At 41.3% G+C, this 234,347-nt stretch overlaps 1 protein-coding gene and 1 pseudogene across 3 annotated transcripts; one reads left to right on the top strand and one right to left on the bottom strand.

Moving 5' to 3' along the window:
* Window positions 1–17,125: 17,125 nt before the first annotated feature.
* TNRC6B (trinucleotide repeat containing adaptor 6B) lies at window positions 17,126–223,162 on the bottom strand. Of its 3 annotated transcripts, XM_054719553.1 has the most exons (25): window positions 223,037–223,162; window positions 173,306–173,379; window positions 165,251–165,341; window positions 159,674–159,741; window positions 80,966–81,053; window positions 75,224–75,245; window positions 69,436–69,777; window positions 64,686–67,022; window positions 62,620–62,778; window positions 59,160–59,335; window positions 57,675–57,749; window positions 56,820–56,865; window positions 54,952–55,100; window positions 49,372–49,497; window positions 39,954–40,085; window positions 39,670–39,771; window positions 39,319–39,493; window positions 31,831–31,968; window positions 29,533–29,709; window positions 27,902–28,048; window positions 27,618–27,713; window positions 23,922–24,146; window positions 23,394–23,464; window positions 19,039–19,178; window positions 17,126–18,090 (listed from the first exon to the last, which is right to left on the bottom strand). In XM_054719553.1, the coding sequence occupies exons 3-25, from the start codon at window positions 165,293–165,295 to the stop codon at window positions 17,703–17,705; spliced, it is 5,424 nt and encodes a 1,807-aa protein (XP_054575528.1). In that variant the 5' UTR covers window positions 165,296–165,341; window positions 173,306–173,379; window positions 223,037–223,162; the 3' UTR covers window positions 17,126–17,702. The 3 variants fall into 3 exon arrangements, with proteins under 3 accessions (XP_054575528.1, XP_054575526.1, XP_054575527.1); XM_054719551.1 differs by lacking the exons at window positions 27,618–27,713; window positions 223,037–223,162 and having other exon boundaries at window positions 173,306–173,364; XM_054719552.1 differs by lacking the exons at window positions 159,674–159,741; window positions 165,251–165,341; window positions 173,306–173,379; window positions 223,037–223,162 and adding an exon at window positions 141,181–141,424.
* On the top strand, window positions 197,463–205,942 carry LOC103289065 (40S ribosomal protein S8-like; annotated as a pseudogene).
* Window positions 223,163–234,347: the final 11,185 nt, after the last annotated feature.

Genomic DNA, 234,347 nt, shown 5'->3' with positions numbered 1-234,347 from the left:
CACCGGGCCTCTAGTCTTACATAATTTTGATTTTTGAGCCAAATAGTTTTTTCCCCCCTTTACTAAATCATTTTTCCTGTGTAATTGCAGTATTTAGCATTTTTGACAACCTCTTCCTCCTATTTTGAAACTAAATTGTCTTGCCCTAGCCGGGTAGCTCAGTAGGTCAGATCATCATCCCGATATGCCAAGGTTTTGGGTTCAATCTCTGGCCAGGGCACACACAGGAAGCAACCAATGAGCCTGGCCAGCATTGCTCAGTGGTTGAGCGTTGACCTAGGAGATAATGGTTCAATTCTTGGTCAGGGCACATGCCCAGGTTGTGGGCAAGATCCCCAGTGGGGGTGTGCAGGATGCAGCTGATCGATGATTCTCTCTCATCATTGATGTTTCAATCTCTCTCCCCGTCTCTGGAATCAATAAAAAAATATTTTTTAAAAAGCAACCAATGAATGCATAAATAAGTGGAATAACAAATAGATGTTTCTCTCTCTCCCTTTCTCTCTCTCAAAATCAATTAAAAAAAAAAACCTCCACAAAATCTAAAGTGTATTGTTCTCCTCTCTGCTACTCTTCCTTTTTTTTTTTTTTTAAATATATTTTATTGATTTCTTACAGAGAGGAAGGGAGAGGGATAGAGAGCTAGAAACATCGATGAGAGAGAAACATCGACCAGCTGCCTCCTGCACAACCCCTACCGGGGATGTGCCTGCAACCAAGGTACATGCCCTTGACCAGAATCGAACCTGGGACCCTTCAGTCCACAGGCCGACGCTCTATCCACTGAGCCAAACCGGTTTCAGTGTGCTACTCTTTCTTTGATGACGCTTCCTCTCTCACTCCTGGAAAGTGGTGGGAGTTTCCTCAAGGTTTAACCCCCTTTTCCTCCCCTCGGAGACAGCTCGCATATCTGCCAGGCTTACCTTCTGAGTCTGCTGGCTCTCCAGAGTTTTGTTCTTGATCTCCAAAGGTCACCTAGACACTCCTGGTTGGTTGTCACTGTTACCAAGAGCAACATCTCTAAATTTACTTTTGCATCTCTTGTACCCTCATGAACAGATCTGATTTTTTTTTCTCTTTTGTATCTATCCTTGTTTTTCAGGCTTTACCAATACCTAATTTCTTAAACAAATTCTTAATGTAGCATCCAGTTACCCATTAGGATTATTCATTTCATAATAGTGCACACTGTGTGCCAGGCATTGTATGAGGCAGTGGGATACAACGCTCAGCTGATGAGGTTGGAGAGGACAAAGGTGGGAAGAGAGGGAGGGAGGTAAATTTGGAGTAGATGGTAGCCAGATCATGAGAACCTTGGAAATAAGGATATTTAGTGGTTGTGTTCTAAGCAATGGAAAGCCACTAAAAAGCCGTAGGCTAGAGGATGACGTCATCAGATTTGCTTTGAAAAATATCGTCCCAGCTATTATGTATAGAATGGAGTGTGGGCAGGGGAACTGGCATGGACGCCAAGTGAGAAGTCAGTTGGGCTAATGCAGTGGACTAGATAAGAAAGACCTAGGGGTGTAGGCGATCTAGTTTGCACAAAGGAACTGGCAGAGGAAATTAAAAACAGAGATTAATTAAAAGAGGTACAATCAATCCAGCTTGATGATGAGTTAGTTAGGGAGAGTGAGGGGGTGGAATCAAGGATGCTCCTTGGTTTCTAGGTTTTATCATGGCCATCTGGTAATGCCATTTGCAATGGGGTGGAGGGAGGGGCAAACGGGCAGGATGGACCTGAGTTTGCAGTGCCATTAAGATATCCAGTTGTTTTTGCGCAGCCAGGGTGACTTAATGGTTGAGCGTTGAACCAAGAGATCATGGTTCAATTCCCACACAGGGCACATGCCCGGGTTGTAGACTTGATCCCCACCCAGTAGGGGGGGGGGGGGGGGGTGCAGGAGGCAGCTGATGGATGATTCTCTCTCATCATTGATGTTTCTATCTCTCTCTCCCTCTCCATTCCTCTCTCTGAAATGAATAAAAACATATTTAAAAAAAGAAAATGAATAGAACCCAAGGTATTCTTGTGGCAGTGGCAGGAGGAAAAACAAACAAAAATTCAGGTGTTTTGAAATGTTGAGTAGACAATTATATATACAGGTGTGGAGCTCAATGGTAAGGGTTGGAAATACAAATTTAGCAGTCATTAGCATATAGATAGTATTTAAAGTCATGAGGGTTTTAGGCCTTAAAGCTGGTGAGCAACACAGAAGAGAATTGTCTTTTTTTAGTCCTGACATTCCAGTGAGGGAGAAAGATAATAAAGAATAAGCAAGCCTGGCCGGTGTGGCTCCGTGGTTGAGTGTTGACCTACGAACCAAGAGGTCACGGTTCTATTCCTGGTCAGGGCATATGCCCAGGTTGCAGTTTCAATCCTCAGTGGGGGTCATGCAGGAGGCAGCCAATCCATGATTCTCTCTCATCACTGATGTTCTATTTCTCTCTCCCTCTCCCTTCCTCTCTGAAATCAATAAAAATATATTTTTAAAAATAAGCAAGATAATTTTAGAAAGTGGTAAGTTCTATGAAGAAAATACACAGGCCAAAAGCATGGAATAGTTTAGGGCAGTGGTCAGCAAACTCATTAGTCAACAGAGCCAAATATCAACAGTACAACGATTGAAATTTCTTTTGAGAGCCAAATTTTTTAAACTTAAACTTCTTCTAACGCCACTTCTTCAAAATAGACTCTCCCAGGCCGTGGAATTTTGTGCAAGAGCCACACTCAAGGGGCCAAAGAGCCGCATGTGGCTCGCGAGCCGCAGTTTGCCAACCACGGGTTTAGGGTATGGATGGAGGAGGTGACAACCATTTTTGATAGGATATTCAAGTAAGATCTCACATTTCATTAGTGACTAGACAAAGATGCAGAGGAAAGAGCATTCCAAGCAATGGGAAAATATAATGGCCTTGAGGTAGACATGATCTTGGTGGGATTAAGAAAAAGGAAGGCTAATCAGGCTACTGTAAGACTGAGATCAGGAGTCAGAGGGGATGAGAGCGCATGTGGGATTTGTGAAGGGTTTATGGATCATGGTATGGAGTTTGGATTTTAATTGTAAGGAGAAACCATTGGAGGGTAGTGACATGAACAGAGAATAGTCTGGGGTGGGGTTAAGGGAAAGATGATAGACTGCTAGGAAGCTACTGCAGTGGTTTAGGTGAGCATATAGGGTGACTGGACCCACATGTTGGTTGTGGTGAGGTGTGAGATGTGGACATATGTTCAGTACAGAACTGAGAGGACTTTGTGATGGACTAAATCAGTGATGTGAAGAAGCTATGGATTTGGACATTTGGGTGAACAGTGGTGTCATTTACTAAGATTGGGGAAGTAGATTTGACAGGAAAGGTGGAGGGACTTTTGCATTAGACTTAGAAGTAGATAAGCAATTAGTTAGGTGGACAGGAGATCAGAAAGGCCAAGGTTGGAGATATAATTTAGGTAGGAAGGAGACATGTGTTGTATTTAAAAACACTGGGCTGACTGAACTCTTCTGGGGAAGGGGGGTGCGCAATATGAACAGAAAACAGAATTGAGGCCTGAGCCCAGGACACTTCAAAATTTAGAGCTCAGAGGAAAAAGGAGCAAGAAAGCAGGCCAGTGAGGGAGAAAGACACAGCCAAAGAGAAGTGAGAACCAGTTGGCTGGGAGGACAGAAGGTCAAGGTCAAGAATGCTGCAATTGGTGATTCTGGAGAGAAGCAATTTTGGGTGAGTATGGGAGTGTGTAGCTGGGGTGGACAGAAGGCGTGTAGAAGCCTGCTGTTAGCATGATTTTCCAGGTATACCCTGAGGTCACCTAAGGTGACAGCAGGGCACACCAGTGAGGAAGGCTGAGTAATATGCTAAAGTCTTAACCACCACCTTTAATTCTACAAAACACCCCCCGTTAGCCATTGATGCATTTTTAAAATATCCAACATCTTTGTTGATAAGGTTCTTCATATTGTTTGCAGCGATCTCTATTTCTTAAAAAAACACACACCACCACTTACTTGTAACAGACCAGCCTTCAAGATGTTTTTGAAGAGCTCACCTCTTCTCACTTCAGATTTCCCAGTGTTTACTTATCCTGTCTAATAAAGAGGGAATATGCTAATTGACCCTCATGTCATTATGAAGATGGTGGCACCCTCAGCCAGTAAGGAGGGAATATGCTAACTGACTGCCTCATCTTCAAAGATGGCGGTGCCCACAGCCAATAAGGAGGGAATATGCTAATTGACTGCCCCACCCTCAAAGATGGCAGCACCCACAGCCACAAGATGGCAGCGCCCAGTCTCCTCAGCCCCGCTGGGGCGGCAGACACACAGCAAGGCTGGGCCCGCCCTGAGGTGGGCCCAGCCACTCCGTGCGCCTGCCTTCAGAGTCCCCCAGTCCCCTCAGCCCCCCAGGGCCGCCTGAGGCTCAAGTAACCAAGGCCAGCCAAGGCTTGTGCTGCCAGCAGTGGCAGCAGCAGAGGTGTGATGGGGCGTCGCCTTCCCCTGATCGCTAGGTTGCCTCCCGCCCCTGAGGGCTCCTGGACTGTGAGAGGGGGCAGGCCGGGCTGAGGGACTCCTCCTCCAGTGCATGCATTTTCATGCACTGGGCCTCTAGTTGTATGATAAAAGAACTGGATGGTATGTGGCCTACCACTGTGTATAACAGGCTTGTTTTAAGACCACTTCCTCAGAAGCCCAGGTGTTTTGCAGCACAGGCATTTTGATAACTGTTGAATCCTATCTGGGTTCCTAGTATAAGTTCAGCAGTGACTGTGACAAGTTTCAATTAAATGAATACACACGGTGTGCTTAGAGCAGTGCCCAGCTGATAGTAAACAATCAATCAACGTTACCTATGATCAGCTAATTAAATTATTCTGAGCCACATTTCCTCGTGAAATGTGGTTTGCTATCCATTCACACAGCATTCTGAGAATTAAGTCAAACACAGTACCTGGGAGTTACTATTAGATTCCCTACCTTCCTCCCCTTGGCCATTCCAGAGGTGTTTCATAATCCCATGTCTCAACAAGTCTCTATTTTAGCAGCTAATGGTAAATAAGAAAACCTCGCCTTTAGGGGAAGGCTCTAATGCTCCTCGGCAGTGTGATCGAGGGGCAGGGAGCAGCGGGAGTGTTTCCTGGAAAGCTGGTTGGTTCTCTTCCCTGAGAGCAGCAGCGGGGGGGATGCAGCCAGCCCTGGGCAGGAGTCTCCTCTCTTCTTTCCTCTACTCCAGTGCTCTCACTCCAAATGCAAATAAGGATTAAAGGGGACAACAACAAAAGGCAGGACAACATCAATTTCTGTTAGAGAATCTGAACTCTGCACTGCGGCAGGCAGCAAAAGCAAGGAGCAGAAACCCACCACCAACCGGCCAACCCCAACAGGAAAAACGTACCAAGGCAAGGCAGACGAAGTGGAGGCCCAATTTAGATGCTGAATTTTGGATAGCTTCCAGGTGTGGAGCAGAGAGAGCAAGAAGAGTAGCAAAATACAAATATTCAACAAACGAGCAAAATAAATTGCAGAATAAAACAGGAAACCTCAATAAATGCTTAGCAGCCAAACACATTTATTAGTCTTTTTTCTTTTTTTTTTCCAGGAACCCAAAAATATTTTGTAGTTATAATGTAAGCAACTGAGTTGCACATAATACAATCATATCTTTCCAAAATAAAATAAAATACTAAACAAAAACAAAAATAAGCTGTTTAAAAGCCCAAAAAAACCCTTCAGAAAACTCTTATATATGCATTACATCATCTCTCAGCTTTAATGAAATGACGAAGACTTAATTCCTTATTATTCAACCTGTCACAATCCAATAAAACACCACCCTTTAGTTTTTTTGTTTTTGATTTTTTTTTTTGTTTTTGAAATCCAGCATGAGAAATACAGTACCTGCTATGGCAAAAAATACACATAAAATGCAACTTTTCAGCTTATTTGTACATTAGTAGAGTTTAACATTTTATTGTTTTTTAAGTGAACCAGTGATTTTAAGTACCACTATACTAAAAAAGTAAAATAACATGTAGAAAAGGGGGGCCCAGCCTGCCATGCAAGTGCACCTCTAAAGTGCCTAGTTTCTGTGTCCATGTAAAACCAGTAATATGAGGAGCAATTTCAACATATGGGAGTTTGATTAAACCTCTATGTTTAAGGAAAAAAAAAAAAAAGACAATGCCATATCCTTCCTTTTCTCCCCTCAAACTTCCTTAAATCCCATCATCCACTTTCTCTATTGCCCGCTGGAAGAGAGGAAAGAAAGCCACCAAAATAATATTGTAAAAGCTATTTCAAGTATAAGAAAAACAAAACACTTCTAGGTAACCTGCAGAGAGAGCATCAATGTTGTGCAGCTATTCAGTCATGTTACAGGTTCAGTTTCTGCCGACAGTTTCAGAGGAGAGGGTTTTTACTGTACCTTCCTGTTACCTGTTTGTGTGCAAAGTTGGAAAGCTGCCTTTTAAAAGTCTAGCCTCTTTCTGATGCCCTTCTCTGCACCTTCTGTTCAAAGGGCAAGGAGAGCAGCGAAGGGAGAACGGAGGAAGGGAGCAATATGTCACAAGTCATTGAAATGGGACTTCTCCGTCTGTCCTCCTCTGCACCCCCCCAGCCCCTCGATTCTCTTGTTCACCGTCAGTGACCTAACTCTCACTGCAGAGGTTCCATTTTTCAGTTTCCTGATTTGGTAGGATGTATTTTACTCTGTAAACATAGCCCCCTAAGATTATGGAACCCAAAGCAGCATTTATATCTCCATCTAAATGGAGAAAGACAAAATAGTCCAGAAATCTCTCCTCAGGTTGCTTCTGTCTGTTTTTGGTTACTCAGAACAAGGATTGGAGCAGGATGGGCACAGAATTTGAAGTTGTAAGCAAATAGTGAGAGTTAGGAGCCGGCACAGCTGAGCTCTTGTGTCTGCCTCCCCCGTGCCCCCCACCTCCCAGATGGGTATTTTATTTTAAAACCTGTTAAAAACGTTCCTGCACCTTAAGTCATACTGAGGTTAAGGCCAAGGGTGCAGGATCCTTGTGCACGTGTCTCTGTGAGCACATTCATGGTGCAGGCACCATTTTTGATGTCTTCTGTGAGATCACTGGACACACTTTGGTCACGGGTGTGTGTGCAAAGGTGGTGGTGGGGGAGTGAGTGCCCCAGGGAAGAAGTGCAGAGATCAGCAAAGCCCTTTGGGAGGATTGTAGAGGGATACGGGCAGGAAGAACTTCTGAGGGGTCAGAGGAAGGAGACAGATGGAAAAGAGGTCTCCAAAAAAAACAGAAATCAAATCCCAAGGTCAACATAGCCAAAATCAGAAGGCGAGTGGTGAACATACATGCATTTATAATCAAGCTTCTTCCCCTCAAAGGAAGTCGTCACTGTACAAGTTAAAACTAAAAAGGGCTTCTTGACAGATACAGCGTGTGTCTTTAAGATGGAGGTAAGGGGGTAAGGTGTTTGTGAAGAAGCGGTTCCGACCCTGCCTTGCCAGTGGCCAAATCTAAGAGCACAGTAGCTGACGGAGCGCTACAAGCAGCATTTGTTAAACTCATGTCCCTCTACCTAATGCCGGCCAAGCCTCACGGAGGGGGCAATGTCTGAGGGTGCACAAGCCTTTCGGGGCAGGGTGGCTGTGTGCACATCTCAGATGAGCTTCTGTGTAAGTAACAAATCAAAACATGTCCGGAGTATCACAAGATGACAAGGCTACAAATTCTACAGCGCCAAACTGAAATGCCAGGGACTAACTCCCTCCGTGAACTACAGAATGCTACTCAGTTACTGTGTGTGTGTGTGTGTGTGTGTGTGTGTATGTGTGTGTGTGTGTAAATCAAAAAAGGTTGAGAGCTCAAGGTCTCCCACGGAACACATTCTGCTTCCAGAAGAGAGAAATTCAGACCCTCCCCACCTGAAGAGAGAAGGCTGGAATAGATGGCATCTATTCAAAACAGGCTTTAGACACTGGCCTGCTGTCACTGTGAGTGGGGGGGACAATGGAGGGAACACCAGCCCACAAATGCAAGTCCGCACCCTGACCGGTTCTGCTTTCTCTTCTTAAACATGAAAGAGTAAGATCCGAAACTTCTGATGACTTAAAAAAAAGAAAATCATATCATATTTTAGGGTTACTTTCACAGCAAAAAAAAAATTATAAAAGTTATCCTGCTATTTACACGTTCATATTTTCAAAAGGATGACCCACTGTTGTCAGAAAAGGAGGGGAGACAAGGCCTATACTGCAGGGGAAATGTACCTTGAGGTATTATTTTGTGTGAGACAGCTGAAACGTCAGGATTTTAATTTTTTTGTTGGTTTTGTTTTTGTGTGTGTCCGAAGGCAATCTAACAGATTGGAACCCTGATAAGATCGCGCCCATGCAGCCTCGCCTGGGCACCGGGAGACTGGTCACGTCTGTGACTCGTTACAGTACTGTGGACAAGAGCTGCTGCATGGAACACTGAACACGGGCAGAACAACCTCCTGTGTACGACACTGTGTGTTGCAAAGAATGCCTAGACCAGAGCAATGCCGGGGCCACGATTCACCACAGGCAAGATCCACAAAGGAATTCTGTTAGGACAAAGGGAAGGCTGCTGGCTTTCCCCGTGGCAAACACCTCGCTGATCGCTAGCTATGCGCAGCTTCATGAATGCCAGGGAAGCAGAGATCACGTTTGGCTGAGGGGTAGTGGATGGGGCAGAGAATCCTTTTTGCCTGCCAAGCAACAATCCTCGTCCCCTTAGAGCGAGACAGTTTCCTTATAATTAAGTTCACTTAAACATGATTAAGAAGAACAAAAAATTAAAAAAGAGCAAGGAGGAGGAGTAAGAGGAGGAGGTTTTTGAAGTTGATGTAAGATGAACTTTAAGGTCAGCACGAGTGAGACATGGTTTCCTGAGCTTGAAAGGGTTCTGAATTCAGAAAAGGATGAGTACTTTTTCCCAGAGAACACCGGAGCCCCCGGGGCCCCACGGGAGCCCTGGGTTAACACTGCACGGCTAGGATGGAGAATCCTGTACCAGACTGGTTTTGCTGGGCTGCCAGGCCTGCCAGCGACCACAGGAGGACCCCGAGGTCTCTGCCCTTCGCTTCTTGCTCTCACTCCCCTTCCCCGCCAGGACATGGGATACCATGGACACAGAAACCATAGAACAAGATGCAAAGCTACTTCCTTCCCCTTTCTGCCCTCTCCTCCCCCCTTTTGCAGAATGCATAGTTACAATTCACGTTACAAAATAAAGAAGCAATGATGACCACGTATGGGACCTTTTTTTTTGAAAAAAGAAAAAAAAAATCCAACAACCTCTTCTTAAATTCAGTATCAAAATTCACATTTGCATAATAATACATTTCAAGGCCATTAGAGAGGAATGAGAGTGAAGCACTGAGCGGCAGGCAGCATCTCTCCTCCCTTTGTCTTCCTGAATGAAGCTGAAGGAAGTGGAAGGAATCTTGCGGGAGGGATCGGTTTCCTCTTTGGGGAGTTCTGAGGAATTATGGGAATGGCCCTTAGTTTTCACTTGATATTTCTTTAGAAGATCGGGAGTAGGGAGAAGAGGTGGAATCGTTTAAAACAAATAAAAACAAATGAAGACACGCTGCAGGTTTCTATGTTTTAGCTATAATAGTTCTGAAGAAATAAAATATGATTTCAGATTTTTCTCTTTTCTTTCTCAAGCACTTCAATCTTATCCTTTCAAAGCCTTTTCCTTGTGTGTAATACCCTGTTCGCAGAAACAGCAACACGAAGTGACTTCCATTTGAGAAAGGAGTTGCCTTCTCAGGACACAGACTCAGAGGGTGGAACTGCGCCGCCCGCTCTGCACGCAGACGCTGGGAAAGGCCGTCCTGACATGCGTGAATGTGTCACAAACATCACCATATTTCAGCTCTCCAGTGCTTACAGGAAAACAAAAAGGGAAACAACCAGACGTGCACACACACACACATACACGAAGAAAACTAGGTAACGCAGATAATAAATTCTACCTGCGCTCCTGGACTAACCTGGGTCTCTGTCACCTGTGCACCATCACCTCACTGCCCCTCTCCCAGGTCCCAGAGCCTCTCCCACACCCTGACTGTGCAACATGGATGCTAATGAACACTCCAACAGCTGCCCGGAGACCGCCAGGAGAAAGGCTGACTTCCCTCCAGACGAGGCTGACCATCTTTCTGTTTTCTCCTAATGGACAGCTTCTTCCTAAAACAGACGGTCTCTGGACTCACCAAGGCACATCCAGAAATACTACACATAAGTAACTAATTCCTTGGACAAAATTAAAAAGGGGGGGGGAGGGTAGAGGTGGTGTTTTAAACACATTTATTCTAACTTACCCCGAAATTTCTGGCAAGAAGTGTGTGCTGAAGGCATCACTTAGTGAGAAACTACACTACCTTTAGAAGGTATGTAACTTAATGGTTCCAAAGGTTTTTCCCTTGGTCTCGTATAAACACCTCCCCCTTTTCGTTTTTGGCGAACACAGGTAGGACACCTATCTTGCTCTCCGTAAAGCTCTGCTGTCAGGCTGGTCCTGCAGGAAGGCTGCCCCCCCCCCCCCCCCCACTCTGGCCGCCTCTCCCAACCCCACCCTCTGAGGAGGGTGCACACCTTTCGGCAGCCGGAGGAGGACTGCCGCCTTCAGCATGCGGTCCCAGAGAGCAGGGGAGGGAAGGAGAGCCCTTCACAACTCCGCCACGTATTGCTAGCCACCCTCACCGCTCGTCTTCTGCTGCTCACTCTTAGTTGTAAAAAGGAATTTTACTTCTTTAAAACACAGTCCCAACTTCTTAATATTGCCTCAGAATGGGTCAATTCCAATTGGGATTTTATTTCCAAAGCAATGATTTACTAGGGAAACACTTCTTTTTTTTAAATTTAAAACAGAACGTTTCTTGCCTTTATCTGACCTTTCCCCTCCCATGATCAAAACGAGTGTTGGCAGAATGAAGACTCAGCCCACTGAGTCTTGCAGAGGCCCCTTGACCAGGGTAGTACCATTTTTTCTGGTGTGCAATTTCTCGTTAAAAACAAATTCAGGTGTACAGCTAACTGAAAAGGGAATGACTGAAATTCTGTGAGGCAAACACTGGCAGTTTCGGTGACTTTTGCTATTTTTGGTGGTGGTAGCAGGTTACTATAAGAGATTGACAGTTTAAAAATCACTCAAATGTTCCAACACTGGGGAATTCCTCCAGATCTAGTCAGAGTGACCACCCGCAGGAAGCATGGATGCCCAGGCGGTGGGGAGGAACTCTTTCCTGATCAGGGTTCCCTTCACCACCCTGTAGGTGCTCATGGCCTCTTTGCTTTGGCGGTGTGGGTAGGAGGAGGCATTCTGGGTGGGGTAGGGAGGGCCAACGTTCAATTTTTAAGTTATTACAATGTTCACAGATTTGGAAGTTGATAATTATTTCAAATCTAAAGAATGTGATGCCAGCACCTCCTTTGTCAAATTTAAGGTCAAGAAAACAACACTATCATTGACAAGTGGGGACGACCTCTGAAAATACACACACCTTTGGCACTGGCCATGAACCTACAGACCATACTACAGGGCATGGTCTAACTGTGAAACTATATATATTTTGTTTTTAATAGGTTGAGGATATTGTTGACAACATTATGTATATTTGTCTATTTCTAGACTGTGTGGACACCCTGTACTTGCAGATAAGAAAGCAGAGGGGGTGGCACAGGGGGTGCAGCAGAGGGTAAGGGCAAGGGCACCCTATTTTTAAAATGATGCTGAGGTCAAAGATTGACAATTCACTGTATACACACAGGCTAGACTATGTTCATTTGCACTATCGCATGCGGCCTGGTTGTTGTACACTCATAGAAGGGAAAACAAAGAATAAGATTTCTTTTTGCAATAACACGAAGAAGTGTAGTTAATGCACAGACAGGAAGTGTTGACAAAAACTTGGCAAAAATACTGGAGAAGAAAAAGTTTGATTTTTTTTTTAACAGCTAAAAATATATCTCTACTCCTAGCTAAAGATCTTATAGATAATTAAAACAAAAGAAAAAAAACCCCTCCAAATCCAAAACAACAACCTACAAAGTGTCATGTGTTGAATCTGAATGCTGAGGACGGGGGAGAAGGGGACCTTTTCTACATAAAGACTCAATTGTTCCCTAATCTTAGAGATGGCTGTTACAGCCAAGTCTGCTGAAAACATCCGGTTTGCACTGCAAAGAAAACAGGCTTGGCTGAAACATTTTGCTCAGCACACAGACATCTTCATTCTGTTTAAAGAGTCAAGATGCCAGAATATAAAAAATAAAATTAAAAAGTACACAGCATCTGAGGTCGATATGGAATCTGGCTGTTAACTCTACAAAAACTGTCCCCTTTCCCCCCAAAAAAGTGGTGAAAGTGAGAGTGAATATTTGCAACAAGTTAATGGCCTGTGAAATTTTAGTTTCTGCTAGATGCATTAGTAAAAGCTCTTCCAAATTCTTAGGCAGGAATTTATTTTCCGTTCTTTTCTGTTGCATATCTTATACACCACATTCAGCCCACAGGAACTTGGAAGAACCAACTGCTAATTTGTGTGCTACATTCATGTCAGAAGAGGTGGGAGAGTTCTTAGAACAGGAGCCATAGTAATAGAAAATCAAACTGCTATAAATAAAACAAACTGAATGGCAGTCAATGGGTAATGCTGATTTACTGGGGGACACTGATGAAAGAATTCTGTTCAGGGCTTTCACTGCGGCACTGCTAGTTAACTTCTATGAATGTCGTAAATGAAAAATATCAAGGGCCAGGGCCTGAGGGATCAGAGATGCTACATCCACTTTTTCACAGTGTCTTGGAGATAGGAACTTTGCTGTTGTTTTTTTTTAAAAACAATAACACCTAAAATTAGGTAATGGCACTGGATCTCAATTGCCAGCAGAGGTCCCCAGTGTGATGAAGACATCCCTTTCCCTACTAGTGCTTCTTTTGTTTTGGCTCCTCATGTGGTAGACAGAAACCAAGTTCGTGATGTTTGAGAGATGGACACCTCTAGCCACTAGTAATCAAGTGTTTAAAGAAACAAAGGGGAACTAGTAAAAAATTGGAAAGCTCAAATTTACATGAGCAGAATGTTGATGAAGCAAATTTATGTAATGAGAGGTGACTAGCAAGCCTCTGCACACAGGCCAGAATGTGGTGGAGGAGGAGCCACTCCCACTGAATTTTCTGAAGTGTTTTGAAGCCGCATATCCTCTCAGCAGACATGGCTCTTGCCAAAGAATACCATGGAAAGCAGAGTTTTTCTCTTCCATTACATCTCACTAGATCCTGTTCTTAAGTCACTGCCAACCAATAAAAGCAAAGCTTCCAGCAAGTTGATAACAGAAAAAAAGGAGAAGAAATAAAAAGGACAGGGAAAGGGAGGAGAGGAAGGACAAGAATAGAAAAATACGAACCCCTTTCTACTGGCCTGACACAGACTTTCCCAATCATTCTGGTTGTCACACTGGCACACCTGGAGGGCACTGACACAAGGAAGGACCGTGGCATTCCACAGTTTCCAGACATAAAGCGTATTTAACGTCCTTGATTTCTGTGTATTTATTTACTCTAAATTTAGCCCACTGCCTTTGGGGCCTGTCCAGACCACTCCAATGTCCTTATCAGGCAAGCGTCTTAACGTCTGAGGAGTGACCGGACCACGAGCACATACACACGGGTTCCCCTGCTTAGGATGCCTGGGTGTATGTACGAAGGCACTAATGCGGTTTTAGAGAAATTGCAGGCAGCAACCCCACCCACTCCCTGTACCTGTCGAGTGGGAGTTTCTTTCCCACTGGGAAGCTTAGATGTTTGAAAGAAGCTGTGGTCATGCTTGGGAATTCTGACCCCGGGCCCCAGGAGGGAATACAAAAGGAGAATTCGACATCACCCAAAACTGAAAGGAAACACTCCACATCTCCGGCTGAGGGATGGGGATAGTTAAGCAGCAGATCTTTAAAACAGCATTTAAAATGAGCACAACAGTGGCTGGGAGCAAAAAAAGTAAAATCACTTGTTCCTTATTAGATTCTATTATTTTCTCCTCCTGCCATAACAAATGGAGGTAAGACAGACATTCTTCATTAATAGAACAGTCCATAGATATTTTTCCTCTAGTAATGCCTATATTTAAAATTTGTTCCAAAAGTTATTAACCTATATTTCCTAACTCTTTACATAGATTCTCAGCAATCCAACGGTACTATTTTACAGATTACTTTTTTTTAAGCTGTTGTTTTTTTCTTTCTTTCTTTTGTTGGTAGGGCTGGGGGAAGGGAGAAGGGTTCCTTTAACAAAAATAAAAAATTAGTAGGGGAGATTCCAGTTCAGTCTTAAATGGAAAGGAACAAAGTGATGGAATTTCCATTTATATACACCAAACACTCTCCCATTAAATTACACACAATGTCAAATAAATCCGTGATAGAGCACTTATAAAGCTCAATCCTTCTCCCATATTTTTAAAGATAATGAATTTACCTGTTGCTGCTAAATTGATCATTTTTAAAAAATATTTATTTCTACATGTTTTAAAAGGTGTGATTCCCCAGTATGACAATAACGTTTGGAGACTTTTCTTTTTACATATTTTTTTTACATAAAAATTTTTTAAACTTTTTGAAGTTTCAGGAACTTGTAAAAGTTTATTAACAGGAAAGAAACAGCTGTCTATCTAGGATAAGATACGGTTAAATAAACCCATCTTCAAAAAACTGGCTTCCTACCCTAGAATTCCTGAGAATGCTTGCAAATTTTAAAGCAGGAAAATAAATGTTAAAAACGAAAACAAAAAACACTGTTAAATGCTCCCAGAGTTAGTCTTCATCTAAAATATATATTTATATGTATATATATATATATGTATATATATACGCACTTTTTGGTCTTTTTAAAAAGTTTTAAATTTTTTCCCTTTAAGCTTATGATGGAAGAACATTTTAGCTTCTCATGTTAATTTTACATATTTCAAATCCCTCAGTATGTCTTGTAAACAAGAGGGGCTCTAGCACCCGGCTTTCACCGTAGTATCGTAAGGAACTCAACTAACCCATAGTGCAGGTCAAGGAACCAACAGGCTGGAAGGGTGGAGGGGGGGGCAGGACACGGCAGGAAACCAGAATGGCAGGGTCACCACTGGCTCTCGGGAGCCTCGGGACTCGCTCCTCGCCTAGCCTAGGGACGCTAGGAGTTAGCCTTCTGGAGATGTCTGACCACAGCTGCTCTTCACCTGGAGCTCGCCACATGGCAGGGTTTTGCCCCTCACACAGAGCAGCAGTGGGGCTGGGAGGAGACACTGTATACGTGGGCGGAGGTGGAAGGGGCATGGTGGCGATGAAAACCGAGAGCAGGAGGAGGGCACGGTTAGTTTCTACAAGGCATCCAATGGACCAAACCAACGCTGGCAACTCAAGTTTGACCACCTACCCACGAAGGGTTCCTAAAGACTTGTATGAGCGAATGCTCACTTGAATTATGCATGTCAATCTCTTTAGAGGCTAGGTTTATAATCAACAGGGTAAGCCGAGAGGACTACAGAATTCCCATTCTTTGTCTCACAAAACCACTTAAATGAGTTTTTGCCTTTTCCTATACATACCCACCCACCCACCTACACAAATACACAAGCTAAAAGTCAAAAACATTAGGCATTGTTATATCCTTCACTGAAGATGCTAAAGAAAGAAAAACTCCTTTGTCCTCACTAGCAGCAAGTTATGGAGGACAGTAGAGGTCTGCTCCCACCAAGGGTTGGAATGGGCAGGTATTTGCTGGTACAGAATGTCGGCACTTTATGTTAAACAGTATAATGCAGATTGGGATGTCCACACAAGTGCTAGCACATTACCGGCATACAACTCCCCTCCCCCCACCCACCCGCCATCTGCTTTGTATAAAGGGGTACCCCCTCAGGGCTGCTATAGCTCTTCACAAAAAGCAGTTTGATACATTTTGATTCCAACATAAGTACATACATGTTGGTGATAACTGTGGATTAAAAGATGCCTCCTATTCGGCCCAGAGTACTACTACATTGATGCTTAAAAAAAAAAGTCTTTAAATACCAAAATAAAAAAAGCAACATTATAAGGAAAAAAAAAAAGAGGTCAAAACCAAAAAAGGTGCAATACTTAAAAGTCTTTGCTAAGTTATACCTGCCTAAGCAAAACCACATACACAGGAAATACACAACACAGAGAAACGAAAGGAAACGCTTGAAGTACACACTGGTTTAAGAACATTCGTTAAGTAAACGTTTCTGTCAGTGATGGCCTGGTGCTGTAACACGCCACGGCCTGGCACAGGTAACGCTCAGCAAGAAAGGAGCAGAGAGGGAGGAGCTGCGGATGCTTTCAGGAGGCTGCTCACAACTTACTTTTTTGTTTCCGTAAAATGAAAGAGAGAATAGAAATGTTGAATTCAGCATTACCTGACTTTCTGATGAATTTCTCATACCTGATTACACAAGAAAGGAGGAGAACACAGTTTTTCTGCTTTCGAGACATCACATAATTAAAAACTAACTTATCATCTGTTCCCATTCAAAGTCACGAAAAGGCCTGCGTAAAACTTAACAGAGATTCAGATGTGCCCTCGTGGCCACTTGTTTTAAAAAACAGAAATAAACAAACACACAGCTGCTCCCAGAGGTACCTCCTGCTCTCCTAATTTTCTGGACTTGGCAGTGCTCCGCGCTACTGCCAGGTCAGAAGAAACGCTGGAGAAAACGCACCCTCAGGCTCATTTGCAGATGTAAAGGAGCTCCCCGCTTTCAGCATTCAAAAGCACTCTGTTCGTTTGAACGCAGCCCAAAGGAGTTGCTTTAGTAGCAGTGGCTCTCCGTGCTTGTGTGTTCTCATAGTTAAAAAATAATAATAATCAAAGTAAAAAGCAGATGGCCGGCCAGCCAGCCTACGGACTGTCAGCAACGCAGCTTTCTGAGAAATCAGGGTCAGGAAGGAGGACGAGGCAGAAGAGGACATAGGCACACACACACACACACACACACACAGACAAGAGAGAAGGATGCACGTGAATGCACATGAACACACGTGCACACACATACCAGAACGAGCATGCCTGGGCAGTTACATGTGCCAGAACACACTGGTATTTATCAACCAGCCAATCACAAATTTTTCCTTTTTTTTTTTTAGGTTTTTTTGTTTTTGTTTTTAAAGTGAGGCTCCGTCAAGTCTTCCCTCCCCCCACCCCAACAATTCTTTTGAATTCCCCTCCCTCCCAAACATGGTAGACCTAAGGACGGAAACACACCCAGTGCAAACAAAGTTAAAAAGCTATTTTTCAGTATATATGTTTCTTAGCAACAACTTCCATATAACATGAAAAAAGTGAAAAACTAGAAACTAATTTTTTTAATTTTTTTTGTGTTTAAATTTAAATGGTATGTGTACTTGCTTCACATTGTCTTTCTAGGTTGGCGTTCATGATTCAAGTATTTCAAGAGTGATATGTTCTCTTTTTGGATTCATATTCCAAACGAAAAAACTGAAGTTATAAGGGAGGCAACTATGTGCTCAGACAGTCTGTCAATGACCCACCTTTTTTTTCTCTCTCCGTTTTCTTTTTTCCTTTTAAAAATGTATTTATTGCAAGTTGAAAAAAAAAACGAAAAGGTCAAGTTAGTGCTGCTGCTGTTCCAAAAAAGGTCACGAGGTCAGAGTTGAAAGTTCAAAGTTCAGATTGAATCCGACCCTCCTCCTAGAAGGTCACCAGGTAGTAAAGGAGCAGGGCTGCCCATCCTATGGGGATCTTCCACAGTTGGGACTCCCCACAAGCTAGAAGAATAGTTTGGGGGCCCCCACAACGAAGCGCCAGCAAGATCGGCCCCACTGCTGCCGCCAGCACTGCTGCTCCATTGCCCGAGCCCTGTGGACCCACCAAAAAGATTCAGAGCAGGTCCGACGGGATCTGACTGGGTCTGGCTGGTCTCCAGCGACTGCCATCCTGCTGCGGGTGCACTTGGGGTTGCTGCAGGTGTAGGGGGCTGAGCTTGTGCCAGAAAGCGGCTAACTTCATCATCGGTGGCAAACTCAGCCAGGATGGTAGTGTTTCCCAACACACACCTGGAAAAAAGGGAAGAGAAGAACCATGGATTTGAGGAAAATCCTAAAGCACAAAGGGACTGAGCATTTTGAGTCCTTGTTATTCGAAGTGCAGTCCTTTGACTAGAAGCGTCCACATCCCCTGGATGCTTTTTAAAGTGCAGAATCACAGTATCAGAACCTGCATTTTTACCAGGCCACCAGGTACTGGTGCTTTATTTAAAGCAATAAAATATCACAAAATCTCAAGATATCCAAAGACTATTGGAGGATACTATAGATCGATATCCCTTGATATGTGAAATTTATATGTCAAGAATAATGTCACCTCCCCCCACCTCCATGGGAGGTAAAAGATCACACACCAAGCATCAAGCTGACCCAGCTTCAGGCACCTGGAAATGCTGCTCCATCTCAGCGGCAGGCTCACTGCTGGAGCCTCACCATTATCTGCTTGTTCTGGGTGCAGCTGTTTGTTGTGGCATATGCAGCCACAGGGAGTCAGCTCTTTCTTGTCCACTGTTCTGAGAGTGGCAGGGAGGGGGATGGTCAAAGTCTGATCCAGTCCCACCTACTTGATGCAAAACCCCTGCTATCCATCAAGACCACAATATTCCATCACCCACAAAGAAGCCAGAGTAAGCAGTTAGATAGGATTATAAAAAGAGACAGTAATTATGGTTTCACGTTTTTATAGATATTGACCTTTGTTTTACGGTACTTAAAATTTATTCACTACTTCACTAATTTTTCACTTATGGAATCCTCATTATCGACCTGTGATGCACACAGGACAATCCATGCTTAGCAGGTAAAGAACAGCCACCTTAATACCAAACAACTGCTATGCGATGGTGTTGTTTTGGGCGTGTTCTCGTGCATCTTTGTTTAATTAAGCAGGTGCCAGAGTGTTCATGTGTGCATCTTCCTGCGTATTGGTCTCAGTGAGCGTACAGGATGGGTACTCACATGTGCAGTGCAGTTTGGGCCTTGGCTGCCTCCTGTTTGGTGCTGTATCGGATCAGGGCGGTGCCCTGCGTTAGGTTCAGGTGGAATGTCAGCAGTGGGCCATGCTGCATGCAGATGGTTCTCAAGGTTGACCCATCAATCTAAGGAGTAAGACATTTGTGAGATAAAAACTGGAGGTGGGTATGAAAGGAAGTCAAGTGACCTTTCTTATATATGAGAATGAGAAGGGCTTCTGGCTTGTAAAGAGTATTAGTACTAAATAAGTCTCGGAGGGATGAATGAAGAACTCAATGCATCGAATACAGAGGTCTTAAAGGAAAATCTTAAGATACGCAAAGCATTGGGCAGAGATCTAATGTGCCCATTTTGCAAATTAAAAAGTTTGCACAAGTGCAGCTCAAAACAAAAGCATATGATTCAACCTGTGGTCTATATTCTTTAAGATGTAAACATGTGCTAATTTGTAGAGCTTTAAAAAGCATAAATAAGATGCTACCCAAAGAAGAGTTTAAGAAAACACAAAATTCTCAGCATCATTACTAATGTAGTAGTCTTCCACCTCCCCAGTTAACAACCTCACAAAGAGCTAGACAGAAAGTCACAAACAAAGAAAGCACTGCTAACCATCTGATGATTTAAAGTACTGACGGCTGCCCCAGCTCACAGACTATTCTGATATCCTCTTTCTCCTACTTTGGCCATCTCAAGGTGAAACTATTTCTACCTACTGCTCTGTCCTCTGCTGCCCACTGCCAATGGGACCAAAGGTTGTAGTTGCTCACCTTAGCCAGGATCTTACCACTAAGATATTCAGTGATTGGGGATAATTGCCCTCACCTATGACTCAAATGAATAGATCTATTTATTCACTCTGATTAATTTATTTGTATCGAGATCTCAACTCTGTTTATTTAAGCTACTCAGTCCAACATTTCAGTTCATTTCTTTGGAAGTGAAACAGATTCCTTTTGGAAGAGCCTTCCAAAGTGCTACTGGTGGCAGCAGTGGGAAACATTCTGTGGTTTTACCATGGAAACCCTGCAGGATGAGACTGGCAGTTTCCCCGTAGTTCTTTATAGAAAACTAGTGGCCCAGTGCACAGATTCGTGTACACTGAAAGGAAATCAGAAGAAATATTTTAATATCGCTATTTGCCCTTTCTCTATAATAGAAGTGTCAACCAAATTCACGATTGACAATGACAGATGGAAACACACAAACACATGCGTGCGATCAGCCCCAGCAAGCGCTTTATATATATAGAATAAACTTCCTTAATTAGACCTGCTTTCTGATTTAGCTAAACCTTTTCCAGCCCAGTGAAGCACCCCAACTTCTCTTTCAGGTAATTGTGAGCAACACAGCAGTAAATATCAACCTGGAGCAGATAATTATTGTAGATCACGCAGGGAGAACAAAGGGTGAAATATTTAACTGTAGCAGTGTTTGACTATATTCTGCTCAGTGAGAAAACCTGAAGTCATTTTCAAGGTCTACATTTCTTCTTTTCAGTCGTGTTCTAAACTTTCTAAATCTCCATTTTCTGGCTAATGAAAGAAAATAGGATTCCACCGAGTCTCCTACCTACCTACTCCAGGACTTCTGTGAGGATCAAATGAGATGAGGCATGGGAAAATGCTTCACAGACGTTTGGTTAAAGTGTAAAAGGTCTGCACCTGGCTATAAAGCAAGTCGTGTTCCTGAGTTGAAGAAACTCCAAGGAGGCTAGTCGCTAGGGAGAGGAAGCTGGGCGTTGCTATGTAACGTCATTACCTGGCACCCACAGCGACCGTTTCTGGGCTGGGCTGTGGGCCGCATTTTGCGCCACGGATACTCGGCAGCATCGGCTGCGATTTGGTGGGCTGTCACTCCGGGGTGGTGGTGGGACCTGTGTCCCATTTGGGGGAAGCCGAGTATTGCTTTGTGGGTGCCAGGTCCTTGTAAATGGCAGCTTCCACATGGAGCATCTGCCCCCTGGTGGTCAGTGCATGTCATAGCGACCAGTCGGACACTTAGCATATTAGCCTTGTATATATATATATAGACTATAGGCCTGATGCATGAAATTTGTGCAAGGGGTGTGGCTCTCACAGCTGCGGCAGCTTGCCTCAGCCCTTGAAGCCCCAGCTTTGTCTGGAAGGTCGTCCAGGAGGACGTCCCGAAGGTTGTTCGGCTGTCCAGTCTAATTAGCATATTATGCTTCTATTATTATAGATGATTGGAGAAACAGCTCTTAGCATTGTTTTTAAAGTGACAATTGACTACAGAAGCATATCAACATATGCCACTAGTGACTTTTCAGTATAGATGTCTTCCAAAAATATTTTAGGTAATAAAAAGTAAATTTATCCAGGCACCAAAGATTTGACCTTATAACCTTTTAAACTACAACCGAGATTAGTCTGCTAACCGGCAAGTGTTGATTTTTAAATACAAACACAGCCAACCCCTATATTCCTTTTTATACACATATATACATACTATTTTTCATATTATAAGACAGGAGTGAAAATAAAATAAAATGGGAGTGAATAGTTGGTTAGCTTGCCCAGTCTCATTTCAATAGAGTGTATCCCTTCTCTCATCCTAATCACATTACACCCACCACACTGTGTGTGACTACTTAGAAATAATGTTTTGAGGATGGTTGTAAAAAATCTTCATGATATAGTTTTGAGGATGGTTATAAAAATCTTCATGCTTTAGTCAACTATTAGCTAAATAACCTGGGGCTTCTGGCTGAGTTATTAGATACAGGGATTAAGAGCCAATCCAGTCTCTTTCTCATGTTAATTGTATTTAGGAAACTGCCTTTCTCAGCATGTACCATGAAATACAAGCCCTGGGTTTACTCGCAAATTTATGTATATTTGGTGACAAAAGTGACCTATCTAACCTTAGATAAGTTCGCTGGGCAAATAAATTTAGGAGAAGCTCTATTTCCCCACAGTGGATCATAACACATGTTAGCATATTAAAGGAACTAAAAAGTCTCAGAGTGAAGAAACCTGCTTAATTTTGTTTAATCAAGTATACATTCCCAACTTATTAGGCCAGACACCTACTAATATCCCATGGGAGCCACTCTGGAAGTGCTAGCTTAGCAAAGTGTACACAACTTCATTTATGAATTCAATGCTAGACAAATCATTCTGTGTGTCGAAGGCAGGGAGGCCTAATTGATCTCTCTTTTTTAAAAATATATTTTTATTGACTTCAGAGAGGAAGGAAGAGGGAGAGATAGAAACATCAATGATGAGAGAATCATCAATCAGCTGCCTCCTGCACGCCCCCCACTAGGGATTGAGCCCGCAACCCGGGCATGTGCCCTGACTGGGAATAGAACTGTGATCTCCTGGTTCATAGGTCGATGCTCAAACACCGAGCCACGCCAGCCAGGCACCTAATTGAGCTCTTTTAACAAGATGCTGTAAAGGTTGTGCTGGCAAGTCCAAATGAAGGGTATGGGCTCCGTTTCGATGGGTTCTTTAACCTCATTTGAATGCTTAACATAATGCTGCTGCAAATATGTCAGTTATCAAAGCAACCAATGTGAAGGGAGGGTGCTCTGGTACAACTCAAGTCCCACCAAACTACAAACAACCCAGAGGGCATGTTCTGATGATGGAAAGGAGTGATGCCATCTACATAGAAGAGCATAACAGAGAGAAAATCAGAAGTACCCACGAAGCATTTAAACCTCATGAAATAGACACATTCCTTCTGCAGAGATAGATGGTTAATTATTTATGAAGCAGAAAAACAGTTAATATCAAGTCTCAAGTCTTTAGTAATTAAAAACAGGTAACTTTTTGCACGTGGTTAAAACACTTAAATAGCTATCTCCCACTTAGTTCTAGATTCTGACAGGCAAATCTGGTTGGCTGTCACTCTAGGGTGGTGGTGGGGCCTGTGTCCCACTTAGGGGAAGCCAAGTATTGCTTTGTGGGTGCCAGGTCCTTGTAAATGGCAGCTCCCGCATGGAGCATCTGCCGCTGGTGGTCAGTGCACGTCATAGCGACCGGTTGGGCACTTAGCATATTAGCTTTTATATATATGCTACATAGCAAGTTATCTCTGCTAAACAGAATTCGCCAGGTAATAATGCCCCGCTTTCACCATTTTACAAACTACACATGTTAACATCACCATGAAGGCAGGCGTGAAGCTGAGCGGCCAACATCCCCCATTCAGCAGTAGGCTTTGAGCCTTGGGTAGGAAGACACACCCTTGCAGGCTAGACCTCTCTGCAGTGACAGGAAATAAATTAGTTTTTCTATCTGCCCACATCTCTGAGGTTCTCCCTCTTAACACAATTAAGTTCTAGCTAGAAAATCACAAGAAAGCATGACTACCTGTGGAGTGAGATTATGAAGAACCAGCCAGTAACTAGGACGAACTGAACCACCATCACTCCAGGTAGAGCCTATAAGCAATCAGAAAATAAGATTAGGAAAAAACATCAAGAAATTTTAAAAGGCACGAGTGAGAAACATTTTCATATAGGCCACATGCTCCTTCTGTCCTCGTATAAATCAGTGTCTCTTTTTTCCACCTCACCATCACCTTTATCTGTCACTGAATAGCCTGCTCTCTTCTCCGAGACCTGGATCCCTATGCGTTCTCATGCCTTCTCTACAAGACAACATTTGCCTCCTAGTGCTCTCACTCTGCCGTTTGTCATTTTTACTCCATCAGCACCTTGGGAGTTCCTGGGTCCCTTTGCCTTACACTGACTGCAAATCTCCACTCAAGAGATACTTTGGCCTCTACCAGCCAACCTGAATTTCCTCTCTTGTGAAGACTTCATATCTTCACCATTTGTGTTAACATAAGACCTGTGTGTTTGAACAAGGATGCTCCTTTATGCAGATCCTTCTCACCCGAGGCAAGCCGTGAGTCCTGTGTCCCCCACCCCCTGACTGATCGTGGTGCTGTGCTGCTCCAGGGAGATGATGGTTTGGGGTTGGTCAGACCAGGCGGTGGGCGGGGCAGCGGTGTAGTGTTCCTTGAGGAAATATGGTTCTTCCACATCTTGTTGGAGAGATGAGTGGGGTTGTGTCCTATGGGATCTGGGGACCATGTTGATTTGTAATCAGGGAACTTTGCTGTAAGAAAATTGAGGAAGGAGTAAGGTTAGATCGGTTACTTTTGTCACCAAATACACATAACTTCTGTGCGCGGACGTGTGCGCGCATGTGCGCGCGCACACACACACACATTTAAATTCTAAAAACAGTAAGTGCACATTTAAAAAGCAGCAATGCAAAATAATAGTTTTTGAGCTTACTAAATATAAAATTTCCAATGACTATTACTCTGAATTGACAAATTAACAAATGGAGTAAAGCTTTAATAAGATATCCAATCCCTACTTCTTTCTTAACTAAACACAGCCCGAAAGGGAAGATAAATTCAAGGGCAGTATTCCTGAACCCATTAGACTTCTAGATATAGAATATGAAACCTAGCAGAACTAAGACATTCTACAAATACTTATTGACTTAATGGAAATTACATTAGAAAATTACGTTTTTCTTGATATCCAGAATATTAGATATCAACATTCAAACAGATTTTTAAAAATACAATCAACACATATTCTCTAAGGGCTTACTATGCTTTAAGACGCTAAATCAGTGTGTGGGTAATATAAATAGTTATTCCCAAGAACTTCAAGGTCAGATGGGAAGACAAAACAGGTGAACAACAAAACTGGTAACCCCAGGCAACATCAGATATGCTCAATACACAGAGAAGAAAGACAATAATGGACTGTCAGCAAAGGCTTTGCAAAGACAGGTCTTGAAGGATTTACATAAACAGATGGGCTCAGAGTTTACACCTATTCTGTACCAAATAGGCTTTCCCCCAATTTTGGCTGAACAACATTCCACCAGGGCAGAAAGGTAAAGGAGGCCGTGAAGGTAGGCTGGGGACTGACTGATTGAGCTATCAGGAGATTTCGCAGTAGATTCAGTATGTCGTATTTAAAGTAGGATCGAAAACCTGGGTGACAGCAAACAGAATGGAACAGAGACATGGATAAGAGAGGTACGACGGCAGACTAAACCACTTGGGGACATCATCACTGCCTGGATCCAGGGAACAAGGGAGAAATGAAAGAGCAAAAACAATACTGACATTTTGTGACTTAGTGATACAAGAGCGCATCACTAAGAAAAATACAGCGTTTAGTTTAAAAGGAAAGATAATTTTGGAGGTGGGACAGTGTATGTTCAGTTTTAGACAAATCTGGGCTAATTCTTGGGCCATCTCTCAGGTGAATGTCCAATTATAGACAAAAGATAAATCAGATAAACCTGAGATATGGGCAGTTATAGGAATAAAAGAGTTAGGTGAAAATGAGTTTTTACATGTAAGGAAGAAGTCCTGCAAAAGTATAATGTAGGGCAGTGGTTAAAACATGAAATACTAAGTTGGCTCCTTTATACACTCAGACCTGAGGCAAATTACATTAGCTCTTTGAACCTCAGTTTCTTCATCTACAAAATGGGGATAACACCAGAGCCTCCTTACTTTTAGTGAAAGTAAGATAAACATTCATGCTGAGCCCTGGCTGGTGTGGCTCAGTGGTTGGTTGGGTGTGGTCCTGTGCACTGAAAGGTTGCCGGTTTGATCCCTAGTAGGGGGCATGCAGGAGGCAGCTGATCAATGTTTTGTATTACATCAATGTTTCCTTCTCTCTCCCATTCCCTTCCTCTCTCTCTCTCTTATTAAAAAAAAGCCCTTGCTGGTTTGGCTCAGTGGATAGAGCGTTGGCCTGCAGACTCAAGGGTCCCAGGTTTGATTCCAGTCAAGGGCACATACCCAGGCTGCAGGCTCGATCTCCAGTAGGGGGCATGCAGGAGGCAGCCAATCAATGATGCTCTCTCATCATTGATGTTTCTCTCTCTCCCCTCTCCCTTCCTCTCTAAAATGAATAAAAAAATATATTTTAAAAAATCAATAAAACAGGACATCAAAAAGAAAAAAAAATGGAATTTATGCTAACAACAGTGTGGTGATAGCTGGGGGGTAGGTGGAGGTGGGCAAAGAGGGTAAAAGGGGACGAAAGAGACTTTACTTGGGGCAATAAGCACATGATGCAGTGTGCAGATAATGTTTTCCTGAGTTGTACACTTAAAACCTGTATGGTTTTGCGAACGTATGTCACCCCAATAAATTCAATTAAAAAAAAAAAGAAGCTTGAGATAAAATACTGTGATGAGGCAGCACATGCAGTGAGAGAAGGCACACTGGGGAGCTGGACAGGTGACATCTGAGGGAAACCTTCCTGCTCAGCTCCGCTGCCATCGACTGCATCTTCATGAGATACCCCAGCTGACCCCAACTGCAGCAGAAAAACTGGCCAACTAGGCCCTGCCCAGACTTCTAACCCACTGAGTCATTAGAAAGAAATAAGTCATTGCTTTTTTTTTTAAAAAAGGAATTTATGTTGAGGGCTTAGCATGCTGCCTGGTTTACAGGAGCACTCAATAAAATGACAGATTATTGTTGCACTGTTGATATGACAGAGGTAAAAAGAAAAAAAATAGAAAATAATTTGTAAGGTCATTAACCTGCAGAGTCTTAGTAGGTAGCTAAGGACTTGTTTTATTTACTTTTGCCTAGACAAAGAACAGAAGCCTTAATGACTTGAATGGCTTAAGGTCCAACTTTTCCAAGATCAAAGTGACAATTACTAATGATTTCTCTCCCAATCTGTAAGGCATTGTGTTAAGTGAGTGACTTCAAAGGCTCTATTATACCCATTATATAGCCATTAACTTTTCCATCCCCTAGTCTTCCCCAAAAAACAAAACAACAAAAAAGGAACTCAATAAAGGTTGTTGGTAGAATTAATCAAGGTCCTCTTGTTTTCCCTTAGCCTTTAAAAATGTATTTATTTATTTTAGAGAGAAAAAGGAAAGGCGTGGGGGGGAGGAAAGGAGAGGGAGGGAGGGAGGGAGGGAGGGAGGGAGGGAGGGAGGGAGGGAGGGAGAGAGAGAGAGAGAGAGAGAGAGAGAGAGAGAGAGAGAGAGAGAGAGAGAGAGATTTGTTGTCCCACTTATTTATGCATCATTGGTGATACTTGTATGTGCCCTGACTGGGGATCAAACCCGCAACCTTGGTGTATCGGGACAATGCTCTAATCAACTGAGCTACCCAGCCAGGGCTGCCCATAGACTTTGTCTGAAAGTGCAAGGATTTTTAGAGAAAAGCAAGCTATAATTGGCTGCCTTAGGAATAACAACCTGGACTTGCCTGGTTCTTCCCATGGCCCTTGATTCTCCTGGCAGATTGGTTAAAAGAAAAGCACTTGTGCCATCAGAATATAACCTCTGACCTCTTTCAACACTGACAACTCTCTGTGAATGTGTCACCATTTGCTTTGTCCTAAAGCTGTGTCATCCTGCCCTTCTGACACTGGAAGGTCCTCCAGAACATGGTCAATACAAGAGTTGTGCCTCCATCCATGCTGACATATTGCTGCTATTCAACTACTATAAAAGTATTCGTTAAGAAATACATGCCAATGTCCTGTGTACAAGGAAACAAACAGGTCACACTTATACCTGAAGTGCTATGAACGTTGGTAAAGGAGTTGTCAGAGGCACTGTAGGGCCAGGCACCAGGTGAAGGCAGCGAGGTGTTGAGGGAAGAATTAGACCCTTTGAGTGACAGATGAAAATATTACAGATAAATGTCAGTATAACAAATGAAACTTGGAAAATCTTTATGTTCTTAAGTTTTCTGGTTAAATTATTAGATAGTAGCAAGTATAAATGAAGCCACAGGTTGACACATTTGAAAATGTTGGGTATTGAATCATCAACACAGGGATGCTTGACTTATTTACCTGTGGTGTTATCCCGCAGAAGTTGGTGGTCAGTATCTACAATGGGAGATGTGGCTGTACCCCCCAGCACACTTCCTGGGGTGACATAGGGATCAGATTCAGGGTCAATGTTTTGGATACCTTTCCATGGCACTCCTGGTTGGAATTCTGAGAGAAGAAGAACAAGTATTAGAGGTTTTTGTTTTTAAATATATTTTTATTAATTTCAGAGAGAAAGAGAGAGATAGAAACATCAATGATAAGAGAGTATCATTGATCAGCTGCCTCCCGCATGCCCCCCTACTGGGGATGAAGCCCACAATCCAGGCATGTGCCCTGACCGGGAATCAAGCAGTGACCTCCTGGTTCATAGGTCAATGCTCAACCACTGAGCCACGCCGACCAGGCAAGAGGTAGAAGGTTGTTCAAAAAATGATACAATAAAGTTATTTTTTGATATAAGAAATAGATCTGTAAAAAGTCTAAATAATCTATTTTATTTCATATTTTCATCATAGAATTTTTAAAAATGTCATCCTGAAAATATACTCTGGCAGCAACCTTTGTGTTATCACAACATGTCAACCTTCTGTCTCTCTATGGTTGTGAAGTTAACGCCAGAGCTCATCAGTGTCTAGTCCTAATACCTGCTCTTCCTGCTCCCAGGGAAATTCAGGCCTGGGGGCAGGGGGCAGGATTAAGGCCTGGTCCTCATGAGAACTATTCAGGCATCTAGGACAAGAACTGAGAGAAAATCTAGGTTGGGGATCCGTGTCTTCTTCCATTTATCTCACTGCAAATTGGCACAGAAGAAAACACAATACAAATGTCCACTACTACATGGAATGTGCAGGGACAACTGGCAGGAATAATTAGGCTTATCATGAAAAAGCCTGGAATATGTGTAAGTAGTGTTTACAATTTTTATTGGTTAATTTCAATCATATTTGAAGTTACGTGATGTGCTAATAACATTTTATTTTTCTAATCACGATGAAGGGAAGCAATGTGCATTATATATGAGCAACAGGCATTATATAAGCCTACTTTAATAAACTGAAACTCAGTATGCTCATATCACAAATATAACTATGTAGATAGGTTTAGAAGGACATATACCAAATGTTCTTTTTATTTTTGCTTTACTACATTAAAATTTTTTTCTACAATGAATAGGTTATTTGTATTGAGAGAGAGAGAGAGAGAGAGAGAGAGAAAGCAACAAATATTCTCATTCACTCACTACTGTGAACTTGACAATAAATACTTGCTTAAAAAATAAATCAATTCAATGGCTATTTCAGAAGAATCCAGGTTACAAAGCATCCTATGACAAATGCATGCCAAGCCCCAGCTCCAAGTCGCCATCTTTTATCTCCGGATTCCCCTCCAGACTTCCTTCGGCGTATCCCAAGTCCACGCAGTATTTACCACTCAGTAGCTTACCTTGCAGGCAATCAGTGTCAACACCTTATTTTCCTGACTGAATGCTACAGAGCAGAGACCGTATCTAATGAAAATTTTCTATCTTCCCACAGCATATCACATACTTTGCTTTTATCAGGCAGTAATTACTAAATGAAGCAAATGAAAGTAGATGCCTTAGTAAAGTGGATGGCGAAAACAATTTGTTCAGAATTCCTGGACAATACCTGGAGGCCAACTGGCATTGCTGGATTTACTTCCGATTTTATTTGTTGGTGGAGATTTGGCAGGTAACCAGCTATCACCAGCAGGACCCGTATGGCCACCCAGTGTGTCACCTGGGATGATATCAAACTGGTTGTATGGTGACCCTCCTCGGGTCTTACCAGGGGCCACTATAGCGCCTGACAAAAGAGAGAGGAAATTAATTCACACTTGGAAAAGACTCCTGTGAATAGAACTTGTCAATCTTTTATTTAGAGAAACTCAAACGAATACAGTATTCTGAAGCTTATGAAGTAGAGAGTACTAGGATGAGGGGTCACGCTTGAGATCCAGTCTATAATTAATAAGAGGGATGACCATGACAATTCATTTCAGTTTCTCACTCATGCACATAACACTATTTTCATTCTTGAATGTTCCTTTTAGTTTTAAAATTCCATGGTCTTATGAAGTCAACTAAACTTTCATAAACTACAAATCACACCATTATCCCCACAGTTTCTACACTAATGACTCAAGAGTGAGAAATAATAGAAACATTAAACAACTTGCAGCACATAAGGAGGTTTCTTAACGACATTTGTATCGATACTACCCACCCAAGTTCTTCAGTGCTGATCAGGCCTAGTTTTGCCGGCAGAAGCAATATAAACGCAGGGAAGTCCACTGGAGAGAAAAGCATCTGCAACTGCTTTAAATTCCAAAGCCATGAGATGGAATTCCTGCCTAGGGTCTCTGCCAGGACAAGACCAGCAGTGAACTCTGCAGCTCTGAGATCCATGGCCCCACACACGAAGAACAGCAAATCCTTTGTAAGAACTTTCCTGAGAGCATTTCAGCGGTTTGTCAGTGCCCGCTTCATGCATTTTATATGCCACGAGGCAGGAAAAAAATCAAATGCTTAAAATTCCCTTAAACTAACATAAAAAGAGCTTTACTTTAAATAACATTTTTAGTCTCTGTGAGATACCACTCTACCTATTTCTCAAAACAAATTTTACATGCTGTATTGTGTCACTAGATCTATTCTTAGGGTCCTATTTATGAACTGATAAAATTAGTTCAAAGGCTATGTATTAAAATATCTATGTATAAATACTGGTTAAAAGAATCTGCTTGGTTTGGCCTAGCAGGAGTATCAAAACTGTCTCCATGCTCAGCTAAGAAGTCACTGACTTTCTGGAGCCTCTGAAAGAAACCTGACTTGAGGACACAGTACAGTGCAGTAGGAGAGCACGAAAAGCTCGAGTCCCTTGGAGATTGCTAAGGAAATGGGGAAAATATCCCGTTAGCTCTAAAAAGGCAAGTGGCTGTCCTACCTTCGAGATATCCTCTCACAGCCATTTTGTACTTATTGCCATACATGTATCAAGTCTTTGGGGAAGGAAGCAGTGTAAGTGCCTGAAGCTATAGGTGATGGGCTTGGGTTACTGAGTTCAGAAACAGATCTTACAGTTTCTACAAATCGTTCTTCATTTTGTGGCACAAAATCAAATGACGTGCTTTGGCATAGCAGGCAGAGAGCTCCAAGTGGCCACTTGAGCAGCCACTGGATGGGCACGTTTGTATGAGTGGCTTATAAAGGAACCACGGAAGGCTGCAGGCTGACGGGGCCGAGGCCTGTCAGGGAGCTGCAGCAGCAGACCCACTCCTATTTATACCTGGTTCTATAGACAGAGGTGAGTCCAAGCCAATTACTATTCATTGAAACTAACATTGAAACGAAGGCTGAAGGAAGACTCCGAGACCTTTTATCTGTCTTACAGGGAAATGGAGAAGCTCTTACAGAGGATTATGGAGATGAAGGGCTGACCCACATTCACAACCAAAGCCTAGAATGCCCTCAATTGCTGTAATCCATAAAGAGCAAGAAAGCTTTGTGGAAAGTTCAATTCTCATGTATTAATCTATTAGTCTTCTTTTGGAGGTTGAAAGGTTCAAAAATCAATATATTTGTTGTGATCTCATGCACCTAAAAAAAACACCTGTTTTTGTTCTCTCAGCCAATTTATTAGGGTTTTACCCTAAATGGGTGATTAAGTTTGTTTCTACTATCCTCAATCCCATCCCACCGCAGGTGGGAAGTTTTGTTCTCTTTAATTAGAACTAGCATTCTTATAATTTGAAATGCATACGCAATCTTCCTTCATAGGCAATCATAAGACTTTTGGGAAAGAAATTAAGAGGCTTGCTAATAAGAAAAAGCTAAAAATCCATGCTTTAAAATAATTTTACAGGACACTTCAAGGCCTGCTGAGGGTCTGAAGAGCTCCAACTCATAATGCTTTGCTTGCTCTTACCATTTTTGTGCATATTGGCTTCCTGTGTGGCTACAGAGGGCAGTCCCTCCATCATGGAGGTCCACTGTTTAAAGCGAGACTCCGTTCCAGCCTCTTTCCCGCCAACCATGCCATAGTCCATGCCGCCAGAGCTGAAGCCTAAAACAGAAAACCACATTTTATGTCTTTCTATAAATTTCTGGTATCAGTAACAAGAGTTCTGAGGCAGAACCCATGAATGGATTCATTTGTAACTTAAAGACTAATTCTCAAGGAGTTTCATTCAGAAACTGACATTTTAATTCAAAATACTGATCTTGGCTCTTGCTTGCTAAAAACATAACGACTCTGTTAAGATATGAAAATGTGTATGACTGCCATATAATTAAGACCATCTCACCCACCTATTAATTTGACATTTGTGCCAAATAGAATGTTGGGGCCAGTGATTCTCCACCTGAGGTGGAGGTGTCCACACATGAAACTAACACAGAATAAGAGCAGCTATGAGGTGTGGTAAGGGCACTGGGGAGGAAAGGCTTTGCAGAAGGAGGGAAATTTGACCGGGGGCCTAGGGGAGGTATGTGAGGAAATCAAGGAAACCAAGTACAAAGCTCTAACTCATGACAATATTTAAGGCATGAGAGTCCGGTGTAACTATGGATGAAGTGAGGCAGAGTGGCAGGAGATGGGGGAGAAATGAAGAATCATGTCATGCAGGGTCTTTATATATCAGGTAAAGGAGTTTGGACCTTTTTTCCTCTTAGACAGGAGATAAAGAAAATTTTAAGCAAGTGCGAGAGCAGTAGCTAGGTTTGTATTTTAGAAAGAGAACTGGCAAGGTGAGAATGGGTAGATGAAGGTCAGGGTAGAATCTGAGAGATCAATTTGAAAAAAGTTTTTACGCAGTGATGCAGATCCCAAAGTCCAACAGGTAATTAGTAAGAGGCTCAGAGCTGACTTTGCCATGAGTCCCCAGGTAAGCCTTGGGTGTCAGGCTTTCCGCACGAGTTTGGTGGGTAATGCTTTCCCACTGCAGAGGGCTGGACAGGAGAAAGCCAAAGTGAGAGACTCGTTGATGGAGTTTCGCAAGGTCCACCATCCATTTGGGATCACAATGTACTTAATATTTTTTCAAACCCACTGTCATAAAAGTAAAATAAAGGACTAAAATAAAGCAATGAAACAGAGAAGGGGAAGAACAATGAATAACCAGAGAGACGATTAAGAGCTATAGCAAGTGTAGCAACCCAGAGAGGTGATCAGGGTTCCCCATGCCGAAGCTCAGGTGGCTTGTAAGAGCCAAAAGCCAATCTATTCTTACTCTAGAAGGTGCAGCTCTGGCCAGGCAAGACTCCATGCTGCATCCATGTTACCCTCCTACCATCTGCTGGTGTCTTATTGGTTCCTAAATACCATTTATCCAAATCCCATTGAGGGTCCAGGACATGTTTTTTCCCCCCTGTGCTTCTCCTAGTTGTCAGGTATAGTTTTACAAATGCATAATAAATCAAGTTCAAGTCCATTTCTAACACCCTCTTGACATGTTCAAAATGTTGCTATAAATAGAACTCTGTTCTTTCACACCGTTTGTAACTGACTTCACTAGTATAAGTAACTGAAGGGTGGAGAGTAGAAATCCTTGCTATGAGCTGGAATTATTTAAAATTAAACACATTTTAAAAATAGGGTTTAAGATATCTTCATCTTTTGTCCTATGTAGCTGAGTTGCAATAAGACTGGAGGGCAGGGAAGTTGAATGGAACAAGGGCTTTCTCTGACATAAGCTTTAATGGCCTAAGTGTGTTGCTCCTTGGGCAAATTACACCTCTACCTTTGACAGAGAAAACCAGCCCAAGGTGCTTGGATTCCAGGCCATCTGAAAGCTGGTTCCAGTCATTGAGAAAGAGCTTTTGAAAATAACTCAGGATTCTGGTGAAGATTAAAAACAAGAATGTAGGGATTAGTAAAAGGATAAGGAACCATTCCTTACACATTAATTTTCTTTAACGTTGCTCTAAAATGTCTCTAAAACTCATAGTGAATTAAAGGTATTAAATTTCAGCTGTTTAGAATTCTTTTGTGACACATGAAGTGTAGAAAATTAGTAAGAGTTATGAATCGTAGGAGAGGGGAGTCCATCTGAACCTTAAGCAAAGTGGGCATCATTCTCATTAGAAACTTGGAGATCAAATGCCACCAAAATATAGCAGCACCATAACTAAATAACAAGGTTTGGTAAGGAAAAAATTAAAGGGGTGATAGGAAGGACAGAAGATGAAACTGCCTTGAAAGGCTCACCCTGCAAACCCAAAACCATTGAGAGGAAAAAAAAAAAGTCAGTGCAACGTTGGCATGACATCAGGATACAGAATGCACTCAGCAGCTCTGGAGGGAGGGATTCTGGGCGCTGTGCTCTGTCTGGGCTGCATTAACAGAAAGCAGAGGAGCACACCACTTGTGATCTCTGGGCTACTAATGAGCGATCATACCTCTAAACCCAGGAGAACACTGACTTTATTACACTATTTCATTAAAACCAAACTTGCTCAGTCCACCAAGTGGCCTCCCTGCAACTCTCCAGCTCACCAACACTTTAACTCAAATCAAACAAACCATTTAGTTCAGTTTAATGAATATTTATGGAGAGCCTAATTTGTGCCAGGTTCTGTGTTAGCAACTGAGGTACAGAGAGATAAGACATGCCCCTTGCCTTCCCAGGGACTCATTTCTCCAGTATATCCCTTTTTAGCTATCTTATCATTCTTACAAAAACAACCCTTTGTGTATCTTATCTGTCCTTTCTCCCGCTTCCATGCACCTTAATTCATCATCTGTTCATCACTACCACTTGGCTCAGTGCTTAGCATCTGAAGGAAACTCTCTCAAATGAACTTGTCCTTCATTGTTCCCTCCTTCACTCCCTTTGTAGTTCTGTTTTCTGCTACTCCTTTTATTGTAGATTAAAAAACACACTACTGCTTTTGTAATAATTATAATAAACACATTACAAGAGAAACAAATCACCCACAGTTGCCCATTTAACACAACAGTTCTAATCCATGTCCACATGTACGTGATATTGTGATATTCATATACAAATTACTCTCCTGCTATTTTAAAAATCTATAATATTCATAACTTTACTTTTCACTAGGTATGCACACATAAATATTATAAATGTTGATACATTTTAAACATAAAAAATAAGATTTTATTGGAAATGCGTTTTCTATTAAGATGCGTGACTGTTTTAACGATTAGTTCAGCTACTAATGACTATGGACGAAAGGGGCCACATGCTGACCTGACAAGCTCAGGGGAGGCCTGCATGGCGGTCTTGCAAACTCAGAGACCTAAAGTCACCACAAAGGATGGTCTGAAATTAAACTTGAACTAAAAGCAGTGATGGTGGGCAGTTACGTCCTAGGCCAGTATCTTCACTGACAAGGTCAACCTTTACCTTAGCTGAGCCTATCTGTCTTTTTGCATCTATAATAACATACCCTTTGAAATGTCTGGGTAACTTGTAACTTCCCTTTTTCTGGAGCCCCTTGGGGCACAACCTAATGTGCTGGGACAGATACCACAAATTCCTTCATTATCATGTTAGTTGTTCCTGCACCCACCTAAGTATGTGTCCATCATTTAACTTTTTATCCAATCCCAGGGGTTTCCCCCTTTGCTTTCTCCAGCCTCTCTTGTCTATCACCAACGGATTTCATGTAACCCACCTCCATCCCTTTCTTTTGATTGCAATGTATAAATACAGATGTAACCCGCCATTCTCCGGAGCATTATCTCAATTCACTGAGGTTCTGCTTCCTGGCATATGTCGACAGTTTGGCTCAAATAAACTCACAAAAATTCTTTACAGGTTTCAATGGTTTTTTGGCGTTGACTATGACATTATTAAAATGAGATCAAATTCATGCTACTTTATGACTATTTTTACAAATTTTTGTACACATAAAGCACTAATAAATTTTATATGAATAAGCAATTGGAAAAGAAGTCTTGGTATAACACACTTCTCTCTCTCTTTTTTTTTAAATAACATCACTTATTTCTTTGAATTCTTTTTAAAGTATATTTCTCCCCTTCCCCCCCGCCCAGGGTTTGATAACATATATACTAAAACATAACTTTTAGATAGGTCATTATTAACTGACAATTTAATTTTTCAATTTTGCTACAAGCAGAGAATTAAAAAAAAACATCTATTTTACAGAAACAATCAATTAAAAATTAGTTAAGCCGTCAGAAGTCATTTAACTTTTTAATTTTGAGAAAATATACCAAAAGAGGCTTTATCAAGACTTAAGATACTTTTAATTATTCCTGCTACTTTTACCCACAGGTTATCTTTTTTAGGTTGATACACTCAGCATTAGAAAGATTAAAATATTATTCATTTTGTTACATCTTTGCCATATAATCTTTTTTGAAAAAAATCTCTGTATAAGCCTGAAATATATTTTTATCAAAATTTATAGCTACAGATTTATTCAAAACAGGCAGCCAAATCAGACTTACTTTGAGTCTCAAAATATATTTTTCAATTTAAATAAATAAGGTAATATACATTAAGAAAAATTATACAAAATGTATCTTGTAAGGAAGATTAAAACTGGTCAGATTACAATTAATATGATAAAGTCCTAATAAAATTAATTTAGCTATCTATATATATAAAAGCCAAGTGACCTTAACAATGGGAATGACCAGTCGCTATGACGCGCAATGCGGCCTGCCAACCGTCCAGATGGGGGGCGGGGCTGGCTGCCAACCTCCTGTGGCCCCTCCACTTGGCCGGCCCAGTCCCGATCAGTCCCAATTGGGGTGGGCCAGCTGGACCCCACACATGCACGAATTCATGCACCAGGCCTCTAGTTGTTTAATAAGTTATCAAATGTAAACAGGTTAATAAGTCAGTATGTTCTTTCTCCTTGCTTCAATAGGATTTCAATACATAGCTAAATGTATAAGTTACTTATGAAACAGGAATATGATATAAACAAACTTTTTTTCATAAATGCATGTGTGTGTGTGTATATTGAACTCTGATCCTTTAGCCATTAGGAATAGTTAAGACGAAAACAATAATCACAAATAACACCATTAATCTAACAAGGCATCATGATAAAATTTTTCAATATTCTTAATAAATAAGAAAGGTATATGTGCTAAAAACAGATTCAAAGTCAAAGTATACTTTTACTTTTTAATAGGAGGCAGAAAATGTTAAAGCTGTTCTAAAGACTGATTGTCACTGAGCTAAATACATCATGACTTTAGGTCTTACTAATATATACCCAGATTAAGAAAATCACGTAATAAAGTTTATCCACAGGCTTTACCCTAATGCATTGTGAAAACGTGTTTAAAAAAATATTTCTACTGATTTTTAGAGAGAGACGAAGGGAGAGGGAGAGAGAGAGGGAGAGAGAAACATCGATGTGAAAGAAATATTGCTTGACTGCCTCTTCCACACCCCCAACCTAGGATCGAGCCTGCAACCTGGGCATGTGCCCTGACCCGGAATCGAATCAGAAACCTGTTGGTGCACAGGATGATGCCCAACCCGTTGAACCACAAAGGCCAGGTCGAAAACGTGTTTTAAGAGTACTAAGTGTCAGTAACCTGTATGTTCAAGCTGTTTGAAGGTGCCTTTCTTTCCACCTGAGACATGCTCTAGGGATGAATACCGAGAAGAGCTGAAAAGAACCATGTGCACTTAAATACGTGGAAAAGCTGCTTGCAAACTTTGCAAATGCTCTCTTTGCTTTGAACTGCCTGGACTCTACTTTGAGAACTACATATTCTTTGATAAAAAGAAATGGAAGCAAAGTTATCCTGCTTTATTACAGCATATGGCAGGGGTGGGGAAAGTCCAGCCTGTGGAATCATTTGGTCTGGCCCTGCCAAGGCAGTAGGGGTGAGTTAATTAAATGTTTGACCAAATACAGCAGGCTAATTTTTAAGTTGATAATTTTGTATGGCCTGTGAATGATGTTATAAATATCCAAATTGTCCTTGGCAGAAAAAAAGGTTCCCTACCCCTGGCATATGGTGTCTAAATTCAGAACAACTCAACACATATCAAAACACCCAGGTTCTTAGGTCAAGCTTCATCCTGAACAGAAAGCATGATGAAGAAGCAGACTGGAAACCCAGGAGATAATGACACCTTCATTAGTTATCATGGGAGGCTTCCTCCTTGCTTGGTGACCTGGTGTTCTATAGTCAGATGAGCATGCCCTAGTAAGATATGGGATGGTGGAGAGTCTGTCCTGTGTCAAGTGGTAGAAAGGATATATTGAATTTAAGTCAGTTCTCAGGTGGGTAATTTTTAACCTTTTGCACTCGGATGTCAAGTGTGACTCGACACGGTTAGCATTAGAATAAAGGAATCGATAAAAAAGCAAGCGAATGCAAAGGCTTAAAGAGTATAATTGAGACTGGCCAGTGTTGATAGTAGTTGAGCGTCACCCCATGAACCAGGAAGTCCCGGTTCAATTCCCGGTCAGGGCACACACCTAGGCTGGATCCCCAGTAAGGGGTGTGCAGGAGGCAGCCAATAGATGATTCTCTCTCATCATTGATGTTTCTCTCTCTCTCCCCCTCTCCCTTCCTCTCTCTGAAAGAAATAAAAACATATATAAGTAGGTGCCTCACAGACTAGAGCACAGAGAGCAAGGTCATTTGTCCAGGGATTTCAGGTTTTCTTTTTATTATTTTTGTTCTTTTTATTATTTTTTTGGCTAGGAGCATGGATTTCAGGTTTTTTTGCTTTTGAGTTTGCATAGTAGAGTACTTTCTTTACCAAAATAAAATCTAAACGTGAATCTGAGAAGAAACCTGCTGTGGTGTGTGGTATGTTTTTAATTTTTGAAATTTATTTTTAAATCACTGTTGCCTCACTGATTGGATTCTGCTTACAACATGTTCCTCAGTTCTGAAAGAGCTATGATTTGCCTGCCAAGAAATTCTTTATGAATGTCAAAGGTGTAACCTTACTTGTGCTAATTCTATTTAAATCAGATGAAATACAAATATCAGAAGAATTTTACCAGTTTGCCTTATAAATTTAATTTTAGTTCTCCATTTTCTCAAGAGAAGGTAATTTTATGTCAAGTTAAACACCTCAACCTGTATATATTTTAATATGTTATAACCTCAGGTACCTGTAGCACTCACAGCATATACAAACATTTAAACCAGTTTTTAAAAATTCCTACTTCTGGGGAAGGAGACTGCCATTCATCCATATAAAAAGACTGCTTTTCAGTCAGAAGTTGGAGCCCTGTCTTTGCTATTTACTCATTGTGTGGTCAGCTTCTGAAACCTATAGAAACTCTCAGATGTTGATAACTCAGATACCTCTCATCTGTAAGACAGAGATAAGACTATATACACTTTGTATGGTTGTTAGGAAAACAGAGGGTAATGTAGGTTCAATCCTTACCAGAGGCTTAAAAATGGTAATTCTCATTACTAACAACTTACCGGAACCATATCCAGGTATTGGCCCTTTGGTCTGAAGGTCTGGGAGCCCCACATTCAGAGTGCTGGGTACCATGTTGTCCAGATGTGGCTTGGGCCCGACGGGATGAGACGGTGAATGCTTCATGCTCGGCTGCCTCTGCTGCTGCTGCTGCAGTGCACTCACCATTCGAGCCAGCTGGAGGCGGGCAGGCCAGAGCAAGGAGGCCCAAGGGAGAACAGACACACGGTAAGGCAATGTCCTGAACTTCACAGGAAAAGACTACATATGATTTGTTTTGCTATCAAAGAGGTTTCGTAGACATGCACTCCTTACGAAGAGCACTAGAGAGGGACCCTTGCAATCCCATGTACCTGCTGCTCTTGCTGCTGGCGCACAGCCTGAGAAATCTTTCTCTGGTTCTGTAACAACTGCTGCTGCTGCTGCTGCTGCTGCTGCAAGAGAAGCTGACACGCCTACGGGGACGAGAGAGAGAGGCCCTAAGCTTCCTGAATCGTGTCCCCGACCGAAGTACCACCAAGTTCTTGGTCTATTGGTCATTTTTACCCCCCAGATGAGCGCATATAAAAAGAAGCAAATCAAGTTAAAGAAAAAGTACACAGCCCTTTTACTTACAGGAGGAAAATCTGCTACTTACCAACTGAAACTGGGGGATCTGTGGAAGCTGGCTCAGCATGGCAATTTGTTGAGGAGATAACTGGGGCCCCACATTGAAAAGACCTGGACTCAGGCCACTGTTGGGAAACTGCTTGAGCACTGAGGCAGAAACCTAGCCAAAAAAATAATAAAAAGAACAAAAAAGCTGAACTGTCAGAATTTATCAAAATAAATTATTCTTGTGTGGAAATAATCTTAATAGATCTAAAACAAGAGTTAATTTTTTCCTTGAAAAATATTACATGATTGGGAAAATTACATCAAAGAGTTAACAATGGTTATCTCTGAGTGGTGATAGTATATGAGCTTTTAAATTCTTTTATTAGACTCTGCAATTTTTTTACAACAAAAATGATAAACTTTACAATCAGGAAAACAGGCAAGATCAGAAAATTTTAATGACAATATGACGTTTGTCTGAGAAATTATTACTCAAAATGTGCCATAAAACAAAATATATCAAACCGTATAAAGCTACTTAATAAATGCTTAAAAGAAAGTATTTGTTATACAAATAAAAAAATTTATCAACTGATAAACAAAAGACACTGACTGGCTCAGCTGGTTCTTCCTCCATGGTTCTCGGGAGTGAGCTAGGCTAGGCTGCAGGAACCTCCAGGGGTAGACACAGGACTCCCTCCTGTATTCGGACTCATTTAAGATGTTTCATCTGACTGGAACTGAGTTTCTCTGCACGTTCTTTCACTGAACCCACTGAATCAGCTGGTGCCAAGGACAACAAACTTAATCCCTCTTCCATGAGTGGCAAGAAGCACACTGGTCAAGAGTTTATTTAGTTCTGGAGGCAGACTGCATAGGTCTGCCATTTCTGAGGCATGTGACTCAGGGCAAGTTACTTACTTAACCTTTCTGAGCTTCATTTTCCTTACCTCCAAAATTGGAATAATAATATTAACTTCAGTGATTGCTTGAGAATTTTATGAGTTAATCCATGTCAAATGCTTAGAATGCACCCCATAAATGCTCTTATTCTTCAGGATGGTTTTTCAATGTCTAGAGACAATGATTACAGTTCTCTTGTGTCTCATCTTTAGGCTAAATGTGTTTTGTTTTGTTTTCCACTTGTATTTCATTCAATTTCTCAATGCAGAGCCTACAACAGAAAGCCATTTCCTAGGATAATCTAGTACTGAGTAGACCTGGCCACCAATAACCTTTTTGTTAAAAGCCATGCTTTTGTTAACGATGTCTAAGATCTCAGTTTCTCTGATGATTGCATCATAACTCCCAATTCATATACTAAACTTATTGTCAATTAAATTCTCAATATTTAAAAATAAAATTTACAATATTTTAAAATGTTTTGCTCCCCTTTATAATATTTAAGCAGCTAGGTTTTAAAATTTTATTAATTTATGATTTGATCTTAGAACCTTACATTTATCTTTATGTGCATGCCATAGTAGATGTTTGATAAATACCTATTAAGTGGACACTATATTTTAACTTATTAACAGTCACTCCATCAAATTCTTTTCTGCCTTATTATTCTACTTACTAGAGGCCCAGTGCACGAAATTCGTGCATGGGTCGAGTCCCTAGTGGCTACAGGCTGCCAGCTGGGGCCTTCCTTCGCTCCGTGCAGCCCCCTGGTGGTCAGCGCACGTCATAGCGAGCGATCGAATTCCTGGTCAGTCGAACTCCAGAGGGGACACTTTGCATATTAGGCTTTTATATATATAGATTCCCAGTTTTTGTTTCCCCATCTGATCATCGATGAGAATGTTGAACTTGAGAGAGCTAAGGATAATCTAGTAATAAAAACTGCCAATAAAAACTCCTTTCCAACCTGAAACTGATCAGCTTGGGAATAGTCAGTCAGTCATTTACTAATCCACACAACTGTTTCAGCCTTTAACCTACATTTTTCCACCTTGTCTGAAACAGAGAGATAGCTTGTCAATTGGCTTGTCAAAACAGAGATACAACTGTATCATGCTTATAATCCAAGATTTTTTTTTTTACCAATTAAAGAAGGAAATGAATTAAATCAAAACTTGTTAGCAAGATATGATTAATTTTTTTAAACAAATGTTTTTATTGATTTTGGAGAGAGGGGTTGGGAGAGCGAGGAGGGGGTGGTGGTGGTGAGAGAGAAACATTAATGTTAGAGAGAAACATCAATTGGTTGATTCCCAAATGCATTCCAACCAGTGTTTGAACCCACAATGTAGGTATGTGCTCTGACTGGGACCCGCAACCATTTTGGTATATGGGATGGGTGACAACCAACTGAGCCACCTGGCCGGGGCTCTTTTTATCTTTTTAAATGTGGCTACTAAAAACTTCACATTACATTATGTGGCTCATTTCTATTTCTATTGGACAGTGCTATTCTAGACTATTGTTTCTAACTTCTTTTCCAATGCTTTTTTCTATGATTCATGGGAAATCCCCTCCACTTGTTTCCCAATCTACTGGCTTCCAAAATAAAAAGCCATTGTCTGAACTTTCATTTCTCCCCACTTCTTCAGTCAGTTTTAAAACCTCTACTGAACAAATCAGCTAGTCTCCTGATCAACGCATTTCTCTTGAGAATGTATGCCTTCCCTTGCCAAGAGTCTATTATTTTCTCCCCTTACTATTCCTACTACTCAAAATTAGCAAAAGAAACTACCATTCCAAGTAAAACATGCCCATGACATAGCAGTAACCTAGAGAAATTCATCCTAGGAGAGAAATATAAGAATATCCATAACAGCACTGCCCATAATAGCAAAAATCTGGAAACGGCCCAAATGTCTACTGAAAGAATTGGTAAATGTGTGATGGTGTATTCACGCAATGAAATACTATATGAACTGCAACTGCCCAAATCAACATGGGAAAAGCTCAGAAACATTGCCAAGTAAAAATAATCAGAGAAAGCTATACACTGTATGGTTTCATGACATAAAGTGCAAAAAAGGCAAAATGAAACTATATATTGTTTAAGGATGGACAGACACAAAGACTACCAAGTAAAGAAATGCTAACACAAGATCATTTTATAATTTAATTTAAATGCCAGCATCTCACAGGTTTCTCAAGTTGACAGTTACAAGGACTATAAAAGTTACACTTTGAGGACTTCCTATCTAGCTTTGCTCAACCGTTCCCTTCTTCAGATTGCACGAGTACAGTCCTTCTCTGGTGATACAGAAGGACCAGAGAGGAGCACGACTAGCTCCTGGCAAATGGCTATTTGTACCTGGGTTGCAGAGTAATTAAAGTGCAGGTTTGCACATTCCCATTGCAGGGAGTTAATTACTCTGGCTTAAAAGCCATCAATTTCCAGCTGGGTTGGAGAAAGTGAAGATCTAGTTGGAGCCAATATGGCAGTTAATGAAGCACTGCAGGTGCAAAATGACAGCAATTTAAAAGCAAGACAAAAGCTTGCTAGAATATGTTCCTTTCTGAATATTTGAGCAAGGCAGAAAAACCCAAGGCCTGGAACATTTGTAGTAACAAATCGTAAAGATTAGTTTCAATGTCTTCTTTCTTTCTATGTGTACATTAAATACTGACTGCCCCTATGTTAATCACATTTTGCTAAATAAACAAATTTCAAAAATGTAGGAGAACACAAGTATTTTTATTTTCTAAGTAGAACACATACTTTGGTCCTAACGAAATTTGCAGCCTTAACTAAGTCTCTTAGATGAATTTAATAGTGCTTTCCTAACAATTCCATTTTCTAAATCATTCAGAAATGTATCTTCCCATGACTTGATATAAATTTACTGAGTTCAAAATCCATGCTCAGGGGAGGGAGAGTAACTGGGTGGTGGTGGCCTGAGAAAGCCTCTCTGATAAGGGGGCATTGAAGTGTAGATCCAAAGGAAATAAGATGAAGTCATGTGGCAATCTGGGAGATCGACCCAGGAACATGCTCAGTGTGCTGGGGCCTGTTGGCAGGAGAGGCCTGAACAAATGGCAGCTAGCAGATAGAGGAGGGGATATCACCAAGAGCCTCAAAGACCCCAGTTAAGAGTTGGCTTTGTGTTCTTAGTGAGAGAGACCAATAAGAGGATTGATACCCAGTAGAGTAGTAACTTGATTTACCTTAACTTTCTACATTGATATAAACGTTCTATATCTGTACTGTCCATACAGTAGCCACTGACTAGTTGTGGCTATTTAAATTAATTAAAATTAAAAATTTAGTTCTTGCATTTGACTAGTCTCATTTCAAGTGCTCAGGTGGCTAATGGCTGCATCACATAGCGCAGTTTTAGAAGTCAGGAGGCCTTTTCTAGGAGAGAAATGGCGGTGGCTTGGCCACAGGTCCTATTAGAGGAAGTGGTAAGAATTGGTCAGATTCTGGATAAAGTTGTGAAGGAAGGATTTGTTGACAGACTGGATGTGCACTGTGAGAAGATGGACAATTAGGTCTCAGGTCTGTGACCTGAACACTTAGAGAATGTTTTTTGAGGGGAGTGTGGGATAAAGTCAGAAGCTCTGTTTTGGACATGTTAATCTGAGATGCTAAAGGCATCCTAGTAGAGATCCCTAGAAGTCTGTGAAGTTAAGAAGAGAGATCTAGGCTAAAGACACAATTTTGGAACTCTAAGTATTTCAAGCCATTCCACTGGGTGAGATCACCTAGCAGTCACTGTAGATGGTGAAAGGAAGTTTGAAGTTTGAGAAAGGGGCACTCTGATCTTTAAAGGTTAAAGAGTGAGAAGAAACTTATAAAGGAGATGGAGAACAGGTAGCTGGAGAACCAATATAGAAGGAGTCTGAAAGCCTAATTTATTAAGTGTTTCAAAAAAGGAAGGAGTGCTCTGAGTTCCAGTGCTGGGGCAGCAACTTGGAAGGCACCAGGAATATACGGGGAGGAAATGAAGTGTCTGGCATTGGGAGAGGGCTGGTGGGGCAGCTTTCTCCCAGACAGAAATGCTGGCAGAGGCCGCTGTTCTCTTTCCAAGCTCTTCCCGCAAAGAGCCAGTAGGTGGGTGCCATATCTGAGCCTCCTTCAACCTGGCTATCACTGTTTGCTCTGCCCTGGTGATTCCCTGAGACACCACCCCATCAATTTGCTGAGCCCACCCAAGCTATTTCCAGTGGCTTTTGCATTTGAATGGCCTGTCTTGGCTCATGCTTCAAACTTTCCTAAAATCTCTCAAACAAGCAGCATCTCACTTTAGCGTGCCCCGTAACTCTAAGTGGCCCTAATCCTTGCACTAGGGCAGCAAGCCTTGGTTTGCAGCTTGGCCTTTACTGGGTACCTCCAAGTCCAGCACAGGTAGCAGCCATCTGCAGATCACTTTGTAGCTCATGCCAGGTGGCCCCTGGCAGAACATAGGTTGTGGATAACCTTGGCTTATACCTTCTGGGAGGCCCCAGATCCACAGTACCTGGGGAAAAGCTTCAGACCACGATGAAGCACCACCACCGAACCACCTCCACAAGCGACACACTCAAGGGGTGGACTCAGCAGGCACCAGAGCCCCGCTGAAGTAAGTCCTGCTCTGTGGGTGGGCTCTTGCACAGATGATCCCATTGATGTGCCAACAGCAATCAAGGTTCAACTACAACAGGAGGGTGTACAAAGCTCACACAGTGGAGGGATGGGGGGGAAGAACTTGGGAGTGCCCAGCTCACATGACAGGGAGGCTGTGCCACTGGACCCTACAGGACACCTACTACATTAGGCCACTTTACCAAGACCAGGAGGTGTAGCAACTCTACTGAATACATAGAAACAAACACAGGGAAGCTGCCAAAATGAGGAGACAAAGATACATGTCCCAAAAGAAAGAACAGAACGAAACTCCAGAAAAAGAACTAAATAAAAATGGAGATAAGCAATGTACTTGATGCAGAGTCCAAAACATTGGTTATAAGGATGCTCAATGAACTTAGTAGATGAACTTAGAAAGAACAAGATGAACTCAAAGAGGCCCACACCAAGACACATCATAATTAAAATACATAGGTTAAAGACAAAGAGAGAATCTTAAAAGCAGCAAGAGAAAAGCAGTTAGTTATCTACAAGGGAGCTCCCATTAGACTGTCAGTTGATTTTTCAACAGAAATTTTGCAGGACAGAAGGGATTGGCAAAAAATATTCAAAATGATGAAAAGGACCTACAACCAAGATTACTCTACTCAGCAAAGCTACCATTTAGAATTGAAGGACATATAAAGAGCATGCCCCGTACCTCCCCCGCCCCCCCCCCAAAAAAAAAAAAACAGCTAAAGAAGTTTATTATCACCAAACCAGTAGTACATGAAATGTTAAAGGGTCTTCTGTAGGAAGAAAAAAGATAAAGATATAAACAATAAAATGGCAATAAGTACATATCTATCAAAAATTGAATCTAAAAAACAAACAAACAAGCAGAACAGAAACAGACTTATACATACAAAAAACGATTTGGGGGAGGATAGGGGATTGGGTGAAAAGGGTGAAGGGATTAAGCAATACAAATTGGAAGTAACAGAACAGTCATGGGAATATAAAGTACAGCATAGGGAATATCTATAATAATAAAAACGTATTATGCTAATTAACCTGACAACCCCCTGCCGCCGTGATGTGGCGGCGGGGGCCAAGCCCCTTGCACAAATTTTGGGCATTGGGCCTCTAGTAGTCAATAATATTCTAATAACTATGTATGGTGTCAGATGGGTACAAGATCTATTGGGATGATCACTTAGTAAATTATGCTACGTCTAATCACTGGGGTGTACACCTAAAACTAACATAATATTGTATGTCAACTGTAATTGAAAAATAAAAAATGATTTAAAATATAAATAAAAATGGCTTCCTAAGTTAAGCCCCTTTTTGCTAGAATATATACTTGGTTGAGTCCGTAGTACAAAGTGCTATGCCCTTCTTTCCTTAATAACACTGAATATTCCCCAGAGAAAAGTATCTCTGGCTATTGCTACCTACTTATTTCATGCTTGATGTCAGGTGAGGTACATCAGGACACTGTATTAAATTTAGAGCACAGAATATTATTTCTGTTGAAGAGTGAGCAGAGATGGTAATGAGAAATAAAGGCAATATAAAAAAATTTTTTCTTTTTACTTATTTTTCTTTTTATTATTATTTTATATTTTTTATTGATTTCAGAGAGAGGGAGAGAGAGAAACATCAATGATGAGAGAGAATCTGATCGTCTGCCTTCCGCACGCCTCCCACTGGGGACTGAGCCTACAATCCAGGCATATGCCCTTGACTGGAACCGAACCTGGGACCCCTCAGTCTGTAGGCCAATGCTCTATCCACTGAGTCAAACCAGCCAAGGCAATAAAGGCAATTTTTATTGTGACTGGACAGAGAGTAAATGTTTACTTGCCATTTATTATTTTGGAAAATAAGACAAGAGATAAACAAGAAATTATAATAAAAATAAACAATTTAACAGTTAAAAAAAGAGGGAGTGACCGACTGTGTCAAATGCTGCTGATACACTGAATAAGAAGAAACTAGAGAATAGACCATTGTATTCCACAACACAAAGATCCTTGGTGACCTTCACAAGAAGGTCTTAATTCCCACTGCCACTGGACTCCTGGACTAGCCTCGTGACTGATATCCTTTGCTCTAATAATTCTGCCATTCAAACATGTTCTCTAAGTTACTGTCAGTGTTAACTTTCTAAAACATAAATTTTCCTACACTGTCACTCAGCTGAAAAAATCTTGCCCAATAGTATATGATCTATAGCAGTAGCAGCCAAACTTTAGGGTACACATCAAAATCACCCGGGGGTAAACAGGCTCCAATACCCAAGATTCTGTCTCAGTATCCTGGAGGAGACCTAGGAACTCAAATATTTTTTAATAGCCCAAATAATGGTTATAAACCATGCAGACCAAAGGACAAAGTCCAAACTCATTAGCAAGGCAAAGTTTTTCCAAATTGGGTCCCAAACTTCCTGACTAGCTTCTTCCTATTCTACTCTAGACAGCAACTAAATGCTTCCACAAGCTCAAACTAATCATTCAAATTAAATGCATTTCCCTGAACGTGCCATTTTCTTCCAGATATTCCTGTCTTTTACACAAGCTGCTCCTGCTGCTTAGAAGGCACCATTAATCTGGCTGTGCCCAGCAAACTGTGACTCATGCTTCAAGAACCAGCTTAAATGTCACTGCTAGTGTGAGGCCTTGTCCAGCTCCCCAAACTCTGTTAAGTATTTCTATACAACATTTATCACATTTCTGCCTACTCTTCAACTCCAGGAGGCAGAGATGTGCATTGTCAACACACTATCTGGCACACTGCAGATATTCAATAACCATGAATGACTGCTGATCCGATACTAAGGCATACTAGAAAGTGCTCCAAGGATTAAGACACTGTCACTGCAAGTACTGGGGAAGTCAGGAACAGATTTGTCTGGAGGACACACCACTGTACTCAACATGAAGTATGACTGGAACTTAGAGAGCATAAAGGGGATGAGAGACACTCAAAGGGGCCCACACAATGAACATTCCTTCCTCTACTAAGACAGATATGGACTCAATGTCAAAAACAGGATTTGAAATCTATAGATTATGGTTTCAAATAAACATTTTAAGCTTTTGTCTTTTGTCTTGATGTTTTGTTTTAAAAATCTTGATCTTTAGTTTCAAAAAAACTAAACAAAATCCGACCTTTTACAACCAGTTTGCTGGATCTAGTAATTGCCTCACCCCCTTTTGTAGGGTGGGACTCAAAGCTCTTGCTCTAACTTAGTTCATTAAAGTAACATTCCAGGGAGACTAAGGTCACACACTGAACCCTTACACAAGCTTATCAGCTTTTACTTGTTCCTGAGAGAGGTATGCGGGACAGTATGTGGTAGATTGGCACACATCTCTCACCTGTACCCCCTAAAAAACTGTACCCCCTAAAAAAACTTAAATCTCCTATTAAGAAATGGCCCTAAAAAGTTCCCATGGTTCTCAGAGACTGCCTTACAGAGCTGCTCCATCAACAAGTCTCTGCAACTTCTTTAGTTCTAAAACTCCCCCCAGAGTACCTAGTCTGTATTTTAGCAGATAGCTCCTCAAAACTTTGCAGAAAAAATCAGAATCTGGCAATTTTCTGGTTCATCTGTGGGTGAATCCTTGAGGGCAACCAATTTCTGAATACTGACACAAAAGAATTTATAAAGCAGTTTTATTCATATACTATTAAAAAACCAATACAGTATTAGAAAAATATATGATGTAAAAGGAATATAACCATAATGCTTTTCATGCAAAAACATCTACTTTGTATGTACAATACAAATAAAAAAGATTTGATATTTTGTTTTAAAAATCTTGATCTTTGGTATTTGGATTTTTCAAATTTAAGACTACTATTATTCCTTTTATGCCCACAAAACCAGTCAACCACCTGAATGGGACTTACTTTTGAATTGTGGAAACACACAACTGCTTACCTGGGGGGAAATAAACTGGGGAGGCACTTGCGCCCGGAGACTAGGAGAAGAATTTAGTGGCTGCACTGGTGTGTGCATACCTCTCGATTGTGCTGTGCTATTTCCAAACAAACCATGATTGCCACCCTGCAAACATAATGCAACAGTAAGGCTTTTTGTTAATATAAGAACATGCAAATAAGAAACAGTCCAGATTTTCTATCCCTCAGAAGAATCGTATCTTATTTTCCATTGAATTATAGAATTTTATACCTGAAAAGTTCCTGATCTTGGAATGCTCAGGAATATTATTCAAACTCAATCATAGCCATATCATTACCACCCCTGTAATCTGATTAACTCTATAAACCAAAAGGGTTAAATTTAGTCAAATGTTAGAAAAGGCACTCATTTTATTTTTTTTGTTTTTGTATTGAAAGGCACATGCCATATAAGACTTATTTCAACTTGCTTTAAGATTGTGTTTACCATATTTATTCTCAAGCCTTATAAACTGAGATCCAGCTTGAAAGGCAACTGAGTAAAAATGCAGGCTTATGAATATTACTGTGAAACAACACATGATATTAGTTCTCTGGTTAGTTCAATCATGAAATCAGTGCCAACCAATTATGAGCCCAGCCCAGCTCCATGAGAACCCTACTCCAGATCTGAATACTCTTCTCTGTCTTGGGTCTGCTTGGTCCCTTCTTTGCTAGATGAGGAAATCTGAATCAATCACAGAGCAAGATGAAAAGAATGGGGAAAAGAGAAAAATCTTTACAGGGACACCAAAACAAACATTACTCACCTGTAACTTCCCATTCAAATGTATGACTATTAGTCTAGTTAATAAACAAACTTAACTGCCTGGTTTCTGGAGGACCAACTCACTGGAGCACTTTTAGACTATTCCAAAAGCTATAGAAAGCGGGGCTGAATGGCCCTTCCTTTCTGAGAAAAGTCCTTCAGCAAAGACACCACACACCATACTTGACACTGTGTTTCCTCTGACTGAGGCAGTTTTCTACACCACCTTCACTTGGCCTCTTCAAGGCCCAGCTCAGGGGTCGTCCTCCTAAGAAAGTTTTCCCCAAAACCTTCGTCCTCATTTCACATTCAAATTAACTAAGCCCACCTCTATGTTCTCAAAACACTTTAAAACTCTCTGATAATGTCCACCATCAAATTACATTTTAGTTATTTTCCATTCGGTCTTCCCACCACATGTCCTCCTTTGTATTCCCAAAGCTCAATAAAGCCCTGGTCTGTAGGATGAGCACATCATTTGCAAACATCCATGACCCACCAATTTCGTCTACTTGAAGATGTCCCACTGAACATCATCAGTGAAGACAGCTATACCATTGCGTATACCAAGCATGTGTACAATGAACTGAAGGAACCACCATCATCTTATCCCTGGAATCGTGGGGATAAGGTATTTTAAAAATTTTTGTAATGGCATTAAGTTCTAGAATACTAAAGACATTTTGATGGCTTAATGATTTAAAACAGATTAAGGGAATGCTACAAGGAAATTAATAAACTTGAAAGCACTGAAAATAAAAATGATTATGAACATAAAGTAGAAATGGCAATAAAAAAATCTGTGTCTATCGAAAAAGAAAATCAGATTCACCATACATTTTAAATCTCCCAAAGAATTGTTTAAACAAGAAAAATACTAATTCTAAAAACTTGAGTATCTCTTTTTCTCCTGTCTTAATAATCAAAGTGTCACCCTAAGGTGAAATGACTCAGCTCTAACTTTTCTGTGGCCATGGTAGTAGTCAATAGCTTAGCTACTAATCATTCCTAGAAAAACAGGAAGCATTTATTTTGCTAAGAATATTCTGCAAGATCAGGATGGCTGAGTGATCTAAGGTGCCGAGTGGTCTAAGCATCGGTCGCCTACTGGTGGTCCGTGAGGTCTGAAAGGTTGGCGACCGCTGGTCTAAGGAATATTTTGCTAAGACTGTTCTCACTGACACTTTACTATCAAACTAATAATCTTGTATTACATGTTAATTATTCATATGGACTGGTCCTTGAATGGTGGGGTTTCTGGTAGCTAAAGTCCTTGCCATATTCCATGTTTTAACAAGTCCAAAGCTGCTTTGTGAGGATCATTTAAAACTTGCTGTCCTAGCTGGTCTGGCTCAGTGGATAGAGTGTCCGCCTGCGGACTGAAGGGCCTGGGGTTGGATTCCGGTCAAGGGCATATGCCTGGGTTGCAGGCTTGATCCTCAGTAGGGTGTGTGCAAGAGGCAGCCAATCAATGATTCTTTCTCATCATTGATGTTTCTAGCTCTCCCTCCCTCTCCCTCTCTGAAATCAATAAAAATACATTAAAAAAAAAAAAAAAGGAACTTGCTATTTTTTGTTTTTGTAAAATCAAGCCCTCCTTTCTATGCCTAGTAGACAGATTCTACCCCACTTCCACCAAAGATTTTAGGTTTTCATTATCAAGTGTCTCTAAAGCTACACCAAGCAGTTTGATATATCTGATGTGGTCACTTATTATAGAGAAGTCAACAGTATTCTATCAAAAAATACCTTCTCTATTTTTTTCTTTTGTATTTTTCTTTTATATGAAATTGGCTTTACAAGCTAGTCATTTTCTTTTTTTTTTTTTTACAAGCTAGTCATTTTCTTGGCTCAGAAGTAGCTATTGTGCCCAGCAATGTATTTAGTGGCAATCATACAGGCTGAGTCTTTTAGAAATTAGGAAGATGGTCACCAAAATGTACACGTTAATGATGTCTAAAACTTTACTGCGATATGTGAGGCTTTTATGATGACCTGAGTTCTCATAAGTATTGGTGAAATTTGTCACAACTACAGTGTTTAACATACAAAGGTACATACATTAAAAAGAGCTACCAAGCTGATTGAAATCTTATGTGATTTGAAAAGAAAAACCTTACATTTTAAGTCTGTATTTAAAAAACACTATGAAAAAACCATGACCACATCTGGATAGAGTGCGTGTTTCGACCTGGCTCACGCTGGACTTTGCAGCATTCCACAGACCAACAGACAAAGAGGAACGACCTTTCACAGAGCCCCGTGCACAGCGGGGTCGCGGGCCTGTCACACTAATGCTTCCATGAAACAGCATTTGATCATCACGTCACCCTGGAAGCATGTTCATAATTACCATGAACGAAGAGTGTTCTGACTACTTTATATTTTCTATACCTCGACCGGAGACAAAAGGCCCCCCCCGAAAACACTGATATAATTGTTCTTCTATGTTAATATAAGTTATACATATCCATATCCTCTGTGGAAACATTAAGAGAAACAATGAAATATAAAGGAAAAATATTATCTGTAACTCCCAATCTAGAGATAACCAATCTGAACACATGGATATAGTATAAATCCATTAAAAATGTGCTGTAACCAATCTGAACACATGGATATAATATCCATTTTTTAAAATATGCTAAGGCAGTAATTAAAAAGCATACGAAAGAACTACATGCATTGTGAAGACTATGGTGTAAGAGATGTTTTATAGCATTCTTTCTATGTGAAAAGTCATGTGGAAATAAAATGAGTGCAACTAAAAATTCAATGTCCTTCCTTGACATCCTGAGGTGAAAGTCACAGAACTATGACTAGAAAAATATCATCGTGGAGTCCCTGTCATAAAGGAATTGTCTCCAAATTCCTGGTTTTCTCAACAAAAACTACAACAGAGCTCCTGCAGGGTGACAGACAAAGGCCTGCTGCGTCCCCTCAGTCCTGCGAAAGCAAGTGGGCATCACCATGCCAGCCTTGCCCGTCTTGTTTCTATGGCATGGCCTTCCCCAGAGACTCACAGATCAGACCCTAGGAGAGGGGCTGCTCCAGGCTGAAGGGAACACTGCCACGTCTGAGCAGCATCACCTTCTCAAAGCTTAGTTATCTAATAAAGTTAACTTCCTCTGGGTAATTATTATATTTCACACTTTAAAGACACTAGATTTTAAGATGCTGTCGCCCTCAACTAGCAGTATTAAATTGAAAATAACTTGAAAGTATTAGTACTTGACATTTAATATAATGTTAAAAATGGCAAATATGTTATTAAATTAGATGATATAAGTTACCTATGTAGCCTTTTTAACATTTTCCTTAGGTAGTTATTAGTTAACTAGAGAGCAGGGAATGAGAAGACAAAAGAAACAGATTTAAAATAAAATCCATGTTGAGAAACATGAAGAGAGATGGGTTCTATGGGCTGAAAGATCTAAAGCCTATACTTAATATCATTCTGTGCATTCAGTAATCAACAAATTTCCCAAGACAGACAAATGATGCAATAAACTTCAGACCAGGGCCAAGGCGAGGCCACAGTCAAGCAGTTATAAATTTGAGAGGCCTCCTTACTTGTCTAGCAGCGAAGTTTTGGGGGTTGAGCCCTGTGCCGATTGCTCCAAGGCTGACGTTGGGTAGTGTGGAACCAGAGGGAGACAGCTTGTAGCTGGGAGAAGGGGAGAAGGGAGAGCAGGGAGCCTCATCCCCAAGGCACCCATCTTGATTGGAGAAAGGCAAAGTCAGCTGAAAAGTAGTAGTTAGCCAATCACCAGGGTTGGTTAGTGAAGCAACAGAATGCAAGAAGGGAAAAGAGAGAAAACACTAGGCATAAACAATGTTAGAGTGTATTAGCAATAAACAAGGACAGAATTTGGATCTGATAATCATCATCACACTTTGCCCAACAGACACCATCTGTCATCTTCTTTGATACAGATTTTTATTATCCTCTAAGTTAGTAACACATTCTGTCCACTGCACTAAGACAAAAATTGCCAGGCACTTTATTTTTATGCATCTAATACTGATTAGTCTTTGCAGCTGCAGAAATAGAAGCCAGAGTAAATCTTCTTGCGAATATGTTGGGCCAGCATCAATGGTGTCAAAAATGTGCCGGATCTAAAAATTTTGGTTTTAACTGCTTTCTGAAGACCATGAACACTGCAAGCTGGTATTCTGAATTCAGGAATAATCTCCTCCATTAGAATTGTTAAAAATCAAAACAAACAGGTATACATGATTTATTTAAATCAGGTAGTTAAGAGTTTGAAATTATATCACTGTAACTAAATAGATCACTAAAGAAATGAAAAAAGATCAGCAAAGAATACTTAGGAATAGCAAAGGAGAGTTTTGGGTCATCGTGACAGCTAGAAGGAAGGCAAGGCTTTCGGAGACACAGAGTATTTGCGAAAGATATTGAAATTTAATTTTCAACTGCACAAAAAGTAGCAGAAAAGATAATTCAGAAATGTCTCTAAAATTTCTTCTACATGTTTTCATTTCCCTCACTATGTATAACAGTTAGACAATTTCTTTTCCAAACTTCATAAACTTTCTAAAACTTAGACCTTCTTCACAATGCTCATATCGATACCTAAAGACATGGTTCTAGCTCCTGCATCATCACCGGTTGAAATCAACTGTTTGCATGTCACCGTTTAAATCAGATGTTTACGTTTTATTCATTAATTTAGTTCAATAATTCTATGCTTCCTCCTCCTGAAATTATCAAAAGACAAATAGAAACCAAAGTGGTTCTCATGAATTATCTTAAAGGATTCAACTCACCTTCTCAAAATAAGGCCCACTATCTGTGGTTCCCATGTCTTTGGAATTAGGTGGACGGAACCCAGATCGATCCTTCCTCATGATATCATTAAAATCCCCGAGATTCATTGCTCGCTTGTCCACATCAAATTTTTTATCTGTAAGGCTCCCTGAAAGGTACCACAGAAAAATTTCAAGAATCAATGTCTCCCTCATGACCAAGAGTGACCTGCCCCGTTCTCCTCCCTGCGGTGCTGGGTATAAGACCAAAAGAGCTCTCAATAGTTCCGGCTGCTGGTGACCCTCCCTGGAAACACGGTCCTTTTTGTTTAATTAAAAGAACAACACCACAAACAAACCCACCACGTGTCAGTTGTGGTTTGTTTTCTATGGAAGACTGAAAGACAACCTTAAGGCTAACCTGGTAAAAATCTGACTTAAAAAAATTTATTCTGGCTATTGATATGCTTGATGAGTATGTCTTGCTCATACATTCAAATGTCCTCAGTGACAGAATTTGTCTCTTGCTGCTATTATAACATTTGTTAGAGACAAATGAGTAGGGTTGTGAAACACAGTTATCTATAACAATAAAAGCATAATATGCTAATTAGACCGGACGTCCTTCCCAACGAAATCGATGGCCAGAGGGAATCCCGGGTCCTGGGTGCCTGCTGGTGGCTGGAGGGAAGCCGGTGCTGGCAGCCAGGAGAAGGAAGGCCTACTCTTGCACAAATTTTGTGCATCAGGCCTCTAGTTATGAATAAAAAAATCAAAGAGGCATAACTGTTGCCTCTAAAATTTAGAATTTGCCCTAACTGATTTGGGTCAGTGGATAGAGTGTCAGCCTGCAGACTGAAGGGTCCCAGGTTCGAGTCTAGTCAAGGGCATGTATCTTGGTTGCGGGCACATCCCCAGTGGGGAGTGTGCAGGAGGCAGCTGATTGATGTTTCTCTTTCACTGATGTTTCTAACTCTCTCTCTCCCTCTCCCTTCCTCTCTGTAAAAAAATCAATAAAATATATTTAAAAAAAATTTAGAACTTGAACACAGAGATGGTGTGCCACGTGACTTGTGCCGTGTAACTCCCAGGTGCAATGATTATTTCCACTTTTCTTTCACGGCTTTATAAATTTGCTATTGTACACTGACATGGTCAGTGCCCAGAAGATTATTCCTAGTTATTCTCATATTTAAAATATCACAGATCAAAGACTATGTCCTTATTATCCATGACTGTTTTGCTTTCTTCTTGGTTTGATTCTTTTTAAGGTGAGCAGCAGTGTCTTTCTGAAGATCCCACAGACAAAGGGCTGACCCTGCATCTGCTCCACTTGTAATGGGAGAGTAGTCAGTAATGAAACATCCCAGGGCAGACAGGACTGGCAACCTGAGAGCTGAGTCTGGCAGGGCCACAGACATACTTTGTTTGGCCACACACAGCATTTTAAAAACTGGAATTAGCTTCCAATATTTAAAAATCAGGATATCAATATACATCTGAATTTCTTCTGGCCTCTCTTCAAAAACCGGAAGATCTGGCAAAAGTATTATTGCTGAGTCTGAGCTCTTCCATGGCAACAACTGCTAAGAGCCGAGCAAGGCTGATTCCTTTAAGGTGGTACATCCACTCTCCACAGCTAACCAGTAGCCTCCAAGTCCCGATTTCTTATACTTGGCACACACACACTCATTTACATTACTTTCCTGGCTCTTGCAGTCATTTGAGTTTTCAAGCCCTACCTAGTGTCTGGCACAGTACCTTCCACAGAGTAAGTGTTCAATACGTGTCTACTGAACTGCATCCATCCCAACTCAAACTGAGCAGGGGATCCCAACAGGATGTCGTTAAGAAAATTATTCCATTCATATTAGTGTAGTGATACACACCTACAGACAAATCCATTTTGCTGCTTGGATTATCTTCAGTTTGATTCTGAAAAGTAAAGAACAATGAGGGAAAATTAAAGGTTTGAATTAAATGTTTGAATCAGAGAAGAAATGGCATTATTCATGTAAGAGTCCCATTTTACTACTGGCACTATACAAGGACAATAACACTTGGAATAAAGACAATAATACTTTGGATTGCTGCTGGTGCCTATATTCCTAAATTCAATTTTCACACAGAATTAGCTTCAGCACATCTATGGACTGAGCAATAGCTAAACAGCTGCTTGTAGAAATAAATCCCTGTCCTCAAGTTCAAGTCAGCTCAGTATCAAATTTCATAAGTGGCAGCCAAATGATGACAACTTCTTCTCGTGACTTGTCAAGTCATCAAATCTGGAAATGTGCAGCCAAGTCAAAGTCATTTGTCTTTTGGCAACCAGGGCCAGGGTGTCCCCAGAATGTTCCCAAGAGATAAAAGAAATTAGAAATTCTACAAGAATTCCCTACATAATTAATCACAAATAATCTCTCTAGTTATTTTGCTATTGTTGTCTTTTAAAACTGGTACAGTAGTTGGGAAAACTATATCAATTTTAAGTGCCTGTTTCTTTTTTCCCTACCTGCATAAAGAAAAAAATACAAGGACTACAACTTAAAAACATACACATAACCTTTAAATATTGGAGTATTTGATTAAGAATAAAAGAACAGAAAACAAATCTAATCCAAACCAGGAACACTGTTTAACCAGTTTCCAAATCTGTAATTTTGTACTATATGTGGCAATAGTCTTAAAATGTGTACTAAATTTAAAGTCAGGATACATTACACATAGGAAAAAATAAAACTTACCAGCAATCCCATATTTGAAAACTGTTTGGCAATAGGATTCATCCATGAATCAGTGTTTCCTCCTTTTAGTGCGCACTACAGAAATGAAATATGTAACCTCAGAATCAAATCATTTATTTTTTCAACTTCATATATCTGAGTTACATAAACACAGATTGAAAGCAGAGAACCAAGAGTTTACCTTTTTGAACCCTAATTATTCCTCTTTAATTATGTTTATTTTCATATTTTATATATTAGTCTAAAAGAGTAATAAGCCTTAGCTATATCTATGTTTTCATTCTTATTTTATTTTTGTCACACTGAATTAAAAGTAACTGGAAAAGTTTACAGTCAATATCAGATTTTATAAATTATAATGTTTGCATGCTTGTACCTTCCCTTTTCGTATCTCCTTGTAACCCAAGCCAGTTGGTATAAAAAAAAAATGTTTGATGCTACTGCATAAAGCCATATTTAACCGGTCATTATTCTTGTGTGGATACAATGAAGAACTTGTCCATGTACGTAGTACTTTCATCTGTTTGCTTCACGGTATAAAAGACATGGGTCCCCAATGGGAAAGAAGCCTAGCAGAAGACACCACCACTGACTTATTGCAAAATAAGGCAGACGTGAGTTTTTGTTTGTTTCTTAATGGGTCAAATTAGCTTCTCCCCTGAACAAGACACTACTCACCAGCTCCACTTTTACTTCTATGGAGAAAGCAGGTGGAACTATGATACGGACTTGCTGGGGGTAAGGGTGATGTGATGGGGGTTTGTGCACTTGTACATTCTACAGTTAAAAAACTCTGTTTGTGTTCTGATATTTGTCCTATCAATTTATTATTCTTGAAAATAATAAGGTACTTAAGTTCAGGTACATCTTTAAAGGTAAAAAACAAACAAACCCACCCCTCAATGGAGGGAGGGGAGAATCGGTAGTTACTGTTTAATGGGTATAGAGTTTGTTCTGCAAGATAAAAAGAGTTTTGTGGCTAGGTGGTGATGGCAGCACAACAATGTAATGTACTGAATGCCACTGTTGGGAGAAGGATTCTGGGCCTTGGAATTTCTTGAATTAGATAAAAACCAGCCATGCTGATTGCCACTGGAGAAGCTATCTTACTTTGGTTTCTATACATATTCATGAAGATTTACTCTAAGGACTTCCTTGGCTTTAGAACGCAATAGCATAAAACATTTATAGAATATGCCTTGAAAGCTTCCAAAGAATAATTATAAGATAGAAATTAAAAGTGAAAACTATCTTTGAAAATTCCATTTTACCCATAGCAACAGTTCTGTGGTCCGTGGTTTCAAAGTCATGGGGAAGGAACATGAGGGGCAAAGAGGAAGTAGTTATTTGTTCCCAAGAAAATATTTTTTCTCTCTTACTTAGGACCTCAGGGACTCCAGCTGCCCTACTTCTTCTACTAAAAAATTCTCAGCTCTGCCTTCTATGAATGAATAAGCAAGCTCAAATATTCCCAAAGCAGACTACCTTCATTTGTTTCTTTCCTCCTTGTCCCCAGCTTGCTGAGTTGTGGGAGGAAGCGCTTCCCTGAGAGCCGGCAGTGTTCCAGACTCCTCCATCATCCTCCTCTTCCCAGCTGGAATGGCGAGTTCCTGTCACTGGCCCGTCACTCTCCCCCCAGCCGTCTTGCATAGATTTGGAATCTTTAATAAAAGAAGGAATCAACTGTATGTGATAGCTATATAAAATGACACAATAATCATTCCTTGTAAATATAGCACTCCTTGTAAATACAACATATGTAACAAAAGTCATTAATTGTTAATACATACTGTAATTTTATCCACTATATCTGTATGACAAGGCAAACATTGTTCATATTAGAGAGCAGAAAATGGAAACCCATAAAGGTTTAATGACACAAAGTTAATAAACCACAGAATTAAGATCTCCTGGCTTCTGGTTTAATGATGTTCCCTTATACAAAGTTTTAGGAAATTCAAGCTTGAAAAGAACCCGTCACTACTTATAAGAAACTTCAAATCTCTATTCTTCTTAATGAGCATGGTTTACTATAGTTTTACCTCCCTAAAAATACATTGTGTGACTGATAATGGATATCTTAAATATGAGGTATGATAAAGAACACCTCTCTACCTTGTTTGGAGTGAAGTTAAGAAAAGAACATGAAAAGGGGAAGAAAAAAGAAGATTTTGAATATCAATATTATGGTGAAAGAGAAATTCACAGAGAACCATAAAAATTTGTAATTTATTAATATACTAGAGGCCCACCGCGAGAAATCGCATGGTCCCGTCCACCCACGCGCCACCACGGGACCCCAGACCCCGCACACCTCCTGGTGACCAGTCATTTGGTCGTTAAGGCGTTAGCGCCACTGGGTTTTTATAATATAGATATACTTGAAGTGTGTTAGACACTAATAAAGATCCTAGGCAAAGACAATGGTTTTTAAAAGACAGGTGGAGAAAATTGGAAGATAGAGAATGGGGAAGGAGGATAGGAGGGAGGGGGAAAAGGAAGGAGGGAAATCAGTGATGAGGGCTCTAATGTTAGAGGAAGTAGAACGTCAGTATCCATGATGTACTCTACCAACATCCCCTTCTAAATAAAGATCTTTAATTTGGAAATTGGGATAAATCCTTTACTTCCCTCTAAAAATACTGTATGGAACTGAAGGATACATTTTGTGGTAATGAGACTCAACAAATTGATGGAAGAAGGGAAAATTCACTATCTTGCCTACACACCTCCATCCATACCTTCACTTTACCAAATGACAGAACATTTATGGAAGGGGTAGTTATTTGACTTAGACAGCTGCATATGAAGAGTCTAAAGCCAAAAAAGTGGCTCACTCCTTGAATGACTGTTGCCATCCCCTAGGACCAGGCCTGTGACAGTCATGAAGGCACCCGTGATGTACACAGGGCACAGGGAGGTTGGTTTCTTTTAACTGTGGCACCCCCACCCCCACATGGCCCGAGTGAACCTGACGGACCCTCCATGGGGTTCATCCAGCCTTACATGAAGGGCTTTCTGATTGGACAGTAGAGGCAGGGCTTGGGGGTTATTTTCCCTGCTACTGAAAATGCCATTGAAAATCAGGATGGTTTCTTCTGCATATGAGATATTTCATTATTATGTAAGCACTAGAGGCCCGGTGCACGAAATTGGTTCACTCGGGGGAGGGCGGGCCCCTCAGCCTGGCCTGTGCTCTCTCACAGTCCGGGATCCCTGGGGGGATGTTGGGGAGCGGGCATAAGCCTGCAGTTGGACATCCTTAGCGCTGCTGCGGAGGCAGGAGAGGCTCCTGCCACCGCTGCTGCACTTGCCAGCTGTGAGTCCGGCTTCTGGCTGAGCAGCGCTTCCCCTGCGGGAGCGCACTGACCACCAGGGGCAGCTTCTGCATTGAGCATCTGCCCTCTGGTGATCAGTGCGCATCATAGCGACCGGTCGTTCCGCCATTCGATCTATTTGCATATTAGCCTTTTATTATATAGGATAGGCCTTTTGCCATCCTCTGACAAGCAATAGGAATTAAAAGCCCAATATAAATAACATACTGACCCCTTTATAAAAACAAAGACATCCATGCAACCCTTCTTTCAGAGAAAGGAGCTGAACTTTCAACGAATGTCTTCTTATGAAAAAGATAAAAAAGAGAACTTATTATTAGTCATAGATATTTGTAGTCTAGAAACAATGATAACAGGTTAATGACCAGCATCAATTAATAGGCTGAGATGATCTAAGCTCCTTCCTCTGAGCAGTACATATTCAAATTACCCAGAGAAAGGGGAACTATAACTATAGCTATGACTATAGATATTCCTGAAGAGTAGAAAACATTTTTTAAAACTGGAGAAAAGTGAGGGTTTTATGATGAAAGAAAGGTGATTCTGAGGTTGGGGAAGACATAAAGATCCTGAAAGTACTGCTAAAGTACCCCCTTGTGCCAAGGGTCTCTTAATGTCTTTCAACAGCTTTTTGGATGTATTTCAAGTCTACAGAATGGTAGCTCCCATGACAATACAACCAGTTTACAATGAAAGTCAAAGTCTTTATAAAGCGATTTTTATGAAGTGGAAGAGATTCCTAATTTTAAAAATGTAGTCAAATTACATATAGAATGTATCTAAAACCATAATCCAATGGAATTTTTTATACTTGTTCAAATTTTGAACATTCAGGATGACCACACTCCCCCCAAAAGACAATTCCTTAGTCTGCAACCTGGTAGGAAAGAGATGTTGGAATACTTTTTAGGAAAACTACAAACAAATGAAAACGGGCATTTGAATTTTTCAATTGAGGAACATCCACTGAGACATTCCAAAGCATCAGTTTACAAAGTTTTGCAAATTACTGTGACTACATATTGCCAGCTGGATCAAGTATAGCTTAGATTTTCAAAGTATGACGTGCTTTGTTTAAAAAATTCAAATGAAGAAATCTTTGCCAGGTTCAAGAAACCTTAAATGTTTCTATGTGGGTGGATGTTGTATGAGAGACAAAGGGAAAATAGGAAGGAACAGAAGAATGAAGTCACTGGGCAGCAGAGATTATGTCCCACATTAAAAGCCAAGGAAACTCTTTTTAAATTATACTAAAAGAAGTAGAAATGCAAAATAGATGTGGAAAGCAATATTTCAGTTACTGGGCAAAAAAAAAAAAAAAAGAAAGAAGAAAGAAAGAAAGAAAAAGCACCACATCACCATTTCAATTCTGTCCAGATACTAAACCTAACGTAAAATCAACAAAATTAACTTGTGACTTTTAGTTCACTGTGTGCATTTTAACACATGCAATTCAAGTCCCCACCATTTGCTACTAACCATTTATTAAAGGTTCAAGGTCCTGAATCTCACTGTAACAACAGTTTAAACACTAAACAGCCCTCCCCAAAATGTCTGACCCCCCCAAATTAACAGAGAATCCCTAAAAAGTAACGCTGTATACTTACTAGGTTTCATGGCATTTGGAGCGTTGGAAGGTGCATTCCCCCAGCCTGTGGTCGATGCTCCTGTGTCATCCATTTCGCCCCACCCAGGACTGCTTTCATTTGGCTCACCCCAAGCTGAAGTACCATTATCTGGAGCAGGTGGTGTGCTTTTGCTCCAGACTGTAAAGACAGGAAATGTGGCTCTAAGAAGGATGTGTTAAACAGCATACTATCCAGTGGGGTGGTGGGGGAACAGTCACTCTGAGAAATACAAGCGGGTTCCATGTTCATGGAGAGCATTTGGCATTATCACTTTTGGCCCAGTAATTCCACTGTCAGGAAATTGTACCATAAACTTATGAAAGTAGATGAAATTACATGTACAACAATGCCCACTGCACCACTGTCGGAAACCATTTGGAAGCAGCCCAAATATCTATCAGAAAGGGACTGGTTACACCAATCGTGGGTCATCCATAAAATGAATACTATATACAAAGCAATTAGAAGGACAAAAATGTATGTGGTAACATGGAAAGTTTTTAAGTATAATGAAAACAGCAAGGTGAAGAACAGTGTATATAATGCAATACCTTCTGTGTATAATTATTAAAGGATTAGATATATTTTGCTATAGGTATGAACAAAACGTTTGAATGAGACACAAAATTCTAAGAGGTTACCTGTGGGAAGAGACCCTAGAGACTAAGATTCTTTTATTACCCTTTGCTTTTCTGTATAGTTTGGTTTTTACTATAGTCATCCCTTGGTGTCTGAGGAGGATGGTTCCAGAACCAAAATCCATGGATGCACTAGTCCTTTATGTAGAATGGAATAGTATTTGCATATAACTTATGCACATTCTCCATCATTCTTTAAATCATCTCTGGATTGGTTTTAATACCTAATACAATGTAAATACTAGGTAAACAGTTATACTGTACTGGTTAGGGGATAATGACAAGAAAACAAGTTTGTACATGTTCAGTACAGACGCAACCATTGTAGGCCTACATAGTATACAACAATGTAATTCTATATCTCCCCTCCCCCCAAATATTTCTGATCTGTGGTTGGATAAAATCTGTCAATGGGGAACCGGTGGGTCCAGAGGGCCGACTATATGGATAAAGTTTTTGTTTGTTTTTTAATATATTAGCAGGTTTTATTCTAGACAAGGAATTAATGAACAACCCACATTTCCTTTCTCATTCTTTTTAATATTTGAAATAAAAAAGAACTAGTTAAAAGTAATCATTTTCTAAGTGGCCATAATTAAATTCACTGAACACTTCGGGGAATGAGTGGAAAACTGAATATTGTGATTAATACTAAGAAAATTAAAAAAAAAAAAAAAACACAAAAAACAAAGGGGGGGGGGATAAAAGCAGTTGAATAGTGCATCCCTCTAGTTTGTTGAACTATATGCTTCATGGGGGCATTCAAGTTGACAATGCCAAAATAAGAATGATATTACCAGCACTACTTTTCATATCCTAGGTATAGTATTTCCTATTCGAATAAGGTGGACAAGTGATTATCATGAGATAACAACCTCTTATACAAAGTACTCTACTTTCAAAGGTGATCATTAAAATTATCTGGAAAGTGACCAAACCCTCCAGATCCCAGCTTTGCTACAGCATTTTGATGGCCTCTGCAAGAACAACACACAATACTTCCCTTCACTGGGGAAAGAGAAACACAGAGGATGTGGCCATGTGCAGAACCAGAATGGAAATCAGGTCTATTTCTGCTACTATTTTAATTCCTTATTTTTAATCTAGAGCATAGTTTGTTTAGCAAGATAATATGTCTTTAGGATTCTGCAGACCAATACAATTGCAAAAGAATAATTTTGGGAAGCTAACACAGGGATACCATCTTTTTCTTTTGCCAAGAAAGAACATTAAAATGTACTACTAGCATCTGTTATCACTATACTATCATTTTATAAAAAAAGAGCTTCTGTTAATGTGGGAAAGATTCCCAGAACACAGCCAAATTGAATCAATGCAGTTAATAAAAATACCTTGGTTTAGGATTTATCTTCTTCATCAAAACCTGCAAGAAAAGCAACTGCCTACCTGATGCTGATTTACCGGTCATTGGGGTAGGCAGATTTGGTTCTCGAGGTGCTGGGCCCCCTTGGGCATTCTTATCCCACAGATTCACATTCTTGTAGTTGTAACTGTTGGGGTCTCCCCATGCTGAAGTGCCATCATCAATGTCCATTTTTCTACTAATTGACTGTGGGGATGGCTCTTCCCAACCACTGGGTTCCTCATCCTTAGGGGTTACTGGCTGTGGCCCGCTGCTCCAGTTGCAATTGGAAGGTCGTCCATTGCCTGGAGGTGGTGGGGGTGGGCCTCCCCATGAACCAGAAGCCTCTGGTTGTGGTGGCGGTGGCTGCTGTGGCTGCTGTGGGTGCTGTTTATTCCAGGAATTGGGCTGTCTGCCTGTCTCAGTCCATGCTGGAGATCTTTTGCAATCTTCCCACCCGCCTTTGGAAACTAGGCTTGCGTTCCCACCATTCCCCCAAGTTCCAATTTCATTCTGCCCTCCTTCGCCCCACCCAGACACAGGTTTACTTGCAGAACTGTCCCAATTGCTGTTTTTTGCTTGATCAATTTCCTCTCCCCAACCATTCTTTCCACAAGTCCATCCTTGATTGGGCTGGCGCCCACCTCCCCACCCCTGATCCTTGCTGGAATTCTCATTCCAAGAGGAAGATGCCTTTTCATCTGGTCGACACCCTCCCCAATTGGAAGAGTTGTTCTTGTAGTCATTCCAGCCTCCTGTGTTCTTGGGGTCTTTCCACTCTGTAGAGGCTGAGAGCTCCCCCCATCCAGACTTCATTTGATTGCTTTGGCTGGGTGCGTCTCCCCAGCCCCCTGAGTTCTTGGTCTGTGTGGCAGCGCTCTCCCACCCCTCAGTTCCTTTGTCAGATTTCCCCTCGGGCCTTGGCACCTCTTCAATATCCCACACCGTGTCCTGCTTAATTTGAGTTTGGCCCCAGCCAGTGTTTGAGAGCACCCTGGGGTCCAAATCAGTTCGGCTCAAAAGAGTCTGCAAGACAGCCTGACAATCAGGATGTGTGGGCCTATAAGAGCGACGGCCGGAATTATGACTGTCACTACTTCCTGCTTTGTGGTTGCTTCCAGTGCTTTGACCTCCAACTTCACTTCCTGTGGAGCTGGAAGATCTTCCCCAACAGGGAGCCTGGGCATTGCCTTGGTTTTCAGGGAGGGGGTGGCCCTTTTGATTGTCCCATGCTCCAGTGCTAGAATTTGGTTGGTTTGGACCACTCCATTCTCCAATTTTCAACTCATCAGACCCAGTCGGCTGTTTCCATTCTCCCTGAGAGACCCCAGATGTCATTTTGTTCCCTTCACCCCATTTGCTGTCATTAGAGTCCTGAGGGCCAAAGTTCCAGGACCCACCCGTAGACCTGTTATTGTCCCAAGAATCATTTTTTGACCCAGTTGACTTTTGAACAGAAGCTCCTTTCCAGGAGTCCTCTCTCTCTTTTCCATTGTTCCCATTGTTTCCAGAATTGCTTTGTCCAGAGGCTGTGTCAGTTCCAGAAGGCCCCCTAGCTGCACCCCAAGATCCAACACTCCCAGTCTTTCGATCTCCAGTGCTTTGTGAAGGGGCATCAGTGCTCCTGGAGGCGTTCCCCAAGCCCATTCCAAAGGGCATTCCCTTATTCTCCATGGGGTTTGGTGAACTTAAGTTCAAGGAGTTAGTGTTTCCATTTTTTGGTCCATCAGTGTTATGAATTTGAGCCTGTTCTCTGCCAGAGACAACAAAATTAACACCCGCATTTTCCATCTTTGACTGCTGTTCCCTGGATGCCTGACCTACTGTGCTAACCTGTGCACTGGAATTACTAGTATCTGTTTCCAATGCCCCTTTCCTAGAATTTCCTTCTTGAACCAGTGCTGGCCAGGCAGATGGGTTGCTATTTGGGTTAAAGTTGCTGAAGCCAGAGCCAGGTCCAATTCTATCCTGACCACTCACATTCCTCCAATTTCCTAGTCCATTGTTGCTCTCTGCAGTAGAGTTGGAAGATTGAACAGATTTAGCCTTAGGGTCAGATTTCCAGACCCCAAGATTACATTCGTTCCCAGAACTTGCAGACTGGCACTGGCTCCCTTTTCCTTTGTTATTAGTGGTGCTTCCTGGCAGAGTGCTCTTCTCCGAGCCAGGGTTCGAGGCACTGTTGTTATCGGTGGTGTTTTCGGAAGAAGACTCAGTATCTTTGCTGGCAATACAAGGCCACTCTTCCATGTCAGACCCGTCTACAATCACCTTGTCCCAGACGTGAATTGGGTTGGGGGAGGTGCCGTTGTTGGAGGAGGCTCCCGGGCCCCAAGTGGAATTTGCATAATTTGAAGCAGCAGCACCTCCAAGGGTTGACTCTGGGAAAGAGATTGTCTTATCAATCACAGATACTTATGCATGCTCTAGTAATATCTCAAGCTCAAACCGCCCCCAAGAGAACTTGTCACATTTCCCCACAAACTAGCTTATCCACCCAGTTGCCTGTCTTAGTGAACTGTACCACCCCTATTTTAGTCATTTCTTCTCTTTCGTCTTACCTGGTTGGTGTACTTGCTAAGTTTAACTCCACAACATCTCTCAAAGCTATCCCTTGGCCATTCCTACTGACAGAGAAGGGCCTTCTTGTATTGGGACAATGCAACAACACCCTGCTTGCTCGGCATCTCCAACCTACTCTAAACACTCCCAGCTGGAGGGCCTTTTCTAAAGCACATCACTTTGTTGCACAAGAATAAAGCTAAACTCTTTGGTCTTTTGATCAAGATACTCCATGACCTGGGACCAAGAGACTTTTCTAGTCTCATCTTCCACTATTTCTATGTAGACATCTATATTTCAGACTACTTGACATTCCACAACTAGCACCTTCTCACCTAGGCATCATTACACATCAGAACTTACTGCTTTTTTCATCCTAAATTCACACACTGAAATTTGCCCATTTTTCTGGGCCTAGTTCAAGTGCCACATTTTTGACTGAAGTTTTTTATGAGCTCATCAACCAAAAATAGTCTTTTCCTGTCTAGAGCCATTTTGCTCAGTGCTAGAACACTGTGTTCATGTCTTCCCTCCCCTATGTTAGTGCTTTTTAGGCAGAGACCCTATCTTGCTAACATTTGAATTCTACAGTGTCCAGTACATCGCTGCTCAGTGAGCATTGGCTGAATAATAAATGCCACCCAGCTGGACGCCAAGGGCAGATCAACATGAATTAGTGTGTATGCCCAAGGAACTTAATCTGATGAATTAGTCTGGCTTAGTACATATTTTGGTGGAATTTACCTTATTTGGTGGGGGGAAAATGACATGTTTTAAGACTGATAATTTCTTCTAAACTTTAACTCCTTTAAACCAAGCAGCTTAAAATCAGTATGACCCTGAAGAAAATATTATATAAAGTGATATAAAAGTCAGGAAGCACAGACTCTCATATTCTTGAAATTTAGGGGCCTCCTTGGTTTTAAAAATATGAACAAGAGATTCTGGCTCACACTGGACCTATGTCCACATCAAGGCCTGGCCAAAATGGGCTGCAGAAATAAATGCCAAACACAACTGCCCCTCACATACTTCCTTTTGTACTTGGTTATAAGGGGCCAAGAAGGAAGGGCCAGGAGGCCTTCCCTGAGAGCTTTGGGTCTGGCCTGATGGTCACAACAGGGAAGACTCATGCACAGGGCTTATCTCTGCATGAAGCCTATGTCATCGTAGGTTTCTTTCCACCCTTACTCTGCACATGAGACAGTAAGAGAATTTTCTGGGCAATGCTATATTCAAACTTAGACTAGAATAAAGCATCCTAGAATAAAGTGTCCTTGCCAGTGCTTAATTGTGCTCAAGTTCTGAGTTTTAATACAATCTCAAAATAACATTTTAAGAGATAAGCTGAAATCTGTTAATGAGCTAAAAATATATATTTGAAAGTTCTTAGCTATTAACTAATTTAGTATTCACACATTGGGGGCGGGGGGAAAATCACAAAAGTTCTAGTAGAGCCCTTTAGCTAAAGATCCTTGTATCTACATATAGTTTTTAATAATGTTCAAAATCAAGGGCCCCCTAAAGCAGTGGTCGGCAAACTCATTAGTCAACAGAACCAAATATCAACAGTACGACGATTGAAATTTCTTTTGAGAGCCAAATTTTTTAAACTTAAACTTCTTCTAACGCCACTTCTTCAAAATAGACTCGCCCAGGCCGTGGTATTTTGTGGAAGAGCCACACTCAAGGGGCCAAAGAGCCGCATATGGCTCGCGAGCCGCAGTTTGCCGACCACTGCCCTAAAGAAATACTTTAAATATTTTTAAAAAGTCTAAAAAATTCCCAAATTCTAGACAGTAATCTAAGAGACCATTCTTTCTACCTGCCTAGCACTCTGGGAGCATAAACATGAACATCTAAGCTTCTGAACACGCTCTTGAACTAGCCCCACTTCCAATCATACTTGGAGCACATACTTGTGGTGACAGACAGAACAATGGAGGCTTAGATTTGTAACGCTTTTGTCTGAGAAGGAAAAAAGGCTCCAAAAAGCGATGACAAACAGGAGCTATATTAACCTCTCATGCCACGAGCATGCACTCACTGGACACTAAAACCCACTTTCAGCAGAGAAAGATGTACATTTCATACTGGGATCCTCTCCCATCTTTTGAATAACTTCAATAATCTTTATAATGAATGTTTTTTGTGGACTTTACACCAGGCAATGTAAGTGCTCTCCCTCTCTAAAGCTGCCATGAATTCAAGTCGGTGACACCGATTCCTCACCTGGTACAGTCCCACTCTCACTCTGCAGCAGCGTTCCTGTCACTTGTGCGTTGTTTGGGTTTGCTCCAGGTGCTGTGGAGGGAGGAGGCCCTGCCCCACCCCCAAGGAGCATGCAGGATGGTGGAGGGGGCTGCCCACGTTTTAGTAACACTTTGTGGTCCTGCTGGCAACGGAATCGCGGAGGCACCTCCCGAGGCATGTAGCGGGCGGCGCTTGGCGGTTGTCCGTTCGGCACTGCCACCCTTTTGGCATTGTTGCCACCATTGACTGGTGGCGATGGAGAGCTGCCAATTGGGCTGGCGGCCGTTGGTTGGCTTAAACTTGGTTTCGTCACTTCGGGCACTGAAAGAGATTGGGAAACAATTTTTGAAATCAAATACATTTTTCTAAAGATTATTTTTAAGAATGCTTGTGTGGGACCAATTACAATAAGACAACCCAATAATCCGATTCCTGGTGGACATGGTCTTTCCAAATTGCAGCATCTTCCGTTTACTGAAGGTAGGTGGATGGAGGTGGGCGTGATGGTGACAAGTATTCAAAGACACCAATATCATGGAATTCCAGTCCACTAAGAGGGAGAGGGAAGCAATAGTGGAATTTCCTGAAGGGCTGCCCAGCAGCTCTGAGGGTACCTGTGGTCCCCAGGCAAAGTCTTTGGTAAAGGTTTAAGGCTTTTAGCCCAAGGGACCTTTCCTGTCATCCACATTCTTAAGTACCTACCTCTGAGAAACTTTTCTCAAAGTCCCTGGCCTGGGCAGGCTAAGCACCCTTCACCTGTGCTCCTGGAACACGCCGTCCATCTCTCTTCACTACTGAATTTGCCATATTATATTGAAATGCTCCCTTTACAGGCTCTTCTTCCTCACCAGATCTTACGTCCCACAAAGCCAGAAATACATCTTTCATCCTTTTTTCTTAAGGTCTGCCACAGGGAACTTCAATCTAGAGCAGTGGTTCTCAACCTTTCTAATGCCGCGACCCTTTAATACAGTTCCTCATGTTGTGGTGACCCCCAACCATAAAATTATTTTTGTTGCTACTTCATAACTAATTTTGCTACTGTTATGAATTGTAATGTAAATATCTGTGTTTTCCGATGGTCTTAGGCTCTACAGCAGTGATTCTCAACTTGTGGGTCGCGAACCGCTAGCAGGGTCGCCTAAGACCATCGCAAAACACAGATATTTACATTACGATTCATAACAGTAGCAAAATTACAGTTATGAAGTAGCAACAAAAATAATTTTATGGTTGGGGGTCACCACAACATGAGGAACTGTATTAAAGGGTCGCGGCATTAGAAAGGTTGAGAACCACTGATCTAGAGGGTCACAAAATCAACTCGCTGGTTACTACAGCTACCTGAACTCAAAGACTCTTGCTTGGCACTGTGTGTAAATATTAGAAATGTTATCATCATTTTGCTTTTGCCCCACCTCTTCCCATTTTAAGTGTATCATGTATGTTTTTTCCAACTCTTTATTTAAAACAAAAATTTCACAATGTAGATACTTTTCCTATTGATTTAATAATGTTTTCACTTACTTTAAAAAAAAGGCAAAAGAAGTGTGTGGATGTGTTGGGTAACTGTCAAGCTATACTCTGCAGGACCCTCGGCTCAACACTACGGGGGCTGTTCTTCTGGATCTGTACCTTCCTTGCTTCATCCTACCAAAGGACTGCCACCCTTTCCAAGAAAATTTACCTGGCAAATAGAGGCGGCAGTAATACAGAAACAATCACTGAGCCTGATAATTCAGATGATTCTGAGGCCAAAATCCCTGACATCCAGAGTAATGTTAGGGCCAGCTCTGGTGGCAGTACCGTTCTGACTGCTGAAGTGATGCTGGGCCAGCATGTCACTCGTTGAACTGGCTCCTTTATGAGGAGAGAGATAAATCATCAGAAATCAGGGGGGCTCAATCTATACCCATTGGACATTGGTGAGTACTCTGAGTAACAGGAGAAATGAGTAGATGCCTGCAGTAATGTCAAAGCAACCCTGGGGTCTGAGCCCACCAGGAGGCTATACTGGGCCTCCCAGTAAGGAAGGTAGGTCAGAATAAACATATGACGAGCAGAATAAACATATGACTTAAGAAAATAAACTGGTCATTGTCTAATATTTTTAACACAGTACCCTCTGCTATAATAGCCAATGGATAAATAACTGATAAATTGATGAATAAAGATGAATTATTTAATGATCCATTTTCTATCTGTGCCTGGAAGATTCAATACTGCATGGCATTCTCAATCCCAGTTCCCCATCATGAGAATACACAAGAAGCTGGCAAAGGCTGGGAGGATTCTTCCCAAGTGGTTTTTAGGATGGAAGGCGCTAGGTTCCTATGAGGCTGCTCTTCTACAAAAGGGCTAGTCTTTAAGTTAGCGAGGTCTGTTACATGCCTTGACTCATTGCCCTAAGATAGAATAAGACACAGTAAGACCAGCCTACTGGACTGAGGTCTGAACACCAGTTCAACTAACTTTACAATACTCACACACAACCAAAGAAATCTAGTGGGTATCACATATTGTGCAACATTCCCTGCTAAAGCTCCTCAGGGCACTTCCCCACCATCACATCAGAGATAGAATGGATCATAAATCATTCATTTACTCCCCAAAAACATTTACTTACTCTAAGGATTGAATATTTTTTCCCTTTCCGTTGCCTTAATTATCTTATACCATTCTCATCTCAGTTTGAACTTCTAATTGCCTCTATTTCTGGAAAATTTCACTAAGATGCTACTTTTTAAAAGATAAAAATATGAAGAAAATTCTGAAACAGGCAGAACCAATACAAATCACTATTTTCTTTAAATACCTTGAAAGGGATTTAAAACATTAAAAAAAAAACACACCCCACATAAAAATATAGAAAATGTTTAAAAGTAGCAAATACAAACAAGCCCTAGAAAAGACATTATTTTAGACTGAAAATTTCTTGTGAAGAATAATTAGTTAAAATGTAGTACAAAAAAATGTCAAAGATTAGTGACACACAGTGAGTGGCCCATGCGCATTGAACAATTTTCAGTAACCTCTAAGCACTGTCTCCAGTTCTTCACCTTCCACTCACTCCCCAAACCCAATGTACACTGGCTTTTGCCCTCACATCTCCCTAGGAGCTTCTCTCCTCATTAAATCACAGTGACCTTCACTGCTGTCCAATGCAGCAGTTGCCAACTGGTGGTCCGTGAGGTCCGAAAGGTTGGCAACCGCTGGTCTAATGGGCACTCGCTGGACCTTTTCTTCTTTGACTTTTCTTCAACTTGACATTACTGGCTGTTCTCTTCCTCTTTGTTTTTGTGAGACCTACTCCAGCTAGCTCTTCAGATTTTCTCTCTTCCCTTGCAGGTTTCTCATCCTTTTTTTTTTTTTTTAATTGAGTTTTAGAGAGGAAGGGAGAGGAAGAGAGAAACATCAATGTGACCGTGGAACATCGATCTGCTGCCTCCTGCACGCCCCTATACTGGGGATCAAGCCCGAAAACTGGGCATGTGCCCTGACCAGGAATTGAACCAGCAACCTTTCAGTGCACAGGATGACACCCAAGCAACGAAGGTCACACTGGCCAGGGTGGTTTCTCATACTCTTGGTCAGGGGTCAGTAAATTTTTTCTGTAAAGGGCCAGAGAGTAAGTATTTTAGGCTTTGCTAGCCATATGATCTTTGTCCTGACGACTTGTTTCTGTACTTTTAGGGCAAAAGCAGCCACAGACAATGTATAAATGAATAAGTGTGGCTGTGTTCCAATAAAACTTTATGACACTGAAATACAATTTTCATACCATTTTTACTGTTGTAAAATTGTTGTTCTTTTATTTCCTTCCCAACCATTTAAAAATGTACAAAACATTCCTAGCTCACGGGCTGTACATCAATAGGCAGTGAGTCAGATTTGGCTCAAGGGTCACAGCTGGCAGCTCCTGCTTTTGACTATACTCTTAATAAGAGTTGCAAGATGGCAGCTGAATTTGGTCATAAGATTTAAAAAAAATCTTAATGTGAAGGTTAGGCCTGTACCCTTCTCATATGTAAGTTATTTGAACACAAACTCTCCCAAGCTTAGGCTTTAACTACCACTATGTGAAAATCTTTCCCAAATCACTATCTCCAGCTCAGAACTCTCCCACCCTTCCTGTCACCCTCAAACCTGTTCCCCTGCTCCCCTCCCATTATCGCCTGGTTCAAGGAATGGAGTCACTATCCAACCAGCTGCTCAAGTCAGAAGCCTGGAAGGTGTACATTATATAATCACCATTATATTCTACTGAACCAAAGCATCTTTCTATCACCACTGCTCCTAAACAGGTTCAAATCCTCATTACCTCTCATCTGGGTCACCTACCTGAGCCACATGTCTTATAATACCTCACATTCATCCACTCCCTAGAGAAAGCCAGTTCTATCCCTGAAGAAATAGCTCCTACCACAGTGTTAGAACACACAGGTGTCTTTGCAAGGTGTGAAGAATACTGCAAGTAATTTAGTTTGTAAATTATTTACTTGGGGAAAACCCCCCACCTCAAGTATCAATAAATTAAACTCAAAATTATCCCAACCACCAAATGCACTCACTGTAACATGCCTTCTAGAATACGCTCAAAAAACAGAGTTGTGCCCAATGCACTGCAATGGTCCACCACCCAGGTATGCTAATGGAAAGATGCTGTCCTGCAGGTATGTCCCAAGAAGGTAAAGGATATGACTTACTGCTCTGGACAACAATATCTACATTTTTAACATTTATATTGAGCTGAAAGCTTTTCTGTGTTGCTTTCACTCATCATTGGTACCTTTGGGATGAGAATGGGTCTCAATGAGCAAAACACCCAACAGACATTTCCCGAGGACCTGCTGAGTGTTAGGCCCCAGAGGACCCTTCACATCTTTGAAGACAGACACTGATCTCCCCCAGGTGGGAAGCCTTCCCCGGGGGTTAACTATCCCTGAGTGTTTAACTTTCCTAGTGGTGACAAGGGTTCACATTTCTTAACCAATCTGGCCCAAATGCCACACTGTCCACAAAGGTTTGTCTCTGTTCTTTCCATAGTGTGGTGCCCATTCAGGAATTGCACATCCCTTTCTAGATACCATATTTTTACTAATGCAGCTAAGGTCAGGTTAGCTTTTATAAACTAATCATTTCATAGATAATGCCCATCAAGACAACCATCATCTGAATAGTTTTTTAACAAAGCTAAATCGCTATGTCTAAAGTCCTCCATTACGTAGTCTATCTTTTAATTTCTAACCTTATCCTCCACCCCTGTTAAATCTACTGCATCAATCCCAGAAACTCAATGCTAATATCCAACAAGGGGGGATATTAGCTTCTACCTGAAGTGCTTTTTATTATCTGTTACCTGGGTAGGAGGACCAACTCTAGTCCATGCCTTCACATAACTTCCAACAGAAATCCCTGTCCTGCTCTCTCCACAATTTTCACTTAAAAAAAAATGATGGAAGAAAAGTTTTGAAAAGGTTGAGTTCAAAATCATGACCCATACGCTTTTAAAACAAGTATCACTTTATCTAAACTTTTTTACTTCCTGAAAAAATGTAAGGCTACCAAAAAGGCCACTACAAACACCACGACAAGTACTTTTTATTTGTCACTACTGCTCTTCAGTGACTTCAAACCACCAACTTTATTACTCTACACCCACTCTCACTTATCCAGTGCACTGGAGGCTCAGTCAGCAAGGGTGTAAAATCGAAACACAAGGTTCTAATGACTTAAAAAGGAAAAAAACAAACAAAACCCAATTTACCTTTGGTTTTTTGTTCCGTGACCTGCAAAATAAATGGAGAGTTACAAGTCAATGAGATATGCTTTCTAACTTGACATTATAAGACAACTTTAATTCCAGTAACTCAAGTAATTCTAGCTACCAGATACACAGACATAGTTAAAAACCCAGAAAAAGATGCTGGGAGTCAGTTCAGACATCCTCCTAAAGACAGTGGCCATCATAACTTACATGGCATCATTATGAAGGATACTAAAAATTAGAACAAAAAGCATTCCACTCTCATTAAATGATGAAGTCCTTGAACCAGGAATGTTGTTTGCCATTTTGGTTGTTAATGACTCGAGAAAAGCAAATGGATATGGCCCAGAAACTAAATTAGCCATAGGGACAAAAAGATTCCCCTGTGAGTATGGACTCACACACTTGATCTCAAATCTAGAAAGTTAAAGTTCTGAGGCCCATCATCAAAGGCATCAGAGGTCATGGTAAAAGAACAGGATTCAGAACCAAGCTGTGCTACTTCCTGGCTGTTCGATCTGAGTTTTCTATTTATCTGTTGACTGGAGATAATAACAGCTTCTCCTTGCAAAAGGTGGTTGTAAAGATTAAACAGATATGCTATGCCAACATTCAATAAATGTTGGCTATTTTTATCAAAGTTTATGTAAATTAGTATGAAATATAGCAAGAGTGAAATATGTAAATTATGAACAAATAAAGATTCCTCTGTTAAAAGTATTTTTTTATTAGTCACTGATATATCTTTGGAAGTGATTAACCTAAAAGGTTGGACTGGCTGAATATACTGATGGGTTATTAAAAAGTTTGGAAATTATGATTAGGAGACACATGAAAAACTGTTTCTCTTAATAAGAGAGGAAAATAAAGAAGGGTGCCTAATTATACATGCCCTATAATACTAAAACAAAACCACAAAAGTGCATGCATAAGAAAACATCCAAAAGAAAATGCTCAAAAAAAAAAAAAAAAAAGTGCTACAGAATTCCAATAGTGGTTATCTTACATTATTGAGATCATAGGTAATTTTGAACCCTTTTCCCAAGTGTCAATCTTCCAAAGCATTTTTATATTGTTTCTCTGACTTATACAATAAAAAAATTCATATAGAAGAGATTTGATTATTTGTGACTAGTAATCATACTAAATTACTGCTATGGGCGTTCATAAAAACATGCTCATCTTTGGAGGGTTATGTCCTGTAGCTAACCAGCCCATTTTACAATAGATTGCAGCACACCAGTGTCAGACATTGAATCTGAATTAAACAATCTACTTGTGTGACCTCCTGCAGTGGTATTTACATTCTTGCATTAAGAGACAAGCTAATTCTACTGTATTGAATTTCTGGTAGGCAGTGTTTCCCAGTACTAATTGTTACAGAGCTCAATTCAACTGTATGTTTTTTGTATAACCCCATTTAACCAAGAATGAACAGATTTGTATCTACATACCAATTCCTTGTGGCAATTTAAGGTTTATACTATTGTAAATATTTCTTAGAATGCCATTATGAAGATCAGTTATACAGAAAGTCAATGTCTTCCCCAAATGTAAGTGACAAACCAAAATAATGTTGATGTGTCTTATGATGTGGGTTCTGTTAAAAGAGATGTCCCCCTGATGGTGAAAAGCCGGATGATCAAAGCATGTGTTCTGCCAACACTGAACAATGATCCTTTAGCAGCATCAGCCTAATGAATGTTAATGGAATCCTTCTTTGACACCTCTCTCATGAATGGAAATCTAAGTTTACTCAGTGATGGCTCTAGGAAGAACAAACTGCCACAAACATTGAACACAATGGGAAAAGGTCATGTTTAATTTCTGTGTCGAAATAATTTAATTTAGGTTTAAAAGTCAATTCTTCAAGAAAATTATGTTGCCAGCACTCATTCTTGACTATTCATTTATCAAATATTTTTCTGAGTGACTCGTATGCATCAGGCACTTACTACCCTAGTTACTGGAAATGTAAATATGAATAAAATCTTGAGAAACTTACAGTCAGTCTAATGGGGAAGACAAAAGCGAAGAAATGATTATAAAGCAATGGGCCAGGCAGCAAAAAAGATGTGGAGGGGCTAAAAAGGGCCACAAATGTTTGCTGACTGATGACTGAAGGACTACATAATAGAACCTCTGGCACGTTCTACACAATTCTTTGCATCATAGCACATTTTATGCCTCCCGGCTGAGGTGTCATCTCTATAATAAAGTTGAAAACTACTAAGACAATCACATGGTAAGCTTTTCGGTCTCTCCTTAAAACTGCTAAATCACAATTTCATTCTGAAATTTCACAATAGCTCAGGTATGATAAAACAATATCCAAGGCCACGTGTTGGCCTAGATCCCATGTCAGCCAATCTAGAACATTTTTTGAACAAAATGACTGAATTTTTATTGTTTCAAATTTTCTATTTGAAATTTTACTTATGGTGATTTTCCTATTTACCAAAACTTAACCAATTTTTGATGCAGATGCAAGCACACAGAGATAGACTGTCCTGCTGAATAAACTACATTCTCTGCATAAATCATCCCAATCACTCTTTAAAATTTTTTTTAAATTTATTGATTTGAGATCTATATATATAGAAAGAGAGAGAGAGAGAAAGAGAGAGAGAGAGAGAGAGAGAGAAGGAGAGAAACACTGCTTTGCTTTTCCACTTATTTATGCATCCACTGCTTGATTCTTGTATGTGCCTTGACCAGGGGACTGAACCCACAACCTTGGTGTATTGGGACAATGCTCTAACCAACAGAGCTACCGGGCCAGGGCCCCAATTCACTCTTGAATCAATCCAAACCATCTTTAATTCTGATCATTTTTCCATTAGTAGGATCCACAATGAAAGTTTACAGATGCATATTGTATTGATTGTTTCTAGATATTGACATTTTCAGGTTAAAAGAACACTATTGTCGACATGAAGGACTAGAATGAACTGCACATATCCTAGTCAACTGCTCTAGTTGGCATCTTCTTGTTCACAGCCTTTGCTAGTGTCCAGCCTATTAACCATCCATTCCCACAGCTGCAAAATACAATTTTTGTACCAAGTTAGTAAATGAAATGCGAATGCCCTAAAGGAAAGGAAGCCTTCACTGAGGTTCACTCTCCCATCACTCCAGTTGGAGGGTCAGCATGTGTGGGGCACGGGGGCAATGCCCATAACACTGTATGGCTGGTGGGTGGATCCGCTTATTTGCAAACTCAATGTTGTGAAATGTGGCTGCATATCCAGAAGAAAGTATTTAAAAAGTATCCGGGTCATTATCTAACAACTTTAGTCAAACTCTTTACTATCAATTTAGATAATTCTAACAAGCTTAGGTTAGAAGGAACACATGAGAAGCAGGTACCCTATAGCAGGAAGATGTGATGGTAAGCACAGCACTATAAATAGAAACAGAAGCAATTAAAAGCAGACAAAATCTTAAAGAGCACAGCAATCTATTACAGCCCCAAACAGTAATCAATATTCCTTTTAATGAAGAAGAGATAAAATACATTCCATAGGTTTAATGTGGTAGGATCATAGGCATTCCAATTCAGAAAATATTTCCAGTATTGTTTTTACGGCTGGCATTCATAAGTGAACTAATTTCAATAATTCAGAAAACTGAATTAAGGGAAATGCTATATCCAACAATGCTGGGAAACTTGCAGTGTCCCTTTTACCTTATATAGCATTGGCTGTGTTTGCCTTGAGTTTGTTCTAAATGTACAGCTCCCTCTGAACCTTTTAACAGTTTTCACCTCCCTGAACTTATCTGCAATAGCCTGGGACCACAGCAGGGACCCTTAAACCCGCCTCTCACGGGGAGCCCCTGCTTCCCAAGTGCTTCAGATAGTAGTAACAAGAACAGGAGGAAAATCAATTTTGCCTCCAAAAAAGAATCAAAGAAAGCAACCTTGCCGAGCCAAAGCCCACATCAGGTGATGCTTAAAGACGTGGCAAGGTGAGGGAAATGAGCTCAGACAACGTCCAGGGCAGAGGGGCATGCTCTGCCACGAAGGGAGCTGGGCAAGGGCTCAAACCATCTCTACTCCAATAGCCCGTCAGACAAACACTTGAACTAAGACTTTTCAGTTGACAGCTGTCTACCCTTTTTTTCTTTTAGCATCTCCTTCCCCCTAAGCAAATCCCTCAAAGCTGTGCAGCATTCTCTTTCCCAAAACACTAAGCAGGCCCATCAGATCCTCTCGGAGGGAGGTTTCTTTATGCAATTATCAAAAGGCAGGCTCATATAAATGACAATGCTGGAGGTGGCCATGAGAAGAGCAAACTGCGGTAACTTTGAAGTTATTCCATAAGCTTGCTTAAGAAAATGGAGATTAATTATGATACAAATAAGGAAATATGACAAGAGTTTAAGTGTTAGTAAATGTCTTGCCTTTCTCAATAGAGTAAACCCTTGATTTTGTGGAATTTGATTTAATGAACAAAACTTCTGGTCCATATGTCACATGTGAAAATCAACACTGGTTAGTTACAAAATATTTTTAACCAAGATTTGCTTATAATTAACAGGTTACTTGTTGTTATTAATTCACTGTTATTTTTAACAAATTTTAGTGAATCAGTCCTATGTTGGAAAAAATACCAGTAATTTCACTAACATAAATAAATATTACAAACCTATAACTATAGTCTACATACTTAAATCAAGAGTCACGGCTTTTAAACAAAGTCTGGTGAAGGATTAGCATGTGATCACACCACATCCTGAGCATGGTAATTGGTTTTATTGTCAAGGGGCATGACTTTCTGCAGCATTTTGTTTTTTTAATAGTGTGAATGCTATTTTTATTCGCAAATATGTATGAGTCCAGAATATACCAGTTTATTGCATAATAAAAATCCAGCATTCACTTCATCAGAGAGAACAATGTAATTATAAAAAAAAGAACTTTAGGACATAGCTTCACTCTATAAACCAAATCTAGAGGAGGAGGAAGACTGAGTTTGGCACCACAGAGGTGATGTGTTTGGAGCTCATCTGGTATGTTTCAATTGTCAAATGGCTGTATTGATTAGTCAAATTACATAGCAGCTTATTAAAATGGCCATAACTTTGAATTAGGCTTTGCAATTTCTTGTTGTGATATCTTTTTAGCCAGTATCAAAGGTTAACTACAAAAGAAAAGATCATGGGCCCTCACAGGACTGTGTGTCTAGTACCCCTACCTCTCTATACCTCCCTTTGCTGCAGCTTCATTCAAGATGTGCTGTTCAGAGCTGCCTTATTCTAACTACTTTCCTGACACAGTTGATTGGTCCAGGCTTTGGCATCTGAGATAAGCTGGCTTCCTCTGTAGCAGTTTAACTTGGGCCTGCTGATGTTCAGACCTGCGCTAGGCCACACCCCAGCTGTGTGCATTTGTTTATTTGTGGTGACTAATAAATGCATGCATTACTAGACCTATGCAGTATAAATTTAAAATTACTATAATACATATAGAAAACTTTTCTGTGAAATTAAACTTTTCATGCATACTTAATTTTAATTACACAAATGTGTCTACATAAGTAAAAACATGTAAACTAATTTGTCAAATTTTTAACATACACATTCAGAAAACCTACTTTATTATATAACGGACTTTTGACTTTAATGGACACCCCCTTGTCCAAATTAGCCCATTATATCGAAGTTTTACTGTATTGTTTACTGCTGTTTTAATAAAATCAGCTGCAGCATTATTTAATAAACTTAATTGAATAAACCCACCTTCTGAGTGGCTTCTTTTTTCTTTTTATCCTCTTTCTTCCTTTTCTTGTCTTCCATTAACTGTTCTTCCCTTTCTTGCTCCTTCTCTCTGTTAAAGTAATGTCAGACCAGAAAGTTAAATATCTGCTGGTAGATGGTGTGTATGCAACAATTCATCTCTGTGACTGAGCAGAACATGATATTTTACTTAAAGTGAGAGAATGCAAAAACCTAATTTAGTTATCCCTAATTTTGGTTTGTCACCCCTTTTACAAAACATGACATTAGGTTTGGCTTCAAAGAAGTCCATTAAAGTGAGTTTTTTTGAGATCTTCATTAAAAGAACACACACACACACACACACACACACACACACACACACACACACAATTAGTGTATTTCCATTCATCAAAGAACGTGATGTGAACATATGACAATATCCAATTCGATTCTGGCAACAGTCTTCACAAATAACATAGAATATATTAATTCAATTATGGCACAAAGGTATTTATAATTTAGATGTTTCCTAAAACATTTTCAAAGTGATTAACATAATACTCTATGTCCTATATCTTGTGTTTTTTAAGGCTGAGTGTCCTATATATCAGGTACTTTTTATTGGGTGAGTTCACTGTTGCATCTTCCTGGCACACCTGAATCAGGACAATCGGGTTTTGCTCCAATCAATTAAAATAAAAATAATACATAATAATAAACATCCTAGTTAAAGAAATGTGATGAAATCTTAAGAAACTAAGATAATGTAATTTATACCTCACATTTGAAAAGTAACTTTAAAATTTAACATTTATATATGCCAACTTTCACTGTTATGGGTCAACTGGGAAAAATGCATAAGCAACCATTGTTGTATCTTCAAAGTTCAAGTCAGGAGACCCCAGATGCCTTGTTTATTGAATTTCAGAATTTGAAGGCAAGTTGGAGATCTAGTACCCAGGTCCCCGAGTACCAAACAGTACTGGTGATTTTAGGGGATCAACACATCAAATCCATGGTTTCACAGATATTATCTAGGAAAGACCTAAAAGTCAGATAAATTGAAGAGAAATATTAAGGTAAAAGTTTGCATATGTGGCAAAAATCACAAAGATGATTCCTGTAGGACTCAAGATTGGGGAGTGGAAATCTCTTTACCCATACAGAAGGAACTGAGGACCAACCCCGAGGTGAGCTCTCATGAATATGTAATTAATGCTGTACTTACATAAAACAAACAACAACAGAAAAAAAATGTTTTATCTACATGTCAAGTTTTCGGTGGCTCTGTCCACATTCACATTTTCTCCTTGTATAACCTCTGAGCATACATATAAAAAGCCTAATGTACACAATTCACACTCTAAAGGTAACTTCCATGAAAACTTTAAAACTGCAATCATGAAAGAGATTTTATGGAAATTTCCTTAGGTTTAGAGCTGGATTTCTTTGGAGTCAGATTATGTGTACATCCGTCTCAGTGTGGATCTCCTGGTGAAAATCCACTTGCAGCCACGCATTAAGAAAATGGATTTACGAAAACTGGCAAGATGGATGTTGACCACCTAAGGCAGGTTAACCACAGATCCTGTTATATTTGGTTTCTAGAGCCTCTTTCTTCCTCTAGATACGAGTGGAAGAAGATGGGGTTCCGCATGACCCAGATACTATAACTTGGTTTTCAGATTTTAAAGTGCAAGTGATTACTAAGAAAGAGCAAATACAGCATGAATATCTCCTACTTAAATATACGATGCTTTAAAAAGTATTAAGTTGCATTTTTCTAAATCTACTCTAAAATTAAAAGTTCATTTACAAAACGCAATGTAAAAGAAGCGGTAAGTCTTTAATGAGACACATTCTTAAAAAACAACTAACCTTTTCAAGTGTTTTTCCCTATAAACAGGTAATTTAGGGAAAGAAATTGAAATTCATGTTCACTACAAGCAGATTTACTTCCAAAACAAATATTTTACAAAGCTTTCCAGGGACAGGCTGTGCTTTCATGCTGATCTTTTCCTGTGTATATTGGTAGAATTGTGTCTTCTCTTTAAATTTCACTTCCTTCAAAAGAATTTATTTTCTAAAACCAAACCCAAATTAACAACCTGCCATTTGAGGAGAAACCAAGATGGCGGCATAGGTAAACACCTGAACTTGCTGCCTCGCACAACAACTTCAAAACTACAACTAAAAAACAAAATGGACATCATCCAGAATCACAGGAAGGCTGGCTAAGTGGAAATTCTGCAACTAGAAGGGAAGAGAAAAGCACACTGAGACTCAGAGGAGCTGCGGAAGTAAAGTGCAGAGGTACGGAGGTGTGCGTGGAGAGGGCTGGCAACTGAGTACACAGCTGGCTTTTTCAATCCAGAGGGAGACACAAGCTCCCGACTGCTCTGAACTGTAGTTCTGGGCGAGACTCTGGGGACCCAGACTCATACAGGGGGAAACTGGACTGTCTGGCAGCGGGTGGAACTCGAGGGCAGCTTGCTCTCAGAAGTGCCTGCAGCGATTACCAAGGGACACTGAGACCTGGGGGCCTCTTAGGGCAGGGCTGATGGGAAGCCATTGCTGTTTGCTCCACCCTCAGACTCTGCCTGATCCAAGCTGTGTGCGGAGGCTTTTGCATATGAATGGCCTGGTCCTTTGAAATCTAAACTTACCTAACAAACTGCAGCTGAGTCAGAGAGACCCAGAACATCCAAAAGAAGGCCCAAGGCCCCACAGCAGCTTGCAATGCTTCACAGCTGGGCCTCATCTGGGCACTTCCAAAACCCAAACAAAGAAGAGGAATTTGCAGATCTCTTCATAGCTCCTGCTGGTGGCCTCAGGCAGAGGCTAAATTAGCACCTCTTAGAGATCCAAAAGCCAGTGTACCCAGGGGTCAGAGTAGGACCATCCAGATTACAACTCCTCAGATCCATAAGGGACACACTCAGGGGGCAGACTCACTGAGCACCAAAGCCCCACTGAAGCAAGTCTTGCCTCATAAGAGTGTCTCCAGCACAGAAGTTCTCCCATCGTAGACACAGCTGATCCTCAGAGCCAATTGGCCTGTAGGTCAATTCCCCCCAGTGATACCAACAACAATCAAAGCTTAACTACAACAAGACTGTGCACACAGCCCACAAAGGGGTGCACCAAGAATGTCCACCTCAGGTAACTGGGGAGGCTGAGCCACTGGGCCCTATAGGACACCTAGAACACAAAGCCACTCTCTCAACTCAGGAAAGCAGCCAAAATAACAAACCAGTGAGTTATTTAGAAGTCAGTATCTTAGTTATGATGTTATACTGCAATTTTTCAAGAAGAACTCGCTGGTGGAAACTGGGTAAAAGGCACATGGAATCTCTATTTCTCACAAGTACCTGTGGCTCTACAATTATCTCAATACAATTTTTAATTTTTAAGAAAGCTTCCAACATTAACTCACCTTTTAAAATTTTTGTCAAGGACTTCTACTTTAAACAATTTTTAAATAGCTCTTTGTGAAAGCCACACGAAAGTCCAAAGAAACAGGTCACAAATGAAAGAAATGGAGGAAAGCAAACGACTGGATATAGAGTTCAAAACCACGGTTATAAGGTTTTTCAAGAATTTTCTAGAAAAGGCCGATAAATTTAGTGAGACCCTCAAGGATATGAAAAAGGACCAACTAGAAATTAAGCATACACTGAATGAAATAAAGAATAATATACAGAGATCCAACAGCAGACTAGAGGAACGCAAGAATCAAGTCAAAGATTTGAAATACAAAGAAGCAAAAAAACACCCAACCAGAAAAGCAAAAAGGAAAAAGAATCCAAAAATATGAAGATAGTGTAGGAGCCTCTGGGACAACTTCAAGCATACCAACATCCGAATTATGGGGGTGCCAGAAGAAGAGAGAGAGCAAGATATTGAAAACCTATTTAAAGAAATAATGATAGAAAACTTCCCCCACCTGGTGAAAGAAATAGACTTACAAGTCCAGGAAGCGCACAAAACCCCAAACAAAAGGAATCCAAAGAGGACCACACCAAGACACATCATAATTAAAATGCCAAGAGCAAAAGACAAAGAGAGAATGTTAAAAGCAGCAAGAGAAAAACAGTTAGTTACCTACAAGGGAGCACCCATACGATTGTCAGCTGACTTCTCAACAGAAACCTTGCAGACCAGACGGGAGTGGCAAGAAATATTCAAAGTGATGAATAGCAAGAACCTACAACCAAGATTACTCTACCCAGCAAAGCTATCATTCACAATTGAAGGTCAGATAAAGAGCTTCACAGATAAGAAAAAGCTAAAGGAGTTCATCACTGCCAAACCAATATTATATGAAATGCTGAAAGGTATTCTTTAAGAAGAGGAAGAAGAAGAAAAAGGTAAAGATAAAAAGTATGAACAACAAATACGTATCTATGAACAAGTGAATCTAAAAATCAAGTGAATAAAAAATCTGATGAACAGAATAAACTTGTGAATATAATAGAACCTGGGACATAGAAAGGGAGTGGGCTGACAATTCTCTGGGGGAAAGGGGTGTGGGGGGTGCAGGAAGAGGCTGGACAAAAATTGTACACCTATGGATGAGAACAGTGGGGGGGGGGTAAGGGCAGAGGGTGGGGTGGGAACCGGGTGGAGGGGAGCTATGGGGAGAAAAAAGAGGAATAATTGTAATACTCTGAACAATAAAGATTAAAAAAATTAAAAAAAAGAATGAGCAAGCAACCACAACAATAACAATATAAAAAACACAAACAAAACCCTGCCATTCACTTAATAATGGATCACATAGTGTGGGGTTCACCTTTTTTCTGAGTTGTACGCCATCTTAGCTGCACATTAGCATTGTTTGGGGAGCTTTAAAATATCCCATTGCTGAGTCAGAGCCCAAGCTGGGTGAAGAGGGCATCCATGCAGGGAAGGCATCTAGGTGGTGTTGATGCAGGATGAGAGGGAAACATCAATCGGCTGCCCCCTACTGGGGACTGAGCGCACAACCCATGTGCCCTGACCTGGAATCGAACCATGTCCTCTTGGTGCATGGGACAACACTCAATCAACTGAGCCACACTGGCCAGGGCTTAGTTTAACTTCTTAAATGGCTGTATCTTGCTTCACAACCTGGAAACAGCTTCAGAGCAGCAACCTCTGTTCTTGCTCTGACGACAGCTTGCAGTCCTTTGCTGTTTTCTAAGTACCAAATCTTGAATATGTGAATTCATGGCTTGTGATAATCAAGGTAGGAAATCAACTTCTTTCCACAAACTTGAAAACCATGACCAATGGTTCTTGGATTCATGTGCCCAAGCCCATCATGGCTCAAACATCAAGTAGAGGCAGGGCTGACAATTTCTTACTTGAAAGTAGTAATCACCAATATGCGGACTAGAGTGAAAAGATGGTAAGAGCCTAAATTCAGCTAAACAACCAGGACTCATCTTGGCAGAAAAATATCTTCAGCTATAAAGAGAACTTTCCTTTTCTTTCAGGTGGGGATAACTGGGTATCACAGCATCAAAACCCATCCCTCATGCTCTGTGCTCAGTAAGTGTGGCACCTTTGGTTCCAGTTGTTAACCAACTCCACACAACTGAGGTAGACAGAACTGAACATATACAACTGATCCATCCAACGCATGAAACATGCCAGAAGCAAACCAACACTGTGAAGAACAAACTATTAACACATCAACAATTTGGATGAATCTTCAGATAATTATGGTAAGTGAAAAAGCCAATCCCAGAGATTGCATACTGTATGATTCCAATTACATGACATTTCTGAAATGACATGTGGGGTTATCAGGGGGTGAGGTGGAGTGAGGCAGTGTGGCTATTTAAAAAAAAAAGGCAACAATACTGATTCTTGAGGTGGTGGAATGATTCTGTATCTTGATAGTGGTGGTGGATATATGAACTTACATATAATAAAACTGAACAGAACTAAACATACATACACAAGTAAGTACAAGTAAAACTGAGGAAACATAAGTAAGACCAGTGAGTTATTTCGAAGTCAGTATCTTGGTTATGATGTTATACTGCAACTTTTCAAGAAGAACTCGCTGGTGGAAACTGGGTAAAAGGCACATGGAATCTCTGCTATTTCTCACAAGTACATGTGGATCTACAATTATCTCAATACAAATTTTAATTTTTAAAAAAGCCTCCAACATTAACTCATCTTTTAAAATTTTTGTCAAGGACTTCTACTTTAAACAATTTTTAAATAGCTCTTTGTGAAAGCCACATAAAAGTCCAAAAGAATTTTAGAAATCGTTTAGTCCTGACATTCACAGAAATGCATTTCCAAAAATATTCTACAAACTGTACTTTACCCTAATATGTTCAAATCGCTACAGTTTTATCAATCACGGTTCCTTGACTCAAGTACATTATATGATAAATATGATACCACAGGGGTATTTAAAATGTTCCTCTACCACATAACTCACAATATAATTCTTTAATTGGTGATGTAATAGTAACAGGAGCTATTATTTACTTTCAGCAGGACATGTGCATCTGCTCAGTCAACTCCATTCCATGCCCCTTCTGGTCTGTTTCCTGACTCCTTTGTAACTAGAGACTGAGATGTGATTTATGTTCTACCAATAAGTTGTACTTGAGTGTGACTTTAACAGCGAACTGACAGGGTACAGGGTATTCATCCTCCCAGGGAGCATGGTAGAGGCGACGAGGTCCTAAAGCCGACACCCGTAACAGTGGTTTCCCCCCGTCCATGGTCTGGTTCCCAAGGATCTGAGAGATAGCATCACCATTTAATAGACCCTTGGCATAAGTGACAGTGAATTCTTACTGTCTATATACTAAGAACTCTAACACAGATTTATATAAGGTTCCCAAAGCACATCTGATATATGTGACTTTTATGGATAGTTATTTCCTTAAAAGACAATTGTTACTATTGGCAACTTATAAAATAAGAAAATAACCGACACAAAATCATTAACAATCATAACATTAATGATACCGCACACGTACTTGGGGTGAGGAAAACTACAAAAGGAATATAATGAAAAGAGTTAAATAAAGTGTTCAAAGTATCCATTTGGAGTATTTTTAATTAAAAATGCACACACAATAAAAGATAACATGTTGGAATATATCCCCCATTAAGGCAGAGGAAATTACAGAGTAGGGTACTCCAAATAAATGTGTTGGTTTTGTCCTTAACATTTTTTCATTTGCTGTATCTGAATGAAGGAATTTAATGGGATGCTAATGTAATTTGCACAGGATATTAAATTAGTAGACAAGGCCAAACAGCATCATTCTAAGCCCTAGCTGGTTTGGCTCAGTAGATAAGAGTGTTGGCCTGCGGACTGAAGGGTCCCGGGTTCGATTCCAATCAAGGGCACATGCCTGGGTTGCGGGCTCAATCCCCAGTAGGAGGTGTGCAGGAGGCAGCTGATCGATGTTTCTCTCTCATCGATGTTTCTAACTCTCCATCCCTCTCCCTTCCTCTCTGTAAAAAAATCAATAAAATATATTTTTTTAAAAATCATTCTAACACTGAGTGGCTTGCAGGAAGAAAAATTGAACATAGCTCCTTCTACACATGGGTTATCATCCTATAAGAAAAACATTGTGGAAAACAATGCTTCTCAAACTTTAACGGGAATCTTGTTAAAATGCAGATTCTTACTTGGTAGGTGTGGGCTAGGACCTACGACTCATTTCTAATACTAGTAAGCTACTGATCCCTGGACCGTACCTTGAACTTCACAGGTATAATGCACTTGGGTTGTTTCTTTCCAAGAAAATATGGAATTGTGTTCATGTCTTCAAAGACAAATAACCTCATTAATATCAAGCTTATGCCTTGTTATTCCCATCTGTGTTTCAGTGCCAAATTTTAGTGTAATCTTTATAAAGATAGTATATTAGAAGGCAATTAAACAACTAAGGTAGCACAAAATATGCATGGAATTCCATTGAATTAATAACATTAAGAATAGTTAGGCCGAAACCGGTTTGGCTCAGTGGATAGAGCGTCGGCCTGCGGACTCAAGGGTCCCAGGTTCGATTCCGGTCAAGGGCATGTACCTTGGTTGCGGGCACATCCCCAGTAGGGGGTGTGCAAGAGGCAGCTGATCGATGTTTCTCTCTCATCGATGTTTCTAACTCTCTATCCCTCTCTCTTCCTCTCTGTAAAAAATCAATAAAATATATTAAAAAAAAAAAAAAAAAGAATAGTTAGGACCAAATCTGTGCAGGTAAAATAAAATCTGAATGACAGCAAATGAAAGCATCAGTGGTTGAAGGGTGCCATCAACTGCATGCAGATGTCAGAGATACCAAGCATGTAAAAGAAGCGAGTGCAGAATCAATGAAATATGGCAATAAGACTTTTGCACACACAGCTTCTGACTCTTTCCCTCTTTCCATATTTTGAGGCACATGCAAGAAATAACCTTATTTGGAATTACTCAAACCAAATAAAGTAAGATAATATATTTAAAAGAACTTGTTTTCACTTTCAGAAATTCCATGTGGCAAAAGTTGTAACCAATAATTTGGGGGATTTTTCCCTGCAAAGAATTTCAAGGTTACAATGCTGCCCGAGGAACATCTCATTTGAAACCACAATTCTTACATCTTATATACACTTGCCTGGCAGTCCAGCAATCTGTAACAAAGGAAACTCCTGACCTCCTATTCAATCATAATGTGGCTGTGCAGGAAGTTCTTTATGCTGCCTTAGAAACTGTGTCCTTACAGCTTCCAACCACTGGTCCTAAGCCTTCCCTTTTAGACGGCAAAGAACAAGTCTTCTAAATATTTGTAGTCATCCATCATGCATCCTGAGACATTCTCAGTTCCGTCAAACATTCCACATCCCCTAAACATGTTCCAGTTTGTCTACACTCATCCAGTTATTTGATAAAGCAGTACTATACAGAGTAGGCCTGCTACTTCCTTGTCCCAGAGAGTAATATACCACTGCCCATACTGTCAAAGAACAAGTTTGCCTTCTTGGAAGTCATATCTTATGGAGTTAAAACCTCCCAATCCCAATATTTTTCACAGTACTGCCAAGTCAGTTCATGACCAAGTGCAGGATCTTGCATATATCTCTATTAATGTTCTCTGTGATCACCACCTACTAAGGTTTTCCCTGCACTGCAGGGAAAGGTCTGGAGCTGCATTTCCCAGAATTCCATTCTCCATTTGTTCTAGGTTAGCTGCTGCCAGTGAGAGGGACCCACCTTATATTTGGAAGGCAGAAAAGAAGTCAATATTCTCTGAAAATAGTTGTAAGCAGATAACATGGGCATCAGTACACAGGACTTTCCACTTTCACAGTAGCTTCCAGATGAGTTAAAGCCATACTGGCACTGCAGGCAACTGAGATCAATGCTTTCCTGGGAACCTAGCACTCTAATCTCATCAGCAAGAAGAGTGGCCTCCTTGAATTTTTCCTCCCAGACTTTCTAATAGTTGTGCGAGCCTTTAATTCCATATATTAAAACCTTCCCTTCTTGAAAAAATGCAATAGATTTTACCAAAAAATCTACCAGAATTATCAAGGTTGTAGGATATAAGATCACATATAAAACCAATTCTATGTACGAGCAACAATCAGAAATGGAAAATTTTTGAAAAATCTTATAGTAGCATCAACATTAGGAAATACTTAGCGATAAATATGACAAAAAATGGAAAACTATAAAATGTTGCTGACAGAAAAACTTAAAAACCTAAATAAGTTGAGAGATAGACTGTATTTATGGATTGGAAGACTCAATATTGTTAAGATGTCAATTCTCCTAAAACTGATTTGTAGATTCAAAGCACTCCCTATCAAAATCCCGATATGATTTTTTGGTAGAAAAGCTCCTTTTCAAATTCATAAGGATCCAGAATAGCCAATAACTTTTTTAACAGAACAAAATTCATAAGAATCCAAAATAACCAATAACTTCTTTAAAAGAACAAATCTGACATACAATCTGACACCCAGATTTATTATAAAGACACAATCATTAAGATAGTCTGATATTGGCACCAAGATAGAGAAAAACTTCAATGGGATAAAATATATTCCAGAGACTGACACAGAATAGACAAATGATTTTCAAAAGGGATGCCAAGGCAATTCGGTGGAGAAAGATAGTCTTTCAAGGCAATTCAGTGGAGAAAGATAGTTCCCCCCCCCCCATTGATTTTAGGGAGAGCAGGGAAGGGATGAGAGGAATGAGAGGGATGAGAGGGATGAGAGAGAGAGAGAGAGAGAGAGAGAGAAAGAGAGAGAGAAACATCAATCAATCAGTTGCCTTCTGTACTGGAATGATGCTCTAACCAACTGAGCTACCCCAGCCAGGGCAAGATAGTCTTTTCGACAAGTGTTGGAACACTTGGACAGCCATATGTTAAAAAAAAAAAAAAAAAGGGAACCTCAATCTATACCTTTTACTTTATCCAAAAATTCACTCAAAATGAATCACAGACCTAAATAAAAAACCTAAAACAGGAAAGATAACACACGATTCTTATAGGAGAAAACCTTTATGATCTTGGGTTAGGCAAATTATTTTTTTTTCATTTTTTTTTTAAATATATTTTATTGATTTTTTACAGAGAGGAAGGGAGAGGGACAGAGAGTTAGAAACATCGATGAGAGAGAAACATTGATCAGCTGCCTCTTGCACATCCCCCACTGCGGATGTGCCCGCAACCAAGGTACATGCCCTTGACCGGAATCGAACCTGGGACCCTTCAGTCTGCAGGCTGACGCTCTATTCACTGAGCCACACCGGTCAGGGCTAGGCAAATTATTTTTTATATATGATACCAAAAAAAGTATAATCCATAAAAGAAAAAAAATGACAAATTTGACTCATCAAAATTAAGAAATTCTGCTCTTCAAAATATATTGTTATGAGAATGAAAAGCGCTGTAGACTGAGAGAAAATATTTGCAAATCACTTATCTGATAAAAATTTGTGTCAAAGAATTACTGTACAAAGAACTCTCAAAACTCAGTAAGAAAACAACCCAATTTTTTAAGTGGTCAAAAGATTTGAACAGACACTTCACCAAAGAAGACATACAGATAGCAAATAAGCAAATGATGGTCACTATTATCAGTCATTAAGGAGGAAACCAGACTACAGCCTCTATGAGATGCTACCATACACATACTTACTAAAATGTCCAAATATAAAAAGACTGACCATACCAAATTTTGGCAACTGAAACTCTCTCATGATAAGAATGTAAAATGGTACAACCACTTTGGAAATGTTTAGCAGTTTCTTAAAGTTAAACATACACCTACCATATGACCCAGCCATTCCAAGCCTAAGTACTTACCCTAGAGAAAAGAATATGTCCAATACAAAGACTTCTACATGAACGTTAAAGCAGCTTATTTATAACTAGAGGCCTGGTTGCACGAATTCGTGCACGGGTGGGATCCCTCGGCCTGGCTGGTGATTGAGGCCTATCAGGGGGGCTGGCTGGATCAGGGTTTATGGGGGGGCCCTGCCGGCAGGGGGAGGTTGGCTGTGGGAGGGCACTGACCACCAGGGCGCAGCTCCTACGCTTAGTGTCTGCCCCCTGGTGGTCAGTACGTATCATAGCGTCTGGTCATTCTGGTCGCTTCGGCTTTTATAGATAGCTGAAAACTAGAAACCACTCAAATGTGCACCCATAGGTGAATGGATAAACAAAATACAACGAAATGCTGCTCAGCAATCAGGGGAATGAACTGTTGATACACACAACATGGATAAACCTCAAAATAATTATGCTAAGTGAAAGAAGCCAGACAAAAGTACTGCACATTCTATTTGTATAAAATTCTAGGAAATGCAAAATATTCTATAGGGACATAAAGCAGGTCAGTGGTTACCTGAGGGTTGGGAGGGACAGGGAAAGGTGGGAAGGAGGGCTGACCAAAGAGACTTTTGGGGGATAAAGGATACACTCATTGACTTTGTATACATAGTTCAAATTTTAGTGTCTATTGAATACTTTAAATATAAGCAGTTTATTATACCTCCAAAGGGGCTAAAATAAAAACAAAGAGGAAAAGAAAAAGGAAGAAAAGATTTCCTACATGGAATACCTAGAATGACCTCTGTTTTCCTGACAGAGTCCTGACTGATACACCAGTACAAGGGAGATCTCTTTATCAGTTGAAATTTCACCCTGGGTGTGCACACTGTCCCCTTAGAAGGCAAATCTTTAAATCGGAGCTTCTGCATGGATAATGTTCCTACAGTGTACCGTTTCATTTTTAAATGCAATGAAGCCTCCAGTTAAAGAAAGCTTACTAAGTCAATATCTGAATTTTTAGACCTTTCCTTTCCCTTTCATTGCTCTAACATGCTGGATCTCCATAAACCATGGCCATCTTCACTGGATTTTCTCATGAAGTTTCTTTCAATTGGGAACACCTACATGACGTTTTTGTGTTGTAACTCTGAATCAAATCTGCTGTTATTGCAACCATTCTTGTCGTTTTGCTTGCCTTACACTAAGCTCCAGTAAGCTCAAAAGGAACCCTTAGGTCTTACTGTGTTAAAATTTGGTGAATAAATCTTTGTAAACACCATCTCCTATCTTACTTCTGAAAGTACTTTCCCATACACTACAATTAATATGCCAGGCACCTAAAGACAGCCTGAAATTAGTAGTTTTATAAATATCCAAACAGGCCAAGGAACAACATCATGATGAGGGCTATACCACATATTCTAATACTTATATCCTGGAACCATTAAAAATTATATTTAAACCTTAAGGGCCAGACAAACCCACATAAGTACTCTCCCCTTAGCATATAACAGCAAAAAAAGCGTAAAGAAATAAGGTATAGAAATCTAAGCCAGAGCTTTGGAAATCACTACAGAATAGTGATAAAATAAGGTTCCTTAGCAGAAAAGAAAATGTTTATCAATCAGAATCCACAGTTGTGAAGCATGTGTTATTTAGAAGAACTGACAACTTATTAACAGTGGGGCTGCTTTCTTTTTTATGTAGCTTCTCCCTCTTTTTTGCCTGCTTCCACGCATAGTATGACACAATTCTGACATTATAAAAATCTACACTAATAAAAGAGAAACATGCAAACTGACCGTCACTTTGCTATGCCCACCAGCCAATCAGGAGTGAGTATGCAAATTAAGATGGTGGTGGCCCCGCCCCTAGGCACTCCGGGGCTCTGGGCAGCATGAATGCAGGCATGGAGTGGCCAGGAGGGGCAGGAAGCCTGCTATGAGGGGGAGAAGGGAGGGCAGGGGGCGGAGGGAGCTACAGGAGTGGCGCTCCACCCGAAGCGAAGACTGAAGGCAGTGCAGAGCCAAGGCCTGGGTCCCGGGTGCTGCAGGAAAACCGGTGCCGGCAGCCAGGGGAAGGAAGGCCTATTGCATGAATCTCTTAATGCAATGGGCCTCTAGGCCTATATAATAAAAGCCTAATATGCTAAGTGTCCTGTCAACAGGACGGCCGTTCAACCAATCACAGTGTAATATGCTAATGATATGTTAAGGCCACTCAACCGCTCACTCTGATGTGCACTGACCACCAGGGGGCAGATGCTCTGACCGGTAGGTTAGCTTGCTGCTGGGGTCCGACTGATCAGGACTGAGTGAGGCAGGCTGGACATGCCCTGGAGCCTTCCCGCGGTCCCTCCCCGGCCTGCGCCTTCTTGCAATCTGGGACCCCTCGGGGGATGTTGGAGAGCCGGTTTCGGCCCAATCCCACAGGCCAGGCTGAGGGACCCCAAATTCATGCACCAGGCTTCTAGTAAGTAATAAGTGACATTTGAAATCTATTAAGATTGCTAGCAATTCAACCAAAATTACAGTAAGTTGAAAATCCATTAAAAGGCAATAAAGCAACTGAAGCATGACATATCCAAGTGTACTGAGGAGTGACTCAGTGGCTAGGACATCAATATGTCCCAATTGCTTTAAACATGTCTAGCCACACCAGGGCCTCATCATTGAAGAGGCTGATTCGGAAGCCTTGGTCTGAGGTTCAGATCCCTGTATGTGCACTCCCAATGAAGAAGTATGGAAGGTTCTGGGAGGTCGACTGCCCACCAACACAGGGGAAAGGAGTTGGGTAGTGTGCATACCCTCAACTGGGAGCTGTTACCCTCACTCTCTGGATCCTTTCTCTCACTGACTAAGCCACTTTCTCTCTCAGGGCTACACTTGTACACACAAGAAATGGGGCTAAGTAATTAGATCACCTCTGCCCATTGGCTCACATCTGCCCATGGGGCTGATGCATATGCCACATTGACCAAGAGGCAGGTAAGGTCAGAAGGGTATTGTCAAAATGTGGCCCATCAAGGAAAAGTAATTTTTGCATACCTTTCTGGATCTGTGTCTTAAGAAAAAAGCCAAGCATTTTATGTGAAATTAAATGGAAAAGATTTGGACTTTCAGAGGTCACATAGTACCTACTACAGATAGTAAGACAGGTAGCGTGTAAGCTTCCTGATTTCACTGCACCACTATTATTTTATCAAGTTTGTGCCAGTTATTTTAATTCTGGAAACCCTCTGAGAAAGGGTGTTATTTGTGACACCTTGGTATTGAAAAAATTAGCAGAAAAGGAAATCAACTCTGAATTCAGAGTTCCACAGGTGACAGTTGTACCCTACTTCTCAATGGTTTTAATTTGTGCTCTATTTTCAGAATAGTATAAGTGGGAAGTCGTGTTCTTGTGTGCCAGCAGCCAGCATTTAAATTTAGTAACCTCAATGATAATAACTGAATTACGTTGAGGAAAATGTGTATTTCTAAAAAATAAGCATGTTTAATGTTAATAAGTAACCAACTACACAGTACAGCTAACTCATGAACTTATATGACTCAATTCTCCAACTAAAATTATACACCAGTGGGAATGTGACTTAAAATTTTAAAATATTATTTATATACAGCCTTTTGGTAAACAGCTAAGCCAACACGTACCTGTGTTTAACTCTTCAGGATCAGATATAAGGTGCCTACCTCCATTTAAAATGATATTCAAGTTGGTATATAATACAGTTTTGTACCTAATTTTTACTTACGTATCCTGAGGAAAATTTTTAGAGAATGATCTATCATTGTAATCTTTAATAAATAATCCCAGTAATAGCGATGTGTAAATATGTTTTTCTGAGAATACTTAAATTTCTCTTAAACAAGGTATCAAGAAGACTTTTTCTCCCCACTTCTGGTAAGAATTAGGCTTTCTATATATTACTTGCAGTATGTTTTTTAAAAGATTTTTGAATTGACTTTTAGAGAGCGAGGAAGGGAGACGGAGAGAGAGAGAAACATAGATCAGTGCCTCCTGCACACCCCTACTGGGGATCAAGCCCCCAACCGGGCATATGCCCTGACTAGAAATCGAACCAGCAACCTTTTGGTGCATAAGACAACACTCAACCAACTAAGCCACACAGGCCAGGGTGAATGCCTGCTGTATTTGTTATTTCTTTGTGTTTCAGGACCCTCAGTTTCCAACATCTTCGAAATTCTTTTGATTTTATCTCCCATAATCCCATTTACAACAAGCAGAGCCCTATACCCAGGTCACCAGATAAAGAGAAAACACCCAGGCTTTGAAGTTTGACTGTCCTAAGATCAAAGTGTATTTAACTCAGGTCCAAACACTAATGGTAGTAACTTGGGCAAATTATTTGGCCTCTAAGTCAGTTTCTGTATCTATAAAATGGGGGTTATACTACTTATCTTAAAGAGTGGCTGTGTGGATTAATTGACGGAGATAACTGAAGAGAACTACTGCTGCATAAAGCACCAGAGAAGGCGCTATGGGTAATACGAAGAGGTATGAGACACACACCATTCCTGAGAAGGCACTCAAGAAACTCCATGACTCTCTATATAAAAATTGAATCCATACAACATACATGCAAATAAACTCCAGATGGAGGAAATATTTAAAGATAAAGGAAGGAAGGAAACCATTAGAGCACTTGAAGAAACTGTGGCTAATTTTTCTTTCCGTAATTGCAGAGTGAGCAAAGACTTTCTATGACACAAACTCAGAACCCATGAACAAATAATTGTTATCCTATATAATAAAAGGGTAATATGCAAATTGACCCCAATAGCAGAACTATCAGGAATGACTGGTCACTATGATGCGCACTGACCACCAGAGGGCAGATGCTCAATGCAGGAACTGCCCCTTGGTGGTCAGTGCGCTCCCACAGAAGGAGCTCTGCTCAGCCACAAGCAGGGTTGACAGCTACGAATGCACCGGTGGTGGCAGGAGCCTCTCCCACCTCCTCGGCAGCACTAAGGATGTCTGACTGCCAGCTTAGGCCCAATCCCCCAGTGAGTGGGCCTAAGTTGGCAGGTGGACATCCCCCAAGGGACCCCAGACTGTGAGAGGGCGCAGGCCAGGCTGAGGGACTCCCCCTGCTCCGAGTGAACGAATTTTCATGCACGGGGCCTCTAGTATCTGTATAAAGTACAAATAGATAAGAACTGTAAAAAAAATATTATGATAAAACCCACCAGTAACAAAAATCAGTATTTTCTGGGAAAAATATCTTAACAATTTATATCACAACTAGAGGCCCGGTGCACGAAATTCGTGCACGGAGGGGGGTTGTCCCTCAGCGCAGCCTGTACCCTCTCCAATCTGGGATCCCTCTTACAATCCAGGACTGCTGGCTCCCAACTGCTTGCCTGCCTGCCTTCCTGATTGCCCCTAACCGCTTCTGCCTGCCAGCCTGATCACCCCCTAACCACTCTGCCGCCAGCCTGTTTGCCCCCAACTTCCCTCCTCTGCCGGCCTGGTCACCCCTAACTGCCCTCTCCTGCAGGGTTGATCACCTCCAACTGCCCTCCCTTGCAGGCCTGGTCCTTCTCAACTGCCTTCCCTTGCAGGCCGGGTGCCTCCCAACTGCCCTCTCCTACTGGCCATCTTGTGGTGGCCATCTTGTGTCCACATGGGGGCAGGATCTTTGACCACATGGGGGCAGCTATATTGTGTGTTGCAGTGATGATCAATCTGCATATTACTCTTTTATTAGATAGGATAGAGGCCTGGTACAGGGGTGGGGGCCAGCTAGTTGGCCCTGAAGGGCGTCCCGGATTAGGTGGGGGTTCCCTTGGGGTGTGGGGCGGCCAGAGCGAGGGGCCTGTGGTGGTTTGCAGGCCGGCCACGCCCCCTGGCAACCCAAGCGGAGGCCCTGGTATCTGGAATTTAGTTTCCTTCTACAATTGAAACTTTGTAGCCTGGAGCGGAGCCAAGCCTGGGGCTCCCTCCGAGGCCGGTAGCCATTTGTGTTGGGGTTATAATTGAAACTTTGTTGCCTTAAGCGGGTGAGCCCGGCCAGGGTGTGCGGAAAGCTTTGCTTCCCCTGTTGCCACCGGCAACCCTGGCCTGCTCTCTCAAGCTCCATTCTGCCGCCATTTGTTTGAATTTGTTTGCCTTCTATAATTGAAACTTTGTAGCTTGAGTGGAGGCTTAGGCCTGGCAAGGGCAGGCGGAAAGCTTGGCTTCCTCTGTTACCTAGGAAACCTTGCTCTCTGTGGCTGTAGCCATCTTGGTTTGGGTTAATTTGCATACTCGCTCTGATTGGATGGTGGGTGTGGCTTGTGGGTGTGTCTATTATTAGATAGGAAGAGCTAGGTTCCTTAATACATAAAAGAGCTCCTAGAAATCAATAAGGAAAAGACCAACAATCTAATAGAAAACTGGGTGAAAGAAATGAACAGACAGTTCACAGAGAAGGAAATAAGAGTTCTAAAACATATGAAAAGATGAGCTATTGCATTCCCTATGAGAAAACACAGCATATTAAAACTATACTGAGACACCACCTTTCACTTACCGAATTGTTAAAGACAAAATCTGGTAAAAACAAAACAAAACAAAACAGTGCTAACAAAGGTGTCAGGGAAAAGGCATTCACATATATTGCTCGTGAGAACATAAACTGGTACAGTTTCTATAGAGGATAATTGGACAGTTATCTGTCAAAATGGAAGTGTTATGTAGCCTTTGATCTAGGTATTTCACCTTTAGGAATATATCACAGAAAAACAATTACACATGTGGGAAATTATGTATGTAAAGCATATATTCATTGCAACATGTTTGCAATGGCAAAAGATTGGAAACAGTACATCAATTAGGAGACTGGTTAAATAAATTATAGCTTATCAACACAAGGGAATGCTATGCAATTATAAAAGGAAGCTCTTTATGTACTAATGAAGATAAATTTTCAAGATATATTGTTAAATTTAGAAAATAAAATCCAAAAAGTCTACTTTATGGTACCATAAGAAAAAGGGGGCTTATATGTAATTATTTATGAATAGAGACTCCCTGGAAGGAAACATAAACTAGTAACACTACCGTGTCAGAGATGGAAAAGCTAGGTGGTTGTAAGACAACTGTACACCCTTTCCCCCCATAAATTAAAAAAAAAAAAAAAAACAACAAATACAGCAAGAGTTACCATTGGGGAAAACAGTAAAGGGTACACGAGATTATTTCTTACTACTTAATTTATTTTATTTTAGAGAGAGAGGAGGGGGTAAGAGAGAGAGAGAGAGAGAGAGATAGAGAGAGAGAGAGAGAGAAACATCAATGTGAGTAACATCAATTGGTTGCCTCCCATATGCACCCTGACCGGAGATCAAATTTGCAAACTGAGTATGTGCCCTGGCAGGGAATCTAACTCACAACCTTTTGGTTTTCACGACAACTCGCCAAACAACTGAGCCATACTGGTCAAGGCCTACTTTATCTATCTATCTATCTATCTCTCTATCTCTCTATCTATCTATCTATCTATCTATCTATCTATCTATCTAGTGTGCTGTGTTATTTCTTACAGCTGCATATGAATCTACAATTATGTTAAAATAAAAATGGAGCTAGAAGTCAAAAGCATGGTCAGAGTTCAGAAGGAAATCTATTGGGCCTCACCACAGGAGCCCCAATTCCTCTGTGAGAACTCTCCATTCCCCAGACAAGCCCCATTCCTCTCTGCCTCTCTGACCCAGGCATCCCTCACAACCAGATCCAAATTCCCCTCCTTTCTTTTGGTTCCATTCAAGGCTGTCAAATGGCAAAAAAAAAAAAAAAAAAAATGTCCCCTTGGTCATCTCCCCACCCCCTTTAAGCCTCAGCATTTTGAATAGTGATACACAGACGGAACTCATCGTCTACCAAACATGAACATGCAAGCTGCCCAGATCATCCATGATAGAATGCATCCTTCCTCAGCAATAAGCGCAAAGGGACAACTAAGAGGTTTCATGGAATCCCTACTTTTACCTCCATGAGGGAGCTAGGAGATTGTGTGAAGACAGAATACCGCATGAGCGCATGAGCGAGATGGTCAGGAGAAACTCCAAAGAGTAAGAAGAACTTGTTATCTCCACTTCTCTCAGAGTGAGAAGTGCCCCCATTATTAGGTATGCGTCATCCTGCCTCCTGGCTACATCTTAAAATGGAAAGAGATGGATAGGCCAGGACACATTAATTTCAGGACACTAGCCATTAAAACCTTTCCATTAAATCACCCCTTATATGGATTCCATGCTCACCAAACAACCATCTAATTCAAATACACAGGACACTTAGAATAAGAACAGGATAGGGCACAATGTCCAGTGGGAACCTGGAGCAAGGGGTAGCAGGAAGTAGACAGAAGTCAATAAAGGGAGTGGGAAGATAGCCAACAGTCTCACCTAATTGTACTATCTCCAAGAGAAAGCAAACAACTAAATAAATTTGCATTTATCTATTTCCTGAGTAGTCAACTGGTGTAGGAACAGGACTCCTGAAACACTGCTTTGACACTGGAGACCTGTCTTAGGAGTACAGGTAAGGACTACTGTCAAACGATTCACACGCCTCAAAGAAGGAAACAATTGCCCTGACTAAAAGGAAACTATGCGGGAATGGTGCAAGGACTGGAATCTTCCACATGCCGGTAAGGACACAGTATACAATAATGCTTTGGTATCAACAGAATTGGGGGTTGGGGTGGAAAGGGGTGGGAGTGAAGTGGGAAGGGCAGGAGATGGGAGACCTTAGAAGGATGCCGCCATCTTCAGGAAACCTAACTGCCAGAGTGGCCAAGCCTTTTCACTAAGCATATTTGGTGCAGCTTTTGGGGTTAAAATGTACAGTTGTTTGCTTTCCCCTACATGCCTGCTTTAGCTTTACCTTTTTACTCATTTCATTTGACATGCTCCGGGCCCTTACCAAATTAGACCAACAAGTCCAGTCTTGAAAAGCTAACAACTGCTCTCCAAACACACCAATTTCCTTTTCCCTAAAAACAAAGGCTTTAAAAGGGAAAGGAAAGTGAAGAAAGCACATTCATAATGCCTGCCAATTCTCCTGGCCAACTTGGGGTTTCCACAGTTAAGCTTACCACAGTTATGTACGCAACTTTTGCTTAAAAAAAAAAAAAAAAAAAGATAAAAGGAGACAGGAAATGAAACACTGAATACCAAAACTAACCCGTAAAGTTGCTAATAGAAAAGTAAAATGAATTCCAAGAAGATAAAATAATTTCAGCAAACACTTGAACAATAGTGTGCACACATACACACAAAACTATCTGCTGCTCCAAACAGTCCCTGCCTCCCTCCCTCCCTCTTCTAAGTCGCTCTAAGACTGACAATGACAAAGGCTCCTCAGTAGGTGGGGAGTAGAGAGGACTCAAACCCCCACCTCTCTCTCAAAGGGAGAGGAAAATGCACCTGAGTATACCTACTACCATGCCCTAACTCTAGCTCCTGGTCACACTCAGGATCCTGGCTTCAGCTCCAGGACCACTGAGGCCTGTCCATGGCTAATGAGTTTAGGGATTCTTCAACAAGGATTTCCTACTACACATTCCATAACCCACAAGCAACCAGCATCGATTTAGAGTTCAAAAGGCAGAGCATTCAAGCTGGAACATACAAAAATTAATGCTCCCAGATAAAAGCTCCACCTCTCATCTACTATAGCAACAGTTCTCAATGAGATCAGCTGTGAGCTGCATCATCATTTGTTCCCTAATAAAGTTCCTAAGTTTACTCATTTGTTTAAAACAAAGGGATCTGTGTGTGTGTGTGGGGGGGGGGGGCAATGGTAAGATATGTACACATATAAGACCTCAATAAAAAAAAATAGTAATAAAACAAAGGGATCTCCCTCTGTAGTAGTAAAATCTATTTCCCAGCCATGCATTCACTTAGTGCCCCATACAGGCCATACCTTGTTCTGGGTACTCAGGATAGAGGAGAAAAAGAAAAGGTATTTTCCAGTAAGGGAAAACAGGCATTAAACCAGCACACTATGATTTTAGTAGTGATCAGACTATGAAGAAAATAAGCTAGAAGGGATGATGGGGCAGAGTGTGAAAAGGGCAGAGAATGATTTCTTTGGATAAGGTAGGGAAGGCTTCCGAGCAGCTAACATCTGAGTGCTGAATGTTCAGAAAAAGCCACGGTGGGAAGAGTCATCCAGGCAGAGGAAAGACCCAATCTGAAAGGCACAGGGCGGGAACTAAGTTGTTGAGTGTAAGCCCAAGTGCAGGGTAGATGACAGAAGAGTGGGTGCTGGCTGTGGGGAAAGGGGGTCCATGGAGAATGCCTGAACAATACAAAAGGGGGACAGCACCTGCCATCGTGTCCAGGACTCTTCCTTTCCTTCCGCAGCAATGAAAGAACCAAGACCCTCTCGCCTCCTGTTGGGCCTCCTCCTGTCCACATTCCCAAGCCTGGACCTCTGCTTAGGTTACGCACTCCCCTCCCCCCCGCCCCTCCAGAAATGACTTCCTGGCTCCTTCTTAGATTGTTTCCATCCAGCTGAAGTTTCCCCACTGGAACCTCACCTCCCGCAGTGTTCATGTTAGAGCTGAAGGATTCCTGAAAGCCCAGGGCATGTATTCATTTTTTCTAAGTAAGTGTTTATTGTCCACCTACTAAATTAAAAGCCAGGTTATCCTCGTCCTGGGGATAGAGAGGTGAACAGACATAGGCCCCACTTCTCCGGGGCTCAGCCTAGTCTCCCAGGGAGAGGAAATAGTAAATAATCTCTATAAATGGGGTAACTACAACAATAAAGGCTCATTTGACTTTTAATCAGATAACTGCCTCTAGTAGCAACTTCACTCTTTTGTAGGTGAACATGATGTCATCTGCCCAGAACAGCCTAACAACTCAAGAGGCAGGTGAACCCTCTTCCCAGAAAGTCTAGGAAGTCTGTTGCCCAGAAGGTAGTCTTGGTTTGGAAAAAGAACTCACATTACCCATCACGATCAAGCCTCCACTCCTGAACCTGGCTCTTCAAGCCCACCATTCAATGTGGCCTCAACTTATATCCCATCTCCTCTACCATATACAAACCTCCATACACAAACCTTCGCTTCTGTTACCAGAACCCACTGTCCCTTCTGCCTTTTCTCTGGTCACTCTGTGCTACCCAACCGTAGTCCCAAAAAGGCACTCAAAAATGCTTGTTAAAACAAAGAAACAAAGATGATGTCTGTCCAACTCTACCAGCTTTCCTGGCAGCTTTGCCCCCCTCCTCAGAATTCCTAGTCCTCGTTATCACTTAATAATCAATAAGGTGCTATGTAACAGGATTTAAAAAAATTATTTCTAGTTTTATTAAATTAGGTCATCATCTGCCCTAGTAGGTTTGACTCAGTGGATAGAGCATCAGCCTGCGGACGGAAGGGTCCAGTGTTCAATTCCAGTCAAGGGCACATGCTGAGGTTGCGGGCTCGATCCCCAGTAGGGGGCGTGCAGGAGGCAGCCAATCAATGATTCTTTCTCATCATTGATGTTTCCATTCTCTCTCCCTCTCCCCTCCTCTCTGAAATCAATAAAAATACATTTAAAAAAAAATTAGGTCATCATCTCTAAGACTATTATAAGCATGCTGGAAATAGTAGCCATAACACTATAAACTATATTATAAAGAAATAAGCCTTAGATTTTAACAATCATACCAGGATTTACTGAGACAAGTAAGTTTTGTCCCTTTCAAAGCAGTTATCTTGAAGGGTTATGTGCTTACTCCAGTCATATTTTCTTGGCTCACAGTCTGAAATCTCCTCTTTTGCAATGTAGCAGCGCGAGGGCCTTTTTTCAGTTTCTGCACAGTCTACTTTGTAAAAGCAGCACTAAAGGGATGTGTCCGTTCTAGAGAACCGGCCTAGAAAGAAATTCACAGTCACACTGTGCATCCTTTCCTGACGCCTCCTTACACAGTAGGTCTGTGGTCCTCACTGACACCGAACACATGAGCCAGGGCGTCTGGAGTTCTGGGGCAGCCACTCATCTGCTCTGGCTCACACATGTATAAGCGGGAATTAGGTTAGATGATGTCAGGTTCCTTTTAGCCCTAACATTCAATGGTGGCTTTATAAATTAGTAAAATCCAATTTCAACAAAAGAATAATTTGGGAATTACCAGGTGGGACATGCACCAAGTATCTACTTTTTTATTGTTAATTACAAAACAGTTGATGCCAATAATACAGTGATGGAAGACAAAAAGCAATGAAGGAAATGAGTCCAAGGTCGGAATGAATTTTCGGAGTATGGTAATGGGCTTCAGGGAGCATGTGTGTAAGGTACACATAGCTAGGGCTTTGCCCATGTGACCAAGAACCTGAGAAGACTTGGAGGAGAGGAAGGCGAAGGCACGGTTGCATCAAACACAAGGCAATGATTAAGAGAAAAAGTTTTAGAAGAAAAATATCCATACATTGTAGGTTGATGTAGCAAAATCTCCAATTTGAGACTAATGGCCACTCAAAGACAAGAAAAGAAACTAGGATAACTTCTTATTTGACTTTTACTTAAGGAAGGGTTGGTTATACAGAAACTTCTATAAGAATTAGGCTTCATCGGGGTACACAGGTTTTCATATTCTGTCTTTTTCATCTGAATATTACAGAAGGCTAATGTGACATACTTTGACTTGCACTTTAATAAGTGAATTTTCCCCCTCATGGTTTGGTTCTTTGTCAGTATTTATTCTGCAGTAATTTAATGTACAGCAAGAGAGACTTTCTCAAATTTTTTAGCTTACAGTAAGAATTGATATCATCAAGATATCCCTTCCTACTGTTCAAACAACAAGTATTTATTTAGCACATACCAGGCACTGAGGACAAAGAAAAGAAACAAGAAAAACCCAAACACTGTCTTAGTCCTGTCCTTATGAAGCTAACTGTATAGCTGGGGAAAGAGACATTCATCAGAGAAAAATTCATGTAAACACCCACTAAGGCTGTGATGAGTGCTTAGGGGCACAAGAATGAATGCGGTGGGGTATCTGCCAGAGAGGGCAGAAGGGTGTCCAGAGAAGGTTACAGTTAAATTGGGACTAAAGGAAGAAAGAGCTGACTAGGAGTGGGGGAGGCAGAAGCAGTCCAAGCGGAGGAAACCCCACGGGCAAAGGCTGTGCAGCAGGAAGAAACCTGACTGTTGAGGAACTGAAATAAGATCAGTGTGGCTGGATTACAGAGAACGGGGAAGTGAAGTAAAGAGATGAGACTGGGGTTGTAGATGGGGCCAGCCTACCCATGACCCTGCAGGACCCATGAAGAATTTTCTTTTTATCCCTCGGAACATGGGCATCCATCCATAGGTTTAAGTAGGAAGAATGTCAGATTTCTATTTCAAAAAGGTCACTGGGTGCAGAGGACAGAGTATGTGTGAGAGGCGCGCAGATGCAGTCCATGCACATACTGCTGGTGCTATTGACTTCACTGTTATCAGTCAAGGTCCACCCAGGAGACCGATCACCCTCAGTATTTTAAGAGAGATTTTAATATAAAGAATTCTTAACTAGGCATAAAGTCACTGATAAGGAGAGGGAGGGAGGGAGGGAGGAAGGGAGGGAAGGAGGGAGGGAGGGAGAGAGAGAGAGAGAGAGAGAGAGAGAGAGAGAGAGAGAGAGAAAGAGAAACTAAGGTATTGCAGAGGTAGCTGGAGAACAAAGGGAAAAGGCTCCAAGGAGGGGCCATGGGCCTCTGAGCAGGGGGCTTGGTCAGGTGCCAATGCTTCAGGGATGCAATGAAGCTGGTCCTGCAAATACTGGAAAAATTGGGAAATGGATCCAGCTGCTGCTATAGGAAGGCATTGCTGCTGCAGCTGGGGCAAAGAAGTATTGCTCACGTGACTCTCATAGGAAGAGGAAGCAGACAGGAAGAAGCAAGTTCCTTCTTCCTTCCCCGCAGTCACTGTCTCACACCCCCGTTGGCACTGCCTAACAACCAGCCAGGTGGCAGAGTATAGAATAGTGGGCTTGGAGCTAAGAAACAAATACTTAATAACCAATAACACTCTCTCTCTCTCTCACACACACACACATCTAAACAAAACTTTCATCAGCCACTGTTCTTTTCCAACATGGCGGAATTACCCACTCACTAATCAAATATATCAAACTAGCATTCCCGTTGCAGGAAAAATCCTTTTTTTCTTTTTAAAACTTTTTGAGATTACTGTAGATTCACATGTGGTTATAAGAAATAACACAGAGAGGTCCTGTATTCTCTTCACTCAGTTTCCTCCAATGGTAAATCTTACATAACTACAGTAAAAGCAGGCACTCTACCCCACCCTGCCTGCTCTCCTCCCTTGTCCCCCGGCCCGCCTTCTCCGCCAGCCCGCCTGCTTTTCCCTTCTCCCCCGGCCCCGCCTCCGCTCCTTCCTTCTCCTCCCCTCACCCCTCGGCTTGCTTGCTTCTCCGCAGCTTTGCTCCCTTCTGCAGCTCTTGGCTTCTTTCTACGCTGTCTTGATATGCAAATAGCCGCCATCTTTGTTGGGGTAATTTGCATACTCGTCCTGATTGGTTGGTGGGCGGGGCTTGGCTGGTGGGCAGGGCTTGGGCGTAGCGAAGGTGCGGTCAATTTGCATATTTGTCTATTATTAGGTAGGATGCAGGGCACCAGTGATTGTAAGACACCCTAGTATTTTAGGTGCCAATAAGAAAAACGGTAGCCAATGAAACTGACTTATAGCCAAGTCCCCATGAATTCTAAGATGCATTCTTAAAAAAAAAAAGTTTTTATTGATTTCAGAGAGAGGAAGTGAGAGGGAGAGAGAAACATCAATGATAAGAGAGAGACATTGATCGGCTGCCTCCTCCTCCTCTACTGGGGATCGAGTCTGCAAACTGGGGCATGTGCCCTGACCGGGAATCAAACCGTGACCTCCTGGTTCATAGGTTGATGCTCAACCATTGAACCACAGTGGCCAGGTGATGCATACTTATTTTAAAGATGTTAAATAAAAGGTGAAAACAGAAATGTGTATCTCAGAATTGACAAAACAGCTAAATATTTTTTAGCAATGTGTCAAATTTAATCAAAACAAGTAATTTCTGTAGAAAATTATTACTGAAGAAACATCCAGATAAAAGGAAAATACTGAAAACCAGGTGTTCCAAGGGAGACTTGCTTTATTAAATTTTTTCTTTTTAAAACTTGACATTACTGTAGATTCACATGTGGTTATAAGAAATAACACAGAGAGGTCCTGTATTCTCTTCACTCAGTTTCCTCCAATGGTAAATCTTACATAACTACAGTATAATAACACACCCAGGAAATTGACAGTGATACAACCCACCAACCTTACTCATATTTCATCTGTTAAATGCACTGATTAATGTGCATGTGTGTGTGTGTAGTTCTACGCAACTTGTCATGTGTGAATTTGTACAAGATACAGAACAGTTCCATTACAAGGATCCCTTGAGCTACCCTTTTAACCACAGCCATCTCTCTCATCCACCAATACCTATCAATGTTATTTGTAAAGAAAAGAGCTTATATATTATTCTATTATTATTTGAACGAGGGTTTTTTCCACATTAAAAGAGTGATTAAAGAAAATATCTCAGTTAGCTTTGGGTTAGCTATTACTATACAGCAGTGTACTGCAAAATGGGTGAAGGCCTCTCCAAATAAGGAAATCTTATTTTTCGAATAAGAGACGGCATCTTTCCTAACCTCATCCTTGCACTCTCAGTCTCTCATCATCTCCTGAATCACTGCAACCCTGAATGTTAGCGGATATTATTATCGGTGATCGTTATTAGTCTGATTATGTCTCCCATGATCCAGTTTTGCCACCCTCTGCTATGCAGCCAATAAAGCAGCCAGAGGGAGCTTTATAAAAATAAAATCCAAACAGGTCATTTGCTTGTTTAAAATCCCTCCATGGCTTTCCGAACCAAGCCTCATCTCCTCAGCCTGCCTTTTGGGGCTCTTCATGACCCAGCACCCCCCACTTGCTCTCCAGCCTCTCCAGGTCCAGGTCAGGAAGCCCCTCATCTCTTTCCTCTGGGCCGCAGCTCATACCTTCCAGACTCAGGGTGCGGCCTCCCAAGAGAAAACTTCCCTATGGCCTTCACTGTGCAGCACTCTCTCTATTTTTTATTGTGGTGAAGTACACATGGCATGAAATTCACCATTTTAACTGTTTTTAAGTATACGGTTCAGTGGCATGAAGTACGTTATTCAACTTTAATACATTTGTTCCTCTAGATGCAGCAGGTATTGAAGTACAGAACAGTTTTCCGTAAGAGAGGAAGAAGAATATCAAATGTTACAAATTAAAGATGTAAAGTCTCATTTACTAGGAAGGGTTATTATTAACAGTTAAGACCCAGACTGTTCAGTATGGTGGCCACTAGTCACCTGTGGCAAGGTAAGTAAAATTTAAAAATTAGTCCCTCAGTTATACCAGTCACATTTCAAATGTTCGTTAGCCACATGTGGCTACTGTCCACCGTATTGGACAGCACAGATATAGACTATTTCTATCATCACAGAAAGTTCTATTGGATAACACTGCTTCAGACCATTTGAAAAAGAAGAAATACCCAGCTGGTGAAAGGAAAGGCAGAAAGGCGGGAGGGAGCAAAGCTGCAGCTATAAGGGAAGCTGATGCATGCTGGAAGCATGCAGAAACCCAGCACACAGAAACCACAACCTTGGCCTGGGTCCATCCCCAAAGGCCATAAAAACTCCAAGCTATCTGTTCCCAAAGGTATACTTTTGAAAAATAACAAATATCGAAAATAAGGATACTAATAAGAGGGCTAACTGCAGTTTGTACAGAGGCTAAGAATGGAATGGTTAAGAGGGCAGAGGCATTAAGAGGCCATAAAAAAGGGCAGGGTTCATACTCTTAAAGATGGACTTCAGTTAGGGGGACAAGATGGGCGGGGCATTCCAGGCAGGGTCCAAGGTCACAGAGCTAGTAGGTGGTAGTGCCAAGTCTCAAGGTCTGTTTCCCAATCATCTTGAACCACTCTACCAAAACCCATGAAACTGCAAAAGTGTGATGATTTGAAGCAGCGGTGGCTGGAGCCTTAAATGCAGATAGGGAAATGACAGGAGATAAGCCGGAGATAAGTCTAAGATAAGCAAGAGCCAATACAAAGGGCTTTGCCTTTCAGGCTAAATTTGGACTGTATCTTGGGGAAGAATCATTGAAGGAATCTACTAAGCAAAGTAATTAAGCAACCAAATTTGCCTTCTAGAAAGCGAACCTTTGAAGTGAAAGCTATTTGGCAGGAGGAGAGATAAACGGATAGATGAGTTAGGCCTGAGCACACAGCAAGGGAAGGAGTTAGGCTTTGGAGTCAGACCCCACCCAGCTCCAGGCAAAAGACAATCTTGGGCATAAGGTTCCCCTCAGAACCTGTTTCCTTACAAGTAAAATGGGGATCTTTTCCTACACAAATGGTTTTTTAATTAAGCGGTTTTCTTTTTAATCCTCACTGGAGGATATGCTTTTTATTGATTTTTAGAGAGAGAGGGAGGGAGATGGCCCGGAATCGAGCCTGCCACCTCTGGCTTACAGGACGACTCTCCTACTGAGCCACCCAGCCAGGGCTCTTCCAACACATTTCTGTTGTAGGTGACAGACTGGCCTCTTCTGAGGACAGCTGCCAGAGTTCTGACGACACCACCTGCTCTCTGAGATGGAGAGCTGCAAGGACAAGTTGGCTAGGAGCTGCCAGCCCTCCTTTGATGGCTCTGCAGGGACAGCCTGCCAGACTAAGCAAAGCATAGCCTAGCCATATAGAGAAGGGTGGAGTCCTGGGCTTCCTAGTAACAGGACTTCCTCTTTTGGTTTAAAGGTTTGAGCTAGGTTTAAGTTGCTTGCAACTCATTAGAGACCTACAATAAATGCAAAGTAAGGATTACATAGGATACATGTAAAGTACAAGCATGGTGTCTTCAGCACATCTAATACCCAATATAGGTGGTGTTCTTAGTACTACTAGAATAGTTCAGGCAGGAGGAGAGAACCTGAAGTGACATATGAGCAATGAGAATAAAAAGAAAAGATGAAATATCAGAAAGACATTCAGGAAGCAGCATCAAAAAGGGCTTGATAAGAGGTAGGAGAAAAAGAAAAGTGTGACACAGTCATTTTCAACAGGAATGATTCTACCTCCCAGGAGACATCTGATAATGTGTGAAGACATCTAATTATCATTAGTGAGGGGACCAGAGTCCTACTAGCACACCACAGATAGAGGCCACAAATGCTGCTAAACACCCTAAAACAGCAGTTGCCAACTGGTGGTCCGTGGACCACTGGGGGTCCGTGAGGTCCGAAAGGTTGGCGACCGCTGCCCTAAAATACACAGGACAGGCCCCCAAAACAAAGAATTATCCAACCCCAAACATCAGTTTAGAGACTGAGAAACTCTGGTCCACGATATTTCCAGGTGCCCGGACTAGGGTGACTGTTAAAGAATGTGCTATTAATTAAAAGAGAGCACACAGGAGCAAGAATATAGGGCTGGGGCTGAGGGAAGAAGGCCAGGGAGATAATGAGTTCAGTTTTGGATGTGGTAAAACTTGTGTGCCCTTGGGCATTCAGATAAAGATGTTGAGTAAGGGTTTGGAAACTTATCAGAGGAACAGCCGAGCTGGTAACAAGAATAAGGAGCCTTAGAGTACAGAGATGGAAGCCCAAGACCTGGGAGTAATGACTTTATCCAGGTAGCATGAAGAGAGGATGGCAAAGGACAAATCTAGGAAAATATAAATCTCAGCAAATCACAACATAAAAACCAATTCTATCTTTTGTCTAAGTTCTAGGAAAGATGGGTATTAAAGAATGTTTGTTACCAACAGTCTGTTTCCAATCCTCACCATTAAGACTGTCTCCAATGCCAAAAGAGGACACTACCCATTTTAATCACTGAAAGCAATACATAAAAAAAAATTAGAGATAATAATTTTTACCAAAGTAGTAATAGTTCTCAATAAATCTGAAAGAGGAACTCGATTTATAAACTCCTTACCAATTTTAAGAAAAGACTAATCAAGCCACATACCTTCAAAGGTATTTTATAAAGATCAAACTCTGTATGATCAACAAACATTAACAGAGCTGCTGGGGAGGGGGGCTGGGTGTTAGGAGAACAGTCAACAATGCCTATGTTCTCAGTGTGGTACAGAGGACAGAGCATTTTCACGTCCACTGTCTCATCTCACTTGACTCTTTGATCTGTGTAGCAAAACTGTGACATCTCTGTTGTATAGCTGAAGAAACCATTTTGAAGATTTTATATGATTTGCTAATGCTCACACAACTAGTTAAATAGTAGGAAGAGATGAAGTGCCTAGTGAAACCTGAGAGGTGTAGGGGCGGTGGGAGGAATATCCAAAGGATCCAACCTGCCCCTGCTTACTGTATGAAAATTAGGGCTGGTCCAAGAATAACAGCAATGGCTACAATATGTGATACACACACACACACACACACACACACACACACACACACACACACATATATAAATAAGTCCTCTAATCCTTAAATTATGAAGTTGAAACTTATCATCCCCTTTTTACAAGGGAGAAAACTGAAGTTCAGAGACTTTAAGTAAATTACACATAATAAGGGATGGAGCTGAGGCTTGAACCTAGGTTTGCCTAATGCTAACACCCAAGTTCTTAATTTACTCTTTTTTTCTTTTGCTTAATATTGAATTTTCCATGTTGTTTTGATGAGATAAAGGTTTGGGCTTTTTCAATGGTTAACTAGATGACTCCATCCAGAAAGGCTGAAAGAAAGCTCGTTTTATTTATTGTGTTCTTACTCGCTATTAAGTATCTGATGTAAATATACGGGGAAGGTGTAAGCTATCAGGAAAAGCTTCTGTACTGAGGAACTTAGTAGAAAAGTAAATGTTCTAAAGGAAGGCTGCCCCGAGAACAGGCTGCTATCGACTTTGACGAGAATCAACTGGACTCTAAGTCAACTACTCACATTTTGAAGTCTTATCAACAGGAGATTAGGGACAGTAAAATTAAATGGCTGACATGCTGAAAGAGAACCTAGTGTAGGAAACGTTTTCCATCTGGCTCAGTTACTTAGATGCCAAGAAAAAATAAAACGAACAGGACATGGGCATATTGTTGCTTCACTAAAAATGTGAACATGCTTTCACATGAAGCTAACACACAGTACCAAGTCTGCAGGGGCAGAAGACTTCTCAAAGCCAACGTCATGGGACTAACAAAGGCATGCCTTTCCCTTCTCCCCTTTTCAAGCCTCCCTCATCTACAAAGAATTTAAAACACATGTAAAAATAAGTATTGAGCACTTGAATTACTTTTTGGATGGAGACTTGATGTTTCTGTTATTTTTCTACTCTCAAAAACAATAAAATTTCTGGGGATAATTTTTAAAACATTTTTTTATCATTAAATATTTAGTACATACAAAAAAACCACACCCATGTACTGACTACTCAGTTAAAGAATATGCCTGGCCAGTGTGGCTCAGTGGATGAGTGTCATCCTATGAACCAGGAGGTTATGGTTCGATTCCCGGTTGGTCAGGGCACATGCCTGGGTTTGCAGGCTCTATCCCTAGTAGAGGGTGTGCAGGAGACAGATGAGCAATGATACTCTCTCATCATTGATGTTTCCATCTCTCTCTCCCTCTTCCTTCCTCTCTGAAATCAATAAAAATCCTATCTAATAAAGAGGGAATATGCTAATTGACCATCACTCCATCACAAAGATGGCTGCACCCAGAGCTGAGGCCAAGTTCCCTTAAGGAGCCTTAACGAGCAATCAGCAGGGACCTGAGGCTATGCCCTCCCCCACCTAGCAGGGCTTGACAGGGAACCTCAGGCCGTGCCACCTGCCCTGGTGTCAGGCTGGGGGACCTCAGGCCACGCCTCCTGCCTTGGCACCAGGCTGGGGGACCTCAGGCCACTCCCCCCACCCAGCGGGGCTTGACGGGGACCTCAGGCCTCATCCCCTGCCCCATCTGGGGGACCTCAGGCCATGCCCTCCATCCTGGCGCCAGGCCAGGGGACCTGAGGCTATGCCCCCTGCCCGGCGTGCCTTGACAAGGGTGGGACTGGCTGGGTCTAGATCTAGCCCAATGGGGGGCGGCCAGGTCTGGGTCTCACGTGATTTTGAGACACATGTGGGTGGGCGGGGACTTGACTCTAGGTCCCCTTTTAATGTACACGAATTTCGTGCACCGGGCCACTAGTATATTAATAAAAAAAAAGAATAGAACATTTCCAGTACCAAGAGCCCCCTTGTACCATTTTGTAATCCTATTTTTTCCTACCCTATAAGCTGACTACCCCTCAAATGAACATTTATTGTCCCCTTGTTTTGTAACACATAATGCTTTCTAACCTAAGTAAATTTCTTTCATTTTACACATTTTGAATTTTATAAATGGAATCATACTACATTTGACCCTTGAAGCCATACACAGTTGAAAATGTGCATTTAACTTTTTACTCTCCCAAAATTTAACTACTAATAGCCTACTGTTGACCGGAAAGCCTTACTGAAAACATAAATAGTCGATTAACAAATATATTGCATGTTATATGTATTATATACTATATTCTTAAAATAAAATAAGCTAGAGAAAAGAAAATGTTATTAAAAAAAATCTTAAGTAATGGAAAATACATTTACAGTTTTTATTGGGGAAAAAAAAGTGCATGTAAGTGGATCTGCCCAATTCAAAACCGTATTGTTCACGGGTCAACTGCATTTTGTTTTTCTATGGCTTACTTTTCTCACTCGACACTGTTCCTGAAATTCATTTTTGTTATGTTGTGTTATCATGCATGTAAATGCTGTGAAGTTCCATTGTTAATATCCCACAATGTATGTATCCATTCTCCTTCTGATGGCCATTTTAGGTTTCCAATTTGTACTACTATATTGCAATGTTATTATAAACACCCCACTACATGTCTCCAATACAAGCATATACACAGAGTTCTTCAGTGGGGGTAGGTGTGTGCCTACAACTTAACCTGGATCACAGGGTCACACGTTTCCTAAATGTACTGGATAATGCTACTCTTCCCAAAGCGGTTACTACAATTTACCCTCCCACCAGAAGAGCATACAAATTCTCGTTGAGTATAAAATTTTCATATCCTCAACGGATCCTTGGTATTTTCAAATCTTTTAATGTTTGCTAATTTGATGAGTGCAAAATGGTATCTCATTATGGTGCAACTTGCATTTCCTTGATTACTAATTAAATTGAATGTCTTTTCACTCTAATTATTGGCCATTTGGATTTTCTCTACTGTGAAATTCCTTTAAAATTTAAAAAAAATTTTTTTTAAATCCTCACCCAAGGACATGCTTAGAGAGAGGAAGGGAGAGATAAACATGGATCATTTGCCTTCTGTATGTGCCCCAACTGGGGACTGAACCCGAGAAACCCAGATGTGTGCCCTGACCGAGAATCGAACCAGCAATCTTTCAGTGCACAGGATGACACCAACCAACTAAGCCACTCCAGTTGGACTACTGTGAAATTCTTATTCTATTTCTTTATTTTTTCAACTAGGTATTTTTCTTAAATGATTTGTAGTTCTTTAATGTATTTTGAGTACAAATCCTTTGTTGATCATATGTCCTGAAAATATTTTCTCCTCGTTTTTTTTTCACTTTCATTAGTGTCATTTGATGAATGGAAATTCTTTATTATAATGAACATGAATGTATCAACTTTTATTCATGATTTGTGCTTTTTGTATCATGTTTAAAACACCCCTTTCCCAAGGTCATAAATATCCTCATATATTTGTTTCTAGAAGTATTAAATCTTTTCATATTTATCTGAATCTATTTGGTATTATTTTTGTATGTGGTGTATATGGTGACTTGATCCTTATACAAAGGGAAAATGATCACGTGAAGACCGAGGCAGAAATTGGCGTGATATGGCTACAAGCCAAGGAACACCAAGGATTGCCAACCAACACAGGAAGCTAGAAGAGGCAAAGAAAGATGCCTCCCTAGTGGCTTTTAGAGAAAGCCTGAACCTGCCAACACCTTGATTTTGGACTTCTAGACTCTAGAACTGTGAGAGTGTAAATTTATCATGTTTTAAGTCACTCAGTTTCTGATATTTTTGAAATGGCAGCCCCAGGAGACCAATACAATCAGATGGAGCATCTCAGCACCATTTGTTGAAAAGTCTATCCTTTAAACTACTAATCTGCAGTGTCATTTGTCACCTCTCCCCACTGATTGATGGGTAAGGCCAGTTCTATTATAGATTCTACATATGCATGATCATCTGAGTCTAGGACTTCCACTATGATCCACTGATCCATCACTATCCCTGCATCTATATACCACATTGCCTTCATCTGTGGAATATACCTGAAATTAACCATCATGAAAATTAGTGTATGTTGGGCAAAGCACCCTTTGCTAATAAATGCTTGTACACTGTTTTTAAAAATGATAAAATTAAATAGTGCTGTTTAGTAAGATAAAAGTGCATCAAAATAATAACTGCTAAGAGTCTTTTAGTATCAATAATTTAACTGGGTAAGTGAAAATAAATATTAGAAAGCAACTACATTTTTCCTATGCCCATATCAGTGAACTGTGGGTACCCTATAAAAACCCAGTAATTGGCAACTTATTAAAAATAGAAAAAGCAGCTGCAGTGGAGGCCGAGAGAGAACTACGGCAGGTGACATAAATACAGCACAGCTTCCTGACAGCCACAGGCGGCTCTGCAGTTACCAGTCCATTATTCTCACAGGAGAGAATCAGGGAGGCCAGGCAGCGCCCAGTTCACGTTACTATTCACAGACACATCATGCTTATTACAAAGAGTGGTGCAAGCCCTAAAACCCAAGCTTCACAAATTGCTTTGCAACATGTAAAATTTATTCCAGCTAGTCACTTGTTAGCATTTTCTGAATACAGTGGGACAGAGGAAGTATAAAGGCAGGTCAACAGTCCCTGAGAAGCAAAGTGGCAGTAGGGGAATCTGGAAGGACTGGCCTGGACCTGGCCACAGCATCCCCACAAGGAGGAAGAGAATTAAGCCTGCCTGCCCAGTTCATCCTAATGGTCTGTGAACAAATACTAGACTCTTATGCTTCACAGGACTGACAGAAATTTGTAAGTACAGAAATTTGCTCCCCATAACTCTTCCTCTTATAATTAAACAATGAAGAACCCAGAGTCTAAACCCAGTATAGACAGTTTTATGAAATACAAAAGACAATGTTCATATCTTCTAAAAATTGGAGATGTGGCAACATAAGACACAGAGTTAAGTAGTTTGCTCAAAACTTTGCATTATAAAATATTTCTTCTTCTCTTTTCTCTTCTCTTTCTTTCTGATTCCCTTTCATTAATGAGGGTGTAGTGGGAGTAAGATGTAGAGGCCTAAAGAAGGCAAGGCTACTTGGGTGGAAAGAAAGCAAGAAGGAAAACTGAGGGAGGGAAGGAAAAGTAAGAGGCACCTAATAAAAGGCAATAAGAGACCTGATAGAGGTCCACGTTGAGGTGAGTCACTAGCCTCCCACCCTGCAACTAACAGACTTCTGCACCCTGAAGAAAGACCAGGCCAGAATTTTCAGTGGTTTCTGAAGGTACTTCTCAGCTGCACCTGCCATGTGGCAGGAAATGAAAATAAAACATAACAAAATTGCAGAAACAGAAGGCCTTAGCATGTGAGAATGCTCTCATGATTGAATTAAGAAAGAAAGAAAGAAAAGAAAAAAGGAAAAAGAAAAAAAAAAAGATATCGTGTTTCAAAATTTCATCGTAAATATAGAACATATTGTTACTGTAAAGATTTTCCTTAAGTGTCCTTTATCAAAGAGTCTATTGGGCTATCTTCTCAATTCTGTTTACTTAACTGTACACTTGTACATTTTTACGACATACCTGAAAGAGATTAAAGTAGAAGCAAAGAGTACTCTCATGAAGCTGACTTCTGTTAGGGAAGGGCATGTGGTGGGATATGGATTGATGGAAAGAGGAAGCAGGCCTGATGGGAATCTATTAAGGGTGCAAGCCAGACCCTGGGCAGTAGGGAAAACCTGGCATGTTGTGACATGTGAGGTCTTTGTGATGCACTAGTGTGCTGACACCTGGCTGGGAAGCACCAATAGTTTAGGACCACATGTGTTTTGTTTTGAGCTATTGGTTAAGTTCATTAAACACTGTGAGCACCAAAAACTTGTTCTCTCTACTGCACTCAACAAGATAAGTTGGTAATCAGTGGTCAGCATTTTTTTGAAACTTAGAAAGCTAATGCCAACCTGCAATGCTGTAGCCCATTCAACACAGATCTTGGCTTCATCACAGGCTAAGGCAATAGACCTGATGTTTTTCTCAATTAATTCAAAAGTGTTAGATCAAAACTATCCCATTTACCATTGCACCAAAAAAATTAAGATACCTAACAATAAACTTAACTAAAGAGGTAAAGACCTGTACTTGGAAAACTACAGGACACTGAAAAAAGAGATAGAGGAAGACATAAACAGATGGAAGAATATACTGTGTTCATGGATTGGTAGAATCAACATCATTAAAATGTCCATACCACCCAAAGCAATCTATAGATTTAATGCAATCCCCATTAAAATACCAACGGCATATTTCATAGACTTACAACAAACTCTCCAAAAATTCATCTGGAATAAAAAAAGACCCCAAATAGCCCCAGCAATCTTGAGAAAAAAGAACAAAGTTGGAGGGATCACAAAACCAGATATCAAGCTATATTACAAAGCCACTGTTCTCAAAGTGGCCTGGTACTGGCACAAGGACAGACATATAGACCAATGGAACAGAACAGAGAACCCAGAAGTCAACCCAAACCATTATGCTCAATTACTATTTGACAAAGGAGGCAAGAGCATACAATGGAGTCAAGACAATCTCTTCAATAAATGGTGTTGGGAAAATTGGACATATATATGCAAAAAAATGAAATTAGACCACCAACTTACACCATACACAAAAATAAACTCAAAATGGATAAAGGACTTAAACGGAAAACGGGAACCCAAAAAAATCTTAGAAGACTCCATAGGCAGCAAAATATCAGACATATGTCGTAGCAATATCTTTACCGATACAGCTCCTAGGGCAATGGTAACTAAAAAGAAAATAAACAAATGGAGCTACATCAAAATAAAAAGCTTCTGCACAGCAAAAGAAACCATCAACAAAACAAGAAAGCCCACTGCATGGGAGAACATATTTGCCAATGTTATATCCGATAAGGACCTAATCTCCAAAGTTTATAGGCAACTCATACATCTTAACAAAAGGAAGATAAACAATCCAATCAAAAAATGGGCAAAGTAACTAAATAGACACTTTTTGAAAATGGTCATACAGAAGGCCAAGAGACATGAAAACATGCTCAAAGTCACTAATCATCCGAGAGGTGCAAATCAAAACGACAATGAGATACCATCTCACACCTGTCAGAATGGCTATCATCAACAAATCAACAAACGACAAGTGCTGGTGAGGATGCGGAGAAAAAGGAACCCTTGTGCACTGCTGGTGGGAATGTAGACTGGTGCAGCCACTGTGGAGAACAGTATGGAGTTTCCTTAAAAAATTAAAAATGGAACTCCCATTTGACCCAGTAATCCCACTTCTAGGAATATATCCCAAGAAACTAGAAACACTAATCAGAAAGGATATGTGCACTCCTATGTTTATAGCAGTACAATTTACAATAACTAAGATTTGGAAACAGCCTAAGTGCCCATCAGCGATGAGTGGACTAAAAAATGATGGTACATCTACACAATGGAATATTATGCTGCTGTAAAAAAGAAAAAAACACTCTTACCATTCACAACAGCATGGATGGACATGAGGAGCATTATGCTAAGTGAAATGAGCCAGTTGGAGAAAGATAAATATCACATGATCTACTCATTTGTGGAATATAATCAACAACATAAACTGCTGAACAAAAATAGATCCAGAGACAGAGAAGCATCGAGCAGACCATCAAACTTCAACCAAAGGACTTGTATGCATGCCTATCATCATCCTATATAATAAAATGGTAATATGCAAATTACCATCACTCCGCTATGCCCACGATTGGGCTGGCTGGAGGCGCGGGGGGGGGGGGGGGCAGGACTCAGGGTGGCCGATTGGCTGGCGGTAGGAGCGGGGAGTGGGGGGTGGGTGGGTGGGGGGTGGGGACTCGTGAGTCCCCAACTCCTGCTCCTCCCGCCCCGGCTTAAATGGCCGGCGCTGCAGAAGACGCTGGTGGCGGAACTCGGGGTGGCCGATTGCGTGGCTGCTGGCACCAGTTTTCCGCCAGCAGCAGTTTTCCTCTGGCCACCTACCCGATCGGAGCACCTCCCGATAGGAGTTCCTCTCGGGGTGGCCCATCGTGCTGGCGGGAGGTGCTCTGATCGGCGGGTGGCCAGAGGAAAACTGCTGCTGGCGGAAAACTGGTGCCGGCAGCCAGGTGAAGGAAAAGTCTATTGCAAGAAACTTCGTGCAACGGGCTCCTAGTAAGCAGAATAAAAGGACACAGACACTAGGGGTGTGAGGGCATGTGCTGGGGGGTGGGGGTGGCCGGGGAGAGGTCAATGGGGGGAAAAGGAGAAATATGTAATACTACATGTAATACTTTAAACAATAAAGAATCTAAAAAAAAAAAGTGTTAGATCAAACTGTTAGTGAAAAACTGGGCAAGAAGAAAGAAGCTAACAAGAAAAGACAGTAAGAATGGGTCAGAAAGACAGATAGAAACAATGGTGATGGGCTGTAACTTTTGAGATACACAGCAGTACAGACGCTCAGACCGATCAATAATGGGAAGAGTAGTTTCCCCCACCTGCAGTGACCCTCTCCACTCACGCCTCTCCTGTTCCTATTCCCACAGAAGGTCCTCCAATACATCGGCAAGAACTTGAGATCCACTGGGCCAGGGACAGAGGACACATGTTGGTCTTCACACAGCTATGGGGATGAGTACACAGCACTGTAGGCTATGTATCTTCAAACTGGGAAACAAGTCATTCGCTACCTTGAGGCAATGCATAAATCAGATTAATCTTTAAGGAATGGATCCTCGCCTTTTGAAAGATAGCCTCCCTTTTGCTTCACAGTTTTTAAGCATCTCCCCCATCTACATGAATTTAAATATAAACTCATAGCTAAAAATGGTTTATTTACATTCCTTCAAAGAGTAGAGGAAAATCACAACCTATCTGCAATGACAATACCCTAAAAATAAGTCATTTGAATCTTTTAAATGTGAAAGGTAAAAAGTAGAAACATACTTGTTAAAATTCATAATAGAAAGTTGGTCATTTGCAAAATAGATCTGCCAGAGGCAAACAAAAGCCATTCAGAGGTTTAAACACCTATTCTAGTTATTAAAGCAGCTTTTGAAGCATGGTAGATACAAGAATATAAACACCAAATTAAATGACTTTAACTAAGCTAGAATATATAGGAATTCTCTTTCAAAATCCATCAGGCAAAGTTTTCAAAGCCTTCTATACAGTATTTTGTTGGCTTATACTAACTACTTCAGACAAAGAAATTTGACATTTCCTAGCGATGAGCATTATATAAGTGATCCTTTCCCACCTGGGCAAAACTCATCTAACTATTCTGAAGTTGTATTATTTGAACACAGGCAAATTTCCAGATAAAAACAACAATGTTAGTAAACAAATGCTTGAGTAGAGATAAATCTGGAATTAAGCCAGTATTTCATATTCCACTTTGCTCAACTTCTAGCTGTATGTGGCAAAGAATTTCAGACAAATGTAATAGGCTAACAAATCCACTAAAAGAAAAACTTCATGATAGTAAAGTAACCAAATGTCTTTTAAAGTTTCTAAAGCATAAGTATGCAAAAATGTGTACAAGGCAACTTTAAGATTATTTATAAAAGCAAAAACCAATAACTTAAGTGTTCATTGGCAATAGCTAATATTTACTAAGTGCTTGCTACGTGCCACATGCAAATGTAATAAGCACTTTACATGTCTCAAAATATTTCTGTTAGAGGGGGACTAGTAACACCTCCAATCTCTATATATAAAAGCCTAAGGATCCATCTGACCAGTAGCTATGATGCACATTGACCACCAGGGGGCAGACGCTCAACGCAGGAGCTGCCGAGCTGCGGTGACTTGGCAGCTGTGGTTCTCAGGTGATGCACCCGGAACCAGAGAGGAGGGAGCCCGATTCCGGGGGGTGTCACCTGAGAAGCGCCCTCTCGCAATAACTACAATACAACTATCAAAATCAAAACATTAACACTGATACATTAGTACTATTTCATCTGCAGGTCCCATTCAAGTTTCACCACATGTGCCAGCAATGGTCTTGATAGCAAAAGGCCCCAAGTAAGCCTGGCCGCTGTGGTTGAGTGTCAAACTATGAACCAGGAGGTCATGGTTTGATTCCCGGTCGGGGCATATGCCCAGGTTGCGGGCTCAATCCCTGGTGTGGGGTGTGCAGGAGGCAGCCAATGGATGATTCTCTCTCATCATTGATGTTTCTGTCTCTCTAGCCCTCTCCCTCCCTCTCTGAAATAAAAAATATATACATATTAAAAAAAAAAAGGGCCCAAGTCAGAATCACATGTGGCATTTAGTTGATGTGTCTCTTCAGTGTCCTTCAGTTTGAAATAGTTTCTCAGTCTTGCTTTGACTTTGGTGATCTTGAAACTTTTGAAGTTGATCACAGGCCATTTAATTTGTAGAATGTCCCTCAAATTGGGATTATCTGTGGTTTCCTCATGATTAGATCCAGGTCATGCATCTTGGCCCAAATATCATGGAAGTGATGCTGTGTTCTCATTGTAACCTATTAGGTGACAAAACTTCAACTTGTCCCACCGCTGGTGATCACTCAGATCACTTGGTTAAGTGGTGTCTGCCAGGCTTCCCCACTGTAAAGTTACTCTTTTCCTCCCTTTGTATTCAATAGTATTTTTCAGGGGGGTACTTTTAAATTTAAACAACCCATTCCTCAAACTCTGAATTTATTCATGAGTCCACACATGTATTTTATTGCAAAGTAGGTGACATTGTGTGGGAACCTTCAATTTTCTCTTTTTTCAACAGGTCTTACTCCATGACTACCACTTCTTAAATTTTGATGATCAAATTGTCCCAGAGTTGGCCAGTGGGAACACCTTCAAACTGGGTCCATGTCCATATGACATGTGTCCATCATTCTTTGAAGGCTTCTTTCCTTTCTAGCACAAGATATTCCAGGTTCATCTTAAACGTTTCTGCTCTATCCTGTAATCAGCCATTTCTCCAAGAAGCTGGGGTTCCCTTTCAGTTAAAAAAAATGGTATTTAGAAGTCAAGATCTAGGCATGAGATGTGCTCATTTCAACTGGGGTATTGCTACTATTGCTGCTCCCAGGTACTTACCCTCTCTGAAGACAGAGCTAAGAAATCCATGTATGTACGTGTGTCTATACATTTATGTGTGCATTTTACACCTATATTATATCTATATTTATCAATACTTATTAAAATCCATGAGTTCACAACAATACTTCTGATTTTCACCTACCACCACAGGATTCATTCTAGTTTTCCCCCTTTCAATATCTGTAACTCCCTGCTCCAACAGTGAAGTGCTGGCTCCCATTATCCTTCACACACTTATTTGATCAATCCTCCTGTACTTAACCAACCTCTTAGTGCTGCTGACACCTCAGCCCCACGTGGATGCCCTTCTCGCCTTTCTTCAGCTCTGATAAACCACACTAAATTCATTCTCAGTCTGATATCCCTGATCAGGCCCCTTCTCTGTCTACCTAATAGGCTTTAGGACAGAATTGTTCAGAAAGCAAAAGAGGAAGAGAAGAATCCTTTAAAAATTTAAATGTTTATAAAAAAAAATTTTTTAAAAAGAGTACCCATTAAATTAGAACTGATGATAATTCAGACAGCCAAGTTAAAGTTCACTTTTGCATCATCTATGAAGAACAGGTTTGCTAAGTGAATTAACAGTGTAAACAAGCTTGCAACCCAGTTGTTTAACCTACTTAAGAAAACTAATTGTTTTCAAGCACTTTAAAATCACTGGGCATGTACTTACCTTTAATTATTGCCTAATTACAAATAATTTCTATTTTTTTCCATTACAGCTTTGATAACCCTCTATTTGATTATACTGTAAGAATTACTACTTAAGCTCAATGTAGTTAAGACCCTTTAAAAAATGTCACTGTATTAATCAATTTGGCTTTTCAATTAATCATCTAAAATAAAGTTAATCATTCAGTGATTTCTCTTTTTTAGTTAATCTGTCATGCTGCTCAAAAGAAAAATGCCTTTCAATGGCCATGCAGGCCTGCCCCCAAAGACCTCCTGCTCTGCACACCACCACTCCTGGCCTCATTGTCCTTTGCTCCTCTCCCCATCTCACGGGAAAACCCAGTATGAGTAAGAGCAGTATTTAAAATTTGGTCAAACATCCCAGCCAGAGTGGCTCAGTTGGTTGAGCGTCATCCTGTGCACCAAAGAGTTGCCGGTTCAATTCCTAATCAGGGCACATGCCTGGATTGTGGGTTCAACCTCCAGTCAGGTACAGAAGGCAACCGATCGATGTTTCTCTCTCACACATTTCTATCCCCCCCCCGCCACCCGCCCCTCTCTAATTATGTCCTCAGGTGAGGATTAAAAAAAATAAACAAATAAAATCTGGTCATGCAGAACCTCAGAGGGAACCCACAGAAGAACATGCCAACTTAAACTGTGCCTGCCTTTATCACTGCCACTGACCAAAACAAGAGGAATATGAAAAACACCAGCAGGGGTTCCATAACCTAAAATTGAGCAACCAACTTTGCCCTTACCCAGGAGAATAGTATCAGTATTGGGCTGGGGTTAGGGAGGGAATTAGAAATAAAGAGACTATAATTTCTACTTTTGACTTCAAAGTAAAGGCTCCAACTAGTCCTGAGATCTCAATTAATCTTGGCGTGGGGGCACTGGGACTATTGAAGGCACTATATCTCAGTGGTGGGTTATCTGCTTTTTTGCCTAAGCAGCTCTTTTTTGCCTAGCATTTGATACCTAACAAAAGAAGATCATGCTATTAAAATCCATTAGACATAAGGAATTTTAAAAATTGAAGATGTTAATAATGTGATGCACCATGGGCCAGCAGTGTTTAAAAAAAAAAAAAAGACAAAGACAAAAATGCTAGCCTGTAATACTGAACCAAGCAGAACTACAGAAGTTCCAGCAGGTAAGACATTTCAAACACAGGACCTCAACAAAAAAAGGAGTGTATCTGAAAATTACCAACAAATATTGCCAGATGACCTATTTGCTCTGTGATTTCAATATCTCAAATATCTAAAGTTTTTATGGCATGTAAAATTATGTGGTTTTAGTGTACTATTTCTTTTTAAATTATGAAAATTTGTGTACATCAAAGAGATGGAAGATATAGTGGCATTCCTTCCAAACTGCCTTAAGAGCAAAGCCTGATATTAAAAAACTGCAAAAAAAAAATTTTTTTTTAAATGCTGAGGTACCATGAATACACATGTTGTCTCTGCAAATAATCCTTTCTTTATAAAGGATAAAGTTGCCTACATGTTTCATTTGCAAAAGCTCTGTGCTTCTAAACGGCCTGCAAGCAAAGGTCAGTGTCTCCCCTGGGTTTGCGAGGGGCTAGACACAGAGTAATATGTCAGAAGCCTCAGACACAGGTGGAGGGCACAGAGCCAGGGACTAAATTCCTCACCCAACAGAAGTCAACTAGTTATCCAGAAGAGCCTGTGTAACCTAAGACACAAGGGGATTCTCCCCAGGAAGAGAACACATTCCTGTTTGTCAAACTAGGAATTGTAACCACCACCAGCAACCCCCAGCCACTGCAGACATTACCAGTATTTCTGCAACAGGCAAAGCGGAAAGAGATTCCCTCCTTTTAGGTACCACACATCAGCCATGCTTTTCTTCGGTCTCTCTAACCCCCAAGTGGTAGACCAGACAGCCACTCTAGCTCCTCTTTGTTTAATGGGGGAAGAACAGGTCAACAGAGAAGGCGCTGCAGCTCAGAGACCTCAGAATGATTTGCATTTAAAGTCTTCTCTAATTCTGCCGTGTTCTTTCCTATCAAAGATCATTCAGATATAAGCACGGGGAGATAAGAAAAACAGAGTTTACACCAAGTACACTGTTGCCTAAAGATAAATATGTATTGTAAGGGGGGCACCAAACAGTCCATAGCTCCCTTCCATGCCAGCCCAAATACTTTTCCTTGAACGGAGGGGAGGCCCAGCAACTTCAGGAAGCTATTGCCAACCTAGTTGGCCTGGGAGAAGCTTTTGTGTCTGGTTTCTGGCAGTGGAGTACAGTAATAAAGCACACAAAGTCAGCAGCCAAGGCTGTCCGGTCACTGCCCACCTGTGTAACCTTGGGCAAGATACTTAACCTCTCTGCAGTTAGCTTACAGAGTCTTCATTATAAAGATTAAATGAGTTACTGCATGTAATGCAGTTAGAAGAGTGTGCCTGGTGTTCATTATAGAAAGCACACAGAAAATATTACCTTTCTCCTTTCATATGTAAGTTCTTACCTCCTCCAACCCAGACTCTTCCTTTCTCTATTCTTTCAGGCCATTTGCCTGAGCTTGGTTTTATCTTATTCCCAGCCCAGCCTGGACTTTTCTGAACATTCACCAGCATTATGAACCAAAGGCTTCATCCCCTGGTTATCCCTACAGAGGCCAATCCTCACTCAGCCTCAGATGAACCCCAACTAACTGTGTTCTTCACCCTGACTTGCTGGGAAATAAAGATCTCCCCTCTCAGCTAAGCCCTTAGAGCTGGTAGATAGTTCTTTATATATATGTTGTTGTTTTTCTTTGAAGGTGGGGGAGGGAGGGCTTAGTTTTTGAAATGTTTTCTCTTTTCATTCAGACTTCATCTTCTATTTTACAGAGAGGAATGCCTTCTACGTATTTAGAGATGAATGTCTCCCTGGGGGAACTCTCTCAAATAGCCTTCTCTCCATTTCCAAATTGACTCTCCACTCTCCAAGGCTAACCTGTCATCTATGCAACAAATCGCTTCCCATACATCAGTTCTCCTTTTGCACCCTCTCCCATGTTCAAGTCAACTAACTGTACCAGGGAGCTAGGCTCAGTTCACGGATGTTGAGGATATAGAGCTCATCCTTGTACTCCCAATGTTACCTCTCTACTTGGTCCTTCCCCTTGGCCTTCTGATTCTTGCTTTGGAATGTAAGTCTTACAAGAAAAGGGATTTTTATCTATTTTGCTCACTGCTTTTTAAAAATTTATTTATTGATTTGAGAGTGAGAAATAGAAATTGATTTGATGTTCCACTTATTTATGCAATCAAGGTTGATTCTTGTATGTGCCCTGACTGGGGATCAAACCTGCAACCTTGATGTGTCAGGATGGTGCTCTAACCAACTGAGCTACCTGGCCAGGTCTGCTCACTGCTTTATTCCTAGAGACTAGCATAGCTCCTGGAACACAGAGGCACTCAAAAATTTTGTTGAGTTAATTCAAGTCATCCTTGATTCATTTATTCATTCAACAAATGCTCAGAGCACTCACTCTGTTTGTCAGGTGCTGAGGTTACAGAGGTGAGCACAACTAGTTCCTGTCCTAGAGCTACTCACAGTAGTGACAAGAGAGGCCCAAGAGCCCAAGGGGAGATTTCCCAATGTGACAGTGACAAGCAGGATGAACAACAATGTGCTGGGGCTGCTGGCCCCAGTGAAGACCCATGGACAAACCTAACTGCCCTATTTAGAGCTTATCTCAGCTAACCCCCTGAGGCAAGGGCCCTGATGACTATCCTTCACACTTCTCTAAACTCCTTCCTGTCTGGGTTTCTCTTGCACCACCCCTTTTCCGGTTTCATCCCACTCCTCTCAGGATGCACTGTCACTTCCCTGGCCTAGATGGCCATCTCTGTACGTAAATCAATGTCTTCAAAATTTCTCTCTCTTGAGCTTATTTCCACTTGCCAAGCTGTAGTAAATGTCCATCAACCATCTAAAACATATCTCAAGCAAAAACACAGCCCCCATCCTCACCCTACTACATACTCCAAGCCCCTATTCCACCCACTGAATACCTATCCTCTCTTAGCATCACCCATTCATGCAGCCTGAGGCTTATCCACAACTCCTCCCTCTTTCTCATCGTATCCAATGGATTTTACTTCAGTAGTCCAAAATCTGGTTATTCATCTTTACTGTCACTGACTTAGCTGATGTTCTCCAATCACTCCTCTTGATTTAACGTCTGCCCATAATATCTCCTTCTCTATCAGACCCTCAACAAGCTCATTTTTAAAAAACTGCTTCCTACTAGATAAATTCCAAGTTTCTTAAAATACAAAACTCAGCCAACCTATCCACTCTCCTCCAGACCGCCTACACTTGTGTTCCACTAGTATCTCTCCGTTTCCCAGACTCTCCTAGACCCTAACTTCTTGCCTTTATGTTATTTCCTCTAAAATGCTAACAGTAAAAATAATGAAAGCCTCCCAACAATATGTTAAACACTTTAAACAAATTCTCACTTAATTCTCAACTATTCTTTGAGGTCCATACATTGTATATTCCCCGTTTTCCTAGTGACGAAGCTGAGGCACACGGATATTTCTTGCCCAACACTGGGCTGACCTAATCACATAGCTGCCTTGACTTAAGAATCTCGGTTTTTAACCACCACCCCTTCACCAAGCAGCTCCTAATTACCTGCTAAGATCCAGCTCAGATGCTTCCTCTTTGGCGGAGACTTCCCCAGTGCCCTAGACCTCTCTCCCCCCATCCTCGCGGATCCCTTGGCATCATACTTCCATCTTTATTACAGATAACCTCACTGACCATTTACATTAGTTCCGAAGATAAAAGGCAGGTCTTTTTTATCTTGGTATTCTGAGCACTATACAGTGTCTGTTACATAAATACTTATGTAATAAACAACATCTTCCAAGTACACAGGACTTTGAGTATATTCTGCTCACACTCAAGTCTACCCAGCATGTCACTACCTCCAAACACCCTACACTGCTAACCCCAACCTCTCTCCTCCTCCTCTCTGCCCCAGGGCCTTTCCACAGGAGAGCTTGCCACTCCCACAAACTGCTGACAGCATTAACACAGATGGGGCAGGTAAGTGAGCTGCTAGCCACTCTCCCCTTCATTACAGGATTAAAGTATATCTAAGAAGCATTTTCACTTGATGAAGACAGAGGGGACATTTGATGTGGGTTGCCAAATTTAAGGACTCTGTCACTTAAATGTGAGGGTGGGATGGTAGACATAAAAATAAATATGTACATAATATGACAGAACATCTGCCATGGCCATTATTCATAACTCATAGAGAGCCAACAGGCTGGCAAAACATAATTAATAATGTTATTATTTTAAAATGTTTTGTATTGATTTCAGAGAGAGGAAGGGAAAGGGAGAGAAAGACAGAAACATCAATTGATCGGCTGCCTCTTGCACGCCCCCTATTGGGGATCGAGTCCACAACCTGGGCATGTGCTCTGACTTGAACCATGACCTCCTGGTTCATTGGTCAATGCTCAACCAGTGAGCCACACTAGCCTGGCAAGGAATATTATTTAGTGACCTACTTGCCACTTTTACATAATCACCTTGACTACATCTCATTAAATCAGATCAACTTTGCTAGCTTCTACAACTGCTCAGCACATAATGGAGTTGGCTTGTTTTAGCTTTTTTTCTTACACTAAAGTAGAACTGGTTATGTGTTTACAGTATATTCAGAGAGAACAAAGTAATATTTTTAAAAGTGAGTCATTGAAACCACTATCAGTATAGTCAGAAAATAAGAATGAATGAAGTAAGGTTTATTCCTACGAGTGAGACAAATATAAACCAGCAAGCACATAGTTAATTGTATTACATGCTAAGAGGCAGTCTATAATTAAGATGTGCTTCCCAAATGCTGAACTTTAGTACCTGTGCTGATCTATATTCCCTATGTAATGGTTTTCATAAAGCTACATTCAATTTACTGCAATATCTCTTATTACAATTTTTCTTTGAAATTATTATAATAAACGGTGGGTTTAAAAAAAATGCCTTCACTTGGCAAATTTAAAACTGGTAACTCATATTGGATCCCAAAATTGCTTTTGCAATGTTACCATTCCCTGAAACCTAAGTCCGGGAAGCAACACGTTCAAGTGTCTGAAGAGACTTGGGAAATAGCCAAATCCAGCTTGCTTAACTAGGAGGTAGTTTTAGAAATGAATAATTGAAATGGAAAGCTAACCACGCATTTTCCCCAAATTGTGCCTAAAAGAACAAAAACCAAACACCTGGAACATTAAGATTTTATATATACACATCACTTAAGATTTCCAATGCACATTAGCATCTTAAACACTGTAAGTCCTATAGCAAGCAAAGACCAGTTTAATTCAGCCTAATCAGGAAAAGAACCTTTTTTTCTCTGTGCAGGCAAACCTATTAGTACCCCATCAAACAAGTGGGAAATGTGGAACTAATAAAATGATGTGTCTGAAAACAGAATGTGTTGATAGTAGAGACACATCTTCATGAAACCTAGAAAAGAGGTGGGGAAGCACATCCCCCTCTTCAAAAAGAGTATAGCAGTATTTTCTATTGGGCTTTTCCAAGAAAGAATACATAATCTGGTAAAAGAATGTCTTCTATTTAAGTTTCTCTAAAATCTGGGGAAATACACACACACACACACACACACACACACACACACACACACACACACTAGTAGCCCTGCGCACGAATCCGTGCACCAGTAGGTCGCTACCACCCTCCTGTAGCTCTCCACCCGCTACCCCGCCCTCCTGTAGCTCCGCCCCCCCATCATAGCTTGCTGCCCTGCCCCCTCCTGTAGTTCTCCATCTGCTGCTCCACCCTCCTGCAGATCCATGATCTGGTCGTTACACCTCAGGGCATAACAGTTAATTAGCATATTCCTCTCTTATTATGTAGGATATCTCCATTCCTCAATATGGACAGCCAGCTCCTTTTGATCCACATGGGATGCTATGGGCAGGGAAGACAACATTCTGATCATCAAGAATATCCATCTCGCCGAAACCGGTTTGGCTCAGTGGATAGAGCGTCGGCCTGCGGACTCAAGGGTCCCAGGTTCGATTCCGGTCAGGGGCATGTACCTTGGTTGCGGGCACATCCCCAGTAGGGGGTGTGCAAGAGGCAGCTGGTCGATGTTTCTCTCTCATCGATGTTTCTAACTCTCTATCCCTCTCTCCTCCTCTCTGTAAAAAATCAATAAAATATATTTAAAAAAAAAAAAAAAAGAATATCCATCTCCACCAGGCTGGTATGACGTAGTAGTTGAGGGTTGACCTATGAACTAGGAGGTCACGGTTGATTCCTGGTCAGGGCACATGCCCGGGGTTGCAGGCTTGATCCCCAGTAGGGGACATGTTGGGGGAAAGGGCCCAACTGATCAATGAGTCTCATCATTGATGTTTCTCTCTCTCTCCCCCTAATTCTCTGAAATCAATAAAAATATTTAAAATATATATATACATACTAGAGGCCTGGTGCACCAAATTCATGCATGGGGGGGGGTCTCTCAGCCCAGCCTGCACCCTCTCCAAATCCAGGACCCCTCGGGGGATGTTCGACTGCCGGTTTAGGCCCGATCCCTGCAGTTGGACATCCCTCTCATAATACTGGACCTCTGGCTCCTAATTGCTCACCTGCCAGGTTGCCCCTAATTGCCCTCCCCCCCCCCGCCAGCCTGATCACCCCTAACTGCCCCCCCCTGCTGGCCTGGTCTCCCCTGCAGGGGTGGTCACCCCACGCAGCCTGCTTGTTCAGTTGCTTGGTCGTCCCTCACTAAACTACCTGCCGGCCTGGTCGTCCCACGCAGCCTGCTTGCTCAGTCTGGCCTGGTCTCCCCTGCAGGGGTGGTCACCCCATGCAGCCTGCTTGTTCAGTTGTTTGGTCGTCCCTCACTAAACCCCCTGCCGGCCTGGTCGTCCCACGCAGCCTGCTTGTTCAGTCATTTGGTTGTCCCTCACTAACCGCCCCCTGCCGGCCTGGTCGTAGGCAGCCATCTTGTGAGGGTGTGAGAGTTAATTTGCATATTACCTCTTTATTATATAGGAGGAGGATATCCATCTGTAACATGTTGAAATAATAAATTAACATTTTTTAAAAAATCACTTATAAATTTGGTTGGTGTGGTAACCGAATAGACTGATAAATTTGATTTTCAAGACCAGCAAAACTGGGAATCATATCCTGGAATATGACCACTCCTAAGTCTTAAATCTTAAATCCTCAGTGAAACCACTATTAATGAATCACTGATCAATTTAGTTGGTTAGGCTAATCAGTTCTTTTTGTTTTGTTTATTTTACAAAATGGACTTGAACAGAATATATCAGAATACATTACATATCAGAAAGTAAATACTTATGCTTCAGTATTCATTCATGTATTCATGTATGTACAAAGTCTCAATGCATATTATCTTATTGTAGATCCAATAAAAAAGTTTGAAAGCCACTGTTCTATCAATTATTTTCAAACTTCAGCTTATAAACAGGAACTTCTTGGTATAAAAAGAACAGCAATTATTTTCTGTAAGCAAAGCGGTAAAAGAAACAATGGCACTGGGAGTTAAAAGACTTGCCACTCTGGGCTCTTGGGAGAGGTGGTGAGGAATCTTCTGCTAGGTCTCCTTATTAAAACATTAAAGGTATTAAATCCACCACTATACAGTCTGGTTTTAACAAAGGCATAAGAGCAAACCAAAATGTACTTCTAAAGGAAAGCAAAAGTGTAAGAAATTTCCATACGGATTTAAAAAGCAACAACCAGCACTTCACTTCACAGAATAGCTGATACCCCAAACTCTTAGAGGGCAATTCATAGAAAAATAAGCTCCTCTCTTCGCTAAAATGAAATTATGCAGCAACCAAAACCAACACTTACTCTCTACTGTAAACAAGGATTAGTTCCAAGCACAATTCAAGATCATTTCTCGATTTACTGGTTATTATATGCATCCCTTGGAGACATTGCAGGTTTCGATTCCAGACCACAACAATAAAGGGAACCTTATAATAAAGCAAGTTGTAATCCTTTAGTTTGTGGAGGGTCTTGCCTCCAATTTGTAAAAAGACAAAACATCTGTGAAGCACAATAAAATTAAGAACAATAAAACAAGGTATACCTGGTTCTTGGAAGGTCTAACTAGTAACTACAAAGCAGTCTAAACTAATGAGATGATTAAATTAAAATCTCTGAACCTGCTTTTTATAAAGCACCCATATTTAGTAAATATTATACTGGCCCAGGATAGCAAGAAATACAAAATGAGTCTACTGCTTGATATAAGGCCAAGCAGCCTGCATATCACCAAAAAGAAGTGAGATACAAGCACAAAATTAACTAGCCCTTTGGTCTTGTAGTGTGGGTGGGGATATATAAGGGGAAAGGCTGGGACCACAGACTGAAAGCTTCTTGAACATTCGAACTCTAATTTCATATCTCCCCACCTGGAGCACCATCTCACTGATTCCACGAGTTCAAAAAGGGGTGGGGAATGCTCCCACTCCTCCAACTGAATCTGTTTTAAAATGTAAGCATCTGCATCTTGCATATTTCTGAACTATGACACAAACTGGTATGGTTTAAGAATTTCTACCAATGTACCACCCTGCTGGTCTTGGCCAAACATTTTTTAATTCCTGCCTTAAATTTTGCAATCAGTGCACTTTCATAAAAAGTTCATCTCCTCATATGCAAAATTAGGATTTGACCCTTCCAATTCTAAAAATACCATTAGCATAAGCAAATAGGTGTTCCAAGAAATACCAATCCTGTGAAATGCTTTGTGATGCTTTGGCTATTTTCAAAGTACACATCAGCTGTAAGGTAACCTATTTTACTTTGCATAATCCTGTGCTGTCCAAAATGGTAGCCGCATATGTAACGTGCACTTGTAATGAGGTTAGAATGACTGAGTAACTGAATTTTCAATTCTATTTTAGTTTAATTAACTTAAAATTTAAAGGTGATACTTATTTCCATTACTGGAAAATATTAGTATGTTTGGAAAAACTTTGATATGTGAATGCACTTTTGCAATTGTAAATTTTATGAGCTCTAAATACAGATCAAGCATTTGCAATAAAAACTTCATGTTCAAACTGAAATGTGTTGTAAGCATAAAATACACACCAGATTTCAAAGACTTGGTATGGAAAAGTGTCAAATAGCTCATTAATATTTAAAAATCAATCACATATTAAATTGACAATATTATGCATACTGGGTTAAATAAAATAGATATTAAAATTAAACTCAATGTTTCTTTTTACCTTTTTTAAAATATATTTTTTTATTGATTTCAGAGAGGAAGGGAGAGGGAGAGAGAGAGAGAAACATCAATGATGACAGAGAATCACTGATTGGCTGCCTCCCACACACTCCCCAACAGGCGTCGAACTCTCAACCCAGGCTTGTGCCCTGACCTGGAATCGAACTATGACCTCCTGGTTCATAAGTCGACACTGAGCCACACTGGCTGGGCTCTTTTTAGCTTTTTAATATGATTCCTGGTAAATGTAAAATAACACATGTGGCTCGCATTTTATTTCTATTGGCTGGTGTTGGTGTAACTTAATAATGATTGCCAAACCTTTCCCACTGGAACATGTCCTAACACCAGGTTCAGACACGTTGCCATAATCAAATACTGTTCTTCCTGTGGAGCATCAAAACCTGCTGACCACATCCGAGATTGAGAAGACCTTCCCTCATTTTCAGTAACTATTACTGATTGTCCTACACAACTACCTTTCTTTTCATCCTTTCCAAGGTCTCTTTCTCTTCCTGTCCCCAAGGCCCAGTTCTCAGTTCTCTTTTTCATTCTCCACACTTCCATGGTGACCTCATCCACTCTCAGCGTCAACTATCACTTGGAAGTGGATGACTTCCAATTCTTTTATCTCCACTTCTGACCTCTTTCTCAAGCTTCAGCTCCACACTGCCAGCTGCTTACTAAACAGATCCATCTGGAAGTCCCACCAACTTCTTCAACTCATCTTCATTTCTGGAATATCTAATCTGGAATTCCTCATCTTCATTTCTGATGAAGAATTCCCATCACTCACCTTTAAAACCTGGAGTCTGATCCCTTTTCTAGCCTACTGCCACAGTCTTATAACAGGCCTTTTCCTTTAAAAAATTTTTAAACTTTTTATTGACTTTACTGGGGCGACATTGGTTAATAAAAGTATATAGGTTTCCGTTGTACAATTCTATAAATACATCATCTATATACTGTATTGTGTGCTCACCACACCAAGTCAAGTTTCCTTCCAAGGCCCTTTCATAAGAGTCCTTTTTGCCATCGCCTCCTAACTGGCCTAACTCTAAATTCTCCCCGTTGTCTTCTCACCTCCAAGTCCTCCTCTTGCCCACTGCCATATTAGTATTCTCAAAATGACCACTTTGATCATGTTGCTGTCAAACTTTTAACAGGTCCCCATTGTCTACACCAGGGGTCCTCACACTTTTTAAACAGGGGGCCAGTTCATTGTCCCTCAGACTATAGTTTAAAAAAAACTATGAACAAATTCCTATGCACACTGCACATATCTTACTTTGAAGTAAAAAAACAAAACGGCAAAAACACCCGCATGTGGCCCGCGGGCCGTAGTTTGAGGACGCCTGGTCTACACCATGGCAATCCAAACTGCTCAGCAGGCGCCCCTGCACTCTTGTACACATTCGACCTCCCATCAGTCCTCCCTGAACACAACTAATCCTCTAGCCAGAGGTCCTGTCCTCTAAGTCCACTCTATACAATTCTGCTCCAACTTTAAGGCTCAGCTCAAACACAAGGTCTTCATAAAGCCTTCTCTTATCAACCCAGCTAACATTAGTGTTTCTCTACCCGCAAACTCCTTTAGTATTTCTCATGGCAACCACTGTGATAATGAGTATGTGGCCTTATGTTCTCTATAAAATTGTGTCCCCTTAACAGCATCCGATAGCACCTTGCACTGCACATTGCCATCTTTGGACATTCAAAGAAATCAACTTAAAAAGGAAAATCCTGGTAAATTTAGGATTATGGATAAATCTTTATCTCCAGCTAGTTATCTAATTACTCCAGACCTTCATTATATGTCCCAAGATTCAGTAACTCCAAAATTAAACTCATCTCAACCCCGCATCTGTCTCTTATCTCAGTAAATGGTACCACCACACCATCAGTAGCCCAGGCCAGAAACAGAGGTATCAGTCTTTAATTTCCCCAACTCACACCTTCTCAAACTCAATGATCAGGTGCCGTGAAATCTTCTACCTAAATATCTCTGAACTTACCCACGTCTTCCCAATTTTGCTGTCAATCCAGGCCACTATTACCGGGGATTACTGCAATACCATCTGGTCTTATACTCAATCCTCTAGCTCCTTTCTATAGTACAACTAGCTTCATCTTTTAAAATTCATGCTGAAAAACCTTCAATTATTCTCAAGATGAAGATTTCCAAACATGGCTCATAGCCTCTTCTGCATTTCGCCAGTGCTTACCTTTTCAGCTTCACTTCGTATTTCCCAGGTCATCCCTTCCCTTACACACCTCACACTGGAACCATGTCCAAGTACTCCATATGCAGTCTTCCAAATATTCCAATGTCCTCTCTTGCCTCAGGGCTCTTGCACAAGCTGGTAGGGTTGGGAGCCCCTCCCTTAAAATCACCCAATACCCCCAGGCGCTGGCTAACCTCCTTGCATTGATATTCTTTCTAACTTCAGCAATGGTGCCTAAAGAAAAGCTTCATGCTACTCCTATGCTAGCACTTATCTCAATATGTGGCACGTAATACCAGTATAAGAATTATTTACTGAATGAATGAGTAAATATATAATAATTTTGTGTTTAAAAAAAACAACACCACAAATTCCAAGGTCAATGAATGAAATTCATTTCTATATCATCTATAATTCAACAGCATTGTATAAAGTGGGCAATTGACCTAAATTTTTATTTTATCTGTCTTTTAAGTCAAAACAATTAATAGTTTGGTTAAATAGAATTTACATGCGTAGGCTTAGAATAATCAAAATAAAGTAAAAAAGACACTGTATGTTATGTTCTCCTTTGCCTTGTAAACTCTTAGACCAATTCATTTGAAACTTTTAATGCAAAACACAGAATGTATGAAAAGCAGCCAAGCAAAAGTGGGTACACCACAGCAGCAGCCTGAAGAGACCACATCAGACCATAATAAAAAGAAAAGGCTCAGCACTGCTCCTGTCCTTGCCCAGGCTGAAGCTCAGTGCAATCAGTGCACACGCTTCATGATCCTGGGAGTCATGAGAAAGAACGGAGGTATCTGCGGGGCCATAAAAGCCTTTCTGGTTTATTTAACAAAGGGGAAGGAAACACTTACTAAGCAATAAGACTAGGTGCTGGCCCTTCCTTTCAGCATTTCCTTTCTGCTTCACAATGTATTAGCCCCATTTTACTGATAAAGAAACAGGAGCTTATGGTCACGTAGCTGGTCCTGGTGACCTTATAACTCAGTTCTCACTCATACATTTTTACTGAGCACTTACTCCTGCTGAGGCCTGATCTATATGCTGGGGATTGAGCAATGAGAAACACAGTCTGCTCCTATGAAAGCGTATGGGTTAGTGGGGACTGATGCACCATAGACAAATAATGTAATTTCAGATGGTGATACAATTAAGGGGTATTAAAAAGTAAAACTGAGGAATGTCATAGAGTAACTAGGGAGGTGACTTAGATTTTGAGGTTCTCAGAGATAATTCAAAAGATAATTTTGAGGAGATACTTATGTAGAGTTAAAGAAAATGGATAAAGTGACTATCTGGTCAACCCTTAAATGGAAGTCTCTAGAAGCTACTAGAAGCAAAAATTACCATTCATTTCCCAATTATTAGTACAGTGACCATCATGTGAAAGGAACGATAGCCTTACCCTATTCGTAACGTAAAGCAGTAGGTTAAATAGTTACCAGATGGCAAACATTTCCACATGAACCAAATGGCTGTTTAAGACAATGGACCAACCAAATTAATTCTTGGATTCCCCAGCACCTACAACAGCACCTGACACACACCAGGGACCATTAAATGACTGCTGAATTAACACATAAAGGAAGAAAAAAGAACATGCTAAACTGTCACTATCATGGGTTAAATCCCTTTTCGGGCCAAGTGGCTTCAATTCACCCAACTTCACTCTACCACCAGTCTTAATCACAAGAAGCAGGTGAGGGAAGTCGGATTAGTGTAAATCCAGGAATAAGACTGTACTAGGAAACAATTAGCATATGCTGCCAACGGTCTGAAACATCTTTAAGTCACAAGTTTCATTTAAAGAAAATCTAATATCCAAATGATGTCTAAAAATTAGTAGGGGACAATTATTTGGCTTCTTTAATAAGGATTCACCTAATGCAGACGCCGAGGACACTTCTGTACCAAGTATTATTCTAACTACTGCACACATAGCACCTTGCTGACCTCTTTACCTGAGTAGCTCCCTTGCTAGATTGGTACCCCTTGAGGGAAGGGACAAAGAACATGATCTGTATTGTTTTAGGCCTTGTCCAGTTTACAATGCAAAAGGTCAATGATTATACTGAGTTATAAAAATTAAATTTCTTCAGAACTTTTCAGTCATGGAGCAGTTGGATAGGATGAGATCCACCCCTTACTACTGTTATCTGCTAGGCCTGCTCTGCAGAACCTGAAGGTCTCATCATCTCGTCACTCTTTTAATGTCTCTAGTAGAGTTGAAGAGCTAGAAAAGCCTCACAAGTTTCTGCTTCAATTTTAAGAGGTTTATTTTTAAAGGTCTGTCTTAGCGGTGATAGAGAATAACAAATGGCCATTCAAAGCTGAACAACAGCGTTGTTTGCACCATATATCAAAGTTGCCAGTGTTTCCTCTCTGGCACCCAGATGGAAGGACTAAACAACAGTTTGAAAATAAGATACAACTTCTGATAGATTAAGCGCTACCAATTTTTGTGAAGTTTCAGTAAAATTTTAATAAGGAATCTGTGACACTTTTTTGTGAGACAGAGCAGTGTTGTGAATGATATTGCTATAACATCACAAGTAGACCTAGCAGAAGATGGATGGGGGAGGGGGAAGCTAGTAAGATTATGTTCATTTTCTCCAGTAAAAAACTTCCTCTGCATATGCCATCTCATTTTAAAAACCACAACAGAGCCAGTTCTAATATCCCTGGATTTTGTGCTTCATAACATCAGCCACATCTCTAAAGTTCTTAAAGCTTCACTTCACACTACTGACAGACAACTTCAACAAAAGACACAAATTAGATACTATCCATTTGCACACTTGATTACTCATTTTCATTTGCTTCTGAATTACCATAGTTTTGCTGTGCCATAAGGACTGGCTCTGCAGGAACTTAGATCCAAAATGGCAGCTGAGTTTCTGAAACTCACCAGAGACATAATGCTTATTAACATCCGTGAAAGCAGGTCTTATTTATCTCACTTTCCAATGTCTTGGAGAAAAGAATATTTATAAAAACATTTCAGAGAATTAGATGGCATCGGTTATGTTCCTTTTATCATTCTCCTTCTTGCCTAAGGGAGCAGGCACTCTGCTTCTGGTTCCTCTGCTCTGCAAACTGAGTTAACCTGATATTCACAAGCTAACAGTCCACAAAAAACAAGCTAATGGCAAAACATGGAAAGCCTAGGTTTTTCTTACTCTTCTGTCAGAACAATTGAGGAAATAGATGTAAAATGAATCATCTAACAAGTAAAGCCCCAAATAGGCACTTTCATTTTCAGATAAACACAAGCAAAATCAGAGCTCTAATTTTCCTTAGGTCCACCACAAAGCAACACTCCATCACTATGGCAAATTCTATGTTTTTCCTTTAAACTGAAGCCGTAAAAAAAATTTTTTAAAGAGACAAATTTATTCCAGACTACCTCTCTAATGTAATGTTTCCAATCCTTCTTCCACCAAAGCTAAACTTGTATTACCCAAAAAATGTACACTGAATTTAAAACCATCACTTCTCTACTTATTTTCATTACTAATAACATTAGTTTTAGAAAAATAATAAAATACTTGCTCTTTAGAGACAGAGCGCTTTAATTATCTTTATGTATTCAAACGGAAAGTCTTTTTGTTAAATTAGCGTGAAAGTCCCTTCATCTACACACAATTGGCCCAAAGAAACAGGCCATTTTCAGCACAAGAGGCCAATCCATTTTTACAGTGAATAAAGCTTTTGAAAGCACTCCACAACCCTCTTCTAGACTGTCAAATTTTCAAAATGGTCCAGCATTTTTCCCATTTTTTAACACTTTCAGGCCCAGCAAGCATCTTGTAATTAGATTAATTAAAAAGGAACCAAAAATACAACCAATGCTCCCTTCTGATTAAAATTATTCCATTTATGCCTAATTAGCTTTAATCCAACTCTACATATTTAATGATGGGGATTATGACAACTCAACCAATTTGCATATTTTAAATGCCTTTCTAAACTATACTCTGTAACAGATTTAGAAGAACAGTCTCTTTCTCATGCCAATATTCCCAGGCATAAATCAGGACACAAATTAGGCGGGGGGTAAAAAAGGAAAAGAAAACAAGGCCTCTCAGAGCCTGGGATGTGCTGAGGGAGTGGGGTAATTTACCCCAGGGGTGGGGGCAATTTACCCGCCACAGCACAAACTACATCCTTTCAGCCCACCAGACCGAGAAGCATTACATCACACTCTCACAATGATCGGGGGAGGTGGCTCTGAGAAAGCAAGTTTTCAGCTTTCTTCCCTCTCTGCTCCGAGGCTTTCTAGAATCCTGCATTTGGAGTAATGGAATTTAACTTCAGGGCACTGCATAGTTTCAGGAGTAACTAACATATGTACATACACAGCTAATTATTTATGTGACCCTCAATGACCAATTCACAATGGAAATGACCAAAACAGGCCACCGCACAAACAGATGCAGGATTTGTGCTGAAAAGCCCAGTTCATCTGTATAAAATTAAACAATAAATGTAATCCCTGAGAAATGGAGAAGGCTAATCTCCAGGGAGAAACTGATAAAGAAATAATTCTTCATCGGGGTGAATAGCTGTTTATATCTTTTAAACACTGTGTTTACAAGATAGTCCTACCATTTGGTTCAAACCACGATCAAAATAACAGCGCATCTGGCTGCACATTTGAGAACACAGAGAAGCCCAGTGCACAGGAGCGCGCGCCGAGAGGAGAGGGGCGATCCACACATTGCTCCGGAGGTTTGCAAGCAGGGGAATCTACAAACCCCAAACCTCCCGGTGCTCACTCGCCCCCCTCCTGATGTCTAAAATGTATCAGGTCTTATTTTAGGTTTTATATCTCTCTAGGAAGGATGGCCTAGCTTTAAAAATAAAAAGGCTTCCCCGTTGTAGTGCTTGCCCTCCCAGATCCTTTGTCGGCCTTAGCAGCCGAAAGAATGCAAACCCATTTATATTTATGCAAATTTTTGCAGCAGATTTAAGGGGACAGGGAGAGGTCTGTGTTTTTTTAAAAACCCCTTTCTAAATATTAAATTTCCAATTACTCACAGCTTCATTTAGTGGCAAGACAGAAACGATGACAAGAGTCGCAGACATTAAAAGTGCAATTAAATCACTTCAAAATCTAAATATTTTACCAAGGCTTTTCCATTTCTAAAACGCCGAACCAAAAGTACATCACGGGTCTGATTTACACAGATTCACGAAATGTCTGAAGCCAGACTCCATGCTAGACAAATGTCGATTTGCAACACCACTAGTGAAAACGGTTAGACAAAATCCATATAAATCAATTGGTTTTAAAAAATTGAAAATATGTACCAACCTCATAAAGTGCAGCAGTGCTTAAATCCAGCAAATTGAGGCATACAAGGTAGAAATGGAAATGAAAAAAGGTCCAAAAAAGGATTTCTTTTTGTCTATCTGTATTTGTATTTTAAATATTCAGAAACCAGCAGAGACTCTGTCGGCCATTTTGGCTTGAACTAACTCTCTCACTCACTCTCCCGCTTGCTCTCTCTCTCCCCCCTCTGTCTCTAAAGGAAGCAGCTTTTTGTGACCTTCAAATAGAGGCGGATCATGTGACTTTGGGTAGATTTGTCAATCAGGAAAGGGGAGGGAGCAGGGGATGAAACTGCCTTAAAGGGAAAGCGGCCCTTTTCCACTCATTTGTGAAGCTGTTATCTCATACTCTCCGCCTACACACACTGCATGTGAAAGTGGCAACAGCACAGGGGTAACAGATGAACAAAATACAAAAACCTTTATTGGTTTATAGAAATATGCTCAGTTGCTAACGATTCTTGTAGATCCTGGAGCGTGGCTTGCTTGCTACAATTATTCTCTAGATGTTTGGGCAAGCACAGGCTGGCAAACTGCTCTTTAAAAGGGGGCTTAAACAATGCTTTACCCAAACAAGAGACTTTAGTTTTTAAAGATCAAGGTGAAATATAGGGCACGACTGATCTCTAGCAAGCTCCTAAAATGAATAGAAAGAGAAGGAAAGTAAATATACCAAAGTAAAAATTCAGAATGGCAATTCAGAGAGGTTTAGTAACTTATCCCAAATCACACAGCTAGACAGCTGCAGAGCAGGGACTGGCTTCCCAATTGAACTACACATTAATCGTTTTGGGTACCTCCTCCCACGACCTGAAATAAAAATTATGCTGCAGCATAACAGAGTTCCTCTAGGACCGTGGTGGGCAAACTGCGGCTCTTTGGCCCCTTGAGTGTGGCTCTTCCACAAAATACCACGGCCTGGGCGAGTCTATTTTGAAGAAGTGGCGTTAGAAGAAGTTTAAGTTTAAAAAATTTGGCTCTCAAAAGGAATTTCAATGGTTGTCCTGTTGATATTTGGCTCTGTTGACTAATGAGTTTGCCGACCACTGCCCTAGGATAAGCCAGATCTGAGTCATTATTGATCTACTCCCGCACCTGCGAAGTAGCTCTGCAGCTGATATGGACTAAGCACTAAATTAAAAACCTGCCTGTTTCCCCCCATCCTAGGTCCCTTCTTGCTATATGCTTCTAGAGTTCTAATCACTTAAGAAACCCACACTGGGTGTGCGTCTCTAGCCCTGGGGCTAACGGGCTGTGTAACCTCAGTGAGGCAAGTCCTTCGTATCGCTGGGCCTTGATCTTCTCATTTGTAGAATGTAAGGATAAGACATCACTAGATGGTATCTTAGGTTCCTTTCAGCTCTAAAACATGACTTTCCCCCCCAGTTCTGTTCATCTTATCCTTGTCATCTCAAAAGTACGTCACTGCCCTGGGAAAACTTTCCTTGTTCTTCCCAGGCTAGACCAGCCTCCCTGTTCAACATTCCCATAATATCTTTTACTACCTCATAGCACTGGTCATAACAGCAATTTATTATTTGTGAAATAATGTGCTTACTGCTGGTCTTCCCCAGTATGTATAAGATAAGCACCCCATTTTCCTTCATGGCTGTGTGAAGCCCTATATCAAGCCCCCAAAAGGTAAATAAATGAATTAGACCTCCATTTGGAAGTCCTGGGTTGAAGATATCTGCCACCCAAATATAAGGAATGAAAATCACACAGTTTCCAGAAACTGGCCTCCATTTATTTGTTTAAGGATTGCTTGAGGAAATAAAGTAACTATATGATAGCTAGTGAGCCTGTGTCTATTAGACTCCATCGATAGAGCGGATCAGGTGGGATTCCAGTGTGACTCTCCCAAATGAACAGACTGACCGAGTGTAATCTGCCATGCCAGCCAGCAGAGAACTGATGGATTCTGTAAGCCTGACATTCCGCAAGAAGGAACCTATGAACCCTTTCTAAATCCCACATTCATCATCCTGGCTTCTGGGCCCTTACACAGTCTCCAACCTTCCCTTTTACTCCGATAGAAGAACAGGAAAGGAGCTATTTCAGGGAAGGCAGAGTCCAATGCCTAGATGATCCGGCAGCTTGAATATTTATGGCTTAAATGCTCCCACTGTCTTTGCACAGCTCTGAGTGGAGTAAGAACCAGGAGCTGGACTGACAATTGAGATGTAGGCAAAAGCAGGAAACTCTTAGGATGGAAATTTTGAATACTTAGTCTATTTTTATCCCTCCAATACCTTCCAGATGAGTTACGGAAAGATTACTTACGTGGAGCATGCTTAACATGTTAAAATGCATGAAGACTGTACAGCTGCCTTGTTTCAATTTGTGATGGACACGATCTCTTTATAAACTGAATTTTGCTAAGTCTCCATTCCCCAGTGCAGAATATTATTGTATGAATGCATGTATGTGTTACCATGTTAGTGTTAAATAACAAACTGTACAAAGTTGGGAAACATAGACACATTTTAAAGCAAAATATTAGTAGTTCTATTTTCAAATAATATGATCAATATTTTTTCTTCAACATCCTAACATCTTTATTTATTTATTGGTGAGATACCTCTAAACTTAAAGCAATCATTCCAATTGTTCATCTAAAAAAACAAGTGCAATAAATACTCTATTTCCCCTATATTTTCAGACATTTTTGGACTCTGTGATATACTTATTGTAATTTTTTCCTATTGATAAAATTCTGTTTTTAAATTATATCATTGCAAAGTGAGGATACGAAGTAATAAAAAATGAATTTACTTTTTTTAAATGAACAGACCAGAGGTTATACACTCACATAAGTGTCCTTTTTCAAACTTGGTATCTTTGATCACTATATACTATTAAAATATTTTTATTAGGAAACAGATCGAAAAATATAAACTGAACATTTAACTCAAAAGCCCAGTAAACAAGTAACAAACCCAAAAGAGAAATGAATAATGATAAAAACATAAGCAATCCTTTTTATTAAAAAAGAGTAGACTGGCTAAAAAAAACCCAGAAACTTTTTTGTTTAAAAATAAATAAATAAAAGTAAATAATCCTTTGAAAATATGATCAATTAAAAAAAAGAGAAGTCATAAATGAACAGTAGGACTGAGAAAGGGGGCTTTATAACTACAGATATGGAGAGGATTTTTTTTTAATTGTGATAAAATTACACATAACTTTATGTCAATAAACTTGAAAATTAAATAAAATGGATGACAGTCTAGGAAAATAGAAAGTGCCACATCAACTCAAGAAAAGTTATGAGCCCAGCAGGAGTAGCTCAGTTGGCTAAGCTTTGTCTCGTGCACCAACAGGTTGCCTGTTGGATTTCCGGTCACAGCACATACCCGGATTGTGGGTTCAATCCCCAGTCAGGGAGCATATGGAAGGCAACTGATCGATATTTCTCTCATACATATCTCTGGTCTCTCCCACTCTCCCTCTCCCTCTGTCTGTCTCTCTCCCCTTCATCTCTCTGAATGAGGATTAAAAAACAAAAAGTTGTGAAAATAACAACAAAAACCTATATCAGAAATTTGTAAAATATTCAAACTAAAACTACAGGAGGTACAAATGGTTTTCTGGAAGAAGTCTACCAAACTTCTATCAAACAGATAATTTTCCATGTTATCTATCCCTCCTATTCTCAAACTTATAGATATAAAAGGGAAAGTTTCCTAATTTCTTCTATGAGGCTAACTTATTTCTGATACACATCTGGACTAAGATGGTACAAAAGAATAAAACTATAGACCAATCTTCACTTGTGAAGACAGATACAAAAATCTTAAGTAAAATATTTGCAAATTGAATTTGTCAGTTTTAAGATATTATGATCACATAGTGTTTTTACCAAAAATGCAAGGATGGTTAAATTACAAAATCTATTAACGTAACTCTTCATTTGTTCAACAGGTATGTACTAAGTGCTTCCTATGTGTCTGACTCTGGTAGGTGCTGGGGACAGAGCAATAAACCAGATAGGAAAGGTTCTTGCCCACATGTAGCCAACATCCTCATGGGAAAAAGAAATCACTGGGAAGAAAATAAAAGAGTTTGATGGGATATGGAATAACTGAGGGAGGCTCCCTTTAGATAAGGTGGTTAGGGAAGGGTTTTCTCAGGAGGGGCACTTAAGCTGAGTTGAAAAGCAACTGTTTAAGTGTTCAAAGAATAAGAGGGATGGATGATCAGGAGGCTAGGACATGTGAACAGAGAAGAGAGGGATGAGATGAATCCTAGAAGGTAGGAGGAGCTAAATCATACTGGATCTTGCAGGCCACAGTAAGAATTTTATTTTAAGGACAGTGGAAAGTCACAGAAGAATTTTAAAGCAGGAGAGTGAACAGTGCCATTTTATCTATTATTCACCCTCTATCTAACACCTAGGATCAATAAGCTTTTCAGGGGACTAGGAAAATGTTTAGGACCTGAAAGAATACTTTTGCAAGTCCAAAATACAAAAAGAAAATTATAACCATAAAAATTAACAAATGCTTAAATGTCCTCAAAATATAACCCAGCAACTTTATTCCCTAATAAATTTAGCATTTAAAAAATTTCATTACATTTGAAAACAATTCTCACTTTGCAAAAATTCCTAAATATGTAAACTGTTAAGAAATGTTAGGTAATTATAATTTAAGTCAGTTATTTGTAGCCAAATAATTTCAGAAGCAAAATAGTGCAATTATTTTAACATGTGATAGCAAAAATAAATAAATGAAACCACATATTTAATATGGGATGTACCTTTTAATATGTTTCCTATAAAGTGGGACAAAGTCTCTAAAACCTCCCAGAGTAAGAATTCCAAGGACCCATGGAGGTCTTACAACCACTTTAGAAGCATCAGTTTTATGTTTTCAAAAGCTCATCCTGGTTTCTATGTGGAGAATACAGTATAGAGGACCAAGAGGAGAAGCAGAGAGACAAGTGGGAAGGTGATGGCCACCATCTAGGTGAGGGAGGGTAACCTGAACCAGTTGGAGGTGGTAGAGGTGGAGAGAAGTACATAGTATATTTTGAAGCTAGCACTGATTCTATCATCAGATGATTGGCTGTTGTTAGGAATACAATCTGTGACCATGAAATATAGTAAGGTCAATCAACACTTTCAAAAATAAGACTCCAGGCCCTGGCCAGGTAGTTCAGTTGGTTAGAGTGTTATCCTGATACACCAAGGTTGCCAGATAGATCTCCAGTCACAGTACATACAAGAAGCAACCAATGAATGCATAAATAAGCGGAACAACAAATCGATGTTTCTCTCTTTCTCTTCTCTCTCCCCCTTCCTCTATCTAAAATCAATAAATAAAAATTAATAAAAAAAGACTCCAAACTTGACTCACCATTAATTCATGCAGTCAAAAATTATTTTTTGAGCATCAACTATGTAATATACTATACTAGTACCAGGCCGAGGGGGATACAGAGTTGAATGTTAACACCTTGAAGGACAGAGGCATGTAAATCCATAATTAAAATATAGCATGGTAAGTACTATAATCCTACCTAATAAAATGGTAATATGTAAATTATCATCACTCTGCTACGCCCACGATTGGGCCAGCGGGAGGCGCAGGGGGCGGGACTCGGGGTGGCCGGGGTAGCCGATTGGGCCAGCGTCTGCGCCATGGCTGTGTTGTGGAACAGAAGGGGCCTCTGGGGCAGCGAGCTCACGTCCCGCCGCGGACCATCAAAAGCGGGGGAGCTGGGTGCCTGTCTGCTCCGGCACCAGGCCTTTCAGAAGCCTCCGCCGAGCTTCTGAAAGGTCTGGTGCACCAGCGGACAGGCACCCAGCTCCACCGCGATCGAAAGCGAAAGCGTGTAGGGGACCCTACACGTGCATGATTCAATCATGCACTGGGCCTCTAGTTAAAGTATAGAGGTCTGAGACAGTTATACTATAGGGATACAAAGGATTAACTGCTGGGAGAGTCAAGAAAGATATCACAGGAGAGATGAGATTTTGAACTAAGTCATAAAGAATGAGTAGAAGTTTGCCATGTAGAGAATATAAAAAAGGCAAACTTTTCTAAGTCTTATCATCTTCAGTACTATCAATGGCGAGGAGGAAGGCTGACAAGAAAAAAATATAAATATAAGAGCTAGGTTTTTCCAGGGTTCTTACCGCCAACAAAGTCAGGAGGTGGAAATAGTAACCAAAACTACATGGAATCTCCAATGTAACTAGAACCCAAAATTTCTGGACTGTAGTTGGAAAATATAATGTTAGCATTTACACTCTTGTTACATTTAGAAATTAGAATGCTAGCAGACTTTTTAAGGGAACATTTAAAAAAGTCTTAAATTCTTTAGAACCAGGCCTCAAAAATCAAATTTGCATTTGGAATAAGCCTTCCTTGACACCCCAGTTTGACTCCAGTGTCCTCTGTGCTTCCTGTCACCCAGTACATTATCTTTATGGTAGCACATCCATACACTATTACTATTGTTACCTATTTACTTGGTGCTTCCCCTCTAAACTATGTGGGGCAGGAGAACCAAGATGGCGGCAATGTTAAACAACTAAACTGCCGCCGTACACAACAATTTCAAAAATACAACTAAAAGACAAAGCGTCTACCACCCAGAACCACAGGAAAGCTGGCTGAATGGTAGATTTACAACTAAGAAGGAAGAAGAAAGAACAAACGCAGAAGGGCTGAGGTACGGAGGCGCGTGAATCGGGCTGGTGGCGGGTGACGGGATGCGCGGCTTTTTTTCCAACCCAAAGGGAGATAAGCTCCCGATCACTCTGAAATCCAGTTTTTGGGGACGCGTGGGGGACCCAGACACCTACGGGGAGAAGCTGGACTCTCGGCCATCGTGTCGGAAAGTGAGAGTGACTTTCTTGCAGAGGTGCGCCCAGCAATCAGTGTTTACTGCACTGGAGCATGGGACGCAGGGACTTGGAAATGGGAAAGGCAGAAAAGGCAGACTAGCAGCCATTGCTGTTTGCCACATCCTAGCCTAGTGACGCCCTGAGACTCTGCCCCGCACATTCTACAAATCCGCCCAGGCTCCAAACAGCAGCTTTTGCATATAAATGGCCTGCCCTATGGCAGCTTAACCAAATAAACTGTAGCTCCAGTCAGACTACTCCAAAACCACTCAAGCAAAGAGGAGAAAACTGCAGTTTTTGCTGTAACTCCTGCTGAGTGGCCTCAGACAGTAGCTGACCTGCACCCCATTGGAGATCCAGAAACGAGGGCATCTAGTGGTCGGTGTGAGAGGACACCAGATTTCAACCACTCGCATAAGGGACACATTCAAGAGGCAGACTCAGTGAGTGCCAAAGCCCTACTGCAAAAAGTCCCGGCCCATAAATGTGTCTCCAGCACAGCAATTCTTCCTTTATAAACACAGCGGATCCTCACAGCCAATTGGCCTGGAGGTCAATTCCTCCCAGTGACACCAACAACAATCAAGACTTAACTACAACAAAGCTGTACACACAGTCTAAAAAGGGGTGCACCAAGAGCGTCCACCTCAGGTAACTGGGAGGCTGACCCGTTGAACCAATAGGACACAATAGGACACAATGCTACCCTACCAACTCAGGGAAGCAGCAAAAATGAAAATGAGGAGGGAAGGAAACAGATCCCAAACAAAAGAAATGGAGGAGAACAAACGACTGGACGTATAGAGTTCAAAACCACGGTTATAAGGTTTTTCAAGAATTTCATGGAAAAAGCCGATAAATTTAATGAGACCCTTGAGGATATGAAAAAGGTCCAACTAGAAATGAAACATACACTGACTGAAATAAAAAGTATTATACAGAGACCCAGCAGCAGACTAGAGGAACACAAGAATCAAGTCAAAGATTTGAAATACAAAGAGGCAAAGGACACTCCTCCAGAAAAGCAAGAAGAGAAGAGAATTCATAAAGTAGAAGATAGTGTAAGAAGCCTCTGGGACAACCTCAAGCGTACCAGCATTCGAATTTTTGGGATGCCAGAAGAAGAGAGAGAGCAAGACGCTGAAAACCTATTTGAAGAAATAATGACCGAAAACTTCCCCCACCTGGTAAAAGAAATAGACTTACAAGTCCAGGAAGCGCACAGAACCCCAAACAAAAGGAATCCAAAGAGGACCACACCAAGACACATCATAATTAAAATGCCAAGGGCAAAAGACAAAGAGAGAATCTTACAAGCAGCAAGAGAAAAACAGTTAATTACTTACAAGGGAACACCAATACGATTATCAGCTGATTTCTCAACAGAAACTATGCAGGCCAGACGGGAATGGCAAGAAATATTCAAAGTGATGAATAGCAAGAACCTACAACCAAGACTACTCTACCCAGCAAAGTTATCATTCAGAATTGAAGGGCAGATAAAGAGCTTCACAGATAAGAAAAAGCTAAAGGAATTCATCACCACCAAACCAGTATTACATGAAATGCTGAAAGGTATTATTTAAAAGGAGGAAAAACAAAAAAATAAAGATAAAAATTATGAACAACAAATACATACCTATCAACAATTGAATCTAAAAGTCAAGTGAATTTTAAAAATCTGAAGAACAGAGTAGACTGATGAACATATTAGAATCAGGGGCATAGAATGGGAGTGGATTGATAATTCTCAGGGAAGGGGGTGTCTGTGTGGGGGGGTACGGGAAGAGACTGGACAATATCATAAACCTATGGATAAGGATAGCGAGGGGGGGAGGTAAAGGCAGAGGGAAGGGTGGGAACTGGGAGGAGGGGAGATATGGGGGGAGGAAGGAGAAACACTTGTAATAATCTGAACAATAAAGATTTATTAACAATGAAAAAATAAAAAATAAAATAAACTATGTGGGGCAGGGTATGTGGTTTTTATTTCTGAATCTAGTACTACAGAGGAATTGTTTGCTGAATGAATGACCAAATGAATAAGCAAAGGAATAAAAAGATGAATACTATGAATCTAGGCATTTATAGGATACAAAAAAGACAACACTTAAAAAATCCTATAATTGGGAGATAAAACATACTCAGGACAGTCACAAGACAGTGTAAGATAAATTGTTAACTGTCTGGTTCACCCCAGGAGAGACAGGAATTAGAAAATGGAGACAGTACAGCTCAGTTAAGCTGGGCTCCAAAGGAAGGACAAAATCAGCCTGGTCAAAACAGATGCTTCAATATGCAACTAATGAAGCTTACTGTGAGCTGTAGGACTCGTCACTTTCATGGGGCTCTCCCAAAGCTCTAGAAGGGGTCCTAACACTGTGTCCAAATGATCTCTTTTCTATTTTTATTGTGGTAAAATAAACATAACAAAATTTCTCATCTTAACCATTTTTTAAAAGATTTTTAATTAACTTTTTTAGAGAGAGAGGAATGGAAAGGGGGAGAGAGAAACATCAATTGCTGTCTCCTCTAAGTGCAGGCCTCCCACTGGCAACCCCTTGGTGCACAGGACAACCAACTGAGCCACATCGACCAGGACTCATCTTAGCCATTTTTAAGTGTACAGTTCAGTAATGCTAAGTATATTCACATTGTTGTGAAACAGATCTCCAAACTTTTTCATCTTGCAAATCTGAAATTCAATACCCATTAAAAAAACTTCCTTTTATTCCCCTCCCACCAGCCCCCAGTAACGAACATTCCACTTTTTATTTATATAAATTTGACTACTTTAGATACTTCATATAAGTGATATCATACAGTATTTGTCTTTTTGTGATTGGCTTACTTCACTTAGCATAGTATTTTCAAGGTTCATCCATGTTGTAGCATGTGACAGGATTTCCTCCTTTTATGGCTAATATTCCATTATATGTATACACTGCATTTTGTTTATTCATCTGCCGATGGACACTTGGGTTACTTCCATCTCTTGGCTCTTGTGAATAGTGCTGCCATCAATATGGATATGCAAATATTTCTTCCAGAACCTGCTTTCACATCTTTTTAATATATACCCAGAAGAGGGATTGCTAGATCATATGGTAGTTCTATTCTTAATGTTTTAAGGAACCTCGATACTGTTTTCCATAGCACTTACACCATTTTATAACCTCAACAACAGAGTACAAAGGTTCCAATTTCCCCACATTCTTGTCAACACTTGTTACTTTCTTTTTTTCTTTTTTATAGTAACCATCCTTATGGGTGTAAAATTGTCTCAATGTGGTTTTGACTTGCATTTGTTTAGATGATTAGTGAGGTTGAGTATCTTTTCATATGCTTGTTGGCCATTTATATATTATCTTTGAAGAAACGTCTATTCAAGTTTTTTGTCCATTTTTAAATTAAGTTATTTGATTTTTTGTTATTGAGTTGTAATTCTTTATATATTCTGGATACTAATCTCTTACCAGATGTATGATTTGCAAATATTTTCTCCCATTCTGTAGGCTGCCTTTTCACTCTATGGATTGTGTCCTCTGATGTACAAAAACTTGTTAAAATTTGAAGTAGTCCCATTATCTAGTTTTGCTTTTTTGCCTATGCTTTTGGTGTCATATCCAAAAAATTATAACCAAGTCCAATGTTATGAAGTTTTTCTCCTATATTTTCTTCTAGGAGTTTTATAGTTTTAGGTCTTTAATCCACCTTGAGTTAATTTTTCATATGGTATAAAATAAGGGTCCAACTTCATTCTTTTGCAAGTGAGTATCCAGTGTTTCCAACACCATTTGTTGAAAAGACTCTCTGTAGCACCCTTGTTGAAGATCACATGACCTTATACACTAAGTGGCCAGATTATTATGATCTCTGAACGCATAATAATCTTGCCATTCAGTATATATATTAGAGGCCCACTGCATGAATTCGTGCATGGGTGGGGTCTGGCCAGCCTGGCCAGGGGGAGGGGACATGGGCAGTTGGCCGTCCTGTCTGCTGGTCGAACTCCTGGTGGAGGGGACAATTTGCATATTAGCCTTTTATTAGCCTGATATACACTGAGTGGCCAGATTATTATGTGTTCAGAGATCATAATAATCTGGCCACTCAGTGTATGTGAGGATTTATTTCTGGGCTTTCTATTCTATTCCATCAGTCTATATGCTGTCTTTATGCTTATACCACACTGTTTTGATTACTGTGGCCTTATAATGTATTTTGAAATTAGGAAGTGTGAGTTCTCCAACATTACCAATTATTTTTATAAAATGTATGAAAGCAAGATATTTTCATCATAATCTTAATTCAGATGGGAAAACCACAGCCTCTTTCCACTTAACTATACCCACAAGACGAGTCCCCAGGTCAGTAGAATTAAGAGTAGCCACAAGCATTTTGGGGATCCCTATAAAGGGAAAGTTAAATTGGTGATATATTTACTTTAGGTTTAGTAGAATATATTTATGTGGTTCTCAGCCACTTCCATGTATGGTCAAATTATTGTTAACCATCATTTTGTACAAAAGATGTTACTGGAACAAATCACTCTGTATCAAGACAGAGATATGCAGGGCCATATCATATATCATATCATATCATAAATGTATCAATTCAAGGAGTACAGTCAATGTACAAGAAAAATGAAGGCTTGTAATTATACATCTTATATAAAAATCTTGTAGCTCATATATAAAAGACATTTGGTAGTAGTTTTCCCAAAGGTGATAACAATCTTACAAATTTATATGATGTTACTAATAAGAAGTTGTGAAACTGAAAGGAATTTTTCTAGTTTGTCAATAATAAAAACCATATTTTGGTTAATCATGTTATAGATAACACTGAATTATCACTCTATTCTATTTTTAGAAAATATCACAGAATTTTTATAATATGAAGGGACAATATATTTTCCCTACAGTCAAAACAATATAGGGAAAGAAGTTTTACAGCAATGTTTTTAGACAGTGAATTAATTCAAATATAATGATATTTTCTGAATTTTGTACTTGTCAACTTTTTTAAAGTTGCCATTTTTGTGACTTCTTTCCTCATCTATAATAATAAAAGGGTAATATGGTAATTGGACCGGACAGCCGAACGACCTTCTGGACGTCTAGATGTCCTTCCTGACATAGCCAGGATCCGAGGAAAGCAGCCTGGGTCCCGGGTGCCTGCCGGTGGCTGAGGAGGGAAGCCCAGGTCCTGAGTGCCGGAGGGAAGCTGATGTTGGCAGCTGGGATAAGGAAGGCCTACTCTTGCAAGAATTTTCATGCACTGGGCCTCTAGTTGTAAATAAATATTCACTTTTGTACCTAATTTGTACTTGAAATTAATTTTCTTTTTCTTAAAAGCATTCATATAAAACCTAGATTTGCTCCTGGTCAGAAAGAAAGGACTCTTGGCCTGAACGAAGACATGCAGGGGGGGGGAAAGCCAGATGTGCATGGATGACCTTAAGGAGAGCCACTGGGCAGGAGCAGAAAGTTCCTTTAAACAACAGAGAAAATATGCATAGGTAGGTGAAAGGCATCTTATGGAGGCCCTCAGAAGCAAAGAAAGAGTTCAGACTTGGATAAAAAGGTATTTTCTGCAAAATAAACAATAATTAACAACTAGCTTACAGATAGGAACTCTTAAAAAGAAGAATAGAGATAAAATCGGGTCTGTTGGAATATATTCTAGAAAGCACTGAATATAAGGTCAAACGTGACAATGTTATCAATTCACTTCTGTTGTTGTTGTTGTTATTAATCCTCACCTGAGAATATTTTTCTATTGATTTTTTTTTTAAGAGAGGGTGGAGGGGGGTGGGAGAGAGAGAGAGAAACATTGATGTGAGAGAGACACATCTACTCGTTGCCTCCTGCACGGGGATCAAGCCTGCAATCAAGGTACGTGTCCTTGACCAGAATTGACCCTTCAGTCCTTGGGTCAATGCTTTATCCAGAGTCAAACCAGCTAGGGCTCAATTCACTTTTCTTCTGCAATAACAAATAAAATATTCTGGGGTTTGGATTTTTAATAAACTCACCTCAGATTTTCAAAGCGAGTATGTAAAACAGGGATTCTTGACAGTCAGTGGGAACTTACTGACATCTTTATTCATCCAATATTCAGTATATTTATTGATGCTTTCTGTAGTGACCAAGCCACAAAAGTCTCTGTGCTTGAAGAGCTGAAGATCTAGCCTAAAGCCTTAACCTGACTTTTCACTTCCCATCATCATATCGTTCCTCTTCTTTACGACACTCCCCCAATCTACTTCAGCCCAAACTTTTGCTCACAGAGACTCCCCGGGAAGGGAAACCCAAACTCAGGTAGAATGCTCAGGGCAGAAGTGTCCTTAGCCTCTAGTGGCCATAAATTTTGGGGAAAATGAACACTAGCTTTTTTACATTACTGGAGATTATTGCTGAACATGTATTTATTTACTTATATTTACATCATGCTATGTATTCAAAATGTTTTACAACTACGTTACAATAACATCTCCAAAAAAGAAGCCTTAAAACACCAATTTCAAGGAACTGGAAAAACACATCTTGCCTTTCAAATGTTTTTTCATAAAGGCATATTGTTTGTCCATAAGCAAAATATCAGCTAAATAAATAAGACTTTTATTAAATGCAGTTTTCTGAGAGCTGATGATCTATCCTATTCATTGTTGTTTAAAGTCATCACCTTAACCTATAAGTAGAAGCAACCCACACGGTTTGTAGTCATTTTCAATTATGACACCTATCTCCTGAAGTTATTCTTATTGTAATTAATCTCAGACATCCAAGGAAAACCTCATAAAATAGATTCAGAACTCATTTATTATGATTCTGAGACTCCTGGGGGGAAAATACGTTTTCAAAGAATTAATTTTTTAAAGTAACTTCAAATGCAAATTAGAAAATTTATTAGCAACTGCAAGTTTCCCAAAGACCTAGTACAAATGTTTGTGGTTATTCTAAAATTCCCAGCAGCAAAAATTCCATGAGCATAACTATCATCTATTGAACCTACTTGTGACATTTTCAAAACACCCATTAACTTTAAAATAAAACTCACTTAATTTCTCCCAAAAACAATCTGATAAGATTATATAAAAAATCTAACTATTCTTCTGAGGTCCAGCTTATTGCTGTGTAATAATAATGAATTTACTCAATCATTCAGTTTGGTACTTCTTAATAAGTTTATTTCAACATGTACAAATTTTAATAGTTCAAAGGAAAAACAGTGGTGAAAAACTGATGGTAGAATGCAGAAAATATAATGATTTTTTTAAAAACAACCTTTCCTATGGTCTAATATCAAGGCTTGTGTTTTGATGATAATTATCTATGAGTGATTTGGAAATATTATCTTTTTTTAATCCTCCCCTGAGGATATGATTTCTAAAAAAAAAATATTTTTATTGATTTCAGAGAAGACGAGAGAGGGAGAGAGAGATAGAAACATCAATGTTAAGAGAGAATCACTGATTGGCTGCTCACTGGGGATGGAGCTGCAACCTCGGCATGTGCCCTGACTGGGAATCGAACCATGACCTCCTGGTTCATAGGTCAATGCTCAACCACTGAGCCATGCCAGCCAGGCAAGGATGTGTTTTTTTAATTAATTATTAATTAATTAATTAATTAATTAATTTATGTTAATCCTCAATGGAGGAAAATTTTCTCACTGATTCTAGAGAGAGTGGCAGGGGAAGGAGGGAGAGAGAGAGGAGAGAGAGAGAAAGAGAGAGAGAGAGAGAGAGAGAGAGAGAGAGAGAGAGAGAGAGAGAGAGAGAAACATCAATGTGAGAAACATTGATCGGTTGCCTCCCACACACACCCAGACTGGGGATCAAATCCACAACCTTTTGGTGTACAGGACAACGCTCCAACAAATTAAGCCACCCAGACACAATTTTTAAACAAGCACCCACAAGAATGGTTACACTGGGTGGTCAAATATGACACAAAAAAATCCTATATAAATAAAAGGCTAATATGCAAATTGTCCCCTCAGGAGTTAGATCGACCAGGATTTCGACCACTCACTATGATGTGCGCTGACCACCAGGGGGCAGCGCAGAACGAAGGAAGGCCCCGGCAGACAGCCAGAAGGCCCCGATCGGCCCTGATAGCCGGCCAGGCCTAGGACCCTACCCGTGCACGAATTTCATGCACCGGGCCTCTAGTATCCTAATAAAAGGAATTCTTACTATAGAGATTTGGGGAGAATAAACTTCAGTATAAGATGAATTCGAGGAAAATAGAGCTGTAAGTTAAGGAGTTAGAATAGGAACAGAAATAAAGATAAGGTAAGGACAAACTGTTAGAACTTACAAAAGATCTGTATAATTAATAATTCAAAAAAATCAAAAGGGCATTTTATAACTAGACCTTTTAAGTTGGGAAGAATGTATGTAATGAGAAGAGAATTTAAGACATTGGAGTTAAGTTATTTAAAAAAAATAACACCTCAAGCACAAAGCCATATTATACCAAACTGGGAATGAAGATCAGTATTTACTCCACAAATTACATTCTCTTCTCTGAATCAATATAAAACTGTCTTCAACACTTTGATCTCCTTATAGGACTCCTATGAAAGCTGTGAACCGATTCCCCCTTAAAAAGGGGCAGGGAAGGCATTCCGAGGGAGTAGAAATATAGAAACTGATACAATTAATTTTATCAACGATTCTTAAAATGGGGATACTGTCTATAAAACACATTAAATAAAATTTTGTTTGAAACAGACTGCAAAAGGTGTCAAATTTAAAAAGCATATTTCAGAAGAATTATGTCAGAAAAAATCTAGTTGTTTTAAAATACACAGAAAATAGAAAGATTAGTAGGGGAAACAGCATAAAAGAAGAATCTCACTTTTATTTCTAAATCCATGTTTACTGTTTAAATGTTTTATGACAATCATGTATTACTTTTATAATTAAAAAAATAAAACAATGTCCCTAGCCAGTTTGGCTCAGTGAATAGATCGTCAGCCCTCGGCTGAAGAGTCCCGGGTTCGATTCTGGTCAAGGGCACATACCTCTATTGCAGGCTCCTCCCCAGCCTAACTCCTGGACAGGATGTGAGCAAGAGGCAACCAATCGATGTGTTTCTCTCACATCGATGTTTCTATCTGTCTTTCCCTCTCTCTTCCACTCTCTCTGAAAATCAATGGAAACATATCCTTGGGTGAGGAATAAAAAATTGAAATAAAATAAAATAAAATAAAATAAAATAAAATAAAATAAAATAAAATAAATAAAATAAAATAATGAATGGGAATTTCCATTAAGTTATTCAGCAATGTGTCACTTTCAGGATCTACAATGTAGGTCCTACAATTCAATCATCCTTTGCTGACTACAGTTCTGAGATACAAAAAAAATATATATATATATTTCTGTTGCTTTAGATAAGAACATAGCACCTCTGTTCCCTACTTCCACAGAAGAGGTGGGTAGGTCTATGGGAAAAACACCTAGTGAGAAGATTCAGTTCTGCTTTCTCATTTCGATGTATGACTGCAGACCAAGCCCAGAAAAACAAAACAGGGTTCGTCTGTGAGAAGGCAATATAAGGTTTGTTAATCAAAACAAGGGAGAATGGTAAGACTACAACACATGACGTTTCGGGTCCGCTGTGGCTGTTTGAAACTCTCTCCAAAAGAAGTGCAGTTTGTATAACATAAAACTTGTGGGAGAATCTGCCCCAGCTATGTTTCCTGAATACCCAAAGAAGCCGATTCAGGAGAGGGGTTACTGCAGCAGGTTTTTAAAGAGAAAGACTGGTTTGTTTGAGAAATGGATACCCTCCAGAGAATAGAACTTTCATCTGCGTTTTAAAAACAGGCTTAATGCCATTTTCATTGTTTCCCCCAACTCCCTCTTATCCATGAGACTTTGATCTTGACAATTGCATTTTGCTAACCACAGTATTTTTCAGGAACATAGCTCCCAAGGTTGGCAAAGGATTTGCGTTTAAGAGATATTATAAAACACTTTAAAGTCAGAAAGATCCGGGTTCAAATCCTAACTTCAATTTCAAGCTACATTACTATGAGCAAGTTAGCTACCCTGATCTCTGAATTCAATGGAGACACTGTAATTGGCAAAGTATTCTGTGCACAGAAAACCCTTGTCAAACGAGAGCTATGCTTTTTATAAAGACCTCTGACCAGAGTAAAGTGTAGGGTTTGGGAAATGGGCAGAGGAGCAGAAAGAAACACCTGAAGTTTTCCTGTAATTTCACTGGGACTAGATGTTTGGTATTCTAATTTGTTAAAGATAAATAGATTCCAACAGCCCATGCAGAATATAAATGCATTTGACAGAATACAGCTAAGTTAGGACTTATACTGTAAGCTATTTTTAAAACTGCCTGCTTAGCAAATTAAACCAGCTGTGAAAATATCCTGGTTTCCATTCACAACAAATATGAGATGAGCATTCTCCTTTAACGAACCTGGCCACGTGGCAGCATAGCTATTCTGCATAATTCATTCCTAAGGGCTGCAAAGACACAATTTTCATAAGACAGACCAAAACTAAAAACTATTTTCTAGAAAATACAAAAGGTGAGAGAATGCAATTTCTCTACAGATTTTCAGTAAATTCCATGAATCACTGAACCATTCAAGTTAGGAGACTACTGTCTGAATAAAAAATAGTAGTTATATCAGTCCTTTAAGCCACTATTAACTATCCTTTTTTAAAATATATTTTTATTTATTTCAGAGAGGAAGGGAGAGGGAGAGAGAGACAGAAACATCAATGATGAGAGAGAATCACTGATCGGCTGCCTCCTGCATGCCCCCAAATGGGGATCAAGCCTGCAACCCGGGCATGTGCCTTGACCAGAATCGAACCTGAGACCCTTCAGACCACAGGTCGATGCTTTATCCACTGAGCCAAACCGGTTAGGGCTTAACTATCTTTTTCTTTAACAGGAAATATGAAACACTAGTATGCTCTGCAACACCATTTTTCAAGGTCTGTGACAGAGGGTAAAAAAAACCTACTCATTGCCACCAAAAGCTACCCAGAGGACTCCCAATTTCAGATTTAAAACTTAATCACTTTTAAATCAGGAAGGAAGAAATCCTGAATTATTCAGAATTATTTGGCTAAGTTACATTATTTATAAATCCTATTCCTAGGGAAACAATTTGTGATTTAAACAAAGATCAGAAATATAAATAACTCAATGGAAAAGAATTTCAGGAAGTACTATTCAAATAAATTCACACTTGGAATGCAAGAAAACAGCCTATTAATTTCATCACTTCATAAAGACACTGCTATGAAAAGGATATACAATTTTGTGCTTTCTTTGGAAATCAACCCGACTGAATTAGTTCCATTTGGAACATCCTCTTGAAGCCTTTGCTGAAGTGTAACATAAATTCCGATTACTCAAGTATGAAAAACTACAAAGCCAACTTTCTTGTCCCTCCAGTTAGTGTGTCTATAAATAGAAGCAATGCATTAACAGCAGCCAAAGCAATTGGTGAGTTCCACAATGTGCCCAACATATACATCCCTGCAAACATGCTCTCAGCATGTTTAACCAAAGTGCTTTAGACGATCTGTAATAAGACCCTTTTTAAATAAAGTGTGACTCACTGTTTGCTTTCTTCACCAGGAGGTGGAGTCTTGCCATGCCCTTCCATTACAAAATCCTCCTGTTCCACCTGCAAACGCAAGCACCACAGGTCAGCAGCAGCCAGTAACTATGGTGTAACTCACTCCAAAGTGCCCTTGCAGACCACATCGGACTAGACAGCTTTGTTGAGCCTGATGTCAATGCACACATCTGGAGTCCCCATCTCCTTCATGGCAAATGTCTGGATCTCTCTGAGTGCCCCAGGGGCAAGCTTCTTGAAACCCACTCCACGGATGCGCTCGAGTGTTGATGGTATATTCTCCCTCACTGTCACTACTGCACTGATGGCAGAATGGCCCTTCTCACCACCCTTCTTTACGGGAGCAATGATGCTGGACCCAAGTTGGAAAGCCAGGTTTCGACTTTTATTCTTCTCTAAGAACTTCTTATTGGGCACCTTACAGGGCTTTGTCAAGGAGAGGAAGGATGCTCCCATCCTAAGTTTACGCAGTGATCTAAAACTTCTAGAATAAAAACTAGGGTTACAATGTTGCAAGGGAACCTTATTTGAAGCTACAGATGATCCTGATCTGGATTCTGGTTATAAGAATGTATACATTCATGGAAAAAAAATCACTGAACTATGCATTTTATGCACTTAATCGTATGAATGTCAGACTTTAGTTAGAAAATAAGTGACAAATTGTTTAAATGTATTAAATTACTTGAAACCTAAATCATTTCCTCAAAGACAAAAATGACTATTTTCAAATTATACTGTATTATAAAATTTTCTTGATCCTTCATCTTTAACAATCCTCTCCAATTAAAGAGCTCTAAATTGTGGACCTTAGTCTCTGCTTATTAGTTTAAACAAACAACAAATAAACAAAAGGCTTATCTATACTCAATTTCGAATTAGCATAATAATGATGAGAAGAAATGATTTTAAAAGCCTACAGCTTCAATAACCTCCCTATACTTGCTTCTAAATTTTTAACTCCAGCCTTCTTGTGCATACAAGTCTTCTCCACTGGGATGGTTCAACAGGGCCATAACAAAACACCATCTTGCCTCAAATTTCCTCTCCTTTTTATATCCCCTATGTCTGTGAATAGTGCTAGCATTCACTAAGATTCCCAACAGGAAACGTATAATCGTACAAGATTCTCCAAGCTTCCTTAACCCCACATATCCTATTAATCACCAAGTACCATGGCTTCTACCTCCTAAATAGCTCTCATATCCGTCACCCCTTCTAGTCCCTTTTAACTGCCATAGTTAAAGCCAGCTTCTCTAAATCTCACTACTATAATAGCCTTCTCATTGGTCTTTGTGCTTCTGAGTCCCATCTCATTTCAATCCATCTTCTAAACCACTTCCATGAAGTGGACTTGGTAAATTGCAAATCTGATTACATCACTCTCCTAGAAATTATTCAATGGCACTCTATCACCTGTCCTGAGGGATAGTTCAATTCATTTGCCTAAGTGATTTTTTTTTTTTATCTGCCCTGCTTCACTCACCCATGAAACACACACAAACTCCTCACCCTCTCGGCCTTTACATATAATGTTCCATCTTGCTTGGAAGCCCTGGTCTTCCATAGCACGTACACTTTAAATTCCCACTCATTCCTTCAAGTGCCAATTTAAATAATTTTTCCCAGAAGGCACTATCTCCTTCACCAGGGTTCATACCTTTTCTTCATCTCCATCATCTCATAAGGCAATAAACAGTTCAGAAAGATCACTGCTCCTTATTGCCACTTACTGTTTTCCTCAAGTCCATGTCCACTCTCTCTGCATCCTAATTTATTTTTTCTACAAATTTCCTGAACACTTTTGGACTTAATTTGATTACTTCTACCATTCCTCCCCATTGACCTCATCTTCACAAGTTTCAGTATAGTTATTCATAAAACTTACATCATATCCTCACCTTTCTTCTATTACTATTATTAATTCATCCAACATATTACATGCTAAGTGCTGTGCTGAGATAATAGTGAAGAAAGACAGTTTTTGCCATAAAAAAAAGTAACAGATTAGTAGTAAAGACAAACAAAACCAGTCACTTACAAAACAGTGTGAGAAAGCAATGAAACAACAGGAAGCACACTTAACTCAGTCTAAAGAAATCCGGTACTCTCTGTCCTAGACAGGTGACCATCTCTTTCCTGCTTCAGCTAGGAATGGGCAGGACCCAAGGCTGAGCCTCACCATCAATCTGTACTGCTATACACCCAGGTCTATGAACTCTGAAATCCGTCTCAGACCACAAGTGTCTCTTCCACTCCCTCCCTCCATGTGAACCTGCAAGGAGTCCTCATAGTAACATCTAGTCCACAGTTCTTTTTTTTCCCGATTCCTTTCAGAGCCTCACTTGAGAGGCACAGTATAATCAAAGTTCCTTTCTTGTACATTTTTTTATTTTTCCTGGAACTAACAATTACTATTTCCTCTTCTTTTACTTTCTCTCCATATTTTTGGCTTAGTATTTATTATGCATTTTTCACCAATTCATCCTCAAACTTTCTGTAAGTCTCCTTTATCTCAGTTCAAACACTTCAAATAATCTATCAATTTCATTCCAGGCCTGGAGACCATCCTCAGAGGTTTTCCCTTGTTCCTGTCTGGATTGTTTGCTCTCTGGGCTGCTAATTAGCTGACACCTTGCCAGGGATGTCTCTTCCTCTTCATCTCTGGAATTCCCTGCTCTCTCTCCTACATTGGAGCAGCTGTTTCCCAGACCCTTTGTCTTTCTCTTTTATGGTTACTCCCTCATTGAGGTGGAATGTATATTATTTAGTCTAACTGATTCTAAATTGATAAACTATACAATAATTTAAAAATCAAGAAAACCAGTCTTTTCCGTTTTTCTCAGAAAGAAGGTGGAAACTAAGTTTATGACAATAAAACATTCTATGTTGGTCTAATTACATGCTCACCAAGTTCCAATTACAACTTAGCTCTTCAGGGAGAGAATGTATTAACCAGAGGATCCAAGAGTCCAGTCTTTCCTAACATTATAGTTCATTGTAAGTTAATAAATTAGGAACTTCAGAAATCCTGAGGTCTGTGTATCTTGGGTGTCCTGGGTGTCCGTGTCTCTGTGTGTCTGGGGAAGAGTCCTAGAGTATGTGTGTACCCCAGATTCTGACTAATCCTGAATGAGATTCAGGATCTAGACGAATCTGATGCAAGTCTATAGGCTTCTGCTTTTTTAAAAATTAATTTATTTATTATTTATCTTCATTCTGGTGAGATGGGAATAAAACAAATAAGAGGACAGGATAATATCTATTTCTCTCCCCAACCCATGGACTGTAGAGAGGGAGGATTCAGAAAGAAGCTGAAAGAGTTGTTTTCATGAGGGACCCTGAGACTTGGGGCTCAAACAGTACTTCGGCGAAGCCCAGCCCACAAAGTACAACAGAGCAGAGAAGGGGGTGGCCTCTCCAAACTCAGTGAAGCACTGCATGAGGCCAATGGGCAGCGAGGACTGGTCTGATGGGAATTCACAGATACAGCGGAATCTCGTTTCTTGAACTTAATTCACTCCGGAAGGTTGTTGAAACCGAATCACTTTTCCCCATTAAATTGAATTAATCCATTCCAGACCTCCAAGTGATTCCCTGTTTTAACCTTTCTTTTATACAGTACATGTTTAATGTATATTTAATCTATAAATGAACACTTTAAAAACAAAAAGGACATGGAATATAAATGAAAATTTAACAAAAAGGGAAGGAAGTGTACAGTAAAAAATGAAAATTTAATAATAATTATAAGCAACAACAAAAGCAAAAAACCATGAAAATATTCACAGCACAATATACTGTGATTTTAACACTGGTAAAACTGACTCATACTTGCACATTCTCTCCTTTATTTGTCATCTGAGAGACATGTGACTGATCTTACAGGTATCAGCATGAAAGGGTTGTCAGGTTGAGAAGTGAATTGTTTGAGATGGGAGACATTCAAGAATCAAGGTTTGACTGTATTTTTTTCCTGTCTTAAAAAAAAAAAAAATTTACTGATGTGCCCCAACCAGTTTGGCTCAGTGGATAGATCATCAGCCCAGCCTGGGACTGAAGGATCCCGGGTTCGATTCCGGTCAAGGGCATGTACCTCGGTTGCAGGCTCACTCGTATGCAGAAGGCAAACAATCGATGTCTCTCTCTCACATTGATGTTTCTCCCTCTGTCTCTCCCACTCCCTTTCACTCTCTCTAAAAATCAATGGAAAAATATCCTTGAGTGAGGATTAACAAAAAAATAATAATAATTTACTGATGTGAAATTCACATAACATAAAATTAACCATTATAAGTTGAACAATTCAGTGGCATTTGGTATATTCACAATGTTGTACAACTACCATCTCTATCAAGTTTCAAAACATTTCCATCACCCCAACTAGAAACCCTATACCTAGTAAGTAGTTATTCCTCATTTTCTCTTCTCCCCCAAAGAGCCCCTGATAAACACCAGGCTGTGTTTTATCTCAATGTATTTATCTATTCTGCATTATTTCATATAAGTGGAATCACACAAAATGACCTTTTGTGCCTGGCGTCTTCCATACAACGTGATGTTTTGACCATTCCCAGTGACATTTCGACACCTCTCTACTTTTACTCTGATGAAGGAACAAGCCTTTCGCAGAGACTACCAGTAGCAGGGGAGACAAAAAAAGGAATCCCCTTAGGAGGGTCCAGGGCAGCCAATAATGCTCTAAGTGCTGGGCACTGGCCTGGACACAATGTGAAATACCCTTGGAACTTCCAGGAGGGACTAGAGACAACATTGAAAGGAGAAGGAGGGAGGTGAAGTGAGGGTGCTACTGAGGGTCCCATATGACCAAACAGAAAAAGAGCCAAGCAGATTCAGGACACAGAGGCAGATCATACCGTTATACATAACTACACAGATAACTATTTATATACAGGGTTTGACAGTGATAACAGTCACTTAAGCTTTAGCTTGAAAAACCAAACCAAAGGCATGACAGAGACAGTGATGGGGGTTGGACAGAATATGAATTTGGAATCTATATCTGTTGAGTCTTAGTATCCTTCAAAATAATTTCTTTTGGTAATAAATAAATAAATTAATTTTTTTAAAAAACAAACAAGCTACTACTTAAAAATTTATAATAAAAAAACGTGTAAAAAGTAATCAGTGATGCCTCTGTGCAACAGGAATACTTCTACTTTTTACTGTACACACTTCTGATTTGCTTCAATTTTTCAAATAAGTATATATATAACTTGCATAACAAAATATTAAAAGGTAAAGTGAAATTTGTTTTAATTTTCAAATAAGTATATATAACTTGTATAACAAAATATTAAAAGGTATTCTACAAATTAATCATTAAGTTCTCTAGGAGTTCAGTAAAATCTGTTTTAAATTTCTCATGGAGCAAAACAAAAATGGATATTGAGAAAAAAAATCTCATTCTAAGGTTGTCTACCTTAAATCAATCTAATTTCTAAATTCACCTAAAACAAAACACCCACTCCACTCATCCACTGCCTCTGTTTTTCATTTCTACTCATATTGTTTGCATCTTTAGCAATTCACTGACCTTGGAACCGCTTTCTTCCGATACTTCTCCCTCATTGGTTTGCATGGGAACAGACTCTGTGCAAAACTCTGCAGAAACACACAGATACTGCCTAAAAGAGGTAGGAAGAGAAAAACACAGAAGGAATTCAGTTCAGACATTTGTTTTTTCAAAGATTAGATTAAAATTCTGCTACTGATACTGTACACTGTGAAGTACGACCTTAACCTGTGTGTGTGTGTGTGTGTGTGTGTGTGTGTGTACATCTGTCTGTCTATACACATATATCTGAAGTAGAGAGGGAATTTTCCCCACCTTGAGGGAGGTTAGCTAGCAAAAGTTTAACCCTTTGCACTCGCTTGCTTTTTTCTCGATTCCTTTATTCTAATGCTAACCATGTCGAGTCACACTCGACATCCGAGTGCAAAAGGTTAAGACACTGGAGTATTGAACAGTACTAGACAATTTTCTTTTTATTTGTCTTTTGGCAGAAGTGATATTGAAAATCTTTAGTAACTCATACAGTACAAATACTGACCTGTCAGAAAGGATATCTACCTAAGTAAAGCATTGAACCAACTAGAGGCCCGGTGCATGAAATTCATGCATGGGGGGGAGGTGTCCCTCAGCCCAGCCTGCATCCTCTCTAATCTGGGACCCCTCAGGGGATGTCTGACTGCCGAGTGGGATCGGGCCTAAACCAGCAGTTGGACATCCCTCTCACAATCCGGGACTGTGGCTCCTAACCACTCACCTGCCTGCCTGCCTGATTGCCCCTAACCACTCTGCCTGCCAGCCTGATAGCCCCTTAACCGCTCCCCTGCTGGCCTGATTGATGCCCAACTGCTCCCCTGCCAGCATGATCATCCCCAACTGCCCTCCCCTGCCAGCCCAATCACCCCAACTGCCTTCCCCTGCGGGGCTGAGGGGACTGGGGAACTGAGGCTAGATGAGGCTGGATGCTGCGGGGACTGGGTGAGGTGAGGCTGAGGGGACTGGGGGATTCTGGCTGGATAAGGTGGGGTTGAGGGGATTGGGGGATGAGGCTGGATGAGGTGGGGCTGAGGGGGGACTGAGGCGGGGCGGAGGGGACTGGTGGACTCCGGCTGGATGAGGCGGGGCTGAGGGGACTGGGCGCCGCCACCTTGTGAGGGTGTGATGGTCAATTAGCATATTCCCTCTTTATTAGATAGGATTGTTATGCGGTAGCCAATTGTACTGCCTGAATATTAAGCTAGGCTATTCAAATTGGCTGGGTTTCTTGCGTTTATAACTTATGTTCAACATTTGTGATATTTTATGACGGAAATTAAGCTGTACTCTAATGATTGATTCTACTTGTTTTATTTTAAGAAAATGTGCTTAATAAACTAAATGTCAGTTAATTTATTTTTATAAGAGAACAGGTTATTCATAGGGCATGACAATAAAAAGTAATTTTCCTCCAAGAATAAAATGAATCAAGTAAAAGTTTATTAAAATTTCATAAATTAAAATATACCAAAACAACTATAAGTTTATGCAACATTCAAATTAATTCATTAAATAAGTATTGAGTAATCATTACTCAAAACTGACACAAAAATCTCTATTATACATGCAGGTACAAATATTTTTAAATGTTTCAAATGCTTTAAAAGGCTCATAGTGACAAAATACAAAAGCTAAAAAGATGCTTTATAGTGTACTTTTTGTGTGTGCAGAGAAATCTCTTTATGGATGTAGCAGCTTCGGGGGGCTGACACTCTGCCTCTGGTGCAGGCTTCTCACTAACCAGCCACAACACCTGAGGCCAAGAAGACAGTTCTGCCTGGCTGGCATGGCTCCATGTTTGAGCGAAGACCTATGAACCAGGAGGTCATGGTTCGATTCCCAGTCAGGGCACATGCTCGGGTTGGGAACTTGATCCGCAGTGTGTGTGGGGGGGTGGTGGTGGGGGGCGGGAGGGGGGAGGGCTGCAAGAGGCAGCCAATCAATGATTCTTGCTCGTCATTGATATTTCTCTCTCTCTTTCCCTCACCCTCCCTCTCTGAAATAAAAAATAAAAATAAAAAGACAGTTCTGGGAATCTGTTTCCTCATCAGCTGGGTGGGAAAAGGGTATCAAAATATCTACTATGCTCACCTAATGAGGATTTGGGGGAACTAATGTGTATTTATCTGATGTAAAATGTAAAACGGGTACAGTGGAAGCTCTCTCAGTCAACTCCCATTCACTCATTCCAGGTGACCTGACATTGCCCATTCCCTCTGTAAAACATATGACTGATGCTCACAGCAAGTGAAACAGGCTTTCTCTAGTTGGTTTCGACCCTCACCTGTTTATGACACATGTATATTACTCCCCAAATTTTACTTCCTGTCTGTTTATCAAGACTAATCTCATGCAGTGGGTGTTAGGGTTTGTGAGATACCCAATAAGCAGCACTCTAATTTTCCCTTGGCTGAGTTCTGTACCAATTGAGAAATAATATAAGAGAAAGGCATTTGGGAGACCAAAAACATAATTGCTCTTTCTATGAAAATTAAATTGATAGCACTGGAAAAACTCAATTAACATATCTAGAAAGATTTGTTATGCAAATTACTTCACAAATGTCTTTAAGTTCGAATGCTACTTTACTGAAATGGAGATTGTGTTTCGTAGATAATGCATTATAGGCACAGCTGACCAAGAAAGGTCCCCATTATCTCAGTGCCATTTCCATTTGAATGTGCTGGGGAAAAGGAATGCTTCTTCCCTCTCCCAAGGTTCACTCCTGGCTCCTCTCCACCTCCACACACACCACCCCAGAGGAGGCACAGGATCTTATCTGAAGGTGAGTTCAGAGGGAGAAACAAGATATGTGATCTCTCTCTTCCTTCTGGAAGCCAGCCGTCCCCAGGGAGCACCATTCTCCTCTGCTCCTGTCCCTACCAATGCAGGCCCCTCACAATTACCTGCGAATAGGCAAGTCTGAAGAATTCTGAGGTTCAGTGTTAAGTTCACTTGCTTGCAGATTTAAGCTGAATTCTCCAATTTAGCTTTATTCATAATAGAAATGATATTTTGGTCTCCCAAATGCCTTTCTCTTATTTCTCAATTGGTACAGAACCCAGCCAAGGGAAAATTAGAGTGCTGTTTATTGGATATCTCACAAACCCTAACACCTACTGGATGAGATTAGTCTTGATAAACAGACAGGAAGTAAAATTTGGGGAGTAATATACATGTGGAATTTCTGAGGCTTTTGTTGGGGCCAGGACTTAGGGCCTTGGTCTTTACTGAGGGGGGCAAAGTGTTTTGACCCTGAAGAGATTTTACATTGGGCCACATGAGCTTTTACAGTTGTACACTAGCTTTTAATTACTGAGGCCAAATTAGAGGTTTATAAACCATAGGCCACACTGTATTTTGACCTTAGTGGTGACTGTAGTTATGGCAACTTTGTCTTCAGGTAGTGGCAGTTTCTATAGAGACAGGCTGCATGTACCGGCACATAAAGCCTTAGCGAAGGCTTGAGGGCTTTGCCAGCCTCAGCAAAGAAACAAGCCACACTCTGCCATGGCGGTAGTACTGAAAGCTCTAAATGTCAGATGCACAAGTGGTCTCAGCATACACTAGTTACTCTGACCTAGCAAGCAAATGCCAGCTGTGCTGGCCTCAGCAAAGGGAATAGGGCATTAATAGGCCTGGGTAGCTTCAAAGCACAGAAGGCTGATGCCTGACCTTGAATTATGCAGACACAGCTTTTCCTAAGTAGGCATGGCTGAGACCAAGATTGTTAGACTTTAGGAAAAAAGACTTTCTTCATACAGGCCTTTTAGATATTAGTGAGTAGAACAATTATTTGATGCATATAAGCTGCAAGGCAACTAAATTTGAAACAGCACATGAGCTACAAAACCAGTGAACTAGGTTTAAATTGTTTGTGCTAGGCTTACATAGGCAATTCAAAGGAGAAATGGAAATTAAGAGGTTTCTCACAATACTTCACAGAAGGAGGGAAGGAAAGAAGAGAGAGAGGAAGGGAAGAACAGAGGCAGGAAGGGAGAGAAGGAACTTATAAAGGAAGAGAGGGAAGTTGGTAACTGGGGCTGCCACTATAAACATCTACGTTTTGCGAGAAGGAAGTGATATTTCAAATAGTAATCTTGAAAAGAAAAAACATGTGCATTGGAGTTTTTTTCCCCCCCCCAGATATGATAAAGGCACAGTTCCAAATTTAACCTCTTGCTGGCAGATTGTTCCAAATGGTGGCAGTGTCCAAGTCATATATTCTGGACACTGGCATGGACTAACGGTATCTTTGTGAGGCTCAAACCAAGAGAACCTCACCCATTCTTCCCCCTCTCCGATATCAATGTGTCTCTGCTACAATCTTTGGCAAGACTGAGTATTGCATTCAGGGAACGTAACTTTATCTGCTCTTGGGCTGGAGGTAGGCTTACTTTTTTAATTTGGTGGTGGTGGGGACAGAGCAGAAATGATTTTGGTTAGCCTTGGAGTTCATATAATTTGTATACCGTTCTGATCCATTTTAGAATCTTCTGGGGACAAAATGTATTGATGGTCCCAAGAGAAGACCCAAGAAAACAGTGACTGGTAGTGGGGTGGTGTCCTCATGAAAGTAAGAGTAGGATGGTCCTGAGACCACCCCTGACCTAAAGGGGACAGACACACCCCGGCTGACCTACATTTACTGTGTAAGAGACAAAAGCTGGTGAGTGCTAGAGGAGAAAAACTTCTTCCTCACACAAGGCAGTATCAGTTTGTTTGCTATTCCTGGTCTTATCATATCCTGGACTCCTGCTGTGAGCCTCGAAGAGGAAACTGTGCTTGCAGAGTCCACCCACCCCTCCCCTTTCCCTTGGGGGTACCTATTCTGCTCTGCTCCTTTCTTCCTTCTAGGAGGTGGTCTATCCCAGACTAGTGCTGCTGGGTGAGAAAACCTGTTAAGTTCTGGAGTTCAGAGATGAGCCAGTTCTCCCATGTCAACTTAGAATAAAAGAGAAATTTTGTTCTCTGCCTGTCTTACTCCTTCATCGTCTTATTTCCATTGTTTCAGAATGTAGACAGGAAACAGAATATTATTTAGTGGGTCCCTTTCAATTCCAACTTGGTTGGTGCCTGTGGGGATAGTGAACCTTCACTAAGGTAAACTTTCTTCCATTCTCGCCACACATTTCCATCCTTCTAATATTCAGTCATTTTGTATTTCTAAAAACCCTTCCTGATTAACACCATATAATCTGCCTACTTACTGTGTTTCATACTGATACCTATTTTTCATTTGTCCTTTATTTAATTTGCTCGCTCTCATTCTCTTGTTGTTTTGAAACTACCCTTAATATTTTTAATATGTTTCTTGAAAAAGTCTTGATGACATTCTTATTTGAAGGCATAGCTTATAGTTGTGTCTAAGGTTCTAGGTCAGTTTTACTGTCCTTTTGACAAAATGGAAGGAGAATCAGGCAATGCAGAAGTATATGGTTAAGCTAGGGGTTCCATGTGGGAAGTGACATAGGGTCCAGTGTATCGGTGCTAACAGGGTGATGAAAAAGCCATGACAAAGTCCACTTATGTGAACATTAACTGGAGGGGTGAACAAGTGGTGGTAAAGCTGTCAAAAATGACGTGACAACATAAGCACTTCATTTCCGCTTCAGCACATCATTTCACCTCAGAGCTGTCATCAATTTGCCATACACAGTAAGTGACAGATAGTTGTGACCTGGCACAGTGCTTCAGCACACACAGGACAGGACTCAACAAATGTTAATGACCAAATATGAGTAATGTCATACAGCATCTGTGCTAGGTCTCCTCTAAAAGTTGGCAAATACGCTAATATTTTCAAAGCCTTCCAGGATCCAGCCTTCACCTGTCTCTCCAGTGTCACTAACCAGGCCTTTTTGTTCCAACCATACATACTGAGCTACTTATAGCTTCACAAATAATGCCAGACTGTTTCAGGAGTCCATGCCTTTATTCATATTACTCCCTATGCCCTTTCCTCCCCTGATACTCCTCATTAAGACACAGCTTTTAGAAAGGATTTCCTGATCCATCTCTAGGTAGAACTGATGATTTCTTCTTCAGTGTCCCCAGTGGATCTTATATGAACCCTGTTATAGATCTGCAACTTTATTGGATTTATTTGCTTGCATAAATGCTTTTCCTATTAGACTGTTAACCTTTTAGTACCAGACACTGTATCTCATTAAACTCTACACTCACAGTTTATTTAAAACTATGTACCTGTATTTAATGGGAATTCAATAAATTTCCATGTAGGAATGACTAGATTAACAACTAAAGTCCTTTTCACTTAAATTGCAATAGATAGCAATTCAATAAATATTTACTGGGTCCCAACCACATGCCAGATGGTGCTAGGCTAATGTGGTGTAGTACAATAAGCACTGGTTTTGAACGGGCAAAATCATTACTCTTTGACACTTACTAGCTGTGTAATCTTGGGAAAGTTACTTAATTTTTTAATCTTCATTATTTTTACCCATAAAACTGTTCAGGAGGTGGTGTTATAAGGATTAAATTAAATAACCCTAATATATAAAAAGCCAGGGGCCGTCATGACCAAAACAACCAGACGGACGACCTAACAGCAGGCTGTGTGGGGCGACAAGGCTGGCAGGGGGGGTTAATGAGGGACGACCAAACGACTGAACAGCAGGATGTGTGGGGCAACCAGGCCGGCAGGGGGGTCAGTTGGGGGTGACCAGGCCAGCAAGGGGGACAGTTGGGGGCAACCAAGCTGGTGGGGGGGGCAGTGAGGGGTGACCAGGCTGGCACGGGGGGTAGTTAGGGGCAACCAGGTCAGCAGAGGGGGGCATTTGGGGGCCACCAGGCTGGCAGGGGGGGCAGTAAGGGGCAACCAGGCTGGTGGAGGGGGGGGGCGGCGCAGTTAGGGGCGATCAGTCCAGCAGGCAGAAGCGATAAGGGGTGATCGGGCTGGCAGGGGTCACAGTTAGGGGCGATCAGGCAGGCAGGCAGAGGTGGTTTAGGGGCAATCAGGCGGGCAGGCAGGTGAGCAGTTAGGAGCCAGTGGTCTCGGATTGTGAGAGGGATGTCCGACTGCTGGTTTAGGCCCGATCCCTGGGATCGGGCCAAAACCAGCAGTCAGACATACCCCGAGGGGTCCCGGATTGGAGAGGGTGCAGGCTGGGCTGAGGGGGACTCCCCCTCCCCCTGTGCACAAATTTCCTGCACCGGGCCTCTAGTATATGTAGACACCTAAACAAGGTGTCTAGGAGCAGCCAACAGGCACTAAAAGAACAGTTCCTTTCTAAGAAGTTTCAAAGGGTTTATAGACTAGTAAAGGAGACAAAATACTAATCAACAACTCTAATGTAAAATAATGAATGCTTTGTTACTATAATAATGACAGATGCTCCTAGAACACGGATGAAAAAGAAAATCTGCCAAGAGAGTCTAGAAGGGGACAATAGAAAAGATACAAGAAGGAGGAATGTAATTGCATTCTTCTCCCCTCTTCCAAACTCTAAGCAAAGAGCAAAGTATCAACCAAGGCACAAAGCTGTGAAAAAGAACTATCTGGGGAACAGAAAAAGGCTTACAGATAGGGGTTCAGTAAGAAAGAAGCCAGAAATGTTGATTGCAATTAGGTTTTGAAAGGGGTTTGTAGGATGAAATCTGTAGCAACTGGGAGCCATGAGAGCTGTTTAAGCAAAGGACTGACATGAGTGACTCTATCATTTAGAAAGCTGACTCGGGCAGTAATGTGGACTACAGTCTGCAGCAGGGACAGACTAGGGGCAGAGAAGCTAGGAATACACTCGCATAAAACTGTGGAACTGCTAATTCTTAATAACAAATTACAGCTTTATAAAACGACGAGGCACCAAATATCAGTATCAACCTAAATACAAATGCTTTTTAAGGGGACCTACCAATGTAGAAATACAAAGGGCTGATGTGATGAACACTTTAAATACCCTTCTGTAAGAACTCTGGAAACAAGTAATAACATCAAAATGTACTTTTCTTCTTATTAAGATGAAGACTCTCCCATTCAATGCTAATACTGGATAAAAAGAAATTTTAAAAACTTACCTTTGACAGTATCCTGGGGCAACACACGCCCGTGAAGATGAATCTAGACTACATTCAGTGCAAAAACCAAAACCCTGAAAAGAGAGAAAAATCACAATAAGCCACACACTCGTAGCAAGATGCCATGGCAAGTGGCGGAACACAAGTTCAGAATTCAGGCAGCCTAGTACGAATCCAGGCTTCTCCATCTACCAGTGGTTTCCCAACGTGGGGCACATGCTCCATAGGGGCAGTTTGATTTTTAAGGGGGGCAATTCGAGAATGAGTTAAGAATTAATTTTTTGCATTTCTTATGGTTCGAGGGGCCTCATATACAGTATATAAATATATATTATGACATATTTATGCATTTCAGTTCTCTATTATATGTTTTAAAACTTGATTTGCTATTTTTTCATATCACTTCATATTATTTTTTAAACAATTTCTTAGTGATTTCTTCCTAGTACTTCAATTGTTCTTTTGTTCTTTTATTTTTCTCTTTCATGGATGCCATGTTTAGACCAAGTAAATGGCCTTTGAGGCTTCCTCCATGTGCATAGGAGCTCACTTTTTGAATAATAAGAATTAAATATCACAGGGGAGGAGGGGCATCAGGATTTTAGAGATGCTTAGGTGGGGCATGGCCAAAAAGAGGTTGGGAACCACTTACCTACCAGCTAATAGCCTAACCTCTCAAGTCTCAGCTTCCTCATTCAACATTGGAAACAGTAACAGCATCTTTCTCAGAGGGTTCTTTGGAAGTTTAAATAAAATATGTGTAAAACACTTAGTACAGGGCAGCACCAACCACATGCCCAATACTAGTAAAGGTAAGTGGTTATTAAGAATATGAACTGAAATATGAGTACTTGCTGAAGAAACATTAAAACCTGTATTATACTTTTGTTATTTATTTTACCCTTATGTCCTACCAGAAAAATAGCAAAGTACCTTTTCAACTTCTCCATTTCATGTGAGGATGTCTCATAATCACTTTAGATTTAATACTGCATCCAAATTGCCCTCTTCATCCCTACCCAGGCCTCATTCTCCATATCTCCACTCAAACAGGGGTACCATCCAACACCCAGTTGCTGGTCAGAAACTCAGAATCACCTTGGATTTCCCACTCTAACCCAGTCCTCTCACAGCCATCAGCAAGTCCTGTCATTTGTGCTTTCACAATATGTATCTCGGATCTACCCACAATGCTTCATTTTCATTGCCATCATCACTTCTCACTTGTGAAGGCCTCCTAGCTGGCTTCCCAGAACCTATTCTTGCTCCTCCCCAATCCATTCCCAAATAATGGCTGGAATGGCCTCTTAAAAATCAAATCAGATCACAGCAAGATGCTAATAAATGCTGTGAGATGTTTTTTCATTTCAAGATGAAATGTCTCTTAATAAAAATAAAATACATATTTATATATCTGTGAATATACAAATACATCAAAATATATGAAATGACAGCCATTTATTAATAGACATTTGAGACCCCAAGCCTGTCACTTCATGTTACAACGGCAAAAACGAACACCAGAAGACTATTCTGCTCAAGGTTGGACCTCTGTGTGTATAGGTGGGCAAAACAATGCCAGATAAGACTGGCAGAACTATATCCGCGATTAGCATCCACACTGTGCCAGAAAGCTTGTCACTGTTTGGAAATTGGCCCCTTAGTTTCACAATCAATGTTTCTGTCCAAGAAAGTGCATTCCATTCCCCATGGCTACAGACTGTAAATTACAGCTTCAGTCCCACATTATGTCACAATGTTTGAGGTGGTACTTCAGTGAGACTTGAAAACATCTGCTGCCCCCTTATCTGCCATCACCTCTATGTTACCTTGTTTTTTTAAAGTGTTTGAATAAACAAATCTTAGATCGAATTGTGCTGTGTAATGAGTATTAGTAATACTTTAATTATTATCCCTATCTTCCTACTATACACACCACTGTCCCAGCGATCTCTAAAAAGCAAATTTGATCTCTGAATATATCACTGCCAAAATTCACTCAAGAACTTCACATTACTTTTGGGGTAAAATTCAAGATCTCTCTTAGCTGCATCATCACTTCACACTCTATTCACATGGATTGCTATTGGTTTCCTTGCCCACATGATTTCCTGGCACTGATGTCTCTGAGGACCCTTTGCCTAATTCCCTTCCACTCCTCTCTTGAGATCTGCCTCGGGTGTTGTTTTGAAGTTTTCTCTACCCTCCCTGGCTCCACTGTGTTCCTCCTCTGAGGTATACCATGTAATATTGGTAATATCCATGGGTCTATTTCCTTCACTCAAGACAACAAGATCTATGTCTTACACATCTTTGAATTTGGTATCAGGTAGCAGTTTAATAAACATAAACCGACTTGAATCCTGACATGATCCCTATATCCCAGTGCTTCCCCATTAAATAAAAGGCACTGGGGGACATGGAAGAAGCCAGCTGCAACTTCCAAGATGGGTTTGGCCCTCACGGAGAATGTGAGCTATGCAGTTATGTGTGACCCTCAGTACCTCAGAGACAGACTGGATTCTTTAATTTATTGTCACTACAAACCATTAAGATGACAACTCTAATTTTCAGGTCTCTATTCTGATTAGTTTCTGCCTAATCAGGAGCAGGCTAAACAGGACTGCTTCTCTAGACTTATCATAGTCTAAACGCTGTACCAACTTCCTAAAGTAGCTCATTATTACATATCTTGCTAACAGACAAGCTTAGGACACAGTGGCCAGCTCAGTCCTTTGCCTGCTGGGCAGCTGGTCCCAGACGCTGACATTCAGTGAGAGAAAAGGAGTTAAAGCGGTGGAGAGGCAGGCAAGGGAAACTGGGCAGTGTTCCAAGTATTCTGGAGCCCAGCTTCATTACTCTCCACAGGGCTGTGAACCTCTGTATCAGATGGACTCATACTCAAGATAAACATAAAATTTAATTCTAAAATCAACATTTGAAATGATCTATTGAAGTTATCTACAGCACTACTTTCCTTCTAAGGTATGAATAATAGCAAATTCCTTCAAAATATCAGTTTGAAATGTTCAGAACTATATACTGTAATCCTACTATCTGATCATGTACAGCGCAGCAGTAAACTATGTGAACCACTCCAGTTGTCTCTCTTCTCTTGCAGAATGACCAGGTTGGCCTTGGAATTTACACAGGGGTTGGGAAGATTCAGTGGATCTTGGACTAAATCAACCCCCGGGACCAGCTAAACTGCAAGTAGATTTCAAGGGTTCCTCCACAGCCAAGCACCTAACTAAACTCACAGAATGTAATTAAAACTGCACCTTTCCTAGGAAATATGGCAAGTTTAAAAATACATATTCAAAAAACTATATTTATTAATATTACTTCTGATATGGTAGGATTTAATTTTCAAACTTGATTATTTAGCGTAATTCTTTTAAATTTAATTTTGATTCTCATATCAAAAAACTCAAATAACATAAGGCTGTCTTCTCTCCCCCAATCTCAGTGTTCCCAAGACTCACCACTATTTATCTGTTTGACATCTGGCATAATACTTGGGGTTGCAGACTATTAAGAATATGCTATAAACTTTTAATTGAGTCACTAATAACACTGAAAACCCAGACTGCCTATGTCACTGGCAACTGGCCTAACTTCAAGCATGACGTCAGGAAAAGATGTCTTAAGTGAAGCAACAGATGTGAGGGAGGAACAAAACCGCAGCAAGGAGGTTGGGGAGGTGTTCCCAGGAGACAAGCATGGACCAGGAGGATACCACAAGTCCAGCTCGGTAAGCGGCATGCCCAGCTCAGGTGGGCAAGGAGCCTATTTAATTAAGTAACACAAATAATAACAACAAACGCCTGAGGGAGCATTGCTATAGGCCAGTGGTCGACAAACTGTGGCTCACGAGCCACATGTGGCTCTTTGGCCCCTTGAGTGTGGCTCTTCCAGAAAATACCATGGCCTGGGCAAGTCTATTTTGAAGAAGTGGCGCTAGAAGAAGTTTAAGTTTAAAAAACTTGGCTCTCAAAAGAAATTTCAATCGTTGTACTGTTGATATTTGGCTCTGTTGACTAAGGAGTTTGCTGACCCCTGCTAGGCAAATGGGTTTATTCGGCCACCGATATACAAGTGACTATTGTTCCACGATCTCTGCAGTTTCAGGTCACTTCTACTTCAGTTGGACACTTTGGAAATCCTATAAAAATGTTCAAGTCTGTCCATTCCTAAAATCAGCCCCTTTAATCTGTAACCTCCTCAAGCTTTTGTGTCCTTCCTCCCCTCTTTCCTCTCCCAGGCAAGCTTTAATAAAAAGAAAATTTTATTTGTGGTCTCAATGTCCTTCTCTCTCTCATTCACTTATTAATCATTGCATTTTGATTTCTTTATCAGTCCCAGTTGCCAAATACAATGATTATTATTCATTGGTTTTGCTTTAACTTGGGCATTTAAACATCGGAAAGACCTGAAACTCTGTCTTCTGGAAGCTCCTTTCCTATCTGGCAATTAAGGGTAATGCGGACAGATCCAGCCACTGGGCCAGGGGCACCTTCGTTTAGTTCCTGGTCTCTTGGCTGTGTCTGAGTTCTCCTGCCTCCCTGGATTTGTAGCCAGCCCAAGGCCTTTGTCAATACTGTTGATTTGCAGATTCCCATCTTGGGCGGGCTGGGGCTGGGTAAGGAGTTGCTGCTTCTGTATGTGGGAGTTGGGGGACAGGGATTGTGGTGAGAGAACCAAACTCAACTCATAGCTTCAAAGATTGAGCCTAGTTCTGATGCCCAAACTGACATGGAACATGTTCAGCCCCTTTACCACACAGAAGGGGCTAAATTCATTACTTTTGCACCTCTTAGACCATTTCTTACCAGGTTTTTTTTGCTGAATAGTCTTTCTCTACTTGTCCTTTCATTACTGGTATGTTCCTCAGGAGTTCATCCTTTCCTTTTTTTTTTTTTCTTTATTGATTAAGGTTTTATATATGTGTCCTTATCCCCCCATTGCCCTCCCTCCATCCCCCTGCTCATGCCTTCACCGCCCCCCCCCCCCCAGTGTCTATGTCCTTTGGTTATACTTATATGCATGCATACAAGTCCTTTGGTTGATCTCTCCCTCTTCACCCCCACCCCGCACCCTCCCTTGCCTTCCCTCTGAGGTTTGATGGTCAGATCGATGCTTCTCTGTCTCTGGATCTGTCATCCTTTCCTTTCTCTATTTTATGTACATGTCCTTATCCTCTCCCAGAGATTTGACTACTACCTGTATCTTGATGACTCACAAGTCTCTCCCCAGTGTTGATCTTTGTTACAATCTTCAAAGACATCTATACAACTACCTCATAAGTCTTCTTTGCCTTATGTTCCATGGGTCCCCTAAAACATAACGTAACTAAAATAATCCTCTCCTTCAGCCTCACTTGGAAATACTATCATCCCACTTAAAGTAAAAATCTGGGACCTCATCAGCATCTCCCACCAAACATACATTATTTCAGTATATACTTTCTTCCCTATTCCTACTGCCTTAGTTCTGGCATAGTTTCTCACCATATTTATTCCAAATGTTTTTTTAATTGATTTTCTTACCCTCAAGACCCACCCCACCTCCACTGCCATTAGAATTGCCTTTATAAAGTGCAAACCCACATTGCCTTTGCAATGTCTCTCATCCATCTTCAAGATAAAATCTAATTCCCAATGCATGATATTGTCACAAGGCCTGGTACCTGCTCACCTCTCAGCTTCAACTCACAAAACCGCATTGCTTTAAGCACCCCATGGTTTCATGTGCCTGTAACGTTGTATATGCTGTCTTCACTTGGAACTGCCTTCCCTCTCACAGGGCAAATTTCTTTTCAGCCTTCAAGATGCAGGCTTAGGGAAACCTTTTCTATGAAGTCTTTCTTGATTCCTCTCTCTAAGTTAGCGACTGAACTTGGTATATATTTCCACTAGGCTTGTGTATGTTGTTTATACTACTAGGTTTGCTGAACACAGGATCTAAGTCTGATTTATCACTGCATGACCATCATTTAAAATAGTACTAGTACAAAGGACATCCCAATAAATTCTTATGGAATAAACACAGTTACTTTGCAGGGGGAAAATAAAGTCAACTCAATATACTAGTAATATTCTTAGTTTACTCAAATAAGGATGCTGCTTATAAGTTACAATAGTTTATCCAGGGCCACAGTACAAATTTCATTTCATTCATTCAGCGAATGAGCCACCTGCCAGGTATCATGCTCTGTTCTAGGAACACCATGGTGAAATAATGCTTGGTCTCAAGGCAATATGCTACCTGTATGGGACCCTCAGACTTCCCGGGAGAAGCTGTGAAGGAAACTTTGGGATTAACAGCAGGACCTTGACATAAAACTGTTAAATTCATTCTTATATCTTGTAAGTCAGAGAGTGTTGCTTAAAACAAAACAAAACAAAACAAAACAAAACTTAATCTGCAGCAGGGATGAAGAAAAAGGCATGTGCCTCTCCTTCAGCTACTAAGCTACTAATTTGGTTTGGTCAGTTAACTAATGCCCTCTAGCTTAGTCCAAGACAACTTGTCAATTCCTTAACAGAAAGGGCTTCGGAAAGTAAGGCTAACTTCTGAAGACCTACACACAGCTGGAGGTGGGGGCAGGGAGAAACAGGTGCCTGCTACAAGAACAGCAGAGACGGCCGGCTACTGAAACAGCATATTCAACTCAACCAGCTTTACTGAATGCTTACCAAGTGCCCAGCATTATGCTCGGTGTTTTCAGAGCAAGGGCCTATGGCCAGGTTTTACAGCAATTGTTGGTCACATAAAAATTAAACAGATTAACTAACATACTCAGCTTTTATAGCCAATTTATGATAAAAAAAAAAAAGCCTTTAACCTTTTGCACTTGGATGTCGAGTGTGACTCAACACGGTTAGCATCGGTAGCAGCTCTTTTTATACTCTTTGAATGTATCAATAATTTGAAATATAAAAAAATCCAAATAAAGAAGTTTGTATGAAAAGAAACTCCAGTTTTTTATTCTACTGCCGCGCTTTGTAAAATCTGGGGTATTTAAAAAATTAAATCCCGAGTAGAATAAAGGAATCGAGAAAAAAGCAAGCGAGTGCAAAGGGTTAATCTTTTTCCATATGTATGTTGATTTTATGTAGTGTTGTTGTTTTTAATCAAGTAGCTATTTCTATTAAGGCTGTCTAAAAAATTGTAAATGCATATTGGTTCTTCAATAAACCAGTGAGTTGGGGAAATTTTAATATTGATATTGAAGATAATAATCATCGTCATCATTACCAACAGTTTACGCTGTGCACAGCAATATGTATCATGGATGCCTCAAAAACTCTCATTTAAGATATCCCTGTCCTCAGAAGTCTTACGCTCTTGATAAGAAGAAGAAAACTAGCACAGGAAGCAATTCCACAAAAACTAAGCGCTAAACTGTGTGGCACAGAAGTTTTGGGAATGCAGTGAAAACAATGGGCTAGACAATCTATGCAGCCCTCATGGAAACTAGGATTTCATCTGGAATTGACAGGATTTAAAGCAGTGATGCTCAAACTTTTTAGCCTCAGGATCTCTTTAGATTCTTAAAAATTATTAAGGACCCTAAAGAGCTTTAGTTTATTTGGGTCATAACTGTCAATATTGACCATATTAAAAATTAAACTATGAAAAATTTAAAATACTTATTCCTAAGTATTCATTTAACAAAACAGCCCTAGCCGAGACCGGTTTGGCTCAGTGGATAGAGCGTCGGCCTGCGGACTGAAGGGTCCCGGGTTCGATTCCGGTCAAGGGCATGTACATTGGTTGCGGGCATATCCCCAGTGGGGGATGTGCAGGAGGCAGCTGGTCGATGTTTCTCTCTCATTGATGTTTCTGGCTCTCTATCCCTCTCCCTTCCTCTCTGTGAAAAATCAATAAAATATATTAAAAAATAGTAATAATAAATAAATAAATAAATAAATAAAAACCCAGCCCTAGCCAGTTTGGCTCAGTGGATAGAGCCTCGGCCTACAGACTGAAGGATCCCAGGTTCAATACCAGTCAAGGGCACATGCCCAGATTACGGGGTAGATCCCCGGTGGGGAGTGTGCAGGAGGTAGCCGATCAATGATTCTCTCTCATCATTGATGTTTCTGTCTCTCCCTCTCCCTTCCTCTCTGCAATCAATAAAAATATATTTAAAAAACACACACAAATAAACATTTTAAAATTAAAAATATTTTAAAAGATAAAAATTTGAGAAAAGTGCCATTGTTTTACATTTTTGCAAATATCTTAAGAGACAACAGCTGTATCCTAATTTCTGCTTTTGCATTCAATCTTTTGTAGTCTCATATGTCATGTAGCATCTGGAAAACGCTACAATCATGAGAAAATGAGTTTAAAAGGCATATATCACTCTAGTACTAATAAAATAGTTGTGACCTCACAGACCCCCTGAAAGGGTCTGGATGGCAGGTGGGGAGGGACCCTCAGACCACACTTTGGCTAATCATTAATTTTAAAAGAGAAAGAGAATGGTATAAGCAAGAGCTGGGCAGGAAGGAAGTGGGTGGCTTGAGAGCCGTAACTTCCACATACTCACATTTATTCCTAATATCTTGGCTATAACCAAGCTCACCTCCATTGTGAACCTCAGAAACAGAAATGGCAGGGGACGGTGGGGTCCTGGTGACAGCGGGACACTGGTGTGTGCTTCCCCTGACAACATTCCCTGGAGGCCACGTCAGGTTTTCCTTTCTGGCGCCTACACTACGCTCTCCTTCTCGAAGCTGTAAATGGCTCACAAGAAACTGCCTTCCCGTGGCTTCCCGAGGCTGTGTTTTAATAACTGAAAATCATCTCTTGCTACAGTCACAAATTCTTCAGACATTTCTTGATCTGGCTGTCTTAAAAAGCAAAGTTAACATCAGCCACGTAGCCAGCTTTCCCTTGCCAATAATCATGCGAGTTTGCTATTCCATTCGCGTGCATGTTGTGCGCTGTAAAAACAGTTCCTGGAGCATCATATGTCATGGATCTAGTTGCCATAAACTGAAAACATTTTCTTCATATTTTGTGGCACAAACTAAAAGCATTCTGGATGTGGTTTGCACACAGTCCATCTCTAGCCAAAAAAAAAGAGGTTTAAATATATGGAAAGACAGAGAAAGGGAGGTAGCTATTATCATTGTTAAACTGTTTTTTTATCAGCAAAGTCAATGTTCAATAGTGGATGCTTTTTAATTTGAAAATTTACCATGATTAAAGTTCTAAAATTATCCTGCAAGTAGTACAGTTGTTTATTTTATGTAGCAAGTTTTAAGTTGTCTAACAGTATTTTATAGTTAAGAGAAACACTGATGAAACAAGCTTCTCTTTTGATCTCAAATTTAAAAAAAAAAAGAAAAAACTATGAATCTATATATTTTTCAGTCTTTTTAATTTTATTTTTGTAGTAAACATATTTATTAAGGCCTCTTTAGAGAACAGATCATTTTGAAGTCAAAGTGAAAGTAAAACTTGGGAAGAAATTTCTGCTCTGCGGATGGTAAACTATGTAATTCAGACCAATCAATGCTGAGGACAGCCAGAAAATCTCGGCAAAATATAAAAAATATCTTGAAGGCAGAGGAGTACTAAGAAGTTAATTAAGATTTACCATATACAAAAATCAATTCCAGGTGAACTATACACCAAATGTGAAAAACAAATAATAAAACTTTTAGAAGATAATAAGGAATGATGTTTCCATAACCTAGGGGTAGGGAAGGATCTCTTACACAGGATACAAAAAGCACCTATTATCAAAAAAGAGATAAATATGACTACACAAAAATTCAGAATTTTTGTTCATCAAAGATATCCTCAAGAAAGTAAAAAAGCAGGGCATATAAAACCAATCAAGGGCTCATACTCAAAACATTAAAGAGTGCTAACAAGTTAAAAAAAAAAAAGGCAGATAACTCAATAGAAAAATGGGCAAGAGGTTCAATGAGGAACATCATCAAACAAACAAAAAATTATATTACCTAAATGGCCAATAAACATATGAAAAAGTGTCTAGCCTCAATAGTAAGTGAGAAAAATACAAAAGAAAATCATAATGAAAAAATACCCTCCCCCCAAAAAAATCATGATATCATTATATACCAGAATGGCTACAAACTCTAAGATCTGAGAATAAGTACTGTCAAGGATATGGAACAACTGGACTTCTCACATACTACTTGTGTGAAAATGTCAATTGTTACATCCATTTTGGAATGCCGTCTGGCTCTACTGTTCTACTAGTAAAGTTAAAGACAGACATACTTCATGATCCAGCAATTCCACCCCCAGGTATCAACAGAATTCATGCACATGTGCACAAAAATACATATATAAAAATATTCAGAGCAGCTATTATTCATAATAGCCCCTAACTGGGAATAACTGAAATATTCTCATAGCACAGATAAATACATTCTTGTATATTCATAAAATGGAATACCATTCTATATATATATATATAAAAGCCTAAGCGACCATTAGGACCTAACGACCGGTCAACCAGTTGCTATGACACGCACTGACCACCAGGGGGCAGACGTTCAATGCAGGATCTGCCCCCTGGTCGTCAGTGTGCTCCCACAGCCAACCTCCCCTGGCCAGCCAACCTCCCCAGGTCCATCCCCCCGGCTGGCAAACCTCCCATAGTCCCTCCCCCCGGCTGGCAGGCCCTGTCCGGCAGCCAGAGGCTGGCCAGTGGCCGGCAGCCCGCAGGCCCCAGCTGGCCCAGCCCTGATCAGGACTGGGCAAGAGGGCCCCAAGAGGCCCTGATTGCCGGCCAGGCCTAGAGACCCCACCCGTGCATGAATTTCGTGCACCAGGCCTCTAGCACAGTAATAAAAAAGAAGAAACAACAGCTACACACAACAACATGGGATGGATTTTGCAAATATAATGACCAGGTTATATACTAGTATATAGCATGTGAATCTGTGTTCAAAATCAGCCAAACTATAATGTTTAGAGGTATGTGGGTGGTAAAAGCAGAAAGGGAAGGGACGGACTACGACTAGCAAAGATCACTACTAGTAAGAAGGGGCTGCTGGCTCCCAGCAACATCCTATTTCTTGACCACAGAGGTGGTTATTTTAAAATAATTCATTAAGTTTTATATTTGTATATTAGGCAGTTTTCTAGTGTGTGATATGTTTTACAAGAAACAAGAATGAAAGCCTAAAAAAGAACAAAATTAATACTAAGGGGAAAGTGGTATCTTTGGTATAACTTTAAAAATTAGAGCGCAGAACCCAAATTCTTTAGATGGCATTGCAGCCCTTCATTACCCAGCCTTGTCTTTCTAATCTCATCTCTCACCATCCACCTTTCTTCAAAAGTAGTCTCATACTCGCTCTCAACCCTGTGCCTTTTTTACTTTTACTTGTGATATTTCTCTGCCTAGAAAACCATGTAGACATATCCCAATCATCCTTCTGCCAAAGTACAAAATGTCATTCAAGATACAGCCTGGGTGCCAACTACTGTGAGAGACCTTTTCAGGAGACACAGATTCTAGGGGCACACTGCCTAGTTCAAATTCCAGATCAGCCATTTACTGGTGGTGTGACCTTGATCAACTTACCGACCTTAGTTGTAGCTTTCTCATCTGTAAAATAGGATAAAAATATGACTTGCCTCACTGGGTTGTTGTGAAGATGACATGAGTAAATATAAGCAAAGTGCTTAGAACATGCCTGGGAGAGAGTAAACACTAGGTATTAGCTATTACTATTATCAATAACACACTGATAACCTCCTCCCTATCCACAAAGCCTCTTCACATTAGACATAGTCTTCCTCTGGGTTTCCATAGTTAATTTCTTGCGAGTTATACCTTTCATGTCTCAATCCCTATCTAACACAGTGCTTGGCAGGTACTAGATGTTGAACAAGTATCTGTGGAATGAATAAGCTACAAAGACTCCAAACGTGGATCTATGTCACATATAAGAGTAGTCCTTTGGCGCTACCCTATCCTTTGTGCACACCACAAACTGGAAGCATAGTCTTGATGAGATTCCTACAGCAATTACCTCAGAATATGAGCGTAGACTCCCTCTGGTAGCAGCAAATGAGGGACAAGTAATAATACTTGTCCTATCTAACTGTTGTAAGGCTATTGTGAGGCTCAAATGATAATGACTATGAAAATAAAATTTTTAAAGTGTGAATCTCTATGAGATTTTATTACCTTAAAACAGGATTACTATGATATTGCAAGTCTGGAAAGCACTTTAAGGGATAATAAGAAATTAATATAATGTAAAAATGCAATTGATATGGTCTAAGATAAGATTTTTATTTTCAGATTAAAATATTTTGCAATGAAATTTCCCGATTTTCTCATTTGGTTATTAATCATTTATGTAATGTCAGAACAAACATTTGTGTGTGTGAATGTTCACAGCAGCATTATTCATAATAGCCCCAAAGTGGAAACAGCCCAAATGTCCATTAACTAGTGAACTGATAAAGTATGGTACACCTACCTAGTGGAAAACTGCTCAGCAATAAAAAGGAATGAACTACTGATACATATTACAACATAGGTGAACCCCAGAAACATTACATTCAGTGAAAGAAGCCATCCCCAAAAGACCACATATTGTATGACTCCATTTACATAAAATTTTAGAAAAGGCAAATCTATACAGAGAAAGTAAATTAGTGAATACCTAGGGATGCGAGTGGGAACAAGGACTGACAGCAAATGGGCAAACCAGGTCTCTCTGGGCTGGTGGAAATGTTCTACATTTGGGTTGTGATGATGATTGCACAACTGTGTAAATTTACTAAAATGTTTTAATTCTATTACCTAAAATGGGTGAATTTTATGGTATGTAAATTATACCTCAATAAAAATGTTTTTTAAAAACAAATATTAGGCACTCTTTTACAGTCAGCTGTAATTCCCACACCTTTAAAATCTCAACAACCTATGGGATTAAATAACACAAGAAGAAAGCAATAAAAATCAGCGTTTAAAAATAAAAAAATAAAAATGGCACATACTGAGTATCTTAAAAAAAACCAAAGTGCCATCTCTATACTCCTTTTTCAATCTAGGAGCAACAAACAATTATCTTGATAAACAGGCTTTCACTGTCATTTGTTTATTTCATCCCACCTGTACAAACATACACTGGCTTCATCTGCATTTATAATTGCAAACATGAATATTTGGCATGATGCCCTCCCCTTTTATGGGCAAACAGCAAGTATAAGAAAAAGGTAAATACAGAAAGCATAGTGTATTGTAAGATAAAAGAATAATGACATAGGTACAATAAATAGGATTTCTAAATAGGGTTTAAACTAACCCTTAGACACTGACAGTTCTGTATACACATGTACTTCAGATTAAATTCTACAAGTCCTAAAATGCTACCCAAATTAGTTTGCTGAACTGAAATTGTTAAATTGGATATTGCTTAAAGTAGGTCATTGGCTCGGGCTTGAAAAGTATTTGGTAATGCAGAGATCGACTTGCAAAGTCGTTTGTCATAATGAGATTTGACTTAGACAAAACAGGAGAAACCACACTGGTCGGGTGTCAACTGTCAGCTGTATTTTATTCAAATAAAATTCATTTTAGATTTATCTTACTGCAGATTTCTGAACAGGGAAACAACAAGATGAAAGAAATGTTTTCGAAAGTGTAAATCTGGTGGCAATATTTAGAAAATGCCTCTTTTGCTTTCTGCTCCTTTGTCCATCACATCTACTCAGTCTCCAAAGACCATTCATCTTTCTCTTGAAAAGTCTCAGATTTATTCCTTTCTCTCACTTCTACTCTCACCAATATAATCCTAATTTGTGTCAAGAGGTGTTAAAGGGCTGGAAAACTGGGGAAAGAAGCCAAACTAGACACCATTAGAATAATCTAAAATGGAAGCGCAGCCCCCCTAACAGCAGCATCAGCACCACCTAGGAACTTGTAGAAATGTAAATTATCAGCCTTTACCCAGACCTACTAAATCAGAAACTCTGCGGGCAGGGCCAGCAATCTGTGTTCTTAAGGAGCCCCTCCAGGTGATTCTGATGCAGGCTCAAGTTTGAGAATTAGTGGTTTAGAGAGAAGGATAAGAGGAAAGAATGGACCAAGAGGAGCAGAGAATTTGGGGACCTGCTAGGAATTTCTACCACAACGTCCCTCCACTCTTTAACCCAACCTATCCAAAAAGAACTCTTCCCCAAACCTGCTCTTCCAACTGTTATTCATTTCTGATATCACAACCCTCTACGTTGCTTACATTCAATCTCCTTTCCCACCAGTCTTCATCCAATATACTAATCTTGTTGATCCCAGGGTTGGGGCTCTAAGCAGTCGGTGGGGGTGGGGGGAGCACTATATATGGGAAATTATACTTAAAGGGCCCTTCAAATCAGTGGAGAGAAAAATGCGTTATTTAGTAAATGATTTTGAAGTAACTGGCTAGTCATTGTGGGAATGGAGAGTGGAAGCTATATTCCTTACTTTATACATCTTATTCAATACACCAAAATAAAATTCCAGGTAAACCAAACACTTTTAAAAAAACATGGAAGTAGTAAACAAAATCATCATAAAATATTTTTTGTAACTTTCAATGGGGAAGGTCTTCCTAAAAGCATGGTAACTTCACCCAGAAAGCATAAAAAATAACTAAAATATTATTACATACAAATCTAAGACTCTCTATGGCCAAGAAAAATATCATAAAATAAAGATATACTAAAGATATATTAAAGAGTTCTCTCATATTGTTCAGGAAAAGATGAACAAACATAATAGATAATTGGACAAACAATAAAAAGGATACACAATTCACAAATAGAAAAATTACAAAGTATATAAAAAACATAAACCCAATACTTTAAAAAAAATGTGAGTTTTTTAACCTAGCAAATTGGCAAAGATTAAGAAGACAGATAATGTCCGGGTGTGGAGAATGTGGCACTATCACATATTGATGATGGCATATAAACTGCCTTTCTACAGCATAATACAACATCTACCAAAATTTAAAATATGCATTTCTTTCAGACTAGAGGCCCGGTGCACGAAATTCGTGCACGGAGGGGGGTTGTCCCTCAGCCCAGCCTGTACCCTCTCCAATCTGGGACCCCTCAAGGGATGTCCGACTGCCCGTTTAGGCCCGATCCCATAAACGGGCAGTCGGACATCCCTCTCACAATCCAGGACTGCTGGCTCCCAACTGCTTGCCTGCCTGCCTTCCTGATTGCCCCTAACCGCTTCTGCCTGCCTCTCACAATCCAGGACTGCTGGCTCCCAACTGCTTGCCTGCCTGCCTTCCTGATTGCCCCTAACTGCTTCTGCCTGCCTCTCACAATCCAGGACTGCTGGCTCCCAACTGCTTGCTTGCCTGCCTTCCTGATTGCCCCTAACTGCTTCTGCCTGCCAGCCTGATCACCCCCTAACCACTCCCATGCCAGCCTGTTTGCCCCCAACTTCCCTCCTCTGCCGGCCTGGTCACCCCTAACTGCCCTCTCCTGCAGGGTTGATCACCTCCAACTGCCCTCCCTTGCAGGCTTGGTCCCTCTCAACTGCCCTCCCTTGCAGGCCGGGTGCCTCCCAACTGCCCTCTCCTGCTGGCCATCTTGTGATGGCAATCCTGTGTCCACATGGGGGCAGGATCTTTGACCACATGGGGGCAGCTATATTGTGTGTTGCATTGATGATCAATCTGCATAGTACTCTTTTATTAGATAGGATAGAGGCCTGGTACAGGGGTGGGGGCCAGCTGGTTTGCCCTGAAGGGTGTCCCTGATCAGGGTGGGGTACCCTTGGGGCGTGGGGCGGCCTGAGCGAGGGGCCTGTGGTGGTTTGCAGGCCGGCCACGCCCCCTGGCAACGCAAGCGGAGGCCCTGGTATCTGGAATTTATTTTCCTTCTACAATTGAAACTTTGTAGCCTGGAGCAGAGCCAAGCCTGGGGCTCCCTCCGAGGCCTGAAGCCATTTGTGTTGGGGTTATAATTGAAACTTTGTTGCCTTAAGCGGGTGGGCCCGGCCAGGGTGTGTGGAAAGCTTTGCTTCCCCTGTTGCCGGCGGCAACCCTGGCCTGCTCTCTCAAGCTCCATTCTGCCACCATTTGTTTGAATTTGTTTACCTTCTATAATTAAAACTTTGTAGCTTGAGTGGAGGCTTAGGCCTGCAACCGCTGGCAGAAAGCTTGGCTTTCTCTGTTACCTAGGAAACCTTGCTCTCTGTGGCTGTAGCCATCTTGGTTTGGGTTAATTTGCATGTTCGCTCTGATTGGATGGTGGGCGTGGCTTGTGGGTGTGGCTTATGGGTGTGTCGGAGGTATGGTCAATTTGCATATTTGTCTATTATTATATAGGCTAGCAATTCCATTTCTAAGGAAGAATTCTACAAAAACACAATGTATTTGTCATTGCTACTGCTGCTGTACTATTTGTAATCCATATCTTTTAAAAAATATGTTTTTATTGATTTTAGAGAGAGAGAGGGGAAGGAAGAGGGATAGACAGTTGGAAACATCGATGAGGGAGAAACATCCATCAGCTGCCTCCCACACAGCCCTTACTGGGGATCGAGCCTGCAACTTGGGCATATGCTCTGACCGGGAATCGAACTGGTGACCTGATTCATGGGTCAATGCTCAACCACTAGGCCAAACCAGCCAGGCAATCTTGAACAATCTTAATGTCAATCACTCAGGAACTGGTAATAGAAATAGAACATTATGCAGACATTAAAAGAAGGCAAAAGTAACATGGAATAAATATATTTATAACATCTTATTAGATTAAAAGAGCCATCACAACATTATGTATGTTTTAATCCACTGTTGGTTAAAATATACTTATATCATATACTATATACTACATGTATGTACAGGGTAGGGTAAAAGTAGGTTTACAGTTGTTTATATGGAAAATAATGCAATAATAAACTGTTTCACGTACTCACAACTGTAAAACTACTTTTGCCCAATCCTGTATAATGCACAAAATGTGTAATCCTATATAATAAAATCCTAATATGCTAAGTGTCCAGTTGTCTGTTCAACCAATCTAAGTGTAATATGCTAATGATATGCTTAGGCTGCTCAACCGCTTTCTATGACGTGCACTGACCACCAGGGGGCAGATGCTCTGACCGGTAGGTTAGCTTGCTGCTGGGGTCCAGCCGGGACTGAGCAAGACAGGTTGAATACACCCTGGACCCTTCCGTGGTCCCTCCCGAGCTGGCCAACCTCCCGCGTCCTTCCCCAGCCCCGATCGTGCACCGGTGGGGTCCCTCAACCTGGCCTCTCGCAATCCAGGACCCCTTGGGGGATGTTGGAGCCAGTTTCGGCCCTATTCCACAAGCCAGGCCCACTGGTGCACAAATTCGTGCACTAGGCCTCTAGTATACTATCTAATAAAGAGGGAATATGCAAATTGGTCACAAAGATGGCAGCACCCATAGCCACAAGATGGCGGCACCCAGTCCCCTCAGCCCCGTCAGTCCCCCAGTCCTTTCAGCCCCGCTGGGGGGTTGGCAGGTGTGGTGTGTGGCCGGACCCGCCCTCAGCCCCCCAGCCGCCCAGGGCCAGCTCGAGGTGCAGGCAAACCTCAGATGTCGGCTGCCCAGCCGCCTAGGACCAGCCTGAGGTGCAGAAAAGCCTCGGATGTCGGCTGCCCAGCCACCCAGGGCCAGCCTAAGGTGCAGGCAAGCCTCTGATGGTGGCTGCCCAGCCGCCCAGGGCCGCCTGAGGCTCAGGTAACCAGAGCTGACTGAGGCTTGCATTGCCAGCAGTAGCAGCAGCAGAGATGTGATGGGGGCGTTGCCTTACCCTGATCGCCGGGTCACCTCCCGCCCCTGAGGGCTCCTGGACTGTGAAAGGGGCAGGCCAGGCTGAGCGACACCGCCCCCCTCCAGTGCATGAATTTTCATGCACCCCTATCTATACTCTGGTAGAATATATATATATATATATATATATATATATATATATATATACACACACACACACACACACACACACACACACATACACATATACATACACACACACACACACACACACATATATATATACACATATATACATACATATATATACATACTATCTGCTAGAATTAAAGTTTGGGGGAAAGCCTGGGAAGATATACAGCAACCTTTAAAAACAGGTGCTGCTGCTGTAGCCGGGTGGCTGAGTTGGTTAGAGCGTTGTCCTGTGCACCACAGATTCGATTCCAGGTCCTGCACTGGGGGTTCGATCCTAGTCAGGCAACCTATGGGAAGGGGAGGAAGGGAGCAAGCAGCCGGGTGAAGATACAAACAAACAAACAGGTACTGCTAAGGAGTGGAATGGGGGAATTTTCCATTTTCTCTAGTATACTAGGAAACTTCATAAACTTCAAGTTCTTTACAAAGAACATGAATCACTCTGACAATAAAAAGTAAATCTAATTATGTCTGTTCAAAAAGTTCTAGAACTCCCCAGCCCACAGAGAATACAGTCCAAACTCCTCAGTGAGATGGAAGCATGGCCCAGCTATGGCACCTGACACCCCACCCATCAGCAGGGTGAACTTCTCTGATAGAGCAGGTTAGGAAGGAATATCTCTTCCCCCTCCTTCATTGTATCCCTCCTAAAGCCCAGTCTCTCCTGGTCACCCCTGATAACCTTTCCTGCCATTAGTAAAGCTTTTATCATGATGGAGCACATTGAAATGGCATTCTAACTTGTTATTTTCAGAACAATGTTAACAGTGCGCAAATAAATTAACAGATTTCTTCAACTGCTTTGTGGGAAAATAAGTTCACATGCCAATGTACAGGCTAACCAATACAATCCCACCACTGAAAACCAAAATCTAACTTTTTTTTTCTAATAAATATTTTTAAATTTTTTTTTTGCCTTTTTTTTGGTAGTTATTTGTTGGCATATATCCAGCATCCTATGAAATCCATGGATTAAAAAAATTACAATTGTTCAATAGCAGAGGGAAATTGGGAGAACATTTCTTAGAAGGCATGAGAGGTGGAGCCAGTTTTGGTGGGAGTGTAATGGGGTTCCATTAAGTACTCAGACAACATCCTGATCAAGCTGCACTATTCATCTTGCAAGCCCAAATTCACTCAAGTTGCCAAGGTACAGCAATATCACACCACCTATATGCCAGTGCAAGTTTGACCCAGGGTTCATTCAATTAATGGAAATATCATGTCTCTGCAGGAAATCTGAATGTTTCCAAAAATAAAAAAATACAATGCTATGCCTGAGTAACAGAAACTCTTCTCTGATCATCCATAACATCAAGAGTCCCTTAGGCTTCACTAGGTAACATCTGAGCTTTATTTTAACCCACTCCTTATGGCTGATAATTGTCCTCACAGGCCTCCTGAGAGAGAACTGACCGTTTCAGTAGTACCCTGTTGGGGACCACATGAGACTTGGTTGGAAAGTTTGTAAGGAGGACATTCTGAGAAAAGGGAAGTGTGCGGAAGGCCGCCTGCCCTGTTTATTGGAATTCTGACTTAGGGGAGACTTAGGGGAGTGTCGAAGGCGGCGCCCCTAATTATTCATTGACCTTTCCAAACAAGTCTGTGCACGTGCAGATCCGCGGGTGTTTACTGGAATCCTTACGTTTAATCCCTGGATGCCCTTGCCTAGAGGACAGTGTAAACACATGTGTCCTCCCAAGATTACTCACCCACTGATTGTATCTAAAAAATAAACTTTCTCTCAAACTGCTGCTACAATAAAAGGCAAACAAGGCAGGCAATCGAGGCTGCTTGGTCCCTTGAGCCAGGCAACCCCTTGGGCCTCTCTTTCACAGTGAAACTGTGTGGGAGTAATCCATTCACCTGTCATTCTGGGGCTGCTGGTCAGCCCCGGCCAGGCGGTGCCCGTGTGAGGAGCCCCCGCAGCACTCTGTGTATAAAGATCTAGACTCTAAAGTCTCCTAAAATTTTGGCCACGGTTAGGGCTGTTAGTGCCCTATTTATTCTGGGCATCAATGTATTCAATATGACAGACAGTGCTTTCTGAAGTTGGTATGGTAGTTATATGTTTCTAAGATAATCAATGCAATAAAATACAAATACTAGGGTTTGGTGATCAGAGGAGTGCAAGGGAGTCAGAGTGCATGGAAGGCGAAGGGGCTAGAGTCCTTAGCTCAGTTACCTGTTGATGACATGGATGAACTACTGTAATTTTCAATCACATCTGCCTTGAATATGAAGGTTGTAAATTATAGTACTTATAATTTTTTTGTTTTGATGTCCACTTCCTCTATCAACTATAGCAGGAATGGGGTACCTTACTCATATTTGTATTCATGGTGCTTGGCACAGAGCAGGTACCCAGTAAATGTTTGCTAAATCAATGAAGCATATGCTTTAGAAAACTATATATCACACAATAAAGGGGCTCATGGCAAAAGCTGGTAATTGCCTACACTTCCTCTTGCAATCCAGATTTGGTTGGGAGTAACCCTGTACTCAGCTAGATTCCCCAACATTTCTTATAAATAGATGTGGCCCAGTACCACAGCTCTGGTCAATGAGGTGCACATGATTAGATGAGGCACACCTTTCGTATCTCACCCTTTCCTCTTCTTCCGGGGTAGGGGAGGGTTTGGGATCACAGAGAAGTGACCATGCCACTATCAAGAGACACAATGACAGCCCTAGCCAGTTTGGCTGGGTGGATAGAGTATCAGCCTGCAGACTGAAAGGTCCCAGGTTCGATTCTGGTCAAGGGCATGTACCTCAGTTGCAGGCTCGATTCCCGACCTTGATCAGGGCACGTGAAGAAGGCAACCAATTGATGTGTCTCTCTCACATCGATGTTTCTCTCTCTCTGTTCCCCCTCCTCCCTTCCACTCTCTCTAAAAATATCAATGAAAAAATATCCTCAGGTGAGGATTAACAACAACAACAACAACAAAAACCACATCAACACATTTAAGGATAGTTAGAAGGAAGCTGAGACATTAACATCACTGTGGAGTGACTGCAGAGCTTTGGATCACTTCTCAATTTTATGTTGTGTAAGAGAAAATTAATCTCTATTTGGTTAAAGTTTGATTTTCCATTATACATAGTCTTATTCCTAATTGATAAAAGTATGTAGTAGGAGGAGGAAGAATGAGGCTACTGTAGTAATCCAAAGAACAAAAATTTTATCCTAATAACTGAGTATAGTCTTCTTTTTCTTTGTGGAAACATAGATGTAAAGATTTCTAGACCGTGTATCATTAAATGACAGCACTCTAGCTAGAAGCTTCATAATGATTTGAGATGATCTAACCAAATCAAAATGTTTGGAAAGAGTACTGATGCTTATATGCACTGACCCAGATTGCAGTATCATCAGCAACAAGACCACCTAAAACAGATCAACTCCAAGTTCTCATGAAATTAGCAATATCCTCTCAACTACATGAACGTGGTTATCAAAATCCAGAGTGAAAAGAAAATTGAAAACATTTTTTAAAAACGCCTGCAAAAGAATGCTACTATTTTAGCTGCATATTAAACTCCTGCTTTATCAAATATGTTGTACATTCAACATCTGTCCTTTCCACAGCTGGTGCCTACTAATTTGATGTTAAAGAACGCTTTCTGTTTAAGTAACGCCACTGGGAAAATTTTAATCCTTCTCAAGGGCAGTTCACTTGCAGTTCACATTCACTTCTGAAGAAATAAAAGTAAAGCAGTTGTCTTAACCTTCAATATTTTATGCACAAACTCTTCAGCTATGGGTAATGCATATTTATTTCATCAACTTCTCATTCAAACTGTTTGTTTTTATTATTATTTTCAGATATCTTTTCCTGCACTTCATGAGTATTTACTACTAAAATACTGTATTTCATCAGTTCTGAAATGCACATTTTTTTTTTCTTTACATGTTAACATCTCTGAAATCCAGACAGGTTTTATAGTTAATGCCATCTTTTTTTTTAAAATATATTTTTATTAATTTCAGAGAGGAAGGGAGAGGGAGAGCGAGCTTGAAACATCAATGATGAGAATCACTGATTGGCTGCCTCCTGCACACCCCTGCTGGAGAATGCGCCCACAACCCAAGCATGTGCCCTTGACTGGAATCGAACCTGGGACCCTTTAGTCCGATGCTCTATCCACTGAGCCAAATCAGCTAGGGCTAATGCCATCTTATATCTTGCAACTAATTGGCAGCATTCTTTCTTTCTTAGTGGAGCATAGTGGCTCTTTCTCAATCTCATGTCTCAGCTTAAAGGTAAACTCCCCAGAGCACTTGATCTATGATGGTCCTCCCTGAAAATTTCTAAGGTGGCCTTTATTCATTTTTTCACAGCATATAACATTTTATAATTATTTATGTATTTATTTTAAAACTTATTTTGAAAATTTATAAACATAAACAAAAGTATAGCAAACAGTATAATGAGACCACAGACTACAGCATTTTCTTTTATAATTTAACTACTTTTCCTGCTATACTGGAAGCTCCAATGGATAAAGACTGTATCTTTTTCTCTTCTTCATGCAGGACCTTGTACAGGCTCATGATAAACACTCAACAAATTTTTTGCTTTCAATGAGAAGAAAAGTTCAAGATTACTCTAAAGATGATGGCACAACTGAGAAAAGCAAAACAAGGAGGGAAGAGTTGTGAGGACTCAGTTGGTAATTTATTCATCAGTCTACTCCCTGCCACAGGCTCTGTGCTAAGTATTGGGTTTCAGCGATAAATAAGAGAAAGTCTTATACAAAGTCTAGTGGAGAAAGATATAATAAGAAGTAGTATTTATTCACGGCCACTTATGTTCTGGATATAGGGCTAAGCATTTCAGAGGTATTGTCTCACTTAATCCAACTGCAACCCTATAAGAAACCATTATAATACCCATCTTGCACCTAAGGAAACTGAGGCTTATAAAGGTTAAATACTTGGTAGCAGGTTACAAAGCTGGAAAGTGGTAAAATCAGATAAAGAAGTTAGGATATTTTGTTCTAAAGCTAAGCCACTAAATAGCACTGTACTTCCAGATGTGCACTACCCAACAGAGCACTATGGAAAACGTTACAAGAGGCATGCATAAGGCATGATGGAGGGAAACCTAGAGTAAAAAGGCAAAAGGTCTCCGTCAGAGGTGTTCCCTGAGCAGAGGCTGAAAGTTTAAGCAGGAAATTGCCAGGAGATGCAGTCTGAGGAAATTGCTATGTGCAAACAAATATGTAGGCACTTAAAGAAACATGGTACACCCAGGATACTTCGAGGAATTTCTCTGTTTTATTTTTAAAAACTGGGTGTAATGAATAACATTGTGCTAGGAGCTTTGGATATGAGACAAGAGATGAAACACTATGAAAAAGTTATGCATGAAGCGCTATGAAGACATAAAGGAGGAAGGTGTGTGTGTTTTTTAAATTTTTGTTTGTGCAGCCTGAGGGGAATCTGGGAAAGCTTCACAGAAGAAATGAACCTTTGTTGGATCTTGAAGGACAAATTAACCATATTAGAAGGAAAAGGTAGGCAAAGGGAGTGATCTGCATAAAGACATGGCTGGCCAGATTTTGAGGGAGTCTATTTTGTGTGAGTGGCAAGAGATGAGGCTGGCAGCGAGTGTACAGATGTGATCTTCAATATCATTGTTTACTATAAAATTAAATAACTGCCTAACAAAAATGCTTCAAAGCCACAGTTATTTAAAAAGTATGGTTATCACAAAGGAATATATAACCAAACAATACCTAGAAACAGACCTATATATGTACATTGGAATTTGGTATACAATAATAGTGGCATTCAGATCAGTGGAGAAAGGATAAATCATTTAATAAATGCCAAATAAAAACAACTGTTTATCTATTTGGAAAAAAAATCAAGTTAGATCCTCACATTCATATTATATAAGATTTGGAATCTATAATAATAAAAGTGTAATATACTAATTAGACCAGACGACCTTCTGGACGTCCTTCCAGATGACACCACGGCGGGGGGCCGAGGCAGAGGCAGCCGCCGTGGCAGTGAGGGTCGAGCCCCTTGCACGAATTTCATGCATTGGGCCTCTAGTTAAATATAAATAATAAGACCATAAAATTATTTATAAAATTACATTTTATGAAATAGAATATAAATTTTATATGAAGAGACTTTAAAGAAATGTTCTGGTGGCAGACTAATGTGGCTTGCGTACCAACATGAAGATTATTAAGTCCACCGTGTTGAAAAAACAGGAAGCACAGGTCCAAAGCAGTACTTCCAACACCTTTCTGCTAGTCAGAACTACCTGGGGAGCTCGGTAAAAACCCCCTAGAAGCATACCAGAGCTCCTAGGCTGAGGGAGAGGCTTAAAAGAGAGACCTTTTTTTAAAGAAAAGTCTTCATTTAAAAAAATGCACATTGATTTTCAGTAGCATTAATCAGTGATTAATTAGTAATTTTACTGAGACTGAAAAAGTACTTTAATAAAAAGTCTTCATGTAGGAAAGTAGTATGGAAACTTCATGATAAATTTTCACTTGCTATATCTACACTTTACCTTTAGCTTGACAACGTGTGCTTTTAGAGCGTTGAAAAACACACATATATCCTGTGACCCAGCAATTCTTCTTATATAAAGATAGCTAATTAACTATGGATGTGTACAAAGATAGACGTACTCATTACACTGCTGTCAATAATAATAAATTGGAAATAAGCTAGAATCAGTAAGGGAAATTATTACATATCCATATAATGAAATACATGGTAGCCATTAAAAATGAAGTCTATTTATTAACATGGAAAAATGTTCACAATACATACTGAGTAGATAAAAATAGACCTTGATGCAATTATGTATTGTACTGCTCACTTTTGTGGAAAAAATCTATACATATAAAATTTATATATATTCTATATATCATGTTATGTGTGTGTATATATATGTATAATATATATGAATGATCATTACCAAAATGTTAACAGTGATTATCTCAGTACAGTGGGATTACAGTGATAAAGGGCAATGTGTATTTTCTAAAATTGTCTACAATAACTATTAGTTATGTAATAAAAACTTTTTTTTAGTTATCTGCATTCCAATCCCATCACACAAAGTAAAAGCAATGAAGATCTCTTGTAGCCCAGCAAATGCCAAATACTGAATCACACTATTTGTGATTCACAAATGAAAATTTCTAATATTATTTTAAGAAAAGGATAAAGGTCAACAGACTGTTACTTTCTTAACAGACTGGAAGTAGAAAGTCTCTAATGTTTTGGTGGATACGAAAGAAATGATCTAGCTTCCTGCTGGAAAGGAATTATTTCCTTGGTCTAACTGATTGGGTTCAATAAGGTCAGGAATGGAAACTGTTTAGTATTTCACTTAGCTCTCAAAAACATATGTTCAGCAAAATGTCTGAGTAACTAATAGGCAGACTGGGAAGAGCACTTAATTTGAGAAGGAAGATACAGGTTCTAGAAATTACCACATAGCTGTGTGGTACTAAACTACTTACTTACTTAACTTCTCTAAAATGCAACCTGATCATCTGTGGACTGAGAACCATGATAATCCTAGACTCCTCTCCCCACAGGGAGCCTGCAGTGGGAATTGAATGAGATCATCTTCCTTTGTAAACCACTCAATAAATATTTGTGGAATGAGTAAATGACTATACCATATACAGTAAGTGTTTCACACATCTATAAATATAATGAACACTGTAAAATATCCCACCACTAAAACTACACAATATATATTCATGTCTAAAATTCTATAATCCACAACTCCTCACACTTCCAAAACACACATGAAGGATGTAAAGCCCTGGGGAAAAGGTTGTTCCACTCCTTCCGGTTTCTTCCACCTCTCCTTTCCACTCCTTTTCTCTCCTTATCACTGCCATCAGAAATAAGCAGAAAGTGAAGGACTGGTTCTCTGTATGACTCAAGTCAATGAAAAGACACATCTCTTTCCAAATATCTTAATCAAATACTACATTTTAAATATAAAAGTATTCACCTTTCTTCCTGAAATATGGTAGAATTTTACCACCATAAATTCAAAATTTCACTTCCTATTCAAATAAGCATTCCTTCTATAAGCATTCTTTAATTTCCCAAATGAATATGCTCTGTCTTCTTCCCACCTCCATAATATATTTGGGGGCGGGGGGTAACTTCTCTTGTAGTACTTATCACAGTTGTCCTTTGTTATAAATATCTGTATACATCTTCTCTCCTCATTACCTCACAAGTGACAAGGGACTGTATTTGAGAGCTTGTGAGGCTTAGCATATTAAATGCTACCTGTAAATATTCAACAAAAATTTAGGTTATGAATGGATGATGATATACCAGGATTTAATATCACCTTAAGAGGTTGAAGCCCAAGTCAAAATAATTAGGATCATAGCAACTGAGAAAACATACAATTTACCTCAATGCATTCATTTAGTAAATATTTAATGAGCACCTACAGACAGTATGCCTGATATAGCCCAAGGTATGCCATGATGAGTAAGACTCAGACTCTATCTTCAATGAGTGTATAATCCTATTAACACTCAATTGTATTATTTTTACATTTTATTTTGATATATTTTTAGTACAGAAGAGTTGTAAAGATGTTATAGAGAGTTAACATAGCATCTTCACCCAGCTTTCCCTAACATTAATACTTTATGTAACTATGGCACAATCAGTGAAACTAGGAAATTAACATTGCTACAAAACGTTAACCATAGACTTTAATCTGATGTCCCGTATTTTGACATGAATGTCCTTCTTCTGTTCCAGAATCCCTCATTACATTAGTTGTCATGTCTCCGTCTCCTCTCAATTACACTTTTAATAACTTTTTTCCTGTTTATAGTAATAGATGTTTTCTGGAAAGTAAAAAAAAAAAAAAAAGAAGAAGAAGAAGAAAAAGAAAGAATAGAATCTCTAATACTACCCCCTCCTGCACTCCTAACATCTATAGTCTACTGGTCTTTATTCCATGTATATGTGTATACAAATAATTTTACTTTTCTTAAAACCAGGAAATTTAAATATATAGTCTTTTGCATCTTCTTTTCTCTTATCATTGTTTCAGAAATATTTTTCCAATGTTTAAAAATTCTTTTAAAATATTATTTTAATAACAGATTTCAGTGTTACAATGAATCAGAATTTAACCATTTCCCATTTTATACTATTATAAATAATAGTACAGTGAGTAGCCTTAAATATGAAAACAGGACATATAATATATATTACGATGGATAAGTGAAGGTATTAGTGATGCAGCCAGGAGAAACACCTAAACCTAGCTTTGAGCAGTAAAAGATCAGAATACACTTGCTAGAGGAGGTATATGTGAGACAGGTTCTGAAAAATGAGTTTATTCCTGCATTCATTAGTATTTAACCAAACAACATTTATTAAGTGCCTTTAATACCCAATTACTATACTGGGATCCAGGGATAAGAAAGGACTAAGGCTCTGCATGGGCCTTAGTGTCTAATCAGAGAGAGGCAGATACTTCAATAGAAAAACCTCAACACAATGAGGCAAATGCTATTATCACAGTGCTGTGTTTGAACAAAATGGTCTGGGAGCACAGAGAATATATTTTAAGAATCAATGGTAGTACCCAAGCTGGGTAGCTCAGTTGGTTAGAACACTGACCCGATATGGTAAAGTTTCAGGTTCGAACCTTGGTCACGGCACATACAAAATCAGCCAATGTATGCATAAATTAGTGAAACAACAAATCAATGTCTCTCTCTCCGCCCCCCTCCTTCCTTCTCTCTCTCCCTGCCTCTTCTCTCTCTCAAATCAATAAATTTGTAAAAACTTAAAGAAAAAGAATCAATTGTAAAAGTTAGAAGAGTTATACTTGGGTTGATAATAATACATATGAAAGAGGTTTCAGTGAAGTATGATTTACAGTGTATCAGCAATATGAAGGAGTTCCTTAGAACTGGTAAATTATTATTTTTGTTTTTATTAATACTTACCTGAGGATATTTTTCCATTGATTCTTAGAGAGAGTGGAAGGGAGGGGAAGAGAAAGAGAGAGTGCAACATGGATGTGAAAGAAACATCAAGTGGTTGCCTCCCACACAAGCCCTGACCAAGGCCAGAGATAGAGCATACAACCAAGGTACATGCCCTTGCCTAGAATCGAACCTGGGACCCTTCAGTCCACATGCCGATGCTCTATCCACTGAGCCAAACCAGCCAGGGCAAAACTAGTAAATTATTAACAGGGATGTAAGGTATCCGGATAGAGAGAAGTAACAGTTCAATTATATTCTGTACTGGGGGAACTGCAGCTAGTATCACATTAATTTCCGAGAACTCTATATTTTTAAATCAACTTTTTTGAGATATGTCACAATAAAATGTACCCACTTAAGTGTACAGTTTGATAATAGCTGACAAGTTTATACACTATGTAACTACCACCACCAAGATAAAGAACATCATTCCTAAAATTTCCCTGTGCTTCATTTCAGTCAATCACCCTCACCCACAGCCAGCCCCAAGCAACCACTGATTTGCTTTTTGTCACTAGAGATTTGTCTTCTTTAGTTTCATTTAATAGAATCATACAGTATGTACTTTCTTTGCTTCTGTTGGTTTCTTTCACTCAGCACGTTTTGGAGATTCAGCCATGTTACTGTGTGAATCAGTAGTCAATTCCTTCTATTGTCTGCGAATTGTATTTATAAGACCAGATAAACTGAAATAAAAAGAAACTAGGCCACAAGGTAAATAGAAGCTAGGTTCTATGAGAAGTCACTGCGGGGTAAAGTCTGGTTAATACTAAAAGGGGGACATATGCAAACTTTCATGTGAAGAACAAACATCCATGTTCTAGGTTATTCCAGAAGGCAAGACCAAAACAAATGGCTGCAACAGAGGCAGTCAATGTACTGGTTTCATATTCTCTAAAAACAAAAGTTTCTCCATATCTATATCCATTATTTACTCTGAAATTATTAGCTTGCATTATTTATTTCTATCAGAGAGGACAATTATATTACTCTTTTAAGCTCTACCTAAGTGCCTAAAATAATCAGCTCTACTTAAAAATTTGATATTTTTTATTTGTTTGTGTGTCCTTATATTTATCATGGGTTTAAGAACATGAACAATTTCAATAATATTCATGGGACCGTATCTGCATTCTGTTGCCTATATGCTTATTTTGAGAACCACTGACTTGGCCAATGAGTCAACAACCCCCCCCCCCCACCCCCCTTCTATAAAAGTAAGTGCTCCTGGGCACCAAAAGGTCTGGGGTTTGATTTCCTATCAGGACACATACCTAGGTCTCCAGTTTGATCCCATTTTGGGGCACATATGGGAGACAACCAATCAATGTTTCTCTCTTACATTGATGTTCCTCTCTCTCTTTTCCCCCCTTCCTCACTCTAAAATCAATAAACATATCCTTGGGTGAGGACAAAAACAAACAAACAAACAAATAAAAGTACTCCTTTGGCTAACCCATAAACATAGACAACAATGAGGTGATGGCTAGAGGGAAGGGGGGGACAAAAAGGGGAGAAATGAGACTACCTGAAATAGATATTGAACAATAAAAATAAAGTTAAAAAAATAAGTGAATGCTCCTTAAAAGTAAGTATATGCTACCAAATATTATGTACTATTTTTGAATTGATGTTGCTAAATAAATCAATAAGTTATTGTGTTTCTACTTCTGTGTATCGATAATACTCAATTTGGAACAAAATTAATATTTTAAACATGTTTAGCATCTCAAAACTATGCAGTCTGAACAAACAATAGCATTAGAAATAAAATGTATACATCCCAGCTAGAATAGAAAAGGTCATCTCAAAAGTTTAACATACAATGAACACAATATCAGTCCAAGTGGGCTCATAATGCTTAATCTGAATTTTCTAAAATGTTCCCTGTAATGTCTGAACTTAAAAAAAAAAAATTAGCCAAAAAGGAGCCAAACCCCTAAGAACTATTAAACAAGTGATCAGAAGCTGGTTGGGAAGGAGAGCCGCAGGGGAGGGGAAAGCCTCTTCTTTTTATTTATGTTTCTGTACCATTTGGATTTTTGTTTTGCCATAAGCATGTATTCTTTTTAGAAAGATTTCTTTTTTAAGCTACCACATAAATTGATAACAGGGAAGGTCAATCCAGAGAAAGCATGGTACTCCCTGTGAAACCTTACTACATGAGTTAGGATACATACTGTGTGAAGTACTGCACATTTTAAATCTCTTTTCCTTATTATTTATTACCGCAGAGCACTTCTGAAGGGAGAATGGAGAAGGGAGCTATAAGATTCTTCACATGAAGCCAGTGAATTGTGAAGTGTCACGTGACAGTGACAGCTGCCTAAGGTATCAAGCTTTGTGAAGAGGTGTCCTAATTTCTATTAACTGGCCTGTAGAGAACAGATTTAATCTCACATCCTGTAGAAGAAAAAAAGGAAAACAGGTTTCATTTTCTGAGGGCAACAAAAGTAACCAAACGTGAGAGCTAAGAAAATAAATACAGGTCCATGATCCCTTAGCCATAATTTCAAAATCCCAAAACTTCTGAAAACCAAACGTTTTCTGTAATTCATTCTGTGGCAAAACTTGATCTGAACCTAATTGGCAGCAAAACCTGACCTGAACTAACATGAGACTATTTATAGTCTGCCTACTCAAGTAAGGAGAGTCATAGCTTTGGCGGCCGAAATACAAATGTATTTGACTATAAAGTGCTGCCCCCGACTCTGCAGGGACGTTATATAATATATGTTAAATGCATCTTACTAGCTTTCCAGTAAGGGACTAAGGACCTAAAAATGGGTTTTTATTAAAAAGGTCTTGCTGACCTCCACTGAAATATATAATTGTTTTCTAAAAATATCATAATAAATTAATGTGAACTAATTAATTTCTCTTTTTAAAAAACTTATCACTATCAAAATATTCTACTTTGAATTTCTATAAATCTCTAACTGTATTGTTAGAATATTTTATACCACTTCAACATTATTTTAAGCCAACCTCTCTCTGAAGACAACATTACAATTGACCTTTGGCAAGAGGATGGTATCCGAATGGGATAAAGATAGTAAAGTTAAAAAAGCAGATCTCTGTCAATATGCTTTGATTTTTCTTTTTCATGTTAAAAACAAAACAAAGGGCATGAGATTTTCTCAATGTATTAAAGAGGAACATTGATTTAAAAAGTTAATAACCACCAATTTAAATCATTTAAATAATCAAAATAAAAAGAAGTCATAAAATCTGAGTTATCAAGAAACAGAACACAAAAGTCAAGAAATAGATCATGTACAACAAGTAAGGAAAATGATATATTTTAGCCCAGAGATGTATCAATTCTAATATAGTGTGTGACTAAATGATAACAAAGCTCGCAAAACTCAAAGGTCTCTATTATAGAAAGAAAACTGTAAAACCAGATTAAAGCAAGAACTAAGATGTAAGACTACTAAGAACCTATAATTAATTACAATAAAGAATAATTTAGAAGATTTCCCATGAAAAATAGGGACAAAATGAACAATTTAATAAATATAAATACAGTACTATGTTTTAAGCCCTTGTATCTACATAAAAGAAAATTGGTTAATTCTTTGCTTTTCATTATTTTTTACTACACACCAATCAATCCTGCCTGCCTCCCCCACTCTGTCACAAACACAACTAACCAATGCTAGAAACAATGCAGCCAAACAGGAACCTCATTTCACAACTGGCAGACATGAAAGCAGTGAAAACCTCTCTTAATAAATGTGTGGATTAGAGAAGAACCCCCAATTATTTCTGTCTAAAGGAAGCTCAAAGAAACTAAACACTGACAAATAATTCAAAACACGCAACACAACCTTAGCAAAATTGGTTCTTGCTACATCCTGGAATCAAAGGACAATGCTATCTTTACAAGTATTATTTACTAATCTATGGTTTTAAATATCCAAGAAAATATGTGGCATCAGAAATAGTATATATAAAAACATCACTGATAATATGGAATTCTAAATTAATTAAAAATAAAGAACTTCAGGGTAAAGTTGGATTTAAAAGAAAAATTTCGCACTACAGTCTTCCCTTTACTTAAAACAGAATTGAAAGAAAAGAGGATAAAAAATGAAAGAAGACAAGGATCATGACCCTTTGTGTTTACTCTTTCTAGCCAGTGCCAAGCCCTGGGCATCTCTCGGGACAACAGGCACAAGTGCAGCAAGACCTGGGGCAAGAGAAAGGCCCAACAAAAGATGCAAAACGATGAGCTAGTAGGATGCCCTGCTGCCAACATTAAGATTGGCCCTCACCGAATAGACAGTCCATGTGCAGGGAGGTAACCAGAAGTACCATGTCTTAAGACTGGACACGGGAAACTTCTCCTGGGGCTTGGAGTGTTGTACATGCAAAACAAGGGTTACTGATATTGTCTACAATGCATCCAACAAGGAAGGGATCTGCACCAAGACCCTAGTAAAGAAATGTCCACGCTCACTGACAGCACATGGGACGAACAGCGGTACGATCCCACTATGCACTGGCCCTGGCCTAAAGAAGGGGCCAAGCTGATCCCTGAGGAGGAAGGGATTTTAAACAAAAAACAATCAAAGAAAATTCAGAAGAAATAGGATGAAGGGGAAAATAAGGCCACAATCAGCAGTCTTCTAGAAGAGTAGTTCCAGCAGGGCAAGCTTCTTGCATGCATCGCTTCAAGACCAATGTAGCTAGACAGCAGATGGCTATGCACTGGATTAGAGGGCAAGGAGCTGGAGTTTTATCTGAGGAAAATCAAGGCCTGGAAGGCAAATAAATCCTCCCCTTTCCAATCTTAACTCATGTAGTGCAAAAGAAAAAGAGGAAGAGGAAGAGGAACATGACAAAAGGTACTAAGGTACAGGACCATTGAGGATAAAGAGCAAGCCCAGAGGATACACTTAAGTTAAAGAGTATCCAAACTCTCTACTACAAGATTTATTATAAAATAACTATAAAGCTATAAATTCAATTAACTAAAATTATAAAATTAAAGAAAACCAAAGTTGAAAGCTAAAAATCTAAGAATTTAATCTATTCAGAATATTTTTTTAAAAGTCCTTGTTTCGCGCTGGCCATGTCGCTCAGCTAATTGGAGCATTGTTCTGTACACCAAAATGTTGTGGGCTTGGTTCCCAGTCAGGGCACATATGTAGGCTGTGGGTTCTATCCTTAACTGGGGCATGTATGGGAGGCAGCCAATCTCTGTTTTTCTCTTACATCGATGTTTCTCTTTCTCCCTTCTTCTCTAAAATCAATTTAAAACACACACACATATCCTCGGGTAAGTATTAAAAAAAAAAGTCCTTGTTTCCTAATTGGGGGTGAGAGTAGGGCTAACGGGACATACAGGTGCTAAAAAACAAGACGTTAGGAAAAGAATTTTACCTCTTCCCCAAAGAATTATATAAGGTTGCATTAATGTAGTATACATACACCAATCTACCAGGTTCTAAGGATATTCCTTCGTTAATTACTTAACAGATCCAGATTTAAGGCATCTCTTTGAACTAGGTCATTCACATAATTCCTAGTGTAAGCCAGATACAGGTATGTGCTCATGCTCTGGAATTCAGCATCTTATATGAATAACTTTAAATTTAAATCATGAAGGTATTAATAATGCTGTACAGGTATCAGAAACCAATTTTACATCCTTTATATCATGCAATGTATTTTGACAGAGTGATCTTAGTTTCCTTACACAGAAATTAGCTAGTCTACCATCGTGACTTAAGCTTCCACAGAGGAGTGCAATGTAGTGAGGAAATATATGAAAGTATCTAGACTGGAGAGAGATCTGTATGATATAAAAACAATGTAAGAAAGCTTACTAAGCCCTGACTGCTGTGGCTCATTTGGTTGGGTATCGTTCCTGTGCACCCAGAGGTTGTAGGTTTCTTTCCTGGTCAGGGCACATGCCAAGGTTGTATGTAGGCTAGTCCCCAGTGGGGGCAATGCAGGAAGCAGCTGATTGATGTTTCTCTCTCTTTCTCCCTCTCCCTCTCTCTCTCTTTTTCTCTCTCTCTCTCTCTCAAATCAATAAAAACACATTTTTTAAAAAAAAGAAAGCTTACTAAGAAGCAGGTAAGTGCAAGTTGTAAATATAAACTGATACTAACTATATACCAATAAACACATAGAAACATTCAAATGAAAGTTATTTTTCAAGATATACCTCCCTAAGAAGTTTCATATTTATTTAATTAGGTTGCCACCACTGAAAATATTTTGCAACTCCTATTTTGCTTTCAAACTAGTTTACAAATCAAATCACACAAGGAAATCTGCCTCATAACTCTGAACTCATTTTGGACCCCAAAGAGTATTATCCAGACAAATCATTTAACCAGACCTGAAAAGTGATTCTTGGTTGCCCCCCAAAATCAAATCAACCCTGAAAGAATGGAGATTTTCCTCTACGGAAATTCCAAAGAATGTCTCATACTCTGGGAGCAATTCCTAAATGATTCCTTAGATGTTTCAAGAAAAGGCAGGACTGCCACTTCCAGAAAAGATGGAGGAAGAGGGACCAGATGTACCCTGCACCTGAAACAACTAAAAATACAGACAAAATATATTTTCAAAACCCTGAACATCAGGCAAGGAAGGACAGTGATCCCTGAGAAATGGTAAACAAATGAGGGAGCCACACAACTGCCCGAGCGAGCTGGCTGCCTAGGTAGTTTCCAGGCCACAGCACATGAAAGGGAACCTCAGGTGGAACTCAGAGACCTCTCTTATTTGAGAAGATAGAGCTGAGATTCTGGGGAGGCCAAGACAGCTAGAGTTTGCAGTGTGCAGTCCTGCAGAAGAAAGAGCTGCAGAGAAAGAGAGCTACAGGGGACCCCTTGAGTATTCAGCTGAGTATTAGCTGGGTAACGAAGAAAAACAAGCTAACATCACACTTAATGCTACAAAGCCTTCCCCCTAAGTCTGAGGGGGAAAAGCAAGGATGCCCATTCATACCACTTCTATTAAACGTGGTACTTGAGGTCCTAGCAACAAATAGAACTCAAAGGTAAGAAAGTAAAACTGACTTTCTTTGTAAATGATATAATTGTGTATGTAAAAACAAAAAACAAAAAAAAACCCACAAACGTACAAAAATGCCACTAGAATAAAGGAAATTAGCAAAGTAAATTTTTATTTATTTTATTAGTCACAATCATATCAATAAAACCAAACTGTACTCAAATGAAGAGGCCTCTAATAAGAAATGATTCCAAGAAAAGTAAAATTTAGAGAAGGCTTTCTGAGAGTGAGAAAGAAAATGGCTTGGAAACCAGAAACAGAATATTTTATATAAGGATAGCCTTTATAAAGTATGGGGGGAAAGGGAGGAAGTCATATAGAAAATAGAGAAAAGATTATATGAAAAGGAGGCCAAGATTCAAAACTAGTGAATGACAGTTGACAGATGGAAACAATATAGGAGCCTGGCTCAGACACAGGTGCTTGGACTTCACGGAATAGGAAAGCACAGGGTGATAAAGAAGGGAAATGAAAACAGAACGTAGGAAATGTTTTCTAGGGAGAAACTGGGACCAGGACGACTGACAGGAAGCTATTTTAATAATCCAGATATAGCCTGAGGATGACTTAGAATCAGGATGGCGGCACAAACACAAAAAAGAGAGGTTCGCAGTCCAAAGCCAAAGAGAAAAGAGCTAAAGGATTTGACAATGTTTCAAGAGTCAGTGTCTCAGGATTTCAAGATTCAGGTGCTGGGAGGATAGGTTACCAATGATGGGACCCAAAAGAGTCAATAACTAACTTTGTAAGGGAGTTCGTGAAGCAAGGCCCGTCTCAGCCTCCAGAGTTACCCTTTCTGAAAAACACCTTGAATGGTAAAGCCAAGATCTAAAACACAGGAGGTTAACGGAAAACAAGAGGAAAGGACAGTAAATACACCTTTTTAAGTACAGTAAATAAAAGTCTAGAGAGCATTCACTTCAAAAGCAAACACAAGGCATCAGTGTTGAGCCCTGGCTCTGGCAGGTTCGGGAAGCGTAGGGTGGTGTCACAATGTGCTGAGGCCAACTCACAAGCTGTGTGTGGGGCAAAGGGTTCCCTTTTTAAAGTTTTCAAACCAGCCCTTACTGGCTTGAAATGTGATGTCTTTTGCATTTTCATTCTCTTGTTTTGTGTTGTGTGTGTGTTGTTTTTTTTGTGGTCCTACAAAGAGCCTTTTCACTAACTGTTTCGGTGTTTTAAAAATAACATTTTTTCCCTCGGGGCCCATGTTCTGGCCATATACTGGGACTGTAGGGGCATAAAGACTTCTCTTTATACCAACCCACAGACTTACCTGCATGGTTTAAGTGGGAATTGATAACTAGTGTGCCCTTTAATAGAAAGCCAAACTGCAGATAAAAACATCATAATTTTTTTTTACATTTTTTATTTCTTTATTGATTAAGGTGTCACATATTTGTCCTCATCCCCCCATTCCCATCCCCCACCCCACCCCCTTGTTGTCCTTAACCATTGGTTAGGCTTGTATGCATGCACACAAGTCCTTTGGTTGATAAAACATCATAAATTTTAAACACTTTGGTATCCTATATAATAAAAGGCTAATATGCAAATTTTGTCCCCTGGGGAGTTCAACCAGGAGACTGGGAGTTCGATGCCTCGCTATGATGTGCGCAAACCAATCAGTTTCACTAAAAGAGAGATGTTGACAGGAAGCCAGGAAGGCTGGTTAACAACCTTAATTGCTCTAACCACTCACCCTTTAGTTGAGACATTGTTAGCTGAAGCAGCCTCCACCTCTGTTTGTCCCATGTAAATTTCTGTTATTTCCTGCCTAAGGGCTATGTGTAAATTTCTGTTATTTCCTGCCCAAGGTGTTTTCCCCATAGCCTCAATAAAAGGGATGGCAGGGCCAGAGCAGAGTAGTAGTTCTCCCACTAGAGTTGGACTACCGCCTGGCCCCCCATATCGCCAAATTGAATTTCTTCAAGTCTCCTTTCATTTGTGTGCAGCCCTTCTCCAGAACTTGAACTCTGAACTGGAACCCTGAACCATGCGAGACGTGGAAAGGGGATTCCGCATGGCATGGAACATGGCAGGTGACCAGCAGAGGCAGCGGGGCGCTGAGGGAACGAGGGAAGGAGGAGGCAGGGAAGTCGGGAGGCGGGGAACCTGATTGGCCCTGATCGCCAGCAAGGCCTAGGGACCCTACCCATGCATAAATTTTGTGCACCGGGCCTCTAGTACAAATATAAAACTCAGTATGAACTGGTAGTTGAAACAAGTATAAAACCACAGATAGTATGAACTGGTAGCTGAAACAAGTTTAAAGTCATACTCAATATCTTCTTTTAATCCTGTGAATTTATCTCTTAGACTTTATACCTACTATGTGCAAACCATTCTGCTGAGGGGCCACAGAAAAAATAAAGTAGAAAAACAAAAACAATACCTTGTTTTGAGTTCAAGGTATCCAAGAGAGAACCCCGACATCACCCTCTTCTCTAGTTGAGCAACTATAAAGAACTTCTAATGATTATCATTCCACCTATGCCCTTGGGAGGAATCTGGTGGCCCTGCCCCATCAATTACCTGCTACTTTCTCCAGTCAAGCTTTAATTTATCTTTCTCTTCTGGGTTTTTTCTTATACACCTTTAAACAGGTTTCCTATTTTACCTTAAGATATTGCTTTCTCAATCTTGCCTGGCTTCTATTTTCTCCTTCCTTTCTTTTCCAAACATTCTGAAATAAACTACACACAGCTTTCACTCTTCCTACCATCCATTATCTTCTTACCCCTAGTAATCTAGGTCAATAAATGAACATACAAAATTTGTATTAACTGACATTTAATAGGTCAGTTAGCATCTTCTGAGTGTGATCAGCACTACCAGAGCTTAATCATCTCTTTTTGAAAAATATCAAGCTCCTAATATGGAAAGCTGAGACACTGGTTAGCCAACCAAGTACAGACACTCCATGGTTATATCTGAAAACAATTTAGTGATGATAGAATAAAAGATAGCAAGGGATGGGGTGGATTGGGGAAAGCGGGAAAGAGAGATGGAGGGGGAGGACATGAAAGCAAAGAGCTATTGAACTAAAGAGGAGCAAAATTAAGGAAAATGGCTAGGTTTCCATTCAACAAATTAAGTTAATGCTAGTTCAGTGAACCACTTGGAAAGTTATAAAGTACGGTAAAGACTTTCAAGCTATAGGAATCATCTTTCCCATACATGTACCCAGAAACCCTTCTGGGCAATACTTCCTGATTTCATCCCTTTCACTGGTTCAGTGTTTGGCCCTTGTGGGAGATACAGATCAGCACTCACCTCAGGTGATCAAGAGGTCATCGCCTTTACCCTCAGCTCCTAAAGATAAGTTTAAATGAGTCACCACTTTCTACAACTCCACCTGAAATCATCTGCATGGTTGAAAGTACTATCTATACTCACTCGAGCATATTCACCAGAAGTGACAAGCACCATCCTGGTTTATGATGATCTTTGAATAGTACTTTATAATGCCTTTAGGAATTCAAATATAAGAAATCACATCATTATTTCTAAGGTCATTTCCAGTTCTAAAATGCAGTATAATCTAAGAGTTGGAGTGTGACATGTCACAGTTAACCTACCTAAGTTAGCTGTTGGCTCTGTATCCCAACATTAGCTTTATAAAGTACTAGAGGCCTGGTGCACAAAATTTGTGCATGGGGCGGGGGGTGTCCCTCAGCCCAGCCTGCACCCTCTCCAATCTGGGATCCCTCTCACAATCCAGAACTGTTGGCTCCCAACTGCTTGCCTGCCTGCCTTCCTGATTGCCCCTAACCGCTTCTGCCTGCCAGCCTGATCACCCCCTACCCACTCCCCTGCCAGCCTGATTGATGCCTAACTGCTCCCCTGCCAGCCTGTTTGCCCCTAAGTGCCCTCCCCTGCAGGCCTGGTCACCCCTAACTGCCCTCCCCTGCAGGCCTGGTCACCCCTAACTGCCCTCCCCTGCAGGCTTGGTCACCCCTAACTGCCCTCCCCTGCAGGCCTGGTCACCCCTAACTGCCCTCCCCTGCAGGCCTGGTCCCCCCGCAACTGCTCTCCTCTGAAGGCCTGGGTCCCCCCTAACTGCCCTTCCCTGCAGGCCCGGTCGCCCCCAACTTCCCTCCCCTGCTGGCCATCTTGTGGTGGCCATCTTGTGTCCACATGGGGGCAGGACCTTTGACCACATGGGGGCAGCCATCTTGTGTGTTAGTGATGGTCAATTTGCATATTACTCTTTTATTAGATAGGATTGAGGCCTGGTGCACGGGTAGTGGCCGGCTGGTTTGCCCTGAAGGGTGTCCCAGATCAGGGTGGGGGTTCCCTTGGGGCGTGGGGCGGCCTGGGCGAGGGACCTGTGGTGGTTTGCAGGCTGGCCACGCCCCCCGGCGACCCAAGTAGAGGCCCTGGTATCTGGGATTTATTTATCTTCTACAATTGAAACTTTGTAGCCTGGAGTGAAGCCAAGCCTCCTGCTTGCTCCGTGGTGGCAGCCATTTCTGTTGGGATTTATTTATCTTCTATAATTGAAACTTTGTAGCCTTAAGCGGAGGCCTGGGATGGCCAGGGTGTGCGGAAAGCTTGGCTTCCTCCATTGCTGGGGCAACCCTAGCCTCCTGCTCTCTCCAGCTCCGTGGCTGCCACCATTTCTGTTGGGATTTATTTATCTTCTATAATTGAAACTTTGTAGCTTGGAGTGGAGGCCTGGGCCTGCCAGGGTGTGTGGAAAGCTTGGCTTCCTCCATCGCTGGGGAAACCCAATCCTCCCTCCTGCTTGCTCAGTGGCCGCAGCCATATTGGTTGGGGTTAATTTGCATACTCGGTCCCGATTGGCTAGTGGGCGTGGCTGGTGGATGTAGTGGAGTGATGGTTAATTTGCATATTACTCTTTTATTAGATAGGATACCACTGGTGTGCTAGTCATTCTCCACATACTGTCCTAAATATGCTGCTGCTTCATGACTCTGCACAGGCTGTTCCCTCTGCCTGAAATACCTTTCCTTCAGGGCTTTAATGGGAGTGTTTCCTCCCTTGGGAAGGCTATCTTGACCTCCAGTTGTGTTGATGACTCTCTTTTTCACCTTTGCCACTTCCCTTGTACTGTCTATTATAGTACTTATTACACCAAGTGGCACTCATCTGGGTCCATGTCTGCCTCACCCACCTGGCTGTGCACTCCTTAGGAGCAAAGATCTCCTCTCATCCCATCCGTATAGTCCTAGCTTGTAACACAGCATTCAGCACATGATATACTTCAAACGTTCAGTGAAACTGTAGGTATGTGAGTCCCCAGCATATGAAAAGATTTTTAAAGAAATAACCATTCTGATCATTCCTGCTAGTAAAGATTAAAAGGATACTCATTAAAGTCTACAATGACTAAATAAAAATTTCAGACAAATTAATGTTTTTAATTTCAATCTTCTTTCTGTAATCTTAAAATGTTTACCCATTACTAAAGAAAAATATAATCTGGAGATAATTTAAAAAGGGAAGTCTCTGCCCCCAGGCATTTAATTTATTTAAACCATTATAATGACTAAGGATTTTTAAAAACTCTATTTTTAGTTCTCTTTCCTAACTTCATTTGAAAAACACTTATTGAGGACCTACTATGTATAACCTACAGTGCTAAATACTGGTGCTACAAACATGAACAAAACAGACAGGGCAGTTTTATTCTCGTAGCTATGGTCTAGCAGGGAAACGATATACAAATATTTAATTACAATTGTATTAAGTGCTCTGAGTGTTTGAAAGGAGCACATCTCCTGGTCTGGGCTGAGGGTGACTATGAAGTCACTAAAGAAGTAACATATAAACTGAGCTCTGATCCTTGAAGAAACATCAACTAAGGTCAAGGTGGGAGGCTTAAAAGTCAGGGTGGGAGGCTTACAGACCATAGGAATAGCAAGTGCCAAGAAGAGACCTTGAATGGGGAGGAATATGCATCTCAAGAACCAGGAGGATCAGTGTGCAACCGTGCAGGCAGCAAAGGGGAGAGTGGCATGAACGGAGGCAGGGTCTTCACTGGCACCACGTGAACAAGACAGACCAGGTACTTGTTCTAATGAAGTTTCTATTCCAGAGAGGGGATAGCAGGGTCTGGGAGACTCAGTAACTGTTTAAAGTAGGGAAGAAATATGATCAGATTTATACTTGTGGGTTTTTTTTTTTTTTTAGATTTTTTTAATTGATATTTTTTAGAGAGAGAGAGAGGGAAACATTGATGTGATAGCAAACCATCAATCAGCTGCCTTCTATATGCCCCCCACCACAGATAGAGCACACAATCCGGGCATGTATCCTGACCAGAAATCGAACTGGCAACCTTTCAGTGCACAGGACGATGCCAAACCAGCTGAGCCACACCAGCCAGAGCTATATTTGTTTTTTAAGTAAATGTTTTACATTTGAAGTATAACATATAGAGAACAGGTATGTAGATTTAAAAGATTATTATTGCTGAGGCAGAGAATTCCATACTTACAAAAGAAAAAACTGAGGTTCTGCAAAGCCAAGTAATTTATTTGAGGTTATTTACTCAAACATTTGAGTGCCTACAATATGGCAGGTACAGTACAGCATGTTTGGGGATGCAGAGATGAATGCAACAGTCTTGCTCTTAAGAAACTCACAATCTAGTAAAAGAAACAGATCTTGAAACATGATACAGTATAGTCCATGTTAGAAATGAGTAAAGTATAGGGGAGCAGAGAGGAATTAAATCTCTCTAGGAAGAATTAATCATTTCATCATCTCTTGATAAAGAGGCACTTTTTCCATACTATTATAGTAGTTGAATTTGCAATCATTCCTGTGCTTGGGACATAGTAGGCACTCAAGCAAATGTCTGTAATATAAACCAACCTAGGACTTTTAACCCCTAGTTCAGTGACTTTCCAGTAATCAACTGAGCCCCTAACTCTGGAAGAGTATGCATTAATTCCAAGGAGCTCTTCTTTTGAAGCTGCTTTCAGAGCCCGCTCACAAACCACAACAGAAAACAAGTCTCATTAAATTAAAGCCAAACCTCATTTCTGACCCAGCCTGAAAATCCATAACAAGATCTAAGCATAGTTATTTAAAAGCAAATCTTCATTCAGAAGAAATGTTCCTATGAAGACAGTATGCTATATACTACTTCACATGCATGATCTCTGTCCTCAAAGGACTTATATTTTGGCCTTGGCCAGGTAGCTCAGTTGATTAGAGCATTGTCCAGATACACCAAGATTGTGGGTTCCATCCCTGGTCAGGGCACATAAAAGAATCAACCAATGTATGCATAAATAAGTGGAACAACAAATCAATGTTTCTCTCTCTCTCTAAAATAAATTTTTAAAAAATAACTTATATTTTAGTTTCTAAATGCAACGTAGCATTTGTTCATTTATTTAAAACTAGAGGCCTGGTGCACGAAATTCGTGCACTGGGTGGGGGGCAGGGAAAGTGTCCCTCAGCCTGGCCTGCACCCTCTCGCAGTCCGGGGCCCCTTGCTCCTTACCGCCCACCTGCTTGCTGCTCCTTACTGCTCAACTCACTGCTCCATGAGCCCAGCTGCTGGCTGAGCGGCACTCCCCCTGTGGGAGCACACTGACCACCAGGGGGCAGCTCCTGCGTTGAGCGCCTGCCCCCTGGTAGTCAGTGTGCGTCATAGCGACCGGTTGTTCCACTGTTTGGTCAATTTGCATATTAGGCTTTAATTATATAGGACTAGAGGCCCTGGTGCACGAAATTTGTGCACTGGGTGGGGGGTGTCCCTCAGCCCAGCCTGCACCCTCTCCAATCTGGGACCCCTCGAGGGATGTCTAACTGCCAGTTTAGGCCCGATCCCACAGAGATCGGGCCTAAACCGCAGTCGGACATCCCTCTCACAATCCGGGACTGCTGGCTCCTAACCGCTCACCTGCCTGCCTGCCTGATTGCTCCTAACCACTTCTGCCTGCCAGCCTGATCACCCCCTAACCGCTCCCCTACTGGCCTGATTAACACCTAACTGATCCCCTGCCGACCTGATCGCCTCCAACTGCCCTCCCCTGCCAGCCTGGTTGCCCCCAACTGCCCTTCCCTGCCGACCTGATCTTGCCCCCAACTGCCCTCCCCTGCTGGCCTGATCTTGCCTCCAACTGCCTTCCCCTGCCAGCCTGGTTGCCTCCAACTGCCCTCCCCTGCCATCCTGATCTCACCCCCAACTGCCCTTCCCTACCGGCCTGATCGCCCCTAACTGCCTCTGCCTGCCTGATCACCCCTAATTGCCCTCCCCTGCAGGCCTGATCTTGCCCCCAACTGCCCTCCTCTGCCAGCCAATTTGGTTCTGATTGGTCGGTTTCTATGCCAGTCAGCGTCAAAAGCTCCGCCTCTTAGACAGCCATTGGCTCCTCACACTTCACCCAGATTTGGTTCTGATTGGTCGGTTTCTATGCCAGTCAGCATCTCTGGGCCTATCAACAGGTCCTGATCAGAAAGGTGGGGCTGATCATCAGCCCCGGTGGAGTCCTGGAGAGAAATGGAGGCACAGCTGCTGGCCAGGCCCAGAGAGAAAGAGAGAGGCAAGTGCTGATCAACAGCTGCCACAGAGGCTACGGATCAGACCCTGCTTCTCTCTTCAGGCCTCTCTCCGGGCCTGATTCGCAGCCCCCTCAGCAGTCAGTGCTGGGTCACCACGCCTGCAGCCATAGCAGTCAGTGCTGGGTTGCCACGGCAACCCAGTGCTGACTGCAGGACTGACTTCCAGTTGGTCAAGCCTCTGGTCATGATGGACCCAGGGTTTTTATATATTAGGATAGTTATAAATTGCCTATTACAGGCCAGGTCAGGAGCTGTCTTAGGAATGCAAACATGAGTAAAATAAAAGTCTGCCTTCAAGGAACTCAATTCACACTCTCTTGAAGGGAAGCTGATAATACACACCCCAAGATAATCCGAGCTGTTATTCAACAGGTACACACAGTGGGAACATACAGGCTGTGTACAGATTCCATTGATTCTATTTCACTAGGCACCTATCCCTATTGGTCAGTGCCCATGCTTTATCAGTTGTTAAATATTTTAATATTATTCCTGATTACAAAGCAAACTAATAAATATTATCAGTAATTGCTATATGAAAAAATAGTGACACAAAAAATTAATGTTAAAAGGGTTCAGGGGAGATGTTGAGAACTGAAAGTATAAGAATGGTCTTGGGATCCCCAGGGTTTCTCAGCAAGGAAGGTTAGCATATTTGGAAAAGGAGCTGGCTCTAGATAAGGGACACAGAGTTATCTAAAGGCCAGTGGCTGGAAATACCCAGGTATAGCCCTCCAACTATATTGAGCATATGGTTTAGAGGTGTGCTGTCCAACATGGTAACCATTAGCCACATGTGGCTACTTAGAACCTGACATGTGGTTAGTCTGAATTGAGATGTTGAAAAATACACTCCAGATGTCAAAGACTTAACATGAAAAAGGGAAGATAAAGCATCTCAATTTTTTTTTACTGATAACATGTTCACATAATAGTATTTTGGATATATTGAAGTAAATAAAAGTAAATAAAAATCAACTTTACCCTTTCTACTATTTTTAATGTGGCTGCTAGGAAAGTTAAAATTACCTACGTGGCTCATATTTTTGGCTTGTATTCTAAACTATCTGGACAATGGAACACCATTGAAGGTTTCCGAATTTAAGTGCCTGGGGTAGATTTGGAGAGGGGGCAGGAAACATCAACAAAGATTAGTGTGCGGGCAATCTGTAGGGTCAAGACACTAGAGGCAGTTGTCAATGTCAAAAAGTAGTAAATGTCAAAGGGTAAGCAGACTCAGCTGGAAAGTGTACATTGTCTTTGGAATTTCAAACTGCGTGGAGAGAGGAGGAAGAAATCAAGAGCAGGGTGAGGTGAGGGAAGAAGAACAGCTGCAAACGCTGACCCGATCTGGATAACCAAGGTGCACTGCTCAGCAGACTTGGCAAGCTCAGCTAACAGTTTAGGTTAGATCTAGTCTGGCTCAGTGGTAAGGGCTTCCAGGCAGAGGCACGATTCAGAGGGAGAACAGGATCGGGGTCCTCTTCAGCAATTTCTGATCTATCTCTACATGGCAAGACCTCCAACAGTGGAGTCAAGTCCCAGAGAAGGTAGGAGAAAACAAGGTTACCAGAAACTACAAGATAGCAATAAATTATAAAATCAAAAGCCCAGACACAACACAGCCAACAAACACTGGGAGTTTGCTGTACGCCTGATTCTTGGCTAGGCTCTGGAGACATGAGAAACAAAACAGACATGGTCCTGAATCACAAATTGTAGTGAGAGCTAAGAAAAAATAACAGGAGCTCTGAGAGATCTAATTGAGGGTGGGTGGAGGTAGTGGGACGAGGTCTGAGGAAGTGACAATTTAATCTGAACCCTACCTTCAATGGTGTTCCATTGTCCAGATAGTTTAGAATGCAAGTCAGGTGGGTGAAAACAAGGGAGAAGCAGAAGGTTAGGGTTAGGATAGGGTTAGGAAGCAGGGAGGGAAGAATAGCCCAAGCCAGGAGAATGGTAGGTACAAAAACATTGAGGCTGAAAAAGGCTAGGGCAATTCAAGGAATTGAAAGACCAAGTAGAGTTAGGTCAGAAATGGGGGTGGGTTACCCAGCTGGTGTGGCTCAGTGGTTGAGCACTGACCTATGAACCAGGAGGTCACAGCTGGATTTCCCGTCAGGAAAATGCCTGGGTTGTGGGCTCAACCCCCAGTGGGGGGTGTGCAGATCAATGATTTTCATCATTGATGTTTCTCTCTCTCTCCCCCTCTCCCTTCCTCTCTAAAATAAAAAATAAAATATATGTATATATATTTTGTTTTATTTTAAAGAAAGGGGGTGGGGGGAGAGTCGTAAAATAAAATCCCAACAACCTGAGTGCAATGGGAAGCCATGAGGGGTTTTGACCAGAAGAGCAGACCGATCCTGATGGGGTTCTAAATGCTCCAACTACCTACGCTCCACTCAGCCTAATGAACCAGAGCTGGCTTGGCAGCAAGTGGGCAGAAGCCAGAATTTGTAGCTGAGTAGCAGGACACCAGGTCTGGGATAAGAATTTTTATAAGGCCCTCTAAGTGTTCTGGAGTTCCAAGTTTGGGAGAAGGATGGCACCACTGAAAATTACAGAAAAATCTGATGAAAGAGCTGGTTTGGAAGGCAAAGTTAAGGCCTAGCTTTAACACAGTGAGTATAAAGGAGTAATGAAGAATTCTAGCAAGTAAACAGGGATGTTGTCTGGATTATGGAAGGGAGCCAGGCATAGATATGCAGGTTAACATTTTTAGGGAGCAGGAGAAAATAAAAAGAAAACAAGGACAACAAAAGGAGCCCCAGCCTGATCCTTAGTGTTTATCTCTGGAACTGAAATCAGGAGAAAATGTATCAAAAGGGATATACCATGTCCCTAGCTGGTTTTGCTCAGGGGATAGAGCGTCGGCCTGTGGACTAGAGGGTCCTGGGTTCGATTCTGGTCAAGGGCACATGCCTGGATTGCAGGCTTGATCCCCAGTAGGGGGCATGTAGGAGGCAGCCGATCAATGATTCTCTCTCATCATTGATGTTTCTATCTCTCTCTCCCTCTCCCTTCCTCTCTGAAATCAATAAAAATATGTATTTTTTTAAAAGAGATATAGCATGAAAGAGTTGGGATGTGGGGTGCAATATAACTGTTCGGTATCCTAGTTGTGGTGGTGGTTACATAAATCTATACATGTGTTAACATTTATGGAACTGTATACACCCTAAAAGTCAATGCTACTATATGTTATTTTTTAAAATAAAGTAAAAAATGTAAAGGGGCTGGGGACAGTGAAAGGACTGACTGCTGAAGGGAGACAGAAAAAGATGTTCTGGGAAATTTAACCATTAGGTAATTGATGACCTGGGAAAAGCCTTGGTGAGTGGTGAGGTCGGGAGCCAGGATGTAAAGGTTCAAAGGATGACTGAGTAGTCAAGGGAAGCACTCAGTATAGCCTCCTCTTGTAGAACTCGAGGTGAAAGGAAAAGCAGAACGGTACAGCAGCTCAGATAAGTACACCTGGGAGCTTTAGCAAACTGGCAGAGCCAAACGTCCAAGATCAGACGTTGTTCCATTTAAGTATTCTTCTAGAATTTGCATTTTGCACATGAGCTATTCACTTTATTGTCCCATTAAACTAAAACTGCTAAAATGAATCCGAAGTCATTACATTTTTAACTCTGCTCCTTAGTCAACTAACATTTACTGTGCCCCTACTATGTGCCAAGCACTGTGCTAGATACAAAAGTTCCTGGTCCCTGGAAGAGGGCACAGGACTAATCATAACAGTAAGGTAGTGAAGCGGAGATCTGAGCAACGGGCTCTGAAAGCCTTGACCTCTAATTAAACACACTTTAGTTATCTTGATAAAAAATAAAACAGGGAGGCAATAAAAACAGCACAGATGCGCTTTGGTACAAATGTTCTTAACTTTTAAAGCTAAGAATGAGTTTAACATTAAGTTCTTAAATTAGGTAGGTGCAACCTAATCATCAGTAGCATTTCCCTTCACTATTTCTCTCTACTTTCCAGTGCCCTTTCCATATTTCTTCCTCTGGATAATTTAGGGAGCAAAATGGAACAAGCACGGGCTTTGAAACCAGACAGACTTGAGACTAAATCTATGCCCCTGAACTTCCTAGCTATGTGGCTCTTGTAGGCTCCTTTTCTCATTCATAAAACAGGCTTGAGTAAGATAAGGATTAGAAAAGAGTCCTAGACAGTTTGGCTCAGTGGACAGAGCACCAACCTGTGGACTGAAGGGTCCTGGGTTCGATTCCGGTCAAGGGCATGAAGGGCATGTACCTCAGATGCAGGCTCCCTGGTCAGGAGCATGTACCACCAGAGGCAACCAAAGTGTCTCTCATCAAACTGATGCTTCTCTTTCTGTGTCTCTTTCCCTCCCTCTCACTCTAAAAATCAATGAAAAATATCCTGGGGTGAGGATTAAAACAAACAAAAATATATAGAGGCTGGCATAAGGGAAGCATGCAATAAATGTGTTACTACCATTTGAACAAATGACACTGTTCTGATTTTGAACATTTCTAAGTGCTTCCTTTTGAATGAGGACAAAAATTCTTTTGTTTCAAGGGTATGACATTTATCTGCTACCTTAGAAAAGCAGCTTGGAAATGTCTTCTCCTTAAGTCCTATCACAAACTATTCTGCTCAAATAATGTTTGGGACAAGCACTTTAAAAACGGTCTTCTATGAAAATATAAAGGTGTCCCAAGTGGGACAAGCCAGTCGGATCTGCATTCTGGACACTTGCCTTCATGTAGGGGACCTACTGCATTCATATCCCTCCCACCACCTACCTACAGCAATACTACACTCTGCAAGACAAAGTGCTAAAAGTTCTGCTTTTTAAGAGGCATTTACATAACACTACCAGAAGAATAAATACCGTTTCAATACCAAAATCACCAATGCTTCACCAAATCAAAGGAAGCTCTCAACCTAATGAAATTCTCCACAAAGATGAAGGAAACAGCCTCCATTGTTAAAACTTTCACAAAACGCTAAGGTGTACACCTTATTTCTATATGCTTAACTGCTTGGTGGGCGCAACTAAGGAGGTGTGTGGTTTTTTTTTTCAATGCCTATGGAGAAACCTCTCTTGACAAATGTTGTTGTATAATTTTGCTTACGTTGTTATACAAACGACCAACTTGAAATTTGCCTTATCCTCGGCTCAATCTCTAGCACAGATGCTGAAAAGCAATACAACAGCCAAAACATGAGAAAGCAAGGAGTCTGAAAAAACCCAGACTGGCACCCTGTGCCCAGAGAACTGAGGATGGGCTGGTCCTTGACGCGCCCACAAGAGGCTCCCGTTACTGGGTGTCTACAGCCGCTCTAGTGCATTGAGCCCGCTGTGGGCTGATGACCCCGCTGTGGGCTGATGACCCCGCTGTGGGCCGATGACCCCGCTAGTCTGAAACTAAAGGGCGCCGGACCACTGGAAGGCAGAAAACATTCCTCGGGCTGTTTCATCTAATGTTATTCCCCTCGTTTCCTCTAGGAAAGTCTGACTCGCCTGTCGAAGATGGCCACACACGCAGGGCTCCGGGATGAGGGGTGAAAGGGTGGTACCCTCGGCCCGGGTGAAACGGGGGAACCACATTCACTCCGTCATGCAGGTCCTGCACGCAGACACGGACCAGGAGGCTCCGAGGCCTGACGCCTCTCCGACACGCGCCTCCGCGGGCCTCGGCTTCCCGTCGCGACCGGGACCCCTCCCTGCCCAAAGGCCCCCCAGCCACGGGAAGCGAACCCGACTTGGCCAGCCCACCCGGAAGCCCTCCCCAGCTCACACCTGCCAGCGCGTGACGCCCACAGCCTCGCGCCCGTCCGACCCGGCCCTGCCATCCCCGGCGCCCCTTCCCTGCGCGCGGGACGTCACCCGCGTCCCTACCCGCCCCCCCGGGTCAAAACCACCGGACGGCCGCCCCCTCGGAGCACGCGCTCCAGACCACCGCCCCCGCCGGGCCCCGCGCTCGCTCACGCCCCTCCCGGCCCTCTCCCCGCCGCGCTCGCTCACTCGCGAGGACTCGCACGCCCTGCGCCTCAGCTTGACAGGCCTGCCCGCACCGCGCGCTCCCGCGGGCGTCCTCGCCCACCCGGCCGCCCGGTTCAGACTCGCGGTGTGCGGGGGAGGGGAAGAGCAGCAGTGGCCGTCGGTCCTCACTCACCGCCGAGCAGTGCCGGTTCCGAGTGCGCGGCGTTCCGCTGTGAGGCGATGCGCTGCGATGCGCGCGGTCCCCGCTCCTCCGCTGGCTGTGGAAGCGACGTAGTAGGGGGACTGAGGAGAACGGGGGTCAGTCCCTCCCGCTTCACCTCCCAGAAACACGGGGACCCCAGAAACTAAAACAAAATAAACAAACTTTCCCCTCCGCCTCCCTCCCCCAAAACCACAACACAAACACTCTGGGGCCCGCCCACAGCCCCACTCCATTGGCTGCAGGGAGGATGCCTCCGGCTCTCACTGGCTGGCTTTTGTGTTTGTCAAGCTAATGCTCCGCCCCTCCAATTCCTCGCCGCTGCCGTCGCCCCTCATTGGCCAAGTGCTTCCCGTTTGACGAGCTAGGATTGGCTGAACTGCCTGCGCCAATCATTGGGGGACACACCCCCTTAGCATCCCAGAGGCCGCTTCCACGGTCGCCGACCAGGAGAGGCGAAGGGGAAATTAGAGCATGATGGCGGCCGCGTTCACTTGGCGCAACCATCGTCTTTTTTCTTTTTTCTTTTTTTTAGCTCATTAGTGCCTAGCCCTCGCACAGTATCCCCTAAGTCCCTCTCTCCGTCCAATACTGCCTAGTAACGGAATGTATACGTGCCGGCTCCTTGATTTATCTTCGCCGAAGTGCTGAGTGCGGGCTGGTTGTGCGTCATTGGACTGTCAGAATGTCACTCGCTAGTCAAATCTTCAAACTATTGGTGGAAAAGCAAGAAAGCCCGTCCAACAACAAGGGCCAATGCCATTGGTTTGACTCCACTGAGTTCTTTTCTGGTACCTTATTGGGCAAATAAGCGCGTCCGTCAGATCTGGTATTCACTGCGCTAGTTAATTGTTTACTAGGGAGTTTGGATGAATTCTGGTCCTTTGGCCTGTAGTTGACGGTAATAATGACTATCACTTATTGGGTGCTCACTTTGTGCCAAGTACTGTGCGGAATCCTTTACAGGAATTATCTGGTTAAACCTGTGAGTTTTACAAATTCTCTAAATTTTACAGATAGGAAACCAAGGTGCCAGGGAGGTTGGGAAACTTGCCCAAGGTCACCCAGATAGAAAGTAGTTGGTGGGCCTGGCATCGGGGCCCTAGAACTGTCTGACTCCAGAGCCTTCTCTCTTTTCATTGTACTTTAGTGCCTCTCTCTTAGCCAGAATTGTACCTGTCAGCCAACCCAACATCTTAAAAACATTTCGTTCAGAATTCAAGTTCTTGAATCAGTTTCTAGAAGTTGGGAACTAAAAAGCTATGGAGAGGTTGTCATTGCCTCCACCACAGCCTCCTCTCCAGGACCCATTCCTCCCACCCTAAAATAAACAATCCTGGTGCTTCCTGACCAAAAGCCCATCTATCTCTATGTCCATCTTCTCATCTTTATAAATGGATATTTCTACCATCCTTGTGTGCCAAGCCTACCTCCTCGACCCCCACCCTATCTTTGGAGAGAGTCCTCAAGAGCTGGAAGCAAGGAGAAAGAATACATTGCTTAGAAATAAATAATTGATTGCATGCAAAGGGAACAGCCCTTCGGCTCCTGGGAAGCTTCCAGAGTTACCCCTGATGCTGTACAAGATGTGTGCTCCTGGCTCGTGGCCAGTGGATTCTTTTTCAGTGGCAGCTTACAGCGAAGTGAATCCAACATTCCAGCCAGGGGAGGGAAGGGTGCTTAGGACCCACTGCCAGAGAGCCAGCCCCAGCCTCTGGGACTGAAATGATCTGCAGGAGCACAGTGCTGGACTGGAGCCTGCATTCCGTCTCGAGTAATTAACATTTTACCATCCCAAATCCCCATCCTCTGTAGCTTCAGTGGGATCAGCGCCCTGGTTTCACTTCCTGACCCAAGCTGTTGTGTAACCTCATTGGCACTGCTTTAACAATAAAACAACCACTGTAACAGTAATAATGCTCAGCACTTACAGCCTTTCAGCGGAGGAAGACAAGGCATTTCACAAACATCAATTAAGGTTGAATGGCAGGTATTCCTAGGGCAACTGACAGCAGAAAATCGTGGGTCAAATTCTAATAAAGGTCCTAAAATCCTGAGCCCTTATAACCACGTGCACATACCCCATTGTAGCATTTCAGTTTGGGATTCTGAGCTGGAAACAGTGAGTGAGAAATGTTCAGGGTCCAAACTTCCTTGTCTTTATAGTTGGTTGGTTGTACTTACATTTTAACCCTTAAACTAGTACTTGGTTTTATAGTCGGACACATCAATCTCCCCCAACTACTTGTAAGTTCCTTGAAAATGAACGGTTTCTTTTTCATCTTCGCATCCCTTAAATTGCTCTGATTATTGAAGTTCCCCAATTAATAATGATTCAGTAAAACGGAACATCGCTGGAGGCAAGAATGACAGAACTGAAGCTGCCCTACTTCAGGCACATCCTGAGAAGGCAGGGTTCTTTGGAAAGGATAATAATACTGGGAAAAATAGAAGGCAGCAGGAAAAGAGGAAGACCAGGTCTGAGATGGATTGACTTCGTAAGAGAAGCCATAGGCATGAGTCTATGGGGGCTGAGCAGGGCTGAACCTTGTTGAGGACAGAACCTTGTGGATATCCATCACTCATTAATAGGGTTGCCAGAAGTCGGAGCCAACTCAACGGCATGTAAGGCATATAACACACACAAATGTTTATGGAGTCTGTTGGCACTGTTCCTGAGGTACAAAGGCTAAACAGATGAAGAAAACACCTCTGCCTTCAGGGATCTCAGTCTAGCGGAGGTGACCAGCAGGCAGGCAGATAATCACAGGGCAGGTGGTTTGAAGCACATGGGAGGGACACAGAACTTAATCTTGGATGGACAGGGATGGCTTCCTAGAAGAAGTGATATTTACAAGGAGGATGAAAGGATGCATTGTGGTTAGCTAGGCAAGAGACTGGAAATCTGTGATGACCGGCCACAAATGCTCTCTGGGGACAGGGAGCAGGATAGGAATATCCAGGAGTGACCAAAGCTGCTTCCTATAACCTTTGTCTTGGAGGGCCTTCAGCTCTCTGTTCACCTCATTGTATTCCCCTCCCCAGGAGAAAGCAGGAAGCTAGAAACCCTGTCATGCTTGCCCATTTGAGAATAAGAAAATAATGTTCAGATTAAGATTGCTGGTTGTTGTTTTTTTTTCCCCTGATCATAAAAGTAACACTGAGTAAAGATTTCAGACAATCCATAAAGTTTTACCGTAGAAAAGAAAAGCTCCCCCAAATCCCACTACTAAAACCAAACCCCGTGAAGCACACTATCCTCCCAGACTCTTTTATGAACAGACCCGCACATGGCTTTCTTCCCAACATCGGGATGTGGTTTCAGGGTCTTGTCTGCACGCTGAGAACTCTCCTGGCTCAGACCTGCAGTTTTGGAAGGAACCTGGTCTCACTTTCTGTACTTATGGGAGGGAAGCCAATAAATCAACCAAATATTTATCGCAGAGGATGATGGGTTTCCAATTCCTGTCGTAGCGAATGATAAATTAACCACCTGTTACAGGACTTTGGGGCTTGCTGGGCCTAGTGCAGAAACAATGAATGGCAGGAGGAAGGGGGAGGGGCGGGGCTGCTGGGCTTACTGCTCCAGGGCTTACTGGCATGCTTTGGTGGCTGTAGAGCAAGCATGTCAAACTCGTGGCCCACGGGCCTCATGCCTCATTTATTTGGCCTGTGGTAGCCTTTGAGTTTGACATGCTTGCTGTAGAGTCAGTCCATGCCTAGAAAAAGGCAGCCCAGGTCAGAGAATGACATGCTAGGGTGTTCTTCTCTGCTCTTTCTTTTCATTTCTTCTCTGCAAGTTGTTGGGGGGGGGGGAGGAGAGGGATTTTTGTTTGTTTCAAGCCCCCCGGCTTTGAGAGCGAAAAGACTCAGCTAGCCCCTCACACCTGTACGCAGGCCAAGTACAGTATGTTCTTGGAGTGCTGGACTATTCTTAGAGCTCTCTATATGTGTTGTTCTATGCAGCTGGCTTTCTGCTGGAGGGAAAGGCAGATTTAATGAGTGATAGCTGCCTTGGATGGCTACCAAAAGTGCTCTGAGCCATTCCAAGCAATAGGCCTTCCTTTTTTTCCCTTGAGAGAGTGTTCTGTGATCCCTGAACACATTGCATTGGCCTGGATAAAATCCAGTGCAACAGGAACTTCTGCGAATGATTCTGCATTGACCCACAGGCGGGGGGTGGCCTGGCCAGCTGGATCGGCGCCAGCTCTGGTTGCTGTGGTGCAGGAAAACTCCCTCTACCCTTCGCACTGGCCTCTCGTTGCTCTGAGACACTTGGAAGTGTTTGTAAGCATTCTTCAATTCTCCAAACCGATAAACATGGGAAGCTCCCTGCAAAGCAACCTAATCCAAAAAGACAAGGGGAACCGGGGACAGCTGATACTGCTCACTTGGGCAGTGGGTGTGGCCACAGCCAAGGCCAGGAGCAGTGGGGGAGGGGAGCTTTCTTCGGGGCGCTGATTATAGCGGACATGCTCATAAGCATTCATTACATGTCTGGTAGCATTTATTGTGCAACAAAGCCCTTGTGGCCGACGCTGAGCCACATCTAAGTCACCTCTCATTTCTTAAGACCACACTTCCTGAAAAGCTCCGGGTGAAGCAGCAAATGCCGAACCGTTCCTGTGTGCTGGCCAATGCTAGGCCCACAGGAGGGTCACGAGAGAACCAGGAGCGGTGGCTGTTAATACGAGCCACCCTTTCGTGAACACGTGCTGTGTGTCAGACGCCATGTGACGGCTTTACATGGATCCTGGCAGTTAATCTTCACAACAAATGTGGTTTCCCTATTTCCAGTTAGGGAAACCGAGGCCCTGGAGGGCTGACTAACTTGCCCCAGTTATTACCCTAAGGTAATAACCTTGCAGTTGAACCCAGGTAGTCTGGCTGTAAGAGTAAGCTCTTTTCCATGCTGCTGTGGTGCCCTGGGATGTCTGTCTTAAGAAAGCCACAGTGCTGTTGGGGAGACAGCCAGCCTCCCAGTGAACACAGCTTTTATGTCATAAAGGCTCTACGCTGCTGTAGAGCCTAAGACCATCGGAAAACACAGATATTTACGTTACGATTCATAACAGTAGCAAAATTACAGTTATGAAGTAGCAACGAAAATAATTTTATGGTTGGGGGTCACCACAACATGAGGAGCTGTATTAAAGGGTCGCGGCTTTAGAAAGGTTGAGAACCACTGCCTTATGAGCTCAACCCATGCCCTTTGCCCTACAGACTCAGGGAAAGGGGTGCACCTCTTCTTGGCTAAATTGCTTCATCTGATGGTCCTTCCTCCACTTCCTAATTGAGATCTGGCTCTCCTGCCACTCCCATCAAAATCATTGTCTTCCTACCTGCCTTTCTCCCTTCCCTCCTTTCCCCCTCTGCTTCCTTTTCTTGGCTTTAAAACACTGATCGGTGGCCATCTCTGCCATTGATGCTCGTTCATTCTTTAAACCTGGCTTCTAGCCCTAACTCTCCACTAAAACTCATTTCTCCAAGCACATCTATGACCTCTTGGTGGCCAAGATCCAAAAGACTTTCTCAGCCCTGGTTTCCATGGCTTCATCACTGTTTTACTCTGAGAATCTTCTCTTGACTTCCCAAAATAGCCAGCTTCCCTCCTACCTCTACAACTGTTCATGCCCTTTTTCGTACCACCTCTTTCTCTTAGCTCCTTCAAAGGAGTCTGTCCGTTCTTCTGTCCTTATGTCACCTTCTTCGAGGGGGGAGGGATGGAGGGGGGGGCGCAGGGAGAGCCACTGGGTCATTGTCCTGCCTTCACCTCTAAGATTGTGATTGTCCTCTCTCCATCTTCATACTTCCTTCGGCAGCCTGCTTGCTGTGTGACCTTGTGTAAGTCACGTAAACTGTCTGAGTTTCCGTTTCCTCGTTTCTAAAATGGATGTATTTATTATTGTAGACTCTAAGATAACGATAACACTTAAAATGTTTAAGCACATACTGTGCTGGGCAGGACCAGCTACATAATTTGTGGCCATGCAAAATGAAAGCATGGCGTTCCTTCTTCCAAAATTTTTAAGAATATCACGACAGCAATAGCAGAGCATTAAACCAGATGTGGGCCCCTTTGCCTTCTGAGCATGGGCCTGTGACACCGCACAGGTTGCATGCCCAGGAAGCCAGGCACAGAACTATACCTGTACTAGAGGCCAGGTGCACGGATTCGTGCACGGGTGGGGTCCCTCAGCTTGGCCTGCGCCCTCTAGCAATCCGGGACCCCTCGGGGGATGTCGGACTACTGGTTTTGGTCTGAAACTGGCAGTCTGACACCCCACGAGGGATGTAACAGTGTCAAAGTGGCAGGCGGCTGGGGAGGAGCCCGAGCCCGGCCGGGCGCCCCGCCCCTCCTGCTCATCGCAGCCTTGCTGCCACTGGGTAGTGCTGCTGCAGCCACAGCTGCGCTTGCCGGCCATGAGCCCAGCTTCTGGCTGAAAGGCACTCCCGCTGTGGGAGTGCACTGACCACCAGGGCCAGCTCCTGCCTCGAGAGTCTGCCCTCTGGTGGTCAGTGCACGTCATAGTGACCGGTGGTTCTGGTTGACTGGTCGTAACGGTTGCTTAGGCTTTTCTATATATAGATTATCTTATTCAATCCTTATAACCATCTTATGAGGCAGATACAGATGAGGAAACCAAGGCAGAGAGAGGTTAAGAAACAGTCCAAGGTCACAGTTTTTAATTGGTGGAGTTGAGAAAAATACCACCTGCCCGGTGGGCATTGTTGTGAGATCCACACAGAGAAGGGCAGGTCCCTCCCAGGGAACCCTCAGGAGGACCCCCTGTGTCCCCTCTGTGGGCCACGTCCACTCGCTCCGTCCTCCGTGAGTGTGCACCTGCAAAACCTCCTTCCCTGCGTCTGAGTCTACACTTTCTTCAAAGCTCGTTTCTAGCCCCTCCTCCTCTCAGGGCCCCTGGAGCAGAGAAGCCCTGCTGACATCTCTCTCCCCCTGAGGTCCTCTCAGGATCCGTGTGGAGTCAGATCCACCCCCAGCCTGGCCATGGGGATTACGCATAACCTTCAGAGTTTACCTTCAAGACGCACTGATAACCAATCCTGCAAGGCTGGTGCGAACATTTTTAAAAACCATTCTCCACAACGTTACAATAGCTTGTGATAGCCTGTCTCACCCACCAGGTCGGGAGGCCTTGAGGGAAGATACCGTATCTGAATCTTCACTATATCTTTAATGTTTATAATTCTCTTGAAAATTCTTTCTGGGCTCTGGACCTTTTCCTGGAAAGTCTTGCCTCATCCTCCCTCCCCCCATTCATTCCTCAGGTATCAGCTCAGAGATCACCTCCTCCTCCAGATTGAGTTTAGTGCCTCCTCTGGGCTTCCACACTCCCTCCACTCGCCCATCCTAACCCTGCCTCCCTGGGTCCATATTCCCAACCAGGTTATGAATGTCTTGAGGGTAGAGATGGGGTCTGTCTTATTACAGTGCCTGGGACACAGTAAGTTCTCAATGTTTGTTTAAACAAATCATTGAATGAATAAAAGTAAATGTTAAATGTCGGTTAACACTCCAGGCTCTTGATGGCCCTCAGCACAGGGCTGGGCACCTAATGGATACTTACGTAAACTTATGGAATGGGTGAAAACCAGGGACAACTCCAGAATGTCTGAGAAGAGGCGGCAATCTGGCTGGGGGAGGAAGGATGGGGGATTCCTTTGGACAGAACAATGAGAAAGCAAGGATCCCCCATTGTGACAGTTGGGAGTTAGTGCTGGGAGTGTGGGGGAAAGGTGTCCTGGGCTAGGGGTCGGCAAACCAGGGCTCACGGGCCAAATCCAGCCACTGTCTGTTTTGCCATGGCCTGTGAGCTAAGAATATTTTTATGTTTTTAATGGTTGGGAAAAAATTAAAGGGATACTATTTTGTGACATATGCAAATTATAATGAAATTCGTATGTCAGTGTCTGCGGTGTCACTGGACCGCGGCCGCACTCACTCATTTTACTAGTATAGACTGTGGTTGTTTAGTGCTACAGCAGCGATCGTTGTGACATACACTGCGTGTCTGCAAAGCCTGGAATATTTATCACCTGGCCCTTTACAGAAAAAAGTTTGCCCACCCTGGCTTCTGCCATCTGACGTCTCTTACCCGGAGGAGGAAGGAGATTTGGCGCCAGCTGGCCACCAGGTGTCAGCATTTCACCACAGTGGCTTCAGCCCCATAGCCTCCTCTAAGAAACCAGAGTCTGGAGCTGACCTTGAGCTCCTCCCAGTCTGGCTGGAGCCTGCAGGGCAGGTACAGGACTGGTTTGGGAGGTGCAGGTGGCAGGCTTTTCTGGATGCGCTGTTCCTTTGGTTTTGGTTTCATTTGTATTTTATATAGGAAGGATTCTCCAAATAGTCTAAAATTGTTCGTTTTACCCCAAACTAGAAACCAAGAACAGTTGCGGGACTTTTGCACAACCACGTAAGGCTGTGACCCTCTTCCACGCCTGGAACCAGCCAACGCACGGAGCCGAAGGTGGGGATGGGTGTGCACGAGGCTCAGCCTGGCGTCTCTGGCAGGTTTTCTCCATGACCTTCCAAAACCTGGTCCTGCAAACTTCCTCCAGGTGGACAGGGACGTAGCCCCGTGTGCCAGCGACTCAACGTGAAAGTACAAGTATACAGGGAGGGAGCAAGGAAGAGAAGCCAGGGGAGAATACCCCAACAGGGAAATGATAAAGCCCCCAAGACAACACATCTCCGCTGGTTGCTGAGCCCCTCCCACACGCCAGCCACTGTGCTGAGCGCTTTACTCCCCAGAGCCTGCCTGATCTGAAGCCCATCCTCTTGCCATCACGTGCCTCAGCTAAGATCACAGCAGGCAGCATGCCCACGCCCACCACCACCCCAACTCCGCCAGTTGCACAATGGCCTTCCTTGCTCACCACGCCCCCCCCGAGGCCTACTGCCCCATGAACATCCATTGAACGAACAGATGACCAATACTGCAGGGCAGTGCCTTTCCTTGTCCAATCACCCCACTTCCAGGGAGTCCACGCTGCACGCAGGAAAGCAGAACCAGGAGGCCCGGTTCTTGCTCTTAGCACAGCATGGCTCTCCCCTGGGTGGGGCCCCGAGGACCATGGCCTCTTCGGGCACACTGCCTGCTCTTGTCTTTCCCTCCTCCAGGCTTCCCACACACTTGCTGGCTTCCGCGCAGGTCCTAGCTGGTCTCCTCGGACGGGGACATCTGTTCCTGCAGATGCTTTTTAGAGGCTGCGGACAATGCCTAACTTCCAGCCGCTTTTCTGATGAAAACTTGTCTCCAGCAGGCTGTCACTCGGAGAGGCCACATGACAGTGCTCCAAGAGGGTCTGGACAGCCAGATTCTAGCCCTTCCCATCACCTGCTGGGTGACTTTGGACAAATTCCCTCACGTCACGGCCTAGCTCTCTCTCCCCTGCCTTTGTGTTGGCCTTTTGAAAGGAAACGTGCAGACAGGGTCATCCGTGGGCAGCCCCGGACCTGGGCCCACCCGGTCTGGAGAGATGGGGGGATGAAGGCTGTCCACCAAGGACACATACTGCAAGGAGAACCTTCCTGGAGGAATCGGTTGGATCAGGAAGGACTCTTGATAAACCCGGTCCTTAAGCAATTAAGTAGCAGAGAGTGGAATCCTGTTTGCCTTCCACGGAGTCCCGGAAGTCGGGAATGGACTGAAAGGTCCTGATCAGTTCTGGAGGCCCCGACACCCCTGCATCAGTCCGCCTGGCTTATTCCATCAGGCGACTGCCAAGTTTTCAATCACCTAACAAATACGTGTTAAGCAGGTACAGCTCTTCTGCCGCAGGAGCCCCCAGGATGGAGCGGGGACCTACTGTGCCGGGTGGCAGCACGTGCTGCTGGAGCGGGTACCCGGGAGCACGGCCTTCCTCAGTTCCCAGCCGGGCAGGCGGAAGTCCGCAGGGGAGGGGTGAGATGTTCCGGTCACCCTGATTTTTCTAGGCCTTCCGGCTGACCTAGCGATCACGCAGCCTAAGAACGCTCTGGCGTCTGTGCCTGCCGCCTCCTGACCTCCTCTAGGTCCTCCCCACCTCGGTCTGGTTCAGCCGCTGAGCCCGGGGGGGCCTGCTCTGCACCAAGGCTCCTGCCACTGAAACAGCCGTGCGGATGATCACAGTGACAGCCCGGGGACCTCCAGGCGGGGAGGTGGACTGCGGTGCACAGCGGATGACAAGCTACCTCCCCGGCACACGGCGGGGCTAATTAGCTGCTGAGAGGCCTCTGTGGATGTTCGCTGCGAGTGCGGTCCTGACGCTCCAGGCGGCAGCTCCCCCTGGCCTGCCCCGAGGGGCGCGCCAGGCTCTCCGCTGTCAGCTCCGCTGGCTGCCTTCGGAGGTGGGGACGCTGCTGGGCCCGCGCAGCCATGTCCGATGGTGCTCTCCATGCAGGACTTCACTGGGGCTGAGGGAAGGGGAACAGATTGGGAGGAGACGTGACGGCGCGCCGAGGGAAGTAAGGCAGATGTGTGCACGCAAACACACCTGCTCCAGGGGGACCAGCGCGAACACGGTGACCAGAACAAAGATGGAAGATGCTATCGTGTCAGTCACAGCACCATCTTTGACAAGGCAGCCAGCCTCTCTGGGCCAAAGCACCGTTTTAGGGGGGAGGCGCATGCAAGCACTCTGAGGGACTTCAGGGCTGCAAGGCGGAGCTGACCTTCCCCGCTGGGGCGATGTGACCCCTTCTACCCCCCACCCCACCCCCGGGGACATTTGGCAACACCTGGAGACATTGTGGTTGTCTCATCTCGAGGGGCGCTACTGGCATGTAGTAGGTGGAGGCCAGAGGTGCTGCTAACATCCTTCACGTGTAGGACAGCCCCTCCCCCAACAGGGTTTTGTGGCTCCAGAGTGTCCCTAAGTGCTGAAGGTGAGAAACCTGGAGCCAGAGAGGCAGGCTCATGTGATGTGGGGTTTGGGCAGAGCCGTGACACTCACCTGGAAAACGGGGACAATAAGGCCTGGGCTGCTCATCACACGACTTTGTGAGGCTCAATCTCCGAACGCGCACGTTTTAAAACTTTATTTTCAGAGCTCTTTCCTGAGCTTTTCTTAGAGTGAGGCCTGCCAGTGACCAGAGCACCCAGCACGGTGACTGGCATAGAGGAGGTGCTCCATAAATTAACAAGAAAAAAGCAGCCACGTACAAGTCCACTCCCTCTCTGGCTTGTTCCCTCTGCCTCTTGAGGCTGCCTTTCTGGGCCTAGACTTTCTGTGGGGCTCTGTACACACCGAGGGCCACGGGGCGGGCAGACGCTGCTTTGAA

This window comes from Eptesicus fuscus, chromosome 7 (assembly GCF_027574615.1).
Source record: "Eptesicus fuscus isolate TK198812 chromosome 7, DD_ASM_mEF_20220401, whole genome shotgun sequence".
Taxonomy (NCBI): Eukaryota; Metazoa; Chordata; class Mammalia; order Chiroptera; family Vespertilionidae; genus Eptesicus; species Eptesicus fuscus.
The sequence above is the reverse complement of the archived record's forward strand: the minus strand, read 5'-3'. Positions and strand labels throughout refer to the sequence as shown.

Bases quoted from the DNA above. Each gene is read 5' to 3' on its own strand.
- TNRC6B (XM_054719553.1), bottom strand. From the start codon at position 165,295: ATGCAAACCAATGAGGGAGAAGTATCGGAAGAAAGCGGTTCCAAG. The intron at 39,494-39,669 runs GTACATGGGATT...GCCCGCCTCCAG, and splicing joins GCCAGCAGCAAGAGCAGCAG to CTGGCTCGAATGGTGAGTGC. The intron at 24,147-27,617 runs GTATAAGTGTGA...ATTTTCTTACAG, and splicing joins CAACGTTCATAGCACTTCAG to CAAAGTTCCCTGATTACAAA.